Source organism: Lissotriton vulgaris, chromosome 8, assembly GCF_964263255.1.
Source record: "Lissotriton vulgaris chromosome 8, aLisVul1.2, whole genome shotgun sequence".
Taxonomy (NCBI): domain Eukaryota; kingdom Metazoa; phylum Chordata; class Amphibia; order Caudata; family Salamandridae; genus Lissotriton; species Lissotriton vulgaris.
The window spans coordinates 696057365-696345722 of record NC_141696.1 but is presented as its reverse complement, the minus strand read 5'-3'; positions in this window follow the sequence as shown (position 1 = coordinate 696345722).

Sequence of the window (288358 nt, the reverse complement as noted above, 5' to 3'; positions counted from 1 at the left end):
CCCAACATTTTCTACAATCAAAGAATACGATCACCTGGTGTTTTAATTTGGAAAGCTACCTACTTATATTTTGTTCTGTCTTTGAAATATGATGCAAACGTGGCTCCATGTTTCCAGGCAAGCCAAAACACGGAAGACTCCGAATTTCATCGGAAACGGACCGGAAGGAAAGTTATGACACCCGAGCCCATCCGTGCGCCTGTAAACATGTGCGACGTGTTGCGGCCATAAAGTATTTTTGCTTTGTAGCACCTCGAGTACTGTACTCCAAGGTGCCCGGTTTGACGAGCGCGGGCACGTGAGGTTGGGTACCTATATATAAATATTGATGGCATGCCCATGTAGAAGGGGGCACTCGAGCCTTATGCGGGCCTCAAGCTGTAGGAAAAGGGAATTACTTAAACCCACAATCAAGAGTGTTTCTATGGAGGAATGCTTACATTAGTATACATACATAGCTTCATGTTGTTAAATAACTAAAAAAACGAAGATTTCTGTGTTTGTTGTAGGAAAAATGGCCAAATAAAATGCCGCAAAATTGCCGCTAAATTTCCATATTTGTGCCGCTAAATTTCCATTTTTGTGCCGCTAAATTTGCTAATCCATGCCGCTATATTCTGGGGGGTCTGATTTACAAGAAGAGCTTCTCAAAAGTATTACAAAAGACTGCCAAAAAAAACAGCCCAACAAACTGTTTTATTTTCAAGAAGCCAAAATACACTCAATTCATTAGCTTTAGCTGGCAGAATACCAAAATATCCCTCTGCATATCTCCATTTATAAAAGTGCGCAGAAAAGGATCCTTGTATGTATTATTGTCATATTTTAATTCCATTTGGGTACAGAGTCACCAAGGGAGAAATATGTTTTTTATACCTAAACCTATTTAGGTATTCCCTCAGGGGAGCCGGCTAATTTAATTCACATCTTAGTATGGTACCTCCAAAAAGCAACACATTTTTCGATGTGTGCTTGAAACAGGCATGCCAAAAATAGTGCAGAATATGCAGTATTATAATCAGAGTAGCGCTTAAGGTACTCTTCGTACGTTGCACCGTTCAAACAAATTCAAACAGAGAAAAATCTCCTCATTACCTGCCTACATAAATTGCAATTTATATATTACATACACACAAATACAAATATTGGTCAATCATACAAATCAAAAGCCACAGTAAGCTACTGAACTACCGTACCAATCTAAGGCATCAAAACCAACAGTAAATGTTGCATCAAAACAACCCTTACCAATCACTTGGTGTCCAAATTCTAACTGCCAAGTTCTGAATGACCTAACGGTCGTTTTTAGAAAACTCACGCCAAAAAGGTTCTCAGTCAGAAGTGATAAACATCATGTGGAGGATCAAAGTCAGGAAGATCAGAAATATACTGGGCTGCAGAGACAGAGAATCCCCAGAATCTCCGTGCACAGAGTAACTCCTTAGTAGAATCCTGTCCTGTCCTCCTCAGTAGATTTCTGTCTCCTGACAAGATCACTCCCTTAGATAGCCACTTCTCTGATGAGGTCCACGCTGGAGCGCCATTTGAAGAACATAGAAACCTTCTCAGGGGTCTCACTGATACCTGGTCCTTTTAAAGCAACAAAGAAGAAATTGGCACAGAAGCTGAAATATAAAAAGAATGCATTTTTTCACCTCAGATGAGGGAGACTACGTCACACAGAAACCTTAGCAAATGAATGAGGCAGTCTAAGGAGTACAGAAAACAGGGGCCTTATATATGCTTAGGGTTACATAGTCAGCATAAAACCAAGGGGAGGTCCTGGCTCATGTAAGCAGGCAAAATGCTTAATATGGGCATACAAGATCTGCTTGCTCAACAAAGTGGGAGGAGAGTTACTTCTCCATACAGCAGCAAAAATAGCCTAACAGTTATACTAGAGGAGCAGGTGCATTCTACTAGCTAGGCCCTTCTGAGCATGTGCAAAGCTCTGAAGAGGGAAACAGCACATGGCGAGCACATGGCTAACTAAAATGGCTGCCAAAATACAAAATGGCTTTCAGCTCATGCTAACAAATCCCTTCAATCTTTAACACGCCGGACCAGAGCAGGTGGGAGAGCCTTCTACTACACGGCGGCAAAAGCCTGGACCGAGCTCCCAGTCAACATCAGACGCTCCTCTACTCTGCACACCTTCAGGAAGAGCCTCAAGATCTTGCTCTTTGGCTGAACTGGAGCTGCAACCCTCTCCCCCAGTGTCTTGAGATACTCACGGGTGAGTAGCACACTTTAAACCCTCAATCAATCAATCAATCATTTCACTTGTAAAGCGTGCTACATACCCGTGAGGGTCTCAAGGCGCTGGGGGGGGGGGGGCTGCTACTGATAGCTGTGTAGGAGTCTTCGATGAGAGATATGATCAGCTGGGTGTCGTTGGCGTAGGAGATGATGTTGAGGCTATGTTGTCGTGCGACGTTGGCGAGTGGTGCCATGTAGATATTGAACAGCATCGGGCTGAGGGATGATCCCTTTAGAACGCCGCAGATGATCTCGGTGGTCTTGGAGCGGAAGGGTGGGAGGCGGACGCTCTGGGTTCTGCCGGAGAGGAAGGATGTGGTCCAGGCCAGGGCCTTCTCTTGGATTCCGGCGTCATGGAGGCGTGCTGTTAGGGTGCGGTGGCAGACCGTGTCCAAGGCTGCTGATAGGTCCAGAAGGATGAGGGCGGCTGTTTCTCCTTTGTCTATAAGGATCCTGATGTCATCGGTGGAGGTGATGAGGGCGGTCTCAGTGCTGTGGTTGCTGCGGAAGCCAGACTGGGATGGGTCCAGGGTGTTGTAGTCTTCGAGGTAGCTGGTCAGCTGTCTGTTGACGATCTTCTCCGTGACTTTCGTCGGGAAAGGAAGCAGGAAGATGGGCCGGAAGTTCTTGAGGTCGTTGGGGTCCGCCTTGAAAAGATCAACGACCGCAACACCACCACCCTCTTGGACAACCTCGCCAACCTCGGACTTAAACAACTAGTCACTTCCCCCACCCACATCGCAGGTCACACACTCGACCCCATCTTCACCTCCAGCAATCATGTCTCCTTCAGCCACACTACGGACCTCCTCTGGACTGACCACAGCTGCGTTCACTTCACCTACAACAAGCCAAAACTCACCAACCACCGCCAACCAACTCTGCAAAGAAACTGGAACAAAATCACCACCGACCAGATCTCCGCATCGCTCCTTCTCAACACCCCAACCCAGTCTTCTAACCCAAACCAAGCCGCCGCCAACTTCACCCTATGGTTATCCAACACCGCCGACACCTTAGCACCACTGAAAAAACGTCAAAGCAAACCTGGCAGCAAGAAGGCCTCATGGTTCAACGATGATCTTAAGAAGTCCAAGAAACTCTGCCGCTCCCTTGAAAAGGCCTGGAAAAAAGACCCAACCACTAGCACCAAGGACGCCTTCAAAAACGCCTCCCGCACTCACCACCAACTAATCCGTAACGCCAAGAAAGCAGCATTCAAGGATCGACTTGACAACAACGCCCACAACAGCAAGGAACTTTTCAACATCGTCAAGGAATTTTCAAATCCCTCGGCCAACTCCAACGACATCACCCCCTCTCAAGCCCTCTGCGACTCCCTAGCCTCATTCTTCCACAACAAGATTGCAGACATCCACAACAGCTTTGACAACCAACCCGGAGACCAACCCACTCAACCATTTGCTGAACATTCTCCCCCCGTGAACACCCTCAACGACTGGAACCCAATCTCCACTGAGGACACAATCCGCCTGATGAATTCCATCCACTCAGGATCCCCCACAGACCCATGTCCTCACCACATCTTCAACAAAGCAGACTCCGTCATAGCACCGCACCTCCGAGACGTCATCAACGGCTCCTTCAACTCCGCCACCTTTCCGGAAGACTGGAAACACGCCGAACTCACCGCCCTTCTGAAAAAACCCACAGCGGACCCCACCGAACTCAAAAATTACCGCCCCATTTCGCTCCTTCCATTCCCGGCCAAAGTCATCGAGAAAGCTGTCAACAACCAGCTCGCCGCTTTCCTCGAAGCCAACAAATCCCTCGACTCCTCACAATCTGGCTTCCGAGCAAAACACAGCACTGAGACCGCCCTCATCGCAGCAACAGACGGCATTCGAACTCTACTGGACAATGGAGACACAGTCGCCCTCATCCTCCTCGACCTCTCTGCAGCATTCGACACAGTCTGCCACAGCACCCTTTTACAACGCCTCAATAACATCGGAATACAAGGAAAAGCACTTGAATGGATCACCTTGTTCCTCACCGGAAGAACCCAGAGAGTCCGCCTTCCACCATTCAAGTCCGAGGCCACTGAAGTCATCTGTGGAGTACCACAAGGATCCTCACTCAGCCCCACCCTCTTCAACGTATACATGAGCCCCCTCGCGGCCATCGCCCGCCAACACAACCTCAACATCATCTCTTACGCGGATGACACTCAACTAATCCTTTCTCTCACCAATGACCCCAGCACCGCCAAAACTAACCTACACGAAGGAATGAAAGAAGTTGCCGAATGGATGAAACAAAGCCGTCTGAAACTGAACTCAGACAAAACAGAAGTCCTCATCCTAGGTACATCCCCCTCTGCATGGGACGACTCTTGGTGGCCGGAAGCCCTTGGAACAGCACCCATCCCGACAGACCACGCACGGAACCTAGGCGTCATCCTGGATTCTTCACTCTCAATGAACAGACAAGTCAGCGCCGTCTCCTCATCCTGCTTCAATGTTCTTCGCATGCTCAAAAAAACATTTCGCTGGATCCCCACCGAAACCAGAAAAACAGTCACCCATGCTCTGGTCACGAGCCGACTGGACTACGGAAACACCCTCTACGCAGGTACTACCGTCAAACTCCATAAGAAACTCCAACGAATCCAAAACGCCTCAGCCAGGATCATATTAGACATCCCGCGCAACGAACATATCTCTGGTCACCTCAAAGACCTCCACTGGCTACCCGTCAATAAGAGAATCACTTTCCGACTGCTAACCCACGCACACAAATCACTCTACGACATCGGACCAGAATGCCTCAACTCACGACTGTCCTTCTACACCCCCCCCCGCCAACTACGTTCTTCCAGCCAAGCCCTCGCCACTGTACCTCGCATCAATAAGACCACCATGGGAGGCAGATCCTTCTCATACCTGGCTGCCAAAACATGGAACTCACTCCCCGCTGACCTTCGCCTTACCCAGAACCACCTAGCATTCAGAAAGAAAGCAACTTAAAACGTGGATATTCGACAAGTAATCCTCCTCCCCTTCCTAAGCGCCTTGAGACCCTCTGGGTATGTAGTGCGCTATATAAATTATCTGACTTGACTTGACTTGACTGGGTTTCTTCAGTAGGGCGTTGATCTCGGCGTGCTTCTAACTCTCTGGGAAGGTTGCTGTTTCAAAGGAGATGCTGATTGTTTTCCGGAGATGGGGTGCGATGGCTGTGCTGGCTTTGTTGAAAACGTGGTGAGGGCATGGGTCAGATGGGGATCCGGAGTGGATGGAGTTCATGGTCTTGATGGTGTCTTCGTCGCTGACGTTGGACCAGGCGGTCAGGCGACTGGTGCGGGTGGTGGTCGCAGGGGTGGTGGTCTTGGCAGTGGATGAGGGGGTGGCGGTGTTGAAGCTGTCTTGAATGTCAGTGATCCTGCGGTGAAAGAAGGTGGCCAGTGAGCTGGACAGGTCTTGTGATGGTGGAATGTCGTAGGTGTTGGAGCTGGGGTTGGAGAGTTCTTTCACGATGTTGAAGAGCTGTTGTGTGTGTTGCTGTCTAGGCGGTCCTTGAAGGCGGTCCTCTTGGCGGGCCTGATGAGTTGGTGGTGTCTGCCGGTGGCGTTCTTGTGGGCTGTGTAGCTGTCTGGTGTTCGGTCGTGGAGCCAGCTCTTCTCCAGCTTCTGTTAGGTGCGCTTGGAGCTCCGGAGGTTTTCGGTGAACCATGCGGCTTTCTTGTTGGTGTGATTGGTGGTGGAGGTCTTGAGTGGGGTGAGGGTGTTGGTGCATTCGTTGATCCACTGTTTGAGGTTGATGGCGGCGGTGTCGGGGTCAGTGGGGTCAGCGGGTGGTCCCAGGGCGAGGGTGGTGGTGAGTTGGTCCTCAGTGAACTTGCCCCAGCAACGGCGTGGCATCTGTTGGGTGCGGTGGTGTGTGGTGGGTTTCCTGAAGGTGAAGTGGACGCATCAGTGGTCTGTCCAGTGGGGTTCGGTGGTGTGGTTGAAGGAGACGTGGGGACTTGCGGAGAAGATGGGGTCCAGTGTGTATCCAGCGGCATGGGTGGGTGTCGTCACGAGCTGTTTGAGTCCAAGGTTGGCGAGGTTGTCGATCAGGGCGGTGGAGTTGGCGTTGTTGTTGTTCTCTAGGTGGAAGTTCAGGTCCCTGAGGAGGATGTAGTCTGTGGAGGCGAGGGCGTGGGTGCTGATGAGGTCGGCGATGGAGTCGCTGAACTGTGGTCGGGGTCCGGGTGTGGACGTTTGTTCCTCTGAGGGTGGTGTTGGGGTCAGTGTGGATCTGAAAGTGCATGTGCTCAGCAGTGGTGAGGGTGTCGTTGGTGTTGGTCGAGACTCTGAGGGTGTCCTTGTGGATGACGGTGATTCCCCCTCCCACTCCGTTGGTGCGGTCTCTGCGGGAGATCTTGTAGCCTTCTGGGATGGTTATGGTGATGTCTGGTGCCGAGGTGGTGTTTAGCAAGGTCTCTGTCAGGAAGGCGACGTAGTGGGTGGTTAGGTCTAGGAGGTCCCAGAGTTCGATGGTGTGCTTGAGAGCGGAGCGGGTGTTGAGGAGGATGCATCGGAGGTGGTTGGGTTCTCTGGTTGATGGTTTGGCGGGCCGGATGCTGGTGAAGCTGCAGTTCTGGCTGGTGAAGGGGCCTTGGGTGCGCTTCGGGGTGGCCCGGTAGCTGGAGTGATCTCGTCTGGGGTTGAGCGCGTGGAGGGTGCTGGAGTCGTAGTGCAGTCTGGTGTTGTGGTGGCTTTGGGGTCCAGGGGCTCTGGCACTGGGCGCGGTCCATGCGCGGACGGGCGCAGACGCTCTTGCCTTTGGTGCGGCCGCACAGCAGCCGCCATAAGAAGGGGAGGTGGGAGGGAGCCAATGGGGGTGGGGGGGCGGGGTCCCAGGGACGCAGCGGCAGGAACGGGCAGGAAGGAAAAAACAAGCCTAAGACAAGACAACAGGGAAACAGCTGAAAGCAGAGGCACTACGGTCACAAATGCAAGCGGTCACAGTACAACTGGAGCACAAATACAAGTGGTCCCAACGGATACTGGGGGCACAAAACAAGTGGCAACAACAAACCTAAGGCCCACTGTCCACCAGGGATGAGGCGCAGGTGGTAGCCTGCGGGTGGAGGCGGGCCTCGAACGCCGACAGAACGAGTCAGGAGCGGGAGCACAGGATCACAGGCGCAGTCAGGTGGAGCTGCGTGGAGTGGGGAGCGACCTGCCTGAAGACGGAGTCAAGGGACGAACCCTCTGATTGATTGATTGCATGTTCCTATCAGGCTGAATTATACAGACTGGTCAGGAACATGCACAGGCTCCCTGTTCCAGTCTGAATGCCGATCCACGGCACTCAGACCAATCACAACGCTTCCTGCAGCTGTCGCTGTGACAGATGAGGACAAAGGCGGAGAACGAAGGAGAGGTGGCGGCCGGCTGTTAGAGGTAAGTCCTTTTTTTAAAGTTACATTCCACCCCCTGCCTCGTCCACCACCCCATCTGGTGGAACCCACTACTGCAGGTTGCTACAAATAACTTTTTTTCTGCTTATCCCTGCTCGTTTTAGAAAAACCGATCAGACGAACAAAAAGCCACTTCTCAGTTTTGTTGATTCAACTGGAGCTGTAATTATGCACTGTGACCTGCCTTTCACCTTAGTTGTGAGCTCTGGCAAGAGGCATTACGATGTCAAAACTCAACTATAATAACAAATTACATTTGAACAGCTATGTTACTTTGTTATTACAGGTGACTAAATACATCACAACTCACCTGTAATAAGTAAACTAGAAACAGGTTTTTAAGCATGTATTGCAGACTTCAATGTATTATATGCACATATTGACTGAGCACACATTCAACTTACTAAGCAGTGTCTTTGAGAATGCGACTTGTAACCTGCATGTGACGTGGTTTCTATGGCATGTGCTCAACTCATGGATGGATCTATTGCTAGTGTTTCTCAAGTTGGTTTTTATATAACACACAACAATGCACGGAGGCACTGGAAGGTGTTTAATAATTATATTTACTGACTAGCTGTACCCAGCCACGCGTTGCTGTGGCTCAGTCTGGTTAAATGGAAGAAAAAGGAAAGTAAGCCCACGTTTCTAATATGTTTAATTTCACAATGCTTGTGGGTATACAATATGTTTTTGTCCATCCTAATATATGTAGACTATTGTCTATATGCGTCCCTTTTATTTGTTGCGCAGCAACCAAATTGATAGGGTCTGTTCAGGTTGCAAAGTAAACCAACTCCTCCCACCTCCCTCTAACCCACTTCCCGGTCTGCCATCCAGACACCAACTGTCCATCCTGATATATGTAGACTATTGTCTATATGCGTCCTTGTATTTGTTGCGAAGCAACCAAATCGATAGGGTCTGTTCAGCCTACCGATTAAAAACACGTGCGTGTTGGACACGCGCGTATTCGAATCCAACGTTGTGTGTATATATAAACATGCGCTAATGTTGCAAAGTGAACCAACTCCTCCCCCCTCCCTCCACCCACTTCCCGGTCTGCCATCCTGACACCAACTGTCCATCCTAATATATGTAGACTATTGTCTCTATGCATCCTTTCTTAATGTTGCCAAGTGAACCAACTCCTCCCCCCTCCCTCCACCCACTTCCCGGCCTGACGTGCTAATGTTGCAAAGTGAACCATCTCTTCCCACCTCCCTCCACCCACTGCCAGGTCTGCCATCCTGACACCAACTGTCCATCCTAATATATTTAGACTACTGTCTCTATGCGTCCCTTGTATTTGTTGAGCAGCAACCAAATCAATAGGGTCTGTTCGGGTTGCAAAGTGAACCAACTCCTCCCCCCTCCCTCCACCCACTTCCCAGTCTGCCATCCTAACACCAACTGTCCATCCTAATATATTGTCTATATGCCTCCCTTGTATTTGTTGCGCAGCAACCAAATTGATAGGGTCTGTTCGGCCTTTCGATTAAAATCACGCGCGTATTGGACACGCACGTATTTGAAACCAAGGTTGTGTATATATAAACATGCGCTAATGTTGCAAAGTGAACCAACTCCTCCCCCTCCCTCCACCAACTTCCCGGTCTGCCATCCTGACACCAACTGTCCATCCTAATATATCTAGACTATTGTCTCTATGCGTCTATTGTAGTTGTTGCGCAGCAACCCAACTAGAGGGTCTGTTTGTCTTTTAGATTAAAAACACGAGCGTATGTGACACGCGCGTAATCGAATCCAATGTTGTGTATATATAAACACGCACTTATTCGAATTCAACGTTGTGTCAACATTTCAAATCAATCGGTGCAGAACTTTCGTAGATTTAAGATTTTTATCAAACGCACATTGTCATTTTTATATGTCTGTGCTTTCGATTAAAAAGACGCGCGTATTCGACACGCGTGTATTCAAACCCAACGTTGTGTATATAAAAACACGCACGTATTCAAATGCAACGTTGTGTCAAAATTTCAAAGCAATTGCTGAAGAACTTTCGGAGATTTGAGATTTTGAACAAACGAACAGTTAAATTTCTATTTATATAGATAAGCATATTGTCTTCCTTCGTACTGTCATTATGTTGATTTTTTCTTGACTGTCTGTAGAAAGCATGACTTGCAATCATTGGGCTACACATGGAAAGCATTAGTTGAGACAGATAGGAGAAATCCAGAAAAATACCAGTTAGATCACTTTTACTGTCACCAAAGGGCCACACCTCTGCACACGAGTTGTATGTGATTATATAGAAAAACAATTTCATGGAATACCATTACTGAGAAACCATTTAATCTCACTCAACTGTTTAATAGAAATTTTCTAAATTAACGGTATTTACCTTTTCATAGAAACTAATTCAAAGAATGTCTTTTTGGTTGAAATTGGCTTTGAGTGCTTATATTTTAAGTGTAAAGGCAATGGTCGCAGGTCTTTAGAAACAATTTAGTCTGGGAAATGTATCTCAATGCTTACCTTTTGGGAACATTATTTCATATTTATATTTTGTACATTGTCAAATAATGACTTTGAATGCTTTTAATTCGTGGATCCATCAACACCTATAAACACCATCCATTGCTGACCCCCTCACAACCTCTATACACCATCAATCCCTGCCCCCTAAAGCCCCTCACCGCACCAACACTACATTCATCTCTAAAGCCTAAAAGCCCTTTTTACCCCAAAAATCCACCATCCATGAACCATAAAATCACTTGCTGCCCCTAACTCCACCCATTCCTGAACCCTAACAACTCTTTCTATACCTAAAACCCCACCCATCCCACACCCCTTAAAATACCCCAGTACACCCAAACTTCACCCATCCCTGAACCCTAAAAAAACCCTCACCGCCCTAAAACACAAATCCTCCATGACCCATAAGAACTCCTCATCACCTTAAACTACCCATCCCTGACCCCCAAAAAACCTTTCTACAGCTAAATTCCACCCATCTATGAATCCTTAAAGCCCCCCACCAAACTTAAACTCAAATCCATCCTGAACTCAAAAACTCTTCACCACCCAAGCCGCTACCCATAATTGAATCTTAAAAACCCTCACCAGCCCTAAAGATTGCCCATTCATGAAGCCTAAAACCCCTCAACACTGTTACATTTCACCTATCACTGCCTAAAACCACCTCACACACCTAAACGGCATCTGTGAACCCTAAAAAACCCATACACCACTCATTTCTAAACCCTGTAGACCACTTTCTATGCCAAAACTTCAATTATTCCTGACCCCTAAAAACCTTGTCACCCTTAACATTATCTATCCCTGAACCCAAATAAAAAACACAGTAGTCCTAAACCCCACCCAAGTTTATGGAACTTTGGATTTTCCCTTAAAATTATCTTTACTTTAAAAGGTTCCTATAATTTTCGTTTTTTTTGTATTTCCTGAAAACTGTCTTTCCTTAAAATAGTTTTCTCAGGATTTGGTTTCCTCCAATGTGGTTTCTCAGTTTTCGTTTTTCATTAATTCGCATACTTCACACACCTGCTTGGAATTAAAATTATTCATCCCAAAGTGGCACTTATCTGAATATGGAGGTAGATCTTTGAAAACGTCAAACTCAAAAATATGGAAATTCGCCCCGAATTCGCAAAGCTAGTGAACTGTTTCATCACCTTTTAACATAAGCTAAAACAGCATCTTTCTAAGGAGCTATAGGCATGAGAGGCAAGATGTCTCCAGCTGCTCATACCTTTGAGCACCCAAAAAACTGACCTGCTTGTTCTGGGTCTAATTTATCTCTTCAGTATACTTATCTTGGTTTGTTTGCTATCCTTTCAAACTGTATTTCAATTAAGCTTTATTCATTCTTCATTGATTATTGAATTTTACTATGCATCTTCTTTTGTAACAGTCACTGTCGTATTAATTATTTGATTTATGTATGTCTTACTTGTTGTGTCTGGAAGCGGAGTCCCTAATAGTTTTATGCACGTTACGAATAATTAATAGTACAGAACAATAAAGTATGAAGTATCCCAATTCACCTTTTTAGGTTTCGACTTGGCCTCCCAGTTCGAAAACTTTTGTCTTCAGTAGGGATGTTCGGACCGCCTCTGTTTCCAATTGGCTAGCTCCATAAATGGACGCTAGCCATTGGGAGACAGAGGCTGTCAATCACGCTTTCTCGGGAAAACGCGATTCGGGGGCGTTTCTCGGGCTTTTTTTAAGCCCCGCCCCTTTGTCCCGGGCCGCGCTGTGATTGGCTGCCGGCCCGGGACACCCCGTGACGTCATTCCCCGGGCCACGCTGTGATTGGCTGCCGGCCCGGGACCTGACTTGTTAATCAAGTTATGGCTGAAGCCAATTCCCATAGCGAAGAACTGAATACTACCCGTTTTTGATTATGCCTATTTTTTTAGTTTTATCTAGCGTGTGGGGTTTTCAGAGCGCTTTACATGAGCACCAGTTTCGTTTCAGATGAACACATTCATTATGATTGTTTTTTGTTTTTTAGGCACGGGGTGATTAAGACTCGAACCCTCTTCCCCAGGACCGAAGTTCACCGCTCTAGCCGTGAGGCTACATCTTCGCCTTTATTCTTTGCACGGACGATGAAAATGACGATAAGGAAAACAACAATATTAATAGTACGAATGTTTCTAAGAGTACCTACCTTGAATAAAATGGAAAACAATGCAAAAATAAAAGCCACCGAGTCTTTATATCAATTTTGAAAATGGGGCGTCTGTCAAAAACGAATTTAAAGCGAGGCACCTTCTCAACGGGACATTATTAACACATGGGCTGAGGTGCGCCTGGTGAGCTCAGTGCTGGGAGTCTGTATCTGGTGAGCAGGTCAGAGACGTGCCCCTTCCGGCGTCTCCGGGGGCACGTCTCTGACCTGCTCTGAGAGACGGCTGCATTGAGGTGAGCTCCTGCGGGACGGCCCCTGCGCCGCTCTGTATGGGGCACCACTGCTCTGTCTTTAGAGGGTGCTCTGTCCTCTGTGTGAGTGTTTCTGACACTATGCGCGGCACTCAGTGCTTGAAATGAACCGGCACTTTATTACATTTTGAGAGGGAGAGTCCCTGCACTTCGTAAGAGGGGCGCCTGCTTCCTAAGAGCCATATAAACAACCCGTTACAATTCATATTCACCACAAAAGCCCAATAGCCCTGGTAAAGATGCACACCACAGAGTTACTCCAGGCACCTATTGCAGGATTCACCCTCAGTCGAAGTAAGAATAGAGGCGGTGGGTGCGCGTGTCCCAATGAATGCCTCCTATGAACCCAATGATCGCAACGAAACCACAGAATCGCGCAATAGCTGCCCAGGCGGTGCCACTATAAACACAAGTTTATCAAGTAAAGGCGGATCTCCCTCCAAAATGTTTATCAATCACCGACGCGCTTTGCCCTGTCCGTCTGCGAGAGAACGGCAACCTGCACAGAAGCTCGATGACGTCAGCCGATTCTTTCGATTAGTGCCCCGGTTGTTTCCACGGGTCCTCTGAGCGCGTTGTTTACAAACATCGGCGAAGATGTCTCACAAGCACCCTCATGTGAGGTTTCCTGAGACTGCTGTTAGTTGCGCTGTCTTAGGCAGACGCACAACAGGGGTTATTTAGCTAAGTGTGCATAATTTCTGCGGCTAGGCGACCTCTGTTTACAGCGCTGCAATGCCACTCCCTAATTTCGTTACTAAGTGTGGCATAACGGAAAATGAAGGGCCCGCACGTGCAATGTGAAGAGGGCCCCCGAGTCTCCCATAACTCACAGGAATTCAGTGGTCTGCGTCTGAATGGGCAGTGGCACCCCTTGACTCTTGCAGGCCCCGCCCCTGAACCCCCTGGACTGCCAGGGCCTGCGTTACCCCCCAAGCATATACTACATAGAACGTTGGGCTTGGTGCCCGCACTTCAAGTGCTGTCGAAAAGGTTAGCATTATAGAGAATGTTTATTTTTCAGTAACAGTTCAATAATAAACAATATTTAGCTGTTTCTGATACGATATCTGCCAGGTCTTCTATGCGCAGCGTACCACTGAGCACTATGACTTCAAGGCGCGCTTCGCAGGAAGGAGTTATTTGTTCTTCATAGCAGGAAGTATACGCAGAAGCAGCATGGCTTGACAAACTTTAATCATATGAATTGTGCACCATGTGCACAGCGTCTTAAACATACAGGATACTCTTCACGACAGATAGCACTGCTTTGTGAATCGCATTCACCGTGGGGCTCCCTGCGCAGCTCTGAGCACTTCTTTGGTGCTCCGTTTCCCAGCGCTTCACTGCCAACGTGAGGCATTATTAAGCAGTTGGCACCAAGTTCGCAAAAAAGATGTTGTCCTCGTGATTAAGGCTCCATTGCTCTGACTGTGCAGCGCCGAGCATGGCCGGAGAGTTGCGTTATTACATATGTGGACGGTGGTAAAACTGCCGGGACGAGCAGGATGTCCAAACAACTCTCTCGTGTCCCGTGGGAGGCTCTCTTTTGGCACCGCGCCGAGCACGCAGGGAGCACAATGTATGCTGATGTCGATGGTTGAAAATGTTTGTCGCGCCCCTTTAAACCTGACACTGGCGAAGCGGTAAGAGCTCCAGACTTCGAACTAAGAAGCCATGTTCGAGTCTCGGCGTCGGTTCAACATCCTGTGATGCGGGGCAAATCACCCCCCACACACACACACACACACATACAAGAAAATGAATGGTATACTTCTGCAAAGTAACTGGTGCTCATGTAGGTCGAGTTCATCCTATATAAAAGTGCAATAAATAAGAACAATATACAAAGGACTTCTGATTGGTAGTGTGATATTGTACTGTTTCTTTTACTCTACGAATCTTGAAATTTTCTGCAGAGCGTCAAGTAACATACCACAGACTGGTGAAAGCATAGCCCAATTGAGTCTGTTTTTCATGATTACATGTTAAAATCAGCACATACTTCGTATTACATTTCGCCTGCCACTTTTTTCCTACAATGTATTTCTAAGTGGATTGGGTTTGTAGTGCCAAGCAAGTCTCGTAACACAAACAATGTAGTACAGGGCAGGGTACGAGTCGGGGTACACGCGGGTGGACAGAGTCAGCCCACTATTGTCACAGGGTGAACGCCATCCACCATGCCAAGAATTTGGGCCCCACTGAAAAAAACATGTTGAATTCGTCCCGGTGGGTGTTATTTGCAAACACCGAGACACACTCAGCAGCGCCTGCACGTTGTTGTCTTGTCTGCTTTCGAACACCAACAACGTGCAGGCAGGAGGTGGCTTTTTAGGTTTCGACCTGGCCGTAGCACCGCAGGTGCTACGCCCAGGGCGAAAGCTTTTGTTTACACTATGGGGAATTGAACACTCCCTAGCCATTGGAAGAGATTGGCCGTCAATCACGCTTTCCAGAGAAAACGCGATTCGGGGGCGTTTCTGGGTCTTTTTTTAAGCCCCGCCCCTTGTTGCCGTGTGTCCCGGGCCGCGCTGTGATTGGTTGCCGGCCCGGGACACCCCAGTGACGTCATTTCCCGGGCCGCGCTGTGATTGGCTGCCGGCCCGGGACACCCCCGTGACGGTCAGCCAATCACAGCACGGCCCGGGACCTGACTTGATTTTTTTGGTCCTGACGTTTTTCGTGCATATTTCTCTATTAATCAGTGTCAACCTCCTAGAATTTTCTAAAAACCTATATCTATTTTTTTTATTTATTTTAGGACCCCTGTATATTCGCACTGTCGGAAACAGATATAAAGAATACATCGGCCTCCTTGGAGAACTCACTGGGCACTGCAGCTGCCTCGCCACTGTTGTGAAGGAATCCTGCCTGACACCCCAAAACCTGAGGCGCCCCTAGGCTCTCGCATAGAGCGTAAGCGGTATGAGTGACAACGCCCGCTGTCGGCAAGATGCCCCTTGCGGTGCCAGAAGTCGCATCAGCGATCTGGAGGGGCTGCTTCTAGCATCTGATGGCTACTTACACCCTCTGCTCTGGGACCCTGGGAAGACCTACGAGTACCAGCGAGATGGCGTGAGGTACAAGTACGGCGCGCGGAAGAAGATGAAGCGCGAGCTGGACCGGCTTAGGTCCTTCAAAAGGTGGCCGTCCCAGGCGTTTTGCGCGGATCTGGCCAGCGCTGGCTTCGTCTACGTGAGGCCCGTGGACCTAGTCCAGTGCTTCTCTTGCCAGGGCATGCTGAACTGCAGGATCTTACGGGGAGCTACCATGCAGGAGCACCGGAAGTACAACCCGCACTGCCACTTCGCCATGGGCAGGGAAGTGGGTAACATACCCAAGCAGCAGCCGCAGCCAGTGGTTGAAAGTCCAGAGGCCTTCATGCTAAGGATGGCCGCGCGTCCAGACATGGCAGAGGCAGGCATGCGAGAGCACTCGTTCCTCGGCTGGCCAAAGGACAAGGTGCATCCGAGGAAACTCGCCAGGGCTGGCTTTTATACAGGTGAGTGAAGGTCCGGCTTGGATTGGGATAAAAAATCGGCTCGTGCACGGCACGCTAAAAATAAACTGCCCACGGTTGCATAATTTGCATATTGCCTTTCCGCACAACACTGCTTCGGCAAAATTTCATTTAAAAAAGAGGGGGGGGGGGGCGGTGGGGGGTGCACGTATTAGTTTACACTGGTGAAAGACACCTGCAAACAAGTGAGGACACTTTTTTTTGTTCTCAGGCCCCCTGCCCCCGCTCAATAATATGCATATATTAATGGGCCGGCCCAGCTTGCGAAAGGGAGGTAATGGACACCCACACGTCTCCAGAAAGGCCCGTCGTGCACCCACTGGGCTGCTGGCAGTATCTGAACAAAGCAGAAACCACCCAAATAGGCCCAATGACTGCACAAAAAACAGCTTAGATCTGGACACCGGTCCCGGGCATTGCCAGTGCCCGCGTAATCTATCCCACTATGGTGAAGGCACTGCGGAGACCATGTCTTAACCATGGTGTTGTGCCACGCCTTTAAAACATTTTTTTTACAATGTGCCCTTTACTTTAAGGTGGCTGCACCGCTGTTTGTGCTCCTGTTTGATTGCATGCAGCGTGGGGAGGGGCTAGAGCCAGCCACCCTCCTATGACCTACAGTCAACACCTGGCCTACATCTAGGCTTCCTGCTCTTAAAGAACCCTGGGAAGCAACTGGATTTATAAATGTAACAATACTTGAAGTATAAACCTAGAATGGCTTGGTTAAGATTAAACTTCTCGAAACGCTCACTTGGAATCATGTAATCCCTGCCGCTCTGTCCAAATGCTTCCAGAGATGACATACACTTGGTGACAAAGTCCATTTCAGTCAAAAATAACCCATGTACGAAAACTCAAAACCCTTCATATTAAAACAAGACCATATTCTACATCCCAATATAGAGTAGGACATTATGTACCTCTGCAAACTAGCCCAATGACCACTTTTAGAAATACAAAAATGAGAAGTGATACAATCTCTTACCCTAATTGTTTATTTCTCACTGTTAATTGCTGGCAACAGCACCCATGTCCTCTGGACCTATAGACCACGAACAATTATGTTTTACTTCTACTCTCACAGCCCTCTGTCGACTGGAGAATTTTGGATTGTTCTTTCTTCCTCCTCTTTCCCCGCCCAACTTAGTTTTGTCGCTAGCTCTTGGTCTCCACAATGCCACCTCCACTTCCTCATTCCTTGTTTTTGTCCACTGGTTCTCCGTATCCCAAGTGCTTGTATTATGTCCTTTCCTCCTGTCCAAACATAAAGAGGAAAATCTTGAACAAGCATGCTTCCTCCCAATCGTAAAAAGAGAACTTGGCTGCAGCCGCATTAAAAGCTGTATGGTGAGTCCATAACAACTTTTAAAGCTTACTTTGCTTTCCTCAGTATCTTTTGCCTACTACCCGTGATGGAAAGTTTCATCTCGTCAGTGAAACCGGTGTCCTGTGGAGTATACTATTGATAAAAAAAAGTACTAATTTCTTCAGAAAACAAATTGCACCCCGTTGCTGCTGATAGCATTGGGCATACCCTATCTTCCTTGATAAATACACCTGTTTGTTACCCTAGTGACAGTCCCAAGATTTAAAAAAAAACTTTTTAATAAATCATCAAATTGTTGTACATACAAAGCATGTATATTGTAGTGTCACTCTCATTTTTACAGTTGAAATTTCTATCATTGTTGACAAGTGAAAGTCCACATCAATAAAGAATAGTTGTTCCTCGCATCCCTCTTAAAGTTCCAGATGTACCCGCCATGCCACCCACATTTTTTTTTCTCCTTTCTTGGAGCACCCTTTATTTATTATAAATCACTGACTCTGCTTGCCAGCACCAGTCCTGGTCATTTTCCCCATTCCTTTAGCATTGTGGTGGATGTCACTCCCCCCCCCCCCCTCCTTGCAATGTTACGTTTAGCAATTATTGCCGCCAATGCCAACCATAACATCACGTGTCGAGGCCAATCTTCATTAGCCTCCATTATCAGAAGGAACCATTTGTGGTCTAGTGGAATTTCCACACCCACCACTTCCGACATCTATCTAGTGATCTTTATCTCGAATGCTCAGGCACTTCCAGAGCAGTCCCAAGCTTCTTAACTACTCCCCTTTAGGAACAAGCATTTACAATGCAATGGTCTCGGCATTAATAAAGGTAGAGCTATTGGCATTGCTCATGACATTTTTAAATCATAAATAAATGGCATTGTCATTTACATTGCCAATAGCTTAATCGTTTGCATATGCGAGACCTATTGCATTAGCACCCACACACAGGGGGCAGTGGCAGGAGAGCAAGCACAACGAACGAGGGGGCAGGGTAGCAAGCACAGCGAAGGGGTAGGGGAGCAGGCACAGCGAGGGGTAGTGGTAGGAGAGCAAGCCCAAGCAACGAGGGGCAGGAGAGCAAGCACAAGCAACGAGGGGGCAGGGGCAGGAGAGCAAGCACAAGCAACGAGGGGTCAGGGGAGCAAGCACAGCCAGGGGGCAGGGGAGCAAGCACAGCCAGGTGGCAGGAGAGCAAGCACAGCCAGGGGGCAGGAGAGCAAGCACAGCCAGGGGGCAGGAGAGCAAGCACAGCCAGGGGGCAGGGGAGCAAGCACAGCCAGGGGGCAGGGGAGCAAGCACAGCCAGGAGGCAGGGGAGCAAGCACAGCGAGGGGGCAGGTCAGGAGAGCAAGCACAGCAGAACCATTACTCTGCGCCTCCAATGCCTGTCCAGAGTGGAGGTTGATGAGGCGCCCTTAGCTCCAGTACCACAGCTGCAGGTTAGTCTCGTCCTCCAGGAATGGTCGAACCTGGACAGGCCCCCCCCTCTCGGCTGCCAGTGAGTAGAGAACAGGGGAACGTGTCGACTTGTAGGAAGAAGGGGGAATCGAGGATGGCGAGACACAAAGTTATGTCCAGCTCTGGAGAGAGGTAGACCACAAGGATTAGCTGAGCCCCGTTCGAAAACTTTTGTCTTCAGTAGGGATGTTCGGACCGCCTCTGTTTCCAATTGGCTAGCTCCATAAATGGACGCTAGCCATTGGGAGACAGAGGCTGTCAATCACGCTTTCTCGGGAAAACGCGATTCGGGGGCGTTTCTCGGGCTTTTTTAAGCCCCGCCCCTTTGTCCCGGGCCGCGCTGTGATTGGCTGCCGGCCCGGGACACCCCGTGACGTCATTCCCCGGGCCGCGCTGTGATTGGCTGCCGGCCCGGGACCTGACTTGTTAATCAAGTTATGGCTGAAGCCAATTCCCATAGCGAAGAACTGAATACTACCCGTTTTTGATTATGCCTATTTTTTTAGTTTTATCTAGCGTGTGGGGTTTTCAGAGCGCTTTACATGAGCACCAGTTTCGTTTCAGATGAACACATTCATTATGATTGTTTTTTGTTTTTTAGGCACGGGGTGATTAAGACTCGAACCCACTTCCCCAGGACCGAAGTTCACCGCTCTAGCCGTGAGGCTACATCTTCGCCTTTATTCTTTGCACGGACGATGAAAATGACGATAAGGAAAACAACAATATTAATAGTACGAATGTTTCTAAGAGTACCTACCTTGAATAAAATGGAAAACAATGCAAAAATAAAAGCCACCGAGTCTTTATATCAATTTTGAAAATGGGGTGTCTGTCAAAAACGAATTTAAAGCGAGGCACCTTCTCAACGGGACATTATTAACACATGGGCTGAGGTGCGCCTGGTGAGCTCAGTGCTGGGAGTCTGTATCTGGTGAGCAGGTCAGAGACGTGCCCCTTCCGGCGTCTCCGGGGGCGGGTCATCTGAGAGACGGCTGCATTGAGGTGAGCTCCTGCGGGACGGCCCCTGCGCCGCTCTGTATGGGGCACCACTGCTCTGTCTTTAGAGGGTGCTCTGTCCTCTGTGTGAGTGTTTCTGACACTATGCGCGGCACTCAGTGCTTGAAATGAACCGGCACTTTATTACATTTTGAGAGGGAGAGTCCCTGCACTTCGTAAGAGGGGCGCCTGCTTCCTAAGAGCCATATAAACAACCCGTTACAATTCATATTCACCACAAAAGCTCAATAGCCCTGGTAAAGATGCACACCACAGAGTTACTCCAGGCACCTATTGCAGGATTCACCCTCAGTCGAAGTAAGAATAGAGGCGGTGGGTGCGCGTGTCCCAATGAATGCCTCCTATAAACCCAATGATCGCAACGAAACTGCAGAATCGCGCAATAGCTGCCCAGGCGGTGCCACTATAAACACAAGTTTATCAAGTAAAGGCGGATCTCCCTTCAAAATGTTTATCAATCACCGACGCGCTTTGCCCTGTCCGTCTGCGAGAGAACGGCAACCTGCACAGAAGCTCGATGACGTCAGCCGATTCTATCGATTAGTGCCCCGGTTGTTTCCACTGGTCCTCTGAGCGCGTTGTTTACAAACATCGGCGAAGATGTCTCACAAGCACCCTCATGTGAGGTTTCCTGAGACTGCTGTTAGTTGCGCTGTCTTAGGCAGACGCACAACAGGGGTTATTTAGCTAAGTGTGCATAATTTCTGCGGCTAGGCGACCTCTGTTTACAGCGCTGCAATGCCACTCCCTAATTTCGTTACTAAGTGTGGCATAACGGAAAATGAAGGGCCCGCACGTGCAATGTGAAGAGGGCCCCCGAGTCTCCCATAACTCACAGGAATTCAGTGGTCTGCGTCTGAATGGGCAGTGGCACCCCTTGACTCTTGCAGGCCCCGCCCCTGAACCCCCTGGACTGCCAGGGCCTGCGTTACCCCCCAAGCATATACTACATAGAACGTTGGGCTTAGTGCCCGCACTTCAAGTGCTGTCGAAAAGGTTAGCATTATAGAGAATGTTTATTTTTCAGTAACGGTTCAATAATAAACAATATTTAGCTGTTTCTGATACGATATCTGCCAGGTCTTCTTTGCGCAGCGTACCACTGAGCACTATGACTTCAAGGCGCGCTTCGCAGGAAGGAGTTATTTGTTCTTCATAGCAGGAAGTATACGCAGAAGCAGCATGGCTTGACGAACTTTAATCGTATGAATTGTGCACCATGTGCACGGCGTCTTAAACATACAGGATACTCTTCACGACAGATAGCACTGCTTTGTGAATCGCATTCACCGTGGGGCTCCCTGCGCAGCTCTGAGCACTTCTTTGGTGCTCCGTTTCCCAGCGCTTCACTGCCAACGTGAGGCATTATTAAGCAGTTGGCACCAAGTTCGCAAAAAGATGTTGTCCTCGTGATTAAGGCTCCATTGCTCTGACTGTGCAGCGCCGAGCATGGCCGGAGAGTTGCGTTATTACATATGTGGATGGTGGTAAAACTGCCGGGACGAGCAGGATGTCCAAACAACTCTCTCGTGTCCCGTGGGAGGCTCTCTTTTGGCACCGCGCCGAGCACGCAGGGAGCACAATGTATGCTGATGTCGATGGTTGAAAATGTTTGTCGCGCCCCTTTAAACCTGACACTGGCGAAGCGGTAAGAGCTCCAGACTTCGAACTAAGAAGCCATGTTCGAGTCTCGGCGTCGGTTCAACATCCTGTGATGCGGGGCAAATCACCCCCCACACACACACACACACACACACATACAAGAAAATTAATGGTATACTTCTGCAAAGTAACTGGTGCTCATGTAGGTCGAGTTCATCCTATATAAAAGTGCAATAAATAAGAACAATATACAAAGACTTCTGATTGGTAGTGTGATATTGTACTGTTTCTTTTACTCTACGAATCTTGAAATTTTCTGCAGAGCGTCAAGTAACATACCACAGACTGGTGAAAGCATAGCCCAATTGAGTCTGTTTTTCATGATTACATGTTAAAATCAGCACATACTTCGTATTACATTTCGCCTGCCACTTTTTTCCTACAATGTATTTCTAAGTGGATTGGGTTTGTAGTGCCAAGCAAGTCTCGTAACACAAACAATGTAGTACAGGGCAGGGTACGAGTCGGGGTACACGCGGGTGGACAGAGTCAGCCCACTATTGTCACAGGGTGAACGCCATCCACCATGCCAAGAATTTGGGCCCCACTGAAAAAAACATGTTGAATTCGTCCCGGTGGGTGTTATTTGCAAACACCGGGACACACTCAGCAGCGCCTGCACGTTGTTGTCTTGTCTGCTTTCGAACACCAACAACGTGCAGGCAGGAGGTGGCTTTTTAGGTTTCGACCTGGCCGTAGCACCGCAGGTGCTACGCCCAGGGTGAAAGCTTTTGTTTACACTATGGGGAATTGAACACTCCCTAGCCATTGGAAGAGATTGGCCGTCAATCACGCTTTCCAGAGAAAACGCGATTCGGGGGCGTTTCTGGGTCTTTTTTTAAGCCCCGCCCCTTGTTGCAGTGTGTCCCGGGCCGCGCTGTGATTGGCTGCCGGCCCGGGACACCCCCCGTGACGGTCAGCCAATCACAGCACGGCCCGGGACCTGACTTGATTTTTTTGGTCCTGACGTTTTTCGTGCATATTTCTCTATTAATCAGTGTCAACCTCCTAGAATTTTCTAAAAACCTATATCTATTTTTTTTATTTATTTTAGGACCCCTGTATATTTGCACTGTCGGAAACAGATATAAAGAATACATCGGCCTCCTTGGAGAACTCACTGGGCACTGCAGCTGCCTCGCCACTGTTGTGAAGGAATCCTGCCTGACACCCCAAAACCTGAGGCGCCCCTAGGCTCTCGCATAGAGCGTAAGCGGTATGAGTGACAACGCCCGCTGTCGGCAAGATGCCCCTTGCGGTGCCAGAAGTCGCATCAGCGATCTGGAGGGGCTGCTTCTAGCATCTGATGGCTGCTTACACCCTCTGCTCGGGGACCCTGGGAAGACCTACGAGTACCAGCGAGATGGCGTGAGGTACAAGTACGGCGCGCGGAAGAAGATGAAGCGCGAGCTGGACCGGCTTAGGTCCTTCAAAAGGTGGCCGTCCCAGGCGTTTTGCGCGGATCTGGCCAGCGCTGGCTTCGTCTACGTGAGGCCCGTGGACCTAGTCCAGTGCTTCTCTTGCCAGGGCATGCTGAACTGCAGGATCTTACGGGGAGCTACCATGCAGGAGCACCGGAAGTACAACCCGCACTGCCACTTCGCCATGGGCAGGGAAGTGGGTAACATACCCAAGCAGCAGCCGCAGCCAGTGGTTGAAAGTCCAGAGGCCTTCATGCTAAGGATGGCCGCGCGTCCAGACATGGCAGAGGCAGGCATGCGAGAGCACTCGTTCCTCGGCTGGCCAAAGGACAAGGTGCATCCGAGGAAACTCGCCAGGGCTGGCTTTTATACAGGTGAGTGAAGGTCCGGCTTGGATTGGGATAAAAAATCGGCCCGTGCACGGCACGCTAAAAATAAACTGCCCACGTTTGCATAATTTGCATATTGCCTTTCCGCACAACACTGCTTCGGCAAAATTTCCTTTAAAAAAGAGGGGGGGGGGGGCGGTGGGGGGTGCACGTATTAGTTTACCCTGGTGAAAGACACCTGCAAACAAGTGAGGACACTTTTTTTTGTTCTCAGGCCCCCTGCCCCCGCTCAATAATATGCATATATTAATGGGCCGGCCCAGCTTGCGAAAGGAAGGTAATGGACGCCCACCCGTCTCCAGAAAGGCCCGTCGTGCACCCACTGGGCTGCTGGCAGTATCTGAACAAAGCAGAAACCACCCAAATCGGCCCAATGACTGCACAAAAAACAGCTTAGATCTGGACACCGGCCCCTCGGGCATTGCCAGTGCCCGCGTAATCTTTCCCACTATGGTGAAGGCACTGCGGAGACCATGTCTTAACCATGGTGTTGTGCCACGCCTTTAAAACATTTTTTTTACAATGTGCCCTTTACTTTAAGGTGGCTGCACCGCTGTTTGTGCTCCTGTTTGATTGCATGCAGCGTGGGGAGGGGCTAGAGCCAGCCACCCTCCTATGACCTACAGTCAACACCTGGCCTACATCTAGGCTTCCTGCTCTTAAAGAACCCTGGGAAGCAACTGGATTTATAAATGTAACAATACTTGAAGTATAAACCTAGAATGGCTTGGTTAAGATTAAACTTCTCAAAACGCTCACTTGGAATCATGTAATCCCTGCCGCTCTGTCCAAATGCTTCCACAGATGACATACATTTGGTGACAAAGTCCATTTCAGTCAAAAATAACCCATGTACGAAAACTCAAAACCCTTCATATTAAAACAAGACCATATTCTACATCCCAATATAGAGTAGGACATTATGTACCTCTGCAAAGTAGCCCAATGACCACTTTTAGAAATACAAAAATGAGAAGTGATACAATCTCTTACCCTAATTGTTTATTTCTCACTGTTAATTGCTGGCAACAGCACCCATGTCCTCTGGACCTATAGACCACGAACAATTATGTTTTACTTCTACTCTCACAGCCCTCTGTCGACTGGAGAATTTTGGATTGTTCTTTCTTCCTCCTCTTTCCCCGCCCAACTTAGTTTTGTCGCTAGCTCTTGGTCTCCACAATGCCACCTCCACTTCCTCATTCCTTGTTTTTGTCCACTGGTTCTCCGTATCCCAAGTGCTTGTATTATGTCCTTTCCTCCTGTCCAAACATAAAGAGGAAAATCTTGAACAAGCATGCTTCCTCCCAATCGTAAAAAGAGAACTTGGCTGCAGCCGCATTAAAAGCTGTATGGTGAGTCCATAACAACTTTTAAAGCTTACTTTGCTTTCCTCAGTATCTTTTGCCTACTACCCGTGATGGAGAGTTTCATCTCGTCAGTGAAACCGGTGTCCTGTGGAGTATACTATTGATAAAAAAAAGTACTAATTTCTTCAGAAAACAAATTGCACCCCGTTGCTGCTGATAGCATTTGGCATACCCTATCTTCCTTGATAAATACACCTGTTTGTTACCCTAGTGACAGTCCCAAGATTTAAAAAAAAACTTTTTAATAAATCATTAAATTGTTGTACATACAAAGCATGTATATTGTAGTGTCACTCTCATTTTTACAGTTGAAATTTCTATCATTGTTGACAAGTGAAAGTCCACATCAATAAAGAATAGTTGTTCCTCGCATCCCTCTTAAAGTCCCAGATGTACCCGCCATGCCACCCACATTTTTTTTCTCCTTTCTTGGAGCACCCTTTATTTATTATAAATCACTGACTCTGCTTGCCAGCACCAGTCCTGGTCATTTTCCCCATTCCTTCAGCATTGTGGTGGATGTCACCCCCCCCTCCTTGCAATGTTACGTTTAGCAATTATTGCCGCCAATGCCAACCATAACATCACGTGTTGAGGCCAATCTTCATTAGCCTCCATTATCAGAAGGAACCATTTGTGGTCTAGTGGAATTTCCACACCCACCACCTCCGACATCTATCTAGTGATCTTTATCTCGAATGCTCAGGCACTCCCAGAGCAGTCCCAAGCTTCTTAACTACTCCCCTTTAGGAACAAGCATTTACAATGCAATGGTCTCGGCATTAATAAAGGTAGAGCTATTGGCATTGCTCATGACATTTTTAAATCATAAATAAATGGCATTGTCATTTACATTGCCAATAGCTTAATCGTTTGCATATGCGAGACCTATTGCATTAGCACCCACACACAGGGGGCAGTGGCAGGAGAGCAAGCACAACGAACGAGGGGGCAGGGTAGCAAGCACAGCGAAGGGGTAGGGGAGCAGGCACAGCGAGGGGTAGTGGTAGGAGAGCAAGCCCAAGCAACGAGGGGCAGGAGAGCAAGCACAAGCAACGAGGGGGCAGGGGCAGGAGAGCAAGCACAAGCAACGAGGGGTCAGGGGAGCAAGCACAAGCAACGAGGGGTCAGGGGAGCAAGCACAGCCAGGGGGCAGGAGAGCAAGCACAGCCAGGGGGCAGGAGAGCAAGCACAGCCAGGGGGCAGGAGAGCAAGCACAGCCAGGGGGCAGGGGAGCAAGCACAGCCAGGGGGCAGGGGAGCAAGCACAGCCAGGAGGCAGGGGAGCAAGCACAGCGAGGGGGCAGGTCAGGAGAGCAAGCACAGCAGAACCATTACTCTGCGCCTCCAATGCCTGCCCAGAGTGGAGGTTGATGAGGCGCCCTTAGCTCCAGTACCACAGCTGCAGGTTAGTCTCGTCCTCCAGGAATGGTCGAACCTGGACAGGCCCCCCCCTCTCGGCTGCCAGTGAGTAGAGAACAGGGGAACGTGTCGACTTGTAGGAAGAAGGGGGAATCGAGGATGGCGAGACACAAAGTTATGTCCAGCTCTGGAGAGAGGCAGACCACAAGGATTAGCTGAGCTCTAGCTATGTACAAATAGTAAAGGCTGCCCCAGCTCTGAAGGCAACTGAACACAAAAGAAGGTCTCAGCTCTGACGATAAACTATCCACAAGGGAAGGCCCTGCTCGGTGGCCAAACTCTAGGGAGAGGTAGATTATAACAATTAACTATGATCAGGGCCAGGACAAAGGATAATAATGGACCCTACTCTTTTGGTAATGACAGACACGTTCTGCAAACTGACCTCTCTGAAAGTATTCAAATAAAGGATTGTTCTGAAGCCTTTATTGTTGATACTCGAGTTATTATTGTCCAAATACCTCGAAATAGCTGGCTTTCCTAAAAAGATGTGAGGCCCTCCTGTGCTTAGCCTTGGATACAGGAAATGCACAACAGTACTATGCTAAAAGGACACACGTTCTAGTTGGTTTGCTTTTTTAATTATCATACACAACTTGATACAAACAAGCATTTACAATGCAACGGTTTACAAAGCATTTACAATGCCAATAGCTCAAACTTTTCCAAAGGCGAAACCGTTGCATTGTAAATGCTTGTTTATTTATTGGTGTCAGAGCCTGCATCAAAATACAAATATAGCTGCCCAAAGTTTTTCCTAGAATCTGCCACCGTTGCTGACAAATATTGTTGCTGCTGAAAACCGAGGCTGCCTAATCGTAATTCAACTCATGGCACTTTATTTGACCACTTTACACCTCATTTTTCTTTATCTCACTCTTGCGGGTTCTTTTTCATCCCAGCTTTATTCCTTTCATCCCTGTTTTCCAAATTGTTTCCTCCTTTCTCCCTTTTCTAACTTACTCTCCTCTGGATCAGTGATTGATGATGAAAATAAGTTCATAAGTTGGGTTTCCAAAAATGAGTGCCGCTACTCTCCACCTGCAACCGCCATCACAATTTAAGCACACTTGGGGCTGTACTATATATAGGGCACACTGCCCTGGTCTGCGCTGTGGCAGACATTTAAATGGGTCCCTGGGCAGCAGACTTGGTCAGTTCATCCTGTTACAGATAATGCGCGCCCTTAGGACGGCCATCCTGTGGGCAGCACATTAGTGAAAGGCAAGCTGACTGTTTGAGGCCGCCGATCCATCTTTCACAGTGCAGGCGGTGCCCAGCCTGCTTTTAAAAGGGGGGCAGGGATCCCCCTACTGGCGGGTGCAGTGAGTGACTGCATGGGTTCTTGGGACCCCTTTAACCCCTTACAGGTCCCACCCTCAGGGGCGGTAGAGAAGTACACTGACTGTGTGCCACCTCTTTGTGACACACAGCCAGTGTGTCTCATCATGGTCTCTTAGTCGCTACACTCACATTCATAATATGGTGCCGGTGCAGAGCCAAAGTGTTTTCTCATTAGCCTGGGACCACACCCTGAAGCTAATAAGGACGTGCCTGCTTAGTATCGCACCAATGCCATATAGGTGCACCAGCGGGATCTGTATTCTAGAGGCTACAGACCCTTGTGCACAAGCGTCTGTAGCCTCTTATGTAATGCCAAAGAGTAGTGGGGGCACAGAGAGTGTTTACACCCACTCGTTACACCTCAGGGCACTTTATGTAATACAGCCCTGGAGGCCAGCTAAGGGACATTTTGCCCCAGTCTTGGACAAAAATATCGTCACATCTATAGTTGGTGTACTGATCTTTTTTGTCTGCTTTAATTACCATGTAGTGCTCACAATAATGCCATCTCCCGGTAAGATCGGTGTCAATGTGTTAGGGCATCAGGCACTCAGAAACTTGGATTATCCTATGGACTAGCTATCGTCCTCTCCCAGATGGTAGAGACAATGCACAAAGGGTGATGGAAATGGGGGGACACATTCACCCTTCCTGGTGGCAAAAAGCATAGAAAGTCTCTCTCTGGCATAGGTTTACTCTTACATGCAAGAACCTGAAAAGAGAAATTGCCTGTGAAGAGGACAGTAGTTCTCCTATTGTTCCTGTTCGCTTTCCCGAGATACAATATGTTTAGTGCTGTTAACGCAATAACTAGGACTGTCTGAAATTCTCTCTCTCGACGTTAAGCTTTTTAACAGCAGCGAGAGAAGTAGTCAGTACAAAAGGATTCCACATGGGTATCACCGATCAAGCAGGCCAGGTAAGTGACAAGGTTTGGGCAAAAGTATGAATTTTTCCCTATTCCATATTTAGCTTTATAGATTTTGTACAGAACGTGATTGCCAACAGATGGCTTGCCGCTAAAACAGACCAAATACCAAGCCACAGCTGCTAGTGGAGAGGAAGCTGAGCTAGGTGTGTGACTGTCTAAGTAGCCGTCTCTTCAACTGCTTCCTAACATTTAACAGGTTGGTTTTATGTCAGAGAGAATGTGGAAGCTTGTTATTGCTTTTTGCTGTCAAATGGATAATAGGACACTCTCCCTGCCACATCCTATGAATTCTGGCAACTTAAAGAAGGTGGACTGAAGGAGAATGTAATAGTCTTTGTGTGCAGTGGAAACAAGAAAGCTAACACATAAAGAAGAGGCTAGGTTTTTAAGGACCTTGAAAGAGATATACAGGGGCGGCTGGCACCCTTTGAAAGTGGTGAGTCAAGTGAAGTGCTCCTCCACTTCCCAAAAACCACAAAATAAAACACCCCCACCCTCCAAAACCCCAAAGTAAACCACCCCTCCTTCCAAAAGCCCAAAATAAAATATCTCTCCCTCCAAAAGGCCAAATAAAAGAACACTAATTACAAAATAAAACCCAACCACTACATGCATTACACATATCAAATAAAATATAACAGCACTAACCCACTGGCTGCGCTTCCTCCTCGATGTTCTTTTCCTTCTCTGATGCATGAAGAGTTCCCCAACTCAATCCAGACGTGGCTCTCATGCTGCTAACCAGAATGAGAGAAGCGCCTGGATTGGATGGAGCGGGCTAGCTGGACACTCATTCAGGCCCTGGAGGCCTGTGCCTGGTCTCCACCCAGCTGTTTTAAGATGAGAGCTTCAAAGTCTGCATTTCCCTTTGGTCAGTGCAAAACAGTTGTCCAAAGTGACATGCGCATTTTGGAGCGTACAATCAGCGCTGCTTCAGTCATCCTCTGCTGCCAATCGATAGCAGAGGAAACACCCAGCATGTCTCTGGGCTGGAGACTGGTGCTGCTGCAGTGCGCACGGCGCAAGTAAAAATAAAATGGCAATGAAATCTTTTCTTTATTTTACCGTGTGGCTTGCAGCGGGCAGGTGGGTTGATGCTTCCCTACTCTCAAGAAGAAACCGCAGCTGGAGATATAGAGATTTTTTTAAAGTACTCACTTTTGCTCAGAAAGCCAGTGTAATCTGTTGAAGCTATGAGTATTAATGCAATATACACTTTTCGGGTAATCTGAATGAAAATTGTATGCATGGGCATGTCTCACGTAAATGAAAAATACCAGTGGGATACTGGTTTGAGCAAAAAATATTTTGTAAACGTGACACGTCAGTTTCATGGTCCCCACTAGACATTTTCTACTCAAACCAGTTTCCCTCTGGTAAAAAATATACAAAAAAAATCGTAACAAGGATGAAAAATTAAAGAAAATACTCAAAACCCCCCACATGAGAGTTAAAGGGCATTTTACCTGCACCACTTTCATTGGTAGGCCTCAATAGACTTCCCTAGGACACAAGATTAGGTGTTCCCAGTTACACAAATATTTAGTAATTTCTGCTACATATTTCATATTGAACTGTGATCTCCATGTGATTGTAAGGGGAAAGGAAGAATGAAGCAGCTCACCATCGGAAGATGTCTTCTCATTGGACCGGAGTGACCAGGAGCCAGATGTATGACCCATTTGTGCATGTGCAAATGGGTTTGAGACCCGTTTGGGCATGCAAAAATACCTATGGGCCGTGCACAAACCCTATGTATCGAGTCACAATTTATTTGCAACTCGCTATTAGGAAGGGTGTAGTAATGTGTTAATTCTTTATATATTTATCTTGTACATAGTGCTGGTTTCCCTTTAAGCATTAGCCACTGGTAAACGTGTTGTTTCTTGAGTAGCTCCGTGGAGATGGAATACTGTGGAGTGGAGAGAGAGTCAGTTGCACCTGATTTGTACAACTTGATGGATGAGATCTTATTTCCTCTACAATAAACTTGATTTATTTCTACTTCAACCTGCACCAGTAATTTTTAATTTGATACTTTTACACTGGCGACGAGGATGAGATATGCAGAATGGAGAAGCTGAAGTGAAATATTTTTTGAGGAATTTCCAAGAATTAAAGAAGATCTCAACATCCAAGATATCAACTTCAACTGGACGTTTTTTTGAGTGATTTCTTAGTTTTACCTAGAGTCACAATTCTATTCTTTGTAAACCTAAAGCATTTGCCACATTTCTCCCCCTTAAATTTAAAAAAGTTGTCCTCGGAGGGTTGGGAGAAATCGATGTGGGCTTTATGTGGTCTTGGAAACTTTGTTGGGAGCTTTTTTTAATTTACTATTATCATTGGTAAATGTTAACCTTTGATCACAAAGAAAGGATCCACAAGGTTTATTCTTGATGTGACTTCTAGAGAAGAATTGCTTCGTAAAAATTGTAATTTCTTTGTGGATGGAGAAATCTTACATATCTCTCTCGGATTACAATTTCCAATTTGATTGGTGCTTGAATTTGAGACTTGTGAGACTCGTGGTTTTTGCTGCAGAGCTTTGATCTGAGTCTTATTTTGTTTGTTTCTTTTTTGAGAAAACGTTCAAATTTAACTTTAAGTCATCTGTGAAGGCTGTCTGTTTTTCGCTGAAAACTGTCTATTTGCTTATCAGAACTCTAGAAATTCTACAACTCTTCTAAAGTTTTTATTTACTGAAAATGCTTATCGCAACGTTCGTATTTTGCTTAAAAAGTAATTCTGATATTATTTAAACATTGTCATCTTTCAAACTCACCACGAACATTCCTGAATGGCACTGAAAATTCTCGTTGCGCTGTGATCTATGCAGATCTTTCGTTCTTCTTGTGGAACGCTCTGGCAAACATCGAATTTGGAAGGCGAAGGCTTCTGTATTTTTTTCTGACGCTTCAACGTCATAGCGGCACATGCTTACGTGATGGCCATTTTGGATTTTGGCTTTCACAGTTGCTTTCACCTGCGATCGACAAACTTCATACCGGGTCAAGAGTTCGGTTTAAAAAAAATAATAATAGAGAGTTGTAATATTTTTTTTTGTAACTTATGTATTGTAAAGTGTATAATTAATTTTCACATCATTGTTAGAAAGTGACATTGAACTGAAAACAGTTATTTGGTAAGTTCAAGTTTATTATACATGAGGTACTTGCTTGTTTGCATTCATTTATTATAACTATCATTTTTTACAGTATGTTCTCATGTCCACCTAATAAGTTATTTGCTTATCATTTATAACACACATGATAACTTTTCAGCAAGTTCTGCTAATTTATGGAAAATGATCTTTCTGGGATAGTGTTGTAGTGTGTATAACACCCACAACTTTTGTAATATTTATATTACATTTTTGCTTATAACCTCATACGTTCTCTCTTTTGAGCACCCACATTTTAGTTTGACTCCCTGGCAAATTCATCATGCAGAACGTACCTACTCCACCATTCTTTCTATCAAACCCTAGAGATCCACCTATTAAGTGGCAAAAATGGAAGAAGGTGTTTGAAAGGTGTGACAAAGTTTGTGGAACTAATTTAAGCGCAGAAAGAAGAAATGCTTTACATCTCCACTGTTTAGGGTCTGAGGGTTAGGAGGTTTTCAATCACTTATGACATAGATGATTCCACCTTGAATGAATATGAAATTTGTATACTCAAATTAGATTGACATTATCTACCAAAGGTGAGCACGATTCTTGAGCGCTACCATTTTGGCAGACACACTCAGAATGAAGGTGAATCAGTGGAGAACTATGTCACTACTCTCAGAAAATTGGGTTCATCTTTCAAATTTGGAGGCCTATTAGAAGAAAGAATAAGGGACCAATTTATGTTAGGGTGCTATGTGCAAAAGGTTTGGGATGACATTTGGCAGAACGAGGAGCCTTCTCTTGAAGAGGTGTTAGTTATTGCAAAACAAATAGAACATTTGCTTAATTGTGTAGAAGTGATAATTAAGAATGAAAGTAAAAGTGAGAATGTACATGTGGTGAAAGTACACACCAAAGAGAATATGGCTATCAAAGAAAAGAATGAAAAGCAGACTCATAATCGCGGTTCAGAAAGAAAATTTTCTTTTGCATCCAAAAGTCCGGATTTTCAGTTTAAATGCTGTAGGTGTGAGAGTTTCAGTCATCTAGCCAATGATAAGAAATGCCCTGCACTTATAGCGAAATGTAATAAATGTAAAAAAATCGGACATTATTCTTCCTCTTGTAGGTTTAAAAAGAACAAATCCAAAGTTAATATGGTATGCAAGAATGATGATAGTGCGTCGGAGTCTGATATAGATTGTGGACAGATTGTCTCTCAAGTTGTTAATGGTAAAAAGAAAGGTCCAATAGATGAAGTGATGGTGGAACGTTGCGGGACAGGTGTTCTTTTTGACTTAGGTTTGAAAATTGTATCTAAGCAATTTTATGTATGTCATTTAAAGGACAAAATCAAATTGTTGAAGGCAGATATCAACCCTTACTCTTATAATGGAGAGCCAATAAAATGTATGGGTTATTTCAATGGCATAATTGAGTATAAAGGAAGATACATCTCCGGGAAGGTGTATGTATCCTACAAAGGAGATAGTATATTGAGATGGTTACATCAGAGGGATCTAGGTGTAATGCTTGATCCCAATAGTGACCGCCCTATTTTGTTGAAAGGAAATTTCAAAATAAATAAAGTTGATTTACAAGGTTGTGGTGATGACTACTCCTTGAAGTTGAAGGATTCTTTTCCAAAGGTCTTCAGGGATGAATTAGGCTGTTTGAATGACTACACACATAAGATCAAATTAGTATCTGGAGCGGTTCCTTTTAATATTAAAGTATGTGGTGTTCCTGTGTCAGTAAGGGAAGAGATGAAAAAACAATTATAAAAGCTAAAATTGGAAGGAATAATAGAGGAGGTAGAAGGAACACAATGGTTGGCTCCAGTTATAGCCGCTCGCAAATCAGACGGGAGTCTCCGTCTATGCATTGATTTAGGAGAACTTATAGACAAGTTGTGGTAGGTAAATATCCCCACCAAAGATTTCAGACATGCTTATGCTGCTTAAAGGGGCAAAGGTATTTTCCACAGTTGATCTTAAATCGGCGTACCATCAAATCAAGCTAGAAGAGGAATATAGGGATTATACCTCCTTCATTACACCTTTTGGTATATTTCGGTTTAAGCGTTTACCATTTGGGCTAGTTTCTGCAGCCGCTGTCTTTCAGAGGGCTTGGAGAGGGTTTTAAAAAGTCAGAAGGGTGTAAAGATTTACCAGGATGACGTCTTGATTTATGGGAAAGATATATTTGAGCATGAATTGAGGCTTAGGGAAGTTTTGGAGAGGTTTAGCTTACATAACCTCACAGTCAGGATTGATAAATGCAAATTTAGGAAATCTTTTATTGATTACCTGGGACACACTATATTGGGTAAAGGAATTGAACCTAAGAGTGATTTGATTAAATCAATAGAAGGTTTAGCCTCACCAAAAAATAAGGAAGACCTCATGAAATTCTTGGGGGTGGCTGAATATTCTAGCAAGTTTGTCAAAGGCTTTGCTGAAAAGTGTGTTCACATGCGTACTCTTTTTTGCAAGGAAGTAGAGTTTGTTTGGAGTAAGGAATGCGAAGCGGAATTTGTCAAGGTTAAAGAGTATCTTAAAGAGACACCAAGACTAAGGAGTTGACCCTGCAGCCAAATCATTTCTGGTTACCGAAGCAGGTATGAAAGGTTTGGGGGTTGTTCTTCAACAAGAATGTGAGAGCAAAACAGATGTCATTCTTTTCCTGTCAAGGAACCTTAGGGGAGCGGAATTTGGTTATTCCTTGATTGAAAAGGAGGCGTTAGCTGTACATTGTGCCATGAAGAAGCTAAAAAATCTTTTATGGGAAACTAAATTTGTAATTCGAACCGATCATAAACCTTTGGTTGAAGTTTATAATAAAAAAGGAATAGACGCCATATCGAGCAGAATTTCAAGGTGGGTTGTTGATTTACAAGGGTACGATTTTATTGTGGAATATTTACCTGGAGTACACAATTATACTGCTGATGATTTGTCCAGATTGGTTACACCAAATGATGGTGGTGTTGATCAAGAAGGTGAGGAAGAGCTAGAATGGGTATGTGCTATTGAGTGTGATGGCATCAAAGAGGAAAGAAGGAGAGAAGAATGTGGAACTGATGAAGAAATCATGGAACTATCTTCTCTTATCGAAAATGGGTGGATTAAAAAAGGTCAAGGTGTTTCAGAGAAATATTGGAATGGGAGGGATGAGTTATCCAAGTCTGATGGTTTGATGTTTCGTGGAACCAGATTAATTCCACCTAGGTGTTTTCGCGAAAAACTGATTATACTAGCTCATCAAGGATATCAAGGAATGTGCATTTATAGCTAGAGGGAGATACACAGTCTTGGCACACGCAGGCTACACTACTGATTCGAGGGGAGAGGCAGTGTTGATAAATAAATCATTCCCGTTCGAGGTGACACGCACATGGATAGACCCGCAGGGCACCTATGCTGGGGTACAGGGAAAATGGAAAAGGCAAACATACACAGTGATCTCGGTATACGCCCCGCCGAAACTTCATGCGCGGACACTCAGAGCGATCGCTTCCATCATTATAGACACCGCAGACACATTCCAAATAGTTGGTGGAGACTTCAACGACGTAATGTCGGAGGAGCTAGACCGTACAGGGCCAACTCGCAGGGGTGGGGCGCCAACAGCACTGTCGCACCATATGACCAACCTGGGCTTCACGGACGTCTGGCGATGGCGCCACCCTACTCGTGAGACATACTCCTTCTACTCTGGAGCACATAGAGTATTCTCTAGATTGGATTACATATTTATGGCTAGGCAATACCTCACTGCTGGAGACGAGGTGGAGTTTAAAGCGAGGGGAATTTCAGATCACTCGCCAATGTATGCAAAAGTGGGATCGGTAGGGGAAGGGGAGGCTCAGAGTGGCGTTTGGCAGCTTGGGATCTCCAAAAGCCAGAGATAGCACGGGGTCTCAGGGCCGACATCAAAGTCTACGTGGCGGAGAACGAGGGCTCAGTCGACTCAGGGTCAGCCTTCTGGGAGGCATTGAAACCAGTCCTCAGGGATAGGGCACAGAGTAGGTTAAGGGCAGAACGGAGGAGGCAGCTGGCGGAGACAACGGAACTAGAAATCACAATACTGCATTTAGAAGAGGAATACCAGGCACATAAGGAGGCGAAAACCTTGAGAAGACTGCTAGACAAACAGCATGAATATAGGGAGATAGTTTCGAATGAGGCACGGACACAATCCTTGGCAACACTACATCGGTTATACGCCATAGGGGACAAGTCCGGCAAACTCCTAGCCTGGTTGGGCAGGAAGGAAAGGGCAGCAAGATGGGTGGAACAGATTAAAAAGTTAGACGGAGGCCTGGCAAACACAGACAGGGAGATAGCTGACGCTTTTGCAACCCACTATGCACGCTTCTACACAGCGCGGGAACTTGGGACGGAGGACGAGGCACTTCAATACATGGGGGAGGTTGACCTACCTACACTGCCTCCCAACACCAGTTTAACACTGGAGGCGGACATCACACTTGATGAGATATCAGAGGCTATAAATAAACTTAAAACAGGGAAAACACCGGGACCAAACGGGTTCCCGGCGGAATTTTTTAAGCGCACCTCAGATCTGTTGTCACGCCACCTTAAAGCCCTGTACACTGCTTCCTACCAGGAAGGCCGCCTACCACCAGACCTCACACTGGCTACTATAGTCCCTATCCATAAACAAGGGAAGCCCAAAGACGAATGTGCCTCCTACCGCCCCATCTCCCTCCTAAACATGGAGGTGAAGATTCTAGCTACGGTCCTCGCGGGGCGTCTGAGATCGGTTCTCCCAGATCTCATACACGCGGACCAATCCGGGTTCCTACCAGACAGAGCTACTAAGCTGAACCTTAGACGCACGCACAATTGGCTCCAAGAAGTTAAGGACAGAGAGGAACCCCACTGGTTCCTATCCCTGGACGCAGAAAAAGCGTTCGATGCAGTACACTGGCCCTTTCTCATGGCAGCACTACAGAAGTTCGGCCTGGGCCCAAAATTCCAGGGGTGGGTAAGACTTTTGTATACAGCGCCGACAGCACGCGTCAGGGTGAATGGCCGACTGTCCAGGGAGTTCCAGATATCCAGGGGCACGAGACAGGGGTGTCCACTGTCCCCTCTTCTATTTATGCTAACGATTGAGGTCCTGGCAGCTAGGGTCAGGCAGAACCCAGACATCAGCGGCTTCACATGGGACAGACTAGGGGGAGCACAAGAAAAAATATCATTGTACGCCGATGACGTTCTACTATACATCACCAAACCCAAGAGCTCGATCCCGACGCTGTTTGAGGAATTGGAGGGATTTGGAGCGAGGGCGGGTCACACCATCAACTGGAACAAGTCTGTTCTCTATGACCCACGGGGGGCTGATAATTGGGGGGCCATACCCGAGCAGCTGTTCACTACCGCAGACGGCTTTCAGTACCTGGGCATATATATTACGATAGATAGGGCACGCTCATTGTGTAAGAATGTAGAAAGAGTAATGACAGACGCAACTGAAGACATGACCAGATGGAGGCAACTGCCGCTCACCCTACTAGGCAGGGCGGCCATGTATAAGATGATTACTCTCCCCAAGTTCCTCTATGCCCTCCAGAATGAGTACTATCCTCTCCCAGCCAACACAATCTCCAAAATACATGCAGACTTACGTTCATTCCTGTGGCTGGGGAAGCAACCCCGTATTGCCCTCCAAACACTCCAACGGCATCAGTATAGTGGGGGGATCTCACTACCCAACCTTGAGGCGTACTACTGGGCGGAACATCTGACCCCCATTAATGACTGGATACACACCCCAGCAGACCACCCGACATATGCGCTGGAGAGACATAAGCTATCACCACATACTATACATTACTACCTATACGGGGGTAAGGTGAGGAGGTCGCTCTTGCCGGCTACAACAATCACTCTGAGGGCATGGACACGTGCCACGAAACGCATGGGCTGGGATGGGAGATTGACACGTCAGACGCCGCTCTGGCACTGCCAATGGCTAACAGAAATAAAGAAATTGAAGGGGTTCCAAAGGTGGGATGACATAGGGATTTCACACATCGGGGACATGGTATACAGGGGTGAATTGAAATCATTTTGCATGCTACAGACAGAATTTGGCTTGCACCGTTCACAACTATTTAAACACACTCAGTTCGCTCATGCGTGGAGGGCCCAAAATGTCACACTGGCAGACGTGCCGGAATACGCACCACTGGAAGGCAGGCCTCTCCAGGAACAGATGGTCCATCAGGCGGTCTCCCTCACTTATAAGACACTAACTAATCACATGTTGGGCGACCTCTTGAAATTGAGAGGAATATGGGAGGCAGAGGTGCGGGAGATGGAAGACCTGGATTGGGAATTGGTCCTGATGCACCCCCGGGAGGTTACGATCAAATCACGGCTGCGGCTCATTCAACTGAATGTGCTACATAGGACCTACTTCGATAGAATGCGCCTCCTTAAGACCGGGAAAATTACTGACCCCACGTGCCTCAGGTGTAGACAATGTCAAGGAGACTTCTATCACACCATATGGTCATGCGACAAAATACAAATATATTGGGCACACATCTTCACGGAATTGGGAGAGGTTTTGGGGGTAGAGTTGGTACGAGACCCAAAGTTAGCTCTGCTGGGCATGACAAACGAAGTGGACCTGCCACGCCTGCAACTAATATTCCTAGTACTGGCACTAGTGGTGACTAAGAGGGACATAGCGAAGTACTGGGGGGGTGCAGAAACACCAGAGATAGAGGAATGGAGTAGGGCCCTGGATCTTTACATGATACCGGAGAGGGTGACATATAAGGCGAGGGGTTGCCCCAAGAAGTTCAGAAGAGTGTGGGCCAAATGGAGGCAATATCACGGGATTGAAGTGGGACAGTAAGAGGCAAATACACTGGACATTGTATGTAAGAGACTGGATTGGGACCTAACATGAACCCGTAAGGACATGCCTACGGGAGTAAAAAAGAGCCAAGGGGCTACTGCAGAGAGGTACACTGTATGGTGCTACGGAATACTGATGGGGAGAAGGGGGTGGGAGGGCGGGACTCGGGATTTGACGACCAATGACTACACATCAAGGTGCTTGAAAGATACGATGTGGCAAGCTAAAAGTTGGGGAATGTTTTCTTGGTTCTACAGACCACAGTTGGGTGGGAGGGGGATAAAAATGTAAAATGCAGGCATCCGCCATGACACGACAAGCCCAAATGGGGAAAGGTGCAAAATGCTACTGGAAACGAGCACAGCTACGCCGCCCGGCCTCCGGGATGTGGGCTGAACGGCTGTGTGATAAGATATACCCTGTGAATAGCCGCGGGGATTGGATGGTAATCCTGTTTATTTGGGACTGATAATATTCGTGTACCTCCTGCAACAAAAATAAAGTTAAAAAAAAAAAAAAGGATATCAAGGAATTTCTAAAACCAAAGAGAGTATTAGGCTTAACTATTGGTGGGCTGGCATGGATTTAGATATTGAAAGACTTGTGTGAGAGGGTACACCTTGCACGTTAAGTGAAAAATGTTTTAAACCAAGAGTTCAACCAATGATCATTAGGGATAGATCGAATGCACCTTGGGAAGAACTAGCTCTTGACATATTGGGTCGTATAAAATGCAAAGATGGTGATGTTTATATGTTTGTCCTTATAGACGTGTTTTCAAGGTGGCCAGAAATTAAGATCACCAAATGTACTGATACGAAACATGTCTCCCTGGATACCTTCTTACAGATAAAGGGGTACAATTTGTTTCTAAAGAAATGGGAGAATTTTCAGATAAATGTTCTATTAAGCATAAGCGATGTTCGTTTCATCATCCGGAAAGTAATGGAATGATGGAAAGGTTTATTTAGGTTCTTAAAGAATCCATTTCACTAGCCAAACAAAACAATGTTGATTGGAAAGAGGGTGTTAACAAAATTGTAGAAATGTATAGAATTACCCCTCATGCAACCAATGGTAGAACTCCTTTTCTTCTTCTTAAAAATAGACATCCTAATACTTTCATTTCTCCTTTCTGTGTGAATGACAAGTTGGGTAAGAGGAATAATGATACGTCTTCTTATGTGTTATGGAGAAAAATGGAGGCTGACAAAGTTTTTGAACGTAAATTGAGGTTTGACAAAAGAAAAGCTGTTAAGAAAACACACGTTAATGTAGGAGATTTAGTAATGATTAGGCCACCATTTGGACGTAAGTCCTCTGAGTTATTTAAAAAAGTTCATAGATTTAAAAAGGTGCTCACAAATGCAAATAAAACTGAAGATTCTAGGATTTGGAATCTTAATAGGGTTGTTGTCATTAATAATCCTTTGATGAAAAATGAATTGACCAAATCCTCCGTCAAGTCTGGCAACAAGTGTCCTTCAATTACCATGAGAGAGAAAAGTAGAAGAGTTATAAAACGTCCAGCAACATTCAATGATTATATTAGAGAATAATCTTTTGGAAATGTTATGTTTTTCCTCTATTATTGTGTGGGAGGAAGGTGTGTAGTAATGTGTTAATTCTTTATATATTTATCTTGTACATAGTGCTGGTTTCCCTTTAAGCATTAACCACTGGTAAACCTGTTGTTTCTTGAGTAGCTCCATGGAGATGGAATACTGTGGAGTGGAGAGAGAGTCAGTTGCACATGACTTGTACAACTTGATGGATGAGATCTTATTTTCTCTCAATAAACTTAATTTATTTCTACTTCAACCTGCACCAGCAATTTTTATTTTGATACTTTTACAAAGGGGCGTTCCAAGGGCCTCCCTTCCTAATAGCGAGTCGGAGCCCTATGTAAGAATGTTTTCCGACCGCAAGGTCGCAAAACACTCGCAATTTACAACCCTCTTCAAGAGGGTGGTAAAGCACCTGCAAACAGAAAGGGGTCCCCAGGGAACCCCCTTTACCTTTGTGAATGCAGGGGGAAATATTTTTTAGGGGCAGGCAGTGGTCCTAAAATGGAACAAGCACGTTTAATTTTTTTAATGCATCCCGTTTTCCTTTAAGGAAAACGGGCTGCATTTAAAATAAACTGCTTTATTTAAAAGCAGTCCCAGACATGGAGGTCAGCTGAGCTCAGCAGGCCGCAATACCTGGGAGGGCCAGCCATTCCCAATGGGGTCGCAAATTGCGAGTGCCTCATGAATATTGATGAGGCATGCGATTTGCAACACCATTGGGAATCGCAAACAGTGTCTCTGACACTGTTGTACATTGGCATTAGCGACTCGCAAATTGCGACTCGCAACTTTTTGCAATTCGCGAGTCGTTAATGACAATGGTTGTACATCTGGCCCTTGATCCGCAGCAAAGTTATTAGAATGTTCTTTCATCTTTTATATTAGTGTGTGTTTCTAGTTAGCTAACATCATTCTTGGCATTCCCTTTTCCCTTGAGCGCAGCGACTCACTCATTTTCCCTTTCAACCAGAACTATTTGCTGTAAGCTAGTGCTGACGGTGATTACTGTTGCCTGACGCTTTGTGGCTGATGATTCTTTATTCTATTTTATGCTAAAATGTGTACCTGCTCCATCTGTTTCCCTATGTTCCTGAATTGAGGCTTCTTTTTGTATAGCATTTTGATGACTTTTGAAGATTGACACTCGGCTGAGTTTCCCCAACTTTTCTTAATGGGGAGTTTGGCTACTAAATGTTGATTTCAGTTTTGATGCTCCTTCGATCTTGCTCTTTTCCTGAACTCTTTCTAGGTTCCAATAGTTTGATAATAATTAGTTATAATAAGGACTGACTCATTTATTGAACATGATTGTTAATTTGCATTATTGATGACTCTAACCATGTTCTTTTTGATCATTTCTCTGAACAGATTTATCTGACTTACTAATTGAATAAAAAGAAGAAAAGGAATTTACCAATCTCTTTAAAGAGAATAAAGCTTTTAAAATCTACTTAAATCTCTCATAATTAACTGAATTTAAACCGTAATTTATGATGATGATTGACATGATTTGATTTAGCTTCCACTCAAAAAGGGTGGCAAAGATCTGTAGCCTAGAGTAAAAAGATTTAGCTCAGAGTTGGAGCTCATTCTTGTAAGTCACAGTTTGAACTGGAATGGGAAAATAAACTTTGGACTCTTTTCGAACTGCAAAGTGTCACTAAGTTTAACATAGAAAGTGCTGTCAATTTGCAGCCAGTACAATGTAAACACTCTTGCATGATAAAACAACTAACCAGGCTGAACTACATAAAACACACTGTTGGGGTCAACAATTTTGGGCACCATTTCAGAATTGCACAGCAACATTCCACTGACATTTGAAATAATATTTTAATTGACTCACCAGCACAAAATACATACTGGTCACCAATACATGCAAAAAGTCACATACACACCTACCATGCAGGCACACAATCCTACTGCTATGGGACAAGGACTGACTACATGAAAACAAACGATCTAACAGACATTGGTTCATTTGTTTTACTGTACCCCAATGCATATATGAGCCCAAGCCCCCCCCCAACTACAGACAGTAAAGCACAGTTTGCAGAGGGATTCCTGTAATGCGCATGTTCGAGGGGTTATTTTCAAAGTTGCGCCTCGTATGCGGGGTCAATGCTCAGGAAACATTCTCAGTGGCATAACATAAAATTATGGTAGCCATACTGCTAAATGTGGCAAGGGCACCTGAAACAGATAATCATAGGCTTCAGCTGAGTTTAGTCTCTGTGAATGCTGGTAGACCCGCTCCACTGCAGCAGCTAATGGGATCTCTATTTTACCTCGAGACATACTGTACGTGTACAGGACCGTGCAGAATGTCTTCTTTAAGAATCTGCTTTCATAACTTTCCACAACACTCCTGTCCTATCTGATGCTGGGATAGGGTGTACTGGGATCATTACGGAGAAAAGGAGGGACTGTCATGGCTTCCGATAGCTGGTTGGCTCCACCCAGATAAAGTGCTATCCAAGACTTTGGTTTGGCCTAGAGCAAAAACCTTTAAGTGGGCACCTTCACAAATAGAATGTTTCTGGTGCTCATTGGCCTACCCCCTTCTCCCTTGCCCTGTCTGCCCTGTAGGTTTGATAAGTGCACTATCCAAGATGCCGTACCTCTCCTCACATGGCACTAAGTCTACTGCACATAACTGCTTGCTATTTGGACTTACTGAATGTGCTGCACCCCCATCACACATGTGAAACTCACCCACAATGTGAAAATCTGTAATTTGCCTCTAATGGAATGTAGTAAGTGTTAGAAATTGGGTATCTACTTTGCAGACGTTTGCAACATGTCCAAGTAGGGACTACAATCCAAGTATGGGCAAGCTAGATACACACTTTAAATTAACCTGTACTCACTCTCTGGTAGCTTGGCACAGAGCAGGCAGGCTTAAATTAAGAAGCAATGTGTAAAGTATTTGTGCAACACACACACACACACACACACACACACACACACAGAGTGACACAATAAAAACAATACAAAAAGACTTCACAAATGTTTAGAAAAATAGAGAATATTTATATGAGAAAATCAAGACCAAAATGACAAAAGTTCAATAAGTAGAACCAGAGTTATGAATTTGTATAGAATAATCCAAAAATAGTGCTTAGAAGTCAATAGCACCAAAAGGTTACTCACGGTCGCGCTAGACTGGGGTAGATCCAAAGTTCAGGTCTGCTACAAGACTTAGACAGGTACCGCTGACAAAGGGTCTGATTCTAAGTTTGGTGGTGTGGGGCAACACGCCACAGCCCCTCTCCCGTACCACCAAAGTTCACCTCCAACCCCTTGCCAGATTATATGTTTTCTCGTTGCTTGGCGGGCGTTCCTTTGGCATTCCCACGCCTTTGAAAAGGGTACTGCAATGGGGACACCAAAGACCGTTCCTGCTTGCCATGGACTCCTCAGTCCATGCCATGCAGGAAAGAGGGCGCATAAACACAGGTGAGCACAACATGTGCCTCCCTGCATTCATCCCCATGGCCGGCCCTTTAGGCCCCACTTAGTTCCCTCACTGCCAGCCTTTACATGGCAGGCTCACCGCCATGAACAGGCTGGCACTGAGGAAACTCATAATATGCTTGCTGTACCGCAACAGCACCACCAGCATGTTACTTCCAACACTGCTACACCGCCGGGGAACAGCGTTTCCCCGGTGGTTGCTGCGGGCCTGCGCTTTTATCATACTCTCAAACCCCCCCCCCCTCCGCCTGCCCTCTCCTTCAATTACCTTCCTCTGCATATCTGTGAACACTGATATGTTTTTAAAAGCAAACGTGGTTGTCTTTGTCAGTGTTTCAATATAATAGGTCTATGTTGCCTAAATGAAGAACCTCAAATCACACTACCCTTACCGCACAATCACTTGCAGTTTACTCTGCTCCAATAACCCTATTATTCGTCATAAATCCTTGCAGTAAGTCAGTGGCCTTGGCCTTACAATAATTAAATATTGCAAAATGTAGAACTGATGGACAGAATGCTAAACAATGTCAAACATTCACCCCAGTACAGAGATCCGGGCCTAAATCCATCGTTTTTTTGCTCCCCATGCCATGCCATTCCAGTTAAAGCCCAGTCATAAGCAAATCAGTCTTCACCCTGCTCCCCATGGAAACAGTTCAGCCTGAACTGCCAAGCTAGGTTCTCCCTGGACCGGAACCAATCATCCTAGTACAGGTTTTGGGGTATCACCCCCTCATCAGCCAGGCTAGCGAGACTCCAGTGGCATGGAGAGCACGGGACCCACGCCTGGGCATAGCCATCTCACTCAGGGTGCCAAATACAAAATGAACAATTGATGGCCAGAATGCTGAACAATGTCAAACATTCACCCAAATACAGAGATATTGGCCTATATCCATTGTTTTTTTTCTCCCTATGCCATTCCAGTTTAAACCCAGCCATATGCAAATCAGTCTTGACCCTGCTCTCCATGGGAACAGTCCAGCCCGAACTGCCAGGCCAGGTTCTCCCTGGACCGGAACCAAGCATCCTGGGAACGGTTTCGGTGATCAGCCAGGCTAGATTGACTCCAGTGGAATGGAGAGCAGGGGACCCACATCTGGGCATACCAGTCCCACTTTGGGTGACAAAGGCAAAATTAACAATTGATGGACAGAATGTTGAACAATGTCAAACATTCACCCCAGTACAGAGACCTGGTCTTAATTCCATTATTTTTTTGCTTCCCATGATACCCCAAAACCAGTCCCAGGATGATTTTTTCGGGTCCAGGGAGGATCTGTCTTGATAGTTCGGGCAGGACTACAGGGTAAAGACTGATTTGCATATGGCTAGGTCATAACTGGGGTGGCGTAGTGAGCAAAAGAAGGATGAATTTAACCCCGAACTCTTGACTGGGGGTGAATGTTTGATTCATTCAGCATTCCATTCATCATTTGTTGCCACAGCACTTACAATTAAATAAAGCACTGATAAATGCAAACTTTGAATCCCTAAAACATTATTTTGGCCAAGTTCTGACAAAAATGATAACCAGGATCTTTTAACATTATGAACTATTATTCAATTTTGGCATATCCATCTGTAACAAAATATAAAGCAGCTTCACTGTGTACATTTTACACATTGAACAGTAAGTTGGATTATACTACTAGAACTGTGGGCATGGAGTCAAGAACTTTGCTAAGTAGAGTGTTTTTTATATATCATTAAAACAGCTTTGCCTGCCAATTACTTTTTTTGTAATGCAAGATTAAGCCTATCAGGTGTGAAGTGCATATGAAACCTAGACCTTTGTGGCTCAAGAGCAGCACTGCTCCTAACAAATTACTAAATTTTTGTTCTGCGATGTTGCACCAATTTTTAAGACTGTATGGCACTATTTCACCTTTTTGTCTCATACTGCCACCTTAACCAACAGTGTAGTACAACTACACCTATGCACGCCAAACTGTGTTTGTAGCTACCCGGCCAACCATCACCTAGTCTTACCATAAGTAATGCAACAGTCCTGGGAGACAATATTCTCCCTTGTTGAATTGTATTGCATTGTTTTTTATATAGCATTTTCCATAAACCATTTGAGGCTTAAAGCGCATTATGGATCTATAATAAAATATCAACCACAGAACTATCATGGTACAACATAATTGCCAATATATCAACAACCAATGTGTTTGTGTGTGTATATGCACACACATAAACACACGCACACACACACACACACACACACACACACACACACACTATATCAGATCTCTATTTATGAGGACTGGTCTTTGGCCGTAATATAGTGTGTATTCACTCTTCTAACTTCACCCATATTTTGATACAGGAATAGATTATACATCAGATCAAAGCAAATGTAGCTAAACTTTAACTTGCTTGATATCCTCTCACAAATGTGCACGCACCCACACTCAAAAACACACAGACATATTATTATGTATAAGAATATTGATTACAACTGCTCCTCCTTAGGGATACAGCTCTCAAGAGAAGACTTGAAGTGAAACTGGAGCTTGAGGTTCAGCAAGTCCATATGGTCACTTTCAGGAGGAATCTGAACCAGCAGAAACCCAGAAAGATCCTTGTTAACTTCTCGTCATATACGATGAAAGAAATCATCTTAGGAAACGTGTTAAAAATGGCTCGTTTACTAGCAATGGGTATATCTTTAGCATAAGGTTAGACGTCTGTAAAGCCACGAAACAATGGCAGTGAGAACTGGGGAGAAGACTGGAGGAACTCAATGCTCTTTATCATGTGGAACAATACGATGTAAAATTATCGGAGGGTTGAAGATGTAGATGAGCTGATTGAGTCCATCAAGGGAAGCCTTTGTCATTGAGATGGGTACAGGGCTTCGGATTACAAGGGCCTTTAGGTGCTGGTGGGGTGCTTATCTCGTGCTGTATGTGTAGGGGTATGGGGGGCACATTCAGTATTGGAGTTTATATATATTTTTTTGCGCCACCATGATAGTGTCCATACAGCATTTTAATAATGCCTGGTAGTGAGGGGAGGGTTTCCCAGGGTGGGGGTTGGGGGTGTGCACTGGGTAGGGAGCAGTGGAGAGTCAGGCCCTGTTTTCAAAGCAAAAATGGATGGGACAATATGTGGTCTCTGACCAAGCCGAATACTGTAAGGGTGTGCTAATTATTTTACGGAAAAGGGCTGATGTAGATTTGCTAGATTTTACAAGTGAATGCTATGGCAGATGGATTGTGGGACAAATGAAGTGCCTGAACTATATTTTTCTACGGCCCAAACTCAGATGATCCCTCACACCTTTCAAAACTGGAGTGGGACATTTTAGAAGTTCCCTGACCAATAACCCTGGGAGGAGATTTTAACACGCTATTGGATTTAAATCTGGATAGATCCACTAGGAGGGGCAGTACCGACCGTGGTCTGCTGTAATATGTTTGGTGAACCAAAATATGTTTAAAGTCAGGCTAAAGGTAGTAAATGCTGCCATCAGGCTTTGGTATAATATCAGGAAGGCCATGAGCATAAAATATTACCCAGATTTCACCCCTATCTGGTACTCCGCAGGCACACCTCAATGTCTGGAAGACAGCTTGAGTCGTTCTTTGCGGGACGCTGGAATAGTATTGTGGGGGGATCTCTTTACTGTGCAGCGCCTGGTGCCTTGGGAGGTAGTGTTTAGCAAGACCTTGGGCTAGCTGTCAAGGTTCAAACATCATACACAGTAGACATTTGTTTGAAACTACTGTTTCTTTGCACAATTTATGTTTTAATATTTGGGAGTGGTTGGCTGAAGAATAAAGTAGTTGTTGCATCCATTACCCAAATTTTAACAGATCACTTTTTCACTTATACTATTTTTTAGTTTGCACTGCTTTTCAGTTACCATTAACACAGAGTGAACCCCTGTTCACCTAGTCAGACACCACATTAAGTAACATCTTTTTGTGTCTGCAACGGGTACTCCCAGCTCTGTGAAGCTGACCCACATGATGACAAAAGGGCGGCACAGTTTATGGAACTGATGGGAATCTTCTCACACGGATGAGAGTCCTGTTGTAGTCTAGATACCCTTCATAGAAGACACTAGTTAGCAGGTCAGAACAAACACACTAGCCAGACCCACAGTTATTCTTTAGTAGTGTATTGTCAGTTTGAGGATAGTACGTTGCCTGCTCCTTCCTTGATCTGGGAGGATAGGATGCCAGGGTCGGACTTAAAACACTCATGGCAAACATCTCTCAGGCTCCTATATCATGTTGTTAAACCAGCACATTTAAAAAGGAACCACTTTTTTTACACTTATTAGGATTTTCTAGTCTCCCGAAAAGATTGCGAGATTGGCAAAAAAATGAAGTCCAGAGATGAAGAATATGTGTCCTCCTCGAGGCAAATGATGAACATATGTTCTTTTCCTGTCCCTCGCTTGTGAACCTTTGGGAAGATGTGAGCAAGGTCCTTGCTGGGGATTTTCCGAGCTGGTGTTGTGATCAATCCCATACTTGTCTTATTTGGGATTGACATTGCAACCGGCTGTTTGGTAGACGTAGCACAGAAGTCCCTCCTGTGTTATCTGTTGCTTCTTGCTAGAAGGGAAATTTGCAAGAAATGGCTCAGTACCATAGCCACCTCTATAGAAATTAGATACTTTCATGTTAAGAGAGAAAATGCAACTTTTTGGGATTGTGTCTTGAGATGGGAATTAAAGATCGACATGTAACACCAAGCTGTCCTATGATTATACCAGGGTGCCAGTATGGTACGGGCCTATGGGGCTCGACTCTGTAGCTGTGGCTGTTACTGGCACTTGGATGGTGGCTGGTCTCGAATGGATCAGTGCCAGAAGGAATGGCTTGATCAGGGATATGAGGACAGAAAAAATGAATATTGATTACAACTATATTGTGGATGAAAATATTGACAATGCATGTTATATAAATGTAATTAACATTATTGCAGTTTTAAAAACTTGCAATGCAATAAAAATACATAACATAAAAATGAAAAAATAAGTTATGAACTTCTTATCAACAATTCTTAAAAATACATGTACATTTGAAAGAAATGTAACCATTAATTTAAAAATTCCATTGCAAAATTATGGTGAGCCTTTCCCACTCCCCTCTGGGGTTCCGCAGGGATCAGCACTTATCCATAAGCTTGTTAATGTTTGTATGTCTTCCCTTGCCTCCCTGATGAGATCATTTGGCTTTTCTCTTACCTCATATGCTGATGACATACAAATTGCGGCGTCTCTCTCCAACCAGGACACAGATACAGGCGACAGATTTTGCTACTTTATGCGGGCCATCACTACCTGAATGAGTAAAAATTGCTTAAAATTGATTTCTGGAAAAAATGAAGTATATCTGTTAGGAAATAAAACCTCCTTCTGGTTGCCTCCTGGTGGCTGGATGAACTAGGGCCTCTGCCCTCTGTCAGTGCCTGTGAGAAAATCTAAAAGCTTGGATGTCCAAATGGACAACAAACTCTCCTTTGGAGATAAGGCAAACACAGCCACTGCTTCTACCTTGTTTTACTCTAAAGTTGATCAAAAGCATTCTTCGGTTTATTCCATTGGAGCCCCAAAAAACAGTTGTGGCCTAACTGGTTATGTCAGAACTGGATAACTGAAATTAACTTTATCTAAATATACAGCAAAAACACCTAAAAAAACTTCAAACACTGCAAAATAGTTACCAGACTGTTACTTGCATTACCCACATTTTAGTCAGTCTCAGCCGAAATTCAGAATGTACACTGGCTCCCGGTAAGGCATTGCATTAAAATTAAATCTCTATGTATGGTCTTTAAAGCCCTCCAGCATATTGGACTTTACCATCTTAGGCAGAGACTTAAATTGTACATACCAAATAGAACACTTTGTTCCATGGAAGCTAAAACCTTAATGGTTTCCAGATTCAAGAAATCTAATTGGGAAGGCAGAAGCTTCATCATGGGTAAGGCAAAGGCATGAAACTCCCTGCCTTTTCAATTAGATCTTCCCCCAATCTACTCACCCTCAGAGACGAACTAAACACATGGCTATTTAACACCTAGGGCCTGATCTCGGACAGTCTGGTGAAAACTGATCTAGTGCCGAGACACCTCCGAATAGCTGAGTGCTGTACAAATTTATTTAACATAACATAACATAACGTAACATAACATAACATAACATAACATAACATAACATAACATAACTTTATATAAACTTATGGTACAAATAATATAATGTGTACATAAAATGATATTATCATATTTATATTGAATAATTAAACACAATATAAACATTTATAATTATCAGTAGTTTTTGGAAATACTTAAAAACATTAATTTAATAAACCATTAAAAATAAATTGTATAAATGTGCAAAAAAACTGTATGTAGACAGAAAATCAATCAATCAATCAATCAAATAACTTTATTCGAGTTACAGCTGTAAAAGCATAAAAGTTCACATATATAAAAACAGTATAAAATGTCATAAAAACTTTACACAATTCATTGCATACAGAAACTAATTTGTGGATATAAATACACTACAAAACACTTAAAATCACATACCAAAAACAGGAAATACTTAAAAAAAACACCATAAAAATTATTAAAAGAAATGAAATCATTTAAAACATATATACATTTTTTTTTTTTTTTTTTATTTATCTTTATTCAGAATTTCCCCCCCCACATTTTTCTTTTACATCCAATATTTTTGAAACAATACACAGTCGTTTACACCAAGTACAGATTTGTATCAATAAGCAAGTAAACAGAATGATAATAACCGAAACATCAATAAGGATGCCCAAAGTGTTTCAGGCAACCTTGATCAGTAACAACAAAAAAGCCACTAAACTTCAAGATATTGCATCTAATTTCTTCTTCATGACAACTATTAAAGTTACTAATTTTCTCAGCTGCCATCAAGGACAGCTTTCCTACATTTCCAGTTCTCAATAGGTAGCCAGATCTTACTCCCTAGAGCTTTTGCCTTCCTTCCTTTTCTATCATATATGGCCCTTTCAAGGTTGTAAGTAGATAGTAGTCTTGCTACCCACGTCTGGAATGACGGTGCTGTTTTCTCCTTCCAAGCTTTAGCTACAATTATCCTAAATACCGCCGTGACCATGAATAGAAATTCTGAATAGATTGTATTTGCATCTAGACTTACGCCCAGGATTATGAGCTCCTCAGTTAGATTCGTTCGTATTCCCAAAGATTTATCCAGAAACTCTTCTATCGCCAATTTTAAAGTATACAATTGTGGGCAATTTGCAAACATATGTGTTATATTAGCCTCTGTGGAGTTACATCTTGGGCACGTTATTCCAGAGGAGCCGCCCCAGCTGGCTATTCTGGCTGGTGTGTAATATAGTGAGTATATTGTTTTGTAGTGCTGAGTTTGAAGTGTCGCTGAACATAAAATAGTTCGACCATAATCTAAAGAGGTTTGTAAATCTTCTGGTCTTGCCTTTATCTGTTCTCTCCATTTAATGCTGTATTTTTCTCTATCATCTACCTTGTAAATTTGGAGCTCTGCATACAACTGTCCTATTGAACAAGCCAGGCTGCTACCCAAGTATTCCATTATCCTGCAACACTTCATCCCTCCTGCACCCCCTGTTTTAGTGTGAAAATAGCTCCTCACTTGAAGGTATTTGAAGAAGTTATTACCAGTTATGCTATACCTTTGCTGTATATTTTGATATGATAACATTACCCCCTCTGCGTCCAATAGGTCCCCCAGTTTCTTAATCCCTTTCACCTCCCATTCACTCATAACTATGTCATGAAAGATTTCCCTTGGGAGATCATTGTTCATATAGAGCCTTACATACCTGTTGTATCTTCCCAATCCCAGTTTTTTCCTTACTGCTTTCCAAACTTTATGGATCGCACTCAGGGTCTTAAATTTTGTGTGCTTAAAATATGTAAAGTCCACTGTTGTCACTAAGGCATTTTCTGCCGCTTTGCCTAGGAGAGCTTCATATACATTAGCCGGGCCCTTTCTTCCCACCTCCTCCTCCTGAGCACTTCCACCTAATAATCCTTTGGAATATTGTAGAGCCGTTGCCCAATAGTAAAATCTAAAATCGGGTGCTCCCCATCCTCCCCTTTCTCGTGATAGAGTTAAAAAACGGTATGCCCTACGTGTCTTCCCCTGGGCCCAAATTAATTTATTAATCGCTGATTCTATTTTATTAAACCATATACCTTCAAAAAAGAGTGGGATTGCCCTAAATAAATATAAGAATTTTGGAAAAGTAACCATTTTAACAAAATTGATTCTACCCATGAGAGTCAGGTGCAGATTGTTGACCCTCTCCAAATTGGTTTTAACTTTGTCTAGTAAAGGTTCCATATTCAGCTCTACTAGTTTCTCCAGATCTGCCGTCACCTTAACACCCAAGTATTTTGTATCTGCGACAACTCTTGCGTCTGCAAATGCAGTATGTCTATTCAAAACTATTTGTGTTTTCCCCCTGTTTATCGAATAGCCTGACACCTCTCCGAATTTTCTTGCCTCTTGTTCTATTTCAGCTAGTGACTCCTCTGGTATAGGTGTTATAACAGCCACGTCGTCCGCGTAAGCAAATATTTTATATTCTTTTTCGAACAACGAAACTGGCTTAATCCGCCTATTTTTTGTCAGCTTTCTCAGATAGGGATCTAAATAAATAGCAAATAGTAGAGGAGAGGCTGGACATCCCTGCCTGGTTCCCCGTCTGATCTGTACTGCATTGGAGTATGACCTATTAATGCGTATTCTAGCGCTGGGATGTTTATATAGTGCCTGGATTGCAGTTATATATCTTTGACCAATACCAGCCCACTCCATAGCCTTCCATAAATAGACCCAGGAGACCCTGTCAAAAGCCTTCTCCGCATCCAAAAATATAGCCGCGACAGGGTCCCCTGAGGCTGCTTCAGCGTCCAGAATTGTAATCAGCTGTCTGATATGTTCGGTAGTTCCTTTGCCGGGTATAAACCCATGCTGTGTAGGGGACACCACCTTCTCTATCACCTTACTCAATCTATTCGCCAATGCCTTAGAGAATATTTTTGCATCGGCATTGAGCAATGTAATAGGTCTGTAAGAGCCCGGCTCAGTGGGTGGTTTATCTTTTTTTAATATGACAATTATATCAGCGCCTGCCCAAGATTTAGGAACTATTCTGCCTCCCTGTGCCAAGCTGCAAATTGACCAAATGTCTTTAGCTAATACCTCCCAAAAAGTCTTATAAAATTCTACCGGGATCTGATCCTGACCAGTTGCTTTACCAGAGGGTAAGCTAAATATGGCATCCCTTATCTCCTGTACCGTTAGCTGCATATCCAATTTATCCCTTTCTTCTGCGCTCAATCCATCTTGTAGATCTTCCCTCAAATACTCCAGACTTTTCATCTCTATCTCTCCGTCAATTTTGTCCTGCTCATAAAGCCTCTCGTAAAATCTTCTGAACACCTCCTGTATCTCTTCAACTTTATTAACAATTACTCCATTATCATCCTTGATTTCTTTAATCTCTCCTGCAGCTAACGTTTGCCTAGTTCTTATCGCAAGCAAGTGTCCCACCCTCTCATTGTATTCATAGCATTTTTCTTTATTCGCTAAGTATTTTCTTGCTGTTTTTTGTGCCAAGGTGGCCCCTGTTTCCGCCTTTCTCTCCTCTATAGCCACTAATATCTGATCAATGGGCTCTTGTCTCTCTATTGTATCTACTAGCATTTTCTCCAGCTCGATCAATATTCTAATTTCCTCTTCCACCATCTCCTTTTCTTCTTTATTTCTACGTAAAGTGTAACTCAGCGTCTCCCCCCTTATTCCCGCTTTAAAACTATCCCAGACCATGTCTGCCGAGGCGGAGTATCTATTTATATCCCAAAATTGGGTCATCCATACTTTCATCCTTGCAATATAGTCCTCATCTTTCAGCAGACCTCTCTCAAAAGTCCAGGTTGACTTAGCTTTTCCTACTTGTTTTGTCGTTGCTAGGCTCAATACCAACGGGTTATGATCCGACATTATTCTCGGGAGACATTCTATTTCCGCCCTGCTGACTAGAGAGCTAGAAATAAAGAAGTAGTCCAGCCGAGCTACTGTTTGGTGTGGTGCTGAATAGAACGTGCTACCAGCACCTACTGGGTTAAGTTCCAGCCATATATCCACCATCGCATTTAAAAGAAATATCCTCAAAATATTTTTGAAATATCCAGAATGAAATAAAAATAGTAACCTAACTACAATCCAAAAGCATTAGAAAAACCTAAAATAATTTAAATGCACTACTTTAACTAGAATCATCCAAGCATGGGGGAAAATACATACCTTTTGTGTGTGTGTGTGTGTGTGTGTGTGTGTGTGTGACGTTAGTTTGAAGGGGTCAGATTTACTTTTCTATCTTGATACTAACAAACATCAGGGAAAGTGCATCCACAGGGGGAGGGGTTAGATTTACTAGTTCAACTATAGTCCAAAAAACTTTGGGAAAGTACACATTAGGGGGATGGCTAGGAGGGAGCAGAGTGCTATTCTAACTCCACTTTATCAAACATTGGGGAAACACATATACATGGAGGGGGCAGATTCGTTATTGTAACTCCAGCCCAACAAAAATCAGGGAAAGTGCATACATTTTGGGAGCAGATACACTATAGTCACTTCAGTCTAACAAACCTTGAAGAGGGGGCTAGATTTAAAATTCTAACTCAAGTCCAACAGACACTGGGGAACGTGCATATATGGGGGGGGGGCGATCCAATTATTATTTTAACTGCAGTCTAACAAAACATTGGGGAAAGTGTATGTGCATATATTTGAGGGAAGGGGGAAGATTGACTGATCAAACTTCACTATACCAAACTGTGAGTTAAGTGCATATAGAACTAGAAGTGCGGTACCTTGCATGACACAAGTCAGCTGCCTTATCAGTGCCAAGTATGAGAAGTTCTCCAGTCCTTCACAGTTCGGATTAATAATTTTTGGGAAATATGAAGTTGAGGAAAAAGCCTACTAAAAATGAGCCATGAGGTAATTTTATTGTCTTTTAATTATGTCTTCCAGATTTGGAGCCTCAAGTATTCTGAACCTGGCACACATCTATTTTTCCCCATAGATGTATCCCTGAATCCCTTCTTCAACTCTCTGTGGGACTCTTTGGACTGCTATGTATTCTAGTAGTGCTGTCTTCCATTTCACCCTCAGAACTGAAAAATATAAATCAGCGGCATTCGAAATGGCTTCTCACTGAACTATTGTCTTGTGCTTTTTCTTTTGTCACAGAATCTGTATACTCCCAAAACTAAGGCATGGAAGAAAAATAAGGTAACTTCTGACAATTTAGCCATTGAATGTTGTCTTACTTTTTAAAAACTTAAGCTGAAGATCTGGCAGTACTAGATTTCACCTTGCTTTCTTGTAGTTGTTTTTCATTAATAATGTATTGCTAAAATTAACAAAATGCGCAAGAGAAATCCGTACAGGATGAACTACTCAAAAGTGGGTTGGGGCAATGTGAGAAGGTGTCCTTACTGTATATGACACATGATGGGTAACAGGATAACATTAGAACATAATATGTTATTGTTTCTTAATACCACATGATATTTATCTGTGGTGTTCAGTGCTATATAAAAAGAGAGTGCTATTATAATTATTATTATTATGATACAATACTAAATATTAAAATTAAGTAGTGTAGAGGGACAGTGTTACCAGTTTTTGTTATGAGACCTTGAAGTGATTATGTTTTTTGTAACTATCAGGGCCCTCATTAGGTTTTTATGGAAATCCTGATTTTGTTGTAAACATGTTTACAACTAAATCAGGTATCCGAGTTGTGTGAAAGCATGGCACTTCAGATCCTTTCCTTGTGCACATTTATAAAACTCTTACCTAAGTTTTCAGCAGAAACAACATGCAAGATGGGAAGATCCCACCTTCCCCCCTTCACCTATTGTGCCCAAAGATGTCAAAGAAAAAATGGTAAATCAGGGAAGAGGGGAAGAGAAAAAAGAGAAAAAAATGTCCACAATGTTTCCTAGTCGGATGGCAGTCCAGGTAGGCAGAAGAATTCCTATATAGGACAACACGGAATAGGGTGAGATATGTGCAATCAGGTATATAAATGTAGTTAAATGGATGTAACAGTGACTGTGGTGTAGATAACTGGATAAGTCCCCTCTCCCATTAAATAACCCAATTATTTGAGTATGATACAGGGGTATTTATCTATAAGGAGAAACAAATATCAGTAACATGCCAATCAATATCAACCTATGAGCTGAGTAAAAAACCCAAGAAGAGGGAATAACACCCACCTATCTCATTTAAGGATGGTCTTTAAAAAAATGATAAGAACCAACTGCACTAGCTATCTGCTAGTATGTTCTTTGAATGTGTGCTTCCTTACTTCAGGAAATACATTTAAAAAAATCCTGCAGCCTCGAATGACCGCCGGACTGGTGCTTTGTTACTTAATGTTCTCTCCTTCATATACATGGTGGGTGGCGGGACGATTTCACGGGGATTCCTTACTCCTCTGGGTCTTTCGTAGAGTAGTTAATGGGGCGACAGGCACACTGCTGGTTGGGGGGGCTTTCTAGTCTACTGCAGGGGTGCAGGGTGGGGGGTTTGTTGGGGACAGTTATTTTGTATGTTGTTTTTTCCTTTCTTTCTCTTGTGTGGCATTGGGACATTGGTGCTCCTGAACTGTTTTTGATGCGGGTGTCTTTGGGCATTGGGTGGGACGGGCAGTGGGGGGATGGGGGGTAGGATGTTAAGAATTCTCAGTTGGAATGTTAACGGGTTGGGTGACCGAATTAAGAGAGGGGTGGTGATACAATTGATTAAACGGCACATGCCAGATATTGTCCTTCTTCAGGAGACGCACTTGGTGGGCAACGCTTGTAAAGCTTTGAATCGTAAGGGTTATAAAATGGTGGCGCATTCGGGGTTCTCTTCCGGCTCCCGGGGGGCGGGCATCCTCGTGCGCGCGTCCCTTCCCCTAGAGATAGAGATCACCTTGATTGATGACAGGGGGCGGTACGCCGCCGTGGCTGGTAGGTGGGAAGGGCGTTCCCTCACGTTGTTTTCTGTGTACGTCCCCCCGGGGCTCCAATCTAGTACCTTTCAGGACCTTGGTGGTGCCATCTTGTCTATGCCGGCTGGCCGGTTGATAGTGGGGGGTGACTTTAATTCAGTTTGCTCTGGTCTGCTTGATCGCCAACCGCCCCGCGACCTGCGTAGCCCGCAGATGTGGCTGCCATCCTTTCTCGAATCCATGGGTCTGGTAGACGGGTGGCGACTTCTTCATCCCACGCTCCGTCAATTTTCCTTCCTATCGGGTGCACACGGAAGTCTTTCTCGCATTGATTATGTCCTCACATTCGCTTCGGACACACTGGCCGTTTCCGAAGCCCGCTTTCTGGCGCGGGGCATTTCTGATCACTCCCCGTTATGGGTCTCTTTTGACTTTGGGGTGGTCCTGTCGGAACGACCGGCAGCGGTCAATCCGTGGTATTTTCGTAACTTTAAAACCCGCTCCCTCCTGGCCAAAGCCATTGATCTTTATTTCTCCGAGAACGTGGGCTCGGTGAGGTCGGCCGTTACGCTCTGGGAGGCCTTCAAGACGGTGCTCCGTGGCGAAGCCCAGGCGCTCATCGCTGAGGCCCGCCGGACTAGGGATTCTGACATGCTGGTTGTTGAGCAGGAGGTCCTGCGACTCGAGGCCCAGCTGGGGCCCGAGCCGGACCCCTCTGTCCTGCATAACCTCTCGCTGAAACAAGCGGAGTACCATGCCTTGGCCACTAATGCTGCACTCGCTCTAGCCAAGGAACAGCGGGGCCGCATCTATGATGTGGGCGATAAGGCCGGGAAGTTGCTGGCTTGGTTAGACAGAAGGGAGAGGGCCAGCCGTGTGGTGCCTGAACTCCTCGGGGATGACGGTGTGGTCCTTACGGACCCTAGTGCCATCGTCGACTCATTCGCTGGCTACTTTCGCGGGGTCTATGAGTCTGCCTCGGACTTTTCGGAGGCGGACTCATCGGCCTTCCTTTCGGATATTGACCTACCCTGCCTTTCCGAGGAAGAGAGAGCGGACTTGGATAGAGACATCACCGCTGACGAGATTGACCTTGCGATCCGCTCCCTACGGACCGGAAAGGCCTCCGGGCCTAACGGCATACCGGTGGAACTGTATAAAATCTGCTCGGACGCGGTCTCCCCGCACCTCCGTAAAATGTTCCTGGAATCCTTTGAGAGGGGCTTTCTCCCCCTGGATCAACGACTGGCTACCATCGTGGTCATCCACAAGGAGGGTAAGCCGCGGGACGTCTGTCGATCGTACCATCCCATCTCTCTCCTTAACGTGGAGCCCAAGGTCCTCGCCAAGCTGCTCGCCAACCGATTGATTGGCGTCATTAGCAACCTAGTGCACCCCGACCAGTCGGGATTCATCCCCCACCGAAACACCACCCTCAATTTGCGACGCCTCCATGGTGTCATGGCCAGGGCCCACACTCTCGAAGAGCCGGCTGTCCTCGCGTCCCTCGACGCCACTATGGCCTTCGACTCGCTCGAATGGCCATACCTCTGGGCAGTGCTGACCAAACTCGGGTTTGGACCTGTCTTTGTGAGCTGGGTGAAACTACTGTACGCGGACCCGATGGCTAATGTAACGGTCAACGGTCGCCTGTCGGTGCCATTCCCCCTACGTCGGGGTACTAGACAGGGTTGCCCCCTGTCGCCCCTTCTGTTTGCCTTGGCCCTTGAACCGCTTGCAGCTTTACTGCGTGTGCATCCTGACCTGCGAGGCATTACATGGGCCCCTGGCTTCGAAGACAGGGTCTCCCTGTACGCCGATGATATCCTGCTCTATCTGACTTCCCCCTGCAGGTCCCTCATTGTGGCCTGTGATGTGATCAGACTTTTCGGGTGGTACTCAGGCCTGATTATCAACTGGGCCAAGTCCTCCCTATATGTCCTCAAGGGGGATACTCCACGTCTCCCCAGAGGCTGCAGGATTCAGATTGCCACGCGCGGCTTCAAGTACCTGGGCATCTACATCTCTGGTAACCCCAAATTGAGGCATGAAAACAATCTACTCCCCCCTCTTCAGCGGTTACGGCATGATGTGGACAGCTGGCGTAAACTGCCGCTCTCCCTTCTTGGCCGTGCCGCTCTGTTCAAGATGATGGCCCTGCCCAGGTTCCTATACGCACTCCAAAACGCCCAGGACCCGGTCCCGGCGCGCTACTTTCGTGATCTTGAAGGCCTTCTCCGGACCCTCCTCTGGGATGGTCGGCCCCGCGTTGCCTTCCACAAACTCACACTCCCCTGGTACGACGGTGGCATCGCCCTCCCAGATGTGCGCCGCTACTATTGATCTTCGCAACTAGCTGCCCTCAACCACGGCTTTTATGGCCCAGTGGGAAGCCCCGGCTATGCCATGGATAGATGGCTGATGGGCGATGGTAACTATTATCGGGCCCTATACTCGAAGTCCTTTGACCGGCGGTTGACGGGGCCCACCCGTACGGCGGTTCGCACGTGGCGGGCGGTTACTAAGGCACAAGGGTGGCAAGGCAGACTCACGAGGTCCACTCCCCTCTTTGACTCGGACATCCTGGGTAGACTGTGGCACACCAAGGGATTTGATAAGTGGGACCTTATCGGCATCAGCAGGGTTGATGATATGCTCTCCAGGGGCTCCATTAAGACCTTCCCCCAGTTACAAACCGAATACCAGCTGGGCGCGACGGAGTTTTTTCGCTACGCTCAACTGAGACACGCGCTGCTTTCGGCCTCTCCGCCGGACGGCGTCATTCCCGAGAGTTCCCCTCTGGAAGACAGGATACTGGATGGGCACATGCCGGACAGCGCAATCTCCCTCTCCTATAAAAAATTGATCAATGTGCGCACGGGCCTCCTCCTTAGCTTGAAGGACCAGTGGGTGGCGGACGGCCTTGAATTGGACGATGAGGATTGGCAGAGCGCAGTTTCCTCCTCTAAGGAGGTTGCCATTTCCTCCCGTCTTCGCCTCGTGCAATTTAAGATCCTGCACCGGGTGTACATGACAGGACCCCGTTTAATGCGCATGGGTTTCTCGCCTGACGGTCTCTGTCGTAGGGGCTGCGGAGCTCTTGCCACTTTTTTGCACATCCTTTGGGAATGCCCGGTGATCGCCTCCTACTGGAGGAGAGTGCACCGAGTTATGGAGGAGGTGACTGGCGTGGCTGCTCACGCGGAAGCCCGTAGATGCCTTCTGAACGTATGGGAGCCTTCCGACCACAATGTTGCGCAGACTAGATGGGTTACCGTTGGGAACATGGTAGCTAAGAGGGACATAGCCCAAAAATGGGGTGCATCCGCGGCCCCCCTGCTGGTACAGTGGAAGGCCAACATGGACTGGTGCATGTTCAGGGAGAAGACAGTCTATGTGGCCAGAGGGAGACCTCGAACTTGGACTAAAATTTGGGGAGCATGGAATGAGTACAGGGGAGAGGTGTGCTTACCGCCTGAATCAGTCAGCCTGCATGACAATGTGTCTCCCTAGCCCGTGACGCCAACTGAGCTCTACTGTACTATATTCTCCTGTCACCTTCCCCCCTCCTCCTTCCCATTCTGCAACTTATCCTTGATGTACATTTCCCTGCCTTCCTCCCCTACCCATCCCCGACACCCAGCGTCACACTGTTCCCACTGCCACTTTCGCGCCCGCGGGCGCCCTGTTGTTGAATTTCATCTTATTATAAAATTGACCTTCGACGATTATGTCTCAATTGTTTGACACTAATTCTCTCCTGTTACCCCTGCTGCCTTGCCTCCGGGATGTCAGGCTGAATAGCTGTGTGTTCTGATTTCAATAAAGGTTTTCAAAAATTTAAAAAAAAAAAAAATCCTGCAGTTCTAGGTGCAGGATTAACAATGTGTAGTTCCCACCGTTCATAAATAGGGCCTGGAAGGACTACAGTCGCTCACAATATGACACCTTGTGCAGTTATCAATTTAATGAAGGAAATCACACCTCAAACACTGATGTTTCACCATTTCTTTGCTGAGAAATGACGTATGGTCGAATGTCTAGTTAATAAAACTCGACATACAACAACATCTAAGGGCAGTGTAGGATAATTTAGCCACATGTGGTCTTAGCTGTGTGCTACCAGAATATAGATATTGTAATATTGACCTGTAAAACTATCGACTCCACAATATAGATACCGCTATATTGTCAAGGTAAGTCTATATAGGTAAAGATAGACTTTCTATTCTTAATTCCACATCTATGTGCCTTGAAGATACATATGTATTGTCAAGGTACTTAAATGTGGAGTTAAGAATAGCAAACCCATGCTTACCTATATGTTAACTTACTTTGACAATATGTGGCAGTGTACTGTAAACACGTTTTTGCAGCTCAATATTAAAATCTTACCTCTGAGAACAAATATTGCTAATTTACCTTTCACTGCCCTAAATTCATAAAATATTAGAACTACCAAGACTGGCAGAGAACGCTACGCACTGTGCATGTGTAGTCCAACTTGACTCTATAAATCAAATCAAAAATGGTTTTGTCATTATTTAAAGTGTATAGCTCTTTGTTTTACTTGTAAGCATAGCTTACTGTAAATTTTGAACAGTCGTTTTTGCTTTTACAGATTTCCCCTGAAGAAGGGACATTACTGACCCGAAATGCATCGGGCATTGCCAAGAAAGTCATTGTTATGAATTCACTGATCAACGATGAAAAACTGCATTTCAATGTCAAGCATTAATTAATTGGTTCATGATGTAATGGATCTAACAATTGATTCATTTACTGTTAATAGAATGAAATGTGATAAATCAGTTTGTACAACTCAATTGATATAATATATGAGGATACATACATAAAGGAATAACAGGTTTATCCCTTGAAAAACTGTTGAATGTGTATGATTTATTAGATAACTTTTTTGATTTGATTTATAGAGTCCATTTGGACTACACATGCACAGTGCGTAGCGTTCTGTGCCAGTCTTGGTAGTTCTCATATTCTACTGTCACATTGCACTTGATAGACAGCAAGTGCTACGCTGCTGCACCATTGTTTTATAAAATTCTTTAATCTTAGTTTAAAAGTGATAACTTAGATTAGCAGGAGTGCGCTTCCAACCCCCTTTATCACTTTAACTTAGACTGTCAATAGGGAGCAGCACCCACACAGAAAGATGTCTTTTGACTCAATAACCAATATTACTGACAATCGAGCTAATATAAAAGCATATACGACAGATGAGGCAAGTGATATCTATGCCTTAATACAGGAAGTGAAAACTGCTGACACCCATGGCGGGTCGATCATTCAACAACTTCGGCAATTGGAATTCATCACACGCCGACAACTCAATCAGAAGTTACATGCATCCACTCTTGTGCAGTACCATAAAGCCAAACGAATACCCGTGGTCTGCGGTTAGCTATTAAACCATTATTATTCCGGTTTCATTTAAACTCTTTGTTCATGGATAAATGGTATGCCATACTTAATAAGTGTTCCCTCGACCTGATTTTATTGATCATCGAAAAATTATCAAAAACTATTCGAGAACTGGAAGAGGAGACTTTCACGTTGAAAAGTGAGTTGGAAATGAGATTAGAAACTAACGCATGGAAACTACGATTGGAGGTTCTCAACCAAAAACTTGAGAAGTATGAAAAAGAACTCCAAGAAGGTAAACTCATGAAGTATAAATGAGATACGTTTGATTACAAACTCAAAGAAGTCTATACATGGGCTGAAATTTATTCAAAAAGACGATTTGACAACCGTAAACCAAAATCGCCTCTGAGCTCATCAGATGAGAGTGTAGCATCAGATAGAGATACTACTATTAACCGCACCTCGGCTCAGGTCATCGTGGATAAACAATTAGCTGGTCCTTCTACTAGAGCAATAGAGACAACCCAAACCACATCAACAGTGTCTTTTTTAGCCCAGGTTTCAGATCTAGACAATCCACCAACGAGTCAGCAATTAAGCACGGCAGCAACAACAGAAAAACCAGGCGAGGACAAGGACAAAACAGGAAAGAGTTTACGCAGCGGCAGGACAGTAACTTAGTTATGAACATCTCCTCTAAAAATCTAGACTCTCAACGGGTATCAGTTTTATCTAGGGGCATGTCTTTTGTCCCAACAAGCAGCACAACCTTGTTACATGTCCAAGTTGAGGTCTTCAGGTTCACGAGACTTCTGAAGTTACGTCACTTTTTCACTAATGTGGTTTCTGAGACAACTCAACAATCCCCACGCTCTGAGCAACTATTTAGACCAAAGAGTACATTGGTACCCCCAGCATCCCATAAGATGTTGGACACATTAGAAGCTCTAGTGTATAAAGATATTGAACAGTTACCTTTTTCAACAAAGAAACATGACAACTTAAATAATTATGAAAGGAGGACAATCAAAGCATTTGCTAATGATGCCTCTTTAATGATGCAACCGGCAGACAAGGGCGGTGCCCTTGTCGTTATGGATATGGCATACTATCAAATAAAGGTTAATGAACATGTTGATGACTCCAGCACATACATGTTGTTAACTTATGACCCTACTATACAATTGCAAGACATGTTACATCAATTAATACTTGAGGCGTTGAATAATGAATGGATTAAAGATCAAACTATGGCTTTTTTAACAACACAGAACCCGCGCCGGCCATGATTATATATGATACCTAAAATGCATAAAGAAGCTAACAATCCTCCGTTTAGGCCAATAGTCTCAGGCTGTGGTTCTATTTTTGACCCAGTCGGTAAATTCCTGGATTTTTACCTGCAAATGTTTGTTCAGAACTGGCAGACGTATCTTAAGGATACCACTCATTTTTTGCACAAACTATCTAGCATTACAGTTGAAGTAGACACACCTATCCTTTTATGTACTATTGACGTCACAGCGCTTTATACGTCAATTCCTCGTGCTGCGGGTCTTGAAGCAGTAGAGTGGGCATTATTACAATCTCCTAACATTACCATGGAAAACGTGTTTTTACTGCAGTTACAAAAATTCTGCTTGCATATTAGCTATTTTGAATGGCAGCGACATTTTTATACACAACTCACTGGAAACTCCATGGGTTTTTCGGGGACTCCAGCGTATGCTAATATCTACATGGCACAGTATGAATCAGACCACATTATTTATAATTCAGAATGGTGAGACAATATTTTGATTTACTGCAGGTTTATCAATGACATTTTCCTGACTTGGAAGGCATCTGAACAATCATTAGTGGCAATGATTGATGAACTGAACAACTTAAATCCACACATACGATTGACATATAACATTCAGCAGGAGAGCATACAATATTTTGATGTACAGGTACAGAAGCTACCCAATAATCAGTTTCGGACTACAGTTTATTCCAAACCAACTGACCGGAATAGACATTGCAGTATTCAAGTTTTCACCCTAAAGGTCTCATACGGAATCTACCTTATTCTCAGTTCATAAGGGTACGGAGAATCTGTTCGGACCCCCTTGAGAGCGATATCAAATTGGAAGAGCAAGCTCAGAAATTTCAGGAAAGGGTTTTTTCAACCCAGATCATTGAGCAGTGTCGTAAGAAGGCATTAGACAAAACTCGAGATCAATTGTTGCAAAAACAAGCAACAGAATCCAAAACTTGAATGGTTTTTGTATCCAGATACTCCACTGTTTCACATACAATCAAAAACATAATATCCAAACGATGGGGCTTACTGCAACATGAGAAAGATTTCAATAGTATATTTCGGACAGACCACTTTTTGCTTACACCAAGGGTAGAAATCTATGTACACTCTTGTCTAACGCCAAACATAGTGACACACAGCAGGAGTACTTAGGAACCAAGCGATGCATCCACTGCAATAATTTGATGGTTGGAGATACTTTGACACACCCTTTGTCAGGTCAAAAAATCAAACTAAGACACACTAGTGACTGCAATTCTGTTAACATAATCTACTGTATAAAATGCCCATGTGGGAAAGCCTACATTGGTAAAACATCACGTAAACTGAGAGTTAGAATAAGGGAACACAAGAGCAGGATCCGCACTAGGAACACCACATCCAGTTTAGCCGGACATTGGGAGGAAGTTAAACATTCTATTTCTCAACTCAGGGTACAAGTGGCTGAACAAATACAGAGCAGACAAGGTATGGATGTAAATAGGGTACTGTTACAACGCGAACTGTATTGGATCCAAACCTTGGGCACCATGCAGCCAATTGGTCTTAATGATCACTTTGACATGAGTTGTTTCCTGTAAACATTACCTGGTGTCCTGGAGTACACATGTTTTAATTGCATTTTCATGTCAACATCATGTTACATATTCAGCTTATTATGAATCATTTATCTATGAAATTTTGTAGCACATTTGATGTAACAAATGTAGTGTTGTGGCAACAGTGATTACAAATTGTTGTATTGCAGCAGGAACCTGCCACCGGAAATGAACATGGAATCTTGTACCTGTGGGTTTTAGTGAAACCATGGTCCACTTCTACATTGTACAATATAAGATTATCATTGTTGTGTATAGCACTGTATACATTGCACTGTGTTGCATATCGTGAAAACTCGAAGGGCTCTTTTCTGTTTAAGACTTTTTTTTGCACTTTCTTTACTTTTAGAAGCACTGGGACAGTGTTGCATCTTCTATCCAGCTATAATCATCTGTTTTCTTTTCTCTATATAAAGGACTGTATCATAGGCATCCTTGAGCAGGTAACTACTGATATATTATCATATCGCAAGCATGTTTTAATTTCATTTTTTACATGCCTTAGAGTAAGAAGGCTATTGTTGCAACACCGTCTCTAATTGACCTTCACTTTACTCCGCGGTTAAGGGATTATTGACCAATCGGTTTTAGTGTTGATGCTCTGTGTGGAAGGTCATTTTCCTTAATATACATGTTATGACTTAAGTCACACACATTTTTATGCATGCCTAATGTACATCTTCTCCCCTCCAGACCCTTTCTAAGATGGCGACCGCTAATAGCATTTTGTGGTCCTTCTTTTATTTTTTGCAGTTTTGTTGTTTCCGATTGAACAGCGTTACATTCTCATTTTCAGTGTAGTTATTAGGATCTTCGCTATCGAGTATACTACAGTTTAGGTTTATGCATACTTAACAGCAGAGTTTTGATTTTAGCAGTTTGATTTTGGATGCGTTTCGCTTTCAATATGACGGCCTCTCTCGTGGGCAGTGGTCCTTCTTCTATTTCCCTTCTACAACGTTATTAGCGGCGAGTCGCGCGACGGACTCGCGTTTACCTGATTGATGTAAGCATTTTCGGAGGATGATGGTTTTTCGCGGCGTATAACTTTGAAAATAGTGGTGAGTACGAACATAGGTTTGAGTCAGGATTACATTATGATATATGTTGCTAGCTGTCAAGTGGAAACAACATTTATTTGTTTTCACAGATTTGTTAAGCAAGCAACCAGGGGACAGTATTGGGTTGTAACCCGAGGAGGGTGGTGTTATCTGCTTGGCGTCTTCCCTGCCGGTAAGTGGCAGGAGCGTCATGGCTCATTAAGTTTGTTTAGCACAAACCTTCACTTTTGGAGTGACTAAGTGGCATACACTACTTTCGTTTTAGCAAACAACTTTTATTGGCACCTCTATTGATACAGCGATTGTTGGACAGGGTTCAGCCCTGTTAATTATCAGGTAGGCGGCTTTGTCGGTTTTAGAGATTATTGATGGCATGTTGTAGAGGTTCATGTAAATAGGTAACCACTAGCATTTTTTGCCTGTTTCTTATAGCTGGTGAGACGTTTTTTCAGCCAGGTAACTTTACACTAATTTCTTTCATTTCCTTTTAAATTTCTTCTTGTTGTCGGGGTACTGATTAACATCACTTACATCTTTTTCCAGCACTGTGAGTGACAATGTTTTGGTGTTTTGGTTTATCTTTCTATGATTTGATGGCACTATGTGGTGTTGCCACTCGAGCACCTCAGCATATGCGTGATATGCTTGCTTTACTACGATACCAGTGTTCATTTTGAAGCTACATTATGTCATGACCCGCACATGGTTTTGTCATTATTTAAAGTGTATAGCTCTTTGTTTTACTTGTAAGCATACCTTACTGTAAATTTTGAACAGTCGTTTTTGCTTTTACAGATTGCCCCTGAAGAAGGGACATTACTGTCCCAAAATGCATCGGCATTGCCAAGAAAGTCATTGTTATAAATTCACTGATCAACGATGAAAAACTGCCTTTCAATGTCAAGCATTAATTAATTGGTTCCATGATGTAATGGGTCTAACAATTCATTAATTTACTGTTAATTGAATGAAATGTGATAAATCAGTTTGTACAACTCAATTGACATAACATATGAGGATACATACATAAAGGAATAACAGGTTTATCCCTTGAAAAAACTGTTGAATGTGTATGATTTATTGGATAACTTTTTTGATTTGATTTATAGAGTCCAGTTGGACTACACATGCACAGTGCGTAGTGTTCTCTGCCAGTCTTGGTAGTTCTCATATTCTACTGTCACATTGCACTTGATAGACAGCAAGTGCTACTCTGCAGCACCATTGTTTTATAAAAATTATTTAATCTTAGTTTAAAAGTGATAAATTAGATTAGCAGGAGTGCGCTTCCAACCCCCTTTATCACTTTAACTTAATTCATAAAGGCATTACAAATCGTGGAATGATAAATATGAGATTCCACTGTTGCAGTTGGCGAGTTTGAAATGCTGGAACTGGCAAGAACTGTGACACAATGTGTGATGCTAGGCAACGGGAGAAAATGGTGGATCTGGGTGCTCTGTGAGATGCTGAAGGGTTGTGTGAAGTGGTGGTGGACAATGTGTAAATTTCGTCTGGGGAAATGCAAAAGGTAGGGGGTGTATGAGAAGACCGAGGGAGAGTGGTGGTTACCAATATGAGTTGGACATGTTAGTCATAATGAAGTGGAAATCATAGGCTGATATTTGGGAAGAAAATGTGTGCATATTCTGACAGTAATAAGATATTATTGTGGGTGAAAATACACTCAAAATGAAAAATTGGTATCTAAGGATACAAATGTATTTTTAACCATTATTTGAAATGGTGCTATGAGATGCCCTGAGTTTTAATTTTTTTTCAAAATTGCCCTACGGTACGAATTTCCCAAAAACATTGTGAAAAGGGGATAGGCTTACTCGATTACCTTCGCATTCTAACTCGGTGCTTTCCTGGGATTTATGTCACATCACTTTAAATTTTCGCTGTCTCTGCATTTCACTATCTTTAAAAGCTTCATGTCGAAAGCACATTTCCTTGCTGAACTCCTTGCAAGTTTTTTGGGGTCACTTCATTGCAGCATTCGAAGTTTGACTACACACATTTAAGTGTACAAACAAAACCTGTCACAACAGATCATTTTTAGGTTGAGCAAGGCATGGTGTATTCAGGTAGGGACTTGAAGCACTGCCCACTCTTCGCCCATATTTTTCATTGACTTGTGTCATTGTCCACTCTAAACTGTGGCTGTTCATTGGTCAATAGGTTTGGAAGTCCCTCCTTAGTACCGCCTTGTCTCATTTTGTAACCTCCCATGCCAACACCCGCTATTACTGTGTTGTTACTCAGGCTTTAATTACATCCTCCGACCCCTATTTTCTCAAATAGCTTTGTCCTGTCTGCTGTTGCAGGCAGGACACGCTCTCTGCTTTCGCTTTAAAAAAATTGTTTATAGCAAGGCGCCGAAAGCATTTGCAATGTATTAAGCCTCACATCTGTGAAAGTTTAAGCTATGAGCATTGTAAATGACAATGCCTTTTATTTATCTGTTTTGAAAACAACACACACATATAAAAGGCATTGTCATTTACAATGTCAATATCGCAAACTCTCGTAAATGCGAGACCAATTGCATTGCAAATGCTTGTTTTAATTGGGGCCTATGTGTCCTGACATCCTAGGTGAACGCTTAGCATTTGGAAAATTGGAATCCCCCCCAACCATTTTTTCAAACGTTTGCTAAAAGACTATAGAAGCATAACTTATACTTTAAGATGAACAAAAAAATCATTGACATCTTCTATAACACCACCACATATGGGATTGTGACATCCTCCTTTAGGTATTTCAGGCGGATTGATAGTTCTTGACAGACTATTTTCCTAATTGCCCTGAACAGTTTTTTCAGTCTTCCTTTTCGCTTCTCTCTTTCCTTTCCTCTTCTTACAAAAAGGGGGCGAAAAGCAGCGTGCTCAGCTTTGCAGCTTTAGTGTCAGTTTTTCAGGAAAAGCTAATTATTACAGTGACAAAACGTAAGGATAATTGAATAGTGAGAGGAAAAATAATTACCCTGTCAAACGTGATATAATTGTGTGAAACTACCATTGTATAAGGTGAAGAATTTGCATATGACCGTGCAAACACATTACTCTATTGTGCGAGTAAAAATCTTAACATTTAAATCTGTTGTAAAAAAGCACATTTTGCAGTTTGTTTATAATAGTCTGAGGATTGCTGTGCTCATTGTACAACATGTATATTTTGGTAAATACGTTTTAATGAAAGAAATACCATACTTAATATTTCTCACGTGAGTAATTGCATCACATGACTGATCTATTGTCCCACCTGTCGCCTTTCAGCAGCCTCCTCTCTTTGCTGCTTAGGGGCGAGGGTAATGGAAAGGAGTGGGAACTACTGACAATAAACATGGCTCCTGGAGGCTGGCATGCTCTCTACTTCATCTGCTGCCTTCATGATCCCTGAGATTAAAGTTAGGTTTGGAAGTCTACTGCGACAAAGAACAAGGTGATGGAAGGAATGTTTGAACTAGTCTTAGCAACTGGCGAGACTATTCCAGACCCTCCCGGCCATGTTTTTCACTGACTGTTCCACTCTCGACAGAGTCCATTTGTAAATCGTCCTTGGTACGGCTCCAATACGAACAGTCCAACCCGAACTGCCGAGCCAGGTCAGCTCCACATGGAAACACCAGCATCCTCAGATCGACTTCAACCTAGTTAGGCCTAGTCAATGAGGTACATCTTGAGTACTGTGGCACATGGAGAATGACCCATGACTGGGCATACGGGTTGCACTTAGGGTGTCTAATGCAACCATCAACAAGGCAATGGGGGGAATGAGCGAACTAGTCCCAGCTACTGGCGATCCCTCTGGATTGAATCAAGATCATTGTTTTTCACTCTCAATGCCTTTCTAGACAGACTTGCCCTAGGCAAATCAGTCTTGGTCCTACTCCAGTAGGAACAGTCCAGTCCGAACTGCCAGGCCCGGCCCCATTCAGGTGGGAACACAAGCAACCCCAAACTGGTTTATACCTACTTAGGAAACATAGTGTCAAGGGGATCCAAAGAGTAATTCAGAGGTAGCAGTTGCTACTCTTCCTATGCCTAATTGGCGTCCACACTAGTGAGACAGATGCCAAAGGTTCAAACTTGGCTAGGAAGAATCCCCAGGGCCCTAATGCTGGAAAGCAACATTTCTCTCCCTAGTTAAAGACAACTATAATTGGGGACAATTGGGCCCCTCACATTCTGGGGTCCCAGTGCCTCTCCGTGTTCCTGACCAGTGGGGTGGACACATCCCTTTTCATACAGCAGAAGTGAATTCTATGAATCAAACAGGATCAGGCGTCTGGCAGTATTTTTATATGAAATGAAATTAAAAAGAAATTTATAAAGCACGAAAACATTCCCCCAAGGGTGTCAAGGCGCTAGCTCATCAGACGAATAAGTAGAAAACAGAAAAAAACCACATCAAAGATTAAAGAGCCACGTTTTTAATGCCTTTCTGAAAGCCAACAGATGAGTCTCTTCTTTTAGCCTTAACGGAAGTGAGTTCCAGAGACGGGTAGTGCCGACCAGGAAACTTCTTCCGCCCCAGGAAGGTTTTTTGAACCTGGGAACTACCAATATTTGAGCATAGGCTGAGCGGAGATGACGGGTCGGAATATAAGGCTGCAGATTTTGTTTTAGAAAGGCAGGTCCTATGTTGCGAACATCTTTAAAAGCTATGCAAAGGGCCTTAATTCAATCCGCCTCTCTACCGGCAACAATTGTAGCTCTTTAAGCAATTTATAGACCGATTTGTGTTTAGGAATATTCAGCAGCAAATGTGCTGCTGCGTTCTGCACAATCTGCAACTTGGTCAGGCATCTCTTCCGCAGATTGATAAAAAGGCCATTGCAGTAGTCGGCCTTAGACAGAACAAGAGCAGAGACCACTAATTTCCGTAAGTTGTCCTGGATAAAAGGAAGGATCACTCTGAGTGATTTTATTGTAATAACAAGGCTACATAAGGCTCTAGGGAGATGTTATGACATGGCCCTACTGGAGTCATGGAATAACCAGCAAGGCAGCAAGAAAGAGCAGTCTACAACTAACAAAATGATGCCACCCGACATCTTCAAGAGGTCTCCTGAAATCAAATCATTTTATTGTATTTGTGGCCGGAACAACTATTTGTTTGAAAAAACACGAATTTCTTGCCAAATACCAACTTTAGGTATTTTGTTTTAAACTGTACGGAAGGTTTGGCACAGAGGACAGTGAGAGCTTGTCAGGTAGAACTGTACAGTAAAATGCACCACTAGAGTACATGCCGAATGATTTCAAACTTTAATGAGACCGAAAGTGGAGCCTGTACATCGAACATACGTTATTTCTTACTGTTCCTGCTCCAGTAGACCCATCTAACCCCTTCCCGCAAACATTTCCATTCCCTCCCAGCTTAATCAAACACCTGGGCCTTCATTACATGTTGTGCTGAAGTTATCAACGTCAGCGGTAAAACAAAGTTATACGTCGCAAAGTTATAAACCAGTGAGAGAGAAATCCTTCCCCTCAGAGAACATGCGGGAAACATCACTTACAACGCAACTTTTACAACGCAGTGCCTTTACGACGCAACTTTTACAACGCAAACCATTACAACGCATTGCACTGGGGGGGCGCTCTAGGATAAGGAATAGGTTTAATTTACTGTCCAACACCTTCCCTACTATCCACGGGGACTGGAGTTGGAATAGCAAATTAAACTATTCACTATCCAGCGCCCCAAAGCACTATGCGTTGTAATGGTATGCGTTGTAAAACCCGCGTTGTAAAAGCATGCGATGTAAAAGCATGCATTGTAATGTCGTACATCCGAACATGCTGAAGAGAATTCTTATCCCCATAGCAGTATTGACTTTATTGGGAGGGGGTCAGGACATGGCTATCTTTCGAACAGGGAAGAGAACTGTGTTGATCTAGCATTATTATCATGGCTTGGTTTTGGAGAGGGATTGCCTCTACAAATGGGAGTGGACTTGGTTATAGGTGCAATGGGCGTTTTGTCGTCCTGTTCAGTCTCTTGACAATCGAGATGCTTTCTGCAAGTGGGCATCTCAAAGAAATCGGCACACAAATATCTAGTCACTCACGTCCTCGCTATCAATTTGGAGAGGATGTCAGACCTATCGGACATTGAATAGCCTTTGATTTATGTTCTATTGAGATTCAATTTTTCAGCAGCAGAAACAAATAAAGTTCCCCATGTCCCAGAATGCGATAATGTTGACCGTTTTTAGGTCTGTCTCTAAATCCTCTTTTTATGCCTCTGCCTATGTTTGGCACCACAGGAGGGAAAGAAACCTGGTAAACTGCCTTACCCTTGAGTAAGGATCAACTATAAAGCACATGATTTCCTCACCGTTTATTAGGGACCTAATCATACCAATCTTCTGAGAATTCCTTTTCAGTATTCCAAATAACTGATTATATTGTAACAAATTCTAATTTAGAATCCCCCTATTTTATTATTATTATTATTATTATTGGGACATTTGTTGAGCGCTGCGATTACGCACACCGGCGTGTCCACGTGCTGAAAAGTGGGAATAGGCAGATGACAGGGAACACAAAAACTACGCGGGACCATTATTTACTGTAAAGATAAGTTTTTAATTTTGCCCGGAATCTAGCCTCATCTGGTTCCAAACGCAGGTCCGTTGGCAGTTTGTTCCAGTTGGTTGCCGCCAAGTATCTGAAAGACCTGCCTCCCATGCGGGCCTTCTTAATTCTTGGAGTCCTCAGTAGGCCACCCCCTGTTGATCTAAGCGCCCGTGTAGGTATGTACGCTTTGATCAAATTCGTCAGAGGGGCGGGTGCCCTGCCATTCAAAATGCGATGACAGGTGCAGAGGGCTTTATACTCCACTCTTCTCTTCACCGGGAGCCAGTGTAGCTGCTGAAGGGCCGCCTTAGAAGGCGCCCTTTTAGGCAGTCTGAGAATCAGACGCGCTGCCGCATTCTGCAGCACTTGCAGCCGGGCCATGCTTTTTTCTGGAGCCCCCAGGTACAGCAGGTTCCCATAGTCCGCCCTAGCTGTCACCAGGCATGAACCAGGGTTTGACGTGCTTCAAGCGGGAGTAAGTCCAGGACCTTTCCCAGCTTCTTCAGAATCCCGAAGCAGACTCCCACCACCCGATTAATCTGGGGGCCAAATGTGAGCCCTACGTCAAACCACACCCCCAAATTGCGCACCTCTAGGCACGGGGTTGGGGTAGGTCCAAGACAGGAGGGCCACCATGCCGGCGACCAGGCAGACTGGGCTCTCCCTACCACCAGCACCTCTGTCTTGCTGCCGTTCAGCTTCAAACAATTGTTGGCCATCCATTCGGCTAGATCTTTCATGCACGAACGGAAGCCTTCGGCAGCCAGACAGGGCGCCTGCGACAGGGAGATCACCAGCTGCGTGTCGTCGGCGTAGGAGACCAGTTGGAGGCCATGGCTCTCCACGATCGATGCAACAGGCGCGACATACATATTAAAGAGGGTTGGGCTCAATGACGAGCCCTGCGGCACGCCTTGGCCCAGAGGCACCCTCCTTGAATAGCAGTCTCCCTGCCTGACTTGAAAGCTTCTCTCATTGAGGAAGTCTTGGATCCATCTCAGCGCAGTGCCAGAGATGCCACCTCTGTTCAGACACTGTAGCAAGATGTTATGTGCTACAGTGTCGAACGCCGCGCTGAGGTCCAGCAAGATCAAAGCCATAGTTTGGCCTGCATCCACGCCCTCTCTCAGATGTTCCGTAGCCATGAGGAGGGCGGACTCGGTGGAATGTCGTGGCCTGAAGCCAAACTGCGTCGCATGGAGCAGTCCCCTTTCCTCCACGTGCTTCATAATTTGGGTATTAACCACCTTTTCCGCCACTTTTGACAGAAAAGGCAGGAGGGAGATGGGCCTCAGATTGTCTAATACCTCGAAGCCTAAGTGGGGTTTCTTCCGGAGCGGGAGCACCACCGCCTGTTTCCATCCGTCCGGCAGTTTCCCTGATCCGAAAGATATGTCGAGGATATGCCTAATATAAGGCTCCAAGACTTCCAGACTGTCTGCCAAGCGTTTTGGCGACACCGGATCCCACGGGGACCCTGATTTTACAGAGCGGCACACCACTAATAGTTCCTCAGGAGGAGGGGTGCAATAGTGTGTAATATGCCCTGCCGTCTCTGTGTCCCCCATTGCTTCCTCTAGGTCCAGCTCTGTAGGCCGAATAGGGAAGGTCGAGTAAATCTTCTCTACTTTGGCGGAGAAGTAGTCTGCAATCCGGTCACAAGACTCCGTAGAGCAACTCTCCGGCTCTGTAGGTGCATTTACCGAAGTCAGGGATTTATAGATGCCAAAAAGTTCCTTGGCGGAGTTATCCGCCCCCTGAATTTGTTCGGCAAAGTAGGCTGCCTTAGACTTTTTTATCAGCCTATGGTGAATGCACCTTTTTTCCAGGAATAAGTCCCTGTCCTTGTTGTCATAGGACACCCTCCAGACTTTTTCTGCCCGCCTACAGTCTGCCTTTGTCAGTCTCAGCTCACCACTGAACCAAGGAGCTGAGCGATCTTTCCGAGCACCTGTGGTAGTGCGGCAGAGTGGGGCTGTCTGGTCAAGCGCTGCCGTGATGCGCTGATTCAGGTTGAGGACAGCTGTTTCTATGTCCTCGCCCCCAGGCAAACCATCCCTAGTTAAGGCTTGGTTAAAATCTTCCAGCGAGAATTTAGCCCACTTCCTCCTAAGATAGTTAGAGGGTACCTGGCTAGTTTTGTTGATATTTCTACTCTGTATGGAGAATGCCACCAGGAAGTGGTCGGTCCAGGGAAAGGGTTCAACACCTGACACCTCCACACCTTCCCAATTGGCATAGACCGGGTCCAGGAGGTGTCCCAGTCGATGCGTAGGGGCCTCAAGTTTCAGGTCCAGTTGCAGGGCAAGCATGTCCCGACCAAAATCCTCAACCCCTGTGGCCTCAGGGCAGTTAAGGTGCAGGTTAAGATCTCCTAATAGGAGAAATTTGTCCCTGCGCAGGGTCGCCTCCATGAGGCATTCTAACAGGCTCTCCCTAAACTTAGTACAAGCCCCTGGGGGCCGATATACCAGACATCCATTGAGCGTCATGGCCCCATTAATTTTAATCGAGAAGAGGCCCGCCTCACTCTCCGCGATCGGCGTGCGTTCTAAGCAGCAGCCCAAAGTGTCCCTAAAAATAATCGCAATCCCCCCTCCCACCCCCTCTGGCCTATCCTGCCTGACCCAGGAGTAATTCTCCGGTGTGGCTTCAATGATGTCAGAGTCGGAGAACTGATCTAGCCACGTTTCTGTTAGAAACAGTAGGTCCAGTTTTTTTTCAGTAATCAGCTCGAATACATCGAGCCTGTGTTTACGTAGCGACCTGACGTTCAGGAGACCGCAGGACAATGCCTGCTCCGCGGTATCTTGAGGCATAGTAGTCATACGAAAGCTACAATGAGGACATGCCCTGTCGCTGCTCAACATACCGTGCATACATGAGGAGGCAGTGCGGGTGCGAAAACTAAGGAGTTGTTCCCTAGCCCAGTAGATCTTTCGACCAGGGGTTGTCGCCCTAGCCCGCAGTCGGCCGCGGACGGGCGCAGACGGGCTCGACTTTGGCGACACTTCGGCGCGCCTTCGACGCGCCCGCTGCGCTCGTCCGCTGCGCTCCCTTGTTAACATCCGCCTTTTATGCCCCAGCGCGAGTGACCTCAAGAAAACTAGACCGCTAACCGGTCTCCCCCGCTAACCGGAAGTGGCAGTCTCGACCTTCCACGCCCTCCGCGCAACGGTGCTAGTCACCGCGTCGGACCAGGGCGGGAAGGGGAGGAGAGAACAGCCCCGGCGTCCGCTAAGGCAGGTAAGCCTGTTTTGAGCCCAAAATAAAATTATTGTTCACACAACAGTCCAGGATAAAAAGCGCGCACACGCTATTAAAATGCTCAGCGCCAAGCGCAATGGATTGTGGACACTGCCACTGCCCACTCACCACCACGCGAGCCGGCTCCTCCGGTGCCTTTTATGCCCCAGCGCGAGTGACCTCAAGAAAACTAGACCGCTAACCGGTCTCCCCCGCTAACCGGAAGTGGCAGTCTCGACCTTCCACGCCCTCCGCGCAACGGTGCTAGTCACCGCGTCGGACCAGGGCGGGAAGGAGAGGAGAGAACAGCCCCGGCGTCCGCTAAGGCAGGTAAGCCTGTTTTGAGCCCAAAATAAAATTATTGTTCACACAACAGTCCAGGATAAAAAGCGCGCACACGCTATTAAAATGCTCAGCGCCAAGCGCAATGGATTGTGGACACTGCCACTGCCCACTCACCAAAGGGTAAGGGTCTATGGGAGTCATAAAGAGCCTTCATCGATCTGTCAAAAACTGTTGCCAAAGCCTGAAAATGATTTGATAAGGCTGTACTTTTTTGCAGTTTTATATAATGCAAAAGTGGCCCAAAGGCACTTGCAAAACTTTCATTACAAAAGGACGGATCCTTTTTTCTTCTTAGGCACAGGGTGTTTAAGTGATGTGCCCAGAATCACAGGATGTTGAACCGATGCCAGGGCTCAAACCTGGTTCCCCAGTTGCAAAGCTGGCACCTCTGGCTGTTAGTCCACATCTCCTCTTTGCTCTTGGAAATTAGAGACAGGTCGTGTTTGACATAAGTGGTATCAGTTTTATTAGGTTCATAGTTTCTTTTCACATGACCTTAAATGAACCCAGCACTTGGTACCGCTAAATTTGGTCTGGTGATCCTTAGATGGGAGGAAGCAGATCAAGTTGGTGCCCAGTGTTGCTATTTGGTATGGTTATATAACTTTCGTCAGTTATCACCCTTCTCTTGAAGTGTGCCATTTGTTCTGAAATATGGTACCCGAACGATCAGGAACGACAAAGCCACTGTCCAGAGTAACTGCTTTTTGAAAAAAAACTGTTAATAATGGCTCATATATCATGTCATGAAAGTCGTTTCAAGAAATTGGCAAAGCGTGCCATTGTCCCGGGCCTAAAACATCAAGGAGCCTTCTGATAAAGTTATCAGGAAAGTCAGTAATATTTTCCCTGTTCCCTTGGTTTTCAAACTCAAACTTTCTTCCTCTCTCTCTCTCTGCCTACGCCTACCTCAGACCCTGTAACTCTGTACCTTTCTATCTGAATATTTTCTCTACCCCGCCTATTATCTCTTTCCCTACCTTTCTCACCCCTCTTTTCTTTACCTCTACATCTCAATGTACCTATTCCCTTTCTCTGTTCTCTCACTCTCATATTGGCATACCCCACTTCTGTATACCTCTCTGTACCCCATCACATCTGTCACACCCTCGCATCCCTTTACCACTTTCTTTACCTACCTCTACATCTCTACCTTTTCTCTCCAACTCAACTCTTCCCTCATCCCTCTCTTTGCACCTCACTCCTGTGTTTTGGTCTTACCTTCTAGTTCATCTCTCTATCGCTTGCAGTTCCTCCATCTACTTCTTCTCTCTCCACCTCACCTCTCTTGATCTCTCTTCAACTTGGTGAGCCCACTTCTCTCTACCTCTCTCCCATCCCTCACTCTACTTCATCACATTTTACTTTACCACTCTCTGTAACTCATTTCTCTCTCTGGCTCACATCTCTCTCACTACCTCATCTTTCTCTACCCCACCTCTTCTACTACCTAACCACTCAATTTACCTCACTATGTCTTTCACCTCACATATCCACCTCAAATCTCTGTCAACTTATGTACCCTCAATCTCATCACTTTTTCTATATTCTTTCTTTCTTGCTACCTCTCAACTTTTCCTCCATAAGCTCCTCTCTCTGCCATCTCGCTTTGTATCCCTTTTTATGTCTCGCCTCATCCAGCGCATGCTCTGATCTGGCCGAGACATTTAGTAGCTGCTTTGAAAAGTGCTACCTTGCCGGCCACCAGCTTGATATTACGCGCACAAGAGCGCGCGTGCGCGTAATAGCAAGTTGTTGGCCGGCAAGATAGCACTTGCGGTGACACGCATGCGCACAACACATGTCACCACTCTTTCCATTACAGAGCGCTCCTCTACATCTCCTTGTCTTACCCTCCCTCTTCGACCTCTCCCATCTTGACCCCTCCACTTTCTAAGCTTGGTGCTCGTCACTCTGTACTTGCGCTTGTGCACTAGGTAGCTCTGGACTGAGCTCCACTGAGCTCCGGAGCTGCTCCGCCGTTACCCACTGTGACGTTGCCGGCCCGGCTCTGCTCGACCCCCTCCTTGAGTGGGCTCCTCTCTCCTCCTCCTTGCCTCAGCGAAGCTCGGTGCTCGGCACTCTGTCCTGCGTCTGTCAACACCACTTATTTATTTATTTATTTATTTTGTAAGCTTGTATGGCGCAACAGCTACCCAAGAAGGGTTTCCCGGTGCCTGATAACACAGCCTCAAGGATGGACGAGTATAGCTGGCACATTCAGGTTACTGATCGAACAACCAGGTTTTTATCGCTTTACGGAACTTGGAGAGGCTACCCTCCTTGCGTATGTGCAATGGAAGTGAGTTCCATATAGTGGGGCCCAAGTGGGAAAAGGATCTTCCTCCCATCCTGGCGAGCTTGAATCTTGGCACGCAGAACTTTTCTGCTGATAGGGACCGTAGGTTTTTTGTAGGGACATAGGGAAGTGCAAGTGCCTGAAGATATTTCGGGGCGGTACCTGATTTAATTTTGAACATGTAGTTTAAGGCTTTAAATCTGATGCGATTTTCTACCTTCAACCAATGTAATTCCCGTAAGTAAGGAGACACGTTAGTATTTTTGGGGATGTGACAGAGAAGTCAGGCAGCCGTGTTTTGAACAAGTTGTAGTCTTTTTATGACTGCTTTATTTGCCCCCAAATACAAGATATTCCCGTAGTCAAGCCGGGATGTAATTAGGGCATTGACTACTGTTTTTTGCATGGGGACTGGCAGCATCCACAGAATCTTCTTGAGCCATTTGATAATGGTGAAGCAGAGACCCACTATCTTGCTTGCCTGTTGCTTCATGGACAGGGAGTTGTCTAGAATTACTCCCAGGTTTCTTGCATGGGTCACTGTTATGTTATGTTATATTTATTTTTGTATGGCGCACGGCTACTCAAAAAGAGTGTCCCGGCGCTTTAATAATAAGACCTGCAGCAGAATAACACAACACTGTGATAAAAGCAAAATAAAAAACAGAATCAGAAAAGAAAAAGAGGAACAGCCTAGAGGGCAAACAGCCAAGTTTTGAGGCCTTTCCTGAATGCAAGTAAACTAGTGGCTCCACGGAGTGTCAGCGGCAAGGTGTTCCACAGCTGTGGCGCCAGCAATCCAAAGGAGCGGCCTCCAATGCGAGCTCTCTTAACGCGTGGCACAACCGCCAAAAACAGAGATTCTGATCTGAGAGAGCGGGCCGGGTGATAAAAGGCAAGTCTTCTTTGGAGATACTTGGCTCCCACCGCATGGAAAGCCCTGTAGGCCAGAGTTAATGCCTTAAAAGCGATCCGTTTGCGTTGGAAGATCACCCATCTGTGTAGACCAGTGTGTTGTATTCCAGAGCTCTGGATGTTTGCCCAAGAGGAGGATCTCTGTCTTGTCTCCATTTAATTTTAACTGGTTAGTTGACATCCAGTTAAAGATGTTCAGAAGACCGTTTTTGAGAGATGACGACGAAGAAGATTGGGGTTTGGATAGTGAAAAGACAATTTGTGAGTCGTCTGCATACGTCATAAAAGTGAGTCCAGCTTTCTCCACTAAGTCTGCCAGGGGTCTCAGATATAAATTGAAAAAGAGCGGACTAAGAATGGAGCCCTGTGGAACCCCTTGGGGGGAGTTGAAGTTTCCCGAGCTTGCGGTGGCAGATGTAATTTGATATGTCCGTTGGCTCAGGAAGGATCTGATCCACTGCAGTGCCATTCCACCAATTCCATTCTTTTCCAGTGTGGTTAGTAGCCTATTGTGTGACACAGTGTCAAAGGCTGCGCTTAAGTCAAGTAAAATAAGCGCAACCGTTTGACCGTCATCAAGAAGTTTTTTAATGGTTTCAGAAATTCCTAACAGAGCCGTTTCCGTGGAGAAACCTTCTCGAAAACCAGATTGGATGGGGTGAAGGAGGGCGTTTTCGTCAGAAAAACGGGTGAGGGCTGTGTGTACATGTCTTTCCAGACATTTGGAAAACGCAGGAAGGAGTGATATGGGTCTGTAATTGGCTAATTGTTCTGGGTCAGCAGTAGGTTTTTTCAACAGTGGAGTCACTATGGCGTGCTTCCATAGGGGAGGAACTGTGGCTAACTCTAGAGATGAATTTAAGGTATCTGCAATAATATTAAGTGCAGGAGTTTCAAGAAGTTTTATTATATTGACAGGGATAGGGTCACGTGGGGAACCAGATTTGATTGATTTCAGGAGAGAGGTAAGGGTATCGGTTGTAATGGGTGGCCAATTTAGTAGAGTTTGATTTATAATGGGGTTGTATTCCCAATTTTCCGTTGAGGTGGTGTTGCAGTTGTTTTTGTCAATCTCAACAATTAGTTTGTCGATTTTGTCTGAGAAGAATTGGGCTAAATCTTGACATTGCTTCTCACTGAGAGGGCGTGATGGGGCAGTAATCTGCCCACCTGCCAGGTCTTTGACTGTATTAAACAAAGTTTTTGCTTTGTTTGTAGCTCCTGTTATGGTTTCAGCAACGTATGAAGCACGTGCTTTCCTACATGCAGTGTGATAGAGGTTCCTCGCAATATTATACCTAGTTTTTTTGTCAGGGTCAAAATCCTTACGCCACGCTCTTTCAAGAGCTTTACATTTAGTTTTTTCCCCTTTCAGAGCGTCATTAAACCATGGGGCAGGGGGGCGATGTACTTTGCTCTTGTGTTTAGGAGTGGGTATGCAGGATTCTACCGCATTGGTAAGCCATAACTGAGTAGCATTAGCAATGCTCTCCATGGAGGTGTTCTTTTTAGGTGGATTTAAGACAAGTGCAGAGTTGAGTTTTGAAATATCTAAGGATTTCCAATTTATTTTGGGCTGAGTCGGTACAATCTTATGGTCAATGGAGGAAGTAGGTGGTATAAGAGTGAACTTAATTAAAAAATGGTCAGACCAACATACCGGAGTGGAGTCTTTCCAAGTGAGTTGTGGGATGTTTGTGAGAATTGGATCTAACAAATGTCCTGCCTTGTGCGTAGGTCCTGAGTTTAGGAGATGGATGTTTAGTGCGCTAAGATCTTCTAACAGATTTGCACTAGTTGTATTAGATTTATCCTCTAAGTGAATATTTAGATCTCCAAGAATGGAGAAATTCTTGGTTGCAAGAGAAAAGGGGTGATGTAATTGGCCAACTCGGCGGCCCATTTAGTGCAGCTTCCAGGTGGCCGGTACAAAAGGGTGCCTGACAATGTGAAGTTGGGATTCAGGCAGAGTTTGAAAAGGGCAGCTTCGCATTCAGGGATTATAAATGGATAGAGGGTGCATGAATGTTTTTTCTCGTAAACAATGGCGATTCCACCCCATGTTTTTCGGGATCGATCCATCCTCAAGATCGCGTAGTTGGGGGGAAGGGCTGTCGCTATGTCGGGGTCAGAGCCTGCATGCAGCCAGGTCTCCGTAACTTGTTTACATACTTCCAGAGGCTCCGCTAGGGAGCAGGAAGAGGTGTCCGGGTTATATTACCGCTGTAGGGCTTATTCACTCTGAGAGACCCAACACCAGACAACATGACCACCCTCAAGCTCGCCACTCGAAAACACTGATCCACGCCACCAAGAAAGCTACATTCAAGGAACGACTGGACAACAACGCACACAACAGCAAGGAACTCTTCAACATCGTTAAAGAGCTCTCCAACCCCAACGCCGGAAACAACGACATCACCCCATCGCAAGACCTCTGCAACTCCCTCGCCTCCTACTTCCACAACAAGATCACAGACATACACAACAGCTTCAGCATGCAACCAACGCTCCCCACGACCGCACCAACGCCCCCCATCACCTCCATCCGCGCCTGGACCCCGATCACCACTGAAGACACCATCCGTACGATGAACTCCATCCACTCCGGATCTCCAACCGACCCCTGCCCTCACCACGTCTTCAACAAGGCCGACGCTGTCATCGCTCCCCACCTGCGGGACATCATCAACAACTCCTTCGACACCGCCACCTTCCCGGAGAGCTGGAAGCACGCCGAACTCAGCGCTCTACTGAAGAGACCTTCAGCGGACCCCACCAAACTCAAAAACTACCGCCCCATCTCGCTCCTCCCGTTTCCGGCCAAAGTCATCGAGAAGACCGTCAACAAGCAGCTGGCCACCTTCCTCGAGACGAATGGATCCCTTGACCTCTTGCAGTCTGGCTTCCGGGCCAACCACAGCACCGAGATCGCCCTCATCGCAGCCACCAATGACATCCGAGCCCTGCTCGACAACGGGGAGACTGCGGCCCTCATCCTCCTGGACCTCTCCGCGGCATTCAACACTGTCTGACATCGCACCCTAGTGCAGCGCCTCAGCAACGTCGGAATCCAGGAGAAGGCACTGGAGTGGATCGTCTCCTTCCTCGCCGGAAGGACTCAGAGAGTCTGCCTTCCACAGTTCAGATCAGAAGCCACCGAAGTCATCTGCGGCGTACCACAGGGATCATCGCTCAGCCCCACCCTCTTCAACGTCTACATGAGCCCCCTCGCAGCCATCGCACGCCAACACAACTCAACATCATCTCCTACGCCGACGACACTCAGCTGATCCTCTCCCTCACCAACGACCCAGCCACTGCCAGAGCCAACCTTCACGAAGGGATGACAGACGTAGCCGAGTGGATGATGACCAGCCGCCTGAAACGGAACTCAGACAAGACGGAAGTTCTCATCCTGGGCTCCTCGCCCTCCGCCTGGGACGACTCCTGGTGGCCCCCCGCCCTGGGCAGCGCACCCAAACCGACAGACCACGCACGCAACCTGGGCTTCATCCTGGACTCCTCCCTCTCCATGACCAGACAATTCAACGTCGTCTCCTCGTCCTGCTTCAATATCCTGCGTATGCTACGTAAGATCTTCCGGTGGATCCCCACCGAGACCAGGAAGACGGTCACCCAGGCCCTCGTCACCAGCCGACTAGACTACGGCAACGCCCTCTACGCCGGAACCACCGCCAAGCTCCAGAAGAGACTTAAGCGGATCCAGAACGCCTCAGCAAGACTCATCCTTGACATCCCCCGACACAGCCGCATCTCCGGACACCTAAGAGACCTGCACTGGCTCCCGGTCAACAAGAGAATCACCTTCCGTCTCCTCACCCACGCACACAAAGCCCTACACAACCAAGGCCCAAGATACCTCAACAGCCGCCTCAACTTCTACACTCCTACCCGCCAGCTTCGATCGACCAGCCACGCCCTCGTCGCCGTCCCCCGCATCCGAAGAGCCACAGCAGGAGGAAGGCCCTTCTCCTACCTGGGCGCCAAGACTTGGAACTCCCTCCCGATCCACCTCCACCTGACCCAAGACCACCTCGCCTTCAGGAAGCAGCTCAAGACCTGGCTGTTCGAGCAGTAGCGGACCCCCCCCCTCCCCAAGCGCCTTGAGACCCTCCGGGTGAGTAGCGCGCTATATAAATGTTTTTGATTTGATTTGCCTCCTTGATATCAGCCCTCAGACACTGACTCCATCTCGGTTCAATATTTATTGAGAAAAAAAACACCACTGTGTGAGCCTTGACTGGTCACTTCCATGGCAACAGCGGCCTGTGTGGAAGTGATCTAACAGTAGCGGTCGGCAGTAGGTGTTTCTATAGGGCGGTGACGTGGGCAGGAGGAGGGGCAGGGTGGGGGGAAATAATGTATGGATTACGGAGTTTTACAGGTAAGTAAACATTTAAATACATAAAACGAATTTCGTTGCGCGCACTGCATCACATTTGGTGATGCAGTGCGCGCAACGAAATTCGTTTTATGTATTTAAATGTTTACTTACCTGTAAAACTCCGTAATCCATACATTATTTCCCCCCACCCTGCCCCTCCTCCTGCCCACGTCACCGCCCTATAGAAACACCTACTGCCGACCGCTACTGCGTACTTGCTATTGGCGGATTGGAAACTAAAAACCAGTTTAAATGCCTTCAATAGTGTGTGGTAAATGTGATGTTTCATTGTTGTGCAGCGATTTAGAACTTTAAAAGTGCAGGTTAAATGATAATTTCCCCGTCTCAAACATTGTAACCTTAAGCTCACGTTTGATCCAGCAGAATGATTTGGGTGTTCCATCGACGTTCCCTTATTGACTGGTCCTTGTGTGAGCATGCCCCTTAATGCCGTCTTCGTTCGTGAGCAGCGGTAGGTGGTGCAGTGTGACTCCACATGGACTTTATTCTCTCGAGAAGTGATGAATGGAGCCACATATAAGCACCACACCTGCACGCTGAAGTACATTTCTTAATTGACTCTGTCAGCATCTTCAGAAGCGAAGCACCAAACAAATCACAATACCAGTGTGCAGATCTCTTGTTTGGGACCTTTTTAGGTGAAAAAGAGACCATTCCACAGAATTGGGAGATGGGAGAGAAGTGAGGAATCTGCGGTTAGATGGAATATCTACCAGAAATAGGGTTACTCAAGGTAAGTAACTTGCTCTTCAGTACCTACCCAATTATGACACGCAATTTACTCAAACCTATACATAAATGGGCCTGATGCACTACTATTGATCTTCCGATGGATACTTCTAGTCACAGATTCCTCATGCTTAGAATAGATACCAAAGCAGTACCTCCCAAGATGAACAGCCCTTGAAATGGGATCAGGCCAAAATGTCCTGCAGGACCGAACAGCTGAAATGCCCTTCACTTTGGTCCTGGCTGTTAAGGCAGTAGTGCTTTGAGAACATGTGCATCTTGTGGTCTGACAAATGCTGAGAATATGCACTCTGCATGCCAAGCCTTGGCCCTGGTAGAATGAGCCCTCAGTCCTTCTAGCAGTTGTTACTCAGCCAATGCATAGCAGATTGTAGTAACCACGCTACGCTGGTATGATGTAAACCAAGTAGGTTTATTTACAAGTAAGTTAACAGGCGGTAAAAGTCTTGTAGATGGTAATTCACAGCCCCACCAGGAGCAGCCTGCTAGCTGCTCAGCCCCTCTCATCAACTGTCACACCACATTCGGTCACCCAGGCATTCTAGTGAAGGTCCACTCACCAATATTCCATACAGAGTAGACACACACAGACTGAGCAGCTAGAGTGAAGAAACATAGGGAATTAAACATCATGTGAGGATACTACACAGATCTTGATGCAGAAGAATATCCAGCTTGACAAGGTCCCTTTCTGCACCTATTTTGCTTTCTTTACCCCAGAAAACCCAAGAAAAAGCTGATTGTCCAATGGTTGGTTTCTGGTGCTATCGATGTAAAAGTCAAAGCTCTTTAGGCGTCCAGCTGATGGAGTCTCTCCTCCTTTTTCGAGGAGTGGGGCAGAGCAAATAATGCTAGGAGTGTGTAGATTGCCAAAGTGTATAGGAGTCATGACTTTAAGCTAAAAGGTAACCTTGGTTCTTAACACCAGCATGGCTGGGAAAAATGTGGTGAGGGTGTTTCTCCGAGAGAATCTAAGCCTCACTCAAGTGATGAGCTGAAGCAATCATGACAAAGAACACAGGCTTCAGTATCAGAAGACACAATGAGGAGCTGTGCATCATTTCGAAGGGAGTGCACATGAGGAAAGGCAGGACAAAATGAAGATTTCCCTGTGGCATGACAAAAAGTTAAGAGGGAAACGTGTATTACAACATTTTAAGAACCTCATCGCTACAGGTGACTTAAAAAAGGGCCGCTGGTCCAGCAAACGGAAAAAGGGCAAAAGAGTCAACAAAAATAATTTTATGTTGCCCATTGCAAACCCTTTCTACGTCAAAAACAAAATGCATAAGGAGTTATTAGGCAGTTTGACCTGTAAGAGTTCTGTATTGGGGACACCACACGAGGCCACAGATTTTCCCAGGACCCAGTGAAATGGATTTTGCAGAGGCGCTGTCATGAAGCATGGCAAACACCCAAAACCTCAGGTGGGAGAAACCGCTCAATATCCATGCAGGAAGATGTAGTGTGTGTGCTTGGGTGCAGGACCATATCCTGCTTCTGAAAAAGATTCTCCCAAAGCGAAAGCCTGATTGTGTGACAGATGCTCATGTTCAGAAATTGATGGTACCACACTCTCCAAATCCGTAGACTTTATCATAACTTCGGCCCAGGCATCCTGATCTTCTTCAGAACTTGAAGCAGGAGAGGTAGGGGCGGAAAGGCATATACGAGTCCTGTGCTCCAGTCTAGCCAGAATGCGTCTCTGAGAGAGAGGGTACTTGAGAACTCCAGCATGCAAAAGAATTGTCGATGTGCATTCCCGCGGTGGCGAAAAAATCTATCCAGTGGTCTCTTCATTTTTAAAAGTTACCTTGTGCCACCTTGGGGTGCAAAACCATTTGTGATCTGCCAGACACCACTGGCTCAGCTCGTCTGCCCTGGTGCCACTAAGTGGTTCACAACCAGGGAAATGCCTTGATGTCTCAGCCAACTTCAGAGATGAAAAGCTTCTCAGTACAGAACCCAGGACCCCACACCACCCTGCTTGTTGCAGTACCACATGGCAGTGATGTTGTCTGTAAGAAATTGTGCCAGCCTCCCTTTGATAGATGCTAGGAAGGCATTCAGCACCAGGCAAATGGCCCACAACTCCTCTCTCTCTTTCTCACAATGTGCCTTTCTTTAACCATGAGCTCATGCAACTACAACTGCAGAGGACAAAAAATATTGCATTCAAAGCAAACATTCACGTTAAAAGTTAAACATTAGGAAATCCCAATGCTTAAGACCTTTGGTCAACTTAGTGCAGCAAGCATTTCAGTACACATTTAAATGCATGATTACAGATACATATAGGGTTACAATATAGATGTAGAGCACTATTCAAATGGATACGTTTTCAGCTATAAAATAAATGCAGAGTATTATTTAAATGAATAGGTGAATATATAAGAATAAATATTATTTAAACTACAGAATTACAGATATCTATGAGAACTACAATTCACTCTTACTATAAAGGAAAACATTAATATGCACACTCATATAAATGTTGCGATTGCACAGTGAATGCACCTTCTGTATCTGTTCATGTGCACTATATTACATTAATAATATTGACATCACACTGGTACATAAGGCCCTTTGTAAGCATATGTGCCCTAGCTAAACATGGAATACTGGAGCCAAATGACGCTGCTCCGAAAATTTTGCAAAACCCATAACAAAACAAGCAATAAGGAAGCAAAGGGAGTGGTGAACCATGGCAGACCTATTGTCAGTCAGTCAAAAGTCTTTATTTCGATTAATTAAAATCATAAAAACAGCATCAAAAAATTCATACATACAAGTTAAATTTTTTTTTAAATTATATACAGACGGATAGGTATACTAGTTTTTAGCAGCTGTTCAAACATATACAAAGTGTATACAATTCATGATTTGTGCATAATATGTGCAAATAGCAAACTTTGTAGCACCACTTATAGGGACCATGGTATAGAAATACACTCTATACAAATAGATAATTGTGCAAAGAATTAAAAGTTTTAAGATATATACACTCCTATTTACAACTCAAAATTTGTTCAAGAGTAAGGCCTTGTATCACCTCTATTGGGCACTCAGAAAAACTGGATACCCCCTTCTCCTTCTGCTGCATCTTGAAGTAAACAAGTGTTCCCATTGCTTTTGTTAATCCTCACTGCTGCCACCAAGAAACTAGCTACACTAAAAATAGTATGCGCGCTACTCAATAGCTGCAAGTGTATGAGGGCTGGTCTCACTTGCAAGAATCCTGCTTCTCTTAGTATGGGCAATAGAAATTTTTTACGGGCCACAGAGTACTTTTCACAAAACATAATTAAATGGAGTGTATCTTGAGTGGAGAAATTGTCACAGGAGCATGGTGCAGAATCTATTGGCTTTATCAATGTTTGTTCCTATTTGTTACATGTTGTGCTCTCCTTAGGTGGTTATGGAAGTGTGAGTGTAACAAGGAAGCATATGTTAGAAATACTTCCCAAATTTGTTGTAATTTGAACCCATCCCTCTCCTTCATCTCATCATAGTTTATTGATCTGGAGCTAATCATGAAGCACTGGCAGCACTCAACTTTTTGAACAGGTGCATCACAAAGGCTGAGATTTCATAGCACCTGGTGTGCGCAAAGTCAAGATCTTTTAGAAGAGGTTGCCACCTTTGTGCCTGTACAGATCATTTACTTAGGCTGTGGCTGGGCTGGTCCAAATATGAATGACCCACGATTTATTGACTATTTCTCAGTTTGTGGAAACCTTGGGACTTTCAGGATGTTGACATGGAATAGAACCTAAATTAGAATGGCACCACAACTCAAATATTCATTCACTCATCCATCTCAATATTCCCCTCAGTGAGATGAGTACCATCTCCAGAGATCTGTCTCCTACCTGCATGTCATTCACGCCTCAACTGTACATGCTCTCTGACTAATGGAAGCTTGTACTAGTCTGCCCTGCTGGATCTGTTCTGCTCGGAATGGAAGATTGCACTTGCTGCCATCTGTGAGAGTGCTTGCTTTGCCACTGCCATCCTGTAACAATTCTATGAAGAAGCGAAACTTGCACTTCTGCTACCCGATTTGTGTGTGTCCTGTGATGGGAAAAGTTCACACTTCTCCCGCCCTACCTTAATCTGTCTTCTGCTGTATTTCTGCCCACAATGTACCTGTTTTATGAAGAAGGGGTATTTGCATTGAAGAATGGGGGAACAAACCTACTTGCCAACAACAACCGCTACCTTACTCCACGTTGTTGCTGCAAATAGACTTCGGGACAGACTCCGGCACCGGCAACTAGGGAAAGCCACAGTTCCCAGCACCGTGAGCGCCGCGCACACCGCTGACGCCATACACTGCGCCAGGAGGTGCATAAGTTGAGGCGAGGGCCGCACCTGTGGGGGAACAAACCTACTTGCCAACAACAACCGCTACCTTACTCCACGGCCCCGACGGGGGCTCGTTGTTGCTGCGGACAGACTCGGGGACAAACTCCGGCACCGGCAACTGGGGGAAACCAGATTTCCCAGCACCCTGAGCGGCGCGCCCACCGCTGACGCCATACACCGCACCAGGAGGTGCATAAGTTGAGGAGGAGGTCCGCACCTGGGGGGAGAACAAACCTACTTGCCAACAACAACCGCTTCCTTACTCCACGGCCCTGCCGGGGGCTCGTTGTTGCTGCAGACAGACTCCGGGACCGACTCCGGCACCGGCAACTGGGGGAAACCACAGTTCCCAGCACCTTGAGCGCCACGCCCACCGCTAACGCCATACACTGCGCCAGGAGGCGGGGGCCCGCGTTATGCGGGACGCGTGCGGGGGACGTCCGGGCCAAGGGCGGGCCCATCCTAGCCCGTCAGTGCCCAGAGGAGACTGGGCTGGGCCACCCCCCTAACTTGTATGAATGGAAGTTTGCAACTTATATGTAAGCCCGATAAATACAAACCTGGGTAACTGTTATTTATGCCTTTGTCGGTGCTCCTTAAGGGCCAATCACCTACCTTCTATTTTGTATAGGTTTATTTTTTTGTAATACTATGGCGAGGAGGAAGACCGCTAAGCCGTTCATTGATAAATCTTATACTACGATTGACTCATATTTGGTTAAAGCGGTTAATGTTCTCTCAGAAGAAAGAGACCGTACTGAGAGGCAACTGTCTACGGGTTCTAATTACATGGGCGGAGAACAGGGGAATGAGGTTAGGGCCCCTACTAGTCCCTCTAATGAGACCAGATTTGATAATTCGATCAATTACCCATTGCTAGTTGAGGAGACAGGCATTGACGCCAATAACGTGGGAGTTATTATTTGGGATTGTACTTGAATATCTTTGACTCCTACTCTGACTATTCCTGAAAGCCCCCCGCCTTTGAAAAAGACCAGGGGATGTAGAAAGAATATTCTAGAACAGGGGAATTCTAACCCTAATCCTAAATCAAAAAAAGATAAAAAGAATAGCCATATTGGGAAACCAGGTCTACCTGCTGATAACCCGATTAGACCAGACTCTCTACAGCATGGGTACTCACAAACTTTCTCTCGGGGTCCAAATTTACAGTGTGGTTTGTGTCCGAGGGCCGCACCGGTGGGGGCGGGGTCAGTGGGGGAGGGGGCGGAGCTAGAGCAACAAAAAAAACTGTGACCATGAGGTTGATCACAGATCCCTGCAGCGGACGCCTTAGTCCACTGAGCCACCAGACCCGGCATACACACATCTTTCTCTCTCTCTCTCCCTCCCTCTCCCTCTCTCATCCTCCCTCTCCCTCTCTCGTTCACTCTGTCTCCCTCCCCCTCACTCTGTTTCCCTCTCCCTCCCCCTGTTTCCCTCTCCCTCCCCCTGTTTCCCTCTCCCTCCCCCTGTTTCCCTCTCCCTTCCCCTGTTTCCCTCTCCCTCCCCCTTTTTCTCTTTTCCTCCCCCTGTTTCCCTCTCTCTCCCTCTCTCCTTTCCTCTCCCTCACTCCGAGGTCTCCCTCTCGCTCCTCCCCTCTCCCCTCTGTCCCTCTCCCTCCTCCCCTCTCCCGCCTCCCCTTTCCCTCCTCCCCTTTCCCTCCTCCCCTCTCCCTCCTCCCCTTTCCCTCCTTCCCTCTCCCTCCTTCCCTCTGTCTCTCTCTCTCCTTCCCTCTCCCCCTCCTTCTCTGTCTCCCTCTCTCTCCTTCCCTCTCCCTCCTTCCCTCTGTCACCCACTCTCTACTTCCCTCTTCCTCACTCTGAGGTCTGTCTCCCTCCCTCCCTCTGCCTCCCTTTGCCTGCCTCCCTCCCTCCTCTGCCTTCTCTCCCCCCCTGCCTCCTCTGCCTCCCTGCCTCCTCTCCCTCCCTGCCTCCTCTGCCTCCTTCCCTCCTCTGCCTCCTTTCCTCCTCTGCCTCCCTCCCTCCTTTGTCTCCTTCCCTCCGTCTCTTTCTCTCTCCTTTCCTCTGTCTCCCTCTCTCTCCTTCCCTCTCCCTCACTCTGAGGTCTGCCTCCCTCCCCCTCCCTGCTGCCTCCTTTCCTCTGTCTCTCTCCTTTCCTTCCCTCTGTCATCCTCACTCACTCTGAGGTCTCCCTCGCCTCCTCTCCTTCCCTGTCTCCCCCTGCGCCCGGGCTGAGACACACACACACAGTTGCTGCAGGCAGAAGTGCTGGAAAGCAGGGACAGACACAGGACGTGAGAAAGTTGTTTATTTATTGTAGGAGAGGGTAGAAGTACTGGAAAAACCAAATGTTTTATGCAGTGAACGTAGAGGTGTATAAAAGTACTGAGCGCTGTGTGGTTAAGGCAGATGGCGTGGGGCGGTCATGCAGTTTGTGAGGTGGAGCCGGAGGTTTGAATGACTCCTACATCATGTCAGGAAGCAGCAGAGGGTGCATGAAAGCACGGGTGCTGTGGGTGACAGTCGAGGTACTGTCAAGCGATACTTTCTCTGAGACGAAGACAGAAGAAAAGAGCAAGTCTTAGGTATTGTGATGTCTACATTGAGCTCTCAGGAGTTTTGCGAATAGAACACGTTTCCAATGACAACATAATACTTATTGCTTTTATTTTAAAGAATCCAAGTAAACCCGCTGTTCTGTGAGTGTCATGGAAGCTGCTTCAGAGGCAAACAAATGTGTACACAGAAATAGTTGAATGTGCAGTTGGACTAGGTTTGATGCCTTATTTATGAGGCTGTCACAAGGGAAGCTCCTGTCCATTAATCTGCATTACAGGTTCCGGTTAATGCGGTGCTAGTGTGTGCTTCTGACGTCATGCTGCTGTCTCTTTCGAAGCATTTAGTGCGGGATCCGAATTTGTTGCATTTTGGAAAGACACTGGGCTCTTTTTAACCGCTACTGACTGACCCCTTTCCCCGCCGGCACACACAGCAGTCAGTACCCTGGTAGTCGCCGAGGGCTCTGCTAATATATAGGTGCCGAACAAATGTGTTTTTCAGCAGGAATTCTTTCAGAAATATGCAAGTTGGCATGTGCTGAAAGTGGCATGGAGGCGAATCTAGAAGGGTCCTCGCCTCCCCTTCAGGGTGTGCTGTAGCCCTGCTGAGCCACACCTCGTCTATCGCAAGTGCCAAACCCCACATCGAAGGGGTGCACTTCGTTATGTGATGAGGTGTCTTCTGGAGGCTTTATATTAGTTTTTGTGCTGCTGTGTAGGATACTTCTGTTCAGGATCACACTGATTAGATTACAATAGCACGATTATATATGTGCAGATGAACACACAAACACGCGCACGAACGCGCAAACACATCACTAAGCATTTCACAGGTCGTTAAAAGACCATTCCGATGTTAATGAGGCTTTGTTCACCTCTTTGCGCCCCTGGAGCCCCACTCTGCCAATGATAGGAATCGCCTGGCCCCCACAGAGCTGCTGTCTGAGTCGCGCTGCCGCAGGGTGTTTCCTGACACTCTTAAAAAAAAATGGAAAACACGGGCGATGTCTGCAGGGCGATGTCTGCAGGGTCCGCGGGCAGCCAGGGAAGGCTTGCCGGGCCGCACCTGGCCCGCGGGCCGTACTATGAGCATCCCTGCTCTACAGCATGGTTTAACATTAGCGGCCATTTCTGATAAAGTCATAGAGCTGTTAAGGCCGCCCTATGACAAACTTGACAATCTTGCCAGAGAAATTCACAAGATTAGTGGTACGCTAGCTAAAGTCAATGGTAATCTTCAAAACGAGTCGATTAGGATCCAACAGAAAGATGTCAATTTAGGCCCCATTAATTTGATTACTGCCCCGGATAGAGAACCTAGCAATAATTCTAAGGAAGGGCACCCTTACGTACAGGTGGTAAATGGGGAAAAAGACGCAAATATAGTAATAGGAAAGTCAACTAATAATTATAGACCTGTCCCATCTCAGAAGGAAAGAGTAGAGATTAAGTCAGGTAATTTTACTACATTTGACCCCGTAAAGCCTGATGGCTTAAGAACACTAGCTTTTGGGGATAAAAAAACAGCCACGTCTGTAAACTTGCCACCTGAATGTGGTGCCTATGTTGCAATTTTGGTTAATGTACCGAAACTCCAACTTGGACAGGTAGAAGACCATGGTTCACTTATGAACAAAGTAGTGTTTTGGGTGAACAGTAATTGTGGTTACCTAATGGAGTGGGTAAATCAGATTTTGACAACACGTAGAGTGGGTTGGATCGGCCCTCTTAAAAAATGTTTTGACAGTGATTGTATCATTATTAGTTTCCGGTCTCCAAGGTGGGTAAACAATACTCTTAATAACGCACCACCACCTTCCCCCCGGGAATTTAATACTACTCTTCTCCCTCTAGGGTACTTCTATAGACATCTAATGGTGACACAGGAAAATGGCAGTCGGCCTAGAAATGGACCCCTTCTAGCCCCTCCCCAGTTCAATAATTTATCTAATTTTGCTATTCCATTAGCCAATAGATTCCAGGCCCTGAGTAATCGTGATATTAACGATTGACGTGAGGGATTTATATAGTCTAGTCAGGCAGAAAGGGTAAGATATGAACCCAAAAGCTCTCTAACGGAAACCAAGAATGATGACGATGTATTATTAATTAAGGTTGAACTATGTGTGATAGAGCAGGGCGGAATGTTACCCACAAATGTAACTTTGATACCAACCACCCCATGTGATTCAGAATGCATTTTAGCAGAATCAATTCTCACTAGCGAAGTGGCGGGTCATAAAGTACCCCTTTGGGAAGCTCATGAGGTTAATATTGGTAATGGGTATCAAGTCACCAGCTGGAACATCTCTGGTTTCAGGAGCAAAATAGGCACACCATCATGGTCTGACTTTATTTTTGCCCAACATGACATCATATGTCTACAGGAGACGTGGAGCATTGAACCAATCTATGTAGAGAGTTTTACCTCACATTGGCTCCCAGCTCAGGCTTCCCCCTCGGGCAGAGCAAAGGGCGGTCTCCTGATCTTGATCTCCACCAACTTGTAGAGATATAAGATTAAATGTTGTACCACTGTTGGTACCCATTCCCAGGTTATGTGGTTGGTAAAGATGTTATTTTGATCAATTTTTATAATAACGTGTTCAACTCTTCGCGCGGGTCAGTTGTTTATGCCCTACAAAGGGAACTTGATAAGCTGATTAGTACCATTAGAAAATCGATCATCATTCTTTGGGTTGGTGATTATAATGTTCAGGCGTGTCCACTATCCCTGACCAAAGTTTGTGGGCACAGGAGGGGGGAAACTGACGATGATTGTTATATGCACTTCCCCCATTGTGAATATGGTACACTTTAAACAGTGTTATTGCTAAGCTGGATCTAGAATTATTGCACTGTGCCACTGATAAATATAATGTGAAACGCCCTACATTTACCGGCAGAAATGCAATGTCTAATATTGATCATATTATAACTTCATGTAATAGTGTACATTTGTTTTCATTACTCTGGATAGTGGATCAACCAACTAGTGATCATAACAGTATTTCTCTTTATCTATTATGTTGGGGTTTTAAAAATTCAACTGGTGTCTCTCATAGCCCGTGCATTACCCCCATTAGACCGAATGGTGTCCGGATAAAATGGGCTGGTTTGGACCCATCCAAAATCCAGAAAGATGTTATTATGCAATGCCAGAATGAAATCCAAGTTTGTTTAGGTGATGAGGTTGATCCTCAATTGATGCTTGCCAATTTCATGAATATTAATAATGTTGTTGAGAGTCTCTTGATAAAACCAGTCCGCGGAAATAAAAAACCTAAGGTGGGCTGGTTCGACAGTAATTGTACTGCAGCTCTACATCATCTTAAACAAGCCCTGGGGTGCAACCCAAGATACCCGAATACAATCAAGGTCTAACGTGCAGAATATGCTTCAGCTTTAAAAGCCAGAAAAGTAGACCTTCAAGAAAAAGCCTGGGTGGGATACGGTTAATAGTACCTTCTTGAAAGATGACCATATACCAGAACTCAATTCCCATATTAACTGCAATTCCTGGGTAGAATATTTCTCAATTTTTTTTAACCCAACTAATAGAGACGCCCTACCCACTTTGCCTACCCAATTTTCCACTTACTGGCCAATAATACCCCTGTCACTTAGTATAGAGGAAGTCACTGAGGGTATAATTAGTAGCAAGGGGGGTAGGGCACCGGGTCCTGATGGGGTCCCGATAGACCTTTATAAAAACGAAATGGTCCTATGGTCCCCTCTTTTAACTAGAGTTTTTAAAGCCGCTGTTGAGACGCAATTCCCATTATCATGGGGGTAGTCAATAATAGTACCAATCCATAAGAAAGGAGCAAAAACTGATGTCCGTAACTATCGTCCAATTTTCTTACTGGATTCTTCTATAAAGATTATGAGTAGGGTCGTGCTATCAAGATTAGAAGCTTGGATTATAGAAAAGTCGATCCTTACACAAGTGCAATACAGGTTTAGAAAAGGAGTTGGTACACTAGAGAAGTGTGTCAACTTGGATCTCTTGATCGGCAAGTATACCCTAGCAAAGTAGGGCAATTTATATTTATGGTTTGGCGACCTCAGCAGCACTTTTGATTTGGTAGACCACTCTATTTTATGGCCCTTATTGTTGGAAATGGGCGCTCCCAAAGAGATCGTTTACATAGCTGCCAAGGTTTCAGATTGCTTTGTGTGACATTTTCATATTTTCAGTGGAATTATGAGTGACATTTCAACGACTATGAGTGACACTTTCTCACTAGCAAAATCAAGCACCGAAGACAAGGGATTTTTTAAAATCAGAAATAACACCCGTTCCAGCAATGAGAATCTCTAAGATCTAAAAAGGGCTGCAAAGCTCCATATCCCCTTGTAACCTGATTGTACTACAGACAGTGACTCACTGTGCAATGGAGAGGTCTCAAACCGTAATGTTAGGCTGAATGACATGCTCCTGAATGTAAATTAAATTAGGAAGCCATGGTGAATAAGATTATATAGCTGCCAAGTTTTCACTTTGCGTATGTGTGGCATTTCCATAGTTTGAGTGTGTACACAGGAGTGACATTCTGTAGCCAAATTTGTGACATTTCGAATTTATCGTGATAGAGACAACCACATGGTATATGTGCTCAGGATCAAAATATGGGGATTTACTATGAACCATTCACTGTGTGGCACCAGAGTTCATGTGACCATGGTATGTGCCTGAGAAGACCACTGCACATTTCTACTACACAAATTCCAATTCTAACTAAAGAGTGAATGAAATACCTAATAACAGCAAAGAACCAAATCACAACACACATTATTTAACAATGGTCTCTTTAGTTCTGCACAGATGAAAATAGCATTATGGTGCCATGACAATGGTTGTGCTGCACAAAATACCAGTAATAAAAGTGATATAAAACAATGTGAAAGAATATTCATAGCGTCCAAGTTTCCCACTTCCATCTATTCCAATCTAGGGTTTTCTTTGAATTCTTTTATTCCAGTTTTATAATGGAGTGATCAAGACTACAAGTCCCAGAATTTAAAGAAAATAATAAGACTTGAGCACCACATCACACATGGACCAGGAAAAAACAACTTGGTAGGACTGAATCTTTGGTGTTCACTTGTATAGCACAAACTCCGAATTGGTGCACTGTTTGCATAAGCACCATCAGCTACATTACATATGCCACTTTTTTTTTATTTAGGCCCAGCGAGATTAAATGATTTGCCCAGAATCACGGGATGTTGAGGCGACGCCGAGACTAGAACTATTAACAATTGTTACTGACAGGAACTGTGCCTTGCAGAGAACGAGAAAGAAATGAAGCTCATTGAATTAGATTTACATTGGATGTACGATGGTTCGGAGGTGTAATGATTGTAAGCGGTCTAGCTTACGCACGTACACGCACCCCTACATCCGCAGGCCAGGTGTGGCCTGCGGCGTGGAATAAAAGAAGGACGCGCGCTCGTGCACGTCATTTCCGACCATGACACTGGTGTCGGTGTGTCATCCTTGCTGCTGCACGTCCTGCCCCCGCGCAAGAGCGCGAGCCCATTTAGGCCATAATTGGCTCACCAACGCAGGACAGTACATTGGCGACGAGCGGAGGGGGCCCAACCCTCGCCCGTACACATGTGCCCTTTCGGAGCTTCCTGCTCCGTCCCGCGGTGCCTACCGCATGTCTGCCATCAGGCATCACCCTGACACTCTGGGGCCTGCGTGACTGCTTTTGCCCTCACACAGGGGCCACAGCAACACCCCTGGAGCAGCTGGAGCGGAGCGGAGGAAGCGGCGCCAAAGTGCGCGAAGCCGGCCCGACTTCTGCGACACCTTGCCGTTTCCCACGCATCTCGCATGAGTCGCGAACCGGCGCGACAACCTGCTATTGCTCACGCATTGCGCGTGAGACTCGGAAAACGCCCTGAAAAGGCCCACGCATTGAGGGTGAGCTGTGGACTTCACTGGGGGTATCAGTGACCAGAGGTGAGGAAACCTCCAGACCGGCCCGCAACGTCCCCACGCCGCCTGAGACTGACGTCACCCATGAAGGAGCACGACCTGAGACGCAACTACCACGAGGCGCCCCTGAGGCCTGCGGACATTGCGACGGAACTGAGGTGAGCCAAACAGCTGCTACGTGGCGTCGCAGAACCAGCGCAGGAGGGAGAAATAGTCAGGAGAGACCCCCAGACACCACCCAGACGTACCGTCGCCATGGCGGATGAAGACGCGCCTGCGCCAACTATCAACATCCCATTCCAACACGCCGCCACAGGGGTGCTACCACCATTCAGTGAAGCAGTAGACCCATCTACAGCCTCCCCAAGATGGAAGATATGGCTTGAAAGATTGGAAAACTATTTTGTGGTGACAAGAGAGACAGACAAAGCAGTGAAACGGTCGCTTTTGCTACACTACGCGGGCGATGAAATATTTAGACTGTTCAAGCACCTGCCCAACACGGGGCCAGCGGATGATTATGACGCAGCAGTCGCTGCTCTGAACGGCCATTTTGACCCCCAACTGAATGTAGATTTCGAGGTCTTCAAATTGTGACAAGCACGTCAGAGGGAAGGTGAGACGATGGACCAATTCCATGCCCGTGTCAGGGAGCTGGCTAGCTCCACCGACGAAGACCAACCAAAAGCTATAAGAAGGCAGATCATTCAAGGATGTCGAGACAAGACGCTGAGAGGGGCGATCCTGAGCAAGCAGGGCATATCGCTGCAAGATATCTTAATCCTCGCCAGATCTCACGAGCTCTCAAGCGTCAGAGCCACCGCCATGGAACAGGCACTACACAAGCCACAAGTCAAGACAGAGACCATTAAAGTGGAACGGGCGGATGCAGTACGGTCCCAACCACGTGGACCACCACAAAAGGAATATTGGAGGGATCCACCTCGAGCTTTGATGTCGGTATTGTGGGCATGAGCCCCACGCGGCCAAGGACTGCCCGGCTCAAGGGAAGACATGCGCAAACTGTGGAATACCAAACCATTTTGCATCGGTGTGCCGCAAAAGAAACACGTCAAAGACATTCAGGAAGTCACGGATGCCCACAAAAACCGTCCACCAACTGTCACTGACCGACACACCGCCAGCGAGGGCAGAGAAACACCTACCCACAGTGTACGACGACTCGGAGTCGGAGGATGAAGAGGCATACATCGTCTCATTCGCACGAGAGCTTAAACAACGATGACGGCCACAGCCCACATGCATCGTGCAGATGGCGGGAAATGAGGTCAAGGCCATAATTGATACTGGCGCCACCGTTAATGTGATGGGCCTGCAACAGTTCAACAAACTACGCCCACGGCCTGAGGTAATGCCATCCAAGACGAGAATTTTTGCCTACGGAGCGGAAACACCACTACCCCTCAAGGGGAAGATCACAATACCAATCCAGGCCGATGAGTCACGGGTAATGGCAACAATCCACATCATTAACCGGGAGGACGACACCTTGATAAGCAGTCACACAGCAGAAGATTTGAAACTTATAGCCTTTGCAAATCGCATAAGGGCGCATCAAGTAGATGAACTATTGGCACAGTTCCCCGAACTAATCAAAGGCCTGGGCTGCATTAAATGTGAGCCAGTCAAGCTGCATATCGATAGATCGGTCACTCCCACCGCCTTGCGCCACCGGCGGATACCCTTTCACCTACGCCCACTGGTGGAGAAGGAACTAGAAAAACTAGAAACCCTGGGCGTCATCGAGAAGGTCACGGTGCCCACCCCATGGGTGTCGCCCATGGTCATTGTAGAGAAGCCCAAGCAACCAGGCACAACCCGCTTGTGCATCGACATGCGGCTACCAAACACCGCGATCCGGAGGGAGAGACATCTGACCCCTACCATGGATGACATCGTTGCTGATGTAAACGGGTCGAAGTGGTTCTCGAAGATAGACCTAAACGCCGGATACCATCAGTTGCCCCTAGCGGAGGAAAGTCGCTTCATTACCACCTTTAGCACCCACCTGGGGCTCCGACGCTACAAACGGCTGAACTTCGGCATCTCATCAGCGGCGGAGGTGTTCCAGAATACCATCCGGGAACTCCTCTCGGGACTGCCAGAGTCATAAATGTCAGCGATGACATCCTGATACACTCCGCCACCGCATCAGAGCACCACAAGCACCTGAGGGATGTCCTAAAGAGACTGAGCACCCACGGAGCAACACTCCACAAAGAGAAATGTCAGTTCTTCCAGCCCTCAATAGAATTCTTTGGTTATCTCTTTAACCAGGAGGGCATCCAGATTGATCCGAGGAAATCTAAGGCCATCAAAGACGCTCTAGCGCCGAAGTCCCCGACAGAAGTGAGGAGTTTCCTCGGTATGGCCACTTACTGTGGCCGTTTCATACCGGGCCTGGCCACCTGGAGTGAGCCGCTAGGAGCGCTGACCAAAACAGATACCCCATGGCAGTGGGGCTCGAGACAAGACGAAGCATTCCAGGGGATCAAGGATGCGCTCCTGGAGAAGGCCACACTCTCCTACTTTGACCCCATGAAGCGTACAGAGGTGATCGTGGATGCCAGCCCGGTGGGTCTCGGCGCTGTCCTGACCCAAGAACATGAACCCGGCCAGTGGACGGCATTAGCTTTTGCCAGTAAGGCCTTAACCCCGACTGAGACCAGGTATGCCCAAATCGAGAGGGCGGCTCTCGCTAATAAGTGGGCCTGCAGCCACTTCCACTTATACCTACAAGGCCACCCGTTTGTAATGGTCACTGACCACCAACCACTAGTGTCCCTCTTCAAGGGAACTGCCCCTCACCCACCACCTTGCATTGAACGATGGGTGATCCAACTACAATCGTACGAGATGGAAGTCACCTACCGCCCAGGGGCCAAAAATCCTGCGGACTACTTGTCACGCCACCCCTCACAACAAGAACCTAAACCAGCGGACGACGACTGTGAGGAGTACACTCAGTGGGTGGCCCTCACCTCATGCCCGAACAGTATGACAATAGAAGACATGAAGGAAGCAGCAGCCACCGACAATGTATACCGGAGATCACTTCAGGCAGTCCAAGACGGATCGTGGGCTGAATACCTACGCCCACCCACCTCCTGGGCCGCGGAAGACAAAGAATAACTCACAAAAATTTGGCGAATATGGCCCGAGTTGAGCGCCACGGATGACGGAGTGCTACTAAGGGGATCACGGCTGGTCATACCCCAAAGCCTGAGACACCGGGCGGTACAACTCGCCCATGGAGGGCATCAAGGCATGACAAAAATGAAGGTGCGCATGAGGGAGAAGGTATGGTTTCCGGATCTGGAAATCAGGGTGGAAGAATATGTGAAAAATTGCATGGCTTGCCAATTGACGAGTGACCCGGAGAGACCCGTGCCAATAATTACGGAAGACGCCTGTACATCCCCCTGGACCAAGGTTAGCATAGACTTTGGAAGCTTCCCAGGAGAAGGACATACACTAGTAGCCATCGACTCATACTCCAAATACCCGTTAGTGGAGAGGGTTGTCTCTACTGCATTTGCACATGTAGGACCGGCGTTGGAAAAGATCTTCTCCATGTTCGGTTACCCATCGGAGATACGGAGTGACAACGGGCCGCCTTTCCAAGGTGCTGAATTTGCCACGTTCCTCAGACAAGAGGAATTCAACACCGCCGTGGCCCCAGGCAAACAGAGACGTGGAGAGGTTTATGCGGACCCTCAATAAAGTGTTCCGAAACGCCTTAGTGGAACAAGCCGATCCAGAACAAAGACTGCACGAATTTCTGCGGGAGTATCGGGGCACTCCCCACTGCGCAACACAAAGGAGCCCATAGACCCTAATGTTCCAAGGACTACGGAGAGACCTCCTCCCCACTGCCCCGGACTGGACACCACCCCCGCCCGATGCAAAAGAAACCCAGGCACGGAGACGACAAGGGAATCAGCGTATCAGCATGCACAGGAGAGCCAATCCAAAGAGCTTAAGCCCGGGCACCCGAGTGATCATCCGGAACAGACGTCCCGGGGGGAAGTTCCAAACCCGCTATGAACCGGGCACGTGGACAGTAACATCAACAAAAGGCACCATGGTCACGGCCCAAAAAGGAGAAGAGGAAGTATCACGAAACACCTCGTGGTTCAAGGCCCTCCAGCCTGAGTCTAGACAACGATCGGAAACAGCAGAAGAGGAGAGACAGTCAAACGGGGTGGCGACTTCTGGTGAACAAAAACATCAACCCCCCAGATTGTCAAGCGGAGGAGCATGAATCCACCGTATTGTCCCAAACACTGGCGGCTGTAACCAGAGACACTCATCAGAATATTGAAGGTGGCGCCCGAAGATATAATCTGAGGCCCAATCCCCCACCGAGCCAGAAATTGAAAGACTATGCCTGCCTGCTGAGACCCTGAGTCTGTCAACAAGGGACACGCAAGTACCCAGGCATATTTGGTTAAAATGTTATAAGACTGATTTTGTTTCTCATCTGTTGAAAAGAAAACAAATTGTATAGTTGGATAGGGATGTAATGATTGTAAGCGGTCTAGCTTACGCACGTACACGCACCCCTACATCCGGAAGGCCAGGCGTGGCCTGCGGCGTGGAATAAAAGAAGGACGCGCGCTCGTGCACGTCACTTCCGACCATGACACTGGTGTCGGTGTGTCATCCTTGCTGCTGCGCGTCCTGCCCCCGCGCAAGAGCGTGAGCCCATTTAGGCCATAATTGGCTCACCAACGCAGGACAGTACAGGAGGCATTCGTAGCAAAGCTTGCTTTGCAATGGTATTATTAAAAGGAATGCAGGGGTTTAAACAGACAGACTCTGCTCTCTTAAGTGCACCATTCGTATTTAAGGTATTATCAGTCAATCCAGCCTGTTGTGGTTTAAACCTGAATTAAACTTGTAGCCGTGGCCATCCTCTGTCAGTTACCACTACAGGTCGCTCCTTATGCAAATTTCTTCTTGTGGATGGTGACAGCCACTGCTCGCGCTGGTGCACATGTTGCTGCTCTTGTTTTCTAAAGTGCAAGCCGTAAAAGGGTGACGTGACAAGACTGGACACAGGGAGCATAAGCAGAGGGAAAGAGGGAGCCGATTACACAGGAAGCTACTGTGCAATGGACAACAGACACGGCGAAGGGCCGCACGCTCCCTACAGCAAAGTAAACAAGCGGGACAGAGTCTCCGCACATCTCACTGATAAGGGCCATGATCATGCGCGGCTGGCTGCAGCACTTACTGTCCAACTTGCGACGACGGAGCCACGGCAATGCGTTTACCATGGTGGTGAGACGGCCGCCTCCTCGGTCGTCCTGGCACTCCCTCGACAATTCACTGTGGGGTGATGGTCTTCATTAAACACATACAGCAACCATCTGGTGCAAGTAGCGCTGCCCTATATGGCAGCTTCCCAGTCTCACAAACAACACTGCAGCATCGGCGGCAGCACCAGCAGAAGGCGACGTCCACGTTGCGCGCCTAAAGACCCCTGATGGCCTACAGCAGAGTGTGGCCCAGGCCGGGCCATCACGTGCAATATAATCAACGGCGCTGCCCCATAATTGTTGCGGACAACTTACAGAAAAATAAACTCCCCGCTCTCGGATCAGCAGGATATGACTGCGGAGCGCTAGCTGGGAACGGACATGACGTAAGGGAGGCTGACGCAATGCTGCGCTGTAGGGTGGCCTTGGGTGATACACTGTTGCAAAGAGGCAGAGCCTGGGACTGGCAGGCGTTTAGCAGGGATTACTGCCTCAAGAAGACCACGGAAGCAGCGCGCTGGCGCAGGCAGACCACAGACAGTGCCTGCAGCCAGCTGCAACACAGGTATGCAGTACACCTGAGACTGCCACTATGCGTGACAATGCATTTCAGTGCGGTGATGCGGAGCACCGCACTGAAATGCGTTAGTGTCATGTTTGATGCGTGATACTTGACAGGACTGCGTTTATTTTCTAGCGAGATTATATGGGGAGCTGTCAAGTAAAGTGCGGTATGGGTATTCAGGTGAATATACCCCCCCTTTTAAAGTTAAAAGAGGCATCCGACAGGGCTGCGTGCTGGCACTACTACTTTTTTCATTGTTCGAGTCAGATGCACCGAGGGTGGATGGGAACCCAGTCCTGCCAAGTATCACGCATCTACTGTGACGCTAGTGCATTTCAGTGTGGTGATCCGCATCACCGCACTGAAAAGCATTGTCACGCATTTGCATAGCTTCCCTAAGCACTGCCTAAACTATATCATGGAGTGAAAGTGTGGCAGCACGCTCTACCTGGGGTGCACGCGCTGTTCCTGCTTCAGGCTTGGGTCTTGGAGCAGAATTGATGCTGCTGTTAGTCTTGCTGCACAATGCAACAATGTTACATTTTGATTTCCAAGTCGCGGCTCTCACACAGCCTGACGTCGCTAGAGCCCAGGCAAGTCTGATACATTCATTAGTCTGGCGCCGAGGGACGGGGGGGATGTCACGTCCTGCTTGAGAAGGCAGGAGTTTGATTTGGGAGGAAGCAACCTGGCTGGCTACTGGTGTACTGGCGTCACTGCAATTTTACCTCCTGCAGCACTACTCGGGCCACTATCGCATGAGTCCCACAGTGAATTCAATTATTCATCCCCAGGCTCAGCTTCACGTAATGAAGTCAGTGACCTGCAGTTGCAGTGGCCGCCGAGGACAACCTGTCATTGATTGGATAACAGCAGACTTTAGGACAGCTGGCCACTGGACTAAGGAGGCGGGCGGTAAACCTGAACTGCCACGGTGACTTGAAGTTCGCTTGCTTAGGAGAGTTGCTGCCTACAAAAGAGTCGATGTAAGTACCAGCCACCAGAGTGTGTGCGTGCTTATACGACCCAGCGAAAACAGTACTTGCTGAATATTTGACTAAACTCATTTGTTCATAAGCAAGCCAAATACGTGACAATCATGATTTACATCCAAAATGACAAGAAAATTGATGCAAACAAAATGCCATAAGTCTGCCTTTGTATTTGGATGTGTTTGGATGTGTTTTTTCATGATTAATGGGTTTTGTGCTTGTAAGTGTCTTGGTGCGTGAAGGATTGCGAGAATGTTCTTCTGTACATTCGGCATGGAACGTCAGCTTCATGCCCCCTCACTATGTTTCTATCACAAAGTACCTCCTGTGGTGCATGGATCCTTAATTTCTTGGATGGTTTTTCTCGCTGCTCACCCTGCTGAGATGGTGGCGAGTGTGCTATTCAAGCGTCAAACGGATATCAAGTACACCTGGGAACAAACAGCAGTTTATGTTCTTAGATAGTTTAGATCCAGTTTTTGCAGTGTAGCAACTGGGACCAAAATGTTACATGCCTTTTTTTGGCTAAAGCGCCTTTCTGGCTAAAAAGTTAAGTTGGCAACTGTGGCCTAAACTGCAGAACTGGGTAAAAGTTAAGTCCTGGGCCAGTAACTCTTTTTGTAATATTAAATGAGGAAATCCTAATCCAAAAATGAATCACTGCGAGTGTGCCATCAGGACTGAGCACAATGTTTACCACAGAGCTGGCTTGTCACCCTCCTCAAAAGAAAGTGTTCTGAAAGTCAGGTTAGTGAGACTATACTATTTGCCTATAGCTGTGGTCTAAAAGCGTGCCTCCCACGCTCCGCTTTCTAATGCAGCCTGCATACAGCTCGTTTTCGGCGTCAATCGAGTGACTCTTTAGCTGATTATAATAAATCATGAATGCCTTCTAGATTGCTTTATCTATTTTTTGCAATTTTGGCTGTAGTCTGATAAATTTGTTGTTTAACAATTATATCTTATGCTTTGAAGCAGTGAACTTGAACATTCTCATTGCCCAAAAGGGTGTAATTTTCCATATTTATATATTTTCCTCATCCTTGTTCCTTTATTTTGCTCGTGAGCAAATGTCACTCATAGTCGCTGAAATGTCACTCATGATTTCACAGAAATTATGAAAATGCCACTCATAGCAATCTTAAATCTTGGCAGCTATTGGAATCCCATCCCAATTCTCCTGTATGCTGATGACGCGGTTTTACTTTCTCGTACCCCTATTGGCTTACAGCGTCTTATTGATAATTTTACTGCTTTTATCGCTAAAAGAAAGCTTTTAATCAATAAAACTAAAACTTTCGTTATGGTTTGCAGCAAGAACCTGATAACATCTAGATCCTTTATATTGAAGGTTCTAAGGTCCAGATAGTTAAAACATTTTGCTACCTGGGTATTACATTTGCGGGAAACAGGTCATGGTCACAGGAACATGAAAATGCCTGTTTTAAGATGATGAGAAATATTAATGGTATTTTTAGATTTGCTGCTAAACTGGGCAACTTCCTGACAAAGCTGCTGCCACATGTTATTATTCTGTAAATTTTATTTGCATTTTAGAACATTTTATCTAAAGCCATTCTTTTTATATTATAATATAAGAGCTACTAAAGACGCCATGAAATTGCTTTTTTAGATTAGAGGACCCAGGATTGTGTTTTTATTTAGCTACATTCCTTTTGAAATCTATTAGTAGTAGGAAATTGATGATCATTGACACTTGACTGTAAGATTGTTGGGGCCGCACATGTAACTTTTTGCACTTGCACTTTTGTATTAGGACCTATACATGTTTATACATACATGTTTATGTCTATTGCACTGTAATTGTAGCAAAATAGCTTGACTGAATAAGCGTTAGCCGATTAGCCGACTACCTTGCTCCCCCTTTTTACAGCAGCCCAGGAACACTCCCAGCCGAGTATTGACGCTGTGGAGCCGGTCCCGAGCATTAAATTAGCGGCGGCCATCTTGTGTGTGGGGTAGGATCGAGTGCGCTCTAGTCGCGCATAAAAGGGGATGGTCATGCCTTCGCGCAGCGAACGCGCACTGCTGACGCGCCTGACTCGCGCCGGAGTCGAGTCAGGCCTGCCTACGCCCGTCCACGTCCGGCCGGGTCCAGGGGCCACAATCCCTGGCCCAGGTCCTCATTATTCTAGGGAAACCTTGCTCGCACTTAATAATAAAACCTGCCTATTATGCCCGCGCATATTGGATAAACTGAAGCAGGAAAGACTGTTGAAATATACAGCTAAGTCACCTACAAACAAGACTAACTTGAGGAGGGAATTTGGTAAAATAACATCACAGAGCATTGCTCTGCTAAATACACGTTCCCTCCAAAAACATAATCTGGAAGTGTTTTCCCTGCTCCAAGAAGATAACCTAGATGTTCTGGGGGTTATGGAAACCTGGCTAGAAGACTCTTCCATGCCCGACTTGGTAGCAGCACTACCCCCCAACTTCAGTGCCACTATTTATAATAGGAAAGATGGTAGAAAGGGGGGGGAGTTGCCCTTCTATATAAAAAATCATTTAAATCCGAGATCATCTGTGCAGAAAGTCTGGAAGGTGCAGATATTCTGGGAGTCAAGCTCTGCTCCACCACCAACTGCTTGGTGATACTCCTTGTTTACCGCCCCCCAAGGACTTCCCCAGCTTTCATATAGCCTTTTCTGGGACTGGTTCATGACCTACGAACTAGATATGAGGGTCTCATGGTCATGGGAGATTTTAACCTCCACTGGGAGGAATCCCCTAAAGACGCTATGGCAAAACAGCTAGACGAGGCCTTGACTTCGCTAGACCTTATCCAGAGGGTGACTGGTGCGACTCATGAGAAAGGCCATTCACTGGACCTGATCTGGACGTCAGTCCTGATGCTAGGCCCCATTACTATATCGCCCTGCATATGGTCGGATCCCCACCTGTTGCAGGGTAGAATAGTATTTCCAGGGCAAAGCGTACTGCATACCGCTGAGTGGCAGGTCGTGAGAAGGTGGAACACAATCAACACTGACACACTTATCTCCACTCTAGAGAGACTACCACCGCACCTTAATAGACAACCAGAGGATGACACTGAGGCAGCCAGTCTCAAACTATCACGAAAACTAGAAAGCGTCATTGAGGTGGTGGCACCTGCACGAAGGGTCAAAATTGGAGATAAGGAGAAAAGTGCACCATGGTTCAATGAGGAATTAAGGCTCTTGAAACGCTCCCTGCGTCGGACAGAGAGAGCCTGGCGCAAGGGGTATGATTCCAACAGTCAAACCTTATATACCAAAGAGCTAACTATATATAAACAAGCTATTAGGGCTAGGAAAGCTGAGTTTTATGAAGACAGAATTGCAACCTCTCCTGATCCCCAGAAAGAAATTTTTAAGGTTCTGTCTGAATTGAGAAAAAAGAAGTAACAGCCCCCCTCCTTCTCACAAGAAGACTGTCAAAAATGTCAGTCTTTCTTTACCACTAAGATAGCTGATCTGTTGTCCGAAATTAAGACGACCCCCAGACTGGACTGTCCCGACACTCCGACCAAAATTACCCCAATAGTCACCCAGCCCCTTACCTCAATACCCTTACTCACTAAAGAAACCATTAGAACAGTGATGGGCCGAGTTAAATCAGGTTCACCGGCGGACCCGTGTCCTCCAAGGGTTTTTAAACAAGCATGGTTAGGGCTGGAGGACGACATACTATCACTCCTGAACAGCTCACTTACAACAGGACAGGTTCCATCCAACTTCAAGGAGGCCCGCCTGATCCCCCTTTTGAAAAAGGCAGGGGCTGATACTAAGTCCTTGACAAATTACAGGCCCATTTCACAACTACTGTTCCTAGCTAAAATCTTGGAACAACATGTACTGCCCACCCTCTCTCAACATCTAGAAAATAATTCCCTATTAGAGCCCAACCAGGCTGGTTTCAGGGCCCACCACAGCACGGAATTGGTCAGGCTTTCCGTGCTGGACGACCTGAGACTTAAAGCGAATAGGAAAAACCTGTGTGCCCTGGTGCTATTAGACCTCTCCGCGGCATTCGATACGGTCAAACATGACCTATTGTTGTCGCGGATGTGGAACCTCGGCATTCAGGGCACCACCCATGCCTGGCTGACATCCTTCCTTGAGTCACGGGTCCAGAGAGTGCGATTGGCTAACCTGGTATCGGAGGCAGCAGGCATCACATGCGGAGTCCCTCAGGGCTCGGCATTATCACCTTTATTGTTCAATGCCTACCTGCAACCCCTCATCTCAACATTAAATCAGATGGACTGCAGTATATACAATTATGCCGACGATACGCAGATTATTATTCAAATTGACCATTGTCCAAGGGCATACCAGAGTATGCAGAATATCCTAAAATTCACTGTGAGCTGGATGACGACTAACTCATTAAAAATAAATCCAGATAAAACCGAGGTGTTGGCAATCACAACGGCATCCAGCCCCTGGAACGATCTCCTCTGTCCGACCGAATTAGGGCCATCCCCAATACCAGCTGAAGCAGTGAAAAGCCTGGGCCTGATCATTGATGCCAACCTCACTATGTCTGCCCATGTCTCAGCCGTAGTGGGTACATGTGTGGGGCTAATGAGACAACTACGCAAACTATCCCCTATCCTGATGGTAGACACGCTCAGAAGAGCAGTATCAGCACTGATTCTGGCACGTCTGGATTACAGCAACGTTTTGTATGACAGTAGCCCTCAGATAGTCATGAACGACGCCGCCAGACTGATCTTCAACAAACCTAGAAGGACTCAGGCCACCCCCCTCCTCCATAAACTCCATTGGCTGCCGGTGAAACAGCAGGCCAAATTTAAGGGCCTATGCATTACGCATAAAGCCCTGTATGGACAAGCTCCAAAATATATCAAGAAACGTTTAGTTCCATACGCCCCACGCAGGAATTTACGATCAGCAGATGCTGCTCTGCTGACTTGTCCGCGTTTTAAACTTTCCTCTTTTGGAGGACGCACTTTCTCTCATACAATTCCCAGTGCATGGAGCAAACTGCCAGGGAGCCTGCGCAAAGAAACAAATCTCCTACCTTTTAGGAAAAACTTAAAAACTGTGCTGTTTCAGGAGGCTTGGGGTAATGTCTAACTCTCTCCCCTATAGCATTGTGCTCACTCTCTGCCAAGCGCTTAGAGACCCCTGGGTGATATAGCGCTATACAAATCCAATATACAATACAATACAATGTAGATCGCTAGGGTGCATACATGAACTATTGTACTTGCATTTTCTGTACCAGGATTATTATATGTTTATGAATTTCTATGTATACATATTTCATTAGTCCTGTAGTTTTATATTTTATAATCATTATTGTAGATTGATTTATGATTGTATTGCATATATCGTTGATTTATTTAACTGAATAAAAGCTTTCAAATTTAAATTGAATTGAATTGCAGAATGAAGGTGTTTTCACTGCTTGTGAGTAAAAAAGAATATACAGAAAACAATATTTTATGTATGATGCCTGTAGTTGTGGTGAGGTTCTTGTTCCCCAAGAGAAAATATGTGAGTGCCAAAACATGGTGATGGAAAAGAGAAGCAAGGTCCATTGCTCTACAACCCTGTTTTTAAACTTATGTCAGGGAGACAGCAGTAAAAATATTTTTAGCTGACACAATTACAATATAGGTCTGAGACTTTAACAAAAGGAGAACCTAAGTGTTGACATAAGGTAATGAGGTAACCTTACCAAAACTAGGAAACCCATAATTAGGAGACTAACAGTGAACAGTAGTACTCCTGAATGTTTATAGCAGTAGATTTTTAAGTCACTGATGAACAATACCACGCTAGGAAGGTAGATATCATCCTATGTGACTACATGAATGTATTGTAAAAGGTTTGGCTCTTTCTTCCAGGTGTGCTGTGCTTCTTTTATGTTTACAGAGAGTGTACAACAATCCTTTAAATTCTCTCATTGTTTGCTTTACTGTGTTAGCTACCCTTTATTGTATTGTGAAGCTCGGTATAAAATGCTCCACTACACTAAAGACAAAACACTTTGTAATACGAAAACTCACTATAATGCAGGATGTGGAAGTTAAAGCCAACCCTCACAAAATATGTAGTCTACTTTTGGTTTTATGTGTGAAGCAAGCAGTTTTTGAAATGGAGTAGATGACTTTTGTAACATTTTAAAACATACCTTACAAGTGGCTCCATGTCATGTATAAAACCTTCGGCCAGGTCTGGTATTTTAGCCCACATCACAATGCATTCTAGGGCTTTGAACCCATTAAGAAAGTGTTAAGGCAAAATACCGATTCCCACAATGCTAAAAAGTGAGGAACAGCTGATATGTCATGGAGCACTTGGCAGACTAGTGAAATGCAAATTAACATATCACTCCAGACATTCTTCCTTTTTTATTGAGAGTTACACAGTCCAGTGGGTGAGAACGAAGAGATAGCCTTTTGATTGCAAACAGGAATAGCTCACTGATAATGGGAAACAACCTTTACAACGCAACTTTTATACCGCACTACCATTACAACGAAACATTTACAACGCAACATCCATTACAACGCATGCATTTACAACGCAACCATTACAACGCATGACACTACAACTCACACCACTACTACGCATGCCATTACAACGCAGTCATTACAAGTATACCATTACAATGCATAGCATTACAACACATAGTACCCTTACACTATCCAACACGTATCCTACTGTTGCACCCCCTGGAGTTAGAATAGTAATTTTTACCCCTACACTATCCAACACTTACCCTACTGTTGCACCCCCTGGAGTTAGAATAGTAATTTTTACCCCTACACTATCCAACACTTACCCTACTGTTGCACCCCCTGGAGTTAGAATAGTAATTTTAACCCCTACACTATCCAACACTTACCTTACATGCAATGTAATGTTGTGCGTTGTAATGGTATGCATTGTAAATATAGTATGCGTTGTAGTGGAATGTGTTGTAAAGGTAGTTTCAAAGAATTTGTTGTAATGGCATTCGTTGTAATGGTATGCGTTGTAATGGATGTTGCGGTGTAAAAATTGCTTTGTAAAGGTAGGCGTTTTAAAAGTATGCGTTGTAACGTCATACATCCACTGATAACGGGCTAGTATTAACACTCGTTAGGGAAAAAAGGGCATGCTAAAAAGCCATTGTTTACCACACCAATACCATCAGTGGAGAACGGAAAGGAAAAACAAGGTGATGGCACCCCTCTATCCGAGCACCTGCCTGTGACCCTACCTTGAAATAATGCAGCACGTGCTGCAGGTGCTGCCCCGCCAGGGCCCCAGTGTCATGGAGTCAGGCATGGCGGTCTACCTCAAGTGACAGAGCAAATCTCAACCATGTTTGCTGTGTAATAGATGAAAGATGGCAGAGTGATACAGAGAGAATCTTTAGTCATTAGTTTATATGCACAGAACATGGCATTGCATTCTCTGAGTTTCGATTAAGACTTCTACCTGATAGTCATTAGTGATACTCAATACAGGCAATTAATCTATATTTTTGTCAGGCCTACGCCTGGAAATAGGAGTGACATTAACCTACAGTCTTCCTGCAGCTTCCAGCACTCCACGTCAGTGCAAATGTGAGGTCAAAAGGAGTGTGCAGTGTGGGTACAATTCAGTAAACTTTAGTCAGTGAATTTCAATGTTTTTTTGATTTGTGAACATTAGTTTTCATCTTATTTCAGCACCTAACTATAACGTCGCATTAACCTTCATTTTTTTCAGGTAATTTATACTTTTTTGTACCATAATGTAAGATCTTATTACTGTACCTAATTTAAAACTGCTTGAACCTTTGTATCTTTCCCTGAATTTTCAGTTTTTTAAAACATTTAATTCAAAATTGTACCACCAGCCAACCCGTTGCATGCAGATAACCCCTCCTCCGCATGGACTTCAACCGTGTGCAGCAGGGGATTGCCTGCAGGCCCTGTGTCCAACCCCACTGCGCATGCAGGCCCTGTGCCCAATTCCCCCCCGTTTGCGGGCAATCACCATTACCTTCGGCTATGTGCAGTGGGGATTGGCTGCAGGGCCTGAGCCCAACCCCTGAAATGTGGCCATCTATCTCTGCGCACAGACATCTGCTCTGGGGGCACAATCTGCACTTTCTTCTCCCATTTTTTTAATATAGTTTTTTCAGGTACCACAGTACTCCTACATTACTCATCTAAAAGGCTTGCAGCCCAAGGTACTGCACTACCCAGGTGGCTTTCTCAGTGAAGTTCCCACGGTACCCCAGTACCATGAGGTGGAATCTTGCACAGCCATATTTTCATGGAGGGCAGACCTGGACCCAGCAAGAGAACCGCAGTACTCTCAACCCAATTTATTTAATTTTTAATTTTATTCACTCAGAGGTCTCTCTGTGTCCCTTCACAAGTGTCTGGGGGTCAGAGTATCCCTGCACCACCCCCTTATGCCATTTTTGACATACTTCTTCAGCATCTGGGGACCTAGTCCGCGAGTCCTGTAATGGCCACTGCAAACCATTCTTGAGCTACTGCTGGCTAATCAGATTTCGAGATATCACATCAAGGTCCCAGGTACCTCGATACCGCACTCCACAATGGGTGAAAAAGATCCCTTGGAAAATGGAATTAGAGCATTTTTTTTAAATGTTGGGACTACTGGACTGCCATGGTACATAAGGGTCCATATATCACTAAATCGTCTAGGAGAGTAATCATGTTATGACCACCCTGAGCACTTTTTTAAAACCACATTTATGAAAACTACTGAACAGATTTACACCACATAATGAAAAGCATGCTTACTGAGTATATTTTCAGCCAAATTTGGTGTAATTCCATTCAACCTTGTTATTTCCTATATTGAAGGGTTTCCAATGGGAATTTACATGGGAAATCAATCTCTCTCTATCTATAGAGTTGCCACTGGGTAGTTATAGTTAGGGCTGCTGTTCCATGGGGAAAGCATTTTTTTTAGTGTTGCTAATAACTTTGGCCCACAAAACTTTCCAAAAAGGTGCTACATTTTGACCAGTTTGTGCATGAGAAGTTTTGGAGTGATCCATGAAGCAGGGCCAAGAAAAAAAGGGGGGTCCTAAAACACAAAATCCCCATGTATTTTCCATAGATTTTTTAAGGAAAGGCTACACCAAAAAATGCTGAAAGGAGTTACACCAAATTTAGCAGGAAGCTAGATCTTGGTCCGCAGATTGTGATTTTTAATGATTTGGTGGAAATCCATTCAGAAGGTTTTTAGAAAATAAGGGTAAAACATATTTGTATTTTTGGATGGTGGGGTCTGAGAGAGGCTCGAGAGACTTTTGCGGGAGCTCCAATTTAAAAATGGAGCATTCTCATTGAGACAAGGAGCTTTTTTTTCCTTGGGCCAATTTGCTTCCGCAGGAGTCAGACTCCTGTGGGAGTGAGCACTCTGATTGGCTGCCAGCAACATCAGAAAAATGTTGCTGGCAGCCATTACAGTATTTGAGACCTTAGCCCCCTGTCCTGAAGTATTAAATAAAAAATATAAGGGGGCTGGGTAAGTCCATCGAATGGCCCTAATAGAATCCACGCGGGCTAAAATTTGTCATGATCCTGCAGGTGTCCCGCAGGATCAAAAAAATATAAAACAACAAAATGCCGCCCAGGGCCTGCTTAATTAATTAAGGGGATGCCATACACTGCAGCCAACCCAACAATGCAAGTGACAAAACGCTTTGTGCAGCGTGGGTTTGGCTCCCTGCAGGAGGGTTGTCCACAGGGTCTGGCCACAGGCTAGGGCCTGTGGGCAACCCCCTGCTGGGCATGGCGAAGGCCATGTGCTGCAAGGGGTTGTTTTTACGCATAGTAATAAAATATTACTTTACATTAAAAGACCCCAATAAATTTACTGAAAAACACAAAGGCTAAAGTAACCTTAATCGAGGTCTGATAAAAAGATCTGTTTTAGTTTTTTAGTAAAACGTAGAAATTCACTGAAAAAACACAAAGGTTAAAGTAACTGTCTAGTTAGGTAAATATGTCAGTATTAACATTACCATTTGGAACTAAAAAAAACACAGATATTCACTGGTTATAAATAGCAGTGTAGTGTAGTGTAGTTCCTATATTCCAAATAGACTCTGCACTTTGGAATAATATATCCTATAGAATTGACGTAGGACTTAGGTCGACTAGGTCTCTATCGAATATATTAAAATTAATTGTGAGGAAAAAAAGATAAGGTGCACAATATTTTGGAACACTATATCCTTCAACGTTGAACCAACCAAAAACGAATACATAGGATTTTTTGTCCTATTTAGTTATGGCGGATATTATTTTTTCACCCATTCCAGACGTCTATTGGAGTATTTTATGGGAAAAAAGGGTCTTTGTGAAAAGCACGACTGAGTTACTCTAGTATCTAGCGTTAAATTACTGCCTTACCAAACATTGGGCGCCATGTAGTGTTGTTCGTATATTCCTAATAGGCTCTGCGCATTGGAATAATATGTCCTATAGAATTGACATAGGACTTAAGTCGACTAGGTCTCTATCAAATATATTGAACTTAATTGTGAGTGCCAGCTAGCTCAGAGGTCGAGATGTCGCTAGAAACTTTCTCGAATAAACAAGAAAGGATTAGTTTCTGACAACCGCATAAACATGACAACTTTGTTTCCCAAGAATAAAACGTATCTTCAGAGTCGTGGAAACAATAGATAGATATTTTACTCAGTCAATCGTGCATGCTCCGTTTCATCAGAGGTGCAGAGAAATAGAGAGAAGGGTGTTTTCAATAAATGTATTTATTGAACAGTCTTCTTTCTCATGGAGAAGAAATGAACTGCTACAATCGTAATACTGGCTGCAAAGTATAGTGCGTACAGCAAGAAGAGTTTTATAAAATATACTGTAAAAGCATGGTATGGTTTTTAGGCCATAAAATACATACATAAATAACAAAGACTAAAAGTACTCAACTGGTGCTTCTAAAATGCCTACCCCGATGTACCTAACCTAAGTCTAGTATGATGGTAGAAGTAAGCGAGGTGTAGCATAAGTTTAGTTTTCTTTGCCAAGAATCTATCCAAGATTTCTCTTAGGGTCTAATCAGCTCCGTACCTTGGTTTAGAATGAAGGAGGTCTGGTATCTCTGTCTCGGACTCGATTTCCCAACACCCCGCAAGGGGAGCTTGGAAACACTGGAGCTGGATTCTCAGCGAGAGAAAGGACAGCTTCTCGATCAGTGCGTCAGCTGGAGGGTCGGCTTCCTTCGGCACTTGCTGTAGCGAGCTGCGTCAGGCAAGTAGATAGTCGAACTGCTCCAAACCACTGTGTGCTTGCTAGGGCAAGTGTGGACATATTTATACCTTGAAGGTGCCTGGTTTGACGTAAAGTCGGACATATTAACGTCACCAAAGAACCCCAAGGGAATGGTAGTTCTTTGAAAAAGCCATGATTTCTAGGACAAGTCAATATTCAAGAAAGGGAATGTCCCTGACTGCTGAAGCTGAGTTTTCCAAGAAATCGTTGTGGCTTTTTGGAACTAGTGGAAGTAGCCATGCCTGTATAGGAACTGCATGGGCTATGTCTAAATATGGGTATGATTTCTATGCCTATATAAGGGTTATGTGTTTTGTACGTATATAAGGGCATGAATCGGAAAAATTACACTAGGGTCCTAAAACGCTAAACAACAAGCTAACTATACCTTCCACTTCCACCATGCACTGCTTATGACCTCACATATTACATTACTCATGATATGTTCTATGACATAATTTATGACATCACTGACGACATCTCAAATGACATCATTGATGATATCACTCATGACACCACTGATAATGTTACTTTAATTCTTGTTTTTTCCCATATATATATATATATATATATATTTATATATATATATATATATATATATATTACCTACTGGCGGTCGCCAGTAGGTAGTTATAGTTAGGATTTTTTTCAATGTTAAATCTGAAAATTCTATTTGGAATAACTTTGGCGCCGGTTGACGAATCTGCCTGAAAATTTCCTGAAAATGGCCTCGCGGGGTTCCGGTCCTTCCCTGAAAGTTTGGGGGGGATACGTTAAGCGGGGGCCGAAATAAAAGGGGGGTCCCAAAACGCGTTTTCCCCATGTTAATTTCCATAGGGCGGTCGATGTCACTTTTAGCCCGAACGGCTGAATGTATTTCCACCAAATTTGGCAAAATTGTAGGGACTGGTAGCCCGATGTGCCTTTGCTATGTCTCAAGATATGTGCTCCAGTGGATTTTGAGTAATTAAGGTTCAAAAAAATATATATATCTATAGCAGCGCACAGGTGCGCGCACCGGAGTGCGCTCCAGGCGCGACACGCGAGGTGCGCATGGAAAGCTGATTGGCTCTCGGGTGTCTGTAAACATTCGAAACAGTCCGCAGCGGCCGCCATCTTGTACCTCGGTAGGATTGAGGTGGTAAAAATCAAAGGGGGAAATGAGCAAAAGGGGGCAGGGTACACCCCCCCTGACCCCCTAGGTTTGATGTGGGGGTCATAAAAAAGCCGTACGGGGCCCCCCCAAATTTTTTTTTTTAAATTTGCGCCGAGGGAGCGCCTGGTACGCGCACCGGTGAGCGTACGATTGAGAAAAAGAATGGCACTTTTTTAAAAAAAAAAATAGCATTTTTTTATAAATTGGAGGTAGTTCTGAAAAGAACTGTTTTTTTTGTTTTTGTTGTTTTATATTTTTTTTATACTTTTTGAAACGATTTTATATTTTTTTTGGTTTTTTTTCAGGGGAAAAACAAAAACAGGGATTCAGAAAATGCTCAACAGGAGCAAAAAAATGAGAAAATTTAGGGACGGGGAGAGCATTGGTGTTCCTGTTTCTTTATTGCAATGAGTTCAACGCTCTGCTCCCCGTAACAGAGTAGTTCGTCACAGTTTGTGCATAAACATTTTATTCCTGCAAATACCGGCTGGATGTTAGGGACCATTCTTGCACGTGCTGAACCTGAAGGTGTTGCTCCACCAGTGGAGGTGCTGCTGCCATCTCTTCGTGCCTTCTCTGCCAGCTCCCTGACACTCTCCCTGGAGTAATTGTTGGGGTGTCTTCTTTTGACATGCCTAATTAAATTGGCATTTCCGAAGCTGTATTTTTTTAGAGGATTGCCTCTGGATAAAATACTTCCACATATTTTACAAGTTACTTTACTTGCATTAACTTTTTTTTGTCCTTCAGGGATGTCATAAAATTTCCAGATGAAGTGGTTCTTTGTTTTCTGGTGAGGAGGGTCCTCTTGCACAAATCCATCTGAATCACTGCTGGAGGACTCCCTTGCAGCCATTGCTGTAGATCAGGAAAATTAATGAGTAGAGAATTCACAAAACACCTCTTGCTCTCTCCAAGTGAAAATCAATAGTGAGAGAAATGGGTGGGTTTCTCTAAATTTAGAAAAAAATAATTATTGAACCAATGAAAAGTGTTATTTACAGGTCACATGACCATGGGCTTCATCATTATGAAACCAAAACTGTTATGAACCAATGAAAAGTGTTATTTTCTGGTCACATGACCCGACGCGCTTACGCGACGCGCCGCGGGGCGCGGCCAGAGGCGCGCCGCGTAAGCGTGTCAGACGCCTACGTTGCACGATCGTATTCGCGCGAGTACTTCCGGGTGCGCTTACGCCGTGCGTATCACGCGGTCGCGGCTACGCGAACGTCACAATCATGTTTTCGTTTGCGATGTTGGCGCTCACGAGACGCTCCTCGGAGCGCGCCCGGGGGCGCTTTTCAGAAATACGCTTTTCGGGGCGCACTCCGGGGCGCGCTCTGGGAGCGCTCCCCCCAAAAATTAAAAAAAAAAAAATGGGAAAATTGTAGGGACAGGTAGCCCTATTCTGAAGTGGTTTGTAAAAAAATTAACTTTATAAAAATATGTATTGTGCTACATTGGGCTTAATATATGTTACAGCCAAAATGTAGCCCAAATGTAGCCCAAAGTAGCCCAATGTAGCCCAAAGATGGCCACCAGAGATCAAAAATTGTAAATGTAGCCCAAAATTCAACTAGATGTAGCCCAACTGTAGCCCAATGACAGAATGTACCAGAGTGATAAAAAGAACAACTAGAGTGCTAACAGTCTTATTTATAAGGTGAAACTTATAGTTAGGAATTAGCATTAAAAAAACCTTTGAAATTCACTGAAAAAAACCATAGGTTTCACACCAGTTATAGTTAGGAATTAGCATTTAAAAAACCTATTAAATTCACTGAAAAAACCATAGGTTTCACACCAGTTATAGTTAGCTGGAAATTTTACTGATATAAAACCATTGAAATTCCCACGTTATAGTTAGTCGGACTCACTATAACTTGCGCGTGCAATGCACTGCTGATGACATCACATATTACATCACTCATGACATGGTCAGTGACATCACTCATGACATCACTGATGACACCATCCAGTGAATATGTGTCTTTCTGAAAAATAAATATTAGTGAGTTATGTTTAAAAATTTAAATACATATATTAGTGTTTCACTTTGTGTATAAGTGGCTACATGTGTTGATAAGTAGCAACATGCGTATGTATATGGGTTATTTGATATTATTATTAGTATCAGTATGAGTGTCTATATGGTTTGGTGGGGGTATTACTTAGCACATAGATGCATGAGTGACTGACTCTTTGTTTGTATGTGTTTTGAAGACAGCATATGTACAGGACTGTATGGGTGGATGAGTGTCTATATGTGTTTGTTAGTGAGTGAATGACTGTCTCACTAGTGTCTTTATCAGTAACTACATATGTTTTAATCTAGTATATATGAATATTGATGTATAAAAGTGAGTATATGTGAGAGTAAGAGATTGTAAGATTTCCTTTTTAAATAAGTATGTGTTTCTATAAGTGATTGTTTAAGAGAATAAATATGTGTAATTTTCAATAGAAGTAAGGTGGAAGTGTGTGTATAACTCTATATTCAAATAAATGGATGTCCAATAGTTTATTTGCACGTGTGAATATGTGTGTGAGTAACTTTTGGATGAATGTCGGTGTGTAACAGGATGTATAGGTGTATCACTTCATATGATGAGTGAGTATATGTATGAGTGACTATATAGAACTGTTGGTGAATGAGTGGATGTGTATATAGATAGTGGAATTACTGAATTGCTTGTTGTAACTGATATAGGTATCTCCATTTTTTTTTAAATTTCAGTTTCTATTTTTGAATATGTGTCTCAAGGGTTACATTATAGTGAAAGGAGGTCTGTCACTATGTCACAAGGATGGTGTCATGAGTGATGTCACTGACCATGTCATGAGTGATGTAATATGTGATGTCATCAGCAGTGCATTGCACGCGCAAGTTATAGTGAGTCCGACTAACTATAACGTGGGAATTTCAATGGTTTTATATCAGTAAAATTTCCAGCTAACTATAACTGGTGTGAAACCTATGGTTTTTTCAGTGAATATATATATATATATATATATATATATATATATATATATATATATATATATGTATGTATATATATATAAACAAAGTCCACGCGCAGCATGCAGCAACGTGAAACCGGCCACACAGGCGTACTTTCAAGAATCCTTTATTCCGGGCAAAATCAGCATGACGCGTTTCGAGGTAACAAACCTCTTATTCATATGCTTTTTTTCTTTGCAATGGTGGGTTCGTTAGCTTGTTTTAAACGTAACTAAAACATTGAAGAAGGACAATGTCCGTTCATTTAACCCCTTCCATGCTCATGACGAGCTCAGATCGTCATGAGGCATAGTTGAGCTGTGCTGATGACGAGCTGAGCTCGTCATGAATATAGGAGAATAGCTATTTCCAGCACAGGGGAAAAATAACCACAGCAGCGATGTGGTTAAAGAGGCAGTCCGTTTTTATGGCGTTTTTCATTTTTCACATTTGAAATACATTTGTTTAGTTAAGGGTTATGAGTACTTGTTGTGTTCTTTAATAATGTCTAGTGCAAAGGTCTTATTATGCTTAAATTGTTCACCTTAACTGTTTGTACTTGCTTCACCCGGACTCCAATTCCCACAATGCCTCTTGTCAATCCGACTTCCAGTGATACTCCAATGCTGATCTTGGCAAACTTCACACATGTCACCCCAACACTCTCCAAAGCCTTTACTGGTGTAGTACCATGTTACAGCTGCATCCGATGGTCCGGGTGACAATATGGATTTTGCAACCTCCATTGTTTTTGCTTGTTCATCCTTGCCATCTGCGAGTAAATTTCTGTACGACGTGCTTCAGGAAAAAAATCCTTTATGCAAACTCTGGCAAATTCAAAAGGTTTTAGAGTTCAGATGAGGCGGGCCATTCTGTGTGGCCCTTCCATTCAGCCTAATGTCCGTTACAATTCTCTTCTGCCAGCAGGCGCTCCCATTCTATCTATCTATCTATCTATCTATCTATCTATCTATCTATCTATCTATCTATCTATCTATCTATCTATCTATCTATCTATCTATCTATCTATCTATCTATCTATCTATCTATCTATCTATCTATCTATCTATCTATCTATCTATCTATCTATCTATCTATCTATCTATATATATATATATATATATATATATCTCTATATCTATCTATATATATATTCACAGAAAAAACCATAGGTTATAGTGGATATATAGTTAGGAATTTGCATTTAGAAAACCTTGAAAATTCAATGAAAAAACCATTGGTTTTAGGCCATATATAGTTAGGAATTAGCATTTACAAAACCTTATTTTACTCGCATAAAACCATTGAAATTCCATATATAGTTAGAAGCGCTAACTATATATCGCGCACCCGCAATCCACTGCTGATGATGTCACATATTACATCATTCATGACATGGTCAGTGACATCACTGATGACATCTGAAATGACATCACTGATGACATCACTGATCACAACATCCAGTGATTGTATGTGTCTGTAAAGTTTAAATATGTTTCACATATTGAAGAATGAGTGGATGTATAACTGTCTGGATAAAGAATTTAGTAGGTGCATGACTGACTGTATGAGTGAGTGATTAAATGTGTCTCACTGAGTGCATGGGTTAGTGACTAAACTGTCTTAATTTGTGCATCAGTATGTTTGTTGTTGTGTAAGCTGCTGCATGTGTTGATCAGTAGCTATAAGAGTGGCCATATGGGTTATTGATTGGTTGCCCAAGTATTTCAATGGGAGGCTGAGTGTGTGTGTGGGTGGCTGGGAGGTGCGTGACTCTGTGCATAGATGTGTAAGCAGTTGATTCACTAGGAGTATGAGTTCAAGAGTGCATGTGGAAACAGCTATATGGGCGGTTGACTATGCATGGGTGTGTTGGTGAGTGAATGGATTTCTCATTGCTACATGTGCAAGTAAGTACGTATGTAAAACACAATACATGTGAGAGTTGAGATATATAAATAACTGAACATAAGAGCCAGTGAATGTGTGAGTGGCTGTATCGATCACTGTGAGCTTGTATCAGGGATTATATAAGAGAATAAATATGTGTTATTATATGTTTGAATAAGTAAGATGTGTACAACTTTATAGTTGAGGAAATGGAGGTGTGATTGATTCTTTGCATGACTGACTAGGTGTGTGAGTAACTCCATGGATGAGTGACAGTCTGTGAGTGTCTGTTTATACTGAGTGTATGTAAGGTTATATTAGAGTCTGAAGAGGTTCATTGTATTATCACATAAGTGATGTGATCAGTGATGACAAATGAGATGTCATCAGTGATGTCATTTGAGTTGTCATCAGTGATGTCATCAGTGATGTCATTTGAGATGTCATCAGTGATGTCATTTGAGTTGTCATCAGTGATGTCATTTCAGATGTCATCAGTGATGTCACTGACCATGTCATGAATGATGTAATATGTGACATCATCAGCAGTGGATTGCGGGTGCGCGATATATAGTTAGCGCTTCTAACTATATATGGAATTTCAATGGTTTTATGCGAGTAAAATAAGGTTTTGTAAATGCTAATTCCTAACTATATATGGCCTAAAACCAATGGTTTTTTCATTGAATTTTCAAGGTTTTCTAAATGCAAATTCCTAACTATATATCCACTATAACCTATGGTTTTTTCTGTGAATTTCATTGGTTTTTTGATAGCAAATATGAAAAGCTTTAAAATGTCAAGTACGTGATAGATAAAAACATTTTCGTATTTATGCACGCTGATGTGCTTTGAACGCTGCACCCCCCCCTCCCCTCTTTTGTCTTAGTAGTACTCTCTCTTTGCAGATACTGAAGGGTAGTTAACGCAGGCCTTTACCCCCGTTGTAATCCGTCGTGCCTCCTTGTCTCTCCATTTGATTGATTGTTGTCCAAGCATTTACTGTTTTAGAATTGGTTCTCTTTGGATCATTCTCTATTTACAAACAAGCACAAAGTCGCAATACTCTGTTTAGTCTTTGCAGATAGTGAAAAATCGTGTAAAAAAATAAAAGTAATCGAGCAAAATCAGTAGGCCACTAATTGGATCTCTTTTTGACCTCGCTAAAATAGAAATATTAGGAACAACCCTTCATGAGAAATACGAAAATAGTGAGATGAACTGAGCTCCACACCATGAGGGCTGCAAGACAGCTCGGCTCCATCACCCATCCCGCACAAAATAACGACAAACCCTATGCAAATATTAAAAATATAGACAACACACCAGCAAAGAAACAGGGTAAAACATTTTATTAAAAAACTATTTACATAACGTTGGTTTATAAGATGATGTCAGTAGTGGACCGATGTGTGAATAGATCGAAAACAGCACAAGGCTCCAAGATCCGGATGACAAGCTCCTGGATGTTGGGTGTCAAAGTTTAGAGTTCTGAATTTCAGCCTTTTTCAATGCCTGTGCTTTGTTGAATCAAAATGGCGGCTTGACACAAAGCTGACTCAAGCGTTGCTACTGATGCTATGCAGACCAAAACTGGTTTTCAGTTTGTACATTTTTCTAGATTTTTCAATCCAAGTTTGGTTGACTTTGTAGAACGATGGCTTCAGATTTTCAACATACGGTGTGGTGGCGCTGACTGGGAGGGGGCGCTTCGCTCCTGCCCCCTCCCCAAGTAAGATTTTCATACGTGAAAGTACGTTAATGGTTTTGGTCCCTGAGATGCTTCGATGTCACTGCCATTCTCAAATAGCATAAGTTCTGGATGTTGGGTGCCATAGTTCAGAGTTCTGAGCAGCGCTTGTAACACTGTCTGAAGCTTATTTCCACCTACTGCAGCTTCACTATTCTCAAAGTAAGTGAGTGTCGTTTGTGGACCTGACTGCATTTGAAAACAATGTGATATGTTACCTTCCTAAACAGGTTGACGGAGGCCCCTGAGGGGCGGTGTGATGGCCATGGACTCGGAGAAGACGCTTGGCTCCGACACCCTCCCCAAGTCTTATAGCACTGGTGTAGCCTGAGATCGCCCCCGACATAGGCGGCCGGCTCCCGGGGTCCGGCGGAACTTTTTGCCTTTTGATGACTCTTCAATTCTGGACCTTGTCCCACAATCCGTTTGACCTGAAGACAAGCTGTAGTGGGGCGCCCCTTTATCGTTTTAGTTGCCATTCCGCCCGCTTTAGCTACACTGTGCCTCTTCCGCCATTCAGCTGTTTACCGGCCGCTCTTGCGACTACAGCGTCTCGCTCACCATGTAGTTGAGATGCGCCCGCTCTTGCGGTGCAGCGATAGGCGGCTGCCACAGGACTCTCAAAATGGCGGCCGGCTCTTCGGTTTTGGGCCTGGTCCACTAAAATGACCCTGGGACACCTTGGAACTCGGACGCTTGTCTGCTAGGGCTTGGGTCCCATTCTCGAAAAGCGTCCCCTCAGCCGTGAAGATTCTACAAAAGTCTTGGGGGCCTCCGACTCCCGCAGGCTTCTGGTGGGGAGCGGCTGCCATGATTGCTCGTGGAATGGCCACGACGGAGCTACGAGATGGTAGTGGTCTCATGCTGACGCCAGCTTTAGTCTGAAACATCCAGAAACACTGTAGACTACCAATTCGATCAGTTCCGGTAGCGCCCCAACATGACCCGGAAGAGAAGAACTTGCCCTCCCCTCTTTGACTGATGGTTCTTGTTGCCTGTCCCCTCTGTTGTCATTTAACAGAACTTTTTGGACTGCTGAAAGGGGTTGTGTTCCGAACGCTGGTTGGTGGAGACATTTAGACTATATTCTTGACCTACGTTGTCGCGTAATGCGTTTTATGACACGCCGCGTTAGCGCACCCGGAAGTGATCCGAGGCGCGGCGCGCAGCGCGTAACGTAAGCATAACAGGTCATGTGACTTGTTAATAAAACTTTTCATTGGTTCATTTTACTTTTGTTAATTTAATGATGAAAAGCTTGGTCATATGACCTAAAAATTATGCTTTTTATTATTTTCGAACAATATTTTTTTTTCAAACATATGTTATAATATTCCAGGCTAATGTACTTTCCCGGAAAATTTACAACTGTCTTGCAAGTAAAATATATTCCTTTTTCGAGAAAAAGGGCGTTTCTTCCTTCCATGACGGAGCCGTTGAGTAAAAGAGATTCGGCCTGCTGTCTTAGTCGCCGATACGCCTGATTATCAGATTCTTATCGATCACTTTATGTTGCAGACATGAAAAACACAACTGCCCTTGACCATTTATCTTTACTGCGTTCCTACATATTATACCTTTTATCCGTCATGTAATTGGACTGCTTTATTTCACTTGCCTTTTACTGATTCGAAAACAGTCACTAAAAGTAAAAACTTTACAAATGTAAATACTACTACCGTGTTTTGTTTTAAAAACCTTTATTGTGAAAATGTCAGTATACAAATACGGGCCTATAACCACGTGGGCCGGCCACGGAGCAAACTGAAATCGTATATGATGAGGAGACATTTACACTGTAGAAGAACGTAACGAGCGGGCCATTAGGTGACAAGAACAAAGGTGTCTAACAGTTGCGGAATCGGTGGACGTACATTTTGTAATTAAAATACGACAGGGCCACTTACAATAACATTTTCTAGATATACATTTGCGGGCAAGGAGTTACGAGTCCCATTTATACCGGCGCCATTTTGGGCGAGGCCGGGCAGGTCCAAGATATAGTCAAAATGTCTCCACCAACCATCGGCCAGACCAGAACCCCTTTCGGCCCTTTATGCTACAAGATGGTGTCTTCCATTCAGAAAATATTGGTGGCAGCATTTTGAAAGGAAACAGAAACAGCCGTTCTCCTAGTGAGTTTCACATTGTTACATTTAGGAAGAATGTTGAAGAGTAGTATGTGGAAAATCTGAAGCCATTTTTCTACAAACTCTCAATCAGACTTGGATGGAAAAAAAAAACCTGAAGAATGTACAAACTGAAAACCAATTTTTGTCTGTATAGCACCAACAGTAACGCTTGAGTCAGCTTTGTGTCAAGCCGCCATTTTCATTCAATCAATAGCGTCCCCCTGCACACATTCAGGGACCTGGTCGTGTCTTCAGATGAAACGCATTGTAGGAAAAGAAGCAGAAAGGAAAAGGAAAAAAGTTCCGCCGGACCTAGTGAAGCTGCAGCAGGTGCAAATAAGCTTCAGACAGTCTTACAAGCACTGCTCAGAACTCTCAACTGAGGCACTCAACATCCAGGACTTGCCATTCGGATCTTGGTGCCTTGTGCTGGTTCCGACCTATTCACACATCGGTCCACTACTGACATCACCTCATAAGCCAACGGGGCACCCCACGCCGACTTTCGGCGCAGCATTGTAGGATGGCCACACCAGTGCGGCAACTTGCTGGACACAACATCGGGGCCATCCAGATCTCGGCGCGTTCGACTCACTGTACCGCAACAGTGACCGCAACTCAGCTGGACACGCCGTCTTTCGGCGCAGCATTGTAGGATGGCCACACCAGTGCGGCAATTTGCTGGACACCACCTCGGTGCCATCCGGATCTCGGCGTGTTCGAGTCACTGTACCGCAACAGTGACCGCAATTCAGCTGGACACGCCGTCTTTCGGCGCAGCATTGTAGGATGGCCACACCAGTGCGGCAATTTGCTGGACACCACCTCGGTGCCATCCGGATCTCGGCGCTTTCGAGTCACTGTACCGCAACAGTGACCGCAATTCAGCTGGACACGCCGTCTTTCGGCGCAGCATTGTAGGATGGCCACACCAGTGCGGCAATTTGCTGGACACCACCTCGGTGCCATCCGGATCTCGGCGCGTTCGAGTCACTGTACCGCAACAGTGACCGCAACTCAGCTGGACACGCCGTCTTTCGGCGCAGCATTGTAGGATGGCCACACCAGTGCGGCAATTTGCTGGACACCACCTCGGTACCATCCGGATCTCGGCCCGTTGTGCTGCCTTCGGCCTATTCGCACATCGGTCCGCTACTGACGCCGCCTCACGTGCCAACGGATTTTCTACGCTTTTTGTAGCCCTATGCCGCATAACAGGTCATGTGACTTGTTTATAAAACTTTTCATTGGTTCATTTTACTTTTGGTTTCCTAAAGATGGAAGGCTTGGTCATATGACCTAAAAATAACACTTTTCATTGGTTTAGAACATTTTTTTTTTCCCAAACGATGAAAGCCCCACCTTGTTTCTGGATCATTCAGACTGAAGCTGGCGTCAGCATGAGAGCACCACCATCTCGTGGCTCCGTCGTGGTCATTCCGCGAGCAATCATGGCAGCCGCTCCCCACCGGAAGCCTGCGGGAGTCGGGGGCCCCCAAGACTTTTATACAATCTTCACGGCTGAGGGGACGCTTTTCGAGAATGGAGCCCAAGCCCTAGCAGGCAAGCGTCCGAGTTCCAAAGTGTCCCAGGGCCATTTCAGTGGACCAGGCCCAAAACCGAGGAGCTGTCCGCCATTTTAAGAGCCATGTGGCAGCCGCCTATCGCTGCACTGCAAGAGTGGGAGCAACTCAACAACATGGTGAGCGAGACGCTGTGGCCGCAAGAGCGAGCGCAACTCAGCTAGATGGCCGCCACCTGGGGAGGCCCGTTCACGCCGGCTCCCCCACGCCCCCCCCCCGGGCCGCCGCACACCAATTTTCGGAGCAGCATTGTAGGATACCAAAACCAATGCGGCAGTTTACTGGACATCACCTGGGTGCCTGACGTACATGTTGTGTCAGCCATGTGACACTGGACACAGACCGCTACTGACGAGGCCTCCCCCCGAACCACCCGGGACGCCCCACGCTGTTTTTCTGTACTGCATTGTAGGATCCCTAAACCAGTGCGGCACCCAGGCGACATCACCTGGGTGCCGTCCAGAACTCTGCACGTTGTGCTGCCTTGGGACTATTCGCACAACAGACCGCTACTGACGAGGCCTCCCCCCGCCCCACCCGGGACGCCCCACGCCAATTTTCGGAGCAGCATTGTAGGATCCCTAAACCAGTGCGGCACCCAGGCGACATCACCTGGGTGCCGTCCAGAACTCTGCACGTTGTGCTGCCTTGGGACTATTCGCACAAAAGACAGCTTCTAACCATTGTTGCTTTTTGTGTTGAGAAATGTTTAAATGTTTTTAGTTTTTGTTCCGTTCGTTAAAGTTAGTAGTTAATAAAGTTTTATAACCTTACTTTGTTGGAGTGTTATCTATTTTTTTAAAAACGGGTGAATGGGGCCTTGAATCGGGTTATTGTCATGTGTGGGCTTTGGAAGTGTGCTGCTGCAGGATCGGACATTTCAAACTCAAATGCACGTTCTTTTTCTTACCTTTCCGAAGCATGGAGCGCAATAGCAAGCAGAGAAAGGGTGATGCACGTGTTGAACACTACCTGACCTGGCAAGTTGCTGCCAGTGCCCCCCCGCCCGCTCCTGAAAGAGGGCACACACACACCGCCGCCCGAGTACTTCACAAATCTTTAAAAGACCATGCGCTTGTTCATGAGGCTTAAATGGTTTATCACCTCTTCTAGAACCCCTGCATCGACCCTCTGACGTTTCATGGAAAAATTACCATGTAACACAATACCAAGCCCTGTCAGCTGAAACCCCCAAGGAATCGTGGGGCATATTATCAAGGGGGTTTATCTCCGCTTTTTTGGCTTTAAAAGCCATGAAAGCGGAGATAAAATTATCTCCCTATTACCAAGCTGTCGCTAACACCAGTTAGTGACAGCTAAAAGGAGATAGCGACCATCTTGGGCCCCGCTTTGCATGTCAGTGATACTTATCACTAATGACATGCAAAGTGGCGTGCCAAGATGTTAGCGACTGGAAACAGTCCCTAACATCGCTACCTTCTATTACCAACTTTTGGAGATATTCGCGCTAAGCGCGAATATCTCCAAAATCTAACACCTGCCCTGAGCAGTTCTTAGCCATGTTATCCAATGGGAGGTGGATAACATGGCTAAGAGCATTAGGTCGATAATACATGAATATCGCTGACTTTTCTGCGATAATAGCAAGGTTTATCTGCGATAAAAATCGCCGATGTGCGGCGATAATTTTTGTCTCTAAACAAGTTAGAGACAAAAATTATCGCTAGTTGTTCGTAATATGCCCCCGGGTTTTTGCTTGCAGAAATCGGGAGGCGGGAGACTAGCACTGAAATCAGTAGTCACACGCCTGAATCAGGAGGATTGGCATGTCTGAATTCTCTACAGCTGGGGCCATAAACTACATCCGCAGGGTTAGGTGATAGCCTGGGACCAGCCTGGCATCTAAAATGGCTGCCGTGCACGACAAAATTGTGGCATTCGAAAAAAGTCAAGATGGCGCAGCCGCTGGAAGAGATGTATCAACATATATCAGCCTCCTCAGCCACCCTCAGGAAACATAGGGGATTAGGATACGTCTCCCGCACCCCCTTATACCTAGTACTTTAATTAACGAAGCACAAAATGGCAAATTCCCGTTTCGCTACCAGTTTGCGTCCCAGTTCGCGGCCCGTGAAGCGCTTCTACCGTGAAAAATCATTTTTTTTTTATTTTCCCCACGGGACCCTTTAATAACCCCAACAACATTCCTAGGGGGTCAAGAGGGGGATACCTTGCCCCCTTTCATTAAATTCCCCCTTAGTTTTTCACCTTTTCTTCTCTCTCGATCCTACCGAGAGACAAGATGGCGGCCGCTCCGGACTGTCACGCAGCATAAAAAAAAAAAAAGCTCACGCACAGCCGCTGGAAGAGATGTATCAACATATATCAGCCTCCTCAGCCACCCTCAGGAAAAATAGGGGATTAGGATACGTCTCCCGCACCCACTTATAACTAGTAATTTAATTAACGAAGCACAAAATGGCGAATTCCCGTTTCGCTACCAGTTCGCAGCCGCGCTTCTACCGTGAAAAATCATTTTTTTTTTATTTTCCCCACGGGACCCTTTAATAACCCCAACAACATTCCTAGGGGGTCAAGAGGGGGATACCTTGCCCCCTTTCATTAAATTCCCCTTTCGTTTTCCACCTCTTCTTCTCTCTCGATCCTACCGAGAGACAAGATGGCGTCCGCTCCGGACTGTTTAGAATGTTGACAGACACCGGAGAGCCAATCAGCTTTCTGCGCGCAAAGTTCCGATAAGCGAAAAGTAAGCGGACCGGATCGCTGCCCAGAGCGCTGTTACAGATATATATCTTGGTTTGAACGTTAATTTCTCAAAAACTACTGGAGCACATATATTGAGACCTAGCAAAGGCACATCGGGCTAACAGTCCCTACAATTTTGCCAAGTTTCGTGCAAATCCATTCAGCCGTTCGAGCTAAAAGTGAGTCCAACCGCCCTATGGAAAAATGAATGGGAAAAACGCGTTTTGGGACCCCCCTTTTTTCTCAGCCCCCCCTTGACGAAACTCCACCAAATTTTCAGGGGCTGCTCAGAATCAAAATGTGCCATTTTCCTGAAAATTTCAGCCGATTCCGTCCACAAACGCCAAAGTTATTAGACATAGAATTTTCAGAAGTCCCATAGAGAAAAAATTCTAACTATATATACCTACTGGCTATCGCCAGTAGGTAATATATATATATATATATATATATTACCTACTGGCGGTCGCCAGTAGGTATATATAGTTAGGATTTTTTCCCTATGGGATTTTTGAAAATTCTATGTCTAATAACTTTGGCGTTTGTGGATGGAATTGGCTGAAATTTTCTGGAAAATGGCACATTTTGTTTCTGAGCAGCTCCTGGAAATTTGGGGGGTGTTCGGCAAGGGGGGGGCTGAGATAAAAGGGGGGTCCCAAAACGCGTTTTTCCCATGTTAATTTCCATAGGGCGGTTGGCCTCACTTTTAGCCCGAACGGCTGAATGGATTTCCACCAAACTTGGCAAAATTGTAGGGACTGTTAGCCTGATGTGCCTTTGCTAGGTCTGAATATATGTGCTTCAGTGGATTTTGAGAAATTAACGTTTTAAACAAGATATATATCTGTAACAGCGCTCCGGGCAGCGATCCGGTTAGCGAACTTTTCGCGTATCGGAACTTTGCGAAGCTGATTGGCTCTCCGGTGTCTGTCAACATTCTAAACAGTCCGGAGCGGCCGCCATCTTGTCTCTCGGTAGGAACGAGAGACAAGAGGAGGCCAAAACAAAGGGGGAAATTACCATAAGGGGGCATAGTAGATCCTCGTTGACCCCCTAGGTTTTATGTGGAGGTTTTAAAAGGGCCCAGGAGGGTCAAAAAAAAAAAAGATTTTTTTTTTTTTTGCGTGGTAAGCGCCAAGTTCGCGAACCGGAAAGCGTTCTGGGCAGCGTACTATAAGGATAAAAGAATGATAGACTTTTCTAATACTGTATGTTAATTATTTGTTGTTTTTGTTGTTTTTTTTGTTTTGTTTATTTTAAATTTTTATTTTTTATTTTGATTGTGTGGCATAATTCATTAAACTTTTAACATTCAATAAACATATAAAAATAAATAATGTGTCAAACAATTTTTGAATTAAGAAATTATAATTTATTTTTCATTTTGTTTTTCAAAATTTAAAAGAAAATCTAAAAAATCGGGATCATTTTTTTCTTCATTTTTTAGTAGAAAATCAACTGCATCTACGCATTGGACAAGTTCATTATTTATTGTGTCGTCGTAGAAATCCATGTCATCTTGTGTCTCAATTTTTTCTTCTGTTTCAGTTTTCATGTTGTTTTGTTGTTCTTCCATTTTCAATTCTGAAAAATGAATTTTTAAAAAATATATCAGTACAGAAAGGGCATTGTTGGGTTTCAGTACAGATTGGCAGTTTGGGTATTTATATAGTGTTTTTTTCACAAAGAAAGGTGTCGCCTGCAATTAAGGTCTATTGCAGGGGGCCCCCTCCTTGGGCCTCCCATGGATGGTGTCAGGAGGTATAATGTTTAGAATGGATAGAAGGGGTCATGGTAGACTTATCTTGACCCCCTAGGTTTTCTGAGGGTGGCTGAGGAGGCTTATATGTGCGGAAAAAAAACATTTAAAAAAAAAATTCCGCGAGGTTAGCTTTCGGTTAGCGAACCGGGTAGCGGCCCGGGGAGCGTATTTTGTGGAAAATTAGTGAAAAAAGTTAGAAAAAAATAATAATTGTGAGTGATCAGATGAAGGGTAGCTCTGAGAAGAGCTTTTGGGTTTATGGTACATTTAGGTACTTATAAGTAGGTACCAATGCACAGTCTTAAATTCAGAATGAAAATTCTGTTGCCCTCATCTGAGAAGTGAACTCCATCTCCTCTGTAGATATCTTGCATGTAGTAACGCAAGTTATTGTTGTACAAGGAGCCCATTCCATGGTCTCTCATGAAAGCTGAAACAGATTTGTTTACATGCTTCCTCGCTTTCTCAATTTGTGGACATAATTGGTTGGACCACCTCCATTTCTGTTTTTGGCATATATTGGAATATACCAAGGAAGTTTGAGGAAAAAGTGCCATTAATTGCTCAAAGGTGTCCTTTAAAAGCATTTCCAGACCTACCCCAGTCAAAGTGCCCAAATCATTACCTCCACAGTGCACAATTAACAGGTCAGGTTTTGGCAAATGCATAAAGGTTTTCACCAATGGTATCAATTGGTGACATTTTAATCCTCTTTGGCCCAACCACTTAATTTCCACATCTTGTAAATTGAGGTTAGGTAAATTTCTGTTCTCAGCATACCTTTGAGCCCAGTGGATGTAACTATGTCCAACAATCCAGACATTAAACATGGTGGGAGAAGGTTGTGCTGCAGTCAGATGAAGTGTGGTAATGAAAGGGCAGTTGAAACAGTAGGAGTTTGTAAAGAAAAAAAACTGTGGATTTCCAATGCTAATGATTCATTAGCAGTGATTGGTGCATTTCCATTTCTGAAAACAGAAAGTTAGGGTGCATGGATGTGTTCTTTGAAAGATGTAATTTGAATGGTCAAGGAAGAAACATTTAATGAAAGATTGCACTGGATACGCAGGTGCACTGAGAGTTCAGAGTTCAATTGAAACATTGTTGTGTGAATTTGCAAACATGAGAGGTCTTCCAGGAGGTGGTTGCTATGGCAAAAAGGCAGAGAGGGCAGAGGGGGGAAGGGTTTTGATTTGAAAAAAGTGAGGGAAGAGTTATGATTGGCTAATATGAGAGATATGTGAAATGAATATCTGTATTTCTGTGCTTTCAATAGCTGCAGCCTCTGGAGTGCATCCTTTTTCTTCTGCTGAAGACAATTTGGTGTATTTCTGAGACTGTTTTCAAAACTCAAAAAGTATTTGCTAAGGTGAGAAAAGATTTATTTAATTCAGATAGAGAATAGTATGATTTAAGGAGAAAATGATGAAGAAAGCTGTGTTTTTAAAATGTGGCTTTGTCTCTAGTGATATACATATAGATTTTGTTTCTTTGAGAAATTGTAATTGCATATTCGGTGTAGCATTCTGGCATGCAGTAACACAAGTTATTGTTGTACATGGAGCCCATTCCATGGTAAGCTGAAACAGATATGTTGTTTTTAAAAACGATTTTTGAAATCAATTACATTTCTGGATATGTACTGCTAGAGCTTCATAGGTTGTTTTGGGTCATATTTATAAGGCATTTGAGTGTCTTTGATGTTATTTTTTCCTTTTTAAATGGAAAGCATTCCTCATGGGGCAAGTGTCTTGTAAATACGCTCCCACCTGTGCTTGGCAAATTTAGATTTTGATTATGGGAGTTACATAGCCATGTTAATAATGTCCAAAAAATATATATCTTTAGGATTGTGTAGGGGACAGAGGCTTCTGTAATTGTCAAAGTTGTTGAAAAACTGTTTCTTCTTGAACCTTTTCCCTTTTCTTTTCTAATTTTTAAATACATGTTTTAATATTTTTGGAAATGTTTGTTCTCTCTTTTACAGATTGAAAGTATGAAAAAATATTTTAAAAAGGTAACAAGAATTATAAGGTAAATGTTTTCTACTCTTTTTACCCGCAATGCACTGCTGATGATGTCACTGACCATGTCATGAATGATGTAATAAGAGGACATGACTTACTTCATTGGTAGGCCTTCACATGCATTATCTGCTCTGTATTCTTCAACAAGTGTAGAATTGATCTGTAACCCTGAGTAGGTCTCACCTTAAACAAACCTCAGGAGAGATCACACCTTATCGTCATCCTGAATTAATAAATAGATCTATTAAACAGTATCTCTGGTTTACTCCCTATAGCTGTCTTTCTTTTAACATTACTCTCTGTTTACTTCCCTTATACTAACTCTTCTTTTTTTAAAAAAAATATTTTTTTGGTTCGCTTCAAGTTCGCGAACCGGGCAGCGAACCGGAAAGCGAACCAAAAGAAATAGAGCTTGCCAGAGTGCTAAACATTCTAGCAATTTTATTTGAAAGGGGAGGTAGTTCTGAAAATAACTTTTTTTATGTTTTTGTTGTTTTATTATTATTATTTTTTTTTCTGAACATTTTTTGTTTTTTTTGTATTTTTAGAAGTTTTATGTTTTTTTTTGTGTTTTTCATGGAGGGGAAACAACAAAAAACAGGCATCGAAAAGGGCTCAACAGGGGCAAAAAAAAAATTACTGTTTGGGTGGGTTAGGGCACTTGTGGTTTTCGTACACCATGTTGATTAATTTCACACTCATGTTCCCACATGAGAGCAGAGCACCACAATATATGCAGGTAAACTTCATGTGTTTGAAGTTTTGCTGTATGTTTGGCACAGTTTCCTGTGCCTCTCTTCCTGTCAAAGAGATAGTTGACGTTGATCTGGCCACAGGAGTTGTCGGGGGATTATCTTGCAGGTCCCTTAACTCTGCCCGGCTGTAGTTTAATGGATGCCACCTGGCCATATGGCGATGCATAGTATAGTTGCCCATACTATACTTTTTGTCAGTGCCTCTAGATAATCTGTATTTGCAAATTAGGCAGGTGGCATACTTCGCATTGACCTTCTTCTCCCCTCGAGGGATTGAAAAAAATTGCCATATGAAACTTGTTTTCCTTCTGGAAACACGGGGCAACTCCTGTATAAATTGTGGTTCATCTGTGTCCTCTTCTTCTAGGTCCTCCTCTTCCTCCTCTATGTTGGAGATGAATTGTGATGTTGGTCCTCTCTTCTCATGAGGAGGTTGAGGTGGTGGTGGGGGTCCACCAGCTGAAGCAAGGATAGAAGCCATTGCTGAAATACTGGGAAATGGTCTTTCTCTCACCAAGATGAAAGTCAGAGTGAGGAAAGAAGGAGGGGTTTTCATGATTTGGGAAAAGCAAAAGTTCTGAACCAATGAAAAGTGTTATTTTTAGGTCACATGACCTCGTCATACATCATTTGGAAACCAAAAGTGAAATGAACCAATGAAAAGTTTGATAAACAAGTCACATGACCTGTTCCGCTTACGTTACGCGGTGCGCGCCGCGTACGGATCGTTTCCGGTTCGCGGTCCGGAACACTTCCGGGAGCGCTAACGCGGCGCATCATGAGACGCATTACGCGACAACGTGATACATCGCGCTTCCGCGACGCGTCACAGTTGCGCTAACGAAACGTTTACCGGTTCGCGGACTAGGTCGCGGCATCAAGTTGAGCTAACGGAAAGCTTCCCGGTTCGCTTACCGGAAGCGAAGAAAAAAAATATTTAAAAAAAAATTATCAATAAACATCTAAAATATATTTTGGGATTTAAAGAAGAATACATTTTACAGCTACAGATGTTAGCTTTTAAAAAACCAATGAAATTCACAGAAAAAAACATATGTTATAGACCATATATAGTTAGGAATTTGCATTTACAAAACCTTGAAAATTCACTGAAAAAACCATAGGTTATAGACCATATATAGTTAGGGATTAGCATTTACAAAACCTTATTTTACTCGCATAAAACCATTGAAATTTCATATATAGTTAGTTGCGCTAACTATATATCACGCACCCGCAATCCACTGCTGATGATGTCACATATTACATCATTCATGACATGGTCAGTGACATCACTGATGACATCACTGATGACATCTCAAATGACATCACTGATGACATCACTGATGACATCTCAAATGACATCACTGATGACATCTCAAATGACATCACTGATGACATCTCATTTGATATTACTGATCACATCACTGATGATATCATTCATGTGATAATACGATGAACCTCTTCAGACTCTAATATAACCTTAGATACAATCAGTGTAAACAGACACTCACAGACTGTCACTCATCCATGGAGTTACTCACACACCTAGTCAGTCATGCAAAGAATCAATCACACCTCCATTTCCTCAACTATACAGTTATACACACCTTACTTATTCAAACATATACTAACACACATTTACTCTCTTATACAATCCCTGATACAAGTTCACAATGATCCATACAGCCACTCACACATTCACTGGCTCTCATGCACAGTTATTTATATATGTCAACTCTCACATGTACTGTGTTTTACATATGTACTTACTTTGACATGTAGCACTAAGATATCCATTCACTCACCAATAGACTCATGCACACAGTCAACCGCCCATACAGCTGTTTCCACATGCTCTTTTGAACCCATACATCTAGTGAATCCACTGCTCACACATCTATGCACAGAGTCATACACCGCCCAGCCACCCACACACACACTCAGTGTCCCATACAAATACTTGGGCAACCAATCAATAACCCATATAGTTACTCATATAGCTACTGATCAACACATGCAGCAGTTTACAGAACAACGGACATAATGATGCACAAATTAAGACAGTTTAGTCACTAACTCATGCACTCAGTGAGACACATTTAATCACTCACTCATACAGTCAGTCATGCACCTACTAAATCCTTCATCCAGACACTTATACATCCACTCATTCTTCAATATGTAAGACATATTTTAACTTTACAGAAACATACAGTCACTGGATAATGTCATCAGTGATGTCATCAGTGATGTCACTGACCATGTCATGAATGATGTAATATGTGACATCATCAGCAGTGGATTGCGGGTGCGCGATATATAGTTAGCGCAACTAACTATATATGAAATTTCAATGGTTTTATGCGAGTAAAATAAGGTTTTGTAAATGCTAATCCCTAACTATATATAGTCTATAACCTATGGTTTTTTCAGTGAATTTTCAAGGTTTTGTAAATGCAAATTCCTTACTATATATGGTCTATAACCTATGTTTTTTTCTGTGAATATATATATATATATATATATATATATATATATATATATATATATATATATATATATATATATATATATATATATATTACCTACTGGCGGTCGCCAGTAGGTATATATAGTTAGGATTTTTTCTCTATGGAACTTTTGAAAATTATATGTCTAATAACTTTGGCGTTTGTGGACGGAATCGGCTGAAATTTTCAGGAAAATGCCACATTTTGTTTCTGAGCAGCCCCTGAAAATGTGGGGGGGGGTTTCGTCAAGGGGGGGCCGAGAAAAAAGGGGGGTTTTTAACATTGAGTTTTCCATAGGGCGTTTGGCCTCACTTTTAGCTCGAACGGCTGAATGGATTTGCACGAAACTTGGCAAAATTGTAGGGACTGTTAGCCCGATGTGCCTTTGCTGGGTCTCAATATATGTGCTCCAGTGGATTTTGAGAAATTAACGTTTTAAAAAACAGATATATCTGTGATAGCGCACCGGTTCACGAACTTTTCGCGTAACGGAACTTTGCGTAGCGAAGCTGATTGGCTCTCCGGTGTCTGTCAACATTCTAAACAGTCCGGAGCAGCCGCCATCTTGTCTCTCGGTAGGATCGAGAGACAAGAGGAGGAGAAAAACGAAGGGGGAATTTAATGAAAGGGGGCAAGGTAGACCCCTCTTGACCCCCTAGGAATGATGTTGGGGTTATTAAAGGGTCCCGTGGGGCAAATAAAAAAATATTGATTTTTTGCGGTAGAAGCGCTTTCCGGTTCGCGAACCGGGTAGTGAACCGGGACGCAAAACGGGAATTCGCCATTTTGTGTTTCGATTTAATTAAATTACAAGATGGAGGAAAAACAATGTGAGAAATGGGTATAAGGGGGTACGGGAGACGTATCTTGACCCCCTATGTTTTCTGAGGGTGGCTGAGGAGGCTCATATATGTTGATACTTGTCTTCCAGCGGCTGCGCGTGAGCGTTTTTTTTTTTTTGCTGCGTGACGTCTGTTAACGTTCGATTCGAAGGAAATCAGGAAGTGTTGACCGCCATTTTGACACTGCGAGTAAATATATTGTTAAAAATAATTGTTATAAATTAATCCATATTGATAAACATTGTCTGCGCCATCTTGCTTTTTTTCCAAAGCCACACTTTTGTCATGCACGGCAGCCATTTTAGATGCCTTGACCAGACCCACTCTCTGCACGCCGCCGATCGTGACGTCTGTTAACGTTCAATTAGAAGGAAATCAGGAAGTGTTGACCGCCATTTTGACACTACGAGTAAATATATTGTTAAAAATAATTGTTATAAATTAATTCGTATTGATAAACATTGTCTGCGCCATCTTGCTTTTTTTCCAATGCCACACTTTTGTCGTGCACGGCAGCCATTTTAGATGCCTTGACCAGACCTACTCTCTGCACGCCGCCGATCCTCAGCATGGCTCCCCACCCTCGCAAGCATCTCCCCCACGCACTGGTCACCCCCCGCTCTCTGTCTTATGCATGGGCCATAAACCTCCCCCATCTGCGCTGCTCTTCCCTGAGAATCACACCCTGTGCCCGCCCGACACCACCCTTTCACCCTATTCAATACCGCACCCTCTGACATTCCTCTTCCTTTGTGTCTGATTGTCCAGGCCGGTCCCAGGCTATCACGTAGCCCTGCGGATGTAGTTTATGGCCTCAACTGTAAAGAATCACCCCTCTTCAAAGGAGTTACAGTAGATCAAGGCCCCCACCCGATGAGATCCGTCACACCACACGCGTTCCTACTATCTGATAACCATCCTGTATTGTGATTGGGGAGGGGATTCTCACTGTGAGGGTGTGTGGGACCGAGCCTGAAGCGGAAGATTCCAGGGATGCCTCTTTGTACATCAAAGTTTTTCCAATTATGTGTCACATTAAAAATATATAGCACTCCAACAAAGTAGTAGGATTATAAAACTTTAATAACTTATAAATATATACAACGCAACAAAAACAGTAAACACATTTAAAAAAACTTTTTAAAACAGAAGCAACAATGGTCAGTAGCTGTCTTTTGTGCGAATAGTCCCAAGGCAGCACAACGTGCTGAGTTCTGGACGGCACCCAGGTGATGTCACCTGGGTGCCGCACTGGTTTTGGTATCCTACAATGCTGCTCCGAAAAACGGCATGGGGCGCCCCGGGAGGGGGGGGGGGAGGCCTCGTCAGTAGCGGTCTGTTGTGCGAATAGTCCCAAGGCAGCAGAACGCGCTGAGATGTGGATGGCACCCAGGTGATGTCCAGTAAGTTGCCGCACTTGTTTTGGTATCCTACAATGCTGCTCCGAAAAACGGCGTGGGGCGCCCGGGGGGGGGGGGGGGGTTGCGGCGTGAACGGGCCTGCTGTAGTGGGGCGCCCCTTTACTGTTTGAGTTGCCATTCCGCACGCTTTTGCTACACTGTGCCTCATCCGCCATTCAGCTGTTTATCGCCCGCTCTTGCGGCTACAGCGTCTCGCTCACCATGTAGTTGAGTTGCGCCCACTCTTGCGGTGCAGCGATAGGCGGCTGCCACAGGACTCTTAAAATGGCGGCCGGCTCTTCGGATTTGGGCCTGGTCCACTAAAATGGCCCTGGGACACCTTGGAACTCAGACGCTTGTCTGCTAGGGCTTGGGCTCCATTCTCGAAAGCGTCCCCTCAGCCTTGAAGATTCTACAAAAGTCTTGGGGGCCTCAGACTCCCGCAGGCTTCCGGTGGGGAGCGGCTGCCATGATTGCTTGCGGAATGGCCACAACGGAGCTACGAGATTGTGGTGCTCTCATGCTGACGCCAGTTTCAGTCTGAAACATCCAGAAACACTGTAGACTATCAATTCGATGAGTTCCGGTGGAGCCCCAACATGACCCGGTAGGGAAGAACTTGCCCTCCCCTTTTTTGAGTGATGGTTCTTGTTGCCTGTCCCCTCTGTTGTCATCTAACGGAACCTTTTTTGATTGCCGAGTGAGAAAAAAAAAGGTGGGTCTTTCATCGTTTGGGAAAAAAAATGTTTTAATCCAATGAAAAGTGTTATTTTTCGGTCATATGATCAAGCCTTCCATCATTAGGAAACCAAAAGTAAAATGAACCAATGAAAAGTTTTATAAACAAGTCACATGACCTGTTATGCGGCTTTGGGCTATAAAAAGCGTACAAAATCCGTTGGCCCATGAGGCGGCGTCAGTAGCGGACCGATGTGCGAATAGGCCGAAGGCAGCACAACGCGCCGAGATCCGGATGGCACCGAGTTGGTGTCCAGCAAGTTGCACTGGTGTGGCCATCCTACAATACTGCGCGCGAAAGACGGTGTGGGGTGCCCGGGGGGAGGCGGCGCGAACGGCCCTCTTCCACCTCCCCATGTGGAGGCACCTCATCTGCAGTGCGGCGCCCCTTAGCGTTTCACACGCCGTCCAGCTGAGTTGCGCCCGCACTTGCTGCTACAGTAGGCCGAAGGCAGCACAACGCGCCGAGATCCGGATGGCACCGAGGTGGTGACCAGCAAGTTGCCGCACTGGTGTGGCCATCCTACAATGCTGCACTGAAAGACGGCGTGTCCAGCTGAGTTTCTCCCGCTCTTGCGGTACAGTGACTCGAACGCGCCGAGATCCGGATGGCACCGAGGTGGTGTCCAGCAAGTTGCCACACTGGTGTGGCCATCCTACAATGCTGCGCCGAAAGACGGCGTGTCCAGCTGAGTTGCGGTCACTCTTGCTGCTACAGTACGCCGAAGGCAGCACAACGCGCCGAGATCCGGATGGCACCGAGGTGGTGTCCAGCAAGTTTCACTGGTGTGGCCATCCTACAATGCTGCGCCGAAAGACGGCGTGGGGTACCCAGGTTGGGGGGGGGAGGCAGCGCAAACGGGCCTCTCCCTCCTCCTCAGGTGGAGGCACCTCATCTGCAGTGGGGCGCCTCTTAGCGTTTCACCCGCCATCCAGCTGAGTTCCGCCCGCTCTTGCGGCACAGTGACTCACCCGCCATCCAGCTGAATTGTGGCTATTCTTGTGGTGCAGCGATAGCAGGCTGCAACAAGACTCTCAAAATGGCGGCCAGCTCTTTGGATTTGGGCATGGTCCACTAAATTGGCTCTGGGACACCTTGGAACTCGGACGCTTGCCTGCTAGGGAATGGGCCCCATTCACGAAAGCGTCCCCTCTTTTGACTGATTGTTCTTGTTGCCTATTTCTTCTGTTGTCATTTAACAGAACATTTTTGGACTGCCGAAAATGGTTCTGGTCCGACCGCTGGTTGGTGGAGACATTTTGACTATATCCTGGACCTGCCCGACCTCGCCCAAAATGGCGCCGGTATAAATGGGACTCGTAACACCTTGTTGTGTACTGGTTGCCCAACCTTGATATCACGAGATACGTATGCAGTTTTGAAGCACATGGCGGGCGGGGATGAGTACTGATTGAACATTTGGACATCCCTATTGATATTAAGTTCTGATGTGTTATTGATTACTGTACTATTGAAAGTTCGATTTAACGTCACCCATGGTACTTGACCGCAAATGTATATCTAGATAATTTTATTGTAACTGGCCGTGTCGTACTTTAATTATAAAATGTACGTCCACCGATTCCGCAAATGTTAGACACCTTAGTTCTTGCAACCTAATGGGTCGCCCGTTACGTTGTTCTACAGTGTAAATGTCTCCTCATCATATACGATTCCAGTTTGCTCCATGGCCGGCCCACGTGGATATAGGCCTGTATTTGTATACTGACATTTTCACAATAAAGGTTTTTAAAACAAAACATGGTAGTAGTACTTACATTGGAAAAGTTTTGAATAATAGCCACTGTTTTCGAATCAGTAAAAGGCAAGTGAAATAAAGCAGTCCAATTACATGACGGTTAAAAGGTATAATACGCAGGAACGCAGTAAAGATAAATGGTCAAGGGCTGTTGTGTTTTCTACTCCTGCAACATAAAGTGATCGATAAGAATCTGATATTCAGGCCTATCGGCGACTAAGACAGCAGGCCGAGCCTCTTTTGCTCAACGGCTCCCTCATGGGACGAAGAAACGCCCTTTTTGAGCTGTCATCAGTGATGTCATCAGTGATGTCACTGACCATGTCATGAATGATGTAATATATGACATCATCAGCATTGGATTGTGGATGCGCGAAATATATAGTTAGTGCAACTAACTATATGTGGAATTTCATTGGTTTTATATCAATAAAATGTCCAGCTAACTATATAGGAGGAATTTCAATGGTTTTTTATATGTTAATTCCTAACTATATAAGGCCTAAAACCTATGGTTTTTTCAGTGAATTTCCAAGGTTTTTTCAAGGCTAATTCCTAACTATATATAGTCTATAACCTATGGTTTTTTCAGTGAATTTCATTGGTTTTTTAAAAGCTAATATATATATATATATATTACCTACTGGCGGTCGCCAGTAGGTATATATAGTTAGGATTTTTTCCCTATGGGATTTCTGAAAATTCTATGTCTAATAACTTTGGCGTTTGTGGACGAAATCGGCTGAAATTTTCAGGAAAATTGGCACATTTTGTTTCTGAGCAGCCCCTGAAAATTTGGGGGGTGTTCGGCAAGGGGGGGCCGAGAAAAAAGGGGGGTCCCAAAACGCGTTTTTCCCATGTTAATTTCCATAGGGCGGTTGGCCTCACTTTTAGCCCGAACGGCTGAATGGATTTGCACGAAACTTGGCAAAATTGTAGGGACTGTTAGCCCGATGTGCCTTTGCTAGGTCTCAATATATGTGCTCCAGTGGATTTTGAGAAATTAACGTTTAAAATAAGATATATATCTGTAACAGCGGTCCGGGCAGCGATCCGGTTCGCGTACTTTTCGCGTAACGGAACTTTGCGCACGGAAAGCTGATTGGCTCTTCGGTGTCTGTCAACATTCTAAACAGTCCGGTGCGGCCGCCATCTTGTCTCTCGGTAGGATCGAGAGACAAGAGGAGGCCAAAACAAATAGGGAAATTTCCATAAGGGGGCATAGTAGATCCTCCCTGACCCCCTAGGTTTTATGTGGAGGTTGTAAAAGGTCCCAGCAGGGCAAAAAAAAAAAATGTTTTTTTTTTTGCGTGGTGAGCGCCTAGTACGCGAACCGGAAAGCGTTCTGGGCAGCGTACTATAAGGATAATAGAATGATAGACTTTTTAAATACTGAATGTTAATTGTTTGTTGTTTTTTTTTTTGTTTGTTTTTTGTTTTCTTTATTTTTAATTTTTTTTTTATTTTGATTGTGTTTCATACTTCATTAAACTTTCTAACATTTCAGTGTCAGAAATGTCAAAATTGAATATAGGGTGTAACATTTTCTCATTTTGAAGCAGGTTATCCACTGCTTCAACACATTGTAGAAGTTCGTGGTCTCTACTTTGATCCATAAAATCATCAATTTTGTCTTGGCTGCTCTCCTTCAGTTCAATTGAAAATGTAACTTGTTGCTCGCCTTCCATTTTGCCTGAAATTTTGAATAAAAAAATATATATTAGTAGAGATAGGGCACTGTTGGGATTAATGTTAGATAGGCAGTTTTTATCTGTGAATTCTTCTTTTAGTAGTGTATATTATCAGAGTGGAAATAGGACTATAAAAAAGTGTATGTGATTTAACCAAGAGAAGCCTAACTCCATTCATAACTATAACAGAGAAGTCTATCTAAATCCATAACTACTACAGAGGGATAGTGTATATCTATCAGAAAAAGTCTACTATATTAAGTTATAGTGCACAATATATTTCATTTTTAAAAATTATAACTTACCTTCACAAAGAAGTTGAAGTTTTTGGAAGCTATTGAAATGTGATGTACAACAAGAAGTAGTAGTCAAAATGGCTGTGTTTTCTTCTCTTCCTCTATATATATTCAGGTATTTAACCAATCAAATGTCAGGTAATAAAAGTAGAAAATGAAAGTAACATTTTCATTGGTTGTCAATTCCAACACTTCAGATGTGTTTTGTGAAGTAATTTACCTCACGGTATTTAGAGAGGTCTATAGACTTAATGGCTAAATGGAATTTCAATCAAATTTGTGAAAAAGAAAGGGATTGTTATGTAGTATAAGCTAATCTATATTTGGTGAGAGTGTCTCCAGTCGTTTTTCTGTGAATTACTTTCCCACCTTTTTTTTGGACCGCTTCCCGGAAAGCGGTCCGGTACGCGAACTAGGAGCGTAACGGGAGTCCACCATTTTGTGTTTCGGTCGAATTAAGATATAAAATGGAGGGTAAAGAATGTTCAGAATGGGTAGAAGGGGGCACGGTACAAGTATTTTGACCCCCTAGGTTTTCTGAGGGTGGCTGAGGAGGACCATATGTGCGAAGAAAAAACTTTTTTTTTGAAATTTTGCGCGGTTAGCTTCCAGTTCGCGTACCGGGTAGCGCTCTTTGAGCGTAGTTTGTTGAAAATTACTGAAAAAAGTTAGAAAAAAATAATAATTGTGAGTGATCAGATGAAGGGTAGCTCTGAGAAGAGCTTTTGGGTTTATGGTACATTTAGGTACTTATAAGTAGGTACCAATGCACAGTCTTAAATTCAGAATGAAAATTCTGTTGCCCTCATCTGAGAAGTGAACTCCATCTCCTCTGTAGATATCTTGCATGTAGTAACGCAAGTTATTATTGTACAGGGAGCCCATTCCATGGTCTCTCATGAAAGCTGAAACAGATTTGTTTACATGCTTCCTCGCTTTCTCAATTTGTGGACAAAATTGGTTGGACCACCTCCATTTCTGTCTTTGGCATATATTGGAATATACCAAGGCAGTTTGAGGGAAAAGTGCCATTAATTGCTCAAAGGTGTCCTTTAAAAGCATTTCCAGACCTACCCCAGTCAAAGTGCCCAAATCATTACCTTCACAGTGCACAATTAACAGGTCAGGTTTTGGCAAATGCATAAAGGTTTTCACCAATGGTATCAATTGGTGACATTTTAATCCTCTTTGGCCCAACCACTTAATTTCCACATCTTGTAAATTGAGGTTAGGTAAATTTCTGTTCTCAGCATACCTTTGAGCCCAGTGGATGTAACTATGTCCAACAATCCAGACCTTAAACATGGTGGGAGAAGGTTGTGCTGCAGTCAGATGAAGTGTTGTAATGAAAGGGCAGTTGAAACAGTAGGAGTTTGTAAAGAAAAAAACTGTGGATTTCCAATGCTAATGATTCATTAGCAGTGATTGGTGCATTTCCATTTCTGAAAACAGAAAGTTAGGGTGCATGGATGTGTTCTTTGAAAGATGTAATTTGAATGGTCAACGAAGAAACATTTAATGAAAGATTGCACTGGATACGCAGGTGCACTGAGAGTTCAGAGTTCAATTGAAACATTGTTGTGTGAATTTGCAAACATGAGAGGTCTTCCAGGAGGTGGTTGCTATGGAAAAAAGGCAGAGAGGGCAGAGGGGGGAAGGGTTTTGATTTGAAAAAAGTGAGGGAAGAGTTATGATTGGCTAATATGAGAGATATGTGAAATGAATATCTGTATTTCTGTGCTTTCAATAGCTGCAGCCTCTGGAGTGCATCCTTTTTCTTCTGCTGAAGACAATTTGGTGTATTTCTGAGACTGTTTTCAAAACTCAAAAAGTATTTGCTAAGGTGAGAAAAGATTTATTTAATTTAGATAGAGAATAGTATGATTTAAGGAGAAAATGATGAAGAAAGCTGTGTTTTTAAAATGTGGCTTTGTCTCTAGTGATATACATATAGATTTTGTTTCTTTGAGAAATTGTAATTGCATATTCGGTGTAGCATTCTGGCATGCAGTAACACAAGTTATTGTTGTACATGGAGCCCATTCCATGGTCTCTTATGTAAGCTGAAACTGATATGTTGTTTTTAAAAACGATTTTTGAAATGAATTACATTTCTGGATATGTACTGCTAGAGCTTCATAGGTTGTTTTGGGTCATATTTATAAGGCATTTGAGTGTCTTTGATGATATGTTTTCCTTTTTAAATGGAAAGCATTCCTCATGGGGCAAGTGTCTTGTAAATACGCTCCCACCTGTGCTTGGCAAATTTAGATTTTGATTATGGGAGTTACATAGCCATGTTAATAATGTCCAAAAAATGGTGCTAGGGCATTCCAGAAAACGCTTTCATGTGTCTCAAGGACATTTTCAGTCATTTCCTCTTGAATGCAGGTATACAATTGATTTATATGCTGTGTTTAAAAACGATTTTTTGAAATCAATTACATTTCTGGATATGTACTGCTAGAGCTTCATAGGTTGTTTTGGGTCATATTTATAAGGCATATGAGTGTCTATGATGTTATTTTTCCTTTTTAAATGGAAAGCGTTCTTCATGGGGCAAGTTTCTTGTAAATACGCTCCCACTTGCGCTTGGCAAATTTAGATTTTGATTATGGGAGTTACATAGCCATGTTAATAATGTCCAAACAATGGTGCTAGGGCATTCCAGAAAACGCTTTCATGTGTCTCAAGGACATTTTCAGTCATTTCCTCTTGAATGCAGGTATACAATTGATTTATATGCTGTGTTTAAACACGATTTTTTGAAATCAATTACATTTCTGGATATGTACTGCTAGAGCTTCATAGGTTGTTTTGGGTCATATTTATAAGACATATGAGTGTCTATGATGTTATTTTTCCTTTTTAAATGGAAAGCGTTCTTCATGGTGCAAGTTTCTTGTAAATACGCTCCCACTTGCGCTTGGCAAATTTAGATTTTGATTATGGGAGTTACATAGCCATGTAAATAATGTCCAAACAATGGTGCTAGGGCATTCCAGAAAACGCTTTCATGTGTCTCAAGGACATTTTCAGTCATTTCCTCTTGAATGCAGGTATACAATTGATTTATATGCTGTGTTTAAAAACGATTTTTTGAAATCAATTACATTTCTGGATATCTACTGCTAGAGCTTCATAGGTTGTTTTGGGTCATATTTATAAGGCATTTGAGTGTCTATTATGTTATTTTTCCCTTTTTAAATGGAAAGCGTACCTCATGGGGCACGTTTCTTGTAAATACGCTCCCACTTGCGCTTGGCAAATTTAGATTTTGATTATGGGAGTTACATAGGCATGTTAATAATGTCCCAAAAATGGTGTAAGGGCATAATCACCATTTAAAAAGGGTAAAATAACATAATAGATACTCAAATGCCTTATAAATATGACCCAAAACAACCTATGAAGCTCTAGCAGTAGATATCCAGAAATGTAATTGATTTCAAAAAATCGTTTTTAAACACAGCATATAAATCAATTGTATACCTGCATTCAAGAGGAAATGACTGAAAATGTCCTTGAGACACATGAAAGCGTTTTCTGGAATGACTTAGCACCATTGTTTGGACATTATTTACATGGCTATGTAACTCCCATAATCAAAATCTAAATTTGCCAAGCGCAAGTGGGAGCGTATTTACAAGAAACTTGCCCCATGAGGTACGCTTTCCATTTAAAAAGGGAAAAATAACATAATAGACACTCATATGCCTTATAAATATGACCCAAAACAACCTATGAAGCTCTAGCAGTAGATATCCAGAAATGTAATTGATTTCAAAAAATCGTTTTTAAACACAGCATATAAATCAATTGTATACCTGCATTCAAGAGGAAATGACTGAAAATGTCCTTGAGACACATGAAAGCGTTTTCTGGAATGCCCTAGCACCATTGTTTGGACATTATTAACATGGCTATGTAACTCCCACAATCAAAATCTAAATTTGCCAAGGGCAAGTGGGAGCGTATTTACAAGAAACTTGCACCATGAAGAACGCTTTCCATTTAAAAAGGAAAAATAACATCATAGACACTCATATGCCTTATAAATATGACCCAAAGCAACCTATGAAGCTCTAGCAGTACATATCCAGAAATGTAATTGATTTCAAATAATGACTTACTTCATTGGTAGGCCTTCACATGTATTATCTCCTTTGTTTTCTTCAGTGAAAATCTTATCTGCAACCATGTGTTGGCCTCACCTCAAACAAACAAAACAGGTGATGGACCGAATGTGGATCAATGACACACATTCACCCCAGTCCAAAGATCTGGGCCTAAACAAACCTTTAGATAGGCCACACCTTATCGTCATCCTGAATTAATCATTTAAAATATTAGGGAGAGATTTATGATTGTTGTATGCCTGTTTTGTACCATTGTGTGTCATTTTTGTGATGCAGTGCTGGTGCAAAAGATTTGCTATGTTAAATAATAAGTAGGGCATTAAGTTTTTGATGACTGTTATTCATTTACTGTTTGGTAATAGTGGTTAATATCATTTTTTATTATATTTTTCCACAGATTCAACTGCAGATCTTTTTTTAATTTGAAAAATGCCTACGAAAAATCGAATTAGAAAGGCTAGAAAACGTCAAAGACAGCAGGATGATCTTTTATTGCAGCAGTCCTCTTCCCCAAATACTTTTCAAAACACCAAGAAAGCTCCGGGTAAGAGCACAAAATCATTCTTAAGAAATATTTTTAGTAAAAAAAGTATTTATCCTAAAAATGTTTCAGTTCAGAAAAAGAAAAGCAATTTAAATGGAAAGGAAAGACCCATCAAAAATGTTACTGGTAGAGGAAGAGATAACTCTGGGCATGATAGTAGAAGGAAACAACAGTTTAGGGACATTCGAAATTGAATGTTCCGTAACAGGATAATAGTTAATTTATTAAAAAATATTAAGAAAGGCCAACAGAAAGCGGCATTTTATAAGAAGAAGAAAACTGTAGAGAAAATTATTATGGCTGAGATACCCGCCACCCCCTCGCAACACAATCCCCAAGGATGGGAAACCGGAAACAGTTCTGAACTTTTGGAAGACGGGAGGGAGTGACCCTCCCGGCCGTATTTATTAAAATATGAAACAAAATTAAAACATTAAAATAACAGTTTCATATTATGTACAATTTCATTACCACATTTGCGATGTTTGGCTAACCTTAACATATGCTCTAATACAAAGGTTCTCCTAGCCGAACTAACATCCTACAAAATATTAACTTGCAATTTGAAATTGTACATCCTAACGTTTAAGGGCCAACGGCAAGGTCGTAACCGGTGTCAAGATCCCTAAACCAGAAATGACCCCCTCACTTGTGAGGGGCGACCGCACAGAGGCGTACCTCAAGTGCAACTACCAATTTCCCTTGACTTGACGGGGGCCCCATTAAACTCGACGCCACTTAAAGGTCGTTCGAGGACTCGTGTGAGGTATCTAGAAGGTAGCGTAGACCCCCCTCCCAAACCCCACACAACTTACCAAATCTGCCGTCGCAGATGACTTGGCCCCGGGAAATTCTCCAGGAGGGGGCTGTAACCCCTCCTACCCAGGAAGGGGCCTTGACCGCCTTTCCTTTCCTTTCGGCGGCCCATCCTTAGAAGGAACCGCCTCCCCGTTGAGGGGCCAATGGCCACCTCCCTCGAGCGCTCCCATCCGTAATGGGTGACGCCCACTCATAGGGATCTACCAATTAGTGCTCACCGATCATGACCTTACCGCCCGACAATAAATACGACAAACTATCTAAATTACTAAATTACTAAAGAATTATATATTATAAGCATGATTATTGATCAACACCAGTGCAAATACTTTATTTGAAAACATCCAACACATGACCATCTTTATTGCAGATTCAAAATATCACGACAGTCGTCACAACCTGAAAGAAAATAGAGTTACCACATCAAAAACTTTATTCACAACAAGTAGCTGTCCTCAGGGGCTGGTGGGTGGGTCAAAATTGGCTCTTCGTTCCGTCTCGAGCTCACGTGCAGCGAGGAGGTGCAGCTTCAGAGCACAGGAACAAGAGGATGCTTTCTTGGCTTGTTGCTCCTTTTATCCGTCTTCAGGGCGGGCGTACACCCGCCCCTGCCTGCCCCAAAGGGCGTGGCCGGCCGCGTCAGTGTCTAGGCCAGCCCACTCCAGGGCGGGAAAAAGGCGCGCCCCGGCTACGCCGCTTCGGGCATACCAGCCGAGGCTCGCCTCCCGCCCAAGATGGCTTCCCGGGGGGATCGTGGTACTCTACCATACGTTCGGGGGGACCGAATGGTCGCCCCTTTCCATATGGCTGAGATACCCGCCACCCCCTCGCAACACAATCCCCAAGGATGGGAAACCGGAAACAGTTCTGAACTTTTGGAAGACGGGAGGGAGTGACCCTCCCGGCCGTATTTATTAAAATATGAAACAAAATTAAAACATTAAAATAACAGTTTCATATTATGTACAATTTCATTACCACATTTGCGATGTTTGGCTAACCTTAACATATGCTCTAATACAAAGGTTCTCCTAGCCGAACTAACATCCTACAAAATATTAACTTGCAATTTGAAATTGTACATCCTAACGTTTAAGGGCCAACGGCAAGGTCGTAACCGGTGTCAAGATCCCTAAACCAGAAATGACCCCCTCACTTGTGAGGGGCGACCGCACAGAGGCGTACCTCAAGTGCAACTACCAATTTCCCTTGACTTGACGGGGGCCCCATTAAACTTGACGCCACTTAAAGGTCGTTCGAGGACTCGTGTGAGGTATCTAGAAGGTAGCGTAGACCCCCCTCCCAAACCCCACACAACTTACCACATCTGCCGTCGCAGATGACATGGCCCCGGGAAATTCTCCAGGAGGGGGCTGTAACCCCTCCTACCCAGGAAGGGGCCTTGACCGCCTTTCCTTTCCTTTCGGCGGCCCATCCTTAGAAGGAACCGCCTCCCCGTTGAGGGGCCAATGGCCACCTCCCTCGAGCGCTCCCATCCGTAATGGGTGACGCCCACTCATAGGGATCTACCAATTAGTGCTCACCGATCATGACCTTACCGCCACAGGCCGGATAGTTGACCGGCTATCCGGACCCCCCACAACACTCCTACCTAAAGGTCATGTCTTAAAGTCTGTAGCCAAGCTATACAGTCCCCTATGAGTAACTCGTTCCCCACCCGGGACAAATGAACACCATCCCCCAGATACATACTGTCACCAGTAATACAACCATGCGAAATAGAATGCAGTGTATTGGAACGGAACAATCTACTCACTTTGTTATTAATTTTCCTTACTGAATGATTCAGAGCAGAAACAGAAATAGCCCCCCGCCATACTTTCCGTGGGATCAAATGGGACCATGCAATCGTGCACCCTGGAACTCTCCTTGCCAACCAACTTACAGTGGAAAGCATTGCCTCAAGAAGAAGTCGTCTACCAGTGGTGACCAAATCATTGCCCCCAAGATGTACTATGACTATAGACGGCGGTGACCTCGTCCGCCCTAGCAAACCCTCAAAAAATGATTGAAACTGGTCAATACAGAGTCCGCCCCTTCCGTAGAAGGACACCCTGTACCCGTATTCCCCAGCCACGTGAATCATGTCACCTGCTTTGAATACGTCCGCGGCACGCCTCACGTATGAGTGGCCCACGACCCACACCTCCTTTTTCACAGCCGGTGAAGTCTGACCGCTGGCCCGGTGTTGGGTCGACTGCATAGTTCGCCCCGCCTCGTAGGCTCGCGCAACTGAAACCAAACAAAAACAAGAAGCGTGAGTACATCATTACAGCTTCACAACATGTGCAACCGCACATACCTTTTATAACAATTGGAGGACCAACGCCCCACACGTTTAACTTGTTCAACATTCAGACCCCTGGCTGTAGCCTCTGTAGCAGCCCCTATCCGAAAGGAATGGGTCCCAAACTCGCCCGGGTTCAAGCCCGCAGCAGTAATCGACATCGCAAGCACCCGCTGAAACTGAAACCTCGTCAGTGGGGTGGCGTCAGCGTGTCTCAACAAGGTCCCCCCCCATGATGCCACCCTTTGTGCTAAATATGTCTCTACACAACTCACCGGGCACATGGAGGACCCGGGAATCCTTTGTATGATTATGCAATCACCCATCGCACCCTGATCGGTCTTGGACCTGACAAACGAGACAGTCATTGTCTCCCCTCTGATCTGAACGTGCTCTCGGCACAGTCCCCCCCATCACATCCTGCTTGTTCCTCGCCACTAGTTCGCTCACCCGCATAGCCCCATGGAATGCCAGCGTAAAAGCGGCTCGGAATAACACTGTTTCAAACTGGGATGAACATGTTGCAGGGAGTCTGGATAATAACAGGGCCAACCTATCCAAACCTATCGGGCGCCTTTCATCTACTTTGCGACCCTCAAGGCGTTGCCACCCACGTAGCGCTTTTTGCACAACGAAAGACGCTGTCGGGTCCTGGATCCCATGAGCCCTAGCCACAAAGGAAATGGCGGCCCGATGCCTCTGGGCCGTAGCCACTGATTTGCCTGCCTGATGTAAAGACAGCAGAAAGTTTACTACAGACTCTTCCTGGCCCCAAAGCTCCCCCCTAGCAGCCCCCAAAAAGGCCCAATAGGATCGGAACGCCCCTTCATATGCCTTTTTCGTCCTGGGTGCTAAACTCTCTCCCACGAGGTTACGAAGTTCGGGGCACCGAGAGACCAGAGAGCTTCGGGAAAGGGTGCCGCCACCGGGTCCGCTGTGGGCAGAAAACCCCAGAAGGCCTGCATACGAAAACGAGAAAGCGCATCAGCCGCCTTGTTCATCACCCCCGGGACATGTCTTGCCCTAAATAGTACATTCAATTGCATACATAGTAATACGATTTCCTTGAGCAATCTCAGAATCCATTTGCATCGTGCTGCCTGGCTATTGATACACTCAACAACGGTCATGTTATCAGACCAGAATACCACAGAGTGATCCCTGAATCCCTCAGGCCAAGTTCTCAGGGCCACCAGAATGGGAAAAAGTTCTAGGAAAGCAATGTTACTTGTCAGTCCACTATCATGCCACCATGACGGCCATTTTTGTGCCGACCACTGAGTGCCGAATATGGCACCAAAACCAATGCTCCCAGCCGAATCTGTCCACAGCCCCAGCTCCTCAGAGGACACGGCCGGTTTGTTCCAGACAATGCGACCATTGAAATCCGCCAGAAATGCCAACCAAATGCGCATGTCCTGGCGAACCTCTGCCGAGAGCCTTGTGTGATGATGACCCTCCTTCAGGCCGACCATGGCTTGAGCGATCGAGCGAGAAAAGGGGCGGGCCATCGGTATAACTCTTAGGGCAAAATTCAATTGTCCCACCAATTGCTGTAACTGATGTAGCTTAACCTTAGACTTACTTATACACATTTGCAGGGATGCCCTGAATCTTAACACTTTGTCTCCTGGTAAACGAAAACAACCTTCTTTGGAATCGAGCTCGATCCCCAGAAACTCGAGGCAAGTCAAGGGACCCACCGTCTTACCTGGTGCCAGTGGCACGCCAAACTGATTCATCAAGACACAAAATGCAGTCAAAGCCTGCCCACATTCCGGATCCCCGGCTGCCCCCAGAAACAAAAAATCATCGAGATAATGCATAACATGGTGAAACCCCGTCTTCTTTGTGAAGACCCATTGCAGGAAGCAACTGAACTTTTCGAAATAGGCACAAGATATAGAGCACCCCATCGGCATACACTTATCCATGTAATAGTGACCCTGAAACATGAAACCAAGAAGACGCTGATCGTCTGGATGTACCGGGAGCAACCGGAACGCTGACTCGATATCAGATTTTGCCATCAGCGCCCCGGGCCCCAGGCGATTCAATATGGCTACGGCCTCATCGAAGGATGCGTACCGCACCGAACACACTTCCGGGTCTATCGCATCGTTTACGGAAAGACCACGTGGGGCTGATAAATTATGTATCAGCCGAAACTCACCCGGGTCCTTCTTGGGGACCACCCCTAAAGGGGAACAAACAAAGTTAGCCACTGGTGGTACATTAAATGGACCGGCGACTCGACCTCGAGCCACCTCTTTCCCGATCTTTTCTTGTACCACGGTCGTATGCTGCAAGACCGATATCTGGTTTTTACATTTTGCTATACCCTGAAAATCCCCCACTGGGATGCGGAAACCATATGAAAACCCGTTCCGCAACACCCCAGCGGAAGCGTGATCCGGGTATTCGCTGAGCCAGGGAATCATTGCCATGGTATCAATCGGAGTAGGTAAAGGTGCCCCTCGGACTATGTCAGACCTGTTTGGCGCCTCCTCTACCCCCGTTATCACCAGTTTTGGCTCTGCACATGGACTCAGGATGGGATGATTGCCCACACCCACTACACTCGTGCCTAAATTTGCATGACCCCTGGGGCCTAGTACATTTTCCCCTGTTGAAGTTCCAACATACCCCCCTTTTACCTGTGTTGCCGATTGGCCTTGAGTGATTGTCGTTACTTGTACCTGATCGAAAGGGCGTCCCCGCGTATTGGCGGGAGGATTCACCAACATTACTCCCTACTAATGGCACTTTCAACATACCAGAGTCTTCCATTTTGGACCAGGACACAGAATCATAACAATCCCAAGTTAAGTTTCTATCATGCTCTTTCGCTTTTCTGAAAATATTATCGTAACAGAACCAATGATTGCCCTCGTGTGATACAGAATACCCCATGATCCGTGACTGATAAATCGGCAATTCGGGCAGCAATTCGGGCCTCCGTTCACCCAAGATGGATGTAAAAACCCCCCATGCTTTGCCCCAATTGCCAATGTTTTCATTTACCTTGAAGGCGGCCATCTTTGCGCGCCAAACACTCAGATGCATGAGCTCCTTCTGGCTCTTAACATGCTCCATCTCATAATGATCGGTAAGCAATGAGAAGATGTTTATATACTCCCCTGCCCATATCTTTTCTTTGATAGCTAGAGGGACATGTTGACCCAACTTTTCCCTTCGAGAGGGTGCCGACTCATCCCTCGCAACCGGCAGAGGCCGCTTACCTGAACTGGAAGCTGTATCTGCGACTGCCGCAGCCGGCAATGGCGCCTTCGTCGCTTCCCTTGTTTCCCGCAGCTGCTTCATCAACACCTGCGCGTCGTCAGCCGTGGCGCCCTTGCTACCTTTACCCAACCACGCTGCTAATTGTGCTGCCAGCTCGGGCGGCATATCCTCTCCGGACACGGGGGTGACCACCATGGGAATCGGATTCCCTTCCTCCGGCACAGGAATGGGTGCCTCACGTGGGTTACAGCGAACCGGGACGTCTCCCCCCGCTGCTCCCCTTCTGGGCCTCTTGCCTTTTCCACCTGGAGCTGTTCCTGCCAGAGGACGTTTCGGCCCCCCTTCCTCGTCTTTATCCGCCATTCGCTTCTTTAGGTCGGTCACCTCCTTCATGAGAACACGCAGCATCTGGTCGGTAGTCATTCTCTTTCCCGCCTTCTTAGGCATTCTCCGACAGAGTATCTGTAAAACAAACAAGAAAGATTACAACGCTCAAAATTGGCTCTTCGTTCCGTCTCGAGCTCACGTGCAGCGAGGAGGTGCAGCTTCAGAGCACAGGAACAAGAGGATGCTTTCTTGGCTTGTTGCTCCTTTTATCCGTCTTCAGGGCGGGCGTACACCCGCCCCTGCCTGCCCCAAAGGGCGTGGCCGGCCGCGTCAGTGTCTAGGCCAGCCCACTCCAGGGCGGGAAAAAGGCGCGCCCCGGCTACGCCGCTTCGGGCATACCAGCCGAGGCTCGCCTCCCGCCCAAGATGGCTTCCCGGGGGGATCGTGGTACTCCACCATACGTTCGGGGGGACCGAATGGTCGCCCCTTTCCATGATCATGCGTTTAAAATTAAGCGAAAGTTGTTTATTTTGGTAATCAATAGAATTAGGAAACTAAGCAAGGTAATTTCTGATTTCAAAACAAAAAGTAGATGGAAGAGAGTAGTAAATCGTACTAACTTTTGTGAAGTTTTTTCCGGAGAATGGATGCATAGTTCAAGTTGTGAGGCATTTTTTAATGAGGAGAGTTATTTTCAGGATAATGATTTGGTGTTTGCAGTTGACACCAGTGGTCGAGCTTATGAAGTGAAGGATGGTTGTCCAGTTGAAAAAGAAAAACTTGTGACAACAGAGACAGAAGAGGCGCTAAGTGATGAGGTTTTAGGAAGACGTCCTAAGGGTCCTGTGTACATTTGGAAGTGTAGTTCTATTTGCAGTGTGCGACAGGTTTCCATCAATTTGCTTTGTGATTTTATACGGACATTTAATAAGAAAAGTTTGAAGCAGAAAATTAAGTTGTTGCAAGATTTAGATCCTTGCAGAGTGAGACAAATGACAGGTTTGCGTGGTCATTCACTGGCTTGTCTTTCCAGGAGAGTATGCCAGAGTGTTTTTCATCATTTCAGGATGCTAGCAGTGCATCATAATAAAGTGAGAAAATTAGTGAGAATGTTGTATTATGCTAAGAGTCCAGCAATTATGCTTAAACAATTATGTGCTGTTCTTTTGCATGGTTCTGAAATAGATGTGAAGAATATTTATGAAGAAATTGAGTTTTGTTACTTTGGTAGTAGAGATGAGAATGTTCAAATTGACCCAGAAGTAGAGGGTAATGTTGAAGATAATGTACAGGTTTCCAGTACAGATAATTTTCAGAAGGAAATTGCCACGTTTCAGATGAAATCAAGTGAGAGGCCTAATTTCACTTGTGTATGTTGTCGACGCACTTATTATAAGAATCAGACTAAGTTAGTGGATTTATATGCAAAAAGTGAAAGGGAAAATAATAGTGAATGGAAGGATTTTGCCACATACTTGATGGTAGAAAATTATTTTGATTTGGGATCAGATCAACGTGTGTGTAATAAATTAAACCAAAACCAGATGCCTGCTAGAACAGTTCATAATAATCTGGAATTGGTTGAGATTCCTTCTGAATTGAAGGATTTAAATACTTATGAATCTATTTTGATTCAAATATCCATCCCTTTCAGGCTATTGTAAGAATGGAGCCAAAGACAGGGAAGTTGCCTCCAGCAGATTTACAGAGAGGATTAAAGGGAAGAGTTGTTTATTTGCCTCTAGATTTGAACAAAAACATTAACACAATTGGAGTACAAAAAGTGGAAGAGGAACCTCTGGTTATCTTGGTTAATGGGGTTCCGACAAAGAATAAGAAAATATGGCAAGATTTAGTGGATGTTAGGAAAGTCAAAAAGGCTACTTTGTATTTGAAGAAAAATAATAAGTACTATAAGAATGTATATGTTGCAGAAGAGGAAGTAAGTGATGAAGAGGATAGCGATTTGTGTGCTGGCCAAATTGAGAAAGTAGAGGCCTCTAATAGTGAAGAAATATATGAACATTATAGTGTTCATCCTTTGCATTCCAAGGAAGTCATGAGGAATGCTATTGAGTTGTTTCAAATGAAACAAGCCAAAGGGAGTCCCATTAGTGTTTGGGAGGAAAGTTTGGAAGCTCGGTGTTTCCCACAGCTATTTCCCACAGCTCGAGGAGGAAGATATGATGAGCGACCTCATCAAATTCCTGCGTCTGAATACCGAACTTTATGATTGTATGCAGAAGATCCTAGGTTTCGTCAATGCATTCCCTATTTGTTTCATCTCCTGTTTGAAAGCGATCTGTCTGGACTGTCATATGCAGTGAACCACATCTTAAAAAGTGGTATACAGATGCGAAACATCTCGGCAAGTGATTTTATGCATAAAGTCAATGTCCAAGACAGTATTTTGGATTCTCACTTAATTAATCTCATGGCGTGTCAGCGTGGTACTAATGAGTACTGGTACCGTCGTCATGGTGATTTAAAATGTATGCTGAGGAACTTAGGAACTCCGACATGGTTCCTCACTCTGAGCTGTGCCGAGTATGGCTGGGAAGACTTACTTGAATTTCTACGAGAGGCAAATGGAAATATTGAAAACATTGTATTCAAGACACCTGGAGAACTGTGTTCTTTGGATCCAGTGTATGCAGGTACTTCAATCATAGATTTGAAGCTATGATGTCTTTCATCACAAATAAGAAGAATCCACCTCTTGGAGAGGTGTTGGATTTCTTCTGGAGAAAGGAGTACCAAGCAAGAGGTGCTCCTCATATACATATGTTGTTGTGGATCAAGGATGCACCTAAATTTGGAACAGATCCGGATGACTTAGTGATGAATTTCATAGAACAGTATTCTACGTGTGCTGTTCCAAACGCAACGGAGAAGAAAAGCCTAAGAGAACAAGTTCTACGTTTCCAAAGCCATCGTTGTGGAAAGTACTGTCGTCGTAAATTCAGAAACAAGGACAAATTCTACACCAAATGTCGTTTCAACTTTCCACGACCGGTGATTTCTAAAGGAAGAGTGAACAGTTTGATGTCTTCGCTGCGACATAATGTGACGAGGAAATCACCCAAAAATACATACAGTTTGAAAAGGAACGAAGAGTCCAAGTACATCAACGACTACAATCCAGTGATTTTGTCCATGTGGAATGCTAACATGGATATACAGTTTGTGGCTGACAACTGTATGGCTGTGGCTCGGTATGTGACATCTTACATCACCAAAAAAGAAAAGACAGAACTGATGGATATGTGGGAGGACATTTCCCATGAAAAGAGCCTCAGCAAGAAGTTGTACAGTTTCAGTCTGAAGATGTTGTCGCATCGAGAAATTGGAGCTTACGAATGTTCTGATCGATTGTCTTCAGCAAGTCTCTATGCCAAATCCAGGAGTATCGTTTGGGCGAGTCTTGGTCTTGCTGCAACGCGAAATCGAGTTCTAAAACCTGTCCGGGAAATTGAGTATTTGGCAGAAAAGGAACCAAACAGTACCGACATTTTGAAGACCAACATGTTGGATACATATTATCCAAATCGTAGCAGTCACCTTGAGAATGTTTGTCTATATGAGGTTCTACAAAATTATATATTCAAGAGGAACATCAAAGAAGATATTGAGAAAGGAGTGTATGCTGTAATTGGAAGTGAGGGATGCCTGGTCAAGCAAAGAAAATGCCAATTAGTAAACCATCGAAAATTGAGTGGCGAATCTCCAGAAAAAAAGGAGTTTTTCTATTTAGCACTTTTGCAACTTTTCAAGCCTTGGCGTGCAGAAGAGGAACTGCTTGGAGATTTCCTCTGTTACGAAGACTCTTTCACTGCTGCTAAGGAGACCATAGAATGTCCTGCTTTTCCCAAATATCAAGAAATGCTAACTTTGGAAATTGAGCAGGAAGCAACGATTGCAGCCGAGATTGCCAGAGACAGTTCTCAGGACAGTCAGAGTTCTGTTTCATTGAGTCAAGATCCACTTGGAGGACCTATTATCGAAAATGAAGCTGCCACTGCTATGAATGAAGTGGAAAGAGCCATGGCACATGCTCAGGAGGATTCAGTTAACTTAGAAGACTTGGAAAAACAACTCAACGTTGAGCAGAGGAAAATATATGATGAAGTTACCAAGCAAATTGAGCATGGATTAAGTCATGAGAAGAAAGAGTGCTCATGTACATCGTTGAAGCCTGTCCGACTGTATGTGAGTGGAGAAGCGGGAACTGGAAAAAGTTTCCTCATTAAAGCAATTTCTTGTTATTTGCAGGAAAGGACTGAGTCATCGCTGTCTTGTGTTGTCACCGCTCCTACTGGACTGGCAGCACATAACATTAAAGGTATTACTTTGCATCGTCTACTGATGCTGCCAGTGGAGCATGACAACAAATTACAATACCACAAGTTATCTGGGGATGCTTGCTGTGAAGTTTCAAGAGTCTTGAGGAAAATGAAATTACTTATCATTGACGAAGTAAGCATGGTTTCCAATGTCATGCTTGCCTTTGTGCATTTGAGAATGCAAGAAGTACTTAAAACTGAATATGATGTGTTATTTGGTGGCAAACACATCAATGTTTTCGGAGATCTTCTGCAGCTGACACCAGTAAAAGGTCAACCTGTGTTCAAAATACTCACGCATGAAGATACCAGGAAGTGCCTAGGGAGCATTGGCAACGTCAATATATGGTTAAACTTCAATTATACTGAACTGTATGAAAATATGCGTCAGGCGAAGGATGAAGATTACAAGAATATTCTACAAGATATTAGAATTGGAAAAGTGACCGACCATGGAAAAGAAGCTTTAAATGCACGATTACTTTCAAATTTATATCCCGAACAAGAGATTGTGCCTGAGAATATTTTTCAGAAAATTACTGAGAAGAAATCCGGAATATGTTTGATGCCAACTCTTGCAGAATGTGCCATCTTCAACAACAAAATGTTGAATTTAGAAAAGCAAGAGATTGTGAAACTTGAAGCTATTGACAAAATAGAGCATATGGGATCAACAATTATTTTGTCAGAGAATTTGAAATCAAAATTGGATTCATTAGAGAAGACTATATCTAAAACTGCGGGTTTTGAAAAGACTCTGAATGTGTGCTTAAATTGCCGAATCATTTTGAGAAGGAATTTACATGTTGAAAGAGGTCTGGTAAATGGATCAATGGGTAATGTTGTTGATTTTGAGAAATACAGAAATAGAGATGGAATAGAATTTTTAAAAATTAAATTTGATGGCATTGAGGAAGTACAGCTAATTGGTCGTTGTTCTGCTAGGTTTTTGCTTGTTAAAGACTTATATGTTCGCCGTAAGCAGTTTCCTGTTTGCTTGGCATATGCGGTGACAATCCATAAATCGCAAGGTTTAAGTGTAGATAGTGCATTGGTGAATATTGGCAGTTCTGTGTTCAAAGAGGGTATGGCATATGTGGCATTGTCACGAGTTAGAACTTTATCTGGATTGTACTTGATTGACTGTGATGTCACAAACATTTGTGCGGATCTAGATTGTGTTAAGGAATACAATAGGTTGAGAAGAGAGTATGCGCCACATTTGCCTCAATATCCTTTGTTTGAGAAACGTGTGGTAGGCCGGAAACGTAGAAATATCAGTAATAGTAGGGAGGTTGTAGCAAAAAGACCAAAAGTCAATGAACCGACAATTGTTAGCAGAAAGAAAGTGGATTCTGTTGAAGATGTTGTCGGTTTTCAATTTGAAAACAGTTCTGGTGTCAACTGCTATGCAAATGTAGTGGTTAATGTTCTCTTTTCACTAGAGAGTTTAAAAGAACAGATTCTGTTGAATTCAGAACAAATTTTATGCTGTTTGTTGAATTCTGTTTTCGAGAAATGTAGCACTGATCGAACAAAAGTAGAAAGTGTGTCTGAAGTTCGTTATCTGTTAGATGAATGTTCAGGTCAAACAGACTTCTCTGAAAATAATCAGCAAGATTGTCAGGAGTTTTTAATGTATATGCTTGATGTATTGCAAGATGAGGGTGTAGATGTAGATCACCTGTTTGGGCTTTCTTATCAATGGCAGCATGACTGCGAGAAGTGTATGGTATCAAGTACTACTAGTGTAGACTCAGAAAGATTTATATATTTAACTTTGCCAGACAGTAAATCAGTCTCCTTTAATAAGCTAGTAAATGCAGCGGATCACAACATGGAGTGTAGCCAATGTAAATCTGAAATGATGTCAACATTATTTATACGTAGATATGGCCAGTATGTCATTTTAATGATCCAACGATGTAGGCCTGATGGATCAAAATTGTTAACTTTAATAAAAAATTTTGTGGCTTCTCAGCTGTCAATATCAGGAAGGACTTTTGTAACTGTAGCAATTATCTATCACAATGGTCCTTCAACAACATCAGGACATTATACAGCTTATTTAAAGTCTCGAAACGGCTGGTCATTCTGCAATGATTCCGTTGTAACTTTCAAAAAAAAATTGCCGTTTGACCTTAAAAATTCTTACCTGGTGTTTTTAAAACCAAAATTTTAAAGAAAGAATCTCGGGATTTCCTGTGAGGAATTGCAAAAGGTTCATCAAGTAGAGGGAATGTAAGTCTGCAATGCTGTCTAGATTATTGGTCCAAAACTTTTAATTATAATGTCAATTTAAAAATCCAACTATATAAACCTGATGCAAGTAAGTCTGCTTCATAGTAAGCAGTATCAGTGTCATAGGAAAAGGAGAACATGAGTGACAAAGAAGGGTAAGATATTAGTAGTCCAGGATTGTGAAAATAATCTCAAATGTTTTCTTTTTGAAAGTTGCGAAAATAGAAAATGACGGGATTTGATTGGAAGAATTAGAAGACTTGTGAATCGCTGCAACATGATTTGGCCAAGTGGAAACATGTGGTAGAATGTGAGAAGTCTTTTCTTGTATGTAACATATTTTTCAAAACAATGGAGGTTTTCTTTCAGAAAGTGGTGGGCTGAAAATATTTATAGCACAACAGAGTGGACGCTGTTCATAGGACATCCTTCGACGTCATTGAAAGTAAGTTAATTTTAAGGAGTTTTGAATTCAGATTTCTTAGGTTGTATGGGTTTTTTAAACACAATCATTGTGATTGTGTTTTTTTTTTCCCCGCTGTTACATGATGAATATCTTCAAGTCACTGATTTAAGTGAAATTTGATACATTCTGAGAACAGCAAAAATAAACCATTTAACATATATAATTAATGTTCTCCTTTTTGTACTTATGATATACATTTAGAAATGTGAGGTAGATATGGAGAAACTGAGTCTTCTGTAAGTGTCAATTTTAATGCTTACAGTGCAGTACTTCTGGTTACTGTTTTTTTTTTAAAACTGAACAGACCTCACATTAAAGAAACCTCTTGTAAGGACACATCTTATTTGCATCCTGAAACAATCATTTACAATGTTACACACAATTTTATGATGGCTTTACATCTCTTTTGCGCTGCTATTGCATCACTATTGTGAGACATCAGCAATGCAAAAGAAGCACCATGTTCCAAAATAGGCCTCAGTTCATCAGCATGAAGATACTGTTTGTTTAAAATAAATATCTTTAGGATTGTGTAGGCGTCGTAGAGAAGCAGAGGCTTCTGTAAGTGTCAAAGTTGTTTAAAAACTGTTTCTTCTTGAACCTTTTCCCTTCTTTTTTCTAATTTTTAAATACATGTTTTAATATTTTTGGAAATGTTTGTTCTCTCTTTTACAGATTGAAAGTATGAAAAATTTTCTAAGTTAACAAGAATTATAAGGTAAATGTTTTCTACTTTTTTAACCTGCATTCCACTGCTGATGATGTCACTGACTATGTCATGAATGATGTAATAAGTGGGCATGTTTTACTACAATGGTAGGTCTTCACATGTATTATCTCCTCTGTATTCTTCAACAAGCATAAATTTGATATGCAACCCTGAGTACGCCTCACCTTAAACAAACTTTTAGAGAGGACAAACCTTATCGTCACCCTCAATCAATCATTTACTCTATCACATTTAACATCTATTAGTTCTACTGCTTCATTTCTTTAATCCTTACTTTCCTGTGTTTGCTACTTCTCTCATTCCTTTCTCTATTACTTAATTATTCTACTCCTTCCAGTATTTTTCTCACTCCCTCTCTTCTCATACTTCTTCATTATTATTCACTCATTCTGTCTATGTCATGAATGATGTAATAAGTGGGCATGTTTTACTACAATGGTAGGTCTTCACATGTATTATCTCCTCTGTATTCTTCAACAAGCATAAATTTGATATGCAACCCTGAGTACGCCTCACCTTAAACAAACTTTTAGAGAGGACAAACCTTATCGTCACCCTCAATCAATCATTTACTCTATCACATTTAACATCTATTAGTTCTACTGCTTCATTTCTTTAATCCTTACTTTCCTGTGTTTGCTACTTCTCTCATTCCTTTCTCTATTACTTAATTATTCTACTCCTTCCAGTATTTTTCTCACTCCCTCTCTTCTCATACTTCTTCATTATTATTCACTCATTCTGTCTCAATTAATGTTACTGTTTCTGAATGATCTCAAAAAAAATTTAAAACAAGAACAGTAAGTATAAGGATAGGAAACAGACATTTATGTTACAAGAAAGACAGCTATAGGAAGTAAACAAAAGATACTGTTACTCGCAATCCACTGCTAATGATGTCACTGACCATGTCAAAAATGATGTAATATATGACATGATCAGAAGTGAATTGCGGGTAACAGTATCTTTTCTTTACTCCCTATAGCTGTCTTTCTTGCAACATAACTGTCTGTTTCCTTTCCTTATACTTACTGTTTTTTAAAAAAAAAAAATTTTTTTGGTTCGCTCCTGGTTCGCGTACCGGAGTGCGAACTGGGAGCGAACTAAAAGAAATAGAGCTTGGCAGAGTTCCAAAAATTCTACCAATTTTTTTTATAATGGGGAGGTAGTTCTGAAAAGAACTTTTTTTTTGGTTTTTGTTGTTTTAAATTTTTTTATTATTTTTCTGAACATTTTTTATATTTTTTTGTTTTTTTCTGAACATTTTGTAATTTTTTTTGTTTTTTGGGGGGAGGGGGGAAACAAAAATGATTCATTGTAGAGGGCTCAACAGGAGCAACAAAAAAAAGAAGAATTTATTTTTTGGGGCGTTTTGGGCTTACATGATTTTTGATTGCTCTTATTATAAGAGTAATGCTACTTTCTCGGTAGCATAATATTTGATTGCACCACACGCACACTTGTTTTACTTCCCCCATGTCCATTTGAATATTCGGGATCAACTCCCTCGCCTCTGGTCCCGATACTTCTGGCACGACAGATCTTCTCGCTATTGCCGGGGGATTTTGTTGTTCGTCGCGAAGCTGAGCAGCACTATAATTATTTGGGTGCCACCTACTCATGTGCCTGTGCATTGTAAAATTTCCAAAACTATATTTTTTGTCCGTCCCCCTTGAAAGGCGTTCATCGCAAATACGGCAAAAGACATATCTTGCATTGACTTTCTTTTGCCCAGCTGGAAATTTAAAAAATTGCCAGATGAAATTTTCCTTTCTGTTGTACCTCCTGGGCTCCTCAGGCAAAAACTCAGGCTTTTCCTCCTCTTCCTGATCTTCCTCTTCTTCAAAGATTGGTTGAGCAGGTGGTCCTTTCTTTCCATGAGGAGGTGGAGGTGGTGGTGGGGGAACACTAGCAGAAGCAACAACTGAAGCCATTTCTCTAGAATGTAAAAGGGTCTTTCTCTCACCAAGATGAAAGTCAGAGTGAGGAAAGAAGGAGGGGTTTTCATCATTTGGGAAAAGCAAAAGTTCTAAACCAATGAAAAGTGTTAATTTTAGATCACATGACCTAGTATTACATCATTAGGAAACCAAAAGTGAAATGAACCAATGAAAAGTGTTATTACCGAGTCACATGACCTGCTGTGTTTACGTTTCGCGCTTTGCGCCGCTTTCCGGTCCGCTTCCGGGTCCGCTAACTTGGCGCGTCCGGTGACGTATTACGCGACAACGCAAAACGTCATTCTAACGTAACAGTTACGCTAAAAGAACGTTTACCGGTTCGCGGACCGAGTCGCGGCTTTAAAATGAGCTAACGGAAAGCTGACCGGTTCGCGGACTGGGAGCGGAACAAAAAATTATTTTTAAAAAAATGTATTAAAAACATGTAAAATATATTTTAAGATTTAAAGAAGAATACATTTTACAGCTACAGATATTAGCTTTCAAAAAACCATTGAAATTCAATGAAAAAATCATAGGTTATAGAGAATATATAGTTAGGAATTAGCATTTACAAAACCTTAAAAATTCACTGAAAAAACCATAGGTTATAGACCATATATAGTTAGGGATTAGCATTTACAAAACCTTATTTTACTCGCATAAAACCATTGAAATTCCATATATAGTTAGTTGCACTAACTATATATCGCGCACCCGCAATCCACTGCTGATGATGTCACATATTACATCATTCATGACATGGTCAGTGACATCACTGATGACATCACTGATGACATCTCAAATGACATCACTGATGACATCTCTGATGACAACATCCAGTGACTGTATGTTTCTGTAAAGTTAAAATATGTCTTACATATTGAAGAATGAGTGGATGTATAAGTGTCTGGATGAAGGATTTAGTAGGTGCATGACTGACTGTATGAGTGAGTGATTAAATGTGTCTCACTGAGTGCATGGGTTAGTGACTAAACTGTCTTAATTTGTGCATCATTATGTCTGTTGTTCTGTAAACTGTTGCATGTGTTGATAAGTAGCTATATGAGTAACTATATGGGTTATTGATTGGTTGCCCAAGTATTTGTATGGGAGACTGAGTGTGTGTGTGGGTGGCTGGGAGGTGTATGACTCTGTGCATAGATGTGTGAGCAGCTGATTCACTAGATGTATGGTTTCAAAAGTGCATGTGGAAACAGCTGTATGGGTGGTTGACTGTGTGCATGAGTGTATTGGTGAGTGAATGGATATCTCAGTGCTACATGTCAAAGTAAGTACATATGTAAAACACAGTACATGTGAGAGTTGACATATATAAATAACTGTGCATAAGAGCCAGTGAATGTGTGAGTGGCTGTATGGATCATTGTGAACTTGTATCAGGGATTGTATAAGAGAGTAAATATGTGTTAGTATATGTTTGAATAAGTAAAGTTTGTATAACTGTATAGTTGAGGAAATGGAGGTGTGATTGATTCTTTGCATGACTGACTAGGTGTGTGAGTAACTCCATGGATGAGTGACAGTCTGTGAGTGTCTGTTTACACTGATTGTATCTAAGGTTATATTAGAGTCTGAAGAGATTCATCGTATTATCACATGAATGATATCATCAGTGATGTGATCAGTAATGTCAAATGAGATGTCATCAGTGATGTCATCAGTGATGTCATTTGAGATGTCATCAGTGATGTCATCAGTGATGTCACTGACCATGTCATGAATGATGTAATATGTGACATCATCAGCAGTGGATTGCGGGTGCGCGATATATAGTTAGTGCAACTAACTATATATGGAATTTCAATGGTTTTATGCGAGTAAAATAAGGTTTTGTAAATGCTAATCCCTAACTATATATGGTCTATAACCTATGGTTTTTTCAGTGAATATATATATATATGCTCATCCAATCACATAAAATAAAGTAAACTGCTTTATTATCAATGACGCCTCATTCCACAGTGGGTTAATGGAGTGTCCCCCCCTCCACCCCCTCAGGTGAAGCTGGACTCCCTGTCATGAGAGGTGACTAACTACCTTTCGTGTAATTCACCCACCAAATACTAAGCTGTCTGTAAACAGTACGCAAGTCTCCCACAATAAAAATATGCTCGCCTTTAAACAGTACGCCATTCACTCACCAAAAAATATGCTCGCCTTTACACAGTCGGGGACCCCCCTTTTTTCTCAGCCCCCACTTGACTAATCCCCCCCAAACTTTCAGGGAAGGAGAGGAGCGGAGCGAGCCATCTTCTTTGAGAAATTTGCGAAGATTCATCAACCAGCGCCAAAGTTATTCCCAATAGAATGTTGGGGATTTCCTATGGAAACTAGGTCCTACTACTGGCTACTGCCAGTAGGTAATGTATATATATATATATATATATATATATATATATATATATATATATATATATATATATATATATATATATATATATATATATATATATATATATATATATATATATTTTCACTGAAAAAACCATAGGTTTGACACCAGTTATAGTTAGCTGGAAATTTTACTGACATAAAACCAATGAAATTCCAGGTTATAATTAGTTGGACTCACTATAACTTGCGCGTGTAATGCACTGCTGATGACATCACATATTACATTACTTATGACATGGTCAGTGACGTCACTAATGAGATCACTGATGATACCATCTTTGTGACAGAGAGACTAACCTACTTGCACTCTAAAGTAACCCTTAAAACAAAAAAACTAACATATAAAAAAAGTGGACATACCTATACCAGTTACAACAACCAATTCAGTAATTCCAACATTTATATACACATCCAATAATTCAATAACAGTTCTATATAGTCACTCGTATATATACTCACTGATTATATATAGTGATACAGCTATACATCCTGTTATATACCGACAGACATCCAAAAGTAAATCACACACATATTCACACTTGCAAATAAAGTAATAAACATCCATTTATTTACATAGACAGATATACACACAGTAGCACCTTACTTCTAAGTAAACTTACACTTACTTACTCTTTTAAACAATCACTTATAGAAACACATACTTATTTAAAGAGGAACTCTTTCAATCTCTCACTGTCACATATACTCACTTATATATATCAATACTTACATAAACTAGATTAAAACATCTATCGTTACTGATAAACACACTAGTGAGGCAGGCATTCACTCACTAACACACACATATACACACTCAGCCATCCATACAGTCCTCCACATCCATTAAGACACTTATTTAAACATTTATTTTTACATCGACCTCTACATATACATATATAAAACATATTTATTTTTTAAAAAGACAGACATTCACTAGATGGTGTTATCAGTGATCTCATGAGTGATGTAATATGTGATGTCATCAGCAGTGCATTACACGCGCAAGTTATAGTGAGTCCAACTAACTATAACGTGGAATTTCATTGGTTTTATGTCAGTAAAATTTCCAGCTAACTATAACTGGTGTCAAACCTATGGTTTTTTCAGTGAATTTCATAGTTTTTTTGAATGCTAGTTCCTAAGTATGTAATCACGTTCGTAACTAGATAGTGTCACCGCCTACACGTCCTGAGAAGCGCATGTAAAGTCATGTGACTTGAAAACAAGACTTCCAATTGGTTCTTAGTAGTTTCTGTTCTGAAATTTACACGAAGCACTCCACCCACTTTCCTCACAATCTTTTCTACTCTCAAGAGACAACAACGTCGAGCATCTTCGGGAAAAGTTTGCTGAAATGGCTGCCGTTCTGCATTCATCTTCCGAATCAGAAGGAAATGAGCAACCACCGTTAAGAAGAAAAAAGGAATCTTTCATTTGGCAATTTTTTACTTATCCTGAAGATCAAAAGAAGGTGAATGCGCCAAAAGTAACCTGCACGATATGCAATTCGGAGCTCTCAAGGGGAAATCCAAATAAAAAATATTCCTTTTCTATACATACCATGCAGCGGCATGTTAAACAAAGGCACCCTGAGCATTATGCAAAAGCATCAACAAGAGCCCTGGCCACGCTATTACCATCAGAGGTGGCCAGCACATCTTCTGGTGGAGGACCTGTATCTCCATCGAGTGCTGAGATGGACTTGAGACCATATTTTGCGAACGTGCACATGAAATGCACGAACTGTGGAGAACTTCTTGTATACGGAGAGCAAAGCTTTACTCTAATTAAACACACAATTGAGAGTCATAAATGCTCCAAGAAAAGTTAAATTTCTTCACTTTATTTGGATAGTATGACATACTGAAAAATGTTGTAGCAACTTTAAGAAATCAAAAGCATCATAACACTTGTTTCCAAAAAAAAAAAAAAAAGAAAAAAAGTTCTTTTCAGAACTAACTCTTTCCACCAAAACATGCTCCAAGAGCATATTATAAGATGTTTTTTCGCCGCTTTATTTTAGTGCGAGACCGGGTGCGCGCACCCTTCTATCGCGTACAGGACCTGACACTTGCATGTGAAGTCATGTGACTTCAAAACAACACTTCTAATTGGTTCTTGGTAGTTTCTATTCTGGAATTTACACGCAGCACTCCACCCACTTCCATCACTTTCTTTTCTACTCTCAAGAGAAAACAACGTCGAACATCTTCCCGAAGACTTCCCTGCAATGGCTACCGTTCCTCATTCATCTTCCGAATCTGAAGGAGATGAGCGACCACCTTTCACAAGAAAAACGGAGGCTACGCTATTACCATCAGAAGTAATCAGCACATCTCCGGTGGACGACCTGTATCTCCATCGAGTGCTGAAATGGACTTGAAACCATGTCTGGCGAACGTGCACATAAAATGCAACAACTGTGGAGAACTTCTTGTATACGGAGAGCAAAGCTTTACTCTAATTAAACACAAAATTGAGAGTCATAAATGCTCCAAGAAAAGTTAAATTTCTTCACTTTATTTGGATAGTATAACATACTGAAAAATGTCCTAGCAACTTTAAGAAATCAAAAGCATCATAACACTTGTTTATAAAAAAAAAAAAAAAAAAAAGTTATTTTCAGAACTAACTCTTTCTACCAAAACGTGCCCCAAGAGCATATTATGAGATGTTTTTTCGCCGCTTTCTTATAGTGCGCGACCGGGTGCGCGCACCCACCTATCGAGTACAGGCGTCGAGACACGCATGTGCAGTCATGTGACTTTAAAACAACACTTCCAATTGGTTCTTACTAGTTTCTATTCTGCAATTTACACGGAACACTCCACCCACTTCCCTAGAAAACCAGTTTATCGAAAAACTTTTAAAGCCTCCTCCTATGAAATATTCGACATCAATCACATAGCAGAGTACTAAATAGCACTATATACACTCCGTCCCTTAATTATAAGAGACTTATTGCTATGTAAAAGCAACTTTTGTTTTCACGCGATAATGTGAAATGCTGAGCCTATTACATAATTTTATTTCACATATATGTTACTATTCTCCTTCGAGTACTAACACCGTAGAAAATACCACCAATAGCGGTGATATTTTTTACACCGAGAACGGGCGATTTCTATCGCTTACAGCCCTTACAATTATAAAGTTTTATTTCCTAAGTCTCTGATCTCCAACTGTGCAACGTAGCTCCCCTGTGTGTCGTAATAAGGTCCATAAACAAAAACTACAGGGCCAGCATTATAAACATACACAGAACCACAAAACGACAAGAGCCACCATGTTGATATATATCCTTAATATAATAAACCTCTGAGAATAAATACATATTTCCGTGGCACCCCATAACACAAATGTGGCGTCCTCTGACTCTGCTCCATTACCAAACACCGTAACTCCCCGCCCCCCTCACTTTTCACTAAACTCCGCACTCCACCCCACCCGAACCCCCTATTACAAACCCCCAACCTACCCTCCCTGCCCAAACCCACCATGAACCTCAAACCGCCCCTAGAAAACTTATAAGACACAGGATTACTAAAACTCAAAGAATACGCAACAGGCAGATAATGTAAATAGTACATAAAGGCACATATTTTTTCCAAAATACTATTTAAAAATATGTTCTATTGTTTATAAATCTATCATGCATCTGACCCTCTAGAACTGCTTTCAAAACGTGAACTATAAACCTCTACTTTTCATTTTCAAACCATACACTTTCATCTGACCCTCTAGAACTGCTTTCAAAACATGAACTATAAACCTCTACTTTTCATTTTCAAACCATACACTTTCAATTAAATTTTTTTTCCACAATTCATGTAATGTTACACACCTTTTCTAAAATACACCAGTCCCTATCATTTATAAGGATTTATTTTCAGTCTTCATCAGTGACACTTTCTTCGCATATAATAGAAATCACTATAACTTTTTAAACGACAATGCTAACGCGGTAAAAATAACCCTTCATTAGCTTTCCTTTAAGAATGCACACTATGTACCCCACGCATGCGTTTCTTAATCTTTGTATTTGGCAGCGAATACCGACCTTGAATCGGAAGACATGAACAAGACCGCCATTGTCACATTTAAAACTGAACGTTGCATCTGCTCACACACATATCTTTCACTAAGCTAACATTCACAGAAAACAGCATTGATGTAAAAAAAATTGACCTTGCTTTACAACTCCCTCAAATCACTCCCTTATTTTTTAACGCATCCTCCAGTTCAAAAAAAGCTACTTTTTTAATAACCACTAAGTAATATATAAGTGACTAGACTCCTAGAAAATGTATCAAGTCATTCTGCTCCTCTCCACTGCATAGCCGGCGACCTAATTCTGTGGAGTTGCTATACAACCGGCAGTGCTGCGCCGTTTCCTGTACCATCTTGGGAAATTCAAAATGGATGTCCCTCCTGCCTTCGCAAACGAGCCGGACCACTTAGAACTATTTCGACAGAGAATGCTTCTGTACTACGGCACCTTACCACTCTCAACTTTGAATACTTCATATCGATTATCATTTCGATATTCGTATTTCACCTGTGTGCAGCCTGTATTTCATTGCCTGAGCTGTGATTTCACGTGGGCCCTGGATTTATGTCTCTGCAATTTGGTACCTCCTGAACCGAATTACAATCACCTCATGAATCCGTTACTTGATCATGAACAGCTTTGTTACAACGGAGGGTTTATGGCCTTTGCAGCGATACAAGGAGTTCTGGGTCATTGGAATATATTCGCAGCGGCGCAAGATTTCCTAACAGAGAGCTACATCGAAAACCCACCGAGCTGCCCTATGATGGTAAAAGACGCCCCAATAATGACAGATCATGAATGCTCCTTTCATCTTCTCAATTGGATGGCTGACATGTTTTCAGATGATAACAATGATTTCATGTTAGAGGCACTTGCTGCATACTTTGCCTACACAATGGACGGTTAACTCTTTCCTAACAGCGAGCTACATCGAAAACCCACCGAGCTGCCCTCTGATGGTAAAAGAGGCTCCGATTATAACAGATCATCAGTACTGCTTTACTCTTTTCCATTGGATAGCTGACATACTTTCAAATGATAAAACTGATTTCCTGTTACAAGCAGAAGCTACCTATTTTGCCTAAACAATGCTTCAATAACTCTCAAACAAGCCATTGACGTCCTCATTTCCTTTTGGTTTTCTATATTCTTCACGTTCTTTTCCATATTTTCTTTTGAAGAACAGACCTATTTGCTTTACTAACAGTGGACATTATGATTTTGTGTTGTTTGACAGCTGATTCATAAAGTAATGATGTATAACCACTTGCATTTTCATATATCGTTCCTAAACTGAAAGGCCAGAAACCTTCTTCCATTTATTAAAATATAATATACTTCCTTATAAGACTGTACAATGTTTTTTTCCAACTATATTCATTTTTCTTCAACTATAGCGTTTGTATTCCATGTACTACTGACAATACCAATTACTGTGTTTTTTGCAATTTCTGTACTCATATTACATAATGATTTGCCTTTAAAACAGTACATTTCTAAATAAACATTTCAAATATTCACGGTTTCTCTTTTAATCCATAATCTCAACTGAAATTATTTCATATTGAAAAACTATTCATGGGTTCCACATAACCTTAACTGTAGTCACTGAGGACCTTATTTATGAAGACCTTCCGCCGCCAGTGCCTCATTTTTTAAAATGGGAAAAAGTAACGCACCGGTGGCGCAAGGCCTTCATAAATAAAGCCCTGAATGTTTTCTTTTCTCGACCTCACTTACTGATACTAGAACCTGCAAGCCAATTACGGCCCGTGAACTCTTTCTTAGTAGGTCGCGCACCGTAAAGACAGTTATACCACTGTTAACATTTTTTTTTTTGCTGTTACTAAGCACCGACACAGTTCCGCTTCACTCAGAGTTAATCACTGCTCCCACGCTTCTACAGGCCAGACACTATGTCGTATTTTTCTCCTTATCACCCTTTCATCTCCACAATAACAAACAGTTGTCCGCCAGCCACCAGAGAACAGACTCAGATGCAGAGGCACCAAAGAGTGAACCCATCACCAACTGCCATCTCCGGCTGTTTCCATGGTTACACCTCATTCTGCACCTTGCTGAACCACAGGTCAAAAGTTCATGTCTTAACGTTCTACAACAAACTAAGAACACTATTTTCCCTCCAGAAACACCTACCAATACACAGCTCTGATACATATCTTGTTTTTTCACACCCAATAGTACTTTTCGTTTAACATAAACATTAACTTGTTCAATCTCCACTTGTTACAATCAACCAATCATTTTTATTTTTTAAACCACACCCAGCCTCTTCCTTTTTCTTTATTTAGAATTTCAACTTCTAACTACCATTCCACTTCCAGAACCGATCGGAGGACGACTACAAATCCCTTGAAAATGAAGGTCTGGCTAATAGGACAGAGTTATATTCACTGGAGTGAAAAATATGCAGTAAGCAGACGAATTTGCAACCTCAGCTTACCAAATGTACACATAACATGGATTTCCAAAAGAGGATTGAAATGTCACCAATTGATTCCATTGGTGAAAACTTTTATGCATCTCCCAGAACCAGACCTTATAATTGTGCACTGTGGTGGGAACGATCTAGGCACAATCACTGGGGTAGGTCTGGAAATGCTTCTTAAAGACACCTTTCGACAATTGATGACACTTTTTCCTCGATCTGCCTTGGTATATTCCAATATATGCCAAAGACAGAAATGGAATTGGTCCAATCACCATTGTGCACAATTTGAGAAAGCAAGGAGACATGTAAATAAATCTGTTTCTGCGTTCCTCAGAGATTATAGCATGGGTTCTATTTACCACAACAACTTGCGATACCACATGCAAGACGTCTATAGGAGAGACGGTGTTCATTTCACGAATGAGGGAAACAGAATCTTCCTCTGCAACATCAGGCTCTGCATCGGTACTTACTTATAAATGCAGAAAACACTCAATTAACACAAGGGCTCTTTTCAGAGCCACCTTATATCTAAGCACTCAAACTTCTGATTTATCTCCATTTTCACACTCTTGTAAATAGGTGTGCGCGACCGGGTGCGCGCACCCCGTATTTTTTTTCGGGAAAAAATTATATCTTTTCGCGTTTAAGGGCATTACTGCACACCCCGAGAAAAGCTACGCAGCAAAACAATCTCTAACTTCTCCCCTTTCCATGTTTCAACGCTTTGAAATGAACAATATATTTACTCGCAGTGACAAAATGGCGGACAAAACTTCCTGATTTCCTTCGAATCGAACGTTAACAGAAGTCACGCAGCCCAAAAAAATTCCGCTCACGCGCAGCCGCTTGGGTCGCAGCAAGTGTGCGCGCCTATAGATATATAATTGGCTTTAACTTTAATTTTCTCAACAACTACTGAACGGATTTACACCATTCCAAAAAAAGCGTAATCTGCGAACAAGACTCTACAGTTTTGGCAAATTTCTTATAAATCCATTCAGCCGTTCGACCTGTAGCCGAGTCTAAAGGTCCTATGGAAAATAACATGGAGAAAACACGTTTTGGGACCCCCCTTATATCTCAGCCCCCACTTGACCAATCCCCCCCAAACTTTCAGGGAAGGAGCGCAGCGGACCTAGCCATCTTCTTTGAGAAATTCGCAAAGACTCATCCACCAGGGCCAAAGTTATTCCAAATAGAATGTTGAGGATTTCCTATGGAAACTAGGTCCTAACTATAACTACCGACTGGCGACCGCCAGTAGGTAATATATATATATATATATATATATTGATTACCAATCCAATTCCTTCGGATGAAAGGAAGGCACTGACACCGTGACTTGAACTCAAGGAAATATTTTAATCCGACATGCTGCACAGACGCGTTTCGGCGGAAGCCTCCGCCTTGCTCACTTAACTCTGTTGAAAATGGCATACGTTTTTATAATGCTTTACATGCTGACACATCACGAGCTGAGTCATACAGAGTAATAGGCTGTTGGTTGTTATGACAACGAGTGAGTCATGGCTAAACATACTAATTGCATAGACACAGAAGAGTCTGTAGTTTTTACGCGCACAAACCAAAATGGTAAAACGTTATTCATACTGCTGACATATACTCACAAATAGTGCATTGCAAGTTGTATACACATTGTATTAGTGCGTAATATCTATAAATGCAGTTTTAAATCATATATGCGTGTCTGCCACAATTTCCATGACTGGACGCTAGGTAACTGACAATTACGTTTCATTGTGCTACGTTCCTATGTTGAACCAGTCATGTTGTTTCACTACGGTGCAATTGTGACTTTCTTTAAAAACAATAACAATTCAAGGTAATGCTACCTATGACATTATCTCCAAGTGGACATAATTGCTGTTGTGCAAAATACTAAACAAAGAATATAGTCGTGTATGTGTCTGATAACCAATTGTGTGGCTATAGCTCTATTGTCATACAATTACATCTGTGTCAAAAAAAACTGTGTATTCAATAATAAACAACCAGAATATGCGCTCACATTGTGTCCCAAATACAAAAATAAAATGTATGTTGCATAGGTACAGAGTTAAAACTGGAATGGGATAGTATTGTCGGGTAGGGCTTTACTTAGGATTCATAAGTGGACAGTCATGGCTTCGTCTGAGTTTAATCCATTCGGGATTTTTGAATTTAACAGGATTATGTATCTTGACTCAAGACGTCGTAAGGCAAGTCTGCGATTCCCTCCCCTGGGATTTTTTGGGACACTGTCTATCACATAGTAGGAAATATGTTTAATATTCCCGTCATGCATAGTATTTATGTGTCTGGCCACAGGGTACGTTTGGTCATTATTAGTGATAGTGCGCAAATGCTGCAATATTCTCACATGTGCTTGGTGGATAGTGCTTCCCACATAGCGCTTGCCACAGCTGCAGACCAGAACATATACGGCGTATTCCGTTTTACAGGAGTAGCCGCCTCTGATGGTGTAGGGTTTGTTCCTAAATGGTACCTGTACCTCCTTCATATTAAGCCCTTGTTTGCAGGCTTTGCACTTCGTGCATTTCTTAAAGCCTTTCTGCGGTGGGGGCCACGTGACTGGTTTTCTTAGTGTAGGAGAGTTGCACACTAGTTGGTCACGCATGGATTTTGCCTTTCTAAATGTTATACTAGGCCTATTCCCACTCAGTTGTCCTATTACAGGGTCATTTTTGATCAAGGGCCAGTGTTTCTGCAGGATTTTTCTGACCTGATTGTGGTACATATTGTAGCCAGTAATCATTCTTGGGGGGTTACCAGTCACGGTTGCGGGTGTAGTTTTAGTCTCCAGATCTTTTGTAAATAGTAAATCCTTCCTGTTTTTAGTTTTACACTTACTCTCAGCTTTTTCGAGGGTGTGTGGTCTATACCCTCGCTTACTTAATCTTTCAAATAGATCTTTTTTGGCCTTGGTGACTCCTTCCTCCGTACTGCAATTGCGTGTCATACGCAAGCATTCAGCATAAGGAATGGATTCTTTTAGCTTAGTGGGATGAAAGCTTTGTGCATGAAGCACTGCATTTCCCGCTGTTGGTTTCCTATAAGTTCTGGTTTGGATTTTGTCATTCTGTACATACACTTCAATGTCCAAGAATTGGAGCATTGCTTTACTGGTTGTGCTGGTAAATTTTAAGTTTAAACTGTTTTCATTCAGATCTTTGGCGAATGCCTCCGCACTCTCAATGGTACCCCTCCACAGGATGAAAACATCATCAATGTAGCGCTTATAAAGCACCACATTTTGTGACATCTCCACCTCATGCTTAACGGCTAGTACCTGCTCCTCCCACCAGCCCATATGCAAATTAGCATAGCTGGGGGAGAAGCAAGTGCCCATTGCCGAACCTTGCAGTTGTTTGTAGTGCAATTTCTCAAATAAAAAGGTGTTGTTATTAAGGCACCACTCTACCATCTGTAGTAGCATCAACGAGTGTTGGTATAATGCTATTGGGCGTTTGTTCAGATAGTATTCCAAAGCCCGCAACCCGTCTGTGTGTCTGATACTTGTGTATAAAGCTTGTACATCCAAAGACAGAAATGGAATTGGTCCAATCACCATTGTGCACCATTGTGCACAATTTGAGAAAGCAAGGAGACATGTAAATAAATCTGTTTCTGCGTTCCTCAGAGATTATAGCATGGGTTCTATTTACCACAACAACTTGCGATACCACATGCAAGACGTCTATAGGAGAGACGGTGTTCATTTCATGAATGAGGGAAACAGAATCTTCCTCTGCAACATCAGGCTCTGCATCGGTACTTACTTATAAATGCAGAAAACACTCAATTAACACAAGGGCTCTTTTCAGAGCCACCTTATATCTAAGCATTCAAACTTCTGATTTATCTCCATTTTCACACTCTTGTAAATAGGTGTGCGCGACCGGGTGCGCGCACCCCGTATTTTTTTTCGGGAAAAAATTATATCTTTTCGCGTTTAAGGGCATTACTGCACACCCCGAGAAAAGCTACGCAGCAAAACAATCTCTAACTTCTCCCCTTTCCATGTTTCAACGCTTTGAAATGAACAATATATTTACTCGCAGTGACAAAATGGCGGACAAAACTTCCTGATTTCCTTCGAATCGAACGTTAACAGAAGTCACGCAGCCCAAAAAAATTCCGCTCACGCGCAGCCGCTTGGGTCGCAGCAAGTGTGCGCGCCTATAGATATATAATTGGCTTTAACTTTAATTTTCTCAACAACTACTGAACGGATTTACACCATTCCAAAAAAAGCGTAATCTGCGAACAAGACTCTACAGTTTTGGCAAATTTCTTATAAATCCATTCAGCCGTTCGACCTGTAGCCAAGTCTAAAGGTCCTATGGAAAATAACATGGAGAAAACACGTTTTGGGACCCCCTTATATCTCAGCCCCCACTTGACCAATCCCCCCCAAACTTTCAGGGAAGGAGCGCAGCGGACCTAGCCATCTTCTTTGAGAAATTCGCAAAGACTCATCCACCAGGGCCAAAGTTATTCCAAATAGAATGTTGAGGATTTCCTATGGAAACTAGGTCCTAACTATAACTACCGACTGGCGACCGCCAGTAGGTAATATATATATATATATATATATATATATATATATATATATATATATATATATATATATATATATATATTCTCAAAGCATTTAGGATTTGCAAATTATAGTAATAACTTTTACTGTGACGTACATATTGTCAAGATGAGGCGTAGTTACTTTTGTTTTAATTTAAGTTTTACAATTGGGATAAACATGCATTTATTTTGCCGGACTATTTTTAATATGTCACTTTACGTGTCCACCATTTCCAATCGCAATGCACAGTTTTGGGTGTCGGGAAGGCCAAGTTCATCAAAAAAGGGGTTTGATTATTAGCACTGTTTTTTTTGTTTACAGAATACATTAATGTTGTCACTGAATGGAGATACTTTATCTATGCATTTTATTTATTACTTGGCTGTATTTTAATGTTATTTAACATCTTGTAAACTGTGCAGAAATTGTAAATATTCTAAAAAGGTAAACATTCACAAATTAGCGAAATTTTGAATTGAATGGGAATTACCGATGAAAGCAAAAAGGAAAACTCGTCGCATATGGTTCTCATACGCTGTACAGTTCGCTCGCAACTTTCTAAAGCAATGACTCAGTCTATGGCTGATGCTACCATTAATGTGTGGATACGACTTGTGTGACATTACGTTTTGTGTTAGAATTAATGGCGGAGTTGGTTGGAGGCTGAACTTTTTTTTTGTCTGTGCTTGGTTCGCCCTAGTTTAAATATTTTACAATGGGTTTGCCCGAAAGATGGAAGTTGTGAACCCTGGAAGTGTGCGCCCTCGCTGTGTGAATGATTGGTGCCCTTGTATTATCATGGCCTCTTCTGTCCCTCAGTCTCCCCCTCACATCCACAAGATGAGCAATTCCCTCTGCCCCTCGGTGTTCAGTGCTTGTTTGCGCCTGTCCTGTTAAATCCGTTGTATTTCAAAGGTAAGACTTGTACTTTTCTCCTAATTACACACACCGTGACCGTTCACGTGCGCTTGGTTTCAAATCAAAGCTGCTGGGATTCCATTCTTTCTCCCTAATTACAGACTGAGTTAAAAAAATGAATTTGGGTTTTGAAAGTTCTTTCCTTTCATATAGTTGTATTTTACCTGCGCGCAGCTGCTCTGAGGTGATTTGCTTCCTGCACAGTTGGAGTAAATCCGTGGGGGTTAGGATTAGGGTGCCTGCCGTCTCCATGGCCCTGGTTTGTTTTTAAGGTGTGGAGCATTAGAAGCAGGGGGCTGAGGCAGCTCCCTTGTGACCCACTTCACCCCTCTTCCTATCCCTTGCCCCCCCTCCCCCCAGCCCTCGCGCCCTCCAGCCATCGTCTCTGGTTATCTAATGCCTGGTTTTCTGCCGTTCCCAGGGCTGAGGTAAGCAGCAGCCTCACTCTTTGAAGGACGCTTCTGCTCCCAGTCTGTGTGTGTGTGTGGGGAGTGGGGAGGGGGGAGGGGGGGTGGTTGTGCGTGTAAAGCACTGAGCATTTGAGAGGTGTGGGTACATTGATGGTGACTAGAGTGAACGCAGTAGGGGAGTGTCGGAGGAGATGAGGGGGGAGGGGTGTGTGTTAGTGACGGTAGGTCTGTACACGCAGGAGTAAACACGAAAGGGCGCTTGCCGGGTCTGTGCAGATGTCTGCCGCGAGTATGTATATTGGACGAGGGGTGGCACATGTAGGCACCGGCGCAGGCGAGGCGCTATGACAATCCCTGGTGAGAGAGAGCCAAGGAGAATCAGACACAGGTGTCACTGAGAGGCGGCAGCGCAAACTAAACTACGGCCAAGTGGGGGGACGAGGAGTGTGTCAGCAGCCAGTGTCTGGGGGTCGGCGCAGAAGAAGACTGATGCAGTCCAGCAGAGTGCATCATGCTGCCGAGCAGTCACTGCTGCAGCAGAGGTGTGCGGCCTCGGCGGGGGACTGGGAAACGTCTCTGAACTGAACTGAACTGAAAATATATTACTTTGACACAATGGCCCCACAGCGGTACGGGCGGCGTCTCTTCCTTCTTCCCGCACCAGCCGGCAGCATCACCCGGTCTCCCCCTCAGCACGGGAGACCGGCCGGGCACATCGAAGGCTTCCCCCAGGCAGGGGGAAGCGGAAACAACGTCCTCCAGGCCCCACACACAACCAGGCGGCAGCGGCCATCTTGAGGCGGTTCGGGCCGCGGCGGTGATCTCGGGGGTAAAACGAGGGGTGGGCACCTTCAAAATTAAAATAAAAACATTACAATGAAAGACAAAAGCCCCCCAAGCCCCCCCCCCCAAAAAAAATTCCCGAAAAATCGCGAGGTGCGCGCACGGTGCACGCTTACAGATATATAATTGATTTCTCTTCTAATTTTCTCAGGAACTACTGGAGGGATTTACACTATTTTACCAAAAGCGTGATCTGCGTACCAGACACTACCATTTTGACAAGTTTGGTGTAATTCCCTTCAGTGGTTCAAGCTGTAGCCGTGTCTAAAGGTCCTATGGAAAATAACATGGGGAAAACACGTTTTGGGACCCCCCTTTTTTCTCAGCCCCCACTTGACTAATCCCCCCAAACTTTCAGGGAAGGAGAGGAGCGGAGCGAGCCATCTTCTTTGAGAAATTTGCGAAGATTCATCAACCAGCGCCAAAGTTATTCCCAATAGAATGTTGGGGATGTCCTATGGAAACTAGGTCCTAACTATATATACCTACTGGCTACCGCCAGTAGGTAATGTATATATATATATATATATATATATATATATATATATATATATATATATATATATATATATATATATATATATATATATATATATATATATATATATATATATATATATATATAACTATTCACTGAAACAACCAAAGGTTAAGGTTAGGTGAAAATCTCCATGACAATGTAATGGTTTAAACTAAAAAAACACTGAAATTCACCAGGTATAGTAATTTCTAGTAACTATAAATCGTGCACTAAGGTAACTATAACTCACTCCCTCGTCAAGCACAGTCTTGTCATCAATTATGTCATTTCAGATGTTGTAGTGATGGTATAAATGGTGTCATAGAACATGTCATGAGTGATGCAATATGTAAGGTAACTTTCAGTGCATGGTCCCATATTGACGGATTACCCCAAAAGTTTCCAGGAAGGAACTGAGGTGGAGGAACAATTTTGGGGGATAGTTACGTGAGGCTTTGAGTAAAACCACATCGTTTTAAGTTATTAGCAAATCATAACAATGCTCTTTCTGTCTTTGTATCGAAATGCAGACCTAACTGTAACTACCCACTGTGTAGTTATGGCTAGGTTAGAGTTTCCATAGGAAGGGCATTTTTTGTTTTGGTAATAACGTTGGTACCATTTGATGAATCTTCACAAATCTTTCCCCCAAAAAAAGGTTATCCACCTCAGCTCTTTCCTGGAGAGTTTTGGGGTGTTTTGTTATGCAGGAGCTAAGAAAAAGAGCATGCGAAAAACACATTTTCTACATGCACTTTCCCATAGGAATTTTATTAAGCAGTCCTCCAGCCATTTTATGCACTCAGAGTCATCTTTCAGAAACTGATCAAGAACTGGTTCAACAACTTTGGTAATGTTAGTCAATGGATAATAAATAATGGGTTTCCAAACATTCCCTCAAAAGAAACGAACATAAACTATTGTGCCATGATGATATAGTATTCATCCCTGACAGAAATTTACAAGAAAATATTTTAAAACTGTACACAATTCTCCTGTAGCACAACATCAGGGATGGGAAAGCCCAAAGATCTGACTGCCTGTCACTTTTAGCAACATTTTTAAGAAAGGTTCATAGATGGTTATGTTAAACAGTGTTTGTTTGCAGAGGTCTTCTAGAATGAACCCTTTTACTACCCCTTTGGTCCACAATTTCCATAGATTTTGTCTCAAATTTACCTCTATCAGAAGAAAAGACAGTGATTCTGGTAGGTAGTTGAGTAGTCTACTAAGAGTGGTCATTTTTATCGTTTTCATCATTGTTGGACTTGGCCCTTTTGTCAGGTTCACCCCTAAACTTTTTGCCTTTTCTGTGACCTGATGTTGGTAGTTTTTGGCTTCTGCGCACTTTAGCACCGTGGCCCAGTGTAAAGTGCGTGCGCGCTCTGAGTGCGTGTGGTGGCCTGCCCTCCCATAGGAATGCATTGGGGATATGTGTGTCCATGGTAATTCCTGGTATGAGAGGAGTGCAGGGGCGAGTTTAGTATGTATGAACTCATGAGGATAAATGCTGTGCAATGGTGTGGGCAGATTTATGGTGACTGGTGGAGAAATGCCACTTTCTTGCGCCAAAGCCAGCCAGAAACCACCACTCTAGTCAGGGCAAGGGAGTTACACGCCAAAGATAACCCTGCTCACCCCCTTGGTAGCTTGGCAAGAGCAGTCAGGCTTCTCCCGGCGGCAATGTGTAAAGAATTTGTGCATGCACACAGCAACAACATCCCAGGCACACTACAAAAGGAACTCCACACAAGGGTATATCAAAAATAGCCTTTGTATTCTCATAACACATTAGAATAGTAAAAACATAATATACATGGTGCCACCTGGCACTGGGTCATATCTACAAGGGATTATATACACCTGACAGGGCCCACTGGACACTGTCAGAACCATCACAAAGCGAACTTAGTAAAAGTAAAACATGTAAATGTACCCGGGACAGGGTGGACATGCAGCACATGGACGAGGATGTATCGTAGATGTTTTAAAGTGATCTGGTGGGAAACATAACAAATCCATAACAGTACCAGCCCTCAAAAGAAAAGAGAATGATCTTTCCCACCTGCTCTTTGTAATAATCAAATAATCCTCCAATGCATAAGAAGGCATCAGACACTGGTAGGCTGAAACTGATGAGTTACTGCTTTCTGTGGATAGCCTGTCGGCATGTGCACGAATTAGCAGCTGGTCTCTCAATATCTTTTTATCCACCGTACAACAAGAGTAGGGTCATAAAAAAGTTGTGACTTGCCCAAGACCATGTTTATGCACCTTTATGGATACTTTCTGCTTCAGAATAAGAGGATTTATGATGATGATCATGATGATGAGTGGTCATTTTATTCCCAATAACACGATGCCTACTGCCTTTGCTTTGACCATAACCTTTCTAAAGAAATGGTAAGGCTGTATGAAATGCGTTTTGTGATAGAAGCAGATGGGGTCCCATTTTATTGCTAAATTCTGGAAGGCCTACTCCTAAATCAGGGTGTAAATTACAACAAGCTATTATCTTCATATGATGAGCAAAGTGAGTTATTGAATCAGGTCCTGGGGCATTATTTAAGATGCTTCTTAAAGAATCATGCAGAATAGGGCATACTAATAGGCAAATTTGCATACAATAGCTGCCGGTATACATCACTAGAATATCCCCTTCCCTTTCGCTCCCCTGGGTGTCACCCTCACATTTGGGCACCAAGATTTTCCCCTCCTACAGTTCTGTCGGTAGATGCTCTCCTACAGTAGATAAATATGGTAGAAAGGGACTTTTATGCAACATCTAAGAATGGACAAGGTGTTTTGCAGATAATCATCACAACTCTTGTCCCAAATACAAGGAAACAGTTGTGAATATCTACAGATTGCTTGGGAATTGTAAGGAAACATTCCAAGTTTGTTCTCAAGTTTGTGGGTCCCTTTCTCATAACAAAGTTAATGAGAACTGCAGCAATATGGTTAGCCCTTCCTGGTCACTGGAACATTCACCAAGTTTTTCTCGATTCTTGAGTCAAGAAAGACCATTCAACTTCTTGTTACCCATTCCCCCTTTGATTGACAGAATGCCTGAATATGAAGTAATGACCTTTTAGGACTCCCGTGGGCGCTTAGGTCGGTAGTATTATTTGGTACAATGAAAAGACATGAGATCTCTGACAGTTCATAGGAATCAGCTTCATTTGTCCATGTCCCTCATTTGGGCTCATTATTTTACAAACAATTCCCATCCAAATCTAAGAATAGGGCAGAGGGATAACTTGGGGGGTTTGGGTGGGTACTGTCAGGACAGTGGAAAAAATGTACTTGCACTTAAAAGACCACACTTACCAGACTCACATGTGCAGCCCCAGTCAACACATGACCTGCACAATCAGGCACGCTTCTGGGTCAGGAGTGGCAAACCCAAGTATTTCAACTCCATCTGTGTAGAGTTCCCTTGTCTGGTAGCAGTAAATGTTGTTACTCTTCGCTTTTCAGTATAACTCGTACTTGGCTGGTTGGATCCTCCACCTCTGTTTTCTCCTTCATTTGGTTCTTTTCTGTTCTCTGTCCCTTACACTTTGTTCGTGTATACTGCTTCTTTACCTCTTTGTCAGTTTGTTTCCTTATCTAGACCTCCTCTCTCCCAAAGCTGCGTAGGTTCCCATCTTTGGCTTCTCTGTGGCTTCTCTGCGGTGCTTGCGGTGCACAGAGTCCCCTCTGCCTGCGCAGGGAAAGTCCAGCACATTGTTAACCTTATGCCTAATACAAATTCCTTCTTCTCACCCCTTTAGTATGTGTGTTCTCTCACACCTTGATATCCTGAGACACTGTGCTTCCGAAATCCAATCTGGCCTGTCCGAATACCACCCTGCTGGACTGTGAATCTCTTCCTCCTTAACCCGATTTCCATTAGCCTGGGTTTTCTTTAATATCATTGGTTCAGTAGAAGAGGTTGAGTCAACATCTAGGGGAGGCGGCAGCATTGACCGTGACATCCACATTCTTAAAACACTGTTCATGACAGTAACTTCATGTCCTAGCCAACTACTAATCCAACTTCTATGAATGTTTTCTCCAACCAGAAGGCTGTTTACTGACCCTGCTTGAGACTGCAGCTCAAGTGTACTGGGATACCAGAAGCTTTGCCTATCTCGTTCTTCCAAACAAATGTAACCATTTTAGGGAAATATCAAACAAACCCTTCCTCTCATAAAACTGGTCACAATGCCTTCAGCTAATCTTACTGAATTCTGGACGCTTGGTGCCACCCTGCTGACCTTTTCCATCGTGAAGATATGACCTGCAATCTGCATTTGTCTGCATTTGAAGAGGAACGTACTTCGAGCCTTGCCCGACAGGATAAATCACGCTAACCCCTACCCTTTAATACTGGTCACGTCTCAAGCTCGCCTTGCTAATTACTGGCATTTATTTTCTTCCTGCTCAATCTTTCCTTTGCAAAGATATGGCCCCCAATCTGCCTTTATCACAATATGAAAATGAAAGCAGTATAGCTCTTCTATATTATTATCATCATTCTTATAAACTAGGGCACTAGTTGGTCTCTATATTGTGTGACTTTTAAATTATGTTACCTATATTTATTGCATCATACGAGTTGACAGGAGATAAAGGCCACCATGAACCTTCAGTATGACAATTTTCTGAATGATCGGAGCACAAAGTGCCAGGTTCACAAACTTAACTTACACTTTGGAGTAAGTTTACACTTTGGATTAAGTTTACACTTTGGAGTACGTTTATTGCTTTCGGTATTTACAAACCTAGAGTATAAACTCACTACACACGTGTAATTTACAAGTATCCACCCCCGTAATGCAATTGGCTTACTCTTGTGTGGATCCCCCTGACCCTCCCTAAACCCCTATTACTTCTCCCTAATCCCATCACATTTTGTAGTAAGTCTGTCCCGTTCCCCACCAACATCGTCTGATCCCACCCATCTTTACCACTAACATGCATATTTAAGTGTGAGAAGACTTCACAGTCAGGGCAGAGAACTCAGCACACAAGTATAGGTAACAGAAATACATATAACTCTGCATGTAGTTTGTGAATTTCAATTAGTAGTTCATTTTGTAGTATTACAAAATGAACTACAAAGAGCAGCTTGTAAATCAGGCCTATTGACTTAACATAGCATTGAATTTTACCCTCTTCTCACAGTCTATAAACCCAGAAATATTTGCACTTATTCAATCTGTTTTTGCTTTCAGGGAAAGGGAAATCTTTCTACTCTCAAATTCCAGGCAGCCACTATGCAGTCAGACTGACTGCTGTAGGAGACAAGCAATACACATGAGTGAAGAGCTGCTGTGCTGTATGAGGGTCAGTATGCTCAATTAAATGTCAAAGACACTGGGCGAGTTGCTTCATAGAAAGACCTGCAAAAAACACAGTTTATGGACAGAATGCAGAACAATGTCTTATATTCACCCCAGTACAAGGATCTGGGCCTAAATCCATCGTTTTTTTGCACTCCACACCACCCTAGGTCAGACAATGGCTATATGCAAATCAGCCTTTACCCTGTGCCTCATGGGAACAGTCCAGCTCGAACTACCAAGCCATGTCTTTCCTAGACCGGAATCAAGCATCCAAGGACCGGTTTCTGGCTATCAGCCTTCTTCAGCCTGGATAGCTTGACTCCAGTGATGTGGAGAGCCTGGGACTCACGTCTGAGCATACCCAGCCCACTTGGGGTGAAAATTGCAAAAACACAGTTGATGGACAGAATGCAGAACAATGTCTTACATTCATCCCAGTACAAGGATCTGGGCCTAAATCCATCGTTTTTTTGCACTCCACACCCCTAGGTCAGACAATGGCTATATGCAAATCAGCCTTGACCCTGTGCCTCATGGGATTAGTCCAGCCCGAACTACCAAACCATGTCTTCCCTAGACCGGAATCAAGCATCCAAGGACCAGTTTCTGGCTATCAGCCTTCTTCAGCCTGGATAGCTTGACTCCAGTGATGTGGAGAGTCTGGGACTCACGTCTGAGCATACCCAGCCCACTCGGGGTGAAAATTGCAAAAAACACAGTTGATGGACAGAATGCAGAACAATGTCTTACATTCACCCCAGTATAAGGATCTGGGCCTAAATCCATCGTTTTTTTGCACTCCACACCACCCTAGGTCAGACAATGGCTATATGCAAATCAGCCTTGACCCTGTGCCTCATGGGAACAGTCCAGCCCGAACTACCAAGCCATGTCTTTCCTAGACCGGAATCAAGCATCCAAGGACCGGTTTCTGGCTATCAGCCTTCTTCAGCCTGGATAGTTTGACTCCAGTGATGTGGAGAGCCTGGGACTCACGTCTGAGCATACCCAGCCACTCGGGGTGAAAATTGAAAAAAATACAGTTGATGGACAGAAGGCAGAACAATGTCTTACATTCACCCCAGTACAAGGATCTGGGCCTAAATCCATCGTTTTTTTGCACTCCACACCACCCTAGGTCAGACAATGGCTATATGCAAATCAGCCTTGACCCTGTGCCTCATGGGAACAGTCCAGCTCGAACTACCAAGCCATGTCTTTCCTAGACCGGAATCAAGCATCCAAGGACCGGTTTCTGGCTATCAGCCTTCTTCAGCCTGGATAGCTTGACTCCAAAGATGTGGAGAGTCTGGGACTCACATCTGAGCATACCCAGCCCACTCGGGGTGAAAATTGCAAAAAACACAGTTGATGGACAGAATGCAGAACAATGTCTTACATTCACCCCAGTACAAGGATCTGGGCCTAAATCCATCGTTTTTTTGCACTCCACACCACCCTAGGTCAGACAATGGCTATATGCAGATCAGCCTTGACCCTGTGCCTCATGGGAACAGTCCATCCTGAACTACCAAGCCATGTCTTTCCTAGACCGGAATCAAGCCTTCTTCAGCCTGGATAGCTTGACTCCAGTGATGTGGAGAGCCTGGGACTCACGTCTGAGCATACCCAGCCCACTCGGGGTGAAAATTGCAAAAAACACAGTTGATGGACAGAATGCAGAACAATGTCTTACATTCACCCCAGTACAAGGATCTGGGCCTAAATCCATCGTTTTTTTGCACTCCACACCACCCTAGGTCAGACAATGGCTATATGCAAATCAGCCTTGACCCTGTGCCTCAAGGGATTAGTCCAGCCCGAACTACCAAACCATGTCTTCCCTAGACCGGAATCAAGCATCCAAGGACCAGTTTCTGGCTATCAGCCTTCTTCAGCCTAGATAGCTAGACTCCAGTGATGTGAAGAGCCTGGGACTCACGTCTAAGCATACCCAGACACTCGGGGTGAAAATTGCAAAAAACACAGTTGATGGACAGAATGCAGAACAATGTCTTACATTCACCTCAGTACAAGGATCTGGGCCTAAATCCTTCGTTTTTTTGCACTCCACACCACCCTAGGTCAGACAATGGCTATATGCAAATCAGCCTTGACCCTGTGCCTCATGGGAACAGTCCAGCCCGAACTACCAAGCCATGTCTATCCTAGACCGGAATCAAGCATCCAAGGACCGGTTTCTGGCTATCAGCCTTCTTCAGCCGGGATAGCTTGACTCCAGTGATGTGGAGAGCCTGGGACTCACATCTGTGCATACCCAGCCCACTCGGGGGGAAAATTGCAAAAAACACAGTTGATGGACAGAATGCAGAACAATGTCTTACATTCACCCCAGTACAAGGATCTGGAACTAAATACATCGTTTTTTTGCACTCCGCACCACCCTAGGTCAGACAATGCCTATATGCAAATAAGCCTTGACCCTGTGCCTGATGGGAACAGTCCAGCCCGAACTACCAAGCCATGTCTTTCCTAGACCGGAATCAAGCATCCAAGGACCGGTTTCTGGCTATCAGCCTTCTTCAGCCTGGATAGCTTGACTCCAGTGATGTGGAGAGCCTGGGACTCACGTCTGAGCATACCCAGCCCACTCAGGGTGAAAATTGCAAAAAAGACAGTTGATGGACAGAATGCAGAACAATGTCTTACATTCACCCCAGTACAAGGATCTGGGCATAAATCCATAGTTTTTTTGCACTCCACACCACCCTAGGTCAGACAATGGCTATATGCAAATCAGCCTTGACCCTGTGCCTCATGGGAACAGTCCAGCCCGAACTACCAAACCATGTCTTTCCTAGACCGGAATCAAGCATCCAAGGACCGGTTTCTGGCTATCAGCCTTCTTCAGCCTGGATAGCTTGACTCCAGTGATGTGGAGAGCCTGGGACTCACGTCTGAGCATACCCAGCCCATTTGGGGTGAAAATTGCAAAAAACACAGTTGATGGACAGAATGCAGAACAATGTCTTACATTCACCCCAGTACAAGGATCTGGGCCTAAATCCATCGTTTTTTTGCACTCCACACCACCCTAGGTCAGACAATGGCTATATGCAAATCAGCCTTGACCCTTTGCCTCATGGGAACAGTCCAGCCCGAACTACCAAGCCATGTCTTTCCTAGACCAGAATCAAGCATCCAAGGACCGGTTTCTGGCTATCAGCCTTCTTCAGCCTGGATAGTTTGACTCCAGTGATGTGGAGAGCCTGGGACTCACATCTGAGCATACCCAGCCACTCGGGTTGAAAATTGCAAAAAACACAGTTGATGGACAGAATGCAGAACAATGTCTTACATTCACCCCAGTACAAGGATCTGGGCCTAAATTAATCACTTTTTTGCACTCCACACCACCGTAGGTCAGACAATGGCTATAGGCAAATCAGCCTTGACCCTGTGCCTCATGGGAACAGTCCAGCCCGAACTACCAAGCCATGTCTTTCCTAGACCGGAATCAAGCATCCAAGGACTGTTTTCTGGCTATCAGCCTTCTTCAGCCTGGATAGCTTGACTCCAGTGATGTGGAGAGCCCGGGACTCACGTTTGAGCATAAACAGCCCACTCGGGGTGAAAATTGCAAAAAAGACAGTTGATGGACGGAATGCAGAACAATGTCTTACATTCACCCCAGTACAAGAATCTGGGCCTAAATCCATCGTTTTTTAGCACTCCACACCACCCAAGGTCAGACAATGGCTATATGCAAATCAGCCTTGACCCTGTGCCTCATGGGAACGTCCAGCCCGAACTACCAAGCCATGTCTTTCCTAGACCGGAATCAAGCATCCAAGGACCGGTTTCTGGCTATCAGCCTTCATCAGCCTGGATAGCTGACTCCAGTGATGTGGAGAGCCTGGGACTCACGTCTGTGCATACCCAGCCCAACCGGGGTGAAAATTGCAAAAAACACAGTTGATGGACAGAATGCAGAACAATGTCTTACATTCACCCCAGTACAAGGATCTGGGGCTAAATCCATCGTTTTTTTGCACCCCACACCACACTAGGTCAGACAATGGCTATATGCAAATCAGCCTTGACCCTGTGCCTCATGGGAACAGTCCAGCCCGAACTACCAAGCCATGTCTTTCCTAGACCGGAATCAAGCATCCAAGGAGCCGTTTCTGGCTATCAGCCTTCTTCAGCCTGGATAGCTTGACTCCAGTGATGTGGAGAGCCTGGGACTCACGTCTGAGCATACCCAGCCCACTCGGGGTGAAAATTGCAAAAAACACAGTTGATGGACAGAATGCCGAACAATGTCTTACATTCACCCCAGTACAAGGATCTGGGCCTAAATCCGTCGTTTTTTTGCACTCCACACCACCCTAGGTCAGACAATGCCTATATGCAAATCAGCCTTGACCCTGTGCCTGATGGGAACAGTCCAGCCCGAACTACCAAGCCATGTCTTTCCTAGACCGGAATCAAGCATCCAAGGACCGGTTTCTGGCTATCAGCCTTCTTCAGCCTGGATAGCTTGACTCCAGTGATGTGGAGAGCCTGGGACTCACGTCTGAGCATACCCAGCCCACTCGGGGTGAAAATTGCAAAAAACACAGTTGATGGACAGAATGCAAAACAATGTTTTACATTCACCCCAGTACAAGGATCTGGGCCTAAATCCATCGTTTTTTTGCACTCCACACCACCCTAGGTCAGACAATGGCTATAGGCAAATCAGCCTTGACCCTGTGCCTCATGGGAACAGTCCAGCCCGAACTTCCAAGCCATGTCTTTCCTAGACCAGAATCAAGCATACAAGGGCTGGTTTCTGGCTATCAGCCTTCTTCAGCCAGGATAGCTTGACTCCAGTGATGTGGAGAGCCTGGGACTCACGTCTGTGCATACCCAGCCCACTCGGGGTGAAAATTGCAAAAAATACAGTTGATGGACAGAATGCAGAACAATGTCTTACATTCACCCCAGTGCAAGGATCTGGGCCTAAATCCATCGTTTTTTTGCACTCCACACCACCCTAGGTCAGACAATGGCTATATGCAAATCAGCCTTGACCCTGTGCCTCATGGGAACAGTCCAGCTCGAACTACCAAGCCATGTCTTTCCTAGACTGGAATCAAGCATCCAAGGACCGGTTTCTGGCTATCAGCCTTCTTCAGCCTGGATAGCTTGACTCCAGTGATGTGGAGAGCCTGGGACTCACGTCTGAGCATACCCAGCCCACTTGGGGTGAAAATTCCAAAAAACACAGTTGATGGACAGAATGCAGAACAATGTCTTACATTCACCCCACTACAAGGATCTGGGCCTAAATCCATCGTTTTTTTGCACTCCACACCACCCTAGGTCAGACAATGGCTATATGCAAATCAGCCTTGACCCTGTGCCTCATGGGATTAGTCTAGCCCGAACTACCAAACCATGTCTTCACTAGACCGGAATCAAGCATCCAAGGACCGGTTTCTGGCTATTAGCCTTCTTCAGCCTGGATAGCTTGACTCCAGTGATGTGGAGAGCCTGGGACTCACGTCTGAGCATACCCAGCCCACTCGGGGTGAAAATTGCAAAAAACACAGTTGATGGACAGAATGCAGAACAATGTCTTACATTCACCTCAGTACAAGGATCTGGGCCTAAATCCTTCGTTTTTTTGCACTCCACACCCCCCTAGGTCAGACAATGGCTATATGCAAATCAGCCTTGACCTGTGCCTCATGGGAACAGTCCAGCCCGAACTACCAAGCCATGTCTTTCCTAGACCGGAATCAAGTATCCAAGGACTGGTTTCTGGCTATCAGCCTTCTTCAGCCTGGATAGCTTGACTCCAGTGATGTGGAGAGCCTGGGACTCACGTCTGAGCATACCCAGCCCACTCGGGGTGAAAATTGCAAAAAACACAGTTGATGGACAGAATGCCAAACAATGTCTTACATTCACCCCAGTACAATGATCTGTGCCTAAATCCATCGTTTTTATGCACTCCACACCACCCTAGGTCAGACAATGCCTATATGCAAATCAGCCTTGACCATGTGCCTGATGGGAACAGTCCAGCCTGAACTACCAAGCCATGTCTTTCCTAGACCGGAATCAAGCATCCAAGGACCGGTTTCTGGCTATCAGCCTTCTTCAGCCTGGATAGCTTGACTCCAGTGATGTGGAGAGCCTGGGACTAACGTCTGAGCATACCCAGCCCACTCGGGGTGAAAATTGCAAAAAAGACAGTTGATGGACAGAATGCAGAACAATGTCTTACATTCACCCCAGTACAAGGATCTGGGCATAAATCCATAGTTTTTTTGCACTCCACACCACCCTAGCTCAGACAATGGCTATATGCAAATCAGCCTTGACCCCGTGCCTCATGGGAACAGTCCAGCCCGAACTACCAAGCCATGTCTTTCCTAGACCGGAATCAAGCATCCAAGGACCGGTTTCTGGCTATCAGCCTTCTTCAGCCTGGATAGCTTGACTCCAGTGATGTGGAGAGCCTGGGACTCACGTCTGAGCATACCCAGCCCACTCGGGGTGAAAATTGCAAAAAACACAGTTGATGGACAGAATGCAGAACAATGTCTTACATTCACCCCAGTACAAGGATCTGGGCCAGACAATGGCTATATGCAAATCAGCCTTGACCCTGTGCCTCATGGGAACAGTCCAGCCCGAACTACCAAGCCATGTCTTTCCTAGACCGGAATCAAGCATCCAAGGACCGGCCATGCATCCCCACTATCTTCTCCAATTTCATCATCAACTCACCTTCTGAGATGTTCGACACAATTTCAACCTTAGGGTATTTTGAATAGTCATCCACTATCAACAGCATGTATTGTCCATCAGGAAGCCTATCAAAGTCTGCACTTGCTCAGACCCATGGCTTTCTTGGACCACGTTCCATTATGGAGGGAGCCGGGGGATTAGGAATTCCATCAGACTAGAACAGGTGAAAGGTCTTTACAGTCGTCTTCACCAGTCCATCCAGCTACGGGAACTAAACTTTGTTTTGGAGGTGGGTCTTTGGTCTCACAATCCTTTGGTGCCCTAGTTGAGCTAAGGGGATTACCTATGTGAACCTATGAACTTTGGGGAGAAATCAGCTTCTGATAAATCAATTATCTGAATTTAATCAATGATCAGAAAAACTCAAGAGTAGCTAATTGCTCCCTCAGTAGAAGCAGGCCTGGGCTAACTAATAAAACCTAATGGAAAGGGAAAAACAACCTCATCAGTGTAAACATGTAAACAACAATAAACACCTGCACAACCACAAACTAAAATGTAATTAAAAGAAAGGAAAGTGAGAGAGAATGTTTCATTTGTATTCCTGCCTAAAGGGGCCAACACAATACAACCTTGTTATATGAGGTAGCAGCAAGAAAGATTATTCTGCTTGAGTTTCGTTATTTAGGGGTGTCACCACACTATTGTTTCTTCTAGTTTTGTGTGCTTGGATTAAAGGTGCATGGTTTCAAAGCATGTCCTAGGTCTGATCTATACTTTTTATGTACTGTATAGAATCTAGCAATATTAAAATCATATTTGATAATTTGGAAGTATTTAATGCTTTCACTGATGGGTGAAATGGCTGGCTCATAATAATTATGGGAAGTCTGTACTATTACATCTGCCCGCAGAAAGGGTAAGCCCTTGGATACATCAGTAGCCTTTTCTAGCAATTCAGTATTTATAGCAGGCCAACTGCCAAATACCCCAGGCTTTAAACATTCAATGCAAGGTGTAGTGACAGGTACCTGTGAAAAGAACACTGTCACCATGTACACGGGAAATACAATTGATACAAGACTTTACACATACCAACAAAATTCATAGCTGCAAGGTATCCCATTGTTATGTATGATACTTTCGGCTAATCCTGGCTTTCTGCCCAACTGCATTTTACTGCTGAGGTTTTGGATCCTATACTTACAATGTTAACAGCAAACTTTCACGTCACTTGAATACAATGCAATGTCTGTTAAATTGCCATGACTGACTTAAAGTCAGACATTTGCCCAGGGTAAACTTGGCAGCTATTAATTTCCACACAAAAGTAGCACCATATTCATGTGGTAAGGTAAAGAGTACAGAAAAGCAGTGGTTAGCATGCTTAAAAGCATCAAATTTCAGGTGCCTTAGAATGCAAGACTAAAAAATATTCTAGTGTAATTCAAAATTCTAAAGGTTACACAAAGTACTAGGCTGTTGTCAGGGCTCACTGCCCCTACAATGCTATAATATTCAGTAAGGGGTAGGTGAATGACTCTAAAGTGTGCTCAGGAATGTGTTTATTTGAAACATTTGAATATAGCACTCCTACTTTTTTAATCAAGTAATAGTTCTATAATACAGTGGGTATGTAGTGTGGGAAAACACTACATATCCTGGATTATATCTCATTTAAATCAAATATGAGATTTATGACAATTACCTCAAAAAATATGTTTTATAAACACTGGTAAAATACAGTTTGTGCCAATTTTGGCGGTTAGGTAGCTGAATAAACACTGACAAGAACTGACTTTAAAAGCTTTGGAAAACACAGAGAAATTACCACTGAATTCCACAGAAAGCTAAACACTAAAAACAGGACAGCCTAATTATATCTCAACTAGGTGTGTTTTATATAGTACATCATCACTGATATTAACGTTACTAGTTTGAAGTCTGAAAGAGTAACAGTGGTATAGCTTCTTAAACCAAAATCAACATTCCTCAGTTTGTATTTTATTGCATAGCGGGAAGAACTGAATGTTTATAAAAGAACACATTTTAAAATGTCGGTTAGAGTATTGCCTCATTACCTGCAGTCCAATGAGAGGTAGACATGAATGTGTAGTTTTTATATGAACCATACATTACATTTCACATATTTACCTGCATTACAGAGTGGTAGTTGCCACTTCGTAGCTATAGTAAAGTCAGAGACTCCATAGAAAGGGCTTTTTTTTCCTAATAACTTTTGTGCCATTTAACAAATTTTCACGAAACTCTCCACATAAAAAGTTAATCTATTCCAGCCCCTTCCTGTAAAGATTTGCGGTGACCCATCAAGTAGAATTTAAAAAAAAGTGTAAGTAAGTTTTCCCTTGGCTAAATTCAATAGCTATTGAAGCCCAAATACTCGTCTTGGACACAAGCAACTAAAAGTTAAATCATAAACATGGCAGCATTCTTTGTATGAAAATATATAAAATATTTTATTAAAACAATTGTCAATACCGGACCATATGGACAAAACACTTCATAAAAATAGAGTTGAAAAGGACTCTATGCGCAACTTATAAAAACATCACCACATAATTGTATTAAAAAACATGAATGAAACATGTATGTACAGCATTAATCAAACAATTAATCAAAAAGGAAGACCTACTCAGATTCAATGGAGACATAAAGAATTGTGGGGGAGAGAAACAAAGCAAACACAGACATTCACAATTTGTCATTCAATATTGCACATTAAATGTCCGATTCGACTCAAACCCAGACCCGACTTGTTCTCGATGTTCTTGGGGCGAGTTTGGTTGTTTTAATTGTGCACTAGTATGCGTCGACGCGTTTCGATGGTCTGTCTAGATGAATGCCATCTTTATCAAGACTTGTAAATCTTGTTTATTGCTCTCCTACAATGGCACTGGATGGTTGCCTTTGTACATAGGTCCTGTTGGTAAATATATTTGAGTAAGTATATGACATGAGGTTACATCTTACTTTCACTGTGAACATTTTTTTAGTCACACTCAATATTTGTTAGCTCTTATTGTCGGCATATGCCATTTAAGTTTCACATTTGTGCTATACGTGAGGTTAACAAACATTTGTCAGCCAAACCTTATTGTTCTAACATCCCTACATCATTAGTAGGCATATACTTTTAAGAAATACATTGTAATCACACCTTATTCGTCCTACCAGTATGTGGGCTTCTGTTGAATTTCCCAATGACTAAAAAAGGGGGGACCCGCCGTATTTTAAGATATTCAGGGCGTGGACCATCGCTTGGGCAGTGCCTAATATTTCCTCCCCCTCTATGTTGGGAGGGGGGACAAAATAATTTTTACCTTAAATCATGTTTCTTGTGAGATATACAGCTTTAAGCATCTTATTCTGATGGATGGTACTGATGAATGAACCTGGTCTGCAAGGATATAAGTTGACGAATTAAACTCAAATCTCCTATTTTTAGTCCTAGGTTGATTTTACTGCTGGGGTGTATATATTACCTGGTGATTGTATCTCCTCCGAAAATTATTAGTCCTGGTCAGAGATTCTTGATCTTGGGTCAGGAGATATGGAGGCATAAATGCGGAGCCATCTACGTAGTAAATATAGATATTATTATAAAAAAGTGTATTATCCTTAATTATGCTTCAGTTATTGGACCTTTTGGTAACTATTAAATTACATGCGCAAGAGTACCTCCAATATTGTTATCCTCAGCTTAGTACTTCCCTTCCTTTCTGCTTGCTGTTCGCTGTATCATGGGGTTCTCCCTCTTCCTTAATATCCTAGAGTAAGTATTAATTGTTGTGTGAGTAGGATACCATTACTTTAATACATTGTATGATAAGGGACTAGCAGTTGGCGCTACCGTACCTATTTGGTAACAGGTAAAACGTCTTAGGATCGGGTGGTTTTGAAAATACAGGGCGCCGTATTTCCTCGCCGAGTTTCACTACGTCCCTTAGGGTAATGGAAAGGGGAGAGAGTAATTAGTTTGCTATCCCGTTAAGCATGACTAGGGGCTCCCAGGGTTGTAGAACCTTACCTGTCGCTCTGTTATTCCTTGCGTCCCACCGGTCCATATCACGTCTGTCCTGCTTGCAGTCTTCCGAGAAAGTGCTGATTCTCGAAGACGATTGAGGGTCTTTTTAAACTGTGTTTCAGGCGTATAATTGGTTACTATCTAATTTATAACAGCTGTGTTGTGTTTAAGTTTAAGCAGGATCGTATTTTTACCTCTTGGAACGTAGGTTAGATTACTACCGCGTTCCATGCCTCGTTTTGGGTTTATATACGCCTCGTTATGGGTGTACTTCCGCGTGTTACAAGCTCGGTTTCGGGCAGTTATATATGTTGCTCGAAATACTGTTTCAGTTGCCCGGCTTATATTTACAATGAAAACGACAAATCCTAATTAGATCTTTACGTGGCATTGAAGATTTTTAGAAAGACAATGTTATATATGTTTGAACCGCGTGGTAGAAAACTCGCGCATTCCAAGCCTCGTTCTGAGTTAATGCACGCCTTGTTTTGGATATATTTCCGCACATTCGGACCTTATTATAGACAGACCTTATTTTCTCTATGTAGGCTTCAAGCCTCGTTCTGAGTTGAAGCGCGCCTCATTTTGAATATATTTGCGCACATTAGGACCCTATTCTAAACAAAACTTATTTTCTCTACGTAGGCTGTCGACCCTTCTTATCAATGGAGTCATATTCCCCCTACTTCACATAGTCGATGTACTAACAATTGCTGGCTCTTAATTCCCCATATTAACAACCTTTTTGTGGTAAACCAAGTTAAATCCTATGTATTAGTCATATCAACTATCACCCTATTTCGGTAGAACGAAATACATCCTATGTACTTATCTGAGTGTATATAAGTGTATATAATGGATTCCTTGTTGGGCTTCAATAGCTATTGAATTTAGCCAAGGGAAAACTTACTTACACTGTGTTCCAGTACCCTACTCCCCTGGTTTTAAGGGGTCTCTCTCAAAAATTTCAATAAGAATTTTAAAAAAAGCAGGCCCCCAAAACATTTTACCTATGCAATTTCCCACAGTAAGGGCCTCATTAGGATGGCGGACGGACCTGAGTCCGTCCACCACCCCCGAGGTGGAGGGGCCGTCCGTAGGGGCAGCGGCGGTCCCTCCGGTGCAATTATGATGTGACCGCCACCCTGGCGGTCACATCCTGTATCTTTAACCTTGCGGCGGGTGCTGCTTGAAGCAGCCCCCGCAGCAAAGTTAAAAATGCATGTTTAACATTTACATGCACAAAGCGGCAGGCACCAGTAAATGCTGGGTGCAACCCCCGACATCCTGGGGGCCCGCAACAGGCCCCCAAAGACCACATGCTTTTCCACGGCGCCGTGGAAAAGCATGTGACGCTGCAGATCCTAATTTGGCTGACGGTGTCTTGCAGACACCGCCACCAAATGGCCCTCCAAAACCCACGGATCAACGATGGACGGATCTGCCGTCCACCGCTGGTCCCACCGCAATCCCACCGCCATCCTAATCTGGCAGTGGGTGTATTCTGTGGCCGCAGCTGTGAATCCGCATCCTCCGGGCCAGCGGTGCCTTTCGCCAGCCCGGAGGATGCGGATTCACCGCCATCCTAATGAGGCCCTTAGTTTGGAGAGTGATATAGAAAAAACGGCTGAACAGAATTACACCAAATTCGTCACAAAGCTAAATATTCACTCCGAAAGGGTGCTTTTGTAATTTGGTGCTAATCTGTTTAGATGTTTTTGAGACATTAAAGGTCAAATTATAGTGATATCTGGATGTTGGTACTGTTGTAATCCTGTAGTACCGTAGACCCTCCTTGTCCACCCTCCACTGGCTGCCAATCAGCAAGAGGATACTATTCAAAGCACTCCTCTGGTGCCACAGGATTATACACCAAAAAGCCCCCTCCTACATGTCCGATCTGGCTTCATTGTATGAACCTACCAGATCCCTCCGATCCAAAGGTATGGGCCTGCTTAAAACATCGCTCCCAAAAAAAGCAAGAATGGGAGGCAGGTCCTTCCGTACTCTTGCAGCTAAGAAGTGGAATACCCTTCCTTTGAACATCAGAAAGGAAATAAATGAGGCATCTTTTAGGAAATTACTGAAAACATATCTGTTCACCCTATAGTCACCTGTCTTTTGTCTCCACCTTCCCAAGACTTTTCTCTCCACAGCGCGGGGACACGCCGGGAGGCGTCACCAGGCGCTTTATAAACCCCTTTAATAATAATAATATTAAAAAAATAAGTCACTGTGATTGGATTACAGTGTTTTTTTACCTGTCAGCTCATTTGGTTCCGTGGGACCACTAATGGTCAAGTAGTACTGAACAATCTGATTGGATTGCCACAACATCAACAGAAATGTTTTGACTGCCATATCAGTTCTCCGGTACTCAGTCCCAGTGTCCTGAGTTTTCAGAGAAAAATAATATTCAAGGGGGCAAGGTACCGATAACCTGATCCCCTGACTCTGGGTGTCCCAGAGAGAAACCCCAGGAGCCAAAATAATTAAAAAAATTGTGCAGCAGATCCCACAGTACTCCTACGGGACCCAGCAACACCTTCAGTGAGGACCCGAAGTGGTACTGCCACTGGACCAAGCACAGCACCCCAATTTGCTCCCATTGGAGTACTTCAGTGTACTCCAGGACTGTGCAACTGTTAAAAAGAGAAGCTTGCATGATTTATTGGTACCTTGAAGTACCGCTTGTGCCATGGCACTGTGGGACTACCGTAGTACAGCTAAAAAATGCAACAATTGGGTAGGAGGGTGTCTGGGTGGGGGGGGGTTGCGCTACCACGAGGGGTTGCAACAAGGTGCTGGCCGCTTGCAGAGCCAGGCCAGACTCTGCAGCTAACAACCTGCTGCGCACACTCACAGGATTTGCGTTGTTTGCTGCCCGTAGGGGATTGGACCCAGAGCCTGACCACAGAAAAGACCCTGTGCCTAACCCTCTACTGCACACAGTCAAAATATCTGATAAATGAGGGAGCTGAGTGAATATAATCAAAATCCCTAGAAATTCACTGAAAAAAACAAAGGTTAATTTGACATTTCCGGCAGGTATGGTAATAAGATCTTACTGTACATTAAAAAAATAGAATTTTACAGAAAAAAACAAAGGTTAAAGTGACCTTATTGTTAGGTATGGTATTGTTTGTCTGTCTTACTTTATGTTATAAAAGCCTCAGAAATTCACATAACAATAAAGGTTAAAGCGGCTTTATAGTTAGACCTTGTCATAGTATAAAACATTAGTTTACTGAGCTAACTATAACTTGCAACCCTGCCATGCACTGCTTATGACGTCACATAATATATTACTCATGGTATGTTAAATGGCATAATTGATGGCATCACCGATGACATCTCAAACGCCATCATTGATGACATCAATTACGATAGCATACAATCATTGTGACACCATTCTGCAGAACTTCTGGCCTTGACAATTTCTAATTGCATTTACAACGTAGGCTGGGTAACAAGACCCAGACCAGTTGTTGGGTAGCCAAACAGAGGTCTTATTCCAGACACACAACATGTCTCAATCTGGTCAGCAGTGCTGAGGGTGAACAGTACTTCAGAAGTTTAGATTGTCCTTGAGAGTTCAACTGGAGAAAAGATAGCAAAAGCAAGAGGTTGTTTAGGAGTGGATACATTGTACTCACTGGACTCATTAGGACCAGCTTCCAGCTTCACAACTTGTCCTTGAGCAATAGACACTAGATGAACAGCCACTGGCGTAACGGAAAGTGAGGGGGCCTCCCTGCACGGTTCTTAGAGGGGCCCCCTCCAGGCTCAATCAGGAGCTCTCCGGCCAGAGTGCAGTGCCCAGGGGGCCTCTTGGAGCTAGGGGCCCCCACCCCGCACCACGGGGGCTGTGGGGGCCTGTGTTACGCCCCTGTGAACAGCAGGGGACAAAAAGTGCTGGTCAGACAGAGGCATCACCAGATCAGCGAGAGACACGGGTAACATAGTTGTCACATTCAGTAATGCAATGCACATTTAGGTCATCACATTATTTCTCCCACTTGAACAGGACCAGTATCATGACCAATCCGTTATTGGAATCACTGCTCATATGGTTATACACACAACATGAAGAAAGCTTGAAATCATGCTGCTACTACTCAAAATGTGCAGGAAAGTGTTGTCTTTGAAGATTGTTTCTTCCAGAAGTAGAAAGCAGCCTGAGTGGGGTTGCTTTTTTCCAGCCAGACACCCCACCCCTCCTGACACAGCTGCATCATGATCCAGGCAAGCAGCCTTGGAGGTGATTATAAACAGTTGCTGGGCTGTAGCTCACTGAAGGTTTAGTGGGAAAATGGGCAGTTCGGCATGGACCTGGGAGCGGAAGCTATTGAGATAACACATCAGTTGTTTGCAAAATTCTAAAGTCACATCATCATTCAAGTGTAAATCTAGCTGGAGACACTGCTGTTGTAGCAGGGAGGCTCATTTGGGCTTCCCATTTCATTCCCATAATGATTCAATTTGCTCTTCCGACTACGGGTAGTCTAAACTGACCACAGTGCTAAGGGTAAAGCATCAGAGCACTTTGCGGCTAGTTTATGTCTTTAGGTCCCTGCACCCCAGATTCCTGTCCTCCTTTCATGGAATTTAATTTAGAAAAGCCAAAAATTGCTCTGCTAGGTTTTGTTTTAGGTTCTTTCAATCTCTTTCTCAAATTATTAAAAGCCTAATATCAAGTTCTCTATTTACCTGCATGTGCACTTAACATACTAGTAGTACAAAACCTGGACAGGAGTCCCTTTAGGTGGGATCTTATTCAGGTGCGATTCCCGAGCCCCCAAATTCCCCAGTGTACCCTCATTCATAACAAGGAAAACACTTTAGTTGCCTGCTGCCTTGTGCTGCAGTTGATCCTGTAGAGGGTGCGAGTAAGGAGGGTACGATCAGGAAGGGAGATTCTGCCACCTGTTTTCCTATCAGTTACCCTAGGAGAGAAGTGAAAAGGTTAATTCACAGTTGTCCTCCGGCTTCCTTCAGTCATAGCCTATTGAGACTTGCAGAAGATAAGGGGTGAACTGACTCAATATACCTCTTTCAACACATTCATCCTCTTGGGTCTGTCCTGAGGTTCAAGGCAACCCTTGCCTTCCCTTCTACAGACTCTCACTCGTATAACAGGGATTCCATTCACACTTCTCACTCCAACATCCTGGAACTTCCCCTGCACCTCCTCAAACCAGTTGTATTGCATCATCACCTATCAGACAGAAACTCTTTATCTAAACAATTATTATATCTAGTAAAGACAGTAAACACAATCAGGCTCACATTTTAACAATTTAAAACATGCTGAACACTTTCCGACCTGATCAGCAAGCTGTCCTCTTCTCAGGATTACCCACGAAGAATCCTTCATCTTACTTTAGGTACCTGAATTGATCGTGTGGAGGTCCGGTCCAGCTCTGGACACTGCATCTGACAAAGTGCATGCATTTTCCAGCCTAATGTACCATGCTCTGTCAAACAAAATCTCCTCACATACCAATCGTAGTCTGTGAGAGTTACTTGAAAAAAAGAAAATGAGCAATCTCTGAATCACAGATTCCTTTAGCCAGGATTTCCCTATCAAGGGTTACAGGAAACAAAACTCTCAGAGCTAAGACACAACACAAGGTATACCTTAGCATATACAACTTTTTAGTAGTGTTCTAATGTTAACTTCTTACACAACTGTTGTATTCTCATACTTTATTTCTGCTTGCATTTCTCTTTAATTGACAACATTCTTTCTTTGCTGATGTCATGATGCTATTGGATGTCCTTGCATTCTCTTATTGCCAGTTGCTCCTGTGCCTTGACTGGGAACACCAGCTTCTACTCTGTATCTGCATTAAATCCCTTTATCATTCTATACTGCTTCCTTGATTAACTATCTTTGAGTATATCAGATGGCGACGATTGGCTTCAGGAGCAAGTAGTATACAGAGTGAGTTTATTTAATTTAAACTCGACTGGTGGAAAAGGACCCATGCGGTGGAATTGAATGTTGGTTACATTTCTTTAATACCAAGCTCATGGTGTTTATTTTGGAAAAGAAATGAAGAGTCTTCAACTGAAATGGAAATGACTTGGTGAGTTTCAAGAAACTCTAAAAAAGAAACGAAAGGACAGCAAGAAACGAACGGACAGCTAAGCGGTGAACTGTGCTGCATTTCTGATCGAAAAAAAAGTATTTGACTGCCAGAGTACGATAGCGGCGAGCACCTACATCGCATTTCAACGGTGAGCATCAATTTCTTTTTACAAGAAAGTAAACCCTTTGATTCATCAAGATTTTACTTTATCGAACTACCGTTGTCAAGCTTAGCATCTTTTAAAATTTACTCACTCGCGAGCCGGCCACACATTGATGTCTTGTTCCTCCATTCTTCTTCTTGACGTCAGATCTTCACGCAGCACGTCCACGAAAGGAGCACTGCGCGCATGCGCAGTGCGTACAATAACGTGGCGGCCATTTTGACTCTTTTGTGGTATCCTAGCAATCGAACGAGGAAAATTTCTAGCAACCGAACGAGGTAAACTTCCTTCGTTTTACCAGCGCATTGTACATGATTAGCGCTATCGTTTACATTCGGATGACCCTTAAGAGAAGCGATTAGTGAGGAATTTGTTATAAGAAGGAATGAGTGAGTCATTTTCCAAACATTGACATTGCTGTTTCGTTTTTTTTTCTTTCTTAAATTCCAACCGCATTTGTAATTTGAGAAAAAGAAGTGTATAATACACAAGGTATAAAGATATCCCTTCCCAGGGAAGTGGGAGTGTATAAAGCAAACAAGAGCTTTATTAGTGGAACATGGAAAACCCAAGTGTCATTGCACCCCCTATGTTTTTACAGTCAAGTGGAGAACCGCCCATAGAGTGGGATGAGTGGATTGACATCTTCGAAAATTATATAGAGGCACTGGATGGTAAAGACTTCAGCGCAACAAGGAAACAAGCTTTGTTACTTAGTGTTCTTGGAAAAGAGGGTCAACATTCGTTCAAGTACTTACCTTTAGGTTTAAACCAGGATGGCAGACCAATAAACGATGTTTACACTGAAGCTAAGGCAAGAATGAAGAAACAATATTAGAAGGAGGTGAATATTGTCATGGCGAGACATACGTTTTATACTCAACCGCAGAGGGCTGAGGAGTCTGTTGACCAATTCGTGACTAGACTACGTGAACTTTCCTTAAAGTGAAATTTTGGTGAGATGAGGGAAGAGATGATCAGGGATCAAATGATCGTCCAGTGCAAAAACAAGAAAATGCAGGAAAAACTTTGGGCGGCGAAAAATCCTACTCTACAAGCTGCTATAGACATTGCAAAAGTTGTTGAAGAATCTACTGCATGTGTGAAAGAAATGGAGAAGAAAGGGACTGTGAGAGAGAGTGGGGGTGGGTTAAATGTGTCATCTGTTGCACAGAATGAGGTCGCTGTAATGAATAAGAAAGAGTTTGAAACTAATGAAAAAACGGAAAAGAGGAATTCAGGAGGGTACAACAGCGGAGAGAAAGGGAGAAATCAAGTTAGGATGTGTAGCAGGTGTGGTAGCACTTATCATGGTGCAGATTATAAAAGATGTTTTGCTATTGATAAAGAATGTAGGAAGTGTGGGAAGCGAGGTCACTTTTCAAGGATGTGTAAAACGACAAATAGTGACAAAGTTGCGATTGTGGATGTGAAGCGTGAGGTCAGTTTGCAAGATAGTGTGGAGGGTGCCGATAAAATATTGTGTTTGGACGAGGTGAATACACTGCGGATGGAACCTGGAAGGAAGAATAGACCTAAAGCTAATTTCAACATAAACAATAAGGTGGTTGAATTGATGGTTGATCCTGGTTCATTTTGGACAATAGTACCAGAATCCCTTTTTAAGGAGAAATGGGAGGGTACTGTTTTGTTCCCTAAGGACATCAATCCCTGTGGATACCAAGGAGAGTGTATTGATTTATTGGGTTACATGGAAGCTGTGTTTGAGTTTCAGGGACGGTCTATTCAAGGTAAAGTTTATGTTGCAAGTTCGGGACCTGCAATATTAGGTTGGGGTCACCAGTATGACCTTCACATTGTCATTGATCCTAGAGCGAGTCAGCAAGTAATGGTGGTTGATGCAATGACTGCTGAAATGATTGTGGAGGGTATGCCAAACTTGTTTGCTGAACGCATTGGCGAGTTGAAAGGGTATGTCCATAAAATTGTGCTTAAAGACGATGCAATTCCTATGCAGCACAAAGTGAGGAAAGAGCCATTTATCACTAGACAGGAGGTGAAGAAGTTGTTGAACGATATGCTTGAGCATGGTGTGATTGAGCAGATTGAAATTTCTCCTTGGGTTTCGCCAGTTGTGATCACGACCAAATCGGATGGCAAATTTAGATTCTGTGTGGATCTTCGCACACTCAATCAAAATATTGTTGTGGATAACTTTCCACTACCTAATATCAATGAATTGATTTTGTCATTGAAGGGGGGTAAGTTTTTTTCGAAACTCGATTTGAGAAGCGCGTACCATCAAATAAAGTCGCATAGGGATTCTAAGGCGTTGACTGCTTTCATCACCACTGAAGGTGTTTACCAGTTTACTCGCATGCCGTTTGGTCTCGCGTCAGCGGCAGGGGTTTTTCAGAGGATGATGGGATCAGTTTTGAAGGGGATAAGTAATGTTGTGTATTTTCAGGATTATGTTTTGCTGTTTGGAGAGACGATTGAGCAACACAATTAGATTTTGAAGCAAGTTTTGAGCAGAATGGAGCAATCAGGGTTAACTTTAAGGAAGAAGAAGTGTAAATTTATGGTGGACGAGGTAGAGTATTTGGGTTACGCGCTGTCTGCAAGTGGAGTGAGACCTAAGAGGGATCTTTTAGAGTCAATAAGGAAGGCTCCGGCACCCTGTGACAAGGATCAATTAAGATCATTCCTTGGTCTTATAGAATACTATGCGAAGTTTGTGGAGAATTTTTCAGCCAGGACTGAAATGATTAAACTACTATTGAGGAAGGGGTGCAAGTTTGTGTGGGGTGTTGAGCAGGACGAGTGTTTTGTTAACATCAAGAAGGCAATATGTGAGGCAAAAATCCTGACCCCATTTGATACTAAACGGAAGTCGGTGTTGACAGTTGATGCTAGCGCTGTTGGTATTGGCGCGGTGTTAGCGCAAGAACATGATTCTGGGTTCAAGACTTGCTTTTGCGTCGCGGACACTTACCAGTTCTGAAAGGAATTATTCCATTATTGAGCGCGAAGCGTTGGCGGCCGCTTGGGGTTGTGAGTACTTTAGGATGTACTTATGGGGATTTGAGTTCAGGATGTTGACAGACCATAAACCGTTGATCAAATTGCTCTCCGGGTGGTGCAGGAAAAGGGTCAGCGAGGTTGGCAAGATTAGCCGCTAGACTTCAGGAGTTTCTGTATAGAGTGGAGTACATTCCAGGGTGGAAGAATAGACAGGCGGGTGGCTTGTCTAGGCTTCCTTTGCCTTGGGAGGTTGTTGACAAGTTGGGTGTTGAAGCTATGCAATCGGAAGGATCTGTGGCGGCTATTGATGAATTGGTGGATATCTGTACTGGTGCTATCACCAAAAGTAGATGGAACTCTTGTATGGCTATTGATGAGGTGTTAAGGTGTGTTAGGGATTTGATTGTGAAAGGTTCTAGGAGAGAGAGTTCCCTACCTTTGGCCGTACGTCCGTATGTGAAGGTTCTGAAGGATTTGTCAATTCTGGATGTTGAAGGAAATGTAATTATGAAGGATGATAAATTCATCCCGCCTCAGGAATTAAGGTTTGTCTTGTTTCAGTTAGCACACGAGGGACACTTAGGGCAATCCCTTACGAAAAGGAGAATTAGGGAGTGCTTCTGGTGGCCAGGAATGGACCAGCAGGTCTCTGAGTGGGTTGAGAAGTGTGCAGAGTGCTTCGAGAGTGTTGGGCGATCAGCAGGCTCCAGGCAGAAACCAGCTCCTCAGAAGTGTAGACAGTGACCCCCTCTGTTCCCACGACACCACACACCCTGCGGTTAGTAAACACACACAGGGCGGGCGGTGGCGCCAGATAAGAGAGAGACCTAAAACCCTTAGGTCTCCTAGTTAGAAGACAGGGTACACAAAAGTTGTATGTGAATAGGAAGCCGCAGTCTGCAGGGGAGAGAAGAAAACAAACATAAAACAGGTTACTAGTAATCTACAAAAAAGGGAACAAGGAATAACTAACCTATGTGTTCTGTACTGAGTGTGCTGCAAGGCTCTTACCTGCCCAAAGTTTGTATCGCACCCAAAAGGTATCCACAACGTAAAAATAAAATACGAACCAACAAAAGGAAGGGTAGATACTTAGGTCTCTCTTGCCAAAGGAAAGATTCCACGGAAGAAAAGAAAGTTCCAAACACAGTCTCGAACACTTCTTTACTCGAAGAGTTCAAAGGAAAATGTATTGCAGGATCGTGATGCTTCTCACCGAGCCAGCAAGGCAAACAAAACAAAGTTCACTCTATTAAATCCGTTCCCAGGCGTTTCCCACCAAGGAGCAGCAGCCGGACGATTACACTCGACGTCCTTTGATCAAATAACGGAAAAGAAAACTCCATCGGCCATTGTCTTGTCAGTTAACCGACACGCCGAGAAACCACCGCGGTTTACCACAGAATCCGGTAAGCGGGAGCAGGGGCACAGCGAAGATCCACAGGACAAGGTAACGTCACTCCTGTGATCCGCTATCAACGGGAAATGAAGAGCGGGTCCAATTCCGGTGTTCACCGCGGCGAGGGGTTCTTGCACAATGCCGCTTGGAGAGAGGATGACAGAGTAGGTCTCAAGAGCCCGCGCGGCCGCGCTAGGCTCTGAAGCAGTGAGGAGGAAAAACACGAACCAGTTCACGGGAGGAAGGATTGTATCTGTGATACTAGGGCCGGGACCCAGGCAGGAATCCACAAAAGAAAACCAAGCACCGCCGGTAGGAGGAAGGAGGCATAAGAACCACCCAGACAGCCTCTGATTGGTGCACGAGGAACATGGTCTTCTGCAGAACGCCTCAAGGCATTCTGGGACTTGTAGTCCTTGTTAGGCAAAATTCACCATACAACACACTCAGAACATGCCTAAGAGCTCCGGGTCCTAACAGAGAGCGAGAAGAGATTGAGAGTTGGATCTCAGATTGATTTTGGGAAAATTGATATTCCGGATTTGCCTTGGCACACTGTGTGTCTTGACTTTATTGGTCCTTTTTACTCTTTGAGTCAGGACATGAGATTTGGTTTTGTCATGGTTGATGTGACTTCAAAGTGGTTAGTGGTGAAATTCACGAAAGAGATAACGACTAAATCAACGATCAACTTGTTATCTGAAGTTTTCAGGGAAGAGGGTTACCCTGTTAGATTGATTACTGACAATGGGACGCAGCTTGTTTCAGAGGAAATGGTCAAGTTTTTGGATGCTTGTGGTATTGTTCATACCAGGACCTCGCTATACAACCCACAGGGTAATGGAATCGTTGAGAGAGCTAATAGAATGGTGAAGGGGGCCATTCAGATGGCTCTTAGTTCTGGCGGGTGTGTGAGAAGCATGGTCAACGACTTGGTTTGGGCGTATAGGACTACGGTGAATGGTGTCACCAGTAAAGTTCCGTTTGACTTGATGAGGGGTCGTTTGGCTGGTACCAAACTAGTTCCAGCTTAGATGAAAGAGTGTATTGGACTTGCAGATCTTGGTGGTGATGCATCTAAAGCAGCTTTGGGATCTAATGAGTTGAAGGTTTGTGATATGTTTTGTGCGAGAAGATTAGCAGTGAATGATTGGGTAAAAGTTAAGCCTGGTCGTGTTTTTTCGAGCTTAACCAAGTTCAGAGGCCCATTCAAAGTCAAGTCGGTCCATGACAAGTTTGTGACGTTTTACAATGGTGAACATTGGAATTTGAGGAGGGTTGCTCTCTGCAAGAAAGCAAATGGTGACAATGGTGGTGATTTTCAGCCTAATTCTTTTTATGATAAAAAGTCTGGAAATGATACTACCATCTGTGGTGATACCAGAGTTCTTCCACCAAGGATTAGAAAGCAACCCAGTTATCTTCATGATTTTGTGTGTCACTAGTTTCTTTTTATGGAAAGCATGTGCATATGTTCTTGTTGTTTTTTTGTTCACCTTTTTGATTAGAGGGACCCAGGATATGTTGTATTCTCATATCTCTTTATTTCTGCTTGCATTTCTCTTTAATTGACAACATTCTTTCTTTGCTGATGTCATGATGCTATTGGATGTCCTTGCATTCTCTTATTGCCAGTTGCTCCTGTGCCTTGACTGGGAACACCAGCTTCTACTCTGTATCTGCATTAAATCCCTTTATCATTCTATACTGCTTCCTTGATTAACTATCTTTGAGTATATCAACAACCAGGTGCCAAGTCTGAGATCATGGAAGCGAAAAAGGAGGGCCTTCAAATATTAACAGAAATTCATATAGTTTGGATGTTTAGGCTCTTATTGGTTTTTCATGTCTCAGGAGCCAAGATACAAAAGCAGCTGCAGATTAGAGAAGGGCACTTTCTGTGGTCAATATTAGCCTGAGCACGATAACTTGACTGAAGCTTACACTATTATTTATTTATTTAAAGAGTTTTATATAGCGCTGGCTAGACCCGGAGGTATCAGAGCGCTTTACATGAGAATCAACAATATAACAGAAAATCAACAATGTAACAGAAAAAGTTCAACAAGTGAGGATAAGGGAAGAGACAACCGTAGAGACGAGAGGAAGTCTGTCTAAAGACCGACTGGGTAGGTGACGACCAAGGAGGAAATCCACGGTCCATCTCCCCTATAGCTAAACCAGGTAGCTCCATCGGGCATCAGACAAAGTAGTTCGGTCTCAAGTGTCGAGGGAAGAGGTTCGCAGAAAAACAGGATGGGAGGGAGATACGGCAAAAAGACGAAGGAAAGCCTGCCCAAAGACCGGCTGGGTAGGTGACAGTCAAGGGGGAAGTCCCAAAACCCATCTGCTCTATAGCTATCACGTAGCTCCACCGGGCTTCGGCCAAATAGCTAGGTCTCAATGGGAAACATTTAAATAACATGGAGGGCAAAATAAATGGAGCGTAGAGGGGAGGGAAAAGGGAAGGTGAGAAAGGGAGGATATGGGAAGAGAGAACAAGGAGAGACAAAATGAAATCTGTCTAAAGGCCGACTGGGTAGGTGACGACCAAGGAGGGAATCCACGGCCCATCTCCCCAATAGCAAAACCTGGTAGCTCCATCGGGCATCAGACAAAATAGTTCAGTCTCAGTACATTGAGAGAGGAGAGAAGGATAGATATAAATAGAGGGAGGAAGCGGGAAGAGACGACAAGAGAGACGAAAGGAAGTCTGGCTAAAGACCGACTGGGTAGGTGACGTCCAAGGAGGGAATCCCCGACCTGTCTCCCCTATAGCTAAACCAGGTAGCTCCATCGGGCATCAGACAAAATAGATAGCTCTCAAATGACGCGGGAAATTCACAGGTAAACAGGGTGGGGACTAGGGAAAGGGCAGGTGAGGGCAAAGGTTAGTAGCAGGAAAGAGGAGAGGAGTAGAGCGGGGAGGGGTAGGGTGTAGGTAGTTCGGTAAAAGTTCCCATGGATCTGCTGCGAGGCATTCAAAAAGCAGGTCCGTTTCTTCACAGGTGCCATCTTGAAGTTAAAACGCCGGGTGAGAATAATGCCAGAAGTCTTGTGTTGTTATGACCGGTAGGAACGGCGGCCACAGCGCAGATTGGGATCTGAGGAAGTCACAAAAGTATCACAATGATGCAAGGATGAGCCTTGCATAGTGACTTAAAATGGGCCAAAGAGGTCAGAATAAAATTGTTCTCAGTTTGTAAAAACCTAAAAGTGGAATTCGACCAGTCGTCCCTCTTGGTAGAAGCTATGAATGGTGAGCTTAGAACAGCGAGGAAGGAAATATCCAGGCTAGAAGATCTGATGTACCTCGCGCCATAAGAGTGCCCTCTTCTCCTGTCATTTTCTGATAAAACTTCCTTCACTTTCTTTTTGATGTAGTCAGCCTCTTCTTCACCATGCACATCAAAACGATCTTGAAAATGTTCATATGGATGCTGCAGTTTGATGTGATTTCCAGTGCATCCTACTTATCATTCACCAGTCTCCACCAACGTGCTTTTCAATGCCTGATCCAAGTGTTATGCTTGTAGGTGTTTAACAGCTATATCGCAGCACCCTCTATATCTCTGCAGTTGCTCGGTGAACTTCTTCACCATGCACATCAAAACGATCTCAAAAGCGTTCATAATATGCACACTAATGACAGTAATTCCCTTCCCCATACCGTTTGGATCTGAATGCACCAGTCAAAGAACTAACACCTTTTGATTCCAAAACTTGATCAAAGGTAGTTCTTACTTATGCCAAAGCCACACTGAAATGTTTTGGGCAATATGGCGGCCTGCAGTGTGAACGCCGCATGGATCTCCAGCTGAGCTCTCGAGGAGTGGGTGCCCTCTCCCAGTTTCTTTTCAGCATGAATCTGTAGAAGATAATGAGAGCTTCCCTTTGGTGGAAGGGGGAGCCCATATTGCACCATAAGAGGTGGAGTGGTGTGGCTCACTGGTTAGAGGCGGCAGACCCGAGAGCAGAGAACAGCCTGGGACCAGGGTTCGATTCCCGACGCGGCAGGGTCTTGGACCAGGATCAGCGGACTTGATAATTCTTGCCTCGGTGCCTACTCTAATCAGGGATCACACTCGGCAACTCTGGGCATTAAGCTTGCCTCATCTCCACAACAGCCCCTCACAAACGCCGGGGATGCCTGGTTTCACCTTGGAGACTCCCAGGAGGGACTATCTCACAGGGAAAGCCAGGACGGGTTCCCTAGCGGTCTATAGCGCTACGAGGCCTGCGGTGCGGGTAGCAGTGCGCTTTACAAGACACACAATTTACAATTTACAATTTAAGAGCACTCAGGATGGGTGCCAGCTATCAAGCAAGCAGGATGGAGTGGGAGGCAGACTTTGCTTGGACACTATGGTTGCAGAGCGATTGGCCTTACTGTTCGGGCCAACCCGACAGCTCAACGGTCCCACCTCAGTGGTGAGGCTGAGAGAGAGCAGAGTGCTACGGTGAGCGACACTCTGTGGCATCAACATCCACTCAGAGATGGGCTTGGAGGCTCAGAAGCGATGGTGTTTCTGATAGTGGTGATCCTGGACTGACAATTTCCAGTTTCAGCAGCCACTTGTTATCTGCTATCACTGCTGCAAAGCACCAGGAAAGGCGGAATTTTGTGGCGGGATTAACGGCTTGTCACACTCCTGTTGCATTCTGCTCAGCTACCTGTGTGTGGTCATTCTGCAAAGGAGGAGAGAACTCACTGGCTTACTACTCTGACACTTTGCGTTGAATTCAGTGATTTGTGGAAATTCTGGTGAACCCAGGGATCGCTACGGTCATCGCTATGGCAGTTTGAAGGTACTGCATACTAATGTTTGTGCTTGATATATTGTTCTTAGAACTTACCAGTAGCACTGTTTGACTTAGTAGGCACCACAGTTCTGCTATTTACCAGTGGAGACTTCAAGTGGGGAGTATTTTATCTGAAGTATAAATAGCACGTTTTAGCGACTTAGTACAGGTGAGATTAGGGCAGCAGAAAACTGGGAGTTATTCAGCGATATCGCAATTCCTGCCCTTGCAAGGGCTTTTAAGAGAAAGATGGAGGGTACCTCATTCTCTGAGGCAGTGGGGGCCACTGGTTGGTGCAAAACCCAGGAGCAATAATTGTAGGAACTCTGAGCTGCCCAAAATGACTCGAAGGCAAAGTAGGCCGAGCAACAATAAAGGGAGACAATGGCATCATAAGCCTATGGTCTTGCCAGTCAGGCTATCTGAGGCCATCATACATCAAACAGAGGCATGAATCCTTACCAACTTTGTCAGTTAAGCTGACAATCGTAAAATGTTATTTGGCTCAAGGAGAAATTGACGCAAAAATGAGAGCCCACTGTCAGCCTCAGCCAAAAAAAGAATATCAGTTTAACTGTTCACTGGTCTTCAGCTTACCAAGTGACAATCCCGCTATGCAATATCCCTCAAGACACTTTCACTTGAGATGAGCCCTCACAAGAAGAGCAGCCACAAGGCTCAGAAGAGCAGATGAGTTTGAGAGTAAGCTCTAATACAGTGAGTTACAAAACCACTGGTATAACAGATGAGTCAGAAACTATAGGGGAAACTCAACCCCCCTCCACCCGCAATATTTTGACAAGCCCAGCACCATTTCCATCAAGTGCCCAGAATGCCCAAGATTTTTCAAAAGGGGGAAAGATTTGCTGACCATACAGTGAATTTGATCTCCTTGTTTGGAGCGACAAATAGCGAGAATATCAAAATTTGTCTGGTATTATTTATTTTATACCCATTTCCTGTTTTTTTAGGATTCAAAAATTCAATTGTACGAGAAAGAACATACTATATACAATAGATTAGTCGAAAATTATATACAAGACAACATTACACATAACAAAACATGAATTGAACATATCATATATACATTTACACAAATTTTTGTGCATCACCATCAATATTCATTGTTTGCACTGTCTTCAAAAAAAGAGGTACAATAACACTCTAATAGAGAAGAAATCAAATGAAGAGAGTTATAAATACTTAAAGCAGTTCAATAAGGACTGGGGGAAACAATCTCACACACAGTCGCATAAAAAAGAACTTGTTGCTAGTTCCATCAGATGCTTGTCTCCATTTTGGCCAAATATTCTCGCTATTTGTCGCTCCAAACAAGGAGATCAAATTCACTGTATGGTCAGCAAATCTTCCCCCTTTTTGAAAAATATTGCATATGGTCCAGCTGACCCTACGTCCCAGGACCTAACTCCCTGTCTCAGAATGCCCAAGAGGCACCATTGAACCACCAGTGAAATTACATTGAAAAAGGGGGGAGAATCAAGAGCCATTAGCTTCTTCTTCACAACTAATCACACTCACTCCAAAGTTAAAAGATTTCAGTAAAAGTGATCGTCCTCAACTGCAGACTAGATGGAGTCAGCCTAACAATGTGAGCAAATATACCAAACTTATTTCTGAGGAACCAGACTTAAATAATACGAGAAGGCAAAGAGCTCAGAGAATATTCGCTAAGGCTAAAGCACAGGAAATAAACGCATTAGCGCACAATAGGCGTAACGAATGCTTGGATTCAGACTCTGCACTTAGCGACACAACCTATGCTCTTCACTCAACACTTCCTAATAACAAACAACAACTATTCAATATGGGATCCCTCAAATAAGATCTTAATAGGAGAAGCTGGCACAACCAAGGACCTGCTGGCCAACAAGATACACTTTCAGGAGGTTCAAATACTTCCTGAGCTGAAGAGTTAGAACAAAATTCTTCTCCCACCTCTGTTTCTACTAAGACAATGTTCAAAACTATCTTGTAAGAGGGTCTGGAGATTAAGGCTAATCAAATAGCCCAATCGGACAAATTTGAGAAACTGACTCAGAAGGTGCTCTTAATTGAGGAACAATTGCATGGCTTTTTAGAAAAAGCAAAAGTATTGAAGCCAAAATCTCAGGCCTGGATAGTACCTCTTCTGAGTGTTGAGAAAGACAAGAAACCTTGACTAATTTAGTCTGAGGATCTCGAAAATCACTCTTGCAGATCTAGTCAAAGTGTTGTTGGGATACTGGAAGACACTGAGAGCAATGAAGCCTCAAACATGTATAAATTTGACCGGAATGCCAGGCTTATTTCTACTTACGTACTTGACAATCCAAGGGAGGACACTCAAGGAGCTACTCCCTCACTCTCTATTGCTCAAGCATATAGGGTGCCACCAGGCCCTCTCAACCAGGGAGTAAGCCTCACACTATCATTGCTGTAGTGCTAGAGGTACTCCTATGTTTTGAAACCACGTGATGACTTTAAACAAAAATTGTTTTAATTGACTTTTGCTGTTTTATTTTAACCTAGCTTGAATGTACGACTTCATTTTTCCCTGCATGTGCCTTTTTTCTTGAAGCTGTCTCGCATGTAATCTTGTAGTTTTAAAGTGGGGGAGCTTTCAGAGTGTAGAACAGCCTTGTCAGGAACAGAACCTGTGGGATGGGCATGAAAGCATGAGAAAGAGAAAGATGTGGAATGTACTTCTTGGTCTCGAAGTGCAGTGTTATATGCAGTGGTGCTCAAATGTGCATTATGTTGTACAATGGGAGATGAATTGTGCAGTGCTATAGGCAGTAGTGTACAAATGTGCATGGTGTTGTACATTGGGAAGTATTATGAAGTTCTTACAATTGGCTTTGACATGCCCTCATGCAATCTTGCATTCTGACTCTGTCTCGCTTGAGCTTTTTGCACACAAAAGCAGGCCCCCAGATTGCTGAAGTTGTTTAGGTTATTCACGTTCAAAGTTGTTTTGTTGACTGTTCTGCCAGAGATATTCGTAAGCTTCGTTAAGATAAAGGCTGGAACACATGAGAATGCAAAAAGAATGTGAGAACTCTTTTGCCTTTGATATGCTTGCATGGGAAGTGGCCAATTCCAGTAAGTTTCCTTAGTTCAGAGGAGGGCCTCTCAGAGCCTTCTAGTGTTTTTTGAGGTTATAAAGCTGGGGTTTGTTGATTTAGAAACTGGGATTTGAGCCTGAACAACAGACGTGTCTAGTGCAGCAGCTCCCGGTTTTGCTGAGTCTCTCGACCCCGGCTGTGAACCCCCAGTCTGGAGTGAGCCAAGATGAAGTTTGCAGCCGATGATGTGTCTTGTTTTTGATTATTGCCATTGTGGTGTGTAAGTGTCAGTGTGCACATTCAAGTTTCCAGTGGCTATAACAGTCATTGTGATATGTGAGTGTCTGTGTGCACATTCCCGTTTCCAGTCGATATAATCATCTGAGGTGTTTTCTTTGATTATAGCCATTGCGATTCGGACTATCTCTGTGCACATTCAAGTTTCCAGTGGCTATAAAAGTCTAGTGATGTGTGAGTGTCTGTGTGCACATTCCAGTTTCTAGTGTCTATAATCATCTGAGGTGTTTTATTTGAGTGATGACTTTGTGATGTGTGAGAGTCTCGGTGCACATCCAAGTCTTCAGTGTGTATTTAATGTATATATCTTTCTGATTTCTTGCATAATCTGCTTGTGTTTCATTCCATATTATTATCTGTTTGTGTTTCAGTCAATTATTTTTATCTACTTGCATTTTATTTCATATATATTTCACCTACCGTAACGGAAGCAACAGCTGCAGTGTTCGGCCACCTGGTGAATGGTGTTGTGGAATAGTTTTGGTGTGCCTCAACCACCGCCGCCAGCGCTGGTATTCCTATGAGGGAGTCAGCTAATCAGTCTGGGGTACCTCAACATGCCAAGAGATACCCGCGAGCGTCTGTGCAATTTCCAATAGCGGGAAGCGAAGGGACTACGCTCAACTTAATCTACAATTAAAGGCTTCACCATCATCACAGCACTTTAATAGGCAAAATGATGAAAAAGCTAAGAACATTCAATACTTTGATAACAGACATAGACTACAAAGGTGCATTATGGGACATTGAGTCCCCGCCGATCCGCTATCTCTGCCCAATGTGGGATGTGCTGTCCTGTAATTGGTTGAAGCCGCACCAATGAAGCGTGAGTAACAGTTTCAAAGAATGGTAGCTGAGCAGAATTGGAAAATGGTTTTAGCACTGAGGAAGGTGGAATACCGAAATGCATTTGCGACAATAAACCATTTTTTCAAAGATCCCTGAGTGTGCTCCATGTGTTTTGGAGTTGTTGTGTAACAAGACTGAGTCACCTACCGTAACGGAAGCAACCCCTGCAGTGTTCGGCCACCTGGTGAACAGTGTTGTGGAATATATATATATATATATTCACTGAAAAAACCATAGGTTTCACATCCGTTATAGTTAGGAATTAGCCTTTAAAAAACCTATTAAATTCACTAAAAAAACCTAAGGTTTCACACCAGTTATAGTTAGCTGGAAATTTTACTGACATAAAACCATTGATATTCCCACGTTATAGTTAGTTGGACTCACTATAACTTGCGCGCCTGCAATGCACTGCTCATGACGTCACATATTACATCACTCATGACATGGTCAATGACATCACTCATGACATCACTGATGACACCATCCAGTGAATGTGTGTCTTTCTGAAAAATAAATATGTTTTATATATGTATATGAAAAAGGACGATGGAAGAATAAATGTTTAAATAAGGGTGTTAATGGATGTTTTATAAAAAAAAATTGATTGGTTAACTGGCTTATTGTTAGCGAGTATTGTTTAAATATTTAAATGTTTGTATCAGTGTTTCACTTTGTATATAAGTGGCTGCATGGGTTGGTGAGTAGCTACATGTGTGTGTATATGGGTTATTAGATGATTTTTTAGTATCAGTATGAGTGTCTGTATGGTTTGGTGGGGGTGTTACTTAACACATAGATGCATCAATGATTGACTCACTGTTTCTATGTCTTTTGAAGACAGCATATGTGCAGGACTGTATGGGTGGATGTGTGTGTATATGTGTGTGTTAGTGAGTGAATGACTGTCTCACTAGTGTCTTTATCAGTAACTACATATGTTTTAATCTATTATATCTGAGTATTAATGTATATAAGTGAGTATATGTGAGAGTGAGAGATTGAAAGAGTTCCTGTTTAAATAAGTATGTGTTTCTATAAGTGATTGTTTAAGAGAGTAAGTATGTGTAAGTTTCCTTAGAAGTAATGTGCTAGTGTGTGTATAGCTGTATATTCAAATAAATGGATGTTCAATAGTTTATTTGCATGTGTGAAAATGTGTGTGAGTAACTTTTGGATGACAGTTGGTGTGTAACAGGATGTATATGTGTATCACTACATATGATGAGTGAGTATATGTATGAGTGACTATATAGAACTGTTGCTGAATGAGAGGATGTGTATATAGATGGTGGAATTACTGAATTGGTTGTTGTAACTGGTATGGGTATCTCCATTTTTTTGAAAATGTTAGTTTCTATTTTTGAATATGTGTTTCAAGGGTTACATTACACTGAAAGGAGGTCTGTCACTCTGTCACAAGGATGGTGTCATCAGTGATGTCATGAGTGATGTCACTGACCATGTCATGAGTGATGTAATATGTGACGGCATCAGCAGTGCATTGCAGGCGCGCAAGTTATAGTGAGTCCAACTAACTATAACGTGGAATTTCAGTGGTTTTATGTCAGTAAAATTTCCAGCTAACTATAACTGGTGTGAAACCTATGGTTTTTTCAGTGAATTTCTTAGGTTTTTTAAATGCTAATTCCTAACTATAACTGGTGTGAAACCTATGGTTTTTTCAGTGAATTTCATAGGTTTTTTAAATGCTAATTCCTAACTTTATATAGGGCCTCATACCTATGTGTTTTTTATTGAATTTCTAAGGTTATTTATTAGCAAATGTCTATAGCTAAGAAAGGTATTTTTTTCTAAAAATGAATCCTATATTGTATATTAATATAATACTTTTTTTTAAAAGTATATTCATTTTTTTTCATGTTTCACCCTGGAGCGCTCCCATTGCGCGTACCGGTGAGCGCAGTAAATCGGCGCGCCCCTGTGTGCGTACCGGGGCGCGTCCCGGGAGCGTATAAAAAAAAAAAAAAATAAATAAATAATGAAGGAGTCAGCATGAGCAAAGGGGACAGAGACAGGGGTGTAAAGAGAAAGAGAGCTAGAGGGAAGAACACAGAGGGACTTTGTAATAGATAGTAAAACAGAGAAAAGGTATAAGTGGAAGTAACTGAGAAAAGGAAAATGAATAAGGGAGCAAAAGAAGAGAAGAAAGAGGAAGAAGACTAAACCAGAGGTTCTGGGAGAATGTGAATGGGTGATGAAAGTAAAAGGAAGGGAAGTAAAGGATGGGGAATGACGGGTAGTGTCGGAACCAGAGAAAAGGAACAGCGGTGACAGAGGGAAAGAAAAGAGCAGTGAGTGTAAGTAAAGAGGGGTGAAAGAGGGTGGATAAAAGTGAATAATGGACATGGGGAGTGACAGAGAGAAAATTTAAAAATGTTTTTTTTGGGGGGACATAAATGGGCCTCCTAAACCCCCCTCAGAAAACCTAGAGGGTCAGGAACTGTCTACCGTGCCCCCTTCTACCCATTCCCTACGTTGATTGTCCTCCATCTTGTGTCTCAATTCTACTGAAACACAAAATGGAGGACTCCCGTAACGCTGCCGGTGCGCGTACCGGGGCGCGCACCGTTAAGCACTCCCTAAAAAAATGTGGGAAAGTAATTTACATAAAAACCACTGGAGACACTTACACCAAATATAGAATAGGCCCTACTACATAGCAGTCCCTACCATTTACCCAAATTTGGTGGTATTCCATTGAGCCATTTGGGCTGTAGCCCTGTCTAAATATCCTGAGGTAAATTACATGACAAAAACACATATGAAACTGTTTGAATTTTCAACCAATTAAAATGTTACTTACATTTTGTACTTTTTTTTGCTGACATTTGATTGGCTAAGTACATGAATATATATGAAAAATGAGAGGGAAACACAGCCATTTTGACTAATACTACCTAAGATACATTTGGAAAGAATTTTGACAGAAAACTTCAACTACTTTGAAAAAGGTAAGTTGTTAATTTGAAAGGAGAACTATGTTATGCACTTTAAGTTAATTTGGGAAAACGTTTTCTGATAGTTATATACTGTCCCTCTGTAAGAGCTAGAGATTGAGATAGACTTCTCTGTTATTATTATGAATTGAGTTAGGCTTCTCTGGTATAATTATGAATTTACTTAGGCTTCATCACATGCACTTTTTAATAGTTCTACTTCCTGCCTGAAACCATACATGTAGGGCACCCCTCAGGATGATTACTTTCACAAGGGACGAGCTCCTTGCTCTTAGACACACGAACGATATTTGTTCCAAGGTCTTTCCTATGTCGCTTCGGTCAAACAATAGGTGTGCGGCTTGTGGCTGGCAACCTGGCGATCCTCGTATCGCCTCTCTGACCCCTCCCTCTCTTAGCACCAGCTGTCTACTGCTTAATATTAGATCTCTAAGCAAGTATGCGCTTGACATCTAAAATCTCCTGAGCTCCTCAGCTTTAGGCAATCTCTGAAGACCTGGTTGTTTTCTCAAGCTTACTATTGATAGCACTGCTTATCCTTTGACTGTCTTGTTTGGCTCCTTCTATAGCGCCATGAAGCCTCCGGGCGTACGAGCGCTTAACAAATCCCAACTAACATTAACATTAACATTAACATTGATAGACTCTAGATCTGACTGTCTGTTCCTGACAGAAACCTGGTTGGGTGAGGGCGCTGGACCTGACATTGCCACTACCATCCCCCCGATCTATGTCATCTACAGGAAAGACAGAGTCAAAGGGAAGGGGGGTGGTGTCGCCCTGGTTATCGATAGGAACATTACTTGCTCTATTATTCCATCGGACAACATCACAGGTTGTGAAGTTCTTGCCTTCTCCCTCTCTCTTTCACCTCATCAATCCTGTACTGGGCTGCTGGTCTACAGGCCCCCTGGTCCTATTGGCACTTTCTTTGAAGAACTCCACTCGTTGATCTCTATATTATGTCTTTGGTCTGACCATTGCTTGTTACTGGGCGATTTTAATATCCATATGGATAAGGAGGACAACCCGGACAGTATTAAGCTCAACAACATCACCTCCTCCTTACAGTTTCTGCCGTACCTTTGCTCCCACACACACTGTAAAGGACATACTTTAGATCAAATTTTCTCCACTGTCCCTATCGTCCTGACCTCCCTTGCCCCTGTCTTATGGTCAGACCACTTTCTAGCGGATTTTGCGATCCCTCTTACTATACGCTAACATGGGAAAATAGACTGAAGGTTCCTTGGATAAAGTATCTGAGTAATTGCTTTAATGATATAGGGCGACCCGAACTTTTCCTAACACCAAACTCCATTACGAAATTGGATGTTACTTTTGTGAAGAAGGTTCTTATTTCTTCCAGATACTTAGCCAGGGAGACTGGTGAAATGAGGAAAGGTAGTGTACGAAATCATGCGCTAATAAAAACAACTTTGCTCATGGAACCGTACCTACTATGGCCAATGCCAAGTTATGACCGTTTTTTATTGACAAGGTTTAGGCTGGATTTATTCCACTTACTCCTGGCTGTGCCTAAGGGATCTTATCGTGGACAAGTGTTGCCGGCTTGCGGCTGCGACGAAAAGTCTCCGCAAGACCTGGCACACTTCTTATTTTTTTGTCCTTTTTATAATATACCAAGGAGGCTATATTTAAAACCCTGTCTTAAAAAATTGAACTTCTCTCAATTCAGACCAGCACTTTATTATCTCCAGATGCTAAGTTGTGATTGTACCCTGTTCGTATGTAGTTTTTTAAAACTGGCAATCAAATTTAGGAGAAGTATGGAAGGATAATAGCACTGTTAATTGAAAAGATAACTTTTTTATGCTCTTAGAACATTTTTTTCTAATAATCTGAATGTTTAACCTGCCTGTAACTTTTTGTGAGCGTTTCCTTGTTAAGTCACTTTTAACTGTTTTTTTATGCTAATATGAACTAATATGTGTACTGTGTGTAATGCTTTTATGGTTATCATTTTAAACAACCGAATAAAGTTTTCTTGACTTGACTTGACTCTTACTATAAAGAAAGTAGCTAACGGACAATGGCGCGATGCGATTCCTTCCAGAGCTTTTCAGCATATCTCCCCAGCCATGCTGTCCAAGGCTTTAGATACTCACCCCTGCTTACTAACAGGATCGCTCGAAACCGACCTCGACCTTCTCCAGGACTGGCTGACGCAACAACTGGCCGTCCTTGCCCCCCCCATCCCGCCGAAGCCGCGCTCAGTCAGGTCCTCTGCCCCTTGGTTCTCCCCGGCTCTCGCCGCCAAACGACGACAATGCAAACAAGCCGAACGGACCTTGCGCAAACTTTATGACGCCAGCGCCAAGGAAACCTATAGGGCTACGACCAGGGACTATCATCACGACATCGCGGCCTGTAAAAAATCTTATTTGGCCAGCAGAATTGATGGTGCCTCCAACTCCTGTAAAGAAATCTTCAGGATAGTTAAAGATTTCATCTCCCCTCCCTGGTCCACCCCCAAACTGACTCATTCAGAGTCCTGGATCTCCGAATTGGCAGACTTTTTTACCAACAAAATCAGGACCATCCAGACCTCTTTTGGGACCGCCATTCCGAGTCCCCCTCTCCTCTCAGAATCTCTCGATCCTCCCCAGACCTTGACCACTCCCTCCCTCTGGAACTTTCCTCCATTATCTCTCCAGTCCTCCCTAGACCTGCTTTCCAAACTAAAATCAGGCTCCCCTCTCGACCCGTGCCCTGCTAAATTCCTGGCACAAATGGCTCCCACACTTAATCATCTCATCAACCCCATCCTCAACCTCTAGCTCAACACAGGTGAAGTACCATAAGCTTGGAAGCAGGCCCTCATTTTGCCCCTATTGAAAAAAGCAAACCTGAACCCTGAATCACATGTCAATTACAGACCGATTTCCCTTCTGCCAGCTCTGGCGAAAGTGGCTGAAAAACATGTCCATACCACTCTGTCCCACTTTTTAGAATCTAATTATATTTTGCACAAATCCCAATATGGCTTCCGCTCTAATTTGAGCACTGAAACAGCTCTGCTTGAAGTCACTGAAGTGATTAAGGAAACCCTGGACAGGGGAGGAAAAGCTATGCTGGTGATGCTTGACCTCTCTGCAGCCTTCGATACCGTCCCCCATGACCGCCTCCTATCTAGACTCTGGGAGATAGGTCTAAGGGGGACGGTGTTTAGATGGTTCAGGTCATTCCTCACTGGCCGCCAGCAAACGATCTGGGCTCCACCTTTTTCTGCCGTGATGCCGCCTCTGGAGGTCGGAGTGCCGCAGGGCTCAATTTTGAGCCCCTCACTCTTTAACATTTATATGACCCCTCTGGCGGCACTTGCGGAGGACTTTGGGGCCCAGATCGTGTTGTACGCTGACGACACTCAACTCCTGTTCACCTGCGCCTGGGGACAGGACTTCGATGGGCCATCTATTCGGGGCTGCCTTGGGGCTGTGTTCGACTGGTTTAGTCAGCACAGCCTCAAGTGCAACTCCGACAAATCCGAGGTACTCTTCTTCGGCTGCCCCGCCGACCCCAAATGGAAAGAGTGGTGGCTGGCAGCCATGTTCCCTCCCACAGGTGACTCAAAGGCTGCAAAAAACCTGGGCATTCAGGTCGATAACAGTCTCTCCTTCAGGGCTCAGGTGTCGGGCCTAGCCGGCAAATGCTTTGCCATCCTGAAGATGCTGAGAAAGTTTCTGCCGCTTCTATCTTTGGAACACAGAAAGATCACTGTCCAGGCCCTGATTGGCTCTAGGCTGGACTACTCTAACATCCTTTACCTTGGACTGCCTGACTACCTCCTGTCGCGTCTTCAGGTGGTGCAGAACTCGGCGGCCCGCGCCATCTTTGGCCTCCCCAGGAGAGCAAGGGCCAGTGAGCTTCTCAAAACTCTCCACTGGCTTCCCATGAAGAAGCGGATCACCTTTAAGGCCCTGACCATCGCTTTTAAAGCTCTTCATGGCACAGGTGCACGCTACCTCCAGAAATGGGTCAGCTTCTACTCTCCATCCAGATCCTTGCGCTCTTCAACCCAGGCCAAGGCAGTCACTCCCTTGATCCGTCGTGCTCGCTGTGGTGGGCGCTCTTTTACGAAATACAGGAACCCTATGTCAAGGGTCCAGAGACCTGGTAGGTGTTCGTATGGTCACTGCTTATTGAGTCAGTGTGTACCAAAAATGTGTAAAAAAGAAAAATTTCTTTTTAGAGTCCCCTCACTCACCGGGGTTGCCCCACGGTGACATGCTTCATCATTGGGGCCATCCCAGTTCTCTACGAAAAGGGGCGTGCTGCGACAAGGCGACTACGCAGGAGCACTAGTTTTGTGAGATGACTATGTGTGGTGCATGTGTAATGATGATGGAGTGGGTGTGGAATTAAAATATACCGTGCTAGTGGGCCTCAACAATTTATTTTCGCTCCTAGTGTGGTATAAAAAATTAAAAAGGGGTAACACTGTCTTCTAACTTTTACTGAGTTAGATCAGTGTTAAAGGTCAACATGTTTCAAGCTCCCCTAAGCTTTTCTTCAGGACCATACAGGGTCCAGCCCTGTATTGCCACTCCTGTTTTTCAAATGAAAAAGTATTGCTAAAAAATACTTATTTACAGTGAACGCTGTTGTCAATAAACATGCGTGTTATTATACATACGTTTTGTGTTTCACTTCGATTTCTGTAAAATAGAATAACAGTTGTTATTTGATGGACAACCCCTTCCAAGAAGGGGAACAACTCACATGCCTCTCATTCTAGCTAGGGCGTGAGTGTGCCCTTGACATCATACTGATGCGTGCTAGTTGTCATGCCGGTGTGGAGAAATAAATCACTGTGAATAAAGTGGTTTAGTGGTTTCACACATAAAACACGCAGACTAAAGGTGACTATTGACAAAACACACACAACATATACACACGAAGAAAAATGGCAGATGGTTATATTTACATAAATGAGTATAGAATTACACCCCATGGTCTTAGGCAAGGGCAGGAACGCCTCGTGGAAACATTGCTGAAAAGGATTATCAAAGTTTAGAGTTAGAAGGGCCTTTCCAGTTGCCACTCGGAAATGCCGGTTTCCTTGCAGTCTATCGCCACTAATACACTTACTTCCTATCGGCAGACCCGCTCGGTACTACCTGATGTCTCCTCGCCGGACCGCATACTGATTTGAACTCGGGCTCGCGGTGCATTTAAACACGCGTGCTTCCGGGTTGCCGGAAGACTAGAGCGCTCACCTTGGGCGGCCATCTTGATGGTATGTGATCGCGGTTAGCGCGAATGTTGCCATAAGGACGAGATTACTACCGACCAAGGCTGGGTTGCACAATAAGGAATAATTATCAGTGATACTGTTGATTGGGGCGTTATAAAAAACTAATTTAGAGCACAGGTATTTTTTCTCGGTTGGATGGAGTTTTTTTGCAAAGGGCTAGGCTATTTTCACGAAAAACGGGTTATGTTAACATTTGGAGGTGGGAAGGTTGGTAGCTGTCTTTTCAGGGAAGTCTGTGCTTCATCTTTATTAAAACAATGTTCAAGGTGATGGGTTATGTTCTCCAGTATGCAGATTCTCATGGGAGGTGTTACCATGAGTTTAAAGTAGGTATGGTTATACCATCTCGAATTTATTCAGAAAAGAAAAAGTGTAGTCTATGGGCGGAAGGCTCCCCAAGGGATTTCATCGTTAAGTCCCTGGGTGTCCGTATGTAGGCGAAACACCCATCTTTGTTCTCTTTCGTGGAGGACCCGTTCCTGATTGTCTTTATTCCTCACTGTTTCGATGACTACCCACGTTAGATCATTTGGGGTGTGGTTGTGTTCAATGAAGTGGGTGGTCATTCTTGTTGTTGCTCTCTTACACCGGATGTTGCTTCTGTGTTCTACAATACGAGTACTGACCTTCCTAGTGGTCATTCCTACATAGTGAAGGTTGCACGTGCAGGTTATTAGGTATACAACCCCACTTGTATTGCAATTTGAAAAACCCTTTAGTTCCCATTTCGTGTTGTTGTTAAAGGTCACGCTCTTGGTTGGAGAAGTCAAATGACAAACACTGCAATTGTTGCATGGAAAATGCCCATCAGGTAGTGGTTGGGATCTCACTGTTTGGGTTGTGGGTGTTGGACGGGTATGTACCAAATAATCCTTCAGATTTTTACCCCGCCTATGACTGAACATGGGAGTGGGTATGTGGAGGCCGCCGCTGTTAAGTATTGGCCAATGTTTTCTGATTATTTTGGACACACTATCAGAAACTTGATTGTACGTGGTGATACAGATTGGTTTTTTGTCCTCTGATTGCGTTCTCTCTTTTGGTTCCAGTAACGCTTCCCTGTTGTTGTTTGCTGCCCGTTTTTTAGCCTCTTTGATTAGTTTTTCTGGGTATTTTCTGTTTCTTAGCTTGTTGCTTAAGTCTTCCGCTTGAGTTAGGTAGTCAGATTTTTTGCTACAATTTCTGCGCAGACGAAGGAATTGTCCAAATGGCAGGTTTTGTTTGAGATGGCGAGGGTGGAAACTGTCAAATGTTAAGAGACAGTTCCTTGCTGTCTCTTTAAAATGGGTTGTAGTCACCAGTCTGCCTGACTCAGCATGGATGTTTAGATCTAGAAAAACTAAATCGGTCTTGCTCATTGAGCAGGTAAACTTGAGGAAGGGATCTTGTGTATTAAGCCAGGAGAGAAAGGTCTGCGCCTCTTCTTCTGTGCCTTGCCATATCAACAGAATATCGTCGATATAGCGTTTCCATTGTAGGATCTGGTGTCTGTGTGGGTTCCTTTCATTCAGTATCTTATTTTTCTCCAGTTGATGGACGTACAACCCGGCTATGCTCGGCGCAAAAGTACTGCCCATACTGGTCCCATGTTGTTGTTTATAAAGGGTAGATTCGAAGCGGAAAAAGTTTTCACACAGTGCTAGTTGGCAACATTCGAGTACTACATGGCGAGGAGTATGGAATTCCCATTCGTTTTCGTATAATACTTCCTCTAGAATCTGTAAAGTCTCTCTGTGTGGCAAGCTGGTATATAGACTTTCGACATCCAGACTTATCAGAAGGCTGGATGTCGCGTCAAAGGTTAAGTCTTGTAACAGGCACAGTACGTCCTTGGTATCCCTCAAGTATGTGTCTGTTCTTTGAACAAGAGGTCTGAGAAAAGCATCTGCGAATTGTGAAAGTGGCTCTAGAATTGAGCCTATCCCCGAGACTATGGGCCTCCCTGGTGGGTTTTCCAATCTCTTATGTATTTTAGGGATAGTATAGAAGTATGGTATTGTTGGTTTTTTGTTTGTTAAGAACTCAATTTCCTTTTTACTTAGCCAATCATTGGCTTGACATTCCTCTGTCAGGTATGCAATTGAGATCCTTAGACGTTCTGTTGGGTCTTCTTCCAGTTTGGCGTAGTTTCTTGTGTCCCCTAGTAAACGGAGACATTCATTCCTGTAATCCGTGGTATTTTGTAATACAATTGCCCCGCCTTTATCGGCTGGTTTTATGGTGATTTGGTTGTTTTTTGACAGTTCCTGTAGCGCGGATTGTTCAGCTTTGCTGGTGTTATGAAATACCTTTTTAGCTCGCGGGTCTAACTCCTGAACTTCTCTCATGACCGCTTTTTCAAAGGTTAGTACCTCCACAGGGAGGTTGTGCGATGGAGGGACAAAATTTGATTTTTTATGTAAGCCCGTGTCACTCTTTGTTTGTTCTGTTGGGTCTTTGTCTTGAAAGAAAACCTGTAATTTGATCTTTCTCAGGAATTCTTTTAATTCACAGCATAGTTTGAACTTGTCTGTGGTTGGGGTAGGAACAAATCCTAAGCCTTTATTGAGCACTTGGATCTGCATAGCCGTGAGGCATAGTGAGGATAGATTTACTACTAAATCGAGCTGGTGCTCGTGGTTGGTTCCGGCGGGCCTTTGCTCCGCGTGTGACGTGTTGTTGTCACCACTGGTTCTGCCCATTGTACTCCTTGGTTGGGTTTGTTTTTTGCTCTTTGTGCCTGGCGGCCTCTCCCTAAAAAAGGTTTCCTTTGGTTTCCTTGGTTTCCTTGGTCATTTCCCCAGTTTTGGTAGTTGGGTTGGTTGTACATGGGTGGGCCGTAGAAAAAAGGCGGGGGCGGAGGGCAATAATTGTATGGGTCTTGATACATGGGCCACATCGGTGCTTGGTTTCCTCTGAAACCCCTTGTATTCCCTCTTCCTCTTCTGGGTCTTCTGTTGGGGGTGGTGTTATAATTGCTTGATCCCCCCGAGCTATTTGATCCTGTGTCCGAGCCATCACTGTCAGTGTTGTATCCAGGGTTCTTATTACTGGTTCTGTAATCGTCCCTAATGTAGGGATACACTTTTTCATGAGCAAATGCTTTTTTATCTTTGGATAATTTTATGTATTTTGAATCCTTTAGGCTGATTTCAAATTCAGACATTGTTTTGTTCAGCTCATTAAGTCTTTTTGTTAATTCTGCTGGAGTTTGAAAAGACTTGAGGCGTATCTCCATGGAATTTATTTCTTCCTTTAGGGAATCTACTAATCTGGTCGCGGTTTTAATAATTAGGACCAGCCAATCTCTGGTACAATGCCAGGATATTTGTGACCAGTCCAGCTTAAATTGTTTGTCGTGCTGGAATATAAAAGGTTCATTCCTGACTATGAGGCCCCTTGGTGCTGCGTTGGCTTGTAAATACTCCGCCATCATGACGCCATGGATCAATGTTTTTATTTGTGTTCTCTTTAATTCAGTCAATTCGTCCCAACACTGGCTCGCATCGCTGTTTTCTCCTGTGGGTGCTCCTGTATGTGGTAACATGGAGGCAATGGCTCTATCTACTTCATCCTCCGAGAAGGATAGTCCTGTGTTCTGTGCCATGGTTCTTTTGGTGATTCTACGTGTGTGTTTGTCTTAGTCTTTAGATCAACCTGGTATATACCAGTCTATTGATCTACGTTTTAGAGAAAAAGACTCCCGCAGCCCGTGGCTGCTGAATGCATAAACAAAAGAAGAGGGAGAAGGAGGTTAAACCAGACCAGGTCGTCCTCCGGTCTGTGTACGAAATACAGGAACCCTATGTCAAGGGTCCAGAGACCTGGTAGGTGTTCGTATGGTCACTGCTTATTGAGTCAGTGTGTACCAAAAATGTGTAAAAAAGAAAAATTTCTTTTTAGAGTCCCCTCACTCACCGGGGTTGCCCCACGGTGACATGCTTCATCATTGGGGCCATCCCAGTTCTCTACGAAAAGGGGCGTGCTGCGACAAGGCGACTACGCAAATAAATTGTTGAGGCCCACTAGCACGGTATATTTTAATTCCACACCCACTCCATCATCATTACACATGCACCACACATAGTCATCTCACAAAACTAGTGCTCCTGCGTAGTCGCCTTGTCGCAGCACGCCCCTTTTCGTAGAGAACTGGGATGGCCCCAATGATGAAGCATGTCACCGTGGGGCAACCCCGGTGAGTGAGGGGACTCTAAAAAGAAATTTTTCTTTTTTACACATTTTTGGTACACACTGACTCAATAAGCAGTGACCATACGAACACCTACCAGGTCTCTGGACCCTTGACATAGGGTTCCTGTATTTCGTACACAGACCGGAGGACGACCTGGTCTGGTTTAACCTCCTTCTCCCTCTTCTTTTGTTTATGTGGGCGCTCTTTTAAACATCTCGCCCCTCAGCTGTGGAATGATCTTCCTCTCTCTCTCAGATCTAGCCCCAATCTTTTGGCTTTCAGGGAAGACTTGAAAACCTTCCTTTTCCTGCAATAACACCGCCTTGCTGAGCTATGCCCCCTTCATTTCGTCCGTCTTTCTCCACTTTGGACTTGTTGAGGCTCCGACAGCGCGGGGACACTCCTCGGAGTAGCCGTGCGCTATAGAAGCACCCCCTTTACCATTAACATTAACATTAACATACACTGCCCAAAGATAACTTCACTGTTAAAAACTCAAAAGTACCTGTCTGAACTTAAACCCAACAGTGCCCTAACTCTACTGATATATTTATTTTTTATGCAATTTACAGCAAAAAAATGGAAGGAGAAAAACAATCAACCAACTGTTATTTCTTTTGAAGTAAAGGTGGAAAATCCAGAAGAACAAAAAGATGAATTTAATTTTGCAATTTACAGCAATTTACAGCAAAAAAATGGAAGGAGAAAAACAATCAACCAACTGTTATTTCTTTTGAAGTAAAGGTGGAAAATCCAGAAGAACAAAAAGATGAATTTAATTTTATGGATGACTCTTTCGACCAACAGTTACTAGAATCTTTTGAACAAATAGAATCATGTACTAATGATTATGAGGAAATTCCGGACGATATTATGTTAGAATTTTTATTACATTTTGAAAAAGAATCAGAAGAATAAATTTATATTTAATAATTAAAAATTGTTTGAGACATTATTCATTTTATTATGTATTTCATGAAGTAGTACCAAAATGTTTATATTATAAAGTGAGACTTATAGTATACTATGCAACTTTTTTGTGTTACATAGTAAGTTTACTCATAGTTACTACCTTTCTCCCACTATATTATCTCCAATGTGTATTTTACGTCTCTTTTTCATCATAAGGGAACAGGATAGATTACCAATGATCGCCTAGGACTTCTCAGGGAGTGCTTAAAATATCTGTTTCTGCTTTCCTGGCAGACTATGGTATGAATTCCATATACCACAATAACTTCTATAACAACATGCAAGATATCTACAGAGGAGACGGTGTACATTAAATTTAAGACTCTGCATTGGTACCTACATGTAGGTACTTAAATAAAATTGAAAAAAAACAACAACAAATTTTTTTTTTAAAACAGCTACTTCTTTTAAAAATCTGTCATTCTTTTTCCCCATGGTACGCTCCCCGGTGCGCGTACCGGGCGCTCCCCCCGCGAAAATCAGGGGGGGGTCTACTCTGCCCCCTTATGGTCATTTCCCCCTTTGTTTTTGCCACCTTTTGTGTCTCGATCCTACCGAGACACAAGATGGCCGCCTCTCCGGACTGTTTCGAATGTTTACAGACACCCGAGAGCCAATCAGCTTTCCGCGCGCAAGTCGCGTAGCGCGCCCGGTGCGCTCCCCGGTGCGCGTACCAGGGCGCGCCTATAGATATATATATTTCTTTAAACCTAAATTACTCAAAAACCACTGGAGCACATATCTTGAGACATAGCAAAGGCACATCGGGCTACCAGTCCCTACAATTTTGCCAAGTTTTGTGGAAATCCATTCAGCCGTTCGGGCTAAAAGTGAGTTCGACCGCCCTATGGAAATTAACATGGAGAAAACACGTTTTGGGACCCCCCTTTTATCTCGGCCCCCGCTTGACGAATCCCCCCCACATTTTCAGGGAAGGAGAGGAGCGGAGCGGGCCACCTTCTTTGAGAAATTTGCGAAGATTCGTCCACCGGCGCCAAAGTTATTCCCAATAGAATGTTGCGGATTTCCTATGGAAAGTAGATCCTAACTATAACTACCTACTGGCGACCACCAGTAGGTAATATATATATATATATATATATATATATATATATATATATATATATATATATATATATATATATATATATATATATATATATATTACCTACTGGCGGTCGCCAGTAGGTATATATAGTTAGGATTTTTTCCCTATGGGATTTCTGAAAATTCTATGCCTAATAACTTTTGCGTTTGTGGACGGAATTGGCTGAAATTTTCAGGAAAATGGCACATTTTGTTTCTGAGCAGCCCTTGAAAATTTGGGGGGGTTTTGTGGAGGGGGGGCCGAGAAAAAAGGGGGGTCCCAAAACGCCTTTTTCCCATGTTAATTTCCATAGGGCGGTTGGACTCACTTTTAGCCCGAACGGCTGAATGGATTTTCACGAAAATTGGCAAAATTGTAGGGACTGTTAGCCCGATGTGCCTTTGCTAGGTCTCAATATATGTGCTTCAGTGGATTTTGAGAAATTAACGTTTAAATCAAGATATATATCTGTAACAGCGCTCCGGGCAGCGATCCGGTTAGCGAACCTTTCGCGTATCGGAACTTTGCGATGCGAAGCTGATTGGCCCTCCGGTGTCTGTCAACATTCCAAACAGTCCGGAGCGGCCGCCATCTTGTCTCTCGGTAGGATCGAGAGACAAGAGGAGGCCAAAACAAAGGGGGAAATTACCATAAGGGGGCAAAGTAGATCCTCGTTGTCCCCCTAGGTTTTATGTGGAGGTTTTAAAAGGGCCTAGGAGGGTCCAAAAAAAAAAAAAAATTTTTTTTTGCGTGGTAAGCGCCAAGTTCGCGAACCGGAAAGCGTTCTGGGCAGCGAACTTTATGGATAAAAGAATGAAAGACTTTTCTAATACTGTATGTTAATTGTTTGTTGTTTTTCTTGTTTTTTTTTGTTTTCTTTTTTTTAAAGTGTTTTTTTATTTTGATTCTTTTTCATAATTTATTAAACTTTCTAACATTTCAGTGTCTGAAATGTCATTATTTTCTTGAAATATTGTTTGCAATCTGTGAGGTTGCAAAATGTCCTCATTTGCAAGGAGGACATCTACTGCTTGGACACATTGCAGCAGTTCATTATCCAAGCTTTCATCCATAAATTCCATGTCAATTTGTTCAATTAATTCCTGGCTGCTCTCTTGCAGGTCCATCTCAAAAGAAACTTGCTGCTCGCCTTCCATTTTGCCTGAAATTTGGATTAAAAAAATATATATTAGTAGAGATAGGGCACTGTTGGGATTAATTTTAGATAGGCAGTTTTTATCAGTGAATTTATCTTTTGGCAGTGTATAGTATGAGAGTGGAAATAGGACTATAAAAAAGTGTATGTGATTTAACCAAGACAAGCCTTACTCCATTCATAACTATAACAGAGAAGTCTATCTAAATACATTACTACTACAGAGGGATAGTGTATATCTAGCAGAAAAAGTCTACTATATTAAGTTATAGTGCACAATATATTAAATTATAACTTACCTTCACAAAGAAGTTGAAGTTTTTTGAAGCTATTGAAATAGGAGGTACAACAAGAAGTAGTAGTCAAAATGGCTGTGTTTCCTTCTCTCCCTTTATATATATACAGGTATATAACCAATCAAATGTCAGGTAATAAAAGTAGAAAATGAAAGTAACATTTTCATTGGTTGTCAATTCCAACAATTCAGATGTGTTTTGTGAAGTAATTTACCTCACGGTACTTGGAGAGGTCTACAGGCTAAATGGCTAAATGAAATTTCAATGAAATTTGTGAGAATGGAAGGGATTGTTATGTAGTATGAGCTAATCTATATTTGGTGAGAGTGTCTCTAGTCGTTTTTCTGTAAATTACTTTCCCACCTTTTTTTAGGACCGCTTTCCGGAAAGCGGCCCGGTTAGCGAACCTTAAGCGTCACGGGAGTCCACCATTTTGTGTTTCGGTCGCATTAAGATACAAGATGGAGGGCAAATAATGTTTAGAATGGGTAGAAGGGGTCATGGTAGACTTATCTTGACCCCCTAGGTTTTCTGAGTGTGGCTGAGGAGGCTTATATGTGTGGAAAAAAAACATTTTTTAAAAAAATCCGCAAGGTTAGCTTTCGGTTAGCGAACCGGGTAGCGCTCCGGGGAGCGAATTTTGTGGAAAATTAGTGAAAAAAGTTAGAAAAAAATAATAATTGTGAGTGATCAGATGAAGGGTAGCTCTGAGAAGAGCTTTTGGGTTTATGGTACATTTAGGTACTTATAAGTAGGTACCAATGCACAGTCTTAAATTCAGAATGAAAATTCTGTTGCCCTCATCTGAGAAGTGAACTCCATCTCCTCTGTAGATATCTTGCATGTAGTAACGCAAGTTATTGTTGTACAGAGAGCCCATTCCATGGTCTCTCATGAAAGCTGAAACAGATTTGTTTACATGCTTCCTCGCTTTCTCAATTTGTGGACAAAATTGGTTGGACCACTTCCATTTCTGTCTTTGGCATATATTGGAATATACCAAGGCAGTTTGAGGAAAAAGTGCCATTAATTGCTCAAAGGTGTCCTTTAAAAGCATTTCTAGACCTACCCCTGTCAAAGTGCCCAAATCATTACCTCCACAGTGCACAATTAACAGGTCAGGTTTTGGCAAATGCATAAAGGTTTTCACCAATGGTATCAATTGGTGACATTTTAATCCTCTTTGGCCCAACCACTTAATTTCCACATCTTGTAAATTGAGGTTAGGTAAATTTCTGTTCCCAGCATACCTTTGAGCCCAGTGGATGTAACTATGTCCAACAATCCAGACCTTAAACATGGTGGGAGAAGGTTGTTCTGCAGTCAGATGAAGTGTGGTAATGAAAGGGCAGTTGAAACAGTAGGAGTTTCTAAAGAAAAAAAACTGTGGATTTACAATGCTAATGATTCATTAGCAGTGATTGGTGCATTTCCATTTCTGAAAACAGAAAGTTAGGGTGCATGGATGTGTTCTTTGAAAGATGTAATTTGAATGGTCAAGGAAGAAACATTTAATGAAAGATTGCACTGGATACGCAGGTGCACTGAGAGTTCAGAGTTCAATTGAAACATTGTTGTGTGAATTTGCAAACATGAGAGGTCTTCCAGGAGGTGGTTGCTATGGAAACAAGGCAGACAGGGCAGAGGGGGGAAGGGTTTTGATTTGAAAAAAGTGAGGGAAGAGGTATGATTGGCTAATATGAGACATATGTGAAATGAATATCTGTATTTCTGTGCTTTCAATAGCTGCAGCCTTTGGAGTGCATCCTTTTTCTTCTGCTGAAGACAATTTGGTGTATTTCTTAGACTGTTTTCAAAACTCAAAAAATATTTGCTAAGGTGAGAAAAGATTTATTTAATTTAGATAGAGAATAGTATGATTTAAGGAGAAAATGATGAAGAAAGCTGTGTTTTTAAAATGTGGTTTTGTCTCTAGTGATATAGTAATAGAATTAGTTTCATAGAGAAATTGTAATTGCATATTTGGTGTAACATTCTGGCATGCAGTAACACAAGTTATTGTGGTACATGGAGCCCATTCCATGGTTTGTTATGTAAGCTGAAACAGATATGTTGTTTTTAAAAACGATTTAAGAAATCAATTACATTTCTGGATATGTACTGCTAGAGCTTCATAGGTTGTTTTGAGCCATATTTATAAGGTATTTGAGTGTCTAAGATGTTATGTTTTCCTTTTAAAATGTAAAGTGTTCCTCATGGGGCAAGTGTCTTGTAAATACGCTCCCACTTGTGCTTGGCAAATTTAGATTTTGATTATGGGAGTTACCTAGCCATGTTAATAGTGTCCCAAAAATGGTGCTAGGGAATTGCAGAAAACACTTTCATGTGTCTCAAGGACATTTTTAGTCATTTCTTCATGAATGCAGGTATACAATTGATTTATATGCTGTGTTTAAAAACGAATTTTGAAATCAATTAAATTTCAGGATATGTACTGTTAGAGCTTCATAGGTTGTTTGGGGTCATATTTAGAAGGCATTTTAGTGTGTTTGATGTTATTTTTCCCTTTTTAAATGGAAAGCGTTCCTCATGGGGCCCTGAGCAGTTCTTAGCCATGTTATTTAATAGGAAGTGGATAACATGGCTAAGAGCATTTGCTGGAAAATGCATGAATATTGCTGACTTTTCTGCGATGTTATGTTTACCTTTTTAAATGGAAAGTGTTCCTCTTGGGGCAAGTGTCTTGTAAATACGCTCCCACTTGCGCTTGGCAAATTTAGATTTTGATTATGGGAGTTACCTAGCCATGTTAATAGTGTCCCAAAAATGGTGCTAGGGCATTCCAGAAAACACTTTCATGTGTCTCAAGGACATTTTTAGTCATTTCTTCATGAATGCAGGTATACAATTGATTTATATGCTGTGTTTAAAAACGAATTTTGAAATCAATTAAATTTCAGGATATGTACTGTTAGAGCTTCATAGGTTGTTTGGGGTCATATTTAGAAGGCATTTTAGTGTCTTTGATGTTATTTTTTCCTTTTTAAATGGAAAGCGTTCCTCATGGGGCCCTGAGCAGTTCTTAGCCATGTTATTTAATAGGAAGTGGATAACATGGCTAAGAGCATTTGCTGGAAAATGCATGAATATCGCTGACTTTTCTGCGATATTCATGCATTGCGGCCGTTTTTTTTCGCATTTGCGAGCAGTTCTTAGCCATGTTATCCAATGGGAGGTGGATAACATGGCTAAGAGCATTTGCTGGATAATGCATGAATATCGTTGACTTTTCAGCGATATTCATGCATTGCGGCTGTTTTTAATCGCATTTGTGATAAACAATTACATTTCTTGATATGTACTTTTAGAGCTTCATAGGTTGTTTGGGGCTATATTTAGAAGGCATTTTAGTGTCTTTGATGTTATGTTTACCTTTTTAAATGGAAAGCGTTCCTCTTGGGGCAAGTGTCTTGTAAATACGCTCCCACTTGCGCTTGGCAAATTTAAATTTTGATTATGGGAGTTACCTAGCCATGTTAATAGTGTCTCAAAAATGGTGCTAGGGCATTCCAGAAAACACAATCATGTGTCTCAAGGAAATTTTTAGTCATTTCTTCATGAATGCAGGTATACAATTGATTTAAATGCTGTGTTTAAAAACGAATTTTGAAATCAATTAAATTTCAGGATATGTACTGTTAGAGCTTCATAGGTTGTTTGGGGTCATATTTAGAAGGCATTTTAGTGTTTTTGATGTTATTTTTCCCTTTTTAAATGGAAAGCGTTCCTCATGGGGCCCTGAGCAGTTCTTAGCCATGTTATTTAATAGGAAGTGGATAACATGGCTAAGAGCATTTGCTGGAAAATGCATGAATATCGCTGATTTTTCTGCGATATTCATGCATTGCGGCCGTTTTTTTTCACATTTGCAAGCACTTCTTAGCCATGTTATCCAATGGGAGGTGGATAACATGGCTAAGAGCATTTGCTTCAAAGGTTGTTTGGGGTTATACACCATTTTTGGGAAATTATTAACATGCCTATCTAACTCCCATAATCAAAATCTAAATTTGCCAACCGCAGGTGGGAGCGTATTTACAATAAATTTGCACCATGAACAACGTAAAATAGCATACTAGACACTCAAATGCCTTATAAATATGACCCAAAACATCTTATGAAGCACTAGTAGTGCATATTTCCAGAAATGTATTGGTTTTCATTTAATGATTTACTTCATTGGTAGGCCTTCACATGTTTTTTTACCTTGGTTTTTTTCAGTGATAATCTTATCTGCAACCATGTGTTGGCCTCACCTCAAATAAACAAAACAGGTGATGGACTGAATGTGGATCAATGACACACATTCACCCCAGTCTAAAGATCTGGGCCTAAACAAATCTTTAGATAGGCTACATCTTATCGTCATCCTGAATTAATGATTTAAAATATTAGGGAGTGATTTATGAGTGTTGTATGCCTGTTTTGTACCATTGAGTGTCATTTTTGTGATGCAGTGCTGGTGGAAAATATTTGCTATGTTAAATAATTAGTACGGCATTAAGTTTTAGATGACTGTTATTCATTTACTGTTTGGTAATAGTGGTTAATAACATTTTATATTATATTTTTCCACAGATTCAACTGCAGATTCTTTCATAGTTTGTAAAATGCCTTCCAAAAGTAGAATAAGAAAGGCTAGAAAACGTCAAAGACAGCAGGATGATGTTTTATTGCAGCAGTCCTCTTCCCCAAATACTTGTCAAAACACCAAGAAAGGTCCGGGTAAGAGCACGAAATCATTCTTAAGAAATATTTGTAGTAAAAAAAGTTTTGCTCAAAAAAATGTTTCAGTTCACAAAAAGAAAAGTAATTTAAATGGAAAGGAGAGACCCATCACAAATGTTACTGGTAGAGGAAGAGATAACTCTGTGCATGATAGTAGAAGGAAACAACAGTTTAGGGACATTCGAAATCGAATGTTCCGTAATAGGATATTAGTTAATTTATTGAAAAATATTAAAAAGAAAGGCCAACAGAAAGCGGCATTTTATAAGAAGAAGAAAAATGTAGAGAAAATTATTGATCATGCTTTTGAAATTAAGCGAAAGTTGTTTATTTTGGTAATCAATAGAATTAGGAAACTAAGCAAGGTAATTTCTGATTTCAAAACAAAAAGTAGATGGAAGAGAGTAGTAAATCGTACTAACTTTTGTGAAGTTTTTTCCGGAGAATGGATGCATAGTTCAAGTTCTGAGGCATTTTTTAATGAGGAGACTTATTTTCAGGATAATGATTTGGTGCATGCAGTTGACATCAGTGGTCGAGCTTATGAAGTGAAGGATGGTTGTCCAGTTGAAAAAGAACAACTTGTGACTACAGAGACAGAAGAGGCGCTAAGTGATGAGGTTTTAGGAAGACGTCCTAAGGGTCCTGTGTACATTTGGAAGTGTAGTTCTATTTGCAGTGTGCGACAGGTTTCCATCAATTTGCTTTGTGATTTTATACGGACATTTAATAAGAAAAGTTTGAAGCAGAAAATGAAGTTGTTGCAAGATTTAGATCCTTGCAGAGTGAGACAAATGACAGGTTTGCGTGGTCATTCACTGGCTTGTCTTTCCAGGAGAGTATGCCAGAGTGTTTTTCATCATTTCAGGATGCTAGCAGTGCATCATAATAAAGTGAGAAAATTAGTGAGAATGTTGTATTATGCTAAGAGTCCAGCAATTATGCTTAAACAATTATGTGCTGCTCTTTTGCATGGTTCTGAAATAGATGTGAAGAATATTTGTGAAGAAATTGAGTTTTGTTACTTTGGTAGTAAAGATGAGAATGTTCAAATTGACCCTGAAGTAGAGGGTAATGTGGAAGATAATGTACAGGTTTCCAGTACAGATAATTTTCAGAAGGAAATTGCCACGTTTCAGATGAAATCAAGTGAGAGGCCTAATTTCACTTGTGTATGTTGTCGACGCACTTATTATAAGAATCAGACTAAGGTAGTGGATTTATATGCAAAAAGTGAAAGGGAAAATAATAGTGAATGGAAGGATTTTGCCACATACTTGATGGTAGAAAATTATTTTGATTTGGGATCGGATCAACGTGTGTGTACTTATTGTTGTAATAAATTAAACCAAAACCAGATGCCTGCTAGGGCAGTTCATAATAATCTGGAATTGGTTGAGATTCCTTCTGAATTGAAGGATTTAAATACTTATGAATCTATTTTGATTCAAAGTATCCATCCCTTTCAGGCTATTGTAAGAATGGAGCCAAAGACAGGGAAGTTGCCTCCAGCAGATTTACAGAGAGGATTAAAGGGAAGAGTTGTTTATTTGCCTCTAGATTTGAACAAAAACATTAACACAATTGGAATAGAAAAAGTGGAAGAGGAACCTCTGGTTATCTTGGTTAATGGGGTTCCGACAAAGAATAAGAACATATGGCAAGATTTAGTGGATGTTAGGAAAGTCAAAAAGGCAACAGTGTATTTGAAGAAAAATAATAAGTACTATAAGAATGTATATGTTGCAGAAGAGGAAGTAAGTGATGAAGAGGATAGCGATTTGTGTGCTGGCCACATTGAGAAAGTAGAGGCCTCTAAAAGTGAAGAAATATATGAACATTATAGTGTTCATCCTTTGCATTCCAAGGAAGTCATGGGGAATGCTATTGAGTTGTTTCAAATGAAACAAGCCAAAGGGAGTCCCATTAGTGTTTGGGAGGAAAGTTTGGAAGCTCGGTGTTTCCCACAGCTATTTCCCACAGGTCAAGGAGGAAGATATGATGAGCGACCTCATCAAATTCCTGCGTCTGAATACCGGACTTTACGATTGTATGCAGCAGATCCTAGGTTTCGGCAATGCATTCCCTATTTGTTTCATCTCCTGTTTGAAAGCGATCTGTCTGGACTGTCATATGCAGTGAACCACATCTTAAAAAGTGGTATACAGATGCGAAACATCTCGGCAAGTGACTTTATGCATAAAGTCAATGTCCAAGACAGTATTTTGGATTCTCACTTAATTAATCTCATGGCGTGTCAGCGTGGTACTAATGAGTACTGGTACCGTCGTCATGGTGATTTAAAATGTATGCTGAGGAACTTAGGAACTCCAACATGGTTCCTCACTCTGAGCTGTGCCGAGTATGGCTGGGAAGACTTACTTGAATTTCTACGAGAGGCAAATGGAAATATTGAAAACATTGAATTCAAGACACCTGGAGAACTGTGTTCTTTGGATCCAGTGAATGTATGCAGGTACTTCAATCATAGATTTGAAGCTATGATGTCTTTCATCACAAATAAAAAGAATCCACCTCTTGGAGAGGTGTTGGATTTCTTCTGGAGAAAGGAGTACCAAGCAAGAGGTGCCCCTCATATACATATGTTGTTGTGGATCAAGGATGCACCTAAATTTGGAACAGATCCGGATGACTTAGTGATGAATTTCATCGAACAGTATTCTACGTGTGCTGTTCCAAACGCAACGGAGAAGAAAAGTCTAAGAGAACAAGTTCTACGTTTCCAAAGCCATCGTTGTGGAAAGTACTGTCGTCGTAAATTCAGAAACAAGGACAAGTTCTACACCAAATGTCGTTTCAACTTTCCACGACCGGTGATTTCTAAAGGAAGAGTGAACAGTTTGATGTCTTCGCTGCGACATAATGTGACGAGGAAATCACCCAAGAATACATACAATTTGAAAAGGAACGAAGAGTCCAAGTACATCAATGACTACAACCCAGTGATTTTGTCCATGTGGAATGCTAACATGGATATACAGTTTGTGGCTGACAACTGTATGGCTGTGGCTCGGTATGTGACATCTTACATCACCAAAAAAGAAAAGACCGAACTGAAGGATATGTGGGAGGACATTTCCCATGAAAAGAGCCTCAGCAAGAAGTTGTACAGTTTCAGTCTGAAGATGTTGTCGCATCGAGAAATCGGAGCTTACGAATGTTCTGACCGGTTGTCTTCAGCAAGTCTCTATGCCAAATCCAGGAGTCTCGTTTGGGCGAGTCTTGGTCTTGCTGCAACGCGAAATCGAGTTCTAAAACCTGTCCGGGAAATTGAGTATTTGGCAGAAAAGGAACCAAACAGTACCGACATTTTGAAGACCAACATGTTGGATACATATTATCCAAATCGAAGCAGTCACCTTGAGAATGTTTGTCTATATGAGGTTCTCCAAAATTATATATTCAAGAGGAACATCAAAGAAGATATTGAGAAAGGAGTGTATGCTGTAATTGGAAGTGAGGGATGCCTGGTCAAGCAAAGAAAATGCCAATTAGTAAACCATCGAAAATTGAGTGGTGAATCTCCAGAAAAAAAGGAGTTTTTTTATTTAGCACTTTTGCAACTTTTCAAGCCTTGGCGTGCAGAAGAGGAACTGCTTGGAGATTTCCTCTGTTACGAAGACTCTTTCAATGCAGCCAAGGAGTCCATAGAATGTCCTGCTTTTTCTAAATATCAAGAAATGCTAACTTTGGAAATTGAGCAGGAAGCAACGATTGCAGCCGAGATTGCCAAAGACAGTTCTCAGGACAGTCAGAGTTCTGTTTCATTGAGTCAAGATCCACTTGGAGGACCTATTATCGAAAATGAAGCTGCCACTGCTATGAATGAAGTAGAAAGAGCCATGGCACATGCTCAGGAGGATTCAGTTAACTTAGAAGACTTGGAAAAACAACTCAACGTTGAGCAGAGGAAAATATATGATGAAGTTACCAAGGAAATTGAGCACGGATTAAGTCATGAGAAGAACAAGTGCTCATGTACATCGTTGAAGCCTGTCCGACTGTACGTGAGTGGAGAAGCGGGAACTGGAAAAAGTTTCCTCATTAAAGCAATCTCTTGTTATTTGCAGGAAAGGACTGAGTCATCGCTGTCTTGTGTTGTCACCGCTCCTACTGGACTGGCAGCACATAACATTAAAGGTATTACTTTGCATCGTCTACTGATGCTGCCGGTGGAGCATGACAACAAATTACAATACAACAAGTTATCTGGAGATGCTTGCTGTGAAGTTTCAAGAGTCTTGAGGAAAATGAAACTACTTATCATTGACGAAGTAAGCATGGTTTCCAATGTCATGCTTGCCTTTGTGCATTTGAGAATGCAAGAAGTACTTAAAACTGAATATGATGTGTTATTTGGTGGGAAACACATCATTGTTTTCGGAGATCTTCTGCAGCTGACACCAGTAAAAGGTCAACCTGTGTTCAAAATACTCACGCATGAAGATACCAGGAAGTGCCTAGGGAGCATTGGCAACGTCAATATATGGTTAAACTTCAATTATGCAGAACTGCATCAAAATATGCGTCAGGCAAAGGATGAAGATTACAAGAATATTCTACAAGATATTAGAATTGGAAAAGTGACTGAGCATGGGAAAGAAGCTTTAAATGCACGATTACTGTCAAATTTATATCCCACACAAGAGATTGTGCCTGAGAATATTTTTCAGAAAATTACTGAGAAGAAATCCGGGATATGTCTCATGCCAACTCTTGCAGAATGTGCCATCTTCAACAACAAAATGTTGAATTTAGAAAAGCAAGAGATTGTGAAACTTGAAGCTATCGACAAATTAGAGCATATGGGATCAACAATTATTTTGTCAGACAATTTGAAATCAAAATTGGATTCATTAGAGAAGACTATATCTAAAACAGCGGGTTTTGAAAAGACTTTGAATGTGTGTTTAAATTGCCGAATCATTTTGAGAAGGAATTTACATGTAGAAAGAGGTCTGGTAAATGGATCAATGGGTAATGTTGTTGATTTTGAGAAATACAGAAATAGAGATGGAATAGAATTTTTAAGAATTAAATTTGATGGCATTGAGGAAGTACAGCAAATTGGTCGTTGTTCTGCTAGGTTTTTGCTTGTTAAAGACTTATATGTTCGCCGTAAACAGTTTCCTGTTTGCTTGGCATATGCGGTGACAATCCATAAATCGCAAGGTTTAAGTGTAGACTGTGCATTGGTGAATATTGGCAGTTCTGTGTTCAAGGAGGGTATGGCATATGTGGCATTGTCACGAGTTAGAACTTTATTGGGATTGTACTTGATTGACTGTGATGTCAGAAACATTTGTGCGGATCTAGATTGTGTTAAGGAATACAATAGGTTAAGAAGAGAGTATGCGCCACATTTGCCTCAATATCCTTTGTTTGAGAAACGTGTGGTAGGCCGGAAACGTAGAAATAGCAGTAATAGTAGGGAGGTTGTTGCAAAAAGACTAAAAGTCAATGAACCGAAAATTGTTAGCAGAAAGAAAGTGGATTCTGTTGAAGATGTTGTTGGTTTTCAATTTGAAAACAGTTCTGGTGTCAACTGCTATGCAAATGTAGTGGTTAATGTTCTCTTTTCACTAGAGAGTTTAAAAGAACAGATTCTGTTGAATTCAGAACAAATTTTATGCAGTTTGTTGAATTCTGTTTTCGAGAAATGTAGCACTGATCGAACAAAAGTAGAAAGTGTGTCTGAAGTTCGTTATCTGTTAGATGAATGTTCAGGTCAAACAGACTTCTCTGAAAATAATCAGCAAGATTGTCAGGAGTTTTTAATGTATATGCTTGATATATTGCAAGATGAGGGTGTAGATGTAGATCAACTGTTTGGGCTTTCTTATCAATGGCAGCATGACTGCGAGAATTGTAGGGTATCAAGTACTACTAGTGTAGACTCAGAAAGATTTATATATTTAACTTTGCCAGACAGTAAATCAGTCTCCTTTAATAAGCTAGTAAATGCAGCTGATCACAACATGGAGTGTAGCCAATGTAAATCTGAAATGATGTCATCATTACTTATACGTAGATATGGCCAGTATGTCATTTTAATGATGCAACGATGTAGGCCTGATGGATCAAAATTGTCAACTTTAATAAAAAATTTTGTGGCTTCTCAGCTTTCAATATCAGGAAGGACTTTTGTAACTGTAGCAATTATCTATCACGATGGTCCTTCAACTACTTCAGGACATTATACAGCTTATTTAAAGCCTCGAAACGGCTGGTCATTCTGCAATGATTCCGTTGTAAGTTTCAAAAAAAAATTGCCGTTTGACCTTAAAAATTCTTACCTGGTGTTTTTAAAACCAAAATTTTAAAGAAAGAATCTCGAGATTTCCTATGAAGAATTGGAAAAGGTTCATCAAGTTGAGGGAATGTAAGTCTGCAATGCTGTCTAGATTATTGGTCCAAAACTTTTAATTGTAATGTTATTTTGTAAAATCCGACTATATAAACCTGATGCAAGTAAGTCTGCTTCATAGTAAGCAGTATCAGTGTCATAGGAAAAGGAGAACATGAGTGACAAAGAAGGGTAAGATATTAGTAGTCCAGGATTGTGAAAATTATCTTAAATGTTTTCTTTTTGAAAGTTGCGAATATAGAAAATGACGGGATTTGATTGGAAGAATTACAAGACTTGTGAATAGCTGCATCATGATTTGGCCAAGTGGAAACATGTGGTAGAATGTGAGAAGTCTTTTCTTGTATGTAGCATATTTTTCGAATCGTTGGAGGTTTTCTTTCAGAAAGTGGCGGGCTGACAATATTTATAGCACAACACAGTGGACGCTGTTCATAGGACATCCTTCGACGTCATTGAAAGTAAGTTAATTTTAAGGAGTTTTGAATTCAGATTTCTTATGTTGAATGGGTTTTTTAAACACAATCATTTTGATTGTGTTTTTTTTTCCCCGCTGTTACATGATGAATACCTTCAAGTCACTGATTTAAGTGAAATTTGATACATTCTGAGAACAGCAAAAATAAACCATTTAACATGTATAATTAATGTTTTGCTTTTTGTACTTATGATATACATTTAGAAATGTGAAGTAGATATGGAGAAACTGAGTCTTCTGTAAGTGTCAATTTTAATCCTTACAGTGCTGTACTTCTGGGTACTGTTTTTTTTTTAAAAAAATGAATAGGCCTCACCTCAAAGAAAGCTGTTGAAAGCAGACATCTTATTTGCATCCTGAAACAATCATTTAAAATGTTAGACACAATTTTATGATGGCTTTACATCTTTTTTGTGCTGCATTTGCATCACTATTGTGAGACATTAGCAGTGCAAAAAAAGCACCATGTTCCAAAATAGGCCTCAGTTCATCAACATCAAGATACAGTTTTTTGTAAAATATATATATTTAGGATTGTGTAGGGGACGTAGAGAAGCAGAGACTTCTGTAAATGTCAAAGTTGTTGAAAAACTGTTTGTTCTTGAACCTTTTCCCTTGTCTTTTCTAATTTTTAAGTACATGTTTTAATATTTTTGGAAATGTTTGTTCTCTGTTTTACAGATTGAAAGTATGAAAAAATATTTTAAAAAGGTAACAAGAATTATAAGGTAAATGTTTTCTACTCTTTTTACCCGCAATGCACTGCTGATGATGTCACTGACACTATCTCTCATTTACTCTGTATAGCTGTCTTTCTTTTTACATTATTCTCTGTTTACTTCCCTTATACTAACTCTTCTTTTTTTTTAAAAAATATTTTTTTAGTTCGCTTACAGTTCGCGAACCGGTCAGCGAACTTGAAGCGAACCAAAAGAAATAGAGCTTGCCAGAGTGATAAACATTCTAGCAATTTTATTTGAAAGGGGAGGTAGTTCTGAAAAGAACTTTTTTTTTTTGTTTTTGTTGTTTTATATATATATATTTTTTTTTTCTGAACATTTTTTGATTTTTTTGTATTTTTAGAACAGTTTTATGTTTTTTTTGTGTTTTTAATGGAGGGGAAACAACAAAAAAACAGGCATTGAAAACGGCTCAACAGGAGCAAAAAAAAAATTAGTGCTTGGGTGCATTAGGGCACTTATGGTTTTCGAACACCATATTAATCAAGTTGATGCTCATGTTCCCATACGACAACATAGCACCACAATATATACAAGTAAACCTCATATGTTTGAAATTTGGTTGAATATTTGGCACAGTTTCCTGTGCCTCTCTTCCTGACAAAGACATTGATGAGGTAGATCTGGCCACAGGAGTTGTCGGGGGATTGTCTTGTAGGTCCCTTAACTCAGCCCGGCTGTAGTTCAAGGGATGCCACCTGGTCATATGTCGATGCATAGTATAGTTGCCCATACTATATTTCTTCTCTGTGCCTCTTGACAATCTGTAATCACAGATGAGGCAGGTGGCATATTTCGCATTCACCTTCTTCTCCCCTGGAGGGATGGAAAAAAACTGCCAGATGAAACTAGTTTTTCTCTTTGAAACACGGGGCAACTCCGGGATAAATTGTTGTTGATCTGTATCCTCTTCTTCTTCTTCCTCCTCTTCCTGCTCTCTGTTGGAGGTAAATTGACTGGGTGGTCCTCTCTTCTTATGAGGAGGTGGAGGTGGTGGTGGGGGTGCACCAGCTGCAGCAAGTATGGAAGCCATTGTTGAACTCCAGGTAAATGGTCTTTCTCTCACCAAGATGAAAGTCAGAGTGAGGAAAGAAGGAGGGGTTTACATGATTTGGGAAAAGCAAAAGTTCTGAACCAATGAAAAGTGTTATTTTTAGGTCACATGACCTAGTCATACATCATTTGGAAACCAAAAGTGAAATGAACCAATGAAAAGTTTGATAAACAAGTCACATGACCTGTTCCGCTTACGTTACGCGGTGCGCGCCGCGTCTCGGATCGCTTCCGGTTCGCGGTCCGGAGCACTTCCGGGAGCGCTAACGCAGCGCGTCATTAGACGCATTACGCGACAACGTGATACGTCGCGCTTCCGCGACGCGTCACAGTTCCGCTAACGTAACGTTGACCGGTTCGCGGACTAGGTCGCGGCATCAAGATGAGCTAACGGAAAGCTTCCCGGTTCGCGAACTAGAAGTGAAGAAAAAAAATATTTAAAAAAAATTATTAATAAACATCTAAAATATATTTTAAGATTTAAAGAAGAATACATATTACAGCTACAGATGTTAGCTTTTAAAAAACCAATGAAATTCACAGAAAAAAACATAGGTTATAGACCATATATAGTTAGGAATTTGCATTTACAAAACCTTGAAAATTCACTGAAAAAACCATAGGTTATAGAACATATATAGTTAGGGTATTGCATTTACAAAACCTTATTTTACTCGCATAAAACCATTGAAATTCCATATATAGTTAGTTGCGCTAACTATATATCGCGCACCCGCAATCCACTGCTGATGATGTCACATATTACATCATTCATGACATGGTCAGTGACATCACTGATGACATCTCAAATGACATCACTGATGACATCACTGATGACATCACTGATGACAACATCCAGTGACTGTATGTTTCTGTAAAGTTAAAATATGTCTTACATATTGAAGAATGAGTGGATGTATAAGTGTCTGGATGAAGGATTTAGTAGGTGCATGACTGACTGTATGAGTGAGTGATTAAATGTGTCTCACTGAGTGCATGGGTTAGTGACTAAACTGTCTTAATTTGTGCATCATTATGTCTGTTGTTCTGTAAACTGTTGCATGTGTTGATAAGTAGCTATATGAGTAACTATATGGGTTATTGATTGGTTGCCCAAGTATTTGTATGGGAGACTGAGTGTGTGTGTGGGTGGCTGGGAGGTGTATGACTCTGTGCATAGATGTGTGAGCAGTTGATTCACTAGATGTATGGTTTCAAAAGTGCATGTGGAAACAGCTGTATGGGCGGTTGACTGTGTGCATGAGTGTATTGGTGAGTGAATGGATATCTCAGTGCTACATGTCAAAGTAAGTACATATGTAAAACACAGTACATGTGAGAATTGACATATATAAATAACTGTGCATAAGAGCCAGTGAATGTGTGAGTGGCTGTATGGATCATTGTGAACTTGTATCAGGGATTGTATAAGAGAGTAAATATGTGTTAGTATATGTTTGAATAAGTAAAGTTTGTATAACTGTATAGTTGAGGAAATGGAGGTGTGATTCATTCTTTGCATGACTGACTAGGAGTGTGAGTAACTCCATGGATGAGTGACAGTCTGTGAGTGTCTGTTTACACTGATTGTATCTAAGGTTATATTAGAGTCTGAAGAGGTTCATCGTATTATCACATGAATTATATCATCAGTGATGTGATCAGTAATGTCAAATGAGATGTCATCAGTGATGTCATTTGAGATGTCATCAGTGATGTCATTTGAGATGTCATCAGTGATGTCATCAGTGATGTCATTTGAGATGTCATCAGTGATGTCACTGACCATGTCATGAATGATGTAATATGTGACATCATCAGCAGTGGATTGCGGGTGCGCGATATATAGTTAGCGCAACTAACTATATATGGAATTTCAATGGTTTTATGCGAGTAAAATAAGGTTTTGTAAATGCAATACCCTAACTATATATGTTCTATAACCTATGGTTTTTTCAGTGAATTTTCAAGGTTTTGTAAATGCAAATTCCTAACTATATATGGTCTATAACCTATGGTTTTTTCTGTGAATATATATATATATATATATATATATATATATATATATATATATATGGTGGGAGAAAATTTCCATAAAATAAAGCACCAAAAACCAACATGAAGTGGTGCGCGGCGTCTTCTTGATTGAGGATTTTGCTTCAAACAAACACAGCGAGGTCCCTTTCCTCGCCGCCAGCGCCAGCTAATAGTTCGCTCCCCCCGCTTGGGACATTTGCTTGTGGAATATATATATATATATATATATATATATATATATATATATATATATATATATATATATATATATATATATATATATATATATATATATATATATATATATATATATATATATATATAAAAAAATCAAAACCTTCTTCACCATGCCGGAAAGATGAAAGGGACACAGCGGAGCGTTGTAAGGCAGCTTTAATGTTCTAATGGTATGACGCGTTTCGGAAAAACTATACCTTTTTCAAATAACAAAGCTCAGGAGCCAAAGTAAAGTTGCATTTTAAAAGGTAAGACACACCTTATATATGGTGAACCCACCTGACCTCCATATGTGAAACACCGCCCCTTCCGTTTTCACTTTTAAAACTGCATGTCCCACAATACAGTGTGTTTGTTGCATTTAGGTCGGGTGATGTTAACTGGCTTTGAAAGTCAATGCTCACAATTAATAAACGCCACTCTATATATATTCCACATGCACAGGTTACCCATTGTGAGGAGGCCACCGCAGAGGATGATTTTCTACCAACAAGGGCTCCGCAGAAAACAGCCGGTCACCATCCGTCACAGTACGCGGCTCAACGCGTTTCAGATTTCCCCTTGCTCACGAGCCTCACAGCATGAAACTCAGCACACCTCTGATTGGAAACACCTACTTTATCACATAGTTCCCGCCCCAATTGGCGTGTCATGACGCCATACTCGGCGTATGCAAATTGATGCATCATGGTTTTAGCAGTCCAATCACTCCGTTTTACCTCCGTGGGTTGGTGTCAAAGTTCCTTGTAAATACGCAATTAAAATCCCCAGTGGGTTGACGCTATGTTAAAAGCTGTTTCCGTGGACAGTGGTATCCCCTATGTTTTTGAAACCTCTGCTCCACTCTGGCATTTAGAAGTCCGGTGCCTGGATCCGCACACGTGCAGCGAGCCTTCCTCGCGACCTGAGATAGGCCTTACAATGGGTAACCTGTGCATGTGGAATATATATATATATATATATATATATATATATATATATATATATATATATATATATATATATATATATATATATATATATATATATATATATATATATATATATATATATATATATATATATATATATATATATATATTACCTACTGGTGGTCGCCAGTAGGTAAATATAGTTAGGATTTTTTCTCTATGGGACTTTTGAAAATTCTATGTCTAATAACTTTGGCGTTTGTGGACGGAATCGGCTGAAAGTTTCAGGAAAATGGCACATTTTGTTTCTGAATAGCCCCTGAAAATTTGGGGGGGTTTCGTCAAGGGGGGTCCGAGAAAAAAGGGGTGTCCCAAAACGCGTTTTTAACATTGAGTTTTCCATAGGGCGTTTGGCCTCACTTTTAGCTCGAACGGCTGAATGGATTTACACGAAACTTGGCAAAATTGTAGGGACTGTTAGCCCGATGTGCCTTTGCTGGGTCTCAATATATGTGCTCCAGTGGATTTTGAGAAATTAACGTTTTAAAAAATTTATATATCTGTGACAGCGTCCCGGATAGCGCTTCAGTTCGCGTACTTTTCGCGTAACGGAGCTTTGCGAAGCGAAGCTGATTGGCTCTCCGGTGTCTATCAACATTCTAAACAGTCCATAGCGGCCGCCATCTTGTCTCTCGGTAGGATCGAGAGACAAGAGGAGGCCAAAGCGAAGGGGCAAATGACCATAAGGGGGCATAGTAGATCCTCCCTGACCCCTTAGGTTTGATGTGGAGGCTTTAAAAGGGCCCCGCGGGGCAAAACAAAAAAAAAATCGTTTTTTTTCGTGGGGTGCGCCCGGTACGCGTACTGGAAAGCGGTCCGGGGAGCGTACTATAAGGAAACAAGAATGATTGACTTTTAACTTATTGTATGTTTATTGATTGTTCGTTTTGTTGTTGATAAAAGTGATGCATTACATGTACTGTGTGACAAAGAAAGAATTGTATGCAAAGGTGAGGTAGAAATGAACAAGGTGTGTTATGTGTTCTATAGTAGTGAAGTGTGGTGACATCATCCAGTGACACGAAGAAATATTAGTAATAGTAGGGAGGTTGAAGCAAAAAGACCAAAAGTCGATGAACCAAAAATTGTAAGCAGGAATAAAATGAATTCTGTTGAAAATGTTGTTGGTTTTCAATTTGAAAATAGTTCTGGTGTCAACTGCTATGATAATGTAGTTGTTAATGTTATCCATTCACTAGAAACTTTAAAAGAACAGATTGTGATCAATTCGGAACAAAGTTTATGCTGTTTGTTGAATTCTGTGTTAGAGAAATGTAGCGATGATACAACAAGAGTAGAAAGTGTGTCTGAAATTCGTTATCTGTTAGACGAATGTTCAGGCCAAACACAATTCTCTGAAAATATTCAGCAGGATTGTCAGGAGTTTTTAATGTATATGCTTGATGTATTGCAAGATGAAGGTGTAGATGTGGATCACCTTTCTTATCAATGGCAGCATGACTGCGAGAACTGTAGGCCATCAAGTACTACTAGTGTAGACTCAGAAAGATTTATATATTTAAAATTTTTTTAAAGTTCGCTTCCGGTTCGCGTACCGGTGAGCGAACCGGGAAGCGAATCAAAAGAAATAGAGGTTACTAGAGTGCTAAACATTCTAGCAATTTTTCATAAAGGGAAGGTAGTTCTGAAAAGAACTTTTTTTTATTATTTTTGTTGTTTTTTATTTTTTTTATTTTTTTTCTGAACATTTTTATACTTTTTTTGTATTTTTTGAACGATTTTTTTTTTGGTGTTTTTTTCAGGGGGAAGAACAAAAAACAGGCATTAGAAACGGCTCAACAGGAGCAACAAAAAAAATCACTTTCTGGGGCGTTTTGAGCACTTGTGATTTTCAAATGCTCTGTTCATTAATGTAAAGCTCATTTCGCCGTAACAAAGCAAACCCCCACAATAAATGCACACCAGCTTGATATGTTGAAAATTAGTTTGAATAGCGGGGACCATCTCCCTCGCCTCTGGTCCCGAAAGACTTTCATTGGATGAGGTGGTGGCCACAAGAGTTGGTGGATTTTCACGTAGGTTACGCACCTCAGCCATACTATAATTTATTGGATGCCACCTTTGCATGTGACGATGCATTGTATAGTTTCCAAAGCTATACTTTTTATCCGTGCCTCGAGACAGAGGTTCTTTACATATCAGGCATGTAACATAACGTGAATTCACCTTTTTTTGAGATGCAGGAATTGAAAAAAACTGCCAAATAAAATTGGCCTTGCGGTGTGATTTCCGGGGCTCTTCAGGGAAAAATTTTATTTGATGTACATCTTGTTCTTCTTCTTCCTCCTCTTCTTCAGGGTTGGGAATAAACTGGGGAGGTGGTCCATCCTTCCTAGGAGGTTGTGGTGGTGGTGGGGGTCCACCAGCTGCAGCTACAATTGAAGTCATCTTCCAATAATGAAAATAGTTCTTCCTCTCACAAAGTTGAAAGTCAGAGTGAGAAAAATAGGAGGGGGCTTTCATCATTTTGGAAAAAAAAATGTTCTAAACCAATGAAAAGTGTTTATTTTACGTCATATGATCAAGCGTTCCATCATTAGGAAACTAAAAGTAAAATGAACCAATGAAAAGTTTTATGAACTAGTCACATGACCTGTTATGCTTACGTTACGCGCTCCGCGCCGCGCCTCGGATCGTTTCCGGGGCTCTGCGTTTCGCGCCTTGGTTCGCATTCCAGAGCGCTTCCGGATGCGCTAACGCGGCGCGTCATAAGGCGCATTACGCAGTACCGCGATACGTTGTGATTACGCGACGCGTCACGATGTGGCTTTCTAACGTGGTACTTGCACTAACGGGACGTTTACTGGTTCGCGTACCGGCAGCGAAACAATAAAAAATAATTTAAATTATAATATAAATTAAATTAAAAAATATAATACAAAAATATATAAAATATATTTTTGAATTAGAATAAGAATACATTTTACAGCTTTTGATATTTGCTATTAAAAAACCATTGAAATTCACTGAAAAAACCATAGGTTATAGACCATATATAGTTAGGGATTAGCATTTACAAAACCTTATTTTACTCGCACAAAACCATTGAAATTCGCATATATAGTTAGTTGCGCTAACTATATATCGCGCACCCGCAATCCACTGCTGATGATGTCACATATTACATCATTCATGACATGGTCAGTGACATCACTGATGACATCACTGATGACATCATCCAGTGACTGTATGTTTCTGTAAAGTTAAAATATGTCTTACATATTGAAGAATGAGTGGATGTATAAGTTCTGGATGAAGGATTTTGGAGGTGCGTGACTGACTGTATGAGTGAGTGATTAAATGTGTCTCACTGAGTGCATGGGTTAGTGACTAAACCGTCTGAATGTGTGCATCAGTATGTCTGTTGTTGTGTAAGCTGCTGCATCTGTTGATCAGTAGCTATATGAGTGGCTATATGGGTTATTGATTGGTTGCCCAAGTATTTGTATGGGAGACTGAGTGTGTGTGTGGGTGGCTGTGCATAGATGTGTGAGCAGTTGATTCACTAGATGTATGGGTTCAAAAGTGCATGTGGAAACAGCTGTATGGGCGGTTGACTGTGTGCATGAGTGTATTGGTGAGTGAATGGATATCTCAGTGCTACATGTCAAAGTAAGTACATATGTAAAACACAGTACATGTGAGAGTTGACATATATAAATAACTGTATAAGAGCTAGTGAATGTGTGAGTGGCTGCATGGATCATTGAAAACTTGTATCAGTGATTGTATAAGAGAGTAAATATGTGTTAGAATATGTTTGAATAAGTAAGGTGTGTATAACTGTATAGTTGAGGAAATGGAGGTGTGATTGATTCAGTGCATGACTGACTAGGTGTGTGAGTAACTCCATGGATGAGTGACAGTCTGTGAGTGTCTGTTTACTCTGAGTGTATCTAAGGTTATATTAGAGTCTGAAGAGGTTGATCGTATTATCACATGATTGATGTCATCAGTGATGTTGTCAGTGATGTCATTTGAGTTGTCATCAGTGATGTCATTTGAGTTGTCATCAGTGATGTCATCAGTGATGTCACTGACCATGTCATGAATGATGTAATATGTGACATCATCAGCAGTGGATTGCGGGTGCGCGATATATAGTTAGCGCAACTAACTATATATGCGAATTTCAATGGTTTTGTGCGAGTAAAATAAGGTTTTGTAAATGCTAATCCCTAACTATATATGGTCTATAACCTATGGTTTTTTCAGTGAATATATATATATATATATATATATATATATATATATATCCTTTGAACAAATTTGCCAATCCTTCAGCCTCCACCGACGGTGGGCTTCGAGCGAGGGAGCGACCCCTCCAATATTCAAGCCAATGCTATTTTGTGGTAAAAAAAGCAAAGCTCAAGCCCAACTCCTTAAAGCGTGTTATTTATTAATAACAAACAGCGTCAAAAAACACCCGACGCGTTTCGGTGCAGCCGCACCTTGGTCACGGGTAAATCAGTTTGCTGAATGCCTCCATTATCTAGTGCTTAAACAATAAAAATAAAAGTAGGACTACCTGTCCCAAACAGTGTGACATCATTTAAAACACTGGCAGACATCTTTGAATGATTACAACAGTACGAGAAGTATTGAGGTTGCTATATACATGTTATATATACACATCAAACTGTTACATCTTAGTATGTTTCAAACAGTTCATAATTCAGGTCTGCTGTTACGCGTACTACCAAAAACAAATATCGGATTGTGCCCAAGTGGGCTTCCATTCCTTAGTCATACACAAGTACTGCCCCAGTGGGCGTTGAATAATGTCAACTCATAGTGTTCAAAACAAATAGTTCTTGCAACAGTCCTGCCCCAGTGGGCTGGTTTTATCTCATGTCAAACGACTGCAATCTTCACTGAAAATTGTATGATGTATTTCCTGAGAATCTCGTTCAGTTATTCCTTCTCACAGTGTGCAGACAATCATGTCTCCTACAAAAAGTAAATAAATGTGCAATTACTAAAGTGTTAAAGTGCAATATAAAAAAAATGCTGCTTCACATTATATACAGAATCATGTCACATTATGTAAAAACTTACATAAGCTACTGTTATACACCTAACCTAAATGTACTTCCATCTCCTCATCCTTATTGAGTCCTTTTGGCTGTACTGTGTCGTATCTGATTATAAATTTCGACTCCAGTTGGCGCAATTGCCTTACTCTGTCTCCCCCTCTTTCTGACATTGGTACCCTGTCCAGGGCACACAATTGTAACAGGCTAATCTCCTTATTGTGACAATCCTTGAAATGCTTAGCAATGGGATAATTCCTATCCTCATTCACTATCGCTCTTGTATGCTCAAGGACTCTTTTTTTGACTTGGTGTATTGTGCTTCCAATGTACACCTTTGGACACGGGCAACACAAAGCATATACACAAAAATCAGACTTGCAAGTCAAATGTTTGTTTATCTTGTACAGTTTTTGAGTATCTGAAAGTTTTATCTCCTTTCTGTTAGTACTGTTTTTACATGCTTTGCATGCTCGGCAGGTGTAAGAGCCGTTTACTGATTTGATATCGATTTTTTCTTTGGGGTTATTACTGCATAACAGATCCTTCAGTGTTGTGCATTTTCTAAATGTGATCTGTGGCTGACTACTCACATGTTTTTTAAGTACTGGATCCAGACTGAGTAATGGCCAGTATTTTCTCAAACCTCTCCTCACCTGCCAAGATTGGTTGCTGTAAGCTGTGATGAACCGAATGGGTTCCTTATCATCTGTACTTGTCACCTTAGGGTGTAACAGTTCCAACCTGTCGATAGTTCTCACCTTGAGACAGGCTTGTTCAATCACTTTGTCTGAATAACCTCGCTCTTTAAATCGTACCTTCATGTTTGACAGTTCAACCTCGAAGTCTCTATTTGTACCACAATTACGTCTGGCTCGTAATAGTTCGCCAAACTGAATGCTTTTAATCAAATTTTGTGGATGGCAACTAGCCGCGTGTAATAGGCTTTTGCCTGCCGTTGGCTTGCGGAATAACTTACTCCTAAGTCTACCATCATCTACGTATACCAATACATCAAGACATTCCAACGACTTTTTGTCCATATTACATGCTTCTCCCACCAGCCCAGGAACAACCCTGCGTAACTGGGGGCGAAGCAGGTTCCCATCGCGGTCCCCCGAGATTGGCAATAGATGTTGTGGTTAAACAGGAAAAAATGATTCCTGAGACAAGTTTGCCTCATGATTAACAACATGTTAGTATGCAGTGCATGCTGGCCTTCTCGTTGTTGTTAATCCAGTAACTTCATTTACATGCATGCTGGGACTTGTGGTATTTCACATCCTGCTCTTTGCCTTCGGTGGAAGTTACCGGATTAACCAGAAAAGGCACACCTGAAGCCTATAAATCAATGCAATGCAAGGAACTGTGGAGAAATCCAGAAGCGATGGTGCCTTTTAAAAACTGCCTCTGATGAAAGAGCACGTTTGCTCTGAAACGCGTAAGGCGGCTAGACGGAAACGGCCAGAGTTGTATTTCGGCTTTCTGAAAATAAAGGGTTGTTACACACCAGCTGGAGGAGTGCGCCTCTTAATGCATGGGCATTTTGGAAGATTTACGAACGGCACATCCAAGCCGTTGGAGATCGCACCTCCCCAGTGAAAGCAGAATGGGGCCCTTATTTCCGAAAATTTCGGGAATGGAAGGCGAAGCTGGCTCTTCATTTCAAGGCAGAACTGCAACTCTGGGGCCCACTGGAGGGCGATAATTGGTCCATGCCATGTTTTAAAAAGCACACAACCACCGAAGGCAAAGAGCAGGATGTGAAATACCACGAGTCCCAGCATGAATGCAAATGAAGTTACCGGATTAACCGGAAAAGGCACACCTGAAACCTATAAATCAATGCAATGCAAGGAACTGTGGAGAAATCCAGAAGCGATGGTGCCTTTTAAACACTGCCTCTGATGAAAGAGCACGTTTGCTCTGAAACGCGTAAGGCGGATGGACGGAAATGGCCAGAGTTGTATTTCGGCTTTGTGAAAATAAAGGGGTGTTACTCACCGGCTGGAGGAGTGCGCCTCTTAATGCATGGGCATTTTGGAAGATTTACGAACAGCGCGTCCAAGCTGTTGGAGATCACACCACCCCAGTGAAAGCAGAATGAGGCCCTTATTTCCGAAAATTTCGGGAATGGAAGGCGCAGCTGGCTCTTCATTTCAAGGCAGAACTGCAACTCTGGGGCCCACTGGAGGGCGATAATTGGTCCATGCCATGTTTTAAAAAGCACACAACCACCGAAGGCAAAGAGCAGAATGTGAAATACCACGAGTCCCAGCATGCATGCAAATGAAGTTACCAGATTAACCGGAAAAGGCACACCTGAAGCCTATAAATCAATGCAATGCAAGGAACTGTGGAGAAATCCAGAAGCGATGGTGCATTTTAAAAACTGCCTCTGATGAAAGAGCACGTTTGCTCTGAAAGGCGTAAGGCGGATGGACGGAAATGGCCAGAGTTGTATTTCGGCTTTATTAAAATAAAGGGTTGTTACTCACCGGCTGGAGGAGTGCGCCTCTTAATGCACGGGCATTTTGGATGATTTACGAACGGTACGTCCAAGCCGTTGGAGATCGCAACACCCCCATGAAAGCAGAATGGGACCCTTAATTCCGAAAATTTCAGGAATGGAAGGCGCAGCTGGCTCTTCATTTCAAGGCAGAACTGCAAATCTGGGGCCCACTGGAGGGCGATAATTGGTCCATGCCATGTTTTAAAAGGCACGCAACCACCGAAGGCAAAGAGCAGGATGTGAAATACCACGAGTCTCAGCATGCATGCAAATGAAGTTACCAGATTAACCAGAAAAGGCACACCTGAAGCCTATAAATCAATGCAATGCAAGGAACTGTGGAGAATTCCAGAAGCGATGGTGCCTTTTAAAAACTGCCTCTGATGAAAGAGCACGTTTGCTTTGAAATGCGTAAGGCGGATGGACGGAAATGGCCAGAGTTGTATTTCGGCTTTGTGAAAATAAAGGGTTGTTACTCACTGGCTGGAGGAGTGTGCCTCTTAATGCATGGGCATTTTGGAAGATTTACGAACGGCACGTCCAAGCCGTTGGAGATCGCACCACCCCAGTGAAAGCAGGATGGGGCCCTTAATTACGAAAATTTCGGGAATGGAAGGCGCAGCTGGCTCTTCATTTCAAGGCAGAACTGCAACTCTGGGGCCCAATGGAGGGCAATAATTGGTCCATGCCATGTTTTAAAAAGCACACAACCACCGAAGGCAAAGAGCAGGATGTGAAATACCACGAGTCCCAGCATGCATGCAAATGAAGTTACCGGATTAACCGGAAAAGGCACACTTGAAGCCTATAAATCAATGCAATGCAAGGAACTGTGGAGAAATCAAGAAGCAATGGTGCCTTTTAAAAACTGCCTCTGATGAAAGAGCACGTTTGCTCTGAAACGCGTAAGGCGGATGGACGGAAATGGCCAGAGTTGTATTTCGGCTTTGTGAAAATAAAGGGTTGTTACTCACCGGCTGGAGGAGTGCGCCTCTTAATGCATGGGCATTTTGGAAGATTTACGAACGGCACGTCCAAGCCGTTGGAGATCGCACCACCCCAGTGAAAGCAGAATGGGGCCCTCATTTCCGAAAATTTTGGGAATGGAAGGCGCAGCTGGCTCTTCATTTCAAGGCAGAACTGCAACTCTGGGGCCCACTGGAGGGCGATAATTGGTCCATGCCATGTTTTAAAAAGCACACAACCACCGAAGGCAAAGAGCAGGATGTGAAATACCACGAGTCCCAGCATGAATGCAAATGAAGTTACCGGATTAACCGGAAAAGGCACACCTGAAACCTATAAATCAATGCAATGCAAGGAACTGTGGAGAAATCCAGAAGCGATGGTGCCTTTTAAACACTGCCTCTGATGAAAGAGCACGTTTGCTCTGAAACGCGTATGGCGGATGGACGGAAATGGCCAGAGTTGTATTTCGGCTTTGCGAAAATAAAGGGGTGTTACTCACCGGCTGGAGGAGTGCGCCTCTTAATGCATGGGCATTTTGGAAGATTTACGAACGGCACGTCAAGGCCGTTGGAGATCGCACCTCCCCAGTGAAAGCAGAATGGGGCCCTTATTTTCGAAAATTTCGGGAATGGAAGGTAAAGCTGGCTCTTCAATTCAAGGCAGAACTGCAACTCTGGGGCCCACTGGAGGGTGATAATTGGTCCATGCCATGTTTTAAAAAGCACACAACCACCGAAGGCAAAGAGCAGGATGTGAAATACCACGAGTCCCAGCATGAATGCAAATGAAGTTACCGGATTAACCGGAAAAGGCACACCTGAAACCTATAAATCAATGCAATGCAAGGAACTGTGAAGAAATCCAGAAGCGATGGTGCCTTTTAAACACTGCCTCTGATGGAAGAGCACGTTTGCTCTGAAACGCGTAAGGCGGATGGACGGAAATGGCCAGAGTCGTATTTCGGCTTTGTGAAAATAAAGGGTTGTTACTCACCGGCTGGAGGAGTGCGCCTCTTAATGCATGGGCATTTTGGAAGATTTACGAACGGTACGTCCAAGCCGTTGGAGATCGCACCACCCCAGTGAAAGCAGAATGGGACCCTTAATTCCGAAAATTTCGGGAATGGAAGGCGCAGCTGGCTCTTCATTTCAAGGCAGAACTGCAACTCTGGGGCCCACTGGAGGGCGATAATTGGTCCATGCCATGTTTTAAAAAGCACACAACCACCGAAGGCAAAGAGCAGGATGTGAAATACCAGAAGTCTCAGCATGCATGTAAATGAAGTTACCGGATTAACCAGAAAAGGCACACCTGAAGCCTATAAATCAATGCAATGCAAGGAACTGTGGAGAAATCCAGAAGCGATGGCGCCTTTTAAAAACTGCCTCTGATGAAAGAGCACGTTTGCTTTGAAATGCGTAAGGCGGATGGACGGAAATGGCCAGAGTTGTATTTCGGCTTTGTGAAAATAAAGGGTTGTTACTCACCGGCTGGAGGAGTGCGCCTCTTAATGCATGGGCATTTTGGAAGATTTACGAATGGCACGTCCAAGCCGCTGGAGATCGCACCACCCCAGTAAAAGCAGAATGGGGCCCTTATTTCCGAAAATTTCGGGAATGGAAGGCGCAGCTGGCTCTTCATTTCAAGGCAGAACTGCAACTCCGGGGCCCACTGGAGGGCGATAATTGGTCCATGCCATGTTTTAAAAAGCACACAACCACCGAAGGCAAAGAGCAGGATGTGAAATACCACGAGTCCCAGCATGCGTGCAAATGAAGTTACCAGATTAACCGGAAAAGGCACACCTGAAGCCTATAAATCAATGCAATGCAAGGAACTGTGGAGAAATCCAGAAGCGATGGTGCCTTTTAAAAACTGCCTCTGATGAAAGAGCACATTTGCTCTGAAACGCGTAAGGCGGATGGACGGAAATGGCCAGAGTTGTATTTCGGCTTTGTGAAAATAAAGGGTTGTTACTCACCGGCTGGAGGAGTGCGCCTCTTAATGCATGGGCATTTTGGAAGATTTACGAACGGCACGTCCAAGCCGTTGGAGATCGCACCACCCCAGTGAAAGCAGAATGGGGCCCTTAATTCCGAAAATTTCGGGAATGGAAGGCGCAGCTGGCTCTTCATTTCAAGGCAGAACTGCAACTCTGAGGCCCACTGGAGAGCGATAATTGGTCCATGCCATGTTTTAAAAAGCGCACAACCACCGAAGGCAAAGATCAGGATGTGAAATACCACGAGTCTCAGCATGCATGCAAATGAAGTTATTGGATTAACCGGAAAAGGCACACCTGAAGCCTATTAATCAATGCAATGCAAGGAACTGTGGGGAAATCCATAAGCAATGGCGCCTTTTAAAAACTGCCTCTGATGAAAGAGCACGTTTGCTTTGAAATGCGTAAGGCGGATGGACGGAAATGGCCAGAGTTGTATTTCGGCTTTGTGAAAATAAAGGGTTGTTACTCACCGGCTGGAGGAGTCCGCCTCTTAATGCATGGGCATTTTAGAAGATATATATATATGTATACACATTTGAATGTTGTTCATTTGACATCTGGGAAAGCCTTTCTGTTGGAGAGCATTGCATAAATAAAACCCCATGCCTTATTCTTTGATGTATTTCATGTTATAAAGTGAAATCCCTTTCCAGGTGATGGTGTGTTGTTTTTATTGCTTCATCGAGTTTGAACCTCCATGTGGGAGGGTGGTATTCTCTATTATCTGGGAGTGCGAAGCCTCCTGTCATGTATAAACATAATTACTCGTCTCGTCCGTGCAGCGGGCGGGCGCGCCGATGGCGCGCCTAAGGCAAGCCCGTCTGCGCCCGTCCGCGCCTGGCACGGGCCTAGGGCCAGTCCCCCTGCTCAGGCAATTACCAAATCCCGCGTAAGTTGGTCCAGGGAACAGCTGTTACAAATAGGAGCGGGCTCTTGTTCCACATCGGCTCGTTGCCCCCCTAACTACTTAGACGGACATGCTTTTAATTGTCCTCAGTGCAACACATCTCTCCCCCCTTGGAGCGAACGCACCTTACCCCTCTCTACCGCCCCGGCTGCTCGCATATTAAAACTAGCACTGATTAATTGTAGATCCCTCCCACGCCACGCCAATGAAATTTGGTCGATTCTGACCACTTACAGTTGGGACATCCTATTCCTTACAGAATCGTGGACTAAAGATACTTCAAACCCGGATATCTACTTAGCCACCCCCCCGGACTATCGCTTCTTGGGTGTTAACCGAGAGGGAAAAACGGGAGGTGGTCTGGCCATCTTGTTTAAATCCCACCTCAATATTACCATTAAAAAAATTACTAACATTGGACTGATCGAAGCTATGTATTTTTCTATTGCTGACTCAGTGGCAGTCTACCTAACCGGCATCTTAGTCTACAATCCCCCTAAAGCTTCTCCCTCCGCATTATCTCAGTTGGTGCACATCATCACGGATTTATCCCTCAAGCACCCGCACTTTATTGTATTAGGAGATTTCAACCTCCATGTAGATGATCCCACCTGCATTCAAGCCACTCGTTTCCTCGACTCTCTTCAGAGCCTGAGTCTGACGCAACTAATCCAAGGTCCTACGCACGTGGCTGGCCATACACTGGATCTTATATTTTCCAACCTCCCAGGGACCATTACTTATCCTTCTCTCCCCCTCACTTGGTCCGATCATTTCCTGCTCAGGGTGGACATCCCACTTCCTCAGGCACCTACCCCGGTGGAACTGGGAACAGACCACAGGAGAAAATGGCACAAGATCACTTGTACTGCCTTAGAGCCGATATTTAGCTGCCCTCTGGAGTCTCAAGTAGTAAATATCGATGACTGTGTCACTAAATTTAATACGACCTTATCGGCTGCGGTTGATGAAATTGCCCCACTTCTACCTGTCTCATCCGCAAGATCTCGCCCTTCTGCTCCTTGGTTCTCAGCTGCTTTGCGTAAAGAAAAAAGTCACTGCAAAAAATTAGAACGCAGCTGGAGACTAACATATGATTCTGAGGCAAAAACTATCTACAGAACGGCCCTTAAGAAATTTATCAAATTAAAAAAATCTGCCATGAGAGAGTTCTTTGCCTTCCAAATAAAAGTCGCAGACAATTCAGCAAAGACACTGTTTAAAATTGTTAAAGACTTTGTAAAACCCCCTGCTATGACCTCTAACAATTTAGCCAACCAGTCTCTTTGCGACGGACTATCAGATTTCTTTCAAGAAAAAATTGAAAAAATTGCATCCTCCTTTCCTCCACCTGTCCTTCCCCTCCCCCTGGCCTCTACCATCCATGATACTGCTCCTACACTAGTGGCATTTAAGGATCTCACTCCTAACCTTGCACTTAAATTATTCTTACAGTGCAAATCTGGTTCCCCGCTAGACCCAGTTCCCCCTAAAATCATGAGTGAACTGACTACCCTATTGCTGGAGCCACTCACTTCCATCTGGAATGCCTCCTTACAATTAGGCCAATTCCCCTCTGCTTGGAAGGAGGCACTTCTTGTGCCCATCCTAAAGAAATCTGATGCTGACCCCATGCAATTCAGTAACTATCGGCCCATTTCCCTTCTTCCGAAACCCGCAAAGGTTTTGGAGAAGGCAGTCCAACTACAACTTGCAGAGTACTTAGAGACTAACTCTTTGCTACATGATTCCCAGTCCGGCTTCCGTGCTGGATTCAGTACGGAGACCGCATTGCTTGAGGTATCGGAGACTGTACGAGAATGTGTGGATAAGGGCGAGGAGGCCATGTTGGTCCTCCTCGACCTATCCGCCGCTTTCGATACGGTGTCCCACAAAATTCTTCTAGACCGACTGGAGCAGATTGGACTGAGCGGCACTGCCCTGGCATGGGTCAGATCTTTTCTTTTGGGACGGTCACAGAGGGTTCTTCTCAGACCATTTAAATCTGGATGCAAACCTCTCGAACGCGGAGTCCCACAAGGCTCAGCGCTGAGTCCTTTGTTTTTCAATGTCTACCTGGCCCCGCTAGCCAAGGTAGTGGAGGCATGCGGAGTCAGAGTGATCTCCTATGCTGATGACACACAGCTGATATTTTCATTTAGAGATCACTCTGACTCCAGCCTCTCTAGCTTCCGTCATTGTCTTGGCGAAATCTGTTCGTGGATGTCCTCGAACCATCTGCGGCTTAACACCGACAAGACTGAGGTCTTGTTTTTTAATCAAAAAATGACTATTGTCTACTATTGTGGAGAAGTGTGGCTCAGGGGTTAGAGGCGGCAGACCCGGAAGCTGAGATCGGCCCTGGACCAGGGTTCAATTCCCCGCCTCGGCGGGTCTTGGGCTCAAAAATTCCACGGACTCGATAATTCTCGCTCCGGTGCCTTCTCGACTCACGGGTTCACACTCTGCGACTCTGGGCAATAGCTTGCTTAATCTCCACAACGGCCCCTCGCGGCGGGATGCCTGGCTTTCACCTTGTGGATACCCTGCCGGGGTTATCTCACAGGGGAATACCAGGACGGGTTCCCTAAGCAAGCGCCGGGAAACCCTTTGTGGGTAGCTGTGCGCTATATAAGCTCAAATACATTTGCATATATACATTTACTATTCCACCCCCATTATGGTGGCCAACGGTACTTAACCCCCCTCCAATCCCGGTCCACTCTGCCCGCAATTTGGGGTTCACATTTGATGATACGCTCTCTTGTAGCCCTCAAATCAACAAGGTTACTGCGGCTTGCTTTGGCAAATTAAAAATGATGAGAAAGATCTTTCCATTTCTGCCAATGGAGGCAGGCAGAACAGTCACTCAGGCCTTAATTACCGCCCACCTGGATTATGCCAACAGTCTCTATGCTGGGGCCCCTTTATATCAAATTGAACGCCTGCAAGTAGTTCAAAATGCTGCAGCAAGACTGATTGGCAATATCCCATACAGACACTCTATCTCTGCGTTTCGCAAAGAACTCCATTGGCTCCCAATAGCCAACCGTATTAAGTTTAAAACGCTTATTCTGGCCTTTCGAGCTCTGAACGGTACTGGCCCAGATTATTTAAGAAAGAGATTGAGACTGTTTCACTCAGTCAGAGACCTTCGTTCTAACAACCTGCGTCTCATGCTTGTGCCTAGATTCCGTCGCTCAAGAATGGGTGGCAGAGCCTTTGCTGTCCTTGCTGCCAAACATTGGAACAGCTTACCGATTGACCTCAGATTCGCCCCATCTGAAGCTCTGTTCCACAGACGCCTGAAAACTTGGCTATTCTCATCTATTTAGATTACTCTTGTTCTCCAGCAGACAGTTTTAGCGCCGGGACACCCCCGTTGGGGGTAGCCGTGCACTTTACAAAATCCATAAATAAAATAAATAAATAAATACACATTGCGTATTTTTAAAACGTCAATATAAAGGAAAACATCTTAAGGATCTCAAGAATGAAGGGCATGCTCTGACCCCCTGATCTGCTCTCTAGAGAGTTTGACAGAATTCCACCCTCTCGAGGGACACCTACTGATGGGTGACCTTGGCATCCACAAAATCCGGAAAAATAACCAGACACTGATCACCCACACCCAAACTACATTAAATACCACATGAGCCGCGTGGAAAGCAGACATCCCGGACCTCACAGACGACGAATGGACTGAAGCCCTAGCCAGGCCCCGGGGTGCCACCATTGCCACACGATACCGCCTAATCCAATTGAAATACTTTCATAAGGTTTATTATACACGCTCTCACCTCTTGCGTATGGGTGTCATTCCGTCCCCCACCTGTTTGAGATGTGGCGAAGTAGAGGGGACCTTCTTGCACACCGTCTGGAGCTGCGGGCACTGCAGCCGTTCTGGAGTAAGGTATTCTCCTGTCTCGAACAGGTCCTGTCCTGTAAGTTTGTGCATGAACCTAAGTTATACCTACAAAACAGCACATAAGGGGTTGGGGGGAACCATTATAAGCAACACTTATTATTTCTGGGCCTCACACTGGCCAAGCGGGATATTGCCCAATCTTGGAAGGGGATTACCCCGCCGCCAATAGGTAGGTGGAAAAAGGCCATGGACATCTGCATGGTGGCAGAGATCGCCATGTACCAGGCATGCGGCTGTCCACAAAAACATAGGAAGATTTGGTCTCGTTGGGTAGCATACCATGGGATAGACCTGCACCCCCTACCATCCCAGAACCCACCACAGTCAAACAGCACCTTCAGTGGAAGACACTTAATTGCAGGTTGAGACATCCCGGCTGTATACATATACGCCTAGCGGATACTTCTCACAATGGGGGAATACTGCGCAGCTTGTGCCCAGTTTACTACTTAGTCTGTATGTTTACAGGCTATATTGTTGTTTTGATACATTGGTACTATTAAGTAACGTACTAAATCAGGATTCAATATATTATCAGCACTGGCTGTAATGTATCACAAAACTCAACAAAGTTTGTTTTAAAAAATAAAATGAGGAATTCTAAGGTTGACCTTGCTGGCTGATGGGCAATATTGGAGATAGCCAGTCAAAAAGATAGAGACCAGTTTATTTGATCTAATCTCTAGGCACCAGGATAATCTGCAGTTCTTTGCTAACATAATGTAGGTATAATTTTCTTTGCTAACATAATGTAGGTATAATTTGCCTGTTATTGTTATGGACAATTTTAACTGCATACTAAACTCCGTTATTGATACTACCAATGCCGCACACACTGGATGGATTAAGAGAACTGGAGTTAGCATCATTAATATGATGGAAGTACTAAATGTAGTGGATAGCATCAATCCTAATGCAATGGAGTATAACTTTCATTCCAAGCCACAAAGACAAAACTCCTGGATAGATATCCTTGGCCAGTGTAGTGATTGCCCCCACCTGTCAAATTCAGCATCTCTCACATTCTGACTATTCTATAATAACAGGGGAACCTGGTGGCGTTCACAACATTTAACCTTATCCCTGCTACTTTCCTAAACATTTACTGGAATGGATTGACTATATTAAAGACCTGCAACCACAAATTTATGAATTCATTTCAATCAACCACCTATCAATTTGAACATCTGCAGTATAGGACACAATGAAAGCCTATATTAGAGGCATAACGCAATCTTTTGCCATACAGATGGAAAGAGGAGACAGAGAAGAAGAACTGCTACGATGATAACTGAGTAGATTAGATCAGGTACCTATAACTCAGGTCATTTCTTTCTCTGATACAACAAAGGAAACATGTCTACATATAGTGTGTCTATGGGCATGCTTTGCTGCATTACTAACAGTTAGATTGAACAAAAGAGCCTTCATTCTTGAGTTGTAACTTTAGAAATAGGAGGAAAATCATGTAACTTGCTAGCTTACTTAAACCAATGTGATAATTAGAAGGTCCTAATTACTCAAATTAGAAATGCTACAGGGGAGATATGTAATCAAAGCTCAGGAATTTTATCATTTTTTGAAAGATTCTTCTCAGAACTTTATCTGGCAGACTCAAGCAGCAATTACATTGCTATTTATGATTATTAGGCTATTCATTCTGCCTAAACTAGATCATAGCAGCAATGAAATACTTAATTCAGAGTTTACATCAGAGGAGGTTTTAAATACCATCCTGACCTTCCACTTGGAAAGGCTCCTCGCCATGACCAAGCTCCAGCAGAATTATACAAGATACTAGTAGATATAGTCTCTCAACTATTTTTGGGGATACTTAAGGAAATCCAAACTACCAAACACCCCCTGCTTTCCTGGCATGGAGCTATTATAACCATATTTGTAAAGAAAAGGTAAAGATCCTTTGGAATGGAGCTCCTACCCCCGCATACTATTGCTCAATGCAAATTCCAATATATGCACTCAACTATTGGCAAACAGGATCAACAGGATAATTAGTAAACTGGTATCAGATAAACACCTTGGCTATATTCCTGGTAAGGATATCACCTCACACGCCAACTTTATTACTGCATTAATAGATACACTTACCCCTAAAATGATTTTATTTGTGGTTAGTACAAAACATTGGGTGTTTTATGTAATATCTATTGCCAGGCTGATGATTGCTAAGAAAAGGAAATCAGAGCTTGCACCCACATATGAAGAATGGTGGGGGGAAGCTATACTGAGTTAAGAACTTGAACTTCTGATAGTTAAAATGTGAGGCTCAGCTACCAAGTGTCAACAAATTTGGAGGAAAATGAGTGATTCATTAATGAAATGAACAATTATATCTATTAAAATATTTTCTGCCTTTTATATTGTATTACTCCCCCTCTATTTTATATATTCTCATTTGTATTTTGTTTTTTGCTCTATATGCTCCTAATATATTACAAAATCATTTGGAAAGAATACAAAATAGGTAGTCCTTAAAGTAGACTAGTTTCTGATGGTGCTCAAGGCCAGCAAAGTAAAAAAAAAAGGATGTTGAGACCGGTCCCTAAGGGCCCTTAAAGGCCTTAGCTGATTACAAAAGTTTTTTTTAAAAAACACACAGAATGACAGGCTTGGATGCTAAAGCCACATTATGACTGTTTCCCTGCTAGTTCAGGGCCACTGTCAATGGAAACTTCAGTTCTTCTAGATTGGAATGTGTTTGTAAAATAAATTTATTAAAAAGGTGGATCCTGTAAGGTTGTCTTAGATTGATGGAGCATTTAGATAGTTGCACTGGCTTCAAACAGTGAAGCTAAAAGGCCAAGGATAACAGGCAGAAGAATCACACAGTGGGATTCTTCACCCTGTTGTCCTTGACTGTTTAGCTTCACCCAGGTTTTCCAACTATTTACTTTTCTAACATATGCATTCTTCTATGTACCACCAGTAAATCCACCAATCTATTTATTTATTTATTTATTTAAACTTATAAGGCGCACAGCTACCCGCAGTGGGTTTCCCGGCGCCAAGGGATAGACTGGAGAAGAAAGAACTACAAGGCTTCAAAGAGTGGGACAACTAGAAAAAGACTATTCTGAAAAATTATTGCTGGAAAGCCAAGTTTTTAAACCCTTACGAAACCTGACAAGATCAGTTTCCAACTTCAGCCTAACAGGCGGAGCATTCCAAGATTTGGTGCCCAGGTAAGAGAATGAGCGGCCGCCCATCTTCACCAGTCTAAATCTAGGAAATCTAAGATTACCTTATAGGATCATTAGATGGTTTTGTATATTTGATATCTTTTTCACTATTGTTTTGACATTCACACACATTTGATTTAATTTAGAATTGGACATTTCCAGGTTTCTTATCCTCGTAAAGTTTATTGTGATGCCGAACTCGAACCATGCCCCTGTGACTCACAAATTTTCTCTCGGAGGCCAAATTTACAGTGTGGGTTGTGTCCGAGGGCCACACCGGTGGGGGCGGGGTCAGTGGGGGAGGGGGCGGGGCTAGAGCAGCAAAAAAAACTGTGACCATGAGGTTGAACATAGGTCCCTGCAGCGGACGCCTTCGTCCACTGAGCTACCAGACCCGGTATATATATATATATTCACTGAAAAAACCATAGGTTATAGACCATATATAGTTAGGAATTAGCATTTACAAAACCTTGAAAATTCACTGAAAAAACCATTGGTTATAGACCATATATAGTTAGGGATTAGCATTTACAAAACCATAATTTACTCGCACAAAACCATAGAAATTGGCATATATAGTTAGTTGCAATAACTATATATCGCGCACCCGCAATCCACTGCTGATGATGTCACATATTACATCATTCATGACATGGTCAGTGACATCACTGATGACATCACTGATGACATCATCCAGTGACTGTCTGTTTCTGTAAAGTTAAAATATGTCTTACATATTGAAGAATGAGTGGATGTATAAGTGTCTGGATGAAGGATTTAGTAGGTGCATGACTGACTGTATGAGAGAGTGATTAAATGTGTCTCACTGAGTGCATTGGTTAGTGACTAAACTGTCTAAATGTGTGCATCAGTATGTCTGTTGTTGTGTAAGATGCTGCATGTGTTAATCAGTACCTATATGAGTAACTATATGGGTTATTGATTGGTTGCCCAAGTATTTGTATGGGAGAACGAGTGTGTGTGTGGGGGTGTCTGGGAGGTGTGTGACTGTGCATAGATGTGTTAGCAGTTGATTCACTAGATGTATGGGTTCAAAACTACATGTGGAAACAGCTGTCTGGGTGGTTGACTGTGTGCATGAGTGTATTGGTGAGTGAATAGATATCTCAGTGCTACATGTCAAAGTAAGTACATATGTAAAACACAGTACATGTGAGAGTTCACATATATAAATTACTGTGTATAAGAGCCAGTGAATGTGTGAGTGGCTGCATTGATCATTGTGAACTTGTATCAGTCATTGTATAAGAGAGTAAATATGTGTTAGAATATGTTTGAATAAGTAAGGTGTGTATAACTGTATAGTTGAGGAAATGGAGGTGTGATTGATTCAGTGCATGACTGACTAGGTGTGTGAGTAACTCCATGGATGAGTGACAGTCTGTGAGTGTCTGTTTACTCTGAGTGTATCTAAGGTTATATTAGAGTCTGAAGAGGTTAATCGTATTATCACATGATTGATGTCATCAGTGATGTTTTCTGTGATGTCATTTGAGATATCAGTGATGACATTTGAGATGTCAGTGATGTCATCAGTGATGTTATTTGAGATGTCATCAGTGATGTCATCAGTGATGTCACTGACCATGTCATGAATGATGTAATATGTGACATCATCAGCAGTGGATTGCGGGTGCGCGATATATAGTTATTGCAACTAACTATATATGCGAATTTCTATGGTTTTGTGCGAGTAAATTATGGTTTTGTAAATGCTAATCCCTAACTATATATGGTCTATAACCAATGGTTTTTTCAGTGAATTTTCAAGGTTTTGTAAATGCTAATTCTTAACTATATATGGTCTATAACCTATGGTTTTTTCAGTGAATTTCAATGGTTTTTTAATAGCAAATATCAAAAGCTGTCAAATGTCAAGTACGTGATAGGTAAAAACATTTTCGTGTTTATGCACGCTGATGTGCTTTGAACGCTGCCCCCCCCCCTCTTTTCTCTTAGTAGTACTCTCTCTTTGCAGATAGTGAAGGGTAGTTAACGCAGGCCTTTGCCCCCGTTGTAATCCGTCGTGCCTGCTTCTCTCTCCATTTGATTGATTGTTATCCAAGCATTTACTGTTTTAGAATTGATTCTCTTTGGTTCATTCTCTATTTACAAACAAGCACAGAGTCGCAATACTCTGTTTAGTCTTTGCAGATAGTGAAAAATAGTGTAAAAAAACAAAAGTAATCGAGCAAAATCAGTAGGCCACTAATGGGATCTCTTTTTGACCTCGCTAAAATAGAAACATTAGGAACAACCCTTCATGAGAAATACGAAACTAGTGAGATGAACTGAGCTCCACACCATGATGGCTGCAAGACAGCTCGGCTCCGCCACCCACCCCGCCCAAAATAACGATAAACTCAATGCAAATATTATAAATATATACAACACACCAGCAAAGTAACAGGGTAAAACATTTTATTAAATAACTATTTACATAACTATTTTATACTTTTTGTTGCCTGATCCGGCTAGCTCAATCGATCGAGCATGAAACTCATGCACTCTGATAGCAAGCGTTGCTGCTGATGCTATGCAGACAAAAACTGGTTTTCAGTTTGTACATTCTTCAAGATTTTTCCATCCAAGGCTGGTTGACAGTTTGTAGAACGATGGCTTCAGATTTTCAACATACGGTGTGGTGGCGCGGACTGGGAGGGGGCGCTTGGCTCCTGCCCCCTCCCCAAGTCGTGTTGCCCTGGTGTGGCCTAAGATCGCCCCCGACATAGGCGGCCGGCTCCCGGGGTCCGGCGGAACTTTTTGCCTTTTGATGACTCTTCCATTCTGGACCTTGTCCCACAATCCGTTTGACCTGAAGACACGCTGTAGTGGGGCGCCCCTTTACCGTTTCAGTTGCCATTCCGCCCGCTTTTGCTACACTGTGCCTCTTCCGCCATTCAGCTGTTTACCGCCCGCTCTTGCGACTACAGCGTCTCGCTCACCATGTAGTTGAGTTGCTCCCGCTCTTGCGATGCAGCGATAGGCGGCTGCCACAGGACTCTCAAAATGGCGGCCGGCTCTTCAGATTTGGGCGTGGTCCACTAAAATGGCCCTGGGACACCTTGGAACTCGGACGCTTGTCTGCCAGGGCTTGGGCCCCATTCTCGAAAGCGTCCCCTCAGCCTGGAAGATTCTACAAAAGTCTTGGGGGCCCCCGACTCCCGCAGGCTTCTGGTGGGGAGCGGCTGCCATGATTACTCGTGGAATGGCCACGACTGAGCTACGAGATGGTGGTGCTCTCATGCTGACGCCAGCTTCAGTCTGAAACATCCAGAAACACTGTAGACTACCAATTCGATCAGTTCCGGTAGCGCCCCAACGTGACCCGGTAGAGAAGAACGTGCCCTCCCCTCTTTGACTGATGGTTCTTGTTGCCTGTCCCTTCTGTTGTCATTTAACAGAACTTTTTAGACTGCTGAAAGGGGTTGTGTTCCAACCGCTGGTTGGTGGAGACATTTTGACTATATTCTGGGCCTACGTTGTCGCGTAATGCGTTATATGACACGTCGCGTTAGCGCACCCGGAAGTGCTCCGGTGCGCGAAGCGCAGCTTCCCGGAAGCGATCCGGGGCGCGGCGCGCAGCGCGTAACGTAAGCATAACAGGTCATGTGACCTGTTAATAAAACTTTTCATTGGTTCATTTTACTTTTGTTATTCTATTGATGAAAGGCTTGGTCATATGACCTAAAAATTACGCTTTTTATTGCTTTCGAACATTATTTTTTCTTAAACATATATGTTATAATGTTCCAGGCTAATGTACTTTCCCAGAAAATTTACAACTGTCCTGCAAGTAAAATATATTCCTTTTTCGAGAAAAAGGGCGTTTCTTCGTCCCATGACGGAGCCGTTGAGCAAAAGAGGCTCGGCCTGCTGTCTTAGTCGCCGATACGCCTGAATATCAGATTCTTATCGATCACTTTATGTTGCAGGAGTAGAAAACACAACAGCCCTTGACCATTTATCTTTACTGCGTTCCTGCGTATTATACCTTTTATCCGTCATGTAATTGGACTGCTTTATTTCACTTGCCTTTTACTGATTCGAAAACAGTGACTAAAATAAAAAACTTTACCAATGTAAATACTACTACCATGTTTTATTTAAAAAACCTTTATTATGAAAATGTCAGTATACAAATACTGGCCTATAACCACGTGGGCCGGCCACGGAGCAAACTGTAATCGTATATGATGAGGAGACATTTACACTGTAGAGGAACGTAACGGGCGGGCCATTAAGTTGCAAGAACTAAGGTGTCTAACAGTTGCGAAATCGGTGGACGTACATTTTGTAATTAAAATACGACAGAGCCACTTACAATAAAATTATCTAGATATACATTTGCGGGCAAGTACCATGGATGACGTTAATTCGAACTTTCAATAGTACAGTAATCAATAACACATCAGAACTTAATATCAATAGGGATGTCGAAATATTCAATCAATTCTCGTCCCCGCCCGCCATGTGCTTCAAAACTGCATACGTATCTCGTAATATCAAGGTTATGCAACCAGTACACAACAAGGAGTTACGAGTCCCATTTATACCGGCGCCATTTTGGGCGAGGCCGGGCAGGTCCAGGATATAGTCAAAATGTCTCCACCAACCATCGACTATGATTATGTTCATAAACTCTATTTATTAGAGTAACACTCATCTGTCCACATGAAATTAATTTGCCACAATCTAAACATGTCATTTTAATCTTTCCAAAGTTCTTCTGAATATTTGGGACCGTTTCCCTTGCCTCTGATGCTGTCAGTGCCACTTCATTGGTGGATGTACTGGCAGGTCGGGGGTTGTCCACCAAATCTCTCATTTGTGCTACAAGATGGTGTCTTCCATTCAGAAAATATTAATGGCAGCATTTTGAAAGGAAAGATAAACAGCCGTTCTCCTAGTAAGTCTCACATTGTTACATTTAGGAAGAATGTTGAAGAGTAGTATGTTGAAAATCTGAAGCCATTGTTCTACAAACTCTCAACCAGCCTTGGATGGAAAAATCCTGAAGAATGTACAAACTGAAAACCAGTTTTTGTCTGTATAGCATCAGCAGCAACGCTTGAGTCAGCTTTGTGTGAAGCCGCCATTTTGATTCAATCAATAGCGTCCCCCTGCACACATTCAGGGACCTGGTCGTGTCTTCAGGTCAAACGGATTGTGGGACAAGATGCAGAAAGGAAAAGGAAAAAAGTTCCGCCGGACCCCGGGAGCCGGCCGCCTATGTCATGGGCGATCATTGGCCACACCAGGGCAATAGTGAAGCTGCAGCAGGTGCAAATAAGCTTCAGACAGTGTTACAAGCGCTGCTCAGAACTCTCAACTATAACACCACCTCGGTGCCATCCGGATCTTGGCGCCTTGTGCTGGTTCCGGCCTATTCACACATCGGTCCGCTACTGACACCACCTCACAGGCCAACGGGGCACCCCACGCCGACTTTCGGCGCAGCATTGTAGGATGGCCACACCAGTGCGGCAACTTGCTGGACACCACCTCGGTGCCATCCAGATCTCGGCGCGTTGTGCTGCCTTCGGCCTACTGTAGCCGCAAGTGCGGACGCAACTCAGCTTTATAGCGAGTGAAACACCAAGGGGCGCCCCACTGCAGCCGAGGAGCCTCCATCTTGGGGGCGACGCACAGCATCACATTGCTTTCCAATGCAGTCAGATCCTCAAACAGCCCCCACTGACTGACGCGACCTCACAGGCCTACGGGGCGCCCCACGCCGACTTTCGGCGCAGCATTGTAGGATGGCCACACCAGTGCGGCAACTTGCTGGACACCACCTCGGTGCCATCCGGATCTTGGCGCGTTGTGCTGCCTTCGGCCTATTCGCACATCGGTCCGCTACTGACGCCGCCTCACGTGCCAACGGATTTTCTACGCTTTTTATAGCCCTATGCCTCATAACAGGTCATGTGACTTGTTTATAAAACTTTTCATTGGTTCATTTTACTTTTGGTTTCCTAATGATGGAAGGCTTGATCATATGACCTAAAAATAACACTTTTCATTGGATTAAAACATTTTTTTTTCCAAAACGATGAAAGCCCCACCTTCTTTCTGGATGTTTCAGACTGAAGCTGGCGTCAGCATGAGAGCACCACCATCTCGTGGCTCCGTCGTGGTCATACCGCGAGCAATCATGGCAGCCGCTCCCCACCGGAAGCCTGCAGGAGTCGGGGGCCCCCAAGACTTTTGTAGAATCTTCAAGGCTGAGGGGACGCTTTCGAGAATGGGGTCCAAGACCTAGCAGACAAGCGTCCGAGTTCCAAGGTGTCCCAGGGCCATTTTAGTGGACCAGGCCCAAAAAGGAAAGAGCCTGCCACCATTTTGAGAGTCCTGTGGCAGCCGCCTATCGCTGAACCGCAAGAGTGGGCGCAACTCAGCTGAATGGCGGATTTTGGCACAATGTACCAAAAGCGGGCGGAATGGGAACTGAAACGGTAAAGGGGCGCCCCACTACAGCAGACGAGCCTCCACCTGGGGAGGCCCGTTCACGCCGCCTCCCCCCCCGCCCCCCCCCCCCCGGGGCGCCCCACGCCGTTTTCGGAGCTGCATTGTAGGATACCAAAAACCAGTGTGGCACCCAGGTAACATCACCTGGGTGCCGTCCAGAACTCAGCACGTTGTGCTGCCCTGGGACTATTCGCACAAAACACAGCTACTGACCATTGTTGCTGCTTTTTTCAAAAAAATGTTTAAATGTATTTACTGTTTTTGTTGCGTTGTATATATTTATAAGTTATTAAAGTTTTATAATCCTACTACTTTGTTGGAGTGCTATATATTTTTAATGTGACACATAATTGTAAAAACTTTGATGTACAAAGAGGCATCCCTGGAATCTTCCGCTTCAGGCTCGGACCCACACACCCTCACAGTGAGAATCCCCTCCCCAAGCACAATACAGGATGGTTATCAGATAGTAGGAACGCGTGTGGTGTGACGGATCTCATCGGGTGGGGGCCTTGATCTACTGTAACTCCTTTAAAGAGGGGTGATTCTTTACAGCTGGGGCCATAAACTACATCTGCAGGGCTAGGTGATAGCCTGGGACCAGCCTGGACAATCAGACACAGAGGAAGAGGAGTGTCAGAGGGTGCGGTAGTGAATAGGGTGAAAGGGAGGTGTCGGGCGGGCACAGGGTGTGATTCTCAGGGAAGAGCAGCGCAGATGGGGGGAGGTTTATGGCCCATGCATGAGAGAGAGAGCAGGGGTGACCAGTGCGTGGGGGAAATGTTTGCGAGGGTGGGGAGCCATGCTGAGGATCGGCGACGTGCAGAGAGTGGTTCTGGTCAAGGCATCTAAAATGGCTGCCGTGCACGACAAAATTGTGGCATTGGAAAAAAGGCAAGATGGCGCAGACAATGTTTATCAATACGGATTAATTTATAACAATTATTTTTAACAATATATTTACTCGCAGTGTCAAAATGGCGGTCAACACTTCCTGATTTCCTTCGAATCGAACGTTAACAGACGTCACGCAGCAAAAAAAAAAAAAACGCTCACGCGCAGCCGCTGGAAGACAAGTATCAACATATATGAGCCTCCTCAACCACCCTCCGAAAACATAGGGGGTCAGGATACGTCTCCCGTACCCCCTTATACCCATTACTCACATTGTTTTTCCTCCATCTTGTAATTTAATTAAATTGAAACACAAAATGGCGAATTCCCGTTTCGCTACCAGTTTGCGGCCTGGTTCGCGAACCGGGAAGCGCTTCTACCGCGAAAAATCAAATTTTTTTTATTTGCCCCACGGGACCCTTTAATAACCCCAACATCATTCCTAGGGGGTCAAGAGGGGTGTACCTTGCCCCCTTTCATTAAATTCCCCCTTCGTTTTTCTCCTCCTCTTGTCTCTCGATCCTACCGAGAGACAAGATGGCGGCCGCACCGGACTGTTTAGAATGTTGACAGACACAGGAGAGCCAATCAGCTTCGCTTTGCAAAGCTCCGTTACGCGAAAAGTACGCGATCTGGAGCGCTATCTGGGACCCTGTCACAGATATATCTGTTTTTTTAACGTTAATTTCTCAAAATCCACTGGAGCACATATATTGAGACCCAGCAAAGGCACATCGGGCTAACAGTCCCTACAATTTTGCCAAGTTTCGTGTAAATCCATTCAGCCGTTCGAGCTAAAAGTGAGGCCAAAGGCCCTATGGAAAAATGAATGGGAAAAACGCGTTTTGGGACCCCCCTTTTTTCTCGGCCCCCCTTTGACGGAACCCCCCCAAATTTTCAGGGGCTGCTCAGAAACAAAATGTGCCATTTTCCTGAACATTTCAGCAGATTCCGTCCACAAACGCCAAAGTTATTAGACATAGAATTTTGAAAAGTTCCATAGAGAAAAAATCCTAACTATATATACCTACTGGCGACCGCCAGTAGGTAATATATATATATATATATTCACTGAAAAAACCATAGGTTTCACACCAGTTATAGTTAGGAATTAGCATTTAAAAAACCTATTAAATTCACTGACAAAACCAGTTATAGTTAGCTGGAAATTTTACTGACATAAAACCATTGAAATTCCCATGTTATAGTTAGTTGGACTCACTATAACTTACGCGCCTGCAATGCACTGCTGATGACGTCACATATTACATCACTCATGACATGGTCATTGACATCACTCATGACATCACTGATGACACCATCCAGTGAATGTGTGTCTTTCTGAAAAATAAATTTGTTTTATATATGTATTTGTAAAGGTCGATGGAAGAATAAATGTTTAAATAAGTGTGTAAATGGATGTTTTTAAAAAAAAAAAAATTGGTTGGTTAACTGGCTTATTAAGTGTATCTTAGTGAATACATATATTAGCGAGTATTGTTTAAATATTTAAATGTTTGTATCAGTGTTTCTCTTTGTGTATAAGTGGCTGCAGGGGTTGGTGACTGACTCACTGTTTGTATGTGTTTTGAAGACAGCATATGTGCAGGACTATATGGGTGGATGAGTGTGTATATGTGTGTGTTAGTGAGTGAATGACTCTCTCACTAGTGTCTTCATTAGTAACGACATATGTTTTAATCTAGTATATGTGAGTATTGATGTATATAAGTGAGTATAGTATATATAGTGAGAGATTGTAGGAGTTCCTGTTTAAATAAGTATGTGTTTCTATAAGTGATTGTTTAAGAGAGTAAGTATGTGTAAGTTTCCTTAGAAGTAAGGTGGTAGTGTGTGTATAAATGTATATGCAAATAAATGGATGTTCAATAGTTTATTTGCATGTGTGAGTATGTGTGTGAGTAACTTTTGGATGACTGCTGATGTGTAACAGGATGTATAGGTGTATCACTACATATGATGAGTGAGTATATATATGAGTGACTATATAGAACTGTTGGTGAATGAGTGGATGTGTATATAGATGGTGGAATTACTGAATTGGTTGTTGTTACTGGTTTGGGTATCTCCATTTTTTTGAAAATGTTTGTTTCTATTTTTGAATATGTGTTTCAAGCGTTACATTACACTGAAATTAGGTCTGTCACTCTGTCACAAGGATGGTGTCATGAGTGATGTCATGAGTGATGTCACTGACCATGTCATGAGTGATGTAATATGTGACGTCATCAGCAGTGCATTGCAGGCGCGCAAGTTATAGTGAGTCCAACTAACTATAACGTGGGAATTTCAATGGTTTTATGTCAGTAAAATTTCCAGCTAACTATAACTGGTTTTGTCAGTGAATTTAATAGGTTTTTTAAATGCTAATTCCTAACTATAACTGGTGTGAAACCTATGGTTTTTTCAGTGAATTTCAAAGGTTTTTTAAATGCTAATTCCTAACTATAACTGGTGTGAAACCTATGGTTTTTTCAGTGAATTTCAAAGGTTTTTTAAATGCTAATTCCTAACTATAACTGGTGTGAAACCTATGGTTTTTTCAGTGAATTTCAAAGGTTTTTTAAATGCTAATTCCTAACTATAACTGGTGTGAAACCTATGGTTTTTTCAGTGAATTTCAAAGTTTTTTTAATGGTAATTCCTAACTATATAAGACCTGAAAGCCCACCAGGAATCTCCAGTATGCGCCAGGGGACTGCATTTCAGAGAGGTGTAATGAAGCCACAACCCTTTTTACACCTCTCTGCAACGCAGCCCCCGTGCATGTTTGAAGAGGGGGAACTAATTCCCCTTGCATACTGTGGGCCCCTGGGGGCCAATTAGCCCACCTGGAACCTCCAGTATGCGCCTGGGGCTGCATTGCAGAGGTGTAATGAGACTATGCCCCTTGTTACACCTCTCTGCAACGCAGCCCACTGCCGCGTTTGCAGAGGGGGAACTAATTCCCCTTGCATACTGGGGGTCCCTGGGGTCAACTAGTCCACCAGGAGCCTCCAGTATGCGCGAGGGCGCTGCATTGCAGAGAAGTCTAATGAGGCCACACCCTTGTTACACCTCTCTGCAATGCAGTCCACTGGCGCGTTTGCAGAGGGGGGACTAATTCCCCTTGCATACTGGGGGTCCCTGGATCATATCTGCCCAAACACCGATATTCCGAACGATTGTAAATGACTTTTCTTGAGAAACATTTGGATTTGGATTATCATGTCCTATACTTTGGAATTTTTGAAAGACTGACTTTGAGGATGCTATAAATTACTCAAGTCTGCCCGAATTGTGTGGGTAAAATTGATACCTGGTCACTTTGAATAAGAATATACTTATGTCTCGTCTAACATTTGGAAGAAATATCTAGTTATATGACAACGGGATACCGACATAACTTGAAGGAAATAAGAACGCCCTGAAGAAGTTCTGTTGTACAGAACGAAACGTTTCGGCTGGCTGTGGTACATAAATTAAGGAAAATAAAAGCATTTGAATATACACCAAGATTCAGCGCTTCAATAAGGACTCTAAGTGATATGATTTGATTGGACTCATTGTGAAAGTGGTGCTGTGCCAAACTTTGGAATATTCTCCACTACTCTCTACTACTTACTCTCTCCTACTCCACTACTCTCAAATACTCACTCTCTACTACTCATTCTCTACTACTCTACTACTCTCTACTACTCTCTCTCTACTACTCACTCCCTACTACTCACTACTCACTACCCCTACTACTCACTATCTACTACTCTCTACTACTCACTCTCTATTACTCTCTCTCTACTACTCACTCTTTACTACTCACTACTACTCTCTACTACTCACTCTCTACTTCTCACTCTCTACTACTCTCTACTACTCACTCTCTACTACTCTCCCTCTACTACTCACTCTCTACTACACACTCTCTACTACTCTCTACTACTCACTCTCTACTACTCTCTCTCTACTAGTCTCTACTACTAACTCTACTACTCACTCTCTACTACTCACTACTATTCTCTCTGCTACTCATTCTCTACTACTCTCTACTACTCACTCTCTACTACTCACTCTCTACTACTCACTCTTTACTACTCTCTACTACTCACTCTCTACTGCTCTCTACTACTCACTCTACTACTTACTCTCTACTACTCTCTACTACTCACTCTCTACTACTCACTCTCTACTACTCTCTACTACTCACTCTACTATTCACTCTACTACTCTCTACTACTCACTCTCTGCTACTCTCTCTACTGCTCTCTACTACTCTCTACTACTCACTCTCTACTCTCTATTACTCACTCTCTACTCTCTACCTCTCTACCTCTCTCTTCTTCTCTCTCTACTAATCTCTACCTCTCTACCTCTCTACCTCTACACCTCTACCTCTCTACCTCTCTACCTCTCTCTACACGCACACATATACACATATATGCATATATATATGCATATGCATTTATATATATGTATGTGTATGTATAATAAAAACAACAAAACATTTTTTTTTTAAACAGCTACTTTTAAAAATGTCATTCTTTTTCCCCATGGTACGCTCCCCGGTGCGCGTACCGGGCGCTTCCCCCGCGAAAATAATTTTTTTTTTTTTTTTTGCCCCGCATGGCCCTTTTATGGCCCCCACATCAAACCTAGGGGGTCAAGGGATGGTCTACTCTGCCCCCTTATGGTCATTTCCCTCTTTGTTTTGGCCCCCTCTCGTGTCTCGATCCTACCGAGACACAAGATGGCGGCCGCTCTGGACTGTTTAGAATGTTTACAGACACCCCAGAGCCAATCAGCTTTCTGCGCGCAAGTCGCATGGCGCGCCCGGTGCGCGTACCGGTGCGCGTACCGGTGCGCGTACCGGAGCGCGGCTATAGATATATATATTTTTTTGAACCTTAATTACTCAAAATCCACTGGAGCACATATCTTGAGACATAGCAAAGGCACATCGGGCTACCAGTCCCTACAATTTTGCCAAGTTTGGTGGAAATCCATTCAGCCGTTCGGGCTAAAAGTGAAATCGACCGCCCTATGGAAATTAACATGGGGAAAACGCGTTTTGGGACCCCCCTTTTATCTCGGCCCCCGCTTGACGAATCCCCCCCAAACTTTCAGGGAAGGACCGGAATGCCGCGAGGCCATTTTGAAGGAATTTTCAGGCAGATTCGTCAACCGGCGCCAAAGTTATTCCAAATAGAATTTTGAGATTTAACATTGAAAATAATCCTAACTATAACTACCTACTGGCGACCGCCAGTAGGTAATATATATATATATATATATATATATATATATTACCTACTGGCGGTCGCCAGTAGGTAGGTATAGTTAGGACCTACTTTCCATAGGAAATTCCCAACATTCTATTTGGAATAACATTGGGACCGGTGTACGAATCTTCGCGAATTTCTCCAGGAAAATGGCGTGCTCAGTTCTGCTCCTTCCCTGAAAGTTTGGGGGTGATTCGTCAAGTGGGGGCCAAGAAAAAAGGGGGTCCCAAAACATGTTTTCCCCATGCAATTTTCCATAGGGACCTTTAGCCAGGGCTACAGCCCGAACGGCTGAATGGAACTACACCAAATTTGGCAGAGAGGTAGAGTTCGGTTCGCAGATTGTGCTTTTTGTTAAATGGTGTATATCCATTCAGTAGTTTCTGAGAAAATTACAAGTAAAATCATAGCAATATCTTGAGACAGGGTTCTACACGCGGACGGAGATCTGTTCAATTACGAGCGCGAGCTGCATGCTGATTGGCTGTCAACTGTATGTCAACACTCGAAACCAGGAAGTGTTGGCGGCCATCTTGTGCCTCGGTAGAACCGAGTCACAAGAAAACAGTAAAATAAAGTTGAGAAATAAGGAAAGGGGGCAGGCTAGAAACATCGTGACCGTATAGGCTTGCTCCGGGCGTCGTACATGGATGTTTAGGCTCTATTTATTATTTTTTTTTCAAAGAAAAATTGCGGGGTACGCGTATGGAAATTTGTACAATTACAACCACGAGCTGCATGCTGATTGGCTGTCAACACTCCAAACCAGGAAGGGTTGGCAGCCGTCTTGTTTGTCGCGAGAACCGAGTCACAAGAAAACAGTAAAACAAGGTTGAGAAATAAGGAAAGGGGGCAGGGTAGAAACATTCTGACCGTATAGGCTTGCTCAGGGGGTGGTACATTCTTTAGGGTCAATTTTTTTTTTTTTTTAAATAAAACATCGCGGGGTACTTGTGTGGTACTCGTACACGGTGGAAAAGGTGAAAAAAACTAGAAGTCCGTTTTATTCATTAGGTCCCGGGGGCAATTTTTTTCCATAATGGGGGGGCTTGTAAGGTGCCCCGAGCACTGGGGAACGCCACTCATCTGGTTTTATTTTGAAGTATGCGGAGGGGTTACGGTCCTACTCCCCGCAGTCTCGGGGAGCGGCAACCTCGGGGCTTTTAAAAAAAATATATGTTTTGAGCTCTCCCTCCCTCTCTCCCCGTACACGTGGCGGGGAACACCACCTTTCTGGGGCAGTAATATGTAAAATGACCTTCTTGCTCCGGATACCTGCACTGTGTGTTTTTTTTATTAATGTTCGGAGGGCGTCGCGCGGGCCCCCTTACTGGAACCCTTGATGGTCCTGGGGAGCACCATTTCTTGCAGTGTGTCGGGGTGCGTACTCCCAGGACACTGCTGTTGGTATGGTAGGGCGGTACCGTCGCCGCTCCCCCTTTACCATAGCAAACCATTTTTAGGTCTCGCCTATTAATCCCGCAAGGGATAATAGACAAGAGTATAGTGGGCAAACCAAGGTCTGAAACCATTGCGGATTTCAGACAGTTCATGTGGTGCACTCGTGCGGAAAGCGCGTCCACATCAAAGCCATCAGCCCACAGGCATCTGTTGCTTCCCCAGCGTGCGTAGTGCACGCTCGGCCTCACTTCTCCTCCCCACTAACTACATCCCGCAGTCTAAGAGGTTTCCCTGGCTGCTTTATTTGTCTACGAGAGATACTTGGCTTGCGTGGAATTACGTTCGGATTGTTTCCTTTTGGATGTGTCATAAGTTTAATTTAATTAGTTTTCCCTTTTGCAAGCGTGTAGTATTGTCTGCTTGAAGACATAACGGTTTAGGAGTACTAGACTTGTTTAATTGCTGTTCAGAAACTATAGCCCTTTTTTTTTTCCAGCTTAAGAATTTCTTGTATCCGACGTCACTCCCTGCGCCTTTAAATGTCCAAGCGAGAGAGGTACTTTGGGTGTATTTTGACAGCAGCTCTTTCTCATTCGGACCAAGACGTTCTTGGTTTCCTTCACTCAACCCACGTGAGGAAGTTAGGCTCGCTGTTTTTTTTAAATGAGTTTATCTGTCGTGTCTAGTTTTCATAGGTTCTGTCAGTCAACCCAGTCTTGCAGCGGAGTGGGAGTGGGTGCAACTGCTCTATCGTGTCTACACACACTACTCCCGGAGTTAAAATGTAGGCTCCTACAGCGATACACTTTAGACTGTACCTCACAATTTTTGTATGTTTTCTTTGAGACCTATTGTACCACGGTTGCCTTTGGGTACAATACCCCCGTCTCCTCCCCCATACTCTGTATATTTAGGTATATTGTGCAAAGTGGTTACGTTCTTGCTAGAAGCAGCGCTTTGTGAAAGGTGCTTGCACAAGCGGTACATTTGTCAGCCGGATTTCTGAAGTATTGCTCCGAACCGGGGTGACTTTTTAGTGTAATTTAAAGGTATATTTTCTGAGGGCAGTAAGAAATGGCTTTTGCATCCAAGTGCAGCCACAGAAATGAGCAGCGCTCAATGAAAGGCTGTGTTAATTGCCGGGGCAGCTAAATGTCCGTGTGTGGTACAAACACGCTCTCCTAATTTGCCGTGAACGCGCCTGCCCCCCTTACCCAAAGCATGGTATCTCCTTGCGCCGATCACACACACATTCCTTTGTACGTTTATCGGCAGCTTTTCTTAATGGAGCGCAAGCATTTTAAGTTTGACAGCTCCCCCTACAGAACGATTGCCACCATTGGCCAAAATGCACGCCGATGTTTAGCAGCAGATCTTTTTTTATAGCACTTTGGTAGAGAAGCCTCAACCCCTTTTCCATGTCATGGGCTTTTTAATACAGTAATGAGGGCGGTTTTTAAACGTATTTGCTGAACCTTAATCCTAGTTTGAAGAAATGGATGCTCGTGGATTACATGCAGTTCATGTGCCCATGCATGCACTTCAGACCCGCCACAGCAATGCCGAGAGCTTCACACTTCAAAGGAATGCTCTCCCCCGCCCCATGCCTCTTCTCTCACCCTTTCGCTATCTCCCCCGCCCTCCCACCTTCAGCCTCTTCCTCTGCTGGACCTGCCCTCCCTCACCATTGGCTTTTCCTTCCGTCCCCACTCTCTGCCTTGCACTCCTCTCCCTCCCTCGCAATCCGTAGTTTTTTTGTACACTCCTAATTATGTGCAGTTACATACTAGCCTTAAGCATTCTTTTTCACAGCACCAAATCAGTTCATGCGTAGACAAACCGCACTCACTGACTTTCTTTGCTCCCACCCACTAGCTTTTTATCGGGCCCTGTCACTTCATTTTTTTTCTCAGATCCACGTAAAGTAAGAGCACAACTCTCGTTATTATAACTCACATCAAGACACTACCCATACAGGCCACATGACCAAAACACACCGCACGCCACAAACAGGGAATAGTGTGAATGAAGCTGCAGTACAGTTGTAGTCATACCCGAGCATTTCTTTGAAATCTGCCCCTTCTGTGATGCTCCTCATTGGAAGCCATTGTGCTCAGTGGGCTTCAGCTCTCAGCCTCCCCCCCACCCAACCCCCCCCCAGCCTCCGTACACACACTGGCATTTTTTTGGAGCTGCCAGCCGCGGTCGTGTACTTGACAGATCTTTAAAAAGAACAATCACTTGTTAACGAGGCTTTGTTGTTTTTCACACCTTCTTAGAGCCCCAGCATCTCTACTCTGCCTGTGCCTTGAAGAATTACCCCCACCCTCCCGAAAATTTTATCCGCCCCCCCCACCGAAATGTGGCTCTAGTTGCGCCTCTGTAGGAAGCCCTTGAGTGTGCCACACGCTCTCTTTTTCTGTTTAGTTTGATCCTTAGTTGCCTGCTGATTGCGATCTCACACATTTGGTTTCTGCGCGCCCCCTTCCCTTCCGTCCCCACTCTGCCTTGCACTCCTCTACCTCCCTCGCAATCCGTTGTTTGTAACGTGGGTGTGTGTAAGCTCTCGGACCAGCCGTTGGCTACCAGTATCTTCTAGTTTGTTGGCTCTGATATTTAATTATCCGGAATTGGGCTCGATATTCAGGTTTCTTCTGGTCACTGAAGGTGCCTTGACATTAGTCACATCTGAATTGACAGGATACAGCGAGGGTCTCAGCCAGTCTTGAATCCAAGTCAAATTACTTTTTTTTTTCTCGTTAGAAACAGTGCCCTTATTTGGACAATGACAGACCTTGCTACAAAACGTCTTTCGGATCCTTTCTTGTGAATTGAAACTGCACATACGCTGTGCTGTGCTGTGTTTGCCTTTCAGACCTCTGGTGGTGAGCTTTTTCCAGGTGCCCTTAGGAGGTTGTACCATGGAACGCTACCCTTTTCCTGTCTCTCCCCTCCTGGAGACTGCCCTTCCCCGTTATGCCTGCAGTGACACAATGAAGTAAGCTCTTACCGTATGGCGGGGACTCTTCGCATGACGGTGTCGACCACAGGTTTTATAATGGCACCCGCAGAGTGTTGCGCTACCCCAGCATCTCTTAGCACCACAACAGCAACAGTCAGCATTACCACAGCACCACTCAGCACCACCACAGCATCACTCAGCACCACCACAGCATCACTCAGCACCACCACAGCACCACTCAGCACCACTCAGCACCACCACAGCACCACTCAGCACCTCCACAGCACCACTCAGCACCACCACAGCATCACTCAGCACCACCACAGCATCATTATGCGCCACCACAGCATCACTCAGCACCACCCCAGCATCACTCAGCACCACCACAGCACCCCTCAGCACCACCACATTATCACTCAGCACCACCACAGCACCACTCAGCACCACCACAGCATCACTCAGCACCACCACTGCACCACTCAGCACCACCACAGCATCACTCAGCACCACCACAGCATCACTTAGCACCACCACAGCATCAGTCAGCACCACCACAGCACCACTCAGCTCAACCACAGCATCACTCAGCACCGCCACAGCATCACTCAGCACCACCACAGCATCACTCAGCACCACCAAAGCACCACTCAGCACCACCACAGCATCACTCAGCACCACCACAGCACCACTCAGCACCACCACAGCACCACTCAGCACCACCACAGCACCACTCAGCACCACCACAGCACCACTCAGCACCACCACAGCAGCACTCAACACCACCACAGCACCACTCAGCACTACCACAGCATTACTCAGCACCACCACTGCACCACTCAGCACCACTACAGCATCACTCAGCGCCACCCCGGCATCACTCAGCGCCACCCCAGCATCACTCAGAACCACCACAGCACCACCACATTATTACTCAGCACCACCACAGCACCACTCAGCACCCCCACAGCATCACTCAGCACCACCACAGCACCACTCATCACCACCTCAGCACCCCTCAGCACCACCACATTATCACTCAGCACCACCACAGCACCACCACAGCACCACTCAGCACCACCACAGCATCACTCAGCACCACTGAGCACCACATTAGCATCACTCAACAGCACCACTCAGCTCCACCACAGCACCACTCAGCACAACCACAGCATCACTCAGCACCACCACCACAGCACCACTCAGCACCACCACAGCATCACTCAGCACCACCACAACATCACTCAGCACCACCACAGCATCACTCAGCACCACCACAGCATCACTTATCATCACAACAGCACCACTCAGCACCACCACAGCATCACTCAGCACTACCACAGCACCACTCAGCTCAACCACAGCATCACTCAGCACCACCACAGCATCACTCAGCACCACCACAGCATCACTCAGCACCACCACAGCACCACTCGGCTCAACCACAGCATCACTCAGCACCACCACAGCATCACTCAGCACCACCACAGCATCACTCAGCACCACTACAGCACCACTCAGCTCCACCCCAGCATCACTCAGCACCACCCCATCATCACTCAGCGCCGCCACAGCATCACTCAGCACCGCCACAGCATCACTGGTTTAAATATGTTCTCTCAATGTTTCAAGCTTTATTACAAATGTCACGAAAAGATGTTAATATTTCACTTCTGTTCTTGGATTTTCGTCACAATAAAATACACTGAACATTATCTTCACAAAAGTCATTTACAAAAGTTTAAGCTATTGCCATTATAAATTACAATAACTTTTATTTAAGTATTAATTATTAAAAAAAATAAAAGCCATTGGTATTTGTAATAGCAGTACATGTAAGTCACGTAAATACAACACATATTGCATTACAAATGCTATAGGTGTCACATTTGCAAATGTTATAACTATTGGCATTGTAAATGACAAAGCTAATAATATCGCTATTTTCAAATCCAACACATAAATAAAAAATTTGACATTTACAATACCAATAGCTCAAACTTACTTAATGCAAGACCTATTGCATTGCAAATGCTTGTTCTATTTGAAAGAGAGAGCAAGTTAATCTGCTCTCTCTTTCAAGTAGGAAAGGAGATTGGTAGGACATGGGGAGCCGTGTGGGATCGTGGGGGCATTGGGGTTCAAAGAAAAAAAAAGAGGGCTATATTATCAAGCAAGGGCGATACATTATCGCCGCTTTTATCGGCAGGAAATTGATGCTAAAGCGGCGATAATGGGCTTGATAATATGGCCTTGTGAATTCCCATAGAAGCCCAGGTTAACACGATAACCTGGGCTTCTATGGGAATTCACAAGGGCATATTATCAAGCCCATTATCGCCGCTTTAGCAGCAGTTTCCTGCCGATAAAAACGGGGATAATGTATCGCCTTTGCTTGACAATGTGGCTATGGTTCTTTTTGAGAACTAGGGGGCATATTATCAAGGACCAGTGATAAAATTATCGCTGTTTTATTGGCATGAAACTGCCGATAAAACGGCGATAATGGGCTTGATAAAACGTCCTTGTTAATTCCCATAGAAGCTCGTGTTCTGGTGTTAACATGGGCTTCTATGGGAAATAACAAGGCCGTATTATTAAGCTCATTATCGCCATTTTATCAGCAGTTTTCTGCCGATAAAACGGCGATAATTTTAACACCGGTCCTTGATAATATGCCCCTAAGTTTACTGGTCAAAAAAAGAGGTATATTTCTATGATAGTATGTAAAACTTTCAGTTTGTTTTTTTGTGCAGCAGTTGTACTCTCTACGCATGCGCAGCCTCGTTTCGAAGCCCACGTTTTTTTCTTTTTCTTCAAGTTCAACAAGCAAACCTTTCTTTATTTCAGGTATTAAATTTGGTGCTTTCTTTTCCCGGGTCGTGTGTGTCATCCGCTGCTGTACTTTTGTAATATATTAATAATCATACTTTATCTGTTATGTTGTTATGTTATGCTGCTCTTTTAGAGCGCACGGCTACCCCAAGGGGTGTCCCGGCGCTTTGACAAAGAGGCCTGAAAACCAAGAGACACAATAACAGCAAATCACAGCGGTCCTAGAACTTATGCCGGAAAGAGCATAGTCTTTAGCTCCTGTCTGAAAGAAAGGAGACTATTGATTTTGCGTAGAGTGATGGGGAGTTCATTCCAACGGCATGCCGCCACATATTGGAAGGACCGTCCTCCCAACCGAGCACGTCTGATAGACGGTACATCCACTTTAGCCAGCTCCGCTGACCGCAACATCCTCCGCGGCGCGTAAAAAGCGACGCGCTTCCTGATGTAATTCGGACCCACTGAGTGAAGGGCCTTAAAAGCCAACGTGAGAATTTTAAAGACAATTCTTTTCGAGATAGGTAGCCAATGCAGCCTATTTAGCAGCTCTGAGGCTCTTGCTCTCCGTGGCAGGCCAAATATGGCTCTTGCCGCTGAGTTCTGCACTATTTGCAGTCTAGCTAGCAGATATTTAGGCAGTCCTGAATATAACGCGTTAGCGTAGTCGAGTCGAGACCCCACTAGCGCTTGGACAATAATTTTTTTATATTGCAGGGAGAGC